Consider the following 215515-nt stretch of genomic DNA (forward strand, 5'->3'; position numbering starts at 1 on the left):
TGGGTGATTTTTTTCAGTTAAAATGTTTAATTTGAACGAATATTTTAAAGCAATGTTCAAACATGAAAATCACTTTCTTTTTTAACCAAATGATAGAATTAAACAGTCAAAGAAACATTTTAGTTCGATTAGCTGGTCACATGTCAAAACACATTAATACAAAGAATATGACAAGCTTGACTACTCTTATGAATAAGCTAATTCCAAAATGAGTTTTATGGAATTGGTTTGGTCATGAAAGATCACATATCAAATAGTCTAACATAAAATACAAAGTATCCAAAAAGACAATAGCAGTTAAAAGTGTCAGCACATCCAGTTTATGTCAGCACTTAAAATAGAAATAGCAAAATGGAACCAGTGCAAGAAAGCAAGGGACAAAGATACAGCCTATCTAAAAGCAATATCTTTTTTTCATATTCGTCACCCTATTTCAGCATGGACTGCATCAGTTATGCTCCCTGTCATATATTCCATTAAACAGTGTTTTATATTAAGAGCAGAGTATGCCTTGTCTAGGAATGGGGGAAGAATTACACCAGTGCTTTCAAACATGCCTTCTGACCCTGCAACGGAGGGGAACAACAACAAGCAGGCTTTCTGAAATGGGTGGTCGGAGGGCTATCAAAGCAAATTCTTTTGAGCTTTCTTTGAGCCATACACGCATGAAAGTTCTGCACATGGCTCATACAGCTCTGTGATGTCGCACTAGCCTTGCAAAGCATGATGGGGTGCTCTAAAAACAATGTTTGTTAATCTGGCTGCACAGCTACACTACTTCTAATTATTGTATTATTATTATATTTGATTATTGTATGAGCATTTGGATGGATAAAAAAAAAAATGCAAGATTGCTGTTTAGAGACTTCTTGTCAGCTTTTAATATAATCCAGTCCCACATTTTAGTTGACAAACTGATTGATAAATTCTGTGCTCAACATTTCTTGCCTCACATGTCCCGTCATCCTACATTTACACAGATCGTCGTAGACACAGAACACACATTATATGTATGTATTCCAAATAACGATATATTATTTACCCTATGCAATTCCAAACACCTCACAACCAGATAAACAGACTTGAGCTTTGAGAACTTCAGCTGCGTTGGTGGAGGAATGGGATAGCAGGTTGCTTACTGCTTGTGCTGATTGGCACATTTGCAAAACAAAGATGCTGATGAAGAGGTGCAAAGGAATTTAAGGTGGCCTGGAATTACGACTTTTTTCGTAAGTTTCAGGGATTCTAGTGTTAAATACATATGTAGGGTCACTGCAAGGCTGTTGTCTGTCATCTCTTTTGTTTATCTTACACACGAATGACTGGAGGAGTTCCCACAACAACAGACATATCCTGAAATATGCAGATGACTCTGTCGTTGAGTGCATTTACATGCAGTTTTATAACCTGGTTATTCATAGAAACCTGGGTGCAAAAATGCCATGTGTGCTCTTTTTCTGGTTAAAGAAATGGGGATATGGGGCTCAGAGAAATTAGGTTAACAAATGTAGATTTTTCTGTGAATAACCTATTAATTTGGTCATGTATACACTAACTGGGTTAGACGTAAGGATATTGTAGTCTGCATATGTCCTTTACACTGTTAGGCTCCACTTAACTGTGGCCACCAATTTTTGCTTCACACATGCAGCCATGGGTAGAAAATGGAATTTTCAACAAAGATAATTTTCTTGAGGCTAATGCTCACATTATTCCTTCTCCTCCTTGAAATAATCTGTTCCATTATTTCAGAAATCGCTAAATTAAAGTTGCTGAGCTTTACAGTGGTAAGCTTAGCAGCACAATCTCAGCAGTGTTTGGGGTAAAGCATTAAAAGTAATGTGCATTATGTAGTCTGGTTACTCTTTAAAGTAACAAGTAACTTAATGCAGTAGCTATTTTATTGACATAAAACACCTACAGTAAAAGGCAAGAAGCAAATGTACCAGTATGCCACTCCTTTGTAGGGTACAATCATACAGCCAAGCAGAAAAAGATATGCTGCATAGAATCCAGTCAAGGAAACCTATAAATAAAGTATTAGTTTAGTCTTAATCCAGCCATTTGGTGTGGTCAGGTGGTGCAGCAGCTGGTATTCATACAGTGAATCTTCGGGTGTTCAAGTCGGGAATGTAAAAAGGGGTTAATGTCTTTACTTCACAGCACATTAAGGACTAAACATATTTACACTAGTGAAATACAAGAAAATTTTCACGTTTTGGTGTGCTTCTGGTTTGTTTCATGAGGGTTCATATTAGTGCTGGGCGGTATACCAGTTCATACCGAAAACCGTTTTTTATTTTTGTTATGATATGGATTTTTCTTAAACCGCAACACCGGTTTAAATTGCCTAAACAACATTTGGAAGGTGGCGCAGCAGGAAACTGTTTAAGGAGGACCTTTTTCACTGCTACACCGCTAAACATATACAATGGAATACATGCGTTATTTGAGGTGTCGCGCAGGGGCTCTGTTTCACTGCTACACCACTTAAACAGGCAGGCATAGAATGGAATACATGTGGTAGTGGAGGTATTGCGAGGTGAAAATGAACAGAGAACATTCCGAAACTGAAGCTGTAGCAGACAATAAAGTTGAACATGATGACACAGTCATTTCTGTTGTCTGAAGATATCGGATGTGGACCATTATGTTCAAATGTTGGGCGCAATCCTGAATGGATGGCATATTTAAACACGTATAACAAAGATTTTTTTTAAAGTTCCGAACACTCTGTGGTTTAAGTTTATAACTAGTTTTAATTTCACAAAGACATTTACAGTGTGGTGATTGGTTATGTGGAGAAAGAAAAAAGATAGGAACTGGGGGTTTGGTACATCAGACAGAGACAGCACGCATGCAATAAAAAGCCCACCCAGATGAACATCCATTGAATTCTGTGTTCGTGTCTCCAACCACCAAGTCACGAACCCAGCATTTACACTATATTTAAGTTAAACCTGTGTGATACCCATTCATACATCCAGTTTTTTTAAGCCTCGTCACACCTACCATAAAGTTCTCTACACTGAACGTACACCTGGGGACCCCCTTACTGCAAAGAAGCAGCACTACCACCTCACTACCGTGCATGTTTAATACCTGTTTTAATGCATTTCAAAATAAAAATGATATCAAATATTTATCTTAGCATTCTAAATTTTCAGAGAGCAGGAATATCCATGAAGTGAATGTATTCTGTGCAGCGATCCCTGCCTGCGCCTCCTCTTAGTGCGGAAGAAGTCAGTTTAAGAAGCGCTTACCGATTAACAACTGGGTTGGGGAACACAACACAAAGCATTTAATGTGCTACATTAACTTATGTCGGGGTTGGAGAAAATCTAGTAAATGAAACATTGATTTTAGGGTGAAAGTTAGTTTATGACATTCTACTTTAATGAGAAAATAAACTACGAGAATAAAGTGGACATGTCAACTTTAATCTCAATTTAAGCATCAAGATTAAAGTGGAAATGTAGAGAATAAAGTCAACATGTTGACTTTATTCTCGACATATAGTTTTTTTTTTCTTCGCTGTGGCCCTAATACGCTTCCGTAGGGCTATACCACAAATGGCATTATAAATACAAGTTGCAGTTTTATTATTTATGTATATAGCTTAGATTGAAGCAAGGTCCATATTAATGCAATTTGCCTTAATGATGGTTCAGTTGGTAAAGATGTCATCACCAAGTTGCACTTGTTTTATTTTATTTTTATTTGGTGAATACTGTGTAATGCACCTGGGCTTAAAGTCTTGAAGTAACAGTATTATTACTAGAAGTTACACTATTATTTATTTTATTGTTATTATTTATTAGTTTAAATATTATGCAGTTTAATGATGATAAAGTTGTTTAAAAAGTCACTTTAACGTGTCAGTGGACAGAGATTGTTAACATTAACAGAAAGTGTAGTTGGTTTACAAAAAATATTTACTATGTATTCCTTTTCCAAGACATGTTCAGTGCAATATAACTTTTGACAAGCACCTCTGGATAGTTTACTAAGTCTCAATGCCTCTTTGGATGGTTGAAAATATGTTGTCAAAATTTTATCTGAAGTTGTTTGCAAAATTTATTCAATAAAAAGGTTCTATATTTTGACTGCAACTGTCATGAAATGTGATTCCTTCTCTTCATTAGTGCCACCCCCTTGAAAACTATCACTTTATGGGGCCATGCAAACCTGTATTAATTCTTGTGTGCACATTAAAATGTTTTTTTTGTACAACGTACAATTCTCATGACAGTGGAATAGGTTGTTCTTAGCCAGTCTTCTGCAGTAATTGCAGTGGAAAATGTGGTTAACATCCACTCGTGCATGAGAAAAAAATACTGTTGAATACCGTGAAACCAGGATAATTTTGAAAAATACCATGATATAGAATTTTGGTCATACTACCCAGCACTAGTTCAAATATGGGCTCAGAATTTAATCACAAATGCTGAACAGTGAAATGTGCAGCTTTTCATACAAAAGAAAAAAAAAGAAATTCACTGTTTGTAATAACGCTACATTTTATTTTGTTTTTAAGTTATAAGTAATGTAACTAAGTTGTGCTTAAAAACAATGTTCCCCACACTGCTCAGGAGAAACAGACTCCATGCTGAACTTTTGATTCATGTCAGCCATTGATATTGATAAATCAATGGTATGATTGTTGCTTTTTAAAGCTAAATATCTCTTAATACAAAGGATATGGTTTTACATTTTGGTGCTCCACTTCTCCCCATTAAAGTTGAGCCAGTGGGAGTCAAAGAACAAGGTGGAGTACTACAGCTATCTAGGCACAATGATGGATATCAGGCTAAACTTTGATCTTAACATAGAAAAATCATCTGGCCATTCTTACAAGTTGATTCTTTCTTTTCTTGCTATTTTGCCAAATAATTTTTGTCCGATAAGGTAAGTATGTTAGTAATAGCCGCATAAGCCTTTTGTTTAACGTCTTTTGATTGCTTTTTTTGTATTTAAAACAATACAAACTACTGTAATTAAACCTGCTTAATAAATAAATATTTTTCTAATATAAAGGCAAGGAATGCTGGAGTAGGACAGTAAAAATACTGTTTCTGTTCAGAACAAACCAAAATGAAAATAAATTGTTTCTAATCCCTAGTATAAATCAATCCAGCTACAGTATAATTTGTAAATAAAGGTAATTATGTACAGCAGCAAACTAAAAAAAAAGCACGCACAGCTGAAATAATAGCTGCACTCTCCTAATTAAAAAAAATAATCTCAGCAACTTTTGCTATAAAACAGGTTGTTTAAAATTCCACATTTAGCAACTTTTTAAAATGTAAAAAAAATATACCTTTCTCTGAAAGGTCCCATCCAGGGCTGCTACAATTATGGTTTTACCCCGATTGGCCATTTCCTCGCAGAATTCCACAACATCTGAAAACTGTTGAGAGATTTAAAAAAATATATATTAAAATAATAAAAAACTTTATTTTTATGCATCTAGTACCCTGTCAACGTACACTCATCTAAAGGATTATTAGGAACGCCATACTAATACGGTGTTTGATCCCCTTTCGCCTTCAGAACTGCCTTAATTCTACGTGGCATTGATTCAACAAGGTGCTGAAAACATTCTTTAGAAATGTTGGCCCATATTGATAGGACAGCATCTTGCAGTTGATGGAGATTTGTGGGATGCACATCCAGGGCACGAAGCTCCCGTTCCACCACATCCCAAAGATGCTCTATTGGGTTGAGATCTGGTGACTGTGGGGGCCATTTTAGTACAGTGAACTCATTGTCATGTTCAAGAAACCAATTTGAAATGATTCGAGCTTTGTGGTGCATTATCCTGCTGGAAGTAGCCATCAGAGGATGGGTACATGGTGGTCATGAAGGGATGGACATGGTCAGAAACAATGCTCAGGTAGCCCGTGGCATTTAAACGATGCCCAATTGGCACTAAGGGGCCTAAAGTGTGCCAAGAAAACATCCCCCACACCATTACACCACCACCACCACCCTGCACAGTGGTAACAAAGCATGATGGATCCATGTTCTCATTCTGTTTACGCCAAATTCTGACTCTACCATTTGAATGTCTCAACAGAAATCGAGACTCATCAGACCAGGCAACATTTTTCCAGTCTTCAACTGTCCAATTTTGGTGGGCTCATGCAAATTGTAGCCTCTTTTTCCTGTTTGTAGTGGAGATGAGTGGTACCCGGTGGGGTCTTCTGCTGTTGTAGCCCATCCGCCTCAAGGTTGTGCGTGTTGCGGCTTCACAAATGCTTTGCTGCATACCTCGGTTGTAACGAGTGGTTATTTCAGTCAAAGTTGCTCTTCTATCAGCTTGAATCAGTCGGCCCATTCTCCTCTGACCTCTAGCATCAACAAGGCATTTTTGCCCACAGGACTGCCGCATACTGGATGTTTTTCCCTTTTCACACCATTCTTTGTAAACCCTAGAAATGGTTGTGCGTGAAAATCCCAGTAACTGAGCACATTGTGAAATACTCAGACCGGCCCGTCTGGCACCAACAACCATGCCACGCTCAAAATTGCTTAAATCACCTTTCTTTCCCATTCTGACATTCAGTTTGGAGTTCAGAAGATTGTCTTGACCAGGACCACACCCCTAAATGCATTGAAGCAACTGCTATGTGATTGGTTGATTAGATAATTGCATTAATGAGAAATTGAACAGGTGTTCCTAATAATCCTTTAGGTGAGTGTATACTTTTCAAAACATGTATTGGAAGCTTAATATCGAATATGTAAGCTACCAAATACGCATTGCTACTTAACAACTTTAATTATTGAATATATGCACTCTAATTTAATATCTTTTGAATATAGTGCAGTTAATCTTTGAGCTGTTTAAGGAGTAGGAATACTTTATAAGTAAATAGTATGCACAAAATTTGATACATTTTCTACTACAATAAAAAAAATCATTTTACGGGTTCAATAGCAGTATTTGCTTATTTTCACATATGCCACATTTTGAAATTAAATATGATTTACATCTAACACTCCAGTATGTGAAACACCATACAGGTGACACCATAATGAATTAAAAAAGAAATACAGCTAAAAAAACAAAATGGCAAAATGCAGAGAAAGTTCACTGTATAGAACTACCAAATAAAAGAATTAAATACCACTAACTTTTTTGGTTTACAATTAGATAATAAATACTAATAAAATATAAAACCTACAAAGATCCTCACCATGATTTAAGAGTGCCTTTCTGGTGCTGATTAGACTAATTTCATTCTATAGTTAATCTCACATATGGCTTAAGCAGAGAATCTCTTTGTCAGCTACACAAAAAAGAGTCACTGCAATTAAAAAAATAGAGAACGTCCAAATTGGAACACAGTATGACATAAGAATTGACTTGGGCAATCCAAAACAAAAGTATTGGAAGAAAATGATATGCAGCTGGCCTAATTACATGATAAATGTCCTTAGTACAACAGGAAGCTAAGCATATTCAAACCTTTTATACTTTTTAAGAGAAAGCCAACAGCCAGCTGCTCTTGAAAACAAAGTTTAAATTGCAAGTCAACTTATTTTCTATGGTTGTATGCGCATTCTTGTAGCATTTCCATAGCCTTTTGTCATAAAACACAGTTTTACCTCCCAAATCACAATAATTTACAGGACAGTTTAAATGATGAATTTAAAACCTGGCATAGTATTATTAGGCATGGGTGTACGGGTAAGCGTGTCTTTTATACACTGAATGACAATCCATGGTTAATAAATAATAATAATTCTTTACATTTATATAGGGCTTTTCTTACTACTCAAAAGAGCTTTCCATGCAGCGTTGGTTTATATCTTGCACCCGCCAGCCACTTTGCGTCTCTGCCGCTTGCGTATGTGGATTTCACTTTCATCAAACTAAATAATCTTTCAATTCTCGTGGATATGCCTCTTCATTGGGAGGAAAGACTACTTTTCCCTGATGGCAACACGAATTAGACGACCTACAAGACTCCGACTTAAAAATTTAAATCCAAACAATATATTTGATCTCTTTTTGCTGTTCTGTTATTTCACCGAGTAATAATTTACATTTGTTTGTGCTATAATTTTTTTTTGAGACTTTCAAATGTTAGTACTTTCATCATCTCTAACCGGTTCTTCATGTGTATCGCGCCAACGTTTTTGAATTCTTTACGACGTTCTAGTTTGTCATCTACTCTTTAAAATATAATATAATATAATATAAATATATATATATATATATATATATATATATATACACACATATATATATATATATATATATATAAAAAAATATATACACACATATACACATACATACACACACATATATATCTAATATAGTGGGGAGGGGTATTTCTATAAGCTAAATATTTTTAGGCTGTTAATAATAATAGGCGCTTTTTTTTTTTAAATTGTATCTATTTTTGGCTAAATACCAAAACCATTTACATTACATTATACCAGTTAGGTATATTTTAATAAATATTATTAAAATGTTTATTCATTCTTAAAAATATATAAACTTCATTTAGTACAGTTTATTATATAAAATTGTATTTTCATGTATTTATTTTAATAAATCTAGTATTCTTTTCTATAGTTTTCAGTACTCTGTCCTGTGCACACATAATATTATATAAATATTTACTAGATATTTTTATATACAGTACAATCACACTGGAGAATTGGAATACATGATAAACAGAAATTATAATGCACTAGGCTGACCCGCCTTTTAAGGCGACCGACTTTTAAGTTGACCACTTCTTAAGGCAATTCAATATGTAGATTAATTTGGTATTTTATACAAACTCATTAATTTGGTTATATTGCATTTGAGCGGTATTACTTTAATACTCGTAGTTTCTGTTATTTTTGCGATGAAATTAAAACTTTTTTTCTATATTGAGGTCGCCCTTTTGAACCCCCCTGATATTTACTACGCGGTGAGGCATTTGTACTCCATCAACATTAATTATTTCCAGAGACATAATTTTGTCTATTTTTCCAGCGCATCGCGCACAAAAGCAATGGAACGATGGGAGCACCAGAACTCTGCTCACATCATGTCGCTTCGTACCGCAGGCTGCAAGTAGTAAGTCTGTGATAAGCGGAATACCGCTACGCTTTCCACTCACGGGACATAAGGACAATCCCGACCGCTTTTATATAGTAAGAAAGAAGAAGAAGATATCGCACAATTTGGAGTAGAAAAATCATCTTTTACCTGGAAAAACTAAACTACAAATCCCATCGTGCATTGCAAAATGGACGGGGCGTGTGTGGAACTCCGCGCCTGCGTAGCACTCACGGGACGGAAGGACAATCCCGACCGCTTTTATATAGAAGGATAATATGATTGAGCACCTATTTTAATTAAACACTTATCTTAATATGTGATTGTACACCATATAAGATATTAAGCACTGAACTGCACCAAACCTTTAGATAGTTAAAACATTGCACTGAGATTCACCGAGTCTTACATGCAACTTCTCCACCAATGTAAAATGACACAACGAAAGCTGATGCCAAAGGCTGAGTGGAGGATTAACAGTAAGGAGGCAAGATTAAAAAGGATACTGGACAAAGACAGCCCAGTGCCAAACAGGTGTCAGCAATTAGCGTAATGAATAAAGAACATGGATGGCCATAATAAAGTGGACATGGCTAAAGGGCGATTACACAAAGGTGGCAAACAAAATGCCATTAGGTGTTGCCCATTGTCAAAACAAAAAAAAAATGAAAAAATCTCTACTCCTTTCGCTTTGAAGGGTGCAACTGTCCATTTGAGTGAACCCAGAAAATGACTAACAAACTGGCAGAGACAGCACTGCCATATTATTGGGAGGAAGAGATTTTGCTGCACAAAGCATCAAAAGTACATATTTAAGAAGTAACATGAATATAAAGCCATTCCATTTATTGAACTAGTGCACTAAAATAAAATACTGCTTAAGTATACCATATACAAGTGTCAAAGCTGCAGATACAAAATGAAGCTGGCTTGAAAGTTTACCAAATGATCCAAAAATAAAAACCACGCCAAGATGAAAACCAAACCATTCAAACTAGTTTAGGAAGATTCAGATTCAGATATACTGAAGTTCTAAATACAGTGTTGCATTTTAAACCTCAAAAAACTGTTTAATTATTGGTCACTTACAAATTGTCCTTCATCAATTCCAATGACAGATGATGAAAGTGCCAGCTCATAGATGTCTTTCAAATGAGATGCAGGTACTGCTTCCATAATGTGCCTAAAAATGTATAAAAATTAAGAATTTTAGCAAATAACAAAACTAGGGCGTGTCAACAACAGCTGGATTGAATCCTTTTTTTTTATTGTTTTTAATACGGATACAGCATGCTTTATCAAGAAACCAATAACACCAACATCAACACTTTAGTGCACACAGTAGGCACTCAAATACATAAATGTATACATTTTAAAAAACATAGCTACCGAGTTGTGTTTTTATTAAACATTTTATTTTTCCTTCTACTTCTGATGCATAATATTTGAGGTTTCATTTCAATTTTTCTTTGTAAAATCGTAACAGAGCAATCGAGTTACAAGGGAGTCTTGGGCTGGAAAAAGCAAAACATGCTTGTGGATGAACTGAACTCAGATGCAATCTACAGATATAGAGTATACTTGAATTGATGACTCTATAGAGTATCACCTTGGTGTAAACGTTTACTGTGTCTAGGGATGGTTCCTGCCTTGCGCCTAATGATGTTGGAAGAGGTGCTAACCTCCCTAACAACTGGCATGGTTGAAAAAGAATGGTTGAACTTGCCCAGCAAAATACTACAGAACTAAAAACATATTGCATAATACATCCATCCATCCATTTTCCAACCCGCTGAATCCGAATACAAGGTCACGGGGGTCTGCTGGAGCCAATCCCAGCCAACACAGGGCACAAGGCAGGAACCAATCCTGGGCAGGGTGCCAACCCACCACAGTTGCATAATACATGTATGGCAAATGTATTCAGCATTTTTGGCCTTTTCTGTCTCTTTCCACTGCTTTACAGAAATGGTTAAAAGACCCATGTGCACATTAATACTTATAGTTAAATTTGTGGAGTATACACTAATGAAAAGTATGATAAATTGACTTCACTGAAAATGTTCCCTAACTGCTTTGAAACTCCTCTTTTCCAGAAATAGTCACATTAAACATACAAATAAAAAGTCAGATAATATTTCAATCCAATATATTAGCTATGGGACATTTTATGAAAATGCAAATAAAAAAGGGCTCACCTGTCATGTGTTGCAACTCCACATGCAGAGTATCGAACATCTTTGGAATACTTAACGACTAGACACTTATACTGAGCAATTTGAAAACGACGTACTCTTCTCATCAATTCTGTGCTATATCATAACAAAAAATACATGAATTAAATAAGGATTTAAGGAAAATATATTTTTACATGGTTTCAAAAAACAACACGTATTTTATTACTATTTGCTTTATCTAGGACGACTTACAACATTGGGGATAGAATTTGTTTACATTTCTTTCGTTTTTCCAATTGGACCACCGGCAAGTGAAGCGACTTACTCAGGGTCAGGATTCGAACCTACGGTAGTACCTCAGGGACTGTCCAAAGTCTTAATCACTAAGTCACACTGTCAGTTAACCTGCCTGCCTACAAATAAGTTAAAAGAGGATTTCATACTGCACTCCAAAATACGTTAACATTTAACAATTTGGCCCCAACTGCATTATCGAGATTAAAGTTTTTGAGTATATGTATTTAAAAGAAAAATTAGCGATGTACACTTATTTTTCTATGTATTCGTAAACACTTTGAAATTATATTGTCGTTTACTTAAAACCTTACTGATGATTAAAATAACCAAATTATACACACAACCCTGTAATAAATTAAAAGCTGTAAATATAGGATTATTATTTTAAAGCTCCTACTCGTTGGTCCTTTTTGTATTGAGATTGGTTGATCAATTACGCGCGAAGCTCTTAAAAAAAGGCCTTTAGACTGAACAAAGCTGTATGATAAACCACCCTACCTCTTTCCGGAAAACATTGGTCCGAAAATAACCTAAAATACAAACCAGAAAAGGCATTAAGAAATAATTTACGACTTAGTGCATATGTGTAATCAAAACATTATAAAATAGCGAAAGTTGGCACTGAGTAAAAGATTAAGTGAAAAATGTATGTACAATGGATCCGTTCAGTTAAAGGCATTATATCTAAAAGCTGACATTTTATGTGGTACATGTCTCATGCTATATATACAACACAATGTTAAAAAGAAAACATACCTGTATTTGACCCCTTATCTTCAACGGTGAATTTGGCATGATTTTAGGAACATTTAAACAATCCATTTAAGATATATATAAATATAAATAACCAAAAATAATGCGTAAGATAAAAGAAAAAATAATTAGACAAAATCAACAGATTATGAAATCAAAATTATATAGATGAAAGGAAAGACAAAACAGTGAATCCAGAAATGATCAACACAATTCAAGAAAGGTTCCCGCTCTCGTTGAGAACTTTTTTTCCAATCCTAGGCGTACCTTTACACGAAGTAGTTGTTTGATTGGTGAAAGTAGGAGGTTGGACAATAAACCTGATTGGTGCTACAAACGGAAGTGACGGAGGAAATCGAAATCGACGGTCAATGAGATTGACCTACGTAATATGAAAGGGGATGGGTTAAATAAACCCGGAACATTCTCAAGGAAGAAATTCTGTAGCTATGATATTAGTTACAAAGCTTTTAGTATTGTACCAGTTGCTCACTGGTACAGTATAAAAAAAGTGTTATTTGGTTTTCCGAAACATTTTTTTAGTATTATATAATCTCAATTCAATACCGACATCATCGTGCATATATCCTGCGTAGAACGATATATATAGTAGTCAAACTAATAGTAGCAATTCATTCAACGTCACTAAGTAATGTAATATATTGTGATGTGTCTCGCTGCTGCATGGGCTGTGGAGAATGGAAGAATGGTTCGGGGTTTGGAGTCTTGCGGGAAAGCACTTTGTGAGGGCTCATGTCTCCACCAATAGAGAGCGCTAAATGACTGAGTCAGGGTGAGAAAGGGTTGTAGAGCAGGAAGAAGCAGACAAGCGGAAGATTAAATGATTTTATTATTTCTGTAGTTGTCCCCGTAACCCAGTCTACTGCCGGGTTTTGGCACCGTTTATATTGTGGCACACCAAATAAAAAGCCAGTCAGGATTTTGAAGATTTCTCCCGGAGAAGCGTCTCCTGTGTGTCTTATTCGATAGGTCGTCACAATATTGTTTGTCCAATGTATGACGAAATTGAGGAAATCCCATTTTTACATAAGCTGAACATGAGAAAGGCGCTATATAAGTAAAATATTTTTAAACTACAATATATATATATAGACAGCAGGCACAGAGTTGAGTCAGATGTCGTTTATCCGTGAAATTCAGTAGCACGTTTATTTAACGCTACCACATAAGGCAGTAATTGGTTCTACTTCCGTAGTGATCGGTTGCTATGTAGTTCCTTTTAGTTTTCGGATGAAAAAATATGCGGCATCAGAAGACGAATCGATGAGTATGAAGGGAGGATTCAGTAAAAGTCGTGTGCTTGCTTTGATAGGCTCTTGTATTGCCGTGACTCTGGAAAAATGAAGTGGGTACGAAAATAGACGGATGGATGGATGGAAAACAACTGGACGCCAAGTCAAAAAAACATAGTCTTTCTTACCTTAGCAAGTTAGAAAATGTGTGCATAGCATTACAATCGGTGCTTATTAAGTTGAAACATTTCTGTTATTTGTTTCATCAAAGAGATGGATATCTCATTTTTGTTTTTTAAATATTTTGCCACAGTGGTGTGCATGACTTGTGATGGAGGTTTGCTTTGACCACCATGCTGCTGTTTTAACAGGGATCTGGCAGAAGCTCTTCTGCCATTTTAGTCACTCATGCTGATTACTGACCGGGGTGTTGGGTGGGTCTTTTTCCAGCATATATGCCTAGTGGTTTTAATTTAATTTAATAGTTTGTATTTTTGAAATAAAAGTAAAGGGTATTTTATGGGTCTGTATCGAAGGAGTGACATAACAAGTCACCTGCCACACACAACTGAAAGTACGCTCGCCGAAAAAATCGTTGTCGGCTCACCTACCACTTGGATGGTTGGAAGGTTGCCAGTCCTTTGAAATTTATATCTGAGGTTTCACTCCTTCATTATGTCACTCCTATGACATGTCAATCCTTCGAATAGGACCGGTATTTTATGATCACTATGTTCTTACTATGTTTTATTTTTGGACCACTAGCAGTTTGGGGTAGGTCAAAGGACAATAAAATATAATACAGTTTATTTTTTGTATAGCCCAAAATCACACAAGAAGTGCCACAATAGGCTTTAACAGGTCCTGCTTTTTGACAGCCCCCCAGCCTTGACTCTTTAAGAAAACAAGAAGAAACTCCCAGAAAAACCCTTGTAGGGAAGAAAAATGGCAGAAACCTTGGGAAAGGCAGTTCAAAGGGGGTAAATACTATACAATACACAGAACAGAACACAAGTAATCCTCAATACAATATAATAGTGCAATAGAATTCTTACAAGTACAGAGCAGAATTCAACACTAGATGATATCACATAATACGATTTGGATTTGTTCAGGACCTACCTGAATCCCGCATCAGAGGATCTCTTTTGCTGACAGGAGCTTCTATTGGCAGGGCCGTCTACAGCATTTATGCTATCTTGGGCAAAGATGTAAATGATGTTCCCCCAAACTTTTACAATATGTATCTATATAAACTATATATACATTGTGGCAGATGGCTGGGGATCCTACCCAGCCGGGACTCATGGAAGGACCGAGTGGGGGACAATACCTCTCCTGGACCATGAGAGGACAGCCGTCCTGGTCTGGTCATATATAGAATTAAATAGACAATAACAGAAACGCCAAGCGTGTAAAATGTATGCTGACCAGTTCAGTGATTAGGTAGAACTTTAGTCTTGGAAGTAATCTTTTTTCCTTAAATATTGTCAAGATTCAAATCATAATGGTCACAAACAATTCTTATATAAGAGTTTGTAATTGCAGTGCATTGTGTTTGCAAAATAAAGGAAGAAGCAAAGAAAATATATATGTAACCCAATGTCAAAATAAGGATGAAAAATAAAATAAGAACAAAATTGCTGAGAGGGAAACAAAAATAAAACTATGAACTTGCAACTGAAGAAAATAACAGTCAAGTATGTTCAGTATGATGCATCCCTGCATTTGGAAGACCATCTGTAAAGAGCCTGTGTATGTCATCAGACATTAAGGCCAAACATTGCCAGTATGCGAAAATATTATAAAACAGTATAACAGGGATAATTGGAGTCGGACAGTTATGTTGAGTCCAAGTGCTTGTAAATCAGAATCTATAATAGTTAATCAAATGCCACAACCCTGAGTTTGCCACCCTAGGTGACAACCTATTTTACCTAAATGGAATAGCCAGCTCTGGCAATCGGGCTTGTAAAAGACAAGAATACTATATGTAAAGTTGAATGTATAAGTTGAAGTTACCTCTCAAGCTATATCTGAAACAGTAAAGAGATCTGTTTTGAAATTGTACAGAGTAATTCTCAGTCTGTTCTCAGGATAGGTGGCATGCAGGTAAGAGTTGCTTTGGGCAAGATGTATTACAGTATTCATTGATCTGTCTTCTAAACCTGCTTATCCAGGGCAAAGGATAGCTAGAGCCTATCTCAGCAAGCAACGGGGGCAAGCCCGAACAACTACTGAACAAGGTTGCGAGCTGATCACAGGGTGAACACACACATGAGAGGAGGATTTAGTATTTCCTATTTATCTAACCTGCAAGTCTTTGGATTATGCAAGGAAACTGGAGCAGTCCTCAACCCATGAGCAAACTCCACGCAGGGAGCACCCAGGGCGTAACCCCCAGACTACAGACGTGGATAAATTTGTAGGTACCCTTACAGCTCATTGAAAAAGTGCTGTAAGCCTCCTGAAAAGTGATTAAATAAAAAAGCAATTGTCCCATGTATTCTTGCATACCTATTGCTTATTATACAGAGATTTTCTAAAATGGTCTGGGCACATTTGTTGGTACCCCTAGAAAAGATCATAAATAAATGGATTAGAATAATTTTTCAAAGTAGCTGTTTTCTTCAATTAGTATTACACATGCCTCCAATAATGCAATAAGTCATTCAGCCTATTAAATGGAAAAAAAGTAGTCACTCTACTGTTATCATTGTGTGTCCCACACTGAACATGGATTAGAGAAATAAAAGGAGAGAGCTGTCCAAGGAGATCATATACAAAATTATAGACAAGCATAAGGTAGAAGGGTATCAGTTTATGGGGCATTGGGACTTATTTTGGAACAGTAGGGACCTGTTTCACCATGACAGGTTACAGCTAAACTGGAGGGGCACCAATATGTGAAGGATGTTAGTCAAGGATTGTTTAAACTAGGGTATGTGGGAGGCAGGGAGTTTAGGGCAGGCCAGGTTTAGAACTGTACATGAAGAAACAAACAGTACTGTAAAAACAAAATGCATAATAATGTAAATTCTAACCCAATGTCTAAATGTAAAAGAAAAATGAGTAACACATTTAAAATAACTTGCCTTAATGCTTGAAGAATCAAAAATAAAACAAGTGAGGAGGAGTTGTGTGTACTGAAGCATAATTACAATATTATAGCTAACTAAATAACAAAGATGGAGATCAGTATAACAGGTAAACACGTTTTTTAGGGAGTATAGACAGAATAAAACAGGACGGGGAGGGTTGATGTTTATGTCAAACAGAATTTAAAGGCAAGTCCTTTTCAGTTGGACAATGAGCCCCATCTTAGTTAGGACATGTGTCTGGAAAGCATTAGGGTAAAAGGGCTTATTTTAGGAGTCTGTTATAGACTGACCAATGCAGACAAAACTTTAATGCTCAAATCTCCTTGGTAATATTAAAAAGTCAAGTCTACAGGGGGATGTTGTAGTCATGGGGGACTTTAACTACCTGAATATTAACTGGGATAACCTTGCAAATAGCAAGCACAATAGCAGAAGTGTTTAGAAGTAATCAGTGATTGCTTTTAACACAGTATTTTGAAGCAGAAACACGGGGTGAAGACTGCCTAGATTTAATATTTTGTAATAATCGGAATAGAATTGAGGTTGTAGAAATGATTGGACCACTAGGACAAGTGAGCATAATATAGCACAGTTCTCAGTGTTTTGGAAGAGTGAGTATCTTAAGACTAAAACTGTTCAGTTTTTTGGTAGGGCAAATTTTGAGCAGATAGACAAGATAGATAAGGAAGAGAGACTGAGAAAAGACTAAGTGTGGAGACAATCAAGGAGCAACGGAACTGCTTTAAAAATGTTTTACATATAATGCAGGACATTTACATACCTACATTTGGAATTAGTAGGAAATGAGTTAAGAAAGAAGCTGCAAAGGAAAGCACAGCTGTATATAACGTATAAGACTAATAACTCCAATGTTCACATTGGAGGAAGTGGATTACCTCCCAGCAGTAAAAAGGACTACTAACGAGGTACTGAGTGATTTAGAAATTGTAAAGGGAGGAGTAGTGCTGAGATTAAATAGGCTGAAATAAAACAAATCACCAGGGGCCTCATGTATAATTGGTGCGTACTCACAAAAATGCTGCGTAAGCTCGTTTCCATGCTCACATTTTCACGCTAGCTAAATGCTTGGCATACCCAAGTTCTCAGCTTGGTTTTGCAAACTGGCGGCACCCAGCATCAAAGCAGTGCTACTGTTCCTGTGTGGTTACCCTTTCTTTATTAGATCCACATCCCTGACGCGGCTTTATCATATACACTGAAATTAACCGCATATTGTTTATTAGTTTAAGGCATCTGATTGTAATTAACCTGTAACAATATAATGGTCCACGGAATGGCCAAACTATTCCAAATACCATAGCTGGTTTAGCGTTTTTCCTCTCAATGCACCACTCAGACTATTTATCCCACTGTATCTGAGTGTGCAATCTGATCGGAAAGAGAATTATCGGTATACAGCATCAAGCACACGCTGCCTCAGCCATGCTGTTTACTGAACTAGTCTCAAATGGCAAAAGCTTCAGAGCTTTTCCTGTAGGGACATCGTGGTTCAGAAACAGTTTAATCCCAAGTACTATAAATGCACTCAATCAGTCCATCAAGTGGTCCTTGTAGAACTGTTTGTACTTATTAGTACAATTACCTCACTGTAAACTTGCGATACAGTTATAATATTGCACAACCTGCGAAACTTTATAAAGCGCGTATTTACATATGATGACAATATCATTTTTAAGATGAAATGGAGCAAAATAAGTTTATTACATTTTACAGATAAAATATTAACATCATTTAAATAATCTATATTGTTAATAATTAAACATGTGAGGACATGGTGTCGCAGCACTAGCAAAAAGCTGGCGCCCATTCAGGGATTGTTCCTGCCTCGCGCTGTATTCTTGCTACGATTGGCGCGACACTGGGAGGATAGATGGACAGAATAATTAAACATGTACTACGAAGATATTTAAATGTTCCTTAAATGTTTTGAAGAATCAGCGTTCTAAGCTTACAGATGGCTTAACACCTATTACAGAGCTGATTGTGTGGCGATTGGTTACTTGGAGAAAGAAAACGAAGGACAGGAATTGGAGGTTAGTTCGTTTGAAAGAGACAGTACTGCTGCAAAAAATTATTTCATTGAAGGTCGCGCATGGCACAGCAAGCATCTTGCGTGAGGCAGTCTCTGGACAGGGTGCCAGCTCGTCGCTAACACAGCACCACCGTGTTCCCATGTTTAATAACACACTTTACACGTACGCACATTTCCGCTTTTGTCCTTACATCATGTTTTAGTGTGAATTCTACGCAGGACTAGATAATATTTACCCTCAAGTTCTTAAGGTGGTTGACAAGTACATATATGAGGTTTATGAACTCTTTTGGGACCCAACAACGGGACGACATGCCGAAGTGCATCCTGAAGCACGATTGCGCATCTGTGGAAGATTGCTTGTCCGTTGCTGGGACACCCGCAGGCGCACAGCACTGAAGTGGAACGCTAATGAAGCAAATCCGAGCTGATCTGGGTTGCGCTATAAGCGCCTGTCTTGACATGGAGGAAGCAGAGACTGTCATCCAGATGGAGTTTGCTCGCCTGCAATGAGCCGATTACAACTTGGATTTTGCATTCATTCAAGCTCACGTCACAAATGACTCTTATTATTTGGAGAGAGGACCTGAATTTTAAAACACAACATTTTTACTTAAGGATGGTTTTTGTATCGGGTGATATCTGATTGCATGGGTGATGGACGTATCGAGCACTTGGTAGTACCAAGTGAGAAGGTTTTAAAAATTGCTCACAGTCATACCAAGTGAGAAGGTTTTAAAAATTGCTCACTGTCACTTTTGAGGGTCACCTCGGCACAGAAAAGACAAAAGAACGCATTTCAAAATGCTTTTATTGGGTGAATATGGGCCGAGATGTTGGCGATTTTGTAAGGCCTGTCCGACTGTTAAATAGTTTTAACTCACAGATGTCCAGGGCACCCCTTGTACCGATGCCTATTTTAGACATCCCTTTTGAGAGACTGGGGTTAGATATAATTTAACCCAGCTTCTCAGGAGTATGGATATGTTCACACATATTGGTATCCCTCGCGAGATTCTCACTGATCAGGGCACACCTTTATGGTTTCACATCATGAAGCAGCTATGCGAAGTTTCAAATTAAGCAGTTACACTCCATGGTTTACCATCCGTATACTGAATGAGCCTGACTGAATGATTTAACAAAACCCTAAAACAGATGATTCGGTGGGTAGCCCATGACGATCCAGCCTCCTGGGATACCATTGTGCCTTTCCTCCTGTTTGCTGTCTGAGAGGCCCTGTAGGCATGAGCCCTCTTAAACTATTATTTGGCTAGTGATCGCGTGGGGTATAGGACTTTTTTTGGGAAGAATGGACAGGGACTTGTGAGACACCCATGGGGAATGTTTGTTGATCAAGTTGTTTCACTGCAAGAGCAAATTTCCAGATTGTCCTCTATTGCGTGGAACATGAACAGCTTGAGCAGGTGGCACAAAAACATAATTGTGACAAGACAAGTAAACATGCGTAATGCAAGGAATATTATAAAAGCAGGGAACAGTATTTCTTGGCCACTAACCTGCCTAACTGCTTTGTCTGTGTTGAGGAGAGTGATAGATCCCACTACAATAAATAACCATGCTGTTCTTGTTTCAAGCTATATAAAGCTGATTTTGCTAAAGCACTGAGACTCAGCCTTGTGTTTTGGGGTGCAAGACAGGGAATCACGTATCAACATGGTACCAGGAGTGGGGTCCTTGCACTGATGGATCCCCAAGCAAACCCTGAAGCAAGATGAACCTCTTGCAGCCGCCCCTGCCCTGGCTTGGCCACTAGATGTGATGCCAAATATAGCTCCCTCAGACAACTCTAAGTGTTTCTCCTATTTTGCTTTAGAACGCACGAGTGGTAAAAGTGGCATTTAAACTAATACAGGTAGACGTGGAAACCAGGTTTTCTGATGAAAAAACAATAACGTTTAAAACGGTATCATTTACATACAACAGATTTTGGCGAATCGTTTACATGCAATTATTTATTACCATTTATACACTAATAATGGCAATTATTAAATAATAATAAATAATTCCTCCCGTATAAGTAACATTTCTCTGACTGCTTTCTTCCATCTCCGAAACATTTCTAGACTTTGTCCTGTTCTTACACAACACAGTACTAAAGTATTGGTTAATGCCCGTGTCACCTCATGTATAGATTACTGTAATGCTATTCTATCTGTCATCCCACAAAAACGTATCCATCGCTTACAATTAATTCAAAATTCTGCTGCTAGGATAGTAACCTGCTGTTCTAAATCCTCTGAACATATTACACCTATTCTCTCTCAACTTCACTGGCTCCCTGTTAACTACAGAATATAATACTAAATACCGCTCTTAACATTTAAAGCTCTCCACAACCTCACTGATCTCCTACAGACTGACACTCCTCTCGCTCACTCAGATTCTCATCTGCAGCTGTACGTTCTGTACCACACATCAAACTCGGTGCTATGGTAGCTCGAGCGTCTCTCATAGAGCTCCTCAACTCGGGAATTCTCGCATGCGACACATGAGCAGGCAGTATGATGCCTCGAGAGTGAGGGTGGACACGGAGGAGAGTTAGAGTTGGCGGGCGGGCTCTGTCAGCGATCCCATGGTCTTAGAGTTGGTGGCGGGATCTGTGAGTTTGTGGGCGTGGCTCTCTGTCTTGTGTGTGTCTTGCGTGCCCTTAGTGAATTATATAATTATATATATAGATGAGATGAGATGAGACTATATTGCTCTTCTGAAACTTAAAGGAAGGACTTTAAGGTTTGACTGCCATATCCGCACCTCACCCTAGCCACTCCTAATAGGAAAAGGAATGGCCTCTTCCCACAGGTCTTGGCTATCTGCAGAGCGCTTTCCCCCATAGTGGATAGAGAGGGGCTTGCCACAGACAATGTCAGTCAAGGAAGTATTGAAATTGAACCGAGTTGTCCAGTGATGGGGACAACTCAAGTGAAGACCCGGACAGCTGGCAAACTTTTTCACATGGTTGCACGCACCACCAAACTCCTTAGACTGACACTCAATACGGACCCGATGAAATGAAATAGCAGTTGTAGGTGAATGTGATGCTGCATCGAACATGGAGGAAGCAGAGACTGTCATCCAGATGGAGTTTGCTCGCTGCAATGAGCCGATTACAACTTGATTTTGATTCATTCAAGCTCACGCACAAATGACTCTTATTATTTGAGAGAGAGGACCTGAATTTTAAACACAACATTTTTACTTAAGGATGGTTTTTGTATCGGGTGATATCTGATTGCATGGGTGATGGACGATCGAGCACTTGTAGTACCAAGTGAGAAGGTTTTAAAATTGCTCACAGTCATACCAAGTGAGAAGGTTTTAAAATTGCTCACTGTCACTTTTGGGGTCACCTCGCACAAAAAAAAGATTCAAAAAGGGGAACGATTTAAAATGCTTTTAAATTGGGTTGACATATTTAATGGGGTTGAAACCAGATGATGTTGGACCCTGGAATTTTGTGATCAAGGTTTCACTCAAGAGCAAATTTCCAGATTGTCCTCTATTTTCCCTGAACACTGACAGGTGGCACAAAACATAATTGTGACAAGACAAGTAAACTGTGTGAGTTTAAGAAGAATTGCGTGCTGTTGTTGATCCGTCCGATCCATATAAATTCCTGGCGAGATGTAGAGGCGGCAGTGATGAGAAAAGTGAGAAAAAGAAAAATAAGAAATGAGAATAAATTGACTTATGTAAAATGGTATAAAATCAAGGAATAACTTTTTATAAGGAGGGACATTAGCCATTTGAAATACAAGTATAGATCAATTGGGTACAGATGCTATGTAAATTAATAAAGTAAACTTCATAGTTTTTACTGTTGTGGTGATAAACCATAATACTTAAACTAAAATCAATTCTGAAAAAATGAAAATTATGCCTAAAGCAGCTAAAAACATTTGTATATTCAATATTTTACATATGGTGGTATAAATGATATATTATCAAAGGGTTGTTTTGTTTGTTTGTTTGTTTTTGTATGTTACTTGTGAGACAAAGTGGGCACTGCCCATTCTGGTAGGCTTTTAGTGGAACAGAAGGCATGTTAAGACAGCAGATTTAACAGAGATGGAGAAATTGAGCTTCATCTCCCAACATGCTTTCCTGAATAAATGGTTGAGCAGCTCACAAAATACTTGGTCAGCCCTTTACTTCATCTGTAATTGACACCTCTGCAAAGACTCCTTCAGATATGGAGGTGCAAAATGGGCACCCAATCCATAATTCAATAAGATGGCAAACTTAATGGACAAAATAATTTAGGTATGAGCTGTGAAGGATTATGCTGACAACTAGTGGCAGAATTATATAAACAGACGGTTTAAAAATATACAGTACTTGATAACCAAGCAACCATGTACATGAATGCCATATCATCTCAGCCGAGATGAAGATGTCCAGCGACTGTCTACGAACTGGGAGATCTTTAAAGTGGAATTTCAAGACTTTATATTATAGCCATCGAGCTCGTGACGCCACTTGCTAAGAGAATGGAATTTACTTTGGCATTTGCTATCGACATCTGCTGACCTGCGGAGCAAACAGATTTGTGAATGAAGGCGCTAATGCAGGCTAAAAAGGATGACATCATTAACACCGCGGACGTCTGAAAACCAGCACAACAAAGGCACACTCAAGTCCACCAAGTCCGACTTCCAAACAATCCGGAGGCTGAAAGTGCAAAGTACTGTCAGTGTTGTGCATGAACTAGTTCAAAGAGCACGTTCATTGAACAAGCTCATTTTCTAAGAACAGTGAACTTAACGTAACATATTTGTAAGTGAAGAACTTGAACGTGAGCTTGTTCAATTTTATGTGACATTCTGGATCTGGTTTAGGTTCAGATTAAATGCTTTGCCTTAACCTGTAATGAAGCGGTGGAGTCAATTCGAATTTGGATAAGCACAAATAGTGGATTTTTACAAATATTTATTTTGTACAAATTTTTACCATTTATCTGTATTCGGACAAAATACCGTAAAATCAAATAGGCATAGTCTGTGTCTGCCTGCTTGTGCTTAAGTTGCACCCCTGCTGACACTAGCACAGGTGAAGCTCCACATACGCTTTAGGGAAACATTGTACATGGAGGCCACTTTATATTTTTTCCTGTTGGACATGCAATATGTGACGCGAATTTTGACCGGCAGTATAATAGATTAGTTCACCTACTCACTATTTCTGTCACATAGTTGGAAATACAGTACAGCTGTAATTTACATGTATACTTGCATCTATTTAATTTCTTTTTTTGACCGGGAGGATATTAGTATACAGTATATGGTTATATGTGTTTGTTGCTGGGTATAACTCAATAAAGTGTATTTAAATAAAAAGTCTTCATAATTATTGTATTTTATTCAAGAACACTGTAATAGCCTAATATAAGGCATGAATAATTAAAAAAAGTAAACACATGGGTCATTTATTTTCACTCCTTAAAAATGCAAAAGAACTGAACATGGTTGTAGTAAAAAACCTGGAAAAATCTGATTCTCTCAACGTGGCTCAGAGGTTCATATGTACTGTAGCAGAGACAAAAGCAACTGAGTCTGTGTTTGGTGAGGTGTTGCATGCGGACACATGAGCAGGCAGTATGCATGCCTCGAGAGTGAGGGTGGACACGGGAGGAGAGTTAGAGTTGGCGGGCGGGGCTCTGTCATGCGTATCCCATGGTCTTAGAGTTGGTGGGCGGGGATCTGTGAGTTTGTGGGCGTGGCTCTCTGTCTTGTGTGTGTCTTGCGTGCCCTTAGTGAATTATATAATTATATATATAGATGAGATGAGATGAGACTATATTGCTCCTTCTGAAACTTAAAGGGAAGGACTTTAAGGTTTGGACTGCCATATCCGACACCTCACCCTAGCCACTCCTAATAGGAAAAAGGAATGGCCTCTTCCCACAGGTCTTGGCTATCTGCAGAGCGCTTTCCCCCATAGTGGATAGAGAGGGGCTTGCCACAGACAATGTCAGTCAAGGAAGTATTGAAATTGAACCGGAGTTGTCCAGTGATGTGGGGGACAAATCCTCAAGTGAAGACCCGGGACAGCTGGCAAACTTTTTCACATGGTTGCACGCACCACCAAACTCCTTAGACTGGACACTCAATACGGACCCGGATGAAAATGAAATAGCAGTTGTAGGTGAATGTGATGCTGCATCGAACATGGAGGAAGCAGAGACTGTCATCCAGATGGAGTTTGCTCGCCTGCAATGAGCCGATTACAACTTGGATTTTGCATTCATTCAAGCTCACGTCACAAATGACTCTTATTATTTGGAGAGAGAGGACCTGAATTTTAAAACACAACATTTTTTACTTAAGGATGGTTTTTTGTATCGGGTGATATCTGATTGCATGGGTGATGGACGTATCGAGCACTTGGTAGTACCAAGTGAGAAGGTTTTAAAAATTGCTCACAGTCATACCAAGTGAGAAGGTTTTAAAAATTGCTCACTGTCACTTTTTGGGGGTCACCTCGGCACAGAAAAGACAAAAGAACGCATTTCAAAATGCTTTTATTGGGTGAATATGGGCCGAGATGTTGAGCGATTTTGTAAGGCCTGTCCCGACTGTTAAATAGTTTTCGCTCACAGATGTGCCAGGGCACCCCTTGTACCGATGCCTATTTTAGACATCCCTTTTGAGAGACTGGGGTTAGATATAATTTAACCCGCTTCTCAGGAGTATGGATATGTTCACACATATTGGTATCCCTCGTGAGATTCTCACTGATCAGGGCACACCCTTTATGGTTTCACATCATGAAGCAGCTATGCGAAGTTTCAGAATTAAGCAGTTACACTCCATGGTTTACCATCCGTATACGAATGGCCTGACTGAATGATTTAATAAAACCCTAAAACAGATGATTTGGTGGGTAGCCCATGATGATCCAACCTCCTGGGATACAGTTGTGCCTTTCCTCCTGTTTGCTGTCTGAGAGGCCCTGTAGGCATGAGCCCTCTTAAACTATTATTTGGCTAGTGATCGCGTGGGGTATAGGACTTTTTTTGGGAAGAATGGACAGGGACTTGTGAGACACCCCATGGGGGGAATGTTTGTTGATCAAGTTGTTTCACTGCAAGAGCAAATTTCCAGATTGTCCTCTATTGCGGTGGAACATGAACAGCTTGAGCAGGTGGCACAAAAACATAATTGTGACAAGACAAGTAAACTGTGTGAGTTTAAGAAGAGGAATTGCGTGCTGTTGTTGATCCCGTCCGATCCATATAAATTCCTGGCCGAATTGTAAGGGCCGGCAGTGATGAGAAAAGTGAGAAAAAGAGAAAAATAAGAAATGAGAATAAATTGACTTATGTAAAATGGTATAAAAATCCAAGGAATAACTTTTTATAAGGAGGGACATTAGCCATTTGAAATACAAGTATAGATCAATTGGGTACAGATGCTATGTAAATTAATAAAGTAAACTTCATAGTTTTTACTGTTGTGGTGATAAACCATAATACTTAAACTAAAATCAATTCTGAAAAAATGAAAATTATGCCTAAAGCAGCTAAAAACATTTGTATATTCAATATTTTACATATGGTGGTATAAATGATATATTATCAAAGGGTTGTTTTGTTTGTTTGTTTGTTTTTTTGTATGTTACTTGTGAGACAAAGTGGGCACTGCCCATTCTGGTAGGCTTTTAGTGGAACAGAAGGCATGTTAAGACAGCAGATTTAACAGAGATGGAGAAATTGAGCTTCATCTCCCAACATGCTTTCCTGAATAAATGGTTGAGCAGCTCACAAAATACTTGGTCAGCCCTTTACTTCATCTGGTAATTGACACCTCTGCAAAGACTCCTTCAGATATGGAGGTGCAAAATGGGCACCCAATCCATAATTCAATAAGTGGCAAACTTAATGGACAAAATAATTTAGGTATGAGCTGTGAAGGGATTATGCTGACAACTAGTGGCAGAGATTATATAAACAGACGGTTTAAAAAATATACAGTACTTGATAACCAAGCAACCATGTACATGAATGCCATATCATCTCCAGCCGAGATGAAGATGTCCAGCGACTGTGCTACGAACTGGGAGATCTTTAAAGTGGAATTTCAAGACTTTATATTATGCCATCGGAAAGCTCGTGACGCCACTTGCTAAGAGAACGGGAATTTACTTTGACATCCGCTATCAACATCTGCTGAGCTACGGAGCAAACAGATTTGTGAATGAAGGCGCTAATGCAGGCTAAAAAGGATGACATCATTAACACCGCGGACGTCTGAAAACCAGCACAACAAGGCACACTCAAGTCCACCAAGTCACGACTTCCAAACAATCCCGGGAGCGCTGAAAAGTGCAAGTACTGTCAGTGTTGTGCATGAACTAGTTCAAAAGAGCACGTTCATTGAACAAGCTCATTTTTCTAAGAACAGTGAACTTAACGTAACATATTTGTAAGTGAAGAACTTGAACGTGAGCTTGTTCAATTTTATGTGACATTCTGGATCTGGTTTAGGTTCAGATTAAATGCTTTGCCTTACCCTGTAATGAAGGGGTGGAGTCGAATTCGAATTTGGATAAGCACAAATAGTGGATTTTTACAAATATTTATTTTGTACAAATTTTTTACCATTTATCTGTATTCGGACAAAATACCGTAAAATCAAATAGGCATAGTCTGTGTCTGCCTGCTTGTGCTTAAGTTGCACCCCTGCTGACACTAGCACACGGTGAAGCTCCACATACGCTTTTAGGGAAACATTGTACTTCGCGAGGCCACTTTATATTTTTTTCCTGTTGGACATGCAATATGTGACGCGAATTTTGACCGGCAGTATAATAGATTAGTTCACCTACTCACTATTTCTGTCACATAGTTGGAAATACAGTACAGCTGTAATTTACATGTATACTTGCATCTATTTAATTTCTTTTTTTGACCGGGAGGATATTAGTATACAGTATATGGTTATATGTGTTTGTTGCTGGGTATAACTCAATAAAGTGTATTTAAATAAAAAAGTCTTCATAATTATTGTATTTTATTCAAGAACACTGTAATAGCCTAATATAAGGCATGAATAATTAAAAAAAGTAAACACATGGGTCATTTATTTTCACTCCTTAAAAAATGCAAAAAGAACTGAACATGAACTAGTTCAGAATTGAAACTATAAACATGAATTTATTCATTTTAATCTGTGTGAAATGAACTTTGAGCTAGTTCTTGTGAGGTGTGAACTTGCACAATACCAAGTACTGTGGCAGCACGCACAACCAGGGAAGAGCCACGTGCCCAGCTTTTGGCAAGGTGTGCCAACTCTGCAGAACTCTCAGCCACTTTGCAATGGTGTGCTTTAAACTGAAACAAGACCAGCGTCAGGTGCATAGAGTAGACACCCAAGCCGAGCTTGAACAGGAGGAGGAAGATGATGCTGATGGACACATATACACTGCCTGTATGACAGGGTTACCCAGCTCCCAAAGAAAAAAGTGGCTTGCCAAACTACAGCTCCATGGAACCCGACAACATTACCAGTTGGCCTCAGGAACAACTTGCAATGTCATAAGTCTACGGGATAAACGTAAGCTATAGCACCCAACATAAAGCTAATTCCTAGCCAGACGAGACTGAAACTGTATTTGGGGGAGGTGATGAAGTCAGTGGGCCTTTTCCGCATTGAATGCCTGATAAAGAGACAGACATAGCCACAAGCTAGCATTTCAAATAGTAGATGGAAGCCAAAATCCTCTCCTATCAAGTTCAACATGTGAGCCTTTGGGACTGATGTACATCACGATACTGGAAGAACTTCATAATCTAGAAGGCCATATCACAGAGACGCTGACCAAACACAAACTTACCACCAGATGCTGGGACGTATTCAGCAATTCCATCAAATCTCTCCCTTGGGAAGTACACTTTGACCTGGATTGGACTGTCACACCATTGCAATGCTCACCACGCAGCCCAACTGGACAAACAGATACAAGATGGCCATCTACCCCCAGTGACTGAACCCACAGAAAGGATAAGCAACATGGTTGTAGTAAAAAAAAACCTGGAAAAATCTGAATTTGCTTTGATCCAAAGGCATTGAATAAAGCTCTGAAAAGGTCCCACTATATAATGCCGACACTCAAAGATGTCCTTTATAAGCTGCCCAAAGCCCATCTTTTTTCATTGGTTAATGCCTGGGACACCTTCCTACAAATTAAATTGGAAAACGATAGCAGCCTCCTTACAAAGTTCTGGACACCCTGGGGGCAAATGTGCTGGCTCAAGGCTACCCTTTGGCGTGTCAGTAGATCCAGAGGTGTACCAAAGAAAACGACATGAATTATTAGCTGGCCTGCGTGGTGTCAAGCCGATTGTGGATGATATACTTATAGCGGGTTGCAGAGTCTCTCTGGAAGAAGCCACGACCACGACTTCCAATATGATTGCCCTAATGGACCACTACAGAGAAGTGAAGCTGGGACTGAGCATTAAGAAGCTACAGTTTAAATTGAATGAAGTTTGTTTTCATGGACACAGACTCTCAGCAGAGAGTCTCAAGCCAGGTACAGAGAAGGTAAGGGCTATAAAAGACATGTCTGCTCCCACTAATACAAAGGGTGTACAAAGGCTTATTGGATTTGTTACATTCCTGTCGAGATTAATGCCTCGCCTCTGCGCAGGCTCCTGGAGAAAGGCACGCAGTGGCACTGGCTGCAGAAGCACCAGAAAGTCGTGGACGAGATCAAGTGTCTAATCGCTGCAGCACCAATGCTAAGATATTACGATGTTAACAAGCCCGTTAACAGTACAAAGTGACTATTGTCAGAATGGCCTCAGCTGCTACCTACTGCAGGAAGGGCAGCCTGTAGCATATGCATCAAGAGCTCTCACCTCAACCAAGCAGAATTACACTCAGATCGAGAAAGAATATTTAAGCATTGTGTTTGCTTGCCACGCTTTCATAGCTATCTGTATGGTTGGGGGGAGATTGCTGCTGAAACTGACCACAAAACGCTACTTTCAATCATTAATAAACCTTTGCTTAGCACCCCAAAACAACTTCAAAGTACGCTACTTTCACTCCAAAACTACGCTCTGGAAGTAACCTATAAACCGGGCCGTGTGAGCGACACACTGAGCAGAGCCACAACATGCTCTCGCGGAATACACACACCACATGTCCAGCATTCAGTCTGCAGCATGTACAATGAACAGTATGATAGAGGACATAAACCAGACTGACTACTTGAATGTCACACGCCAACGCCTGTCGTAAATCAAAGAGTCCACCGAGCGTGATGAACACCTCCAAATCCTCAAGTCAGTAGTGCTGAACGGATGGCCCGAAACGAAGATGGAAACATCCATGGCCATTAGGGAGTATTGGGCCTGCTATAACGAAATCAGTCAGCAGGATGGGGTACCTTTTGAAGGCCAGTGTCTAATTATTCCAAAGCAACTGCATCCAGAGATGCTGCAGCGCATGAATTGGAGCCACATAGGCGGTGAAGCCTGCTTTAGACAGACTTCCGAGACACTTTTTGGCCAAACATGCATGGGGGATTAAAGGCTATGTGGGACAGTGCACTGTGTGCAACAAATACACACACGAAGAGCAGAAAGAGATCATGATGTCACATTCACTCCCCACACGCCCATGGCAAATTCTGAGTATGGACATATTTAACTATGCGGGAAAGGACTTTCTGCTGATTGTTGATCACTACTCAGACTTCTAGGAAGTTGAACTATTGCCCGACCTATAAGCAGACATCACCATTAAGAGATGCAAGGCTCAAATGGCCAGGTACGTCAAGCCCACACGAGTCATTATGGACACAGGTCTGCAATTTGCTTGCACTTTGTTCTCTAAGTTCGCTCAGGAGTGGGGTTTTGATCATGTTACTTCATCCCCAAGGTACCCTAAAGCTAACAGCAAAGTAGAATCAGCGATGAAAATTGTTAAAAACCTTGTAGACAAGCAAACCGTGTGGGTAATGACCCATGGAAAACAATTTTGCTCCTGAGAAACACATTGACCATCTCCGCACAGCGGCTGATAGCCCGTAAGCTGAAAACACCCCTCCCGGTGACTGACGCACTGCTCCAGCCATGTGCAGTTATGAATGTTCCTAAAAAGCTGTACTTTAAATGGCAAGTCGCAAAACAATCATATGGTAAAATGGATTGAGACCTTCCCGAACTGAATGTGGGACAAAGTATAAGAATGAAGCCTCTTGGAGATGGGGAACTTGCCTCCAGCAGGTAGCCCCACGCTCCTATCTGATAGATGTGGAAGAAGCTCTGCACTGATGTAACCGAGTGGACCTCAGGCCTTCCGAGTCTACTACAACCACACTCACAGAAAAGTTTCAGGATCACACAGAGCCCAGCGAGGCACTGCTCCAAGACATGCTGACCGAGGCCACAGTGGAGAACCAGCCGGAGCATCCACCTGCAACCGACAGCGCGCCCATCTCACAGCCAGGAAAGAAGATGCAAACTGAGAATGTACCTGACATCTCGCACTACACGTGCAGCGGCAGGCAGATTCAGCCGCAGAAAAGACTCGACCTCTGAGTATTTACTTGATGTGGATATGTTTGTTCACTTTATTGAAATGTTCTAGTTAATAAAAGAGAGAGGGTTTTTGTGGGTAACTAATAACAATATTTATATAGCACATTTTCATATAAATGATGTAGTTAAATGTGCTTTACAGGATGAAGAAAGAGAAAAAAAGACAAATTAGAAAAATGAAATTAAGCAATACTAATTATCATAGAATAAAAGGAAGGTCTGATGGCCAGGGAGGACAGAAAAAACAAAAAAAAAACTCCAGACGGCTGGAGAAAAAAACAAAATCTGCAGGGGTCCCAGACCACGAGACCGCCCAGCCACCTCTAGGCATTCTACCTAACATAAATGATCTCAAACAGTCCTAATGGTTTTCAGGCTTCACATGGAAGAATTTGATGATGATGGTCATGTGGACCTCTGGCTTTCAATCCATCAATGTAAGGACACCACAGTGCTTTGATCGGGTGGTGGTAGTGCAGATCGAGTTGGCTTGTGGAAAACGGCTCCGCATGGTCTATACACATAAACATGAGCAGGCACTGTTTCAAGATAAATTAGAACTGTAAATAAAATGTAAACACCCAGCCTCTTCTGTGTTTTGCAGTATATTTTTAAAACACTAAGGGACTTTGTCCCCTGCTTGCTTTGCTCGCCAACTCCCGTGTTTGGTTTTCCAGGTACACACTTTTAAGATTGTTTTTTCTTTGAATTGTTGCTACTTCATTAGTTTCACTTTTATTTCAGAACTTCTGTAAAAACAATATTTGGAATCTTTCAAGTCCCAATATGCTGAATCTTTTAAATGAGGTCAGTGAGATATGTGTTTAAGGACTTTGTACCATAATTCAGGATAGGTTTCTCTGGTTGGAATTTCAGCACAGACAAAACAATCAACATCATCAGCAGTTAATCATTTTTTTACAAAGTAAACAATAAATGCATGTGAGGTAAACCCCGTTTTTGAAATTCTCTGACTTAAAATTCATAGCCTTACAATATTTATATACTTCACCTATGTCCATATATTCGATCTCTATTCGCCTTTTCATTATTTCTCTGAGTAATAATTTCTCTTTTTTTGCGCTATTGCGATGTTTACTTTCTTTGTTTTGATACTGTCGTTTTTTTCTGCTTTCATATTCTGTTTCTTGCTCTGCATGTGTTTCGCGCCTACGTTTTTTTTGTCTTTTGAATTCCAGTTTTCATTATCTCTAACCTGCTCTGCATGTGTTTGGCCCCCTTGTTTTTTAACCTCTTTATGAAGTTTACTTTGTTCTCTACTCTTTGTCTTTTATTTCTGACCTCGCTTTGTCCTACTTTTTTTTCAATTACACCTGGTCCGTGGTGATTATTTTCCCTTTTTCGAGTAATAATTTCCATTTGTTTGCGCTACTGCGATCTTTACTTTCTTTTTTTATACTTTCTAATTTTCCTACATTCATATTCTTTAACTTTCTCCACATGTATATCGCGCCAACGTTTTTCTCTAGCCTGCTCTGCATGTGTATAGCGCCAATGTTTGTGAACGTCTTTATGAAGTTCTACTTTGTCTTTTACTCTCTGTCTTTTAATTCTGAGACCAATTGAATATGCTTTTTTCAATTCCACTTGTTCCGGGCTGATAATTACTTTCCTTATTTTCTGAATTTGCACCTAGATTATTCTATTCCTTTTTTGTTTTTTTTCTCTTCAACGCTTTTGAGTCTTTTTTCTCCAAGCTGCTTTCTTCTTCACTTAGATGTTTCATTTATAATATATTGTCCTTATACGCTTTATATGCGCTGAGAGCCCGTGAGATCACGTCTCTTCTCCCGTCTTTCTCTCCCAGGATTTTTTTTATAATAGAGAGATTACAACAACAACATTTTATTTATATAGCACATTTTCATACAAACAGTAGCTCAAAGTGCTTTACATAATAAAGAATAGAAAAATAAAGACACAATAAAAAACAAAATAAATCAACATTAATTACATCGAATAAGAGTAAGGTTCAATGGCCAGGGGACAGAAAAACAAAAACTCCAGACGGCTGGAGAAAAATAAAATCTGTAGGGATTCCAGACCATGAGACCGCCCAGTCCCCTCTGGGCATTCTACCTAACATAAATGAAACAGTCCTCTTTGGATTTAGGGTTCTCACGGAAGGGCTTGATGATGATGATGGTCACGTAGACTTCTGCCTTTTAATCCATCCATCATTGTTGGAGCATCATGAAGCTTTGAGTAGGTGGAGGTGGCGCAGGCCACCACCACAAAGAAACCGGAAAAAGAAACAGAAAGAGAGTAGGGGTCAGTACGATTTTAGAGCCACCATGAATAGTTATTATGATGAATTGAACATACAGAGTATCAGGATTAAGTTAAATGAAGTTATAAAAGGCCATGTTAAAGTAATGTGTTTTCAGCAGTGTTTTAAACTGCTCTACTGTATCAGCCTGGCGAATTCCTATTGGCAGGCTATTCCAGATTTTAGGTGCATAACAGCAGAAGGCCGCCTCACCACTTCTTTTAAGTTTTGTTCTTGGAATTCTAAGGAGACACTCATTTGAGGATCTGAGGTTACGATTTGGAATATAAGGTGTCAGACATTCCGATATATAAGATGGGCGAGATTATTTAAGGCTTTATAAACCATAAGCAGAATTTTAAAGTCAATCCTGAATGACACAGGTAACCAGTGTAGTGACATCAAAACTGGAGAAATGTGTCCGATTTTCTTTTCCTAGTTAGGATTCTAGCAGCTGCATTCTGCACTAGTTGCAAACGATTTATATCTTTTTTGGGTAGTCCTGAGAGGAGTGCGTTACAGTAATCTAGTCGACTGAAAACAAACGTGAACTAATTTCTCAGCATCTTTCAGTGATATAAGAGGTCTAACTTTACTTATGTTTCTTAAGTGAAAAATGCTGTCCTAATGATCTGATTAATATGTGATTTAAAATTCAGATTACAGTCAACAATCACCCCTAAGCTTTTTACCTCCGTCTTGACTTTTAATCCTAATGTATCCAGTTTATTTCTAATAGCCTCATTGTATCCATTATTGCTGATCACTAAATTTCAGTTTTCTCTTTATTTAACTTGAGAAAATTACTATTCATCCATTCTGAGATACAAGTCAGACATTGTGTTAGTGAATCAATAGAATCGGGTCATCAGGTGCTATTGATAAGTACAGCTGTGTGTCATCAGCATAGCTGTGGTAGCTCACGTTGTGCCCTGAGATAATCTGACCTAACGGAAGCATGTAGATTGAGAATAACAGCGGACCCAGGATAGAGCCTTGTGGAACACCATATTGGATATCATGTGTCTTGAGTTGTAATTCCCACAACTAACAAAAATTTTCTCCCTGTCAGGTAGGATTCAAACCAATTTAAGACACTGCCAGAGAGGCCCACCCATTGACTAAGGCGATTTCTAAGAATGTTGTGATCAATGGTGTCAAATGCAGCACTCAGATCTAAGAGGATGAGAACAGATAAATGGCCTCTGTCTGCATTTACCCAAGTCATTTACTACTTTAACGAGTGCAGTTTCTGTGCTGTGATTTGTTCTAAAACCGACTGAAATTTATCAAGAATAGCATGTTTATTTAGGTGGTCATTTAACTGCATAATGACTGCCTTCTCAGAACTTTACTTAAGAAGGCAGGTTAGAGATGGGTCTAAAATTTTCAAGAGCTGAGGGTCAAGATTATGTTTCTTAAGTAGGGGTTTAACTACAGCAGTCTTAAGACAGTCTGGGAAGACCCCGTATCTAGTGACGAATTTACTATGTCAGAACATTATCAATTAGCACGCCTGATACTTCTTTGAAAAACCTTGTTGGTATCGGGTCAAGGACGAGGTGGAGGTTTTAATTGAGATATTATTTTTGTAAATCAGGTAAATCTATCCTAGTGAAAGATTTAATTTGTTTATAACAGGATGCTGGGGTTTAGGAGGATCCTTAGTGTTGGGAGATATACTATGTTATTTCTAATATCATTAATTTTTTGATTGAAAATACAGCGACAGCCTCACAGGTTTCACTGGAAGCACTTAGGAGGCATTCCTTTGAGCTACCTGGGTTTAGTAGGCGATCAATTGTAGAAAATAAGACTCTACTAGCATTGTTATTTATAATCTTGAGAAATAGCAGCGTCTCTCAAGACGGACAGTGTTATTGTATTCTGTTATTTTGACTTTTAATATTTCATGGTGGATAGTAAGTTTAGTCTTCCTCCATTGACGCTCAGCTCTACGGCATGTTCTCTTTAAATCAGACACTCTTTGGGTCTTCCATGGTATAACAATGCTAGAAGATTTTTTCACTGTCTTTTCAGGTGCAACTATGTCAACAGCAGCTCTCACTTTAGAATTAAATCTTTCCACCTTACTATTTACATTATCCTCGCTATTATAGCTGGCACTATAAACGGACTGATTGCTTAAAATGTTTGTAAGTTTTAAAGCTGCTGCGAGTCAAAGAAGCGTTTTTAACAATATGCTTCTCATGAGTGTTTTTATCATTATTTCTATATTAAAAGTAGAAGAAAATGGTCTGATAGACCAATATCAATGATCTGTTTTATATCAACTTTCAGTCCTTTAGTAATCACTAAGTCTAATGTATGACCTGCTTTATGTGTAGGCTGATTTATGAGTTGTCTCAAATCAAAAGAATCCAGGAGGTTCATAAATTCTTTTACTTTTAGATCACACTGATTATCTATATGAAAATTAAAGTCGCCAACTATTAGGAGTGTGTCATAGTTAGTAATTAAAATTGACATTAAGTCAGAGAATTCCTCAAAAAGCGCGTTATATTTAGGAGGTCTATACACGGATAGTACTAGAACTTGAGAATCTCCATGAATAACAACGTGAGATACTCAAAGGACTTGAACTTACCAAAACTGACATCTTTACATTTTAATGGCTCGAGTAAATGTTAGCCAATCCGCCCCCTTTTCCCTGGCGGTCTGCACGAGTAAAACTGTAATCCGGGGCGCAGATTCGATTAAAACTGCGCGCATCTGAGCTAAGCCATGTTTCACTTTTTTTTATCACTAATAAGATCGTTGATAAAAAAAGTTTTGTTAGTTAAAGCTCTAACATTTAATAGTGCCATATTTAATGTTGCGGAGGTGCAGAGATGAATACTATGTGCGTTATTGATATTTGGAATAGGAACTAAATTATTTTATTAGCGCGCTCTGTGTGTATTTTTTTTTGTTTAATCTGTGATCTGTTTTTATAGTCTTAATACATTGTTCCTCTAAAATAGTCATTTTAATTAGATTATTGGAGTTTATGCCGTATTTCCTAGGTTTTCTACGTGCATTGAGATTGCTTATTACAGTATTAATGTGTGCACTTTAACGGAAGACTCTATTAAACATTCATCATGTCCTGCACAACAGTATATTTCGGAAGGGGTTAAGAGCAGAGATAGATAGTCAAGAAAAACGAATTACCTTCGATATGTTTTCGGAGAGGACCCGGCGCGAAACTGTTGGATGCAGGCCATCACGCTTGAAGAGGCGGCCTTTCCAAAAGAGATTCCAATTGTTGATGAAACCGACATCCTTCTTCTTGCAGAAACCCTGTAGCCAGTTGTTCAATCCTAGCAGACGACTGTAGTACTCGTTGGATCGTCTGACGAGAGGTAGTGGACCCGAAACGAAGATCTTTGCCAATGGGGTCCTCTCCTTCGTGTCTTTAATCAAAGCTGCAAAGTCAGCCTTCAGGATTTCTGATTGTCGGTGCCTTATATCGTTTACGCCGGCATGCAAGACGATTGCTCCAACTGCCCTCTCCTTGTGTTTCTCATAGACTGCTGGCGCACGCCTCATTACATCTCAGACACGAGCATTAGAACAATCTAGCCAAGAAAAAGACGACCAGAAAGCAGGAGACAGAGCTGGCAGAAGCAGAGTTAAAGATGCTAAGATTTGCATTGGGTGTGACAAGGATGGATAGGATTAGAAATTAGGACATTAGAGGGTCAGCTCAAGTTGGACGGTTGGGAGACAAAGTCAGAGAGGCGAGATTGTGTTGGTTTGGACATGTGCAGAGCTGAGATGCTGGGTATATTGGGAAATGAATGCTAAGGATAGAGCTGCCAGGCAAAAGAAAAAGAGGAAGGCCTAAGAGAAGGTTTATAGATGTGGTGAGAGAGGACATGCAGGTGATGGTTGTAACAGAACAAGATGCAGAGGACAGAAAGATATGGAAGAAGATGATCCGCTGTTACGACCCCTAAAGGGAGCAGTCGAAAGAAGAATATGAAGAACAACAACAATCTATCCAAGAACATACCATTCAGCCCAGCAAAGCTAGCCCATCCTACTTAATTCTTCCAAAATAACATTAAGTCTAGTTTTTGAAAGTCCCTAGAGCCCTACTGTCTACACCACTACTTGGTAGCTTATTTCATGTGTCTCTAGTTTTCTGTGTAAAGAAAAACGTCCTAATGTTTGTGCAAAAGTTACCCTTAGCAAGTTTCCAATTGTGCCCCCATGTTCTTGTTGAACTCATTTTAAAATGGCAGTCTCAATCCACTGTACTAATTCCTTTCATAATTGTACACTCTTCAATCAAGTCTCCTCTTAATCTTATTTTGCCTGAACTTAATCAACCTTGTTGCACTTCTCTAGAAATTTTTTTCCAGAACTGCTATGTGCTTCTTGTAGTCTGGAAACCAAAAGTGCACAAAATTCTCCAGATGAGGTCTAACCAGTGCCGTATAAAGTTTGCTCATGACTGCCTTGGACTTGTACTATACACATCATGCTATATAACTTAACCTTCTGTTACCCTTCTTAATGGTTTCCAAACACTGTCAGGCAGTTGATAGTGACAAGTCCACTACAACAAATTAACCTTTATAATTAGGTGTAGTTTCAATTTTCAAACCTCCCATTGTGTATTCAGACCTAACATATTAATTACTTGTAATACTTTACATTTACTTACATTAAATTTCATCTGCCACAAATCTGTCCAAGTCTATATGCTGTCCAAGTCCCTCTGTAATGATTCAGCTTGTTAGTTATATTTCTGTCTAAATCATTTTTATCTATATATATAAAATCCAACTTCTGTCTGTCTGTCTGTTTGTCTGTCATTTCATTATAGAACAACTTAATGGATTTAGATCGGGTTTTTTATCAGGTTTTTTTCTATAATTTGCTTGAACATTCCAGTTGATTTTGAGACCTCTCTCATCGTGCTAAGTATCATAGTTTGCTTGCGGTACTCACGCGCCAGCCTCAGGGCATATCTTACAAATGCTTAGCTAGCGAATGAAAGATCTACTTAACGGATTTTGATCAGGTTTTTTTCTAGAATTTGCTTGAACATTCCAGTTGATTTTGTGACTTCTGTCATCTAAGAACCATAGTTCGCTTGCAGGAGTGATGCATTCTCACTAATCTGAGACAGAGGCTACAGGGCAAGGGGAGGGAGAAGCATGACGTCAGGCATGGGGAGTCGGTCTACCTCTGTTCTTTGGAGCGTAACTTGCATCCGCTTAGCTAGCAATACCTTTTTGTTTATTGATTTTTAAAGTGTCCTGTTTCACTACTATGCAGGTGGAGCCACGGGAAATGGCTAGTATACAGTGGGATGCAAAAGTTTGGGCAACCTTGTTAATAGTCATTATTTTCCTGTATAAATCGTTGGTTGTTACGATAAAAAATGTCAGTTAAATATATTATATAGGAGACACACACAGTGATATTTGAGAATTGAAATGAAGTTTATTGGATTTACAGAAAGTGTGCAATAATTGTTCAAACAGAATCAGGCAGGTGCATAAATTTGGGCACCGTTGTCATTTTATTGATTCCAAAACTTTTAGAACTAATTATTGGAACTCAAATTGGCTTGGTAAGCTCAGTGCCCCCTGACCTACATACACAGGTGAATCCTAGAATGAGAAAGTATTTAAGGGGGTCAATTGTAAGTTTCCCTCCTCCTTTAATTTTCTCTGAAGAGTAGCAACATGGGGGGTCACAAAACAACTCTCAAATGACCTGAAGACAAAAGATTGTTCACCATCATGGTTTAGGGGAAGGATACAGAAAGCTGTCCCAGAGATTTAAGCTGTCTGTTTCCACAGTTAGAAACATATTGAGGAAATAGAAGACCACGGGCTCAGTTCAAGTTAAGGATCGAAGTGGCAGACCAAGAAAGATTTCGGATAGACAGAAGCAACGAATGGTGAGAACAGTCAGAGTCAACCCACAGACCAGCACCAAAGACCTACAACATCATCTTGCAGTAGATGGAGTCACTGTGCATCGTTCAACCATTCGACGCACTTTACACAAGGAGATGCTGTATGCAAGAGTGATGAAGAGGAAGCCTTTTCTCCGCCGACAGCACAAACAGAGCCGCTTGATGTATGCTCAAGCACATTTGGACAAGCCAGCTTCATTTTGGAATAAGGTGCTGTGGACTGATGAAACTAAAATTGAGTTATTTGGGCATAACAAGGGGCGTTATGCATGGAGGAAAATGAACACAGCATTCCAAGAAAAACACCTGCTACCTACAGTAAAATATGGTGGTGGTTCCATCATGCTGTGGGCTGTGTGGCCAGTGCAGGGACTGGGAATCTTGTCAAAGTTGAGGGACGCATGGATTCCACTCAGTATCAGCAGATTCTGGAGACCAATGTCCAGGAATCAGTGACAAAGCTGAAGCTGCACTGGGGCTGGAACTTTCAACAAGACAACGACCCGAAACACTGCTCAAAATCCACCAAGGCATTCATGCAGAGGAACAAGTACAACGTTCTGGAATGGCCATCTCAGTCCCCTGACCTGAATATAATTGAAAATCTGTGGTGTGAGTTAAAGAGAGCTGTCCATGCTCGGAAGCCATCAAACCTGAATGAACTAGAGATGTTTTGTAAAGAGGAATGGTCCAAAATCCCTTCAACCACAATCCAGACTCTCATTGGAACCTACAGGAAGCGTTTAGAGGCTGTAATTTCTGCAAAAGGCGGATCTAATAAATATTGATTTCATTTCTTTTTTGTGGTGCCCAAATTTATGCACCTGCCTGATTTTGTTTGAACAATTATTGCACACTTTCTGTAAATCCAATAAACTTCATTTCACTTCTCAAATATCACTGTGTGTGTCTCCTAAATTATATATTTAACTGACATTTTTTATCATAACAACCAACGATTTATACAGGAAAATAATGACTATTAACAAGGCTGCCCAAACTTTTGCATCCCACTGTATATTAAAAACATCAGTGGCCCTAGCATTGACCCCCATGGTACACCACTCTTAAAACCAACCTGTTCTGATAAGGTTCCTCACATCATAACTCTACTTTCTGTTTATAAAATTTTACAACAATCTACACACTACACCCTAAACTCCTACTTCTTTTAGCTTGAAGCTGAACCTCTCAAGTCAGGAAAAACATGCCTCCATAAGATGGCGCCAGTTGGTCAGTGGTAACTGCTTGGCCACGTCTCATCTATAGAGCTGTTGCTACTCCAAATTGTGTGTTCTCTATTTTGGTATATGATCGCCAATTTCTTCTCGACATTCATATGACTGTTGAAAATCTTAGTCAAAATTACTCAGAGAAGTAGGATCTTCCTTCCCCAACACTAATTTAAAAGATTACTGCAGGCCTTTGTAATGTTGTCTATGTCTGTGTCCGCAGGAAGAAGCACTTACATTGACACAAGGAATTGTGGAGAAGCACTAATGGAGTTTTTAAATACTACTTGTGTCAGTTCCTCCCAGGTTTTTTGCTACATCTCCCATCTAGAAAATACATTTCTGGGCGTTGTTGGTTTATTCCTTCAGCGTGCACTTGAGGCAAAGAGTTACTGGCTTCATCTAGATTTCCCACAACACATCAGCATGGTCATACCCTTGATCTTATTTTATCCTTTGGCTTTTCTGTCTTAGATGTGGAATTCTATGATGTTTGCCTTTCTGACCATTGACCTGTTTTTATTAATACCTCTTTAACTTGCAAAACACTTAGTCTTTCTAAATCTATTCATTATTCTCTTACTATTAATCCATCCAAGTGTTTTGTGATCTTATACACCTGCTCTCTATACATAGATTTTTCAGACAGCCCATTCACACTCAAATCTGGAGGAGCTTCGGAGAACTCCTCTTGTGCTTCTATGTTGGACATGATAGTCCCTTTAAAAGCTAGGTGTTCAATTTCTCGTTCTCTCTGTCAAGAGTGTAGAAAAGCAGAGAGGAAATGGAAAAAAGATATGCTTAAGGTATCTTTTGTAATCCTAATTACCCGCCTTTTTTGCTATCAGGAGGATGTGAAATTAGCATGGGCTATGTATTTTGCTAAAATCATTTCTATCAATCATCACAGACCCAAAATTCCTTTAACTATTTCAAATCCAATCTTAAATCCTGTTGTGGATTCCAGTCATGGCTTCTTATCCTGTCATTTGTGAAAAATGCCCTCATTATTGTATTTTCAGATTGATGGTATTAGGTTTATCATCTTGCCTTAATGTAATCACTCTACTATTACTGTATTCCCAGCTGGTTTTAGTCAACTTCAGCCGTTACCTCTCGCTGGTGTAAGAGAGATAATTTTGCTCCTGAAGCTGTCAACATGTGCTCTGGAAATTATGCCACCTCACCTTCTGTGGAAGGCTTTTGATATTTTTGTTCAGAATATTTTACAGTATTTATAATAAACTGTTCTTCAGTGTCAGGTTCTGTGCTGTCCCGCTTTAAAACTGTAATAGTCCAGACTCTCCTTAAAAAAACAAATCTTGATACCACAGTTTTGGAAATTATTTGTCCTATGCTCTTTGCCCTATACATTATTCCTCTGGAATCAGTTATTCAACATCATAACATTGCTTTTCTTTGTTTTGCTGATGGCACACACTTCTATCTACCCCTGAAGCCAAATGATAAGGGTTCAATAATCAATCTGTGCTTGACTATTCCCAAGGATGTTAAATGCTGAATGGCCAATAACTTCTTCCAGTTAAATGAGAATAAGACAGAGGTGGTGTGATTTTTTGTGGGATTTTGCCCTCCTACATCTACTAATAGTCTTGCAATTAACTAGTTTGACTTTCATTTCATTGCAGATAGTATGAACCCAAGATATTTCATGTTTTGTCTGGTCAACTTTATTTGTTAATATACATCCATTCCTGCATTTCAGGCCTGAAACACATTCCAAAGAAAATTGGGACAAGACCAAATTAGAGCCAGTAATGAGGTAAAATAATTAAATAATAATGAGATTTCAAACAGGTGAGGTTAACAGGTGGTTGTAATCATGATTTGGGTATAAAAGCAGTAACCACAAAAGGCTGGGTCTTTGAAGAGCAAAGATGGGCAGAGGATCTCCAGTTTGTCAACAAATGTGTGAGAAAAATATTGAGATGTTTAAAAACAATGATAATCAAAGGAAGACTGGATTTGCATATATCTTCTTCTAAAGTGCATAATATCATTAAACAATTCAAGGAATATGGAGAAATTTCAGTGTGTAAAGGGCAAGAGCACAAGCTGAACACCCGTGATCTCCAATCCCTGATACCAAGGCCGGGACAAGTGTGAGGCAAATAAGGCTCTTGCCTCAGGTGAACAATGGGGAAGGGCACCAAATTGATGAAAAATGGAAATTAATAAATTGCAAAATAAAGAAAAAGAAAAAAGCCAAATGTATGTTGCAATGTTTGTCAAATACCTTAAGCAAACTGACGATTTGCATCAGTTGCTCTAGCTCGATACAATTGTTTCCTCGCATGATATAAGGAGCAATAGATATTTTAATATCACAACTGAGATGGAGATATGAAAAACTTTATGGGATTTCATCTGATTTTGAATTTTTAAAACGTGAAAAATGAAAGTCGATGGATACAGAAAATTTTTAAAAAGCTGCTTGTGATTTATCCCTTAAATATCCAAATGATGTAAGTTCTGTAGAATTCTTATCAGAAGTAATCAGTTTCAAAAATCAGGCAATGATGTTAATTCCAGACCTTAAAGAGGCTACAAGTTAAGATCTTTTAAAAACGATTCATGAATATAGTTTATTTCAGTCCTATCCAAATTTAAAAGATGCATTGAGAATATTCCTAACACTACATGTTACTGTAGCTTCTGGTGAAAGATGTTTTAGTAAATTAAAAATTATCAAAACATATTTAAGCTCATCACTTGGTCAGGAAAAACAGTCAAATATGGCAATTTTATCAATCAAACAAAAATTGACAAAACAAATTAATTTTGATAAAATGATGAATTTTCTTCACTAAAAGCAAGAAAAGTAAAACTTTGAAACGCGATTTTATATTGGACATATTTAATTATTTATTCATTGTAATTATATTTAATTTATTTTGTCTAAAGCAGGGGTCTCCAAACTTTCCAGCCTTAGGGCCATACTGATTACTCCAATAAGTTCCAAGGGCCAAAACCGTTTAAATTTTCCTGCCATTATCTAGAATTTCTAGACTAGTCGCCAAGTATACGCCCTGAGCGAGCATGCGCTTGCTAAATTCGCTAGTTCAATTACTATTGTGTATTGTTACGACCGTGATACTTGACGAAATCTGGTGGTCAAAAGCGGAAATAGGTAGTGGTAGTACCCTCTATCGCTAACAGATGGCGCTAGTAGTACTTTCGAAAGTGCAGTAACAATTAAACATTCGTGAATAACCTCATTGGTTCGAGAAAGGTCTGGTGTATTTCACTCACTTCGAGATGGTAGTAATTGGAGTATAAAAAGGCTAGCGGCGCGACCGCGAGTCAGTCTGCCTAGGGAAGGCGAAGGAAGCGAAACTGTCTGTTGTGAAATAAAGTAGGGCGTAACCCTGTTTAAAAGACATCTTCGAACCGACCAACGCCCATACGTAACAGTATTTTGATTTGACTTGTTATTTTTGGGTGTGATTTACTAGTATGGAAAAGAAGCGAAAAATAGACAGTGAATGCAGAACATTCAAAGATCAATGGAACTTTCAATATTTCGTGATTGAGTCCAGTAATAAGGCGCTATGTTTGATTTGCAATGAAACCATAGCCGTTCTCAAAGAATATAACATTAAACATTTTCAAAATTACTCAAAATATACAGGAAGTTTGCAGACAGAAAAATTTGAAGCTTTGAAGCGCGGATTGAAATCGCAGCAATTTTTGTTTACGAAAGTCAATAATGAACAAGAGGCTGCAACTCATGCCAGCTTTCGTGTGGCTCTTGAAATCGCAAAACATGGAAAACCATTCACCGATGGAGAAATGATCAAAGAATGCGTAATTGCAGTAGCCGAAGAAATGTGCCCTGAAAAGGTACATTTATTTCAAACTGTCAGTTTGTCAGCAAACATCGTGGCTCGGAGGGTACAAGACATCGCAGAAAAAATATCATCTCAACTATCTGACAAAAATGGACATCTTGAATGGTTTTCTCTGGCCTTGGATGAGTCAACGGATGTGACAGATATCGCTCAGGTGCTGATTTTTATTCGAGGAGTAGATAAAAGCTATGAAGTGTATGAGGAACTTCTTGATATTGATAGTATTCACAGCACGACTACTGGGGAAGATATTTTCAAGGGAGTTGAAAATGCCATTAATAAAAAGAACCTTTGATGGAAAAACTTGAAATCTATTACTGATGGAAGCAAAAACATGAGTGGTTGCACTTGTGTCAAAGGCTGTAGAAAATGATGGTGGTTCAAAACCATTAGTCTTACATTGTATCATTCATCAACAGTCCTTGTGCGGAAAATGTTTGAATATGTCTGAAGTTCTAAAACCAGTCATATCAGTTTTTAATTTCATCATATCCACTGGGCTGAATCACTGACAATTCCGAGAGCTTATTGAAGAGATTGGAGAAAATGACTTACCATATCATACTGCTGGCTTAGTTGCGGAAAAGTCCTTCAGCGCTTTTTTGAACTTCGAGCAGAGATCGAAAATTTTTTTGAATGAAAAGCATCGCCCTCTTACCGAATTACAAAATAGCGAATGGCTGTGGAAGTTAGCATTCTATGTTGATTTGACAAAACATATGAGCGAACTGAATTTGAGATTGCAAGGAGAAAACCAGAGTCTCCCTGATTTATACACTAACATCAAATCGTTCTGGCAGAAAATATTACTGTTTCAATTACAATTATGTAAAAAATGTTTCACACATTTTAAAATGTGAAATATTCAGGCACACTACTGAGACTGAGTTTCCCGTCGATTTTGCAATCGAAGCTTTGAGTGCTTTGAAGATAAATTTTGATACTCGTTTCTCAGACTTTGATGTCATTGCGAATGAAATTAAGATTTTTCAAAATCCTTTTGATACTGACATTGAAACCCTAGCCCCGGAACTTCAAATGGAAATTATTGATTTACAGTGCAGTGCTATAATTAAGAACAAATATCAAAACTCATCTTTGTTGGAATTTTATAAGAGTCTTCCACTGGTACAATTTGATAATTTGCATAAATTTGCTCGTGGGCTGTTTTCTGTTTTTGGTACTACTTACTTGTGTGAGAAAACATTCTCCAAAATGAAGTACACAAAGAATGTTTACAGATCTAAGTTAACCGATGAGCATCTTAAATCTCTTTTAATAATTGGTACAAGTAAAATTGGTCTACATCTACAAACTATTGTCAGTGGAAAATCACAATTACATAAATCTCATTAGTATTTTTTACAAGTGGACACCCCGCGGTTTCATTCACGTTAATTTAGCTTTTCTGTTCCTATGGGATTTTCAGGATAAAAATCATATGCGTGATTCAGGTTATATACATTCCAAACATCGATATACATACATATACGATACTCTTTACCCCAACATAACTACCGAGGGTGAGACCGCAGGATGTTCACTAGTTTATAATGTTAGTGGGACTCATTTCAATTATTTGTTAGTTATTATGCTTAAGTTAAATTTTCTGTGTATTATACTTGTCATTAAGCTTTACCTAGCAAGTAAATAAAACCGAGCTATTATCATTCTGTGTTTTTTTATCCAACTTATCACAGCAACAATAACAACAAAAAGCCATTAGCTGTCGCGGGCCGGATTGATGACACTGGCGGGCCGGATTTGGCCCGCGGGCCGTAGTTTGGAGACCCCTAGTCTAAAGTATTATTGATATTATTTTATCTCTATTATTAAATTAAATTACTGAAAAATTTGTAATATTCTAATTCATCACATGTCCATCCATCCATCCATTAAAAAACCCGCTATATCCTAACTACAGGGTCACGGGGGTCTGCTGGAGCCAATCCCAGCCAAAACTGGGCGCAAGGCAGGAAACAAACCCCGGGCAGGGCGCCAGCCCACCGCAGGGCGCGCACACACACAACACCAAGCACACACTAGGGACAATTTAGAATCATCAATGCACCAAACCTGCATGTCTTTGGACAGTGGGAGGAAACCGGAGTACCCGGAGGAAACCCACGCAGACATGGGGAGAACATGCAAACTCCACGTAGGTCTCCTAACTGCAAGGGAGCAGCGCTACCACTGCGCCACCTGTTCATCACATGTGTAATACTTATTTTGTTTTTCTTTTTTTAAGGTTGGTGTGATTTTATTTTTAATATGTGCAATTTTTTGTTTCTATTACAATTGTACTATTACCGTATTCTGTGATTTTTTATTTAATAACGAATACATTTATTTTGTTCTCAAAATCATTTATTTATTTATTTTTATTTAATACTTATTAGTAGTCAAAAACTATATACATAGGGGCACAAATTCATCCTCCTGCCTCAGGTGAAAATACAGCTAGGCCCGGCTCTACCTGATATAGCACTACATCAAGAACCATCACTCATGAAAATAATTTATTTGTGTTTGGTGTTGTTTTGGAAGTGTTTATGTTGTTTTACTTTAGGTTTTAGAGTTTTTGTTTAGATTCCTTTGTTTTTGCAGTATTACTATGTATATTACACTACAGTTTTAATTTTGTTTACTTTGCACAGCACTTAGGTGCCTCATTTTGCTGTTATTTAATCCATTCATCCATCCATCCATTATCCAACCTGCTATATCCTAATAACAGGGACACGGGGGTCTGCTGGAGCAAAACCCAGCCAACAGCTCAGACAACCTTTTATCCTGGCCCATGTCCCTGCTGCCAGTCCTACAGTGTTCCACGGGGAGCCCATAAGCCCTTCTCCTGCTCGCACTGCTGCTGATATCTGGCTACACCATTGTGCTGTCCTACCATCGCTGCTAATTGCTGCATGATTTGGCTTATTTTAATCATAAGGAGACTTCACACATCACAGAGGCCAGTTGATAAGCACAGATTTTCATACAACAGAGTGACACTGCCTAGATGTGCTGCGTTCTTGGTGTATTGTCTCTTCAGGAGCCAAAACACTGCTTCATAAATTGTTTACTTGAAGTTTGTCTGTCCCGGATTTTAAATCACCTGTAGCTCGCAAACCGTTTGAACTATTGACCTGAAATTTGGTACACATATACTACATGACGTCTGCTATCTGCTTTCAGGGTGATGATTGACCACCAAGGTTATTCCTGTTTTTATTTTTATTTTATTTTATTGTAGAATAAACTCTCGGCAGCAGCCAGCATGGCGTTGTGCAGTGCATGAGTATGTGCACCGTTCTCATTCCCTGCCACCTTCGCCGTCACTTCCCTTACCTCTTTATATCTTAAATCATTCTGAGGCAGATTGAAGCCTTAAGTGCCAGCTTAAGTGAAAAATTAAGCAATAACGTACGAAGTAATTGCAACACAAACATTGACTTAATCAGTTTTAATGCGAAAAGATGCCAATGAAAGAAGTGAAGAAACAGGCCACTAGGGTGGAGAAAAGAAGAGCCGCTCAGGAAGCAGCAAGAGCATCAACAACTGAGCAAACAAATGCTAAACATACAGAGAAAGAGTATGAAAACTATGAATGTTCAAGTCAAGTTATCGTGCAGTGCGCTATTACTGGTATATATATATTGTGGACTATGGCTGGCCATTCATCCCGGCCAATACCCCCAGGTCGCCAGAGGGAGCCCTCACTGCGACATGGAGATGCCCCGAATTCCAGCAGGGCATCATGGACGTGGAGTTTTCCTGTACAGCCCTGCTGGATAACGTCGGGGCCACCAGGGGACATTGCAGGGAGCCACAGAGACTTGTATTTTCCCTACAGCTCGGAAGTACATCCCAGTCACATGGACAGAGGAAATGACGTGCTTCTAGGTTGAAGAAAAGGAGTTTTACCTGACCCAGAAGTGCTAGATTATCACATGGACTGAGGGCTCAGAAGCACTTCCGGGTCATGGACTGTAAAGGACTCTGGGAAATCCCAGACGGGCGAGCTGAGTTGGGAGGAAGGGAACAATGCATCTGGGAGAGGAGGACTGATTATTGATTTATTATTTGTGATTGTTTATGAGTATTGTGGAGTGGAGGGTGCTTTGTGCACTGTATTGTCCTAATAAAAATAATTATTGGACTTTTATCTGGTGTCTGGCATCTGATCTGAGGGTTCAAGGGGACGACAGCACCCCCTATCCGTCACTATATATATATATATAGTGTCACAAGAACGAGACATAAACAGATAAAGGTTTGGGGCAGCCACCCGTATAATATGGTATCCTGGCTGCAAAGTCGTTTTTATCAAATACACAGCACTAATGTGCATCCAACTGAGTCCAGAACAAGACTGAGGGAAAAGGGAAAAGGGCAGGCTTTTAAAGGGGAAGACAGGAAGTGAGGTCATAAGGATCGGGCACGTGTTGTCATTCATTGGATCGAGCCCGGACGTGATGTCAGAGGGCCCGGAGCTGGTAAGGTCTACTTCCATTGGCTCGGTCCCGGAAGTGATGTCAAGAGAGCCAGGTGGAATCTCCCGGCAAACAGGAAAGGGACAAAAAGAGTCAGTGCACTCTGCCACATCCCGGCATGCCTCAGAACTGCCGTCACTCAAGCCCTTTAGCTGCCTCCCATGCGCACGTGTGTGACAAGATATATATATATATATATATATATGTGGCACTGTGGCTGGGTTTGCTTCCCGGGTCCTCCGTGTGTGGAGTTTGCATGTTCTCACCATGTCTGCATGGGTTTCCACCAGGTGCTCTGGTTTCCTCCCACAGTCCAAAGACATGCAGGTTAGGTGCATTGGCGATCCTAAATTGTCCCTAGTGTGTGCTTGGTGTGTAGCTGTGTGTGCGCTGCAGTGGGCTAGCGCCCTGCCCGGGGTTTGTTTCCTGCCTTGTGCCCTGTGTTGGCTGGGATTGGCTCCAGCAGACATCCATGTAGTCCTGTAGTTAGGATATAGCGGGTTGGATAATGGATGGTTATATATATATATATTGTCACACACGTGCTCATGGATGGCAGCTAAAGGGCTTGAGTAAGGGCAATTCCGATTCAGACCAGCATGTGGCAGAATGCACTGATTGTTTTTCTTGTTCTCCTGCAGACCATCCACAGAAGATTCCACCTGGCCCTGTTGACGTCACTTCCGGGTCTGAGCCTATGGTGGAAGATCTTGTCGGCTCTGGCCCCTTTGATGTCATGTCCAGGCTCGAACCTATGGCTGAAGACCCTTATGAGCCCGACCCCTCTGACTTCACTTCCTGTTTTCCCCTTTAAAAGCCCCAACCTTTTCCTTATTCCCTCAGTTCTTTTTTGGACTTGGTTTCGTGCACAGCAGTGTTGTATAACATTTTGCGACTTTGCAGCCAGGATACCAAATATACGGGTGGCTGCCCCGTTTACAGTATATATATATATAAACATTTCTTACGGCCAAAACCCGTCAGTCAGTTCGCAGAATTAGCCAGCTGTTTTGCATTTTGGCTCTGAGGTGTGTCCAAAGTCCAAATTACTGGAAATGACCAGTGTATATGCTCCTTTGGCCAGCCATTTCACGAAGTGGCGAGAACTCCCTGGCCGAAATCCAATGTGCTGATGTAAGACTGTCCGCTCAAGGTGCAAAGATGCTTACAAACTTTCAGATGCAGATTCAGATGTGACTTTTCCATTCTGCACGAGAAACTGCTCAAGGCGGGTCTTGTTCAGAAAGCAGATGCCACTTTAGACGGCCTTCCCCTCGCCCAAACATTAACCTTAAGGTCAATAAAATAGATCCCTGATGTTAAGTCACTATTATGGGGCTAAAATGATAACAGAAATGTGAAACCTACTTATATACCTAATCTTAATTATTGTGAAACAACCAAGTGGCGTCCGCTTTATAACAAGAGTCGCCAAGGCTACACTCGTTGCAATTGCACTACTAAGTGTGCAACAAATTGCTGCTCGTGCCTTTTTTCTTCCATCCTTGGCCTATTTTGCAAACTGGCTGGCCAAACCCTGAGATCGAGGAAAAGATCAGACATTGGCCTGTCAATTTACAGCGACTTTGGCCATTTCACAATTTGGCTGGTCACTTCCTGCTTTGGCCGATTTTGGGTTACAGCAGAACTAAAAGTCCCCGTAAAAAGGAATTTGGGAAATTATGGCAAGAAAGTGGAAATAGTAGTCTGAAATGAACAGGAAAAATAATAAATGGGAACTGTAAGGAATGTTTTACCACAGAATATGTGTCATAGGGTGGCATGGTGGCGCAGGGGGTAGTGCTGCTGCCTTGTGGTAAGGAGACTTCCTGTGTCCTCCCTGCATGGAGTTTGCATGTTCTCCCCATGTCTGTGTGGGTTTCCTCCAGGTACTCCGGTTTCCTCCCAAAGACATGCAGTTTAGGTGCATTGGTGATCCTAAATTGTCCCGGGTGTGTGCCCTGTGGTGGGCTGGCACCCTGCCTGGGGTTTGTTTCCTGCCTTGTGCCCTGTGTTGACTGGGATTGGCTCCAGCAGACCCCAGTGACCCTGTAGTTAGGATATAACGTGTTGGATAATGGATGGATGGATATGTGTCATATGTTTGACTGCAGTATAGAAATTATGTAATGGAAAAAGCCTGGCTCAAAAGACAGTTAATATCTTTAGGTATCCACGACCATCATGTAAAAATGATCTTATAAACGTCTATTAAGAGGGAACATATAAGGGGTCTAACAATATCTACCCCAATCGCTCAAAAGGAATGTCGATGAGCAGGATAGGAATTACAGGAGCACAGTCCTTCAGAGAAATCTGTCTCAATCAGCATTCTAGACATAGAGCACAAAAACAATGGACCTCCTTGTTAATTCCTGGCCATTAGAACCATAGCTTAGTCTCCCCAATGTCTTTTCGGCCCCCAATTGGGTACTTAAGAAGTGCGTGACTCAGTTCCTAAACTGTCAGTTAATGGAACTAACAATAACAACCATACCTTACATTCATACTCTATTACACAATAAAGTAAATTGTTTTTAAATACAAAATTGGGCCACAGTGGCATGGGATAATTTGTATGGTGCCTGCCAATCGGAAGTACCACATTCATGGCAAACTTTAGGGAGTTGTCCTTCCACTGCCCCCTTTTAAATAAGGCTGGAGTCTGCCTAAATTGAAAATGTAATGCTGGAAAGGGGAATGGTGGTTACCTCAAGATCAGTGGTTACCTCTGACGTATGTCCATAGATACATCAAAGCGCGAAGCTGGAAGGTCATTTTTGTCCCAATGAGTTGCCATGTGACCCTGCTCAACTACTGATTGTGGCATGGAAAACAGCTTGAGATGTGTCCTTGCCATCAATTACCAGGCCCAGTGTATTAGAACAGGTTGAAGGTGCTTTTCCGCCTTTATTTAGTGACCATATAGACAGACATTAGAACAGGTCTCAGTAATTAAGTTCCTTGGAATGTGGATGGATAAAAAACTAACCTGGAAACATTATATTGATACAATAATTGGGAAATGTAAGGCTGCAATGTGCTTACATTCTTGCCATCCATCCCATCCATCCCATCCATCCATTATCCACCACTTATCCAAGGTCGGGTCATGGGGGCAGCAGCCTAAGCAGGGAAGCCTAGACCTCCCTCTCCCTGGCCACCTCCTCCAGCTCATCTGGGAGGACCCCGAGGCATTCCCAGGTCAGCGGGGAGATATAATCCCTCAAGCGTGTCCTGGGTCTGCCCCATGGCCTTCTCCCAGTGGGGGATGCCCAACAACAACAACAACAACATTTATTTATATAGCACATTTTCATACAAACAGTAGCTCAAAGTGCTTTACATATTAATATTTACATATTATGCCCAGAACACCCCGCCAAGGAGGCATCTAGGGGGCATCCTTACCAGCTGCCTGAACCACCTCAACTGACTTCTCTCAATGCGGAGGAGCAGCAACTTTACTCCGAGTCTCTCCTGAACTCCTCACCCTATCTCTAAGGGAAAGTCCAGCCACCCTGCGGAGAAAACTCATTTCGGCCGCTTGTATCCGCAATCTTGCTCTTTCGGTCAGTACCCAAAGCTCGTGGCCATAGGTGAGGGTAGGAACATAGATCGACTGGTAAATCAACAGCCACGCCTTTTGGCTCAGCTCTCTCTCCACCACGATGGACCATTGCAGAGCCTGCATTACTGTGGATTGCGCACCGATCCATCTGTCAGCCTCCCGCTCCATTCTTCCCTCATTTATGAACAAGACCCCGAGATACTTGAACTCCTCCACTTGAGGCAGTAATGTGTTCCCAACCCGAAGAGAGCATTCCACCCTTTTCCGGCTGAGAACCATGACCTCAGATTTAGAGGTGCTGACTCTCATCCCCGCCGCTTCACACTCAAACAAAAAAACAAAAAAAAAAACTCCAGACGGCTGGAGAAAAAAATAAAATCTGTAGGGATTCCAGACCATTACACTGCCCAGTTCCCTCTGGGCATTCTACCTAACATAAATGAAACAGTCCTCTTTGGATTTAGGGTTCTCACGGAAGGACTTGATGATGATGGTCACGGAAAGACTTGATGATGATGGTCACGTAGACTTCTGGCTTTTGATCCATCCATCATTGTTGGAGCATCATGAAGCTTTGAGTAGGTGGAGGTGGTGCAGGAAACCGGAAAAAGAAACAGAAAAAGTAGGGGTCAGTACGGATTTTAGAGCCACCATGAATAGTTATTATGATGAATTGAACATACAGAGTATCAGAATTAAGTTAAAGTGAAGTTATGAAAAGGCCATGTTAAAGTTTATATGTTTTCAGCAGTGTTTTAAAGTGCTCCGCTGTATCAGCCTGGTGAATTCCTATTGGCAGGCTATTCCAGATTTTAGGTGCATAGCAGCAGAAGGCCGCCTCACCACTTCTTTTAAGTTTTGTTCTTGGAATTCTAAGGAGATACTCATTTGAGGATCTAAGGTTACGATTTGGTATACAAGGTGTCAGACATTCCGATATACAAGATGGGGCGAGATTATTTAAGGCTGTATAAACCATAAGCAGAATTTTAAAGTCAATCCTGAATGACACAGGTAACCAATGTAGTGACATCAAAACTGGAGAGATGTGCTCGGATTTTCTTTTCCTAGTTAGGATTCTAGCAGCTGCATTCTGCACTAGTTGCAAACGATTTATGTCTTTTTTGGGTAATCCTGAGAGGAGTGCGTTACAGTAATCTAGTCGACTGAAAACAAACGCGTGAACTAATTTCTCAGCATCTTTCAGTGATATAAGAGGTCTAACTTTACTTATGTTTCTTAAGTGAAAAAATGCTGTCCTAGTGATCTGATTAATATGCGATTTAAAATTCAGATTACAGTCAACAATTACCCCTAAGCTTTTTACCTCCGTCTTGACATTTAATCCCAATGTATCCAGTTTATTTCTAATAGCCTCATTGTATCCGTTATTGCCAATAACTAAGATTTCAGTTTTCTCTTTATTTAACTTGAGAACAACATAACAATGAGCCTTGTACCCCGTATTCTTGGAGCACACCCCACAGGATGCTTCGAGGGACACATGTGGACTGGTTAGGTAAGCTCCCATGCCCCCTCTAATCCTGGCCAGGGTGTAGAGCTGGTGAAGTGTTCTACGACCAGGATGGAATCCACATTGTTCTTCTTGAATCCGAGATTTGACCATCAACCGAACTCTCTTCTCCAGCACCCCTGAATAGACCTTACTGGAAAGGATGAGGAGTGTGTTCCCCCTATAGTTGGCACATCCTCCAGTCACCCTTCTTAAAAAGGGGGAACACCACCCCGGTTTGCCAATCCAGAGGCACTGCCCCCGATGTCCATCCGATGTTGTCGAGACGTGTCAACCAGGACAGCCCCACAACATCCAGAGCCTTGAGGAACCCAGGGTGAACCTCATCCATCCCAGGGGTCCCGTCACCTCAGAGCTTTTTAACTACCTTGGTGACCTCAGGCCCTGTAATGGCTGCCCCCCCCACACAGAGTCCTCCGGCTCTGCTTGAGAAGATTCTCTAAATATTCCTTCCACTGGTCAATAATGTCTGCAGTTGAAGTCAGCATAGCCCCATCTTCACAGTGTTGGTGGAGCACCGCTAACCCCTCCTGAGGTGCCTGACGGTTTGCCAGAACCTTCTTGTTGCCTAACGAAAGTCATTTTCCATGGCTCCCCCAAAGTCCTCCCATGCCCGAGTTTTTGCCTCTGCAACAGCCGATGCCGCCACATGCTTGGCCCGCCGGTACCCCTCAGCTGCCTCTGGAGTCCCACTGGTCAATCAGACCTGATAGGACTCTTTCTTCAATTTGACGGCCTCTCGAACCTTAGGTGTCCACTACCGGGTTTGTGGATTGCCGCCACGAGAGGCAACGACAACCTTGCGGCCACAGCTCCATTCTGCTGCTTTGACAATGGAGGCTCGGAACATGGCCCATTCAGACTTAATGTCCTTCGCCTCCCTCGGAATGAGATTGAAGTTCTGCCGGAGGTGGCAGCTAAAGACCTTTCTTACTGGTTCCTCCGTCAGACGTTCCCTGCAGACCCTCATTATACATTTGGGTCTGACTGGTCTGTCCGGCAGCCTCTCCCGCCATCTGATCCAACTTACCACCAGGTGGTGATCAGTTGACAGCTCAGCCCCTCTCTTCACCCGAGTGTCCAAGACATAAGGTCGCAGGTCCGATGACACGATTACAAAGTCAATCATTGAGCTGCGACCTTGGGCATCCTGGCGCCAAGTGCACATATGGACACCCTTATGCTCGAACATGGTGTTCGTTATGGACAATCCATGGTCAGCACAGAAGTACAACAACTGAGCACCACTTAGGTTTAGATCAGGGAGGCTGTTCCTCCCAATCACACCTCTCCAGGTTTCACTGTCGTTGCTGACGTGAGCATTTATATCTCCCAGCAGGATGATAGAGTCCCCAGGAGCTGCACCTCACAGTGCCTCTTCCAGGGACTCCAGGAAGGCTGGGTACTCTGAACTCCCATTCAGCGCATAAGTGCAAACAACAGTCAGAGTCATTCCCACAAATTCAAAGGCATAGGGAAACAACCCTCTCGTCCAACGGGGAGAACCCCAACGTGCAGGCCTTGAGCCAGGGGGCCATAAGCAAGCCCACCCCTGCCAGATGCCTCTTACCCACAGCAACTCCAGAGTGGAACAAAGTCCAGCCTCTCTCAAGAGGAATGGTTCCAGAGCCCAGACCATGTGTAGAGGTGAACCCAATTATATCTACACTGTAAAAAATGTTAGTAAATTTAACGGTAAAAATACTGTAAATGGTGAAAGTAAAAGACCTTTTCTGAAAAAAAGGAAAGTTACTTTATGTTCTACTGAAAATTACCTGTATATCTTAAACAATAAATTTCATTATTTTTTACAGCCAAGTTCTGTAAAATCGATATTTTTCTACCTTCAAAATATGCTAAATACCGTTTATTGATGCATTACAGTTACACTAAAAAAATCTGTTAATTTTACAGTGTAAAACTGTTAAATAGCGAAGGTAAACAACCGTAAAATGTAAAATGGTAAAGTGCTGTGTCAGTAACACAGGTTACGATATTTGCATAAGGACACGCCCCTTTTTACAATATTGTTCCTGGTGAACCGAATACCTTTGAATAGTAGGGGAAAAAAACTTAAACTAAGTTAGCAGACTTATTTTTTCCTGTGTGCTGAAGGTTTTTTGAGGTTATGGAAGCTGATTTATGGTGGGTTGTATTCGATAAGTAGGACACCATACACCACAAAAGAAAACTTTACTTCCCCACCAGACAACATGTCATAAACTCCTTAAACATTGAATTGTTTTCAATGTGTATAATTAAGTGGAACATGCTTGCTATTGGTTGTTGTTACTTTACTGATGCAAACTCTGTACTGGGGTTTGACCCTGACAATACATATTGTTTATTGATTGTCATATTTATTACACAGCATGAATTTCTGGTAATGGTTAAATATTCCCTTCATTCGGAATTTGTTGCAATGATCAAGTAGTTCTTACTACAAAATTATACTGTAGACCTAAAAATATTATCACCTTATTTATTACAGTAAAATTTTGGCAACCCAGCTGCCAGTATTTTACTGTAAATGTAATATTTTTTTTAAAGTGTACCGTAGACCAAAAATATTGTTACCTTCTTTTTTACGGTAAAATTCTGGCAACCCCAGCTGCCAGTATTTTACCGTAAATTTAACATTATTTTTTAGATTGTACCCCTCAACTTCTTGCACTAGTTCAGGCTCCTTCCCCGCCAGAGAGGTAACATTTCATGTCCCAAGAGCCTTTTTCCGCAACCAAGTGTTGGAACGCCAGAGTTCCCTCCTTCTGCTACCACCCATATTGCATTGCATCGCTTACATGCTTGGTGGGATATAATTGGGGGACTGATAGGATATCTATTGTCACCTTGTACAATGCATTAATTAGATCAGTAATAGATTATGTTGTGTTGCTTATGGATCTGTCACAGCATATTCTTTGAAAAAATTAGATAATACACAAGCTCATGCCATGTGTTTGTGTTGTGAGGCTATAAGGTCTTACCCTATTGCTGCCCTGGAAGTGGAAATGGAACAAATGTGTCTTTAAGAAGAATACAAATGTCAATGAATTAGGGGAATGCGGGGCCTAGGGTTGACCAACTCCACGCGGGGCCGGTTACATTAAACGCTGTTACCGATATGTGTGGACTGTATAAACTTAATAAAAATAATGTTAACCTACACCGGATTTTCTCATTACAGTATTCAGCTAAATTTTTGCACGATAACATGCAGACTTAATCAAAATATAATGACATAATCTATTAAAAAAGTGCAATTCATAATTCATGACAATATCACGACACTGCGAAAATTAGAAGGGCTTCTTCTAGAAAAGTACCCAAATTGCAAGTGTATCCTGAGTTTCGATATGCAGAATGTCATAGTCATAACTCATATTGATGTCATGTCACCCTGTTATCATTAGGGATACATGTTTTTGTGCATTAATATTCAGACTGTGGAATGTTTTCAAAGATGTACATCTAAGTAACTTGACCTTGAAGAGGGATTTTAAAAGGGTTCCTCTTAGAAGCATCTTAAATATATAAATATATATATACTGGAGAATATAACTTGACAAATTTACTCGAACAGGACATGCGGACCTCAAAAACGGGGTCCCCTTAGGCACGGGGTCTGGGACGGTCACCCCACTTGCCACCCCCAAACACCGCTCTTGATTATCAAAATAACCACTCAACTAAGAATGTATGAACAGAATATCGGGAACATCAAGAATGGAAGGTTTGCAGTTTTGGATGGATGGGAAATAAGGAGGCAGAGACCCAGTATCTAACTGGAATAAAATTTACACCTAGCGTTTCTTTATCTGTTATTCCACCTTGGTTATTTATGTCACCCATGGTAGACTTGACTCTTTGGTAAAAACTGTTGATGTTTATACAGAATATTGGTGAAGAGGTAATTGTAAATAAATACATGAGTCAACAATAATGTGATATTCTTTCAATTTTTACAGATGGATCTAAAGATCCAATTTCAAAACGTACAGGAATAGCAGCATATTTTCCAGAATTTTAAATTTCAATTACTTGTAGAAGAAGACTGACAGATAAATAATCAGTGTATGCCAATGAGATGGTGGCAGTTCTACTGGCATTACAATGGGTAGAAGATGTTCAGCCTCAGCCGTGTTGTTGTCTGTTCTGACTCATTTTCTGTACTGTGTAGTCTTAATCTAGGTGTGTTGAAAAGCCATCAAGATACAAGTATAATGTTAGAAGTTAGACAGACAGTATTAAGGCTGCAGTACCTGGGAGGGCATGTCTATTTTTTGTTGATACAGGCACATGTGGAGTTGGAGGGTAATGAAATAATTGACAGGCTGGCTAAACAGTCATTAAAGTTTTAAAACATTGATATTCAAATTAGATTAAATAAGGAGAAATAAAGGGTGTTAATTAAAGATCATGTTCATGCACCCTGGCAGAAGTTAAGAGATACACAAATTAAGGGCAGACATTTAGATGGGATCCAGAAAACTGGTGAAACACTTTGGAAGGGAGGTGATCTAGAAGGGAAGAATTCATTTTAACCCCAATCAGAACTAGACTTACTGGTTTAAATGCAAAGCTATTTATAATGGAAAAGCATGAATCAGGGAAATGCAAATGGTGTCATATTCCAGAGACAGATTTGCATTTATTATTAGAATGTAAATCGTATGAAAAGGAGAAAAGGCAAACTAAACATGTCATACTTTGGTTGGATGTGGTCAATGATCATAAAAAAATCATAAAAACATATTGAAATACTTGAAACCTACTGAGGTGCAAAAGGCAATTTAATTTATAAAGGTTTTGGTGGTAATTTACTGCGGTGGGCTGGCGCTCTGCCCGGGGTTTGTTTCCTGCCTTGCGCCCTGTGTTGGCGGCAGCAGACCCCCGTGACCCTGTAGTTAGGATATAGCGGGTTGTATAATGGATGGATGGATGGCATTTGTGTGTGTGTGTGGGTGGTAGATATTGGGTTAACTACCGTAACGCTTCTTCCCACTCCACTTCAGTAGGTGGCGGTAATGTACCTTTATAGTTGGTTTGCTCGCCTTCAATAAACAAGTAGAAACAGAAAAGAAGAAGAAGAGCAAGAGAAAGAGTAAGATGAAGTTCTTCCTAGATTAAACAAGCACAGCCTGCTGAATGGGATAATACTAAACGGTAAGATGAATGCATTCGCACATTGTTGCGCTAAATGTATATTTTCTCCTATACTGAATTATTACAGCTTGTAGTAAACAGTTGCCTGCATCACTGTACTTCAGAATAATATTTACAAATCCACGTAAAAGCGCCTATGCTTCACTTCCGTTTTCATACAAGTGCGTTGAGAAAAGGGAAATCAAAAATTAATAATTTTCTGAAAATGTTCAGTTTTATCTTTATCCGTTTTAGTAAGCATAAAACGTTTATACTAAAAATAAAAATTTACAGTACAAAGTCAGCATTAAAATTTGTAAAGCTTCATACAGAACGGATCATTACAAAGACGGAAGACATATCATTAAAATGTGTTAACGACTACTCCATTGAATTGAAGTATGCAATGTATATTTATAACAATGTGCACAGGTAATAGCGAGTCATTAAATATCAGGCAGTGCAGTATAGAAAATGGAAATAACGTTGTCCCCGTTTGCTAATTCCAAATGAAAACTGAAAAAATGTTAAAATTAAATGTTAATTGAATAAGTAGTGCAATCATTTGCAAATCGTATAAACAGTGTAAAATATTTCAAGAAACAGTAAATAAACATTAAATGAACATTAATGTGTTTTTTGTAAAAATAAATAAACCTTACATTAATGAAAAGAAGGTCATGCAGTTATTCAGATGAGTAGCGGACAAACAGGCGACTAACACACCTAAAGGCCATTCATAAATGCAAACAGTACACATTACATTCTTCTGTGAGGAGGCTATGATGTCTTTGTAAATTTAATTTTTATTCTTTGCAAGGAAGACTAGCATGCCAGTGTACTCTTATGTGAAGTGACGTCTTGTTGGGCTGCACATACAAAGTACATATTCTGAATCACTGAAAAGTTATAGTGAGTTATATTATACTAGCCAACCCGCATAATCAGGCCGTTTTTTTACAAATTTTTAAGCACAGGGAGAAAATTTAACATTTGCTAAATCGGTAATGTAATAAATCAGCAAGAAAAGCAACATTGTAACAATGCACGGAACGAACCAACACACAATCGTCCGTGCAGCGTAGCGAGGTGGGAGGGGGGTGTGTACAAAGTGCAGGAGCATCTAAGAAGACGCATGTTTGTCGCGGATGCGAATTGCTGTATGTAGCGTATACAACACTTTGCTATGCTGCACGCGGTCTTGCGTCGTAACCGAAAACTCGTTTTTTAAAGACTACTCACTTCATTGTGTTTTAACCTCAGTTGTAAAGGAATGTTTTAATGATCCCATGGGATACCCCTCGCAAACAGTTTTACACGCTGCATATGGTGATTCACCTCCGCGAGAAACACGCCTCTATTAACAGTCAACGTTTGGGAGGGGGTTTGTACAAAGGGTTGGGACGAAAACAGTGGGAGCGTATGAGTCGCACTTAGTGGCAATTCCACGGTTTGCAGTCCGAATGGGGTTCAACGGCATACCCACGCCTAGACACACGCTCAATCTCATACATAATTATTTATTGAATGGTAAACACTTCTGGAAAGACAAGGTTGTCTAAAACAGGTTAGTGTGAGAATACAACAGTAAGTGAATGAAAAGATGGAACTCTGGAGAGAGCAAAATACAACACAATAGTGAACCCGCGGCATAACAAACGCCGCATAATTATTTATTGATGGTTGAACACTTCTGGAAAGACACAGGGACACCCCTCGCAAACTGTTCTACACGCCGCATACAGCGATTCACATCTGCGACAAACAAACTGTTTTACACACTGCATACAGCGAATCACATCCGCGACATGATTTTTCCTAGATGGTCCTGTCACGTCCACCCTCGCACTCGAAGCATACACACTGCCTGCTCATGTGCCCGGTCGCAAGCTGCATCCAGCCTCGTTCTCGAAGCATACACACCGCCTGGTAGGGTTGCCACCCGTCCTTTAAAATACGGAATCGTCCCGTATTTGACAATGAAATTGCGCGTCCCGTTTTGAATCAATACGGGACTGGTTTTGTCCCGTATTTTTTTTTATCATTTTTTTTAAAGCAGTGTCTCGTGCAAATCATCACACACGCATTTTATGAAGAGGCATCCTTTCCTACTTTTGATTGAGTAATACTTGATGTCATCGTTAGTTTGATTGGTCTTTTTAACTGTCCAGTGAGGAGGGCGGGTCTTTTAAGTAGTCTGCAAAGTGTTGGCAGAGAGAGGAAACAAATACTTGGCTGCAGAGTGTTAGCGGAAATTGTTATCAAGCCAACTGCACAATTTGTCGGAGAGCGTTCTGTAGGGTTGCCACCTGTCCTTTAAAATACGGAATCGTCCCTTATTTTTGTGTATTAAAAGTGTACCGCCTGGTCATGTGTCCGCTCGCAAGAGAAACTCACGGAGAGCCGCCCACCAGCTGCCTGTGTGTGTGCCTCTGTCTGTCTCTTGGGCGGCTTTCTCTTGCGCTGCCTCTGTGTGAACCGGTCAGGCACAGAGAAGATCAGCTACTGACAGAGCGTCTCGACTGTTGCAGGGCCTGCTTTGGTGAAGCAGGTGAGACGGTAATGAAACAGAGGCACAGGGCTTATTGGTTTTTAAAGACTGATTCCTTCATTGTGCTTTAACCTCAGTTTTAAAGGATTGTTTTAAGGATCCCATGGGATACCCCTCGCAAACCGTTTCACATGCTGCATATGGCGATTCACCTCCACGAGAAACATGCCTCTATGAACAGTCAACGTAGCTCGGAGGTACGTGACATTAACCTGACCTGCACTGCATGTGGCCTCTACTGGCGCTTTTCCACTGCATAGTACGGCACAGCATGGTTCAGTACAGCTCACCTTGGTTCGGCTCAGTTCGGCTCGGTTTGCCTTTCGACTGCAGTTTATTACAGCTTTAGAGTGGGCGGGATTATTCACGTGTCGTTATAGTTGCGCCGCCTCTACTGCTCGCTCTTCATTTTTTTTAACTTGTCCCTACACTGTTTGTAAGTCCGATGGTAGCCATGTGCGCCCAAGAGCTTAGCGACCTCCTGAAAACATTTTCATTCCGCGTCGCCCCATCCAGCTCTCGCTGGATCCGCTCCTCAGCTACCAACGAGAGGAACGTCTGTACTCCCTCAATTGACCACGAAACAGCCATTTTTGGTTAAAACAAAATGGTGCGTCCGAACCTTCGCTGGCTGTGCTAAAAATCTAGCGGGTCTGTTGTGTCTCGTGTCGCAAGTTCAGTGACGCAGTAATGACGATTTTCTCCGGCCAATCAGTGACCAGCAGAGTTTACACGTCACGTTTTGGTAACGGTTCGGCGCGCTTGAAACCTCGGCTGAGGCGGTACTAAAAAAAGGACCAGGTACTCTTCCCAGTGGAAAACCCCCCAAAAGTGAGCTGAACTGAACCGTGTCGTGCCGTACTATGCAGTGGAAAAGCGCCTTACGACAGACGAACATAAATAACGCCATTTTTTTTGTGTCGTCGCGTCCGAGTTGGTGGGCGTGGCCCTGCGAGTTGTCGTCGTATCCAATGGTCTTGGAGTTGGTGGGGGTGGCTCCTTCCTGTGTGCGCCATAGATGTCTCACTTGTCGGCGGCTTAGTGAATCCACACCCCTTCCGGCGTGCTTTTCATGGTTGTCTTGCCTTAGTGAATTATATATATAGATAATAAACATAATGAAATATTTAAAAGTTGCACATAATAACAATAAACTCACTACAGCAGCACACCTCATGGCAAGAGTTTAAAAACCGAGGGATCGTTGGAGCCCTGCTGCCAAAGAGTGTTGCTCCTAAATAAACGGCACAGAATTAAACTAGCCTGGAGGTAAAAATAATTGCAGACCCCTGTCTTAATGCTTTAACTGACTTTTTATATTCCTCTATCTTTTCTCTACAATTTTTAATATCTTTATACAGTGAGAGGCATCACTTGTTTTTTTTAAAATGTTCTGCATTTGAAATTTCTTCCAATTCCAGCATTTCCAGCTCCTTGTCACTCTCAGCCAGATACTGAATTTTTAATTCCACTCTTACTGTAGCTGAGTTTGTCCAAAATTGCCAAAGTTCTGCAGCTTTTAGCTTACTTCATAGAACACTCCAGGCAGGCAATAGCGTGGCGTGTGTTCAAATAATTCCACAATCCAAATAGCTTCATTTGAAAACTTTTAGTAAAATTCAAAAGCAAATGTTCACACAAAAATAGAGAAAACTGATATTAAGCAGAACAGTTCTTGCTTAAAAAAGTTCTGTTTAAGGCTTACTTTTTTAATTTCTCTGTATGTTTGGTCATACAGTCATACTTTCAAATGTTCATATGTTCTTTAAAGGTTGTAAAAGGATCAGGAGATGACCAAAATGTAATTGGAACATTCAACATAGTCAGAAAAGTGTATGCCAGTGCTCTATTTGTAAACTAATTTAACAGTCCATGCTTGTACAAATGAGACTATTTCCTAGCTGGCCTAAATAACACTTTGTTTTACAGGTATAGCTAAGAAAGGTCTATTTCATGTTTACTTAACAGCGGGTAAAAGATTAAGCCATAATCTAAATAACCATGAGAAACACATGTGTATTTAACCTTAACATTAACTTTCTAAGATTGGCTCTCACATTTTTGGCCCTTAATTTTTTATGTAGGCACAAGGAAAATGATTATATTTCACTTTGAAAAGATCACAATTTATTCTTAAACCAGTAACGGCACACTGCATGATAACGTGCAGTGAATACACTTGACTTGAGCATTCCTAGTTTTCATCCTCTTTCGCTGTACGTTTAGCATTCGTTTGCTCAGAAGTTGACGCGCTTGCTGCTTCCTGAGTGGCTCTTCTTTTCTTCACTCTAGCAGGCCGCTTCTTCACTTTTTTCGTCATCTCTTCGCATTAAAACTGATTAAGTCAGCGTTTGTGTTGCAGTTGCTTAGTATGTTTTCCTTAATTTTTCACTTAAGCTGGCACTGACGTCTTCAATCTGCCTCAAGAATGATTTAAGATATGAAGAGGTGGGGGAAATGACAGTGAAGGTGGTAGGGAATGAGAACGCCCTGCTGGCCACTGCCGAGAGTTGATTCTACAATAAAATAAAAATAAAAAGAGGAATAATCTTGGAGGTCAATCATCACCCTGAAAGTGGTGATAGCAGGAAACAAACCCCGGGCACGGCGCCAGCCCACCGCAGGGCACACACACCCACACACCAAGCACACACTAGATAGATAGATAGATAAATAGATAGATACTTTATTAATCCCAAGGGGAAATTCACATAGTCCAGCAACAGCATACTGATAAAGAACAATATTAAATTAAAGAGTAATGAAAATACAGGTATAACAGACAGACAATAACTTTATATAATATTAACGTTTACCAATGGTGGAATTGAAGAGTCACCTAGTGTGGGGGAGGAATGATCTCCTTAGTCTGTCAGTGGAGCAGGACGGTAACAGCAGTCTGTCGCTGAAGCTGCTCTTCTGCCTGGAGCTGACACTGTTCAGTGGATGCAGTGGATACTCCATAATTGACAGGAGCCTGCTCAGTGCCTGTCGCTCTGCCACGGATGTCAAACTGTCCAGCTCCGTGCCTACAATAGAGCCTGCCTTCCTCACCAGTTTGTCCAGGCTGCCTCCCCAGCACACCACCGCGTAGAAGAGGGTGCTCGCCACAACCGTCTGATAGAACATCTGCAGCATCTTATTGCAGATGTTGAAGGATGCCAGCCTTCTAAGTAAGTATAGTCGGCTCTGTCCTCTCTTACACAGAGCATCAGTATTGGCAGTCCAGTGCAGTTTATCATCCAGCTGCACTCCCAGGTATTTATAGGTCTTCACACTTTGCACACAGTCACGGGAGGGGCCTGGGTCTCCTAAAATCCACCACCAGCTCCTTGGTTTTGCTGGTGTTCAGGTGTAAGTGGTTTGAGTCGCACCATTTAACAAAGTCCTTGATTAGGTTCCTATACTCCTCCTCCTGCCCAGTCCTGATGCAGCCCATGATAGCAGTGTTGTCAGTGAACTTTTGCACGTGGCAGGACTCCGAGTTGTATTGGAAGTCCAATGTATGTAGGCTGAACAGGGCTGGAGAAAGTACAATCCCCTGCGGCGCTCCTGTGTTGCTGACCACAATGTCAGACCTGCAGTTTCCGAGATGCACATACTGAGGTCTGTCTGTAAGATAGTCCATGATCCATGCCACCAGGTATGAATCTAATCCCATCTCTGTCAGCTTGTCCCTAAGGAGCAGAGGTTGGACCAGGGACAATTTAGGATTGCCAATGCGCCTAACCTGCATGTCTTTGGACTGTGGGAGGAAACCAGAGCACCTGGAGGAAACCCATGCAGACGCGGGGAGTAGTGTATGTGTACCAAACTTCAGGTCAATAGGTCAAACAGTTTGCGAGCTGCAGGTGATATAAAATCCTGGACAGACAAACAAACAGCCACAGTAATGTATTATATACAGTACATAAAGACTCTAGATTTTTTTACAAGAAACTAGTAACTTAAATACAAAATAAACATGTAAAACTTTCTTACTTTAATTATTAGCTGTTTCTTGTAGCAGGCATAGTTTATTCGTGGGTCCATCCAGTGAGCTGGTTTTGGTCTGCACACAAATGTCTGGCACTGTCTTGATGACTTGACCCCATTACCCATGAGTTGCGGAATGCAGCATCGTCTACTAGTAAAACAATGTCTCCTGTTTCAAAATGTCTTCTTAGTTAAGTACTAAGTTTAGAATCTTGCTTATGCTTCTGATTTGTCTTTCCCATACTCCATCTTGATGAGAAGCTGATGGTGGAATGAAAATCCACTTGATTTCTTTCTTTATCGTGGTATTGCTTCGATCTTCTTGGTCAAGGTTTTTAACTGCTTCTTGTAGCCGCCTTTCTGCTTCAATATAATTTGTTTCATTTTCTGAGCATATGATTTTTACTTGTCTTTTTCTGCAAATAAATTGATGCATGGCATTGAACACAGCTTGGATACGTATTCTTGTATCAATCTCAGAGCTTCTGCCTCAACTGATGAGTACAACGAACAAATCTATCAATTCAATTATATTTTATAGCCAACAAGATATCTTACATCCCCAAAAAAAGGAAAAATAGATGGAACTCCTGTGCACATTGCATAGGGACAAGAAGCTGTGACAGTGAGCATCATAAACTTGAAATTATTTTGAATTTCTATGTTACAAAGGGAGAGTAAGTAGCATGGATAAATTGTTAAGTGCCTACAAATGGGAAAAAATTAACCATACGATGGATACTTGTAATATTTTTCAATATCTTGGATATCTTTGCTTGCTTTGTTTGTCATCTGGATGGCACTGAATCCAAATTGGCTATAATTGCTTGAAATTAATGCTTTTTAATTTAATTTTCACATTTTCAGCAGGAATTCCTTCAGTGTTCCAATGGTAAATTCTCTTAGCTTATCCTTAATTTGTCATGTTTTACTTGCTAATTGGTTATTAAGTAAATCTTTATATTTACATTAGCACCACTGTAACATGTTATTCTGTTCTTTTGAGTTGAAAGTTGGCCAAAATGGCTAAAATGAAACAGCTTTCTCAAAAAACATGTGCCTAAATCAAAAACTGTGGGTCCTTCCTTCTGATGGCACTGTGATGTTCCTGTGTTGCTAATGTTTTTGGGGTTTGTCCCACATATACAGCTGGACATGAACTACATGCTATGCTGTAAACCGCGTTCTGTGTCTCTCCTGCCGATTTCCTGCTTTTAGCATTAAAAAGGACTGTGCACAGAGTGTTTGAAAAATGTCTAATAAAAAGCAGCCGCTCTCCCCTCACTGTCTTACTTGTTTTCATCTCAGTTAACAGAGCTTACAGTTTCCACAAAACAAATCCAAAATGTTACTAAATCATTATCACAAGCTCAAGAGTTTTTCCCTGGGAATCGGAAGCTGTAGTTTCTTTCTAAGCAAAATACTATGAATCCTGCTTTGTCTTCCAGCATACACTACGGTCCCGTTCAGCTTGACAAGACTTTCAGATTTAAGGCCTATCATTTGACATCTGTCAGCTCAAATGATTAAACTATCCCTCATACACGAGCAAAAGTGAGCCATAATTATTAAAGTGGCATATTTATATAAACTACCGAGGCACAAAAAATAATTAATTCATGAAGCTGAAGAGATATACTGCATGTTGCTGATGACTAGGAATAAAAAAAAATGCCTAGGCAACTAATCAATGTGCTTTGTTTAAATTGTAGTTTATCTACAATTAGATTATTTTAAATGTTTTAAAGTTGATTTAACATTAGTATAAAACAGTTTTGTATTTGTAATAGTCTAAATCCATCCATCCATTTTCTAACCCGCTGAATCCAAACACAGGGTCACGGGGGTCTGCTGGAGCCAATCCCAGCCAACACAGGGCACAAGGCAGGAACCAATCCTGGGCAGGGTGCCAACCCACCGCAGGACACACACTAGGGCCAATTTAGAACCGCAAATCCACCTAACCTGCATGTCTTTGGACTGTGGGAGGAAACCCACGCAGACACGGGGAGAACATGCAAACTCCATGCAGGGAGGACCCGGGAAGCGAACCCAGGTCTCCTAACTGCGAGGCAGCAGCGCTACCCAGTATGCCACCATTATGCCCAATAGTCTAAATGCAGAGTCAAATTCTGCACTTCCAGAAACAGGCCCAAAATGTATTTGCTTTTTTAAGATGCAATGTTTTTCATTCATCCATCCATTCATGATCAAATTTGTCTAATCCACCAGAGCAGAAATAATAGCAACATACAGGTACAAAGCAGAAATCAAACCCAGACTCAATGTTAGCTTTAAAAAAATAAAAATAAATAATAATATGGAAAAAAAACAATATGCAGCAACACCAATCAAACGAATTCAACCATCTTCAAAAAAGCTAGTGAAAAAGAGCAAAGAAAAGAAAATATGTAGGATATACATTGTGACAGATAGGGGGCGCTATCGCTCCCTTGAACCCTTGGACACCAGATAAAAGTCCAAGAATCGACTTTATTATTATAATAATGTGCACCAAGCACCCTACTCTCCACAATACTCATAAATAACACAATACAATCAGTAAATCAATCCTCCACTCTCCCAGACGCGTTGCCACCCTTCCACCCAGCTCAGCTCGCCGTTTGGGATTTCCCATGGTCCTTTATAGTCCTTGACCCGGAAGTGTTTCACTCTCTCTGTCCATGTGACTAGGAACACTTCCGGGTCAGATAAAAACTCCTTTTTCTTCCACCCGGAAGCACGTCATTCCTCTTGTCCATGCGACTCGGACATACTTCCGGGGTGTAGGGCAAATACTCTTTGTTCCTCCCTGCAGCGTCCTCTTGCGGCCCCCATGGTATCCAGCAGGGCTGTGGATAAAAACTCCATTGTCCAGGATTCCCTGCTGGCCTTCGGGGCACCTGCATTCTGCAGGGAGGTCTCCATCTGGCGGTCTGGGGGTATTGTCCGGGATGAACGGCCGGCCATATATCACAACATATAATCCAGCAAGCTTCACAGTTCACTATTACAAAACGTCAGTCTCTTTGCTGGATTGTATAGCTGCCAAAGTAGTTGTAACTTCACGGTGGACATTTCCCAGTTGACACAAACAATTGTACAAACATGCTACCCAGAATTACTTATTTTTCTCATATTTGTCAATCTATGAAGAATGACCACTCGAGGACATGATCCTAATAATATTTGCTAATTACCGTGCCACCATTACAGTTATTATGGTACCATTTTTTTTTTTGAGATCGTGTTGCAGTATTTCTAGACACTCACTCAGATTCTGGGTGCCCCTGTAAAGGGTGAAAGTTTATTCATATGCTCTCACTATAAGCTGTTTTGTCAAATTTCAAACCAGGGGCTTGAAATACAAAGAGATAGATAGATAGATAGATAGATAGTTACTTTATTAATCCCAAGGGGAAATTCACATATGTATATGTATAAAGAACAAGGTTTGGTCATAGTTATAAAGAGTCTCTGGGTCTGAATTGGGTTGTGTTGCTTTAGCTATTTGGAAATCTTTGTATTAAGGTTATTATCTGAATCAAACATTTAGATTTAATGTATTTATACTTCCAACACTTTATTTATTCATTCAGATATATTCCAATTATATTTGGCTTTCAGAATTTTCATTCTTTGTTAAAATCATCATAAATCTTAATCATGTAAAAATGTGAAATTGCATTAATGCGTTTCTAATTAAACTGGTCTGCAACAAAAATCTCCTGGCCAAAAAAAAAAAATAGTGCATTTTAAAGAATTTGGTGTGCTGAATCAATTTCAGAAATTGGAATTTATCCACCATAGACCATTTATGTTAGACATTGGATTCAGTACTAAAGGTTGTTTTGGGAAAAAAAAGGGCTGATTTTTTTAATGTTTGTTTTATGACATATTTTTTGCTCACAGTCAGCATTTCTTTTTCTGTCTTCTTAATCCTTTGAAATAGCCAGGAATGTATATTTGAAATGTTAGAAAGGTGCTTTTTTATTTTCCAGAAGAGGTAAAGTTGTTGTTTAAATGTTTTTTTTTTACTGAAATATGCAATGTCATGATAAATCATCAAGCAAGCGGTAATAGAATACAAATCCTTCCTTTAGTTAAGATAAAATGCACGTGCCACAATTTTCTTGGGAATACACAGGCAGAAATCTAGTTGAGGAGCTTCAGTCTTTCTATTAGCACTTGGGTGCAACATAGTTTTTTAATCCATTGCCTGTACTTTCATTTGTGGTTTTTTTTTTTTTTTCCCTATGAACATGGAAGCAGCATCTGCTGAACAAGGGGTTCCTCCAGGACATCATTCAAATGAAATAGTGAAAAGTGGAGTGAGTCTTTGTTAGCAGACATCTGATGGTCATTCCTCTTTGAAACACCTTCAGAGGATTATAAGATTAAAAGAGTGCCAAATGATTACTTTCTGAAGGTAATAATTATATTTAAAACAATTATGTGTAAATTAACATTTTTTTAACTAGTCTAAATAATTTTAAAAATATTTTTTCTCTAAAATGTTTTTTGTGGGTTTTTTTTTCCATTTTAAACCTTTATTTCTCAAAAACTGAATGTGATAGAGCTGTTTGTTCTGTTGGTATATTTGGATTCAGCATCCTCAAATCTGTAACGAAAACCAATAATTTTTGATGACAGCAAAAAAAAGTGCAGACCAGTCAACATTTTTTAAGTAGTTGAACATAAAATGTTATGTTTTTATTGTTTTAAAAACCCAATAATGTTGTGGGTCTAATACTTAATAGCAAATAAGTGGAATTAATGCTTATTAAATGATCTTGAAGCTTTTTGATCCAATAAACACATTTCACCTGTTGTGTGTGTTTGTGTTAAAAATTATTATTTTGTTGGATGTTCTACTGATTTTATTTTGTAGTAAAACTGACTTTTTATTGCAGATAGACAGTAGTGTCAAAATAAGGATAATGAACACTGAACATAATTAAAAGTAGTAATATGCCTCTGCTAATCTGTTACCACAGAGAGCTGGAAAAGGAATGAACTTTAGCCTTGTTTTGTTAGGTCATTGATTTATACACTAATGACCTTTTTCAGTCCAACAGGTTCAAACCTCGCCAGTTTTGTGGTATATAGCAGTTCTTTTAAACAGCAGCATTACTAAGGAGCCATGGGAAGCTGGAAAGAAATGAGTAAAGAGGTATGTGCCTACAAATGGTTAATTACTTGCATCAAACACTGAAGGCAGTATATTATGGATTTGTTTTAATTTGCAAAGGAAAAGTAATACTTGCAAAGATACTTAAATATTAGTACATCTCGTACTTTTGTTGAAAGTTAAGGCAAGCTTGACAGTTTTAGTAGATATTAAAACTACTACTAGCTGATAATTTTTTAAATGGTGAATTTTATAGATCTATAATTTATATCTGTTGTTTTCATTTAGTAATACAAATGTACAACTTGAAACAACTGCTGAAGTAATATTTAAATAATATCAAAATAAATAATTAAATACATTTTGTTTAAATAATAGCACGGACAATTGTTTGAAAATTAGTTTATAATTTTTCCTGAAATTACATTAAAACGTATTATAAAAATCATGGAATATTTTGGATCTGCCATTTCCTGGAGCAACAACTTGATTGATTCAAGGATCCAGCATTGTGGATTCAAATCCCAATGTACACGTGGAGTCTTTACATTATTCAGTGTCTGAGTGGGCTTTCATCTGGGCACTTAAGGTTTTCTCCTACACCCACAGATACAGGGAAGTTAAGTTAAATAGCATCTTATTTGACCCTGTGTGTGTGTGTGTTATCTAAATCTTGAATAGTAGTCCGTGTGGGCTATAAAGAGAGCTTTTTTTTATACTTTTTTTTTTTTTATTAATTTTATTACACTTCATACAAAGCAATCAAGTTTTTACAAAAAGAAAAATAGAGTTAAGAACAGATCGATCTACTTTTTAACACTCTGTGTCCATACAGTTTTGGAAGACTTGCAGCTTTGTTGTTATCCCAGTACATTCCGGTTTTTCACATTCTGTTTTAAGAGCTAGAGTATTCTCATTAAACTATTAAATTTAATCAGTTTGTTTTAATGGGAGGTACTGTATCGAAAGGAGAGATTGGGAACATGCACTGATACAGCATGTTGCTGCACCCACTGCATGATGAACCACCTCAGGATCCCAAATTAGGACCCGAGCACAGCCGTGCAACGGGTGACATCTCAGCACCACACTAGTTTGAATGGAATGGAACAGTGTAAGGTTTTTTTACAGTGCCACCAACCCCCAGGTTTTCCCTGAAGTTGGAGAACCTGCTTGCAGGGCTTGATGCAGGTTAATGTCATACCCAGGATGAAACAATTGCAGGTTCAGGACCTTGCTGAAGTGCCCAATGGAGTGGTATCACTTCTGGCATTTGCAGGATTTGAACAACCTTGCGGCACAGATCCCATTTGTTCTCAAAGGATATGCTTTTATTTATTTACCTTGTTCCTCATGCTGCCAGGAAAGGCTTTCATATTCTATGTCCCTTATTTGGAGTAAGCAGGTTTGAGAATATATGAAGTATTTTATCTAGTTTTGTTTACACACTGCACTATGGTTTTTGGAAATAATGGTGCCTGTTGTGTGAAATTTACAGGAGTTGGAAAAACAGTATTCTCCCAGGCGATGGTCTCATAGGATGGATGAAGATGCTGTAATTGCTGCACATTGTGCTTTGCTGAAAGAAGGTACCACTGCTGTTCTTAACAGTAAAAAAAGTCAACAAAGTAATACACAGCAATAAATCTAATTAGCTTGTTATAGTGATTTACTGTACATGGTGTAGATTTTGGCTTTAGGCAAGTGTTGGGAATAGAAAAAAAAATGTAATATTAGGATTAGAAGACCATTGCTGTTTTTCTTTCTTTCTTATCCCACATGATTGTTCTTAGTTCTCATTTAAAAGGAAGAATGTAATAGTTACTAGACTTTATAAAGAACTGAAGACTACGAGGTATATGGTGAAAACCTGGAGTAGTTAAAACATATTAGCTTAAGCAAACCCAGTCTAAAATTACATCTGAAAAAAGTATTTTACATCATGAAGAAATTAAGTGAAAATCAAAATTATAATGTGGTTAACTGCAAATATTAAAATTCATAAACTGACCTACTGCGGTGGGCTGGCACCCTCCCCGGGGTTTGTTTCCTCCCTTGCGCCCTGTGTTGGCTGGGATTGGCTCCAGCAGACCCCCGTGACGCTGTAGTTGGGATATAGCAGGTTGGATGATGGATGGATGGATGGATGGATAAACTGACCTAATGTACAGTAAGTATTGAGTATGATGTGTGCTTGAATGTGATTACTAATGGTGTACCTGGTAGGGCTTCATCATACTTTGGACTTTTTGCTAAATGGGCTAGCTCAGGCCATCAGGGACCCTCATGGTCAGGGCTGGCCCTAACACTTTTGGGACCCTAGGCAGGGTTTTTTACTTCATTCATTTTTGGCTTGTTTTTCCTGGGGTGAATGTAATACTAAGGAGGGTTAGTTAATCCTGCATGCTTCCTCCAGTGTGACATTTTTCATATAATTAGTGAAGTTTGATCTTCATGATTAACATAAGGGCCCAGTTGTTCAAAAGTAGTCTGATTGGATGAAATCTTAAAAACGGGTTGTTCAAAACTAAAAATGGATTCTGATATTGGTTTATAATATATTTTTTTATAATAATTCTTTATTTGTCACATACATAGTTATACAGGACAACACGCAGTGAAATGCATCTTTTCGCATACCCCTTCGGGTCAGAGCGCAGGGTCAGCCGTTGTAAAACGCCCCTGGAGCAATTGAAGGTAAAAGGCCTTGCTCAAGGGCCCAGAAGAGTAGCATCTCTTTTGGCAGTGACGGGGATTCAAACCGTCAACCTTCGGAATACCAGCTCAGAACCTTAGCCTCAGAGCCACCACTCCGCCCTTAGATCACGTAATCAAATCTTTGTTTTAATCTAGATCACACCGTCAGTTTGCATTGTTCAGAACCTTTTAGTAAGATTGGAATAACTTTGATTCAAAAAGCAGGATTATTCTCCTGCGAACCGTAGGATGCATTCAGGGTGAATTTCATGAACAAAAATGTAATTTACATTAAATTTAAATTGGTCAAATAAACAACATGTATATCATGTAGTATATACCCATTTATTTATATATATTTTGCACCTGAAATGTTTACCATTACAGTGATAAAGAAGATAAAGTAGAAATTAGGCTCTTATACTTTTCGGTACAGTAAAGTAAAGAAATGGATTTTGTAGTTAAGGCATGCAGAGTGCCTCTTCAGAACTCCATTTAGATGCTCAATAACGCATCTTGTTCTGCAATGAGCAGTGTTGAAGCAGGCCTGCTCAGGTGTGTTTGGTGCAAGAAAAGAGGTCATCACCCATGGTTGGAGTGGTGTGTAGTCAGTCAGTAGTCTGCTAATATTACGTCATCTGGTTGGTTGGTTTGGAGCTTTCTGTTATAGAGAGCTTTCCCTCACATCATGGACAGACCCAGGCCACTTAACAACACAGTTTGTGATCATGAGGTCAGCATCACCCACAAGTTGTATGTCCCACTCTTTCTCTCACAGGATGCTTGTATATACGCGAGTGTAGTGTTGGGCATGTCTCCCAAAAGTAAGAACTTGCACTTGGTCTGGAAAATTTGGTCATCCTTTGGAAATTAAACAAACTGATTGCCCTGGCAGGTCAAAGTAATTGACACAGCTTTCACCACATCATTCAAAGCTGATTTGTCCACTGCTATACTGCTGTGAACAACTTGGTAGAAAGTGCCCATGAGGTGACACTCCTATGGTCATGGGTGATTTCAGTTCGACCACTGACACTGACGGGGCTGGCTATGAGGATTGCGTCAGTCCCCATGGGACAGGGGGCCATGTTGAAAGTGGCTCCATGTTCCTTGACTTTGCAAAAAGTCAGGGGCTGTGAATCACTAGATCCTGGTTCCAGTGCCGTGAGTTTTAACGTTGGACTTGGTACTCCAGTACTGGTGGTGCGGTGAAGGACATTGATCACATCCTCATGGGCAGAGGCTGGAGTCTCTTACAAAACTACAGGGTCTACAGAAGTGCCCAGTTTTTGAGTTCTGCCCACAGACTTTTTTTTGCTACTCTGAAGATCTAGCTTGGGTCCATTAGGCTACCACCTACTAGGAGAATGAGGCTGGACCTGGCCAGACTCCAAGACCAGGCTGTTTCAAATGAGTTTGCACACAGTTTGTGTGGGGAAGTTAAAGACTTGGGTGCGACTGCTGATCCTAAAGTTATTTGGGAGACCTTCCGTCACAAGACCCTGAAAGTTGCTAAGGGTTGTGTTGGTGTTTTCAACATTCCCAGATGGAGGTGTTTCATCTCGCAGGCACCCTGGATATCATCGAGAGGAGTCATAGCACATGGCTTGATGGCAACTCCAGTCTGTACCAGGAACCAAAAAGGACAGCCGTGAGGGCTCCGAGAGAAGATAAGGATGCATTTGTTAGAGGAATCTGTGAGCAAGTGACATATCATTTATGGTCTACTGACCGACGTCCTGCTTACAAAGGAATCAAAGCATTACACATATCTGAATCTCTTCCTCGGAGAACCACAGTCAGGGCAGATGATGCTGCAATTGTGACCTCCTGGGCTGGCCACTTTGAGCAGCTTTTAAAGCTGATCCTCCGGCTAGGATATTGGACATCTCTAGGTCCATGGTTCTTGAGACTGATCCTCCAATTATCTGTGAACCACCCAGTCTCACTGAGGTCGCACAGGTGGTGAACCAGCTGATTGTAGGGAAGGCTGCACGGAATCAGTGAACTTCTCGAGGCTGGTGGTAAGGCTGTCCTCTCTGCTTTGCAAGCAATGTTTGCTTCCATTTGTAAGATGGGCGTCATCACAACTGACTGGAAAACAGAATTTGTCATCCCTATCTGGAAAGTGAGGGTGATTGCCTAGATTCCAGGGGGATAACACTGCTGTCAGTGTCAGGTAAGGTCCTTGCCTGAGTCATCCTCAGTAGGATCTTTGATGACTTGCTCACCTACCTGTAAGCAGAGCAGTCTGGTTTTACGCCTAAGAAGTCTACCACTGTCTGCATCCTGGCACCGAGGGTTCTCATGGAGTGCAAACAAGAATAGCGGCAGAGTTTCTTTGTAGCCATTGTCGATTTTCTTAAAGCTTTCAACTCAGTTGATCAAGCTGCCCTGTTTGTCAGCATGCCGATGTCGATCAAACACAGGAAGCTGTGCAGTCTACTTGAGACTTTACGGTTTAGGAAGATAAGTAAATAAATATAGGTAAACAACATTTGATTTGACTTTTATATAAGTAATATATAAATGTTTTTTATTTAAATACCATCAAAAAACATAATCACAAACAGAACTTTGCACAATACCTTGGCGAACTCTGAAGGCCCTTCTGTTTCATTGAAGGATATGTGTGTAGCAGATTCACTGGCAGGATGACACCCAACCTTTTGCTACATCCAAATGGTGCTATCTTTCGACGTTATGCCTAGTGCAGCTGCAATGTTCTTATACTGTATGTGACCGGAGGTTTCTTGTGGGGAGGGCTTCTGTTCTCTTTCTCCAATGTAGAACCCTCATCCGCATCTATGTTCAAGTCTGTTATACCACGTCTTTATTTAAAGACTAACAATGTCAGATTGGGGGGAGCGTGAATGAGACTGTGAGAAATTAAACTGAATTAAAAAAAAGAAAAAAGAAACACTAACCATTACAGGTACCATAAATTTACACTGGCTGTTACAGACTCAAATCAAATGTATGGTTTTATCCTATAATAGTAACAATGAGAAAACAGCTCCCTACACAAAATAGTAAACGCAGGAAGGACCTGGAATCAAACCCGCATCCTCTTGACTATAAGACAGCAGTTCTTACCTCTGCACCAGCCAAGCGAACATGTGACCATTGTCCCCTAACCCAATTTCTTTTTCTTCAGTTATATTCTTGAATAAAAGTGCACTTGTTTTGTTATACTTGTACCTTTTTTGAAAGTGTTTATTTGATATTTGGACTTCAGTCTTCACACATTATACACTTCATTTCCACATTTTGTCATTAGTACTATAACATACAACAAGTTTCTGTTTAAGTTATATGTTCAGCATTTTTTGCCTCTCATTTCCTGTCATACATTTACCAGATCATTGTAGACACGGAACACACATGAAATGCATGTGTTCCAAATAAAAATATATTATTTACCCTATACAATTCCAGACCTACCTCACACCCAGATAAACAGACTTGAGCTGGCAGAACTTTTTGTCTGACTTGAGCTGTTGGTAGGGAATGGAATAGCTGGCTGCTTGCTGTCATTGCTGATCGACACATTTGCAAAATAAAGACGCTAATAAGGAGGTGCAAAGAAATTTAAGGTGGCCTGAGATTATTACTTTTTGCATAGGTTTCATGGATTCTAGTGTTAAACAATATAATAACAGTTTGCTGCACAATCTATACTAATAAAAGACAAAGCCCTCACTGACTGACTGACTGACTGACTCATCTATACTAATAAAAGGCAAAGCCCTCACTCACTCACTCACTCACTCACTCACTCACTCACTCACTCACTGACTCATCACTAATTCTCCAACTTCCCGTGTGGGTGGAAGGCTGAAATTTGGCAGGTTCATTCCTTACAGCTTCCTTACAAAAGTTGGTCAGGTTTTATATCGAAATTCTACGCGTAATGGTCATAACTGGAAGCAGTTTTTCTCCATTTACTGTAATGGAGATGAGCTTCAATGCCGTGGGGGCGGAGTTTCGTGTGACATCATCACGCCTCCCACGTAATCACGCAGTACATAGAAAACCAGGAAGACCTCAAAAAAGCGCTGAAGAAAACATGCATTATATAATTGAGAAGGCAGCGAAACAATAAGAAGCGAGCGAGTGACATATACAACCATATTCATGAGTTCTGCTACTTGAAACAAAGCACGATGTAAACCTACACTTTAAATTAAGTTCATAGACAGGCTGCCGCTGGCGTTTGTAATTTAGTGCCTGCCCATATAAGGCCGTCCGTCAGCGGCAATCCAATAGCAAACTGCCACTAAATATTCACGGGTGAAGGACTGTGCTTATGGAGAGGAAGATGAGATGGTCAGCGTGGTGTTTGACACAAACTCAGCGAAACTGCGAGAGAAAGTTTTAAGTGCCAGGACTAAGGTAACATTAAATACAGCCATGGACATAGCGAAATGGCACCAGCACAGCTGGGAACCCGATGCATGTACACGAGCGGCTCACGTGAACTGGCGCAGTGCACAGATAAAAGTAACAGTTCCAAAGAGCGCTGAACAAAAACCGAATTACACAATTGAAAAGGCAGCAAAAAATATGAAGCGTCTGATACATATAAACATATTCATAAATCCAACTACTGCGGAAACAAAGCACACGTTGGAAAAAGTCAATGTCCCGCTAAAGGAAGACAGTGTAAAAAACCCGTGCATGCAGTGTGTCAGGTCTCAGATAAAGAAGAAGGCGAGCTGTTTATTGATGCAGTAAGAAACGAATCGATGAATGAAACCTCTCATCTTTACAGCGATTGACAAACACGGAATGTAACTTGAACACAACACATCCTACAAATACGAACCTGATTGAAAGAAATAATGATAATCAAATCCTTGATGACAGCAACACTCAGTAACACAAAACAAATACTGTATATTGACAGTCATGTTACGTTATTTTTAAAATGTTCCCTTTTCTTATATTTTTTCCTTATATATATATATCCCGATCTACATACTCGAATAATGGATACTTTATTCGCCATCAATGATTGTTTTGGTAAAGCCATACTCAGTGTATTCATTAGATGAACGGTAAAAAAGTAAGAGCGAGGGAGGATGACTTATTGAGGCATGCAGGCTGTAGTGCGTCAACTCTATCTGAATTGCGATCACATTTGAAAAATATATCTTTTCAAGTTCTATTTAGTCCATATGTGTCAAACTCAAGGGCAGCGGGCCACATCCGGCCCGGCGTGTAATTATATCCGGCCCGCGAGATCATTTTATATACTGTATTATTGTTATTAAAGCCGGGTATATGAAGCGCTGGTAACACAATAAACTACAGATCCCATAATGCAGCGCTTCAGCTGCCTTGCGAACACTTACGCGTTAATCAAGTCTACCTTATGATGCTGCAAGTTATTGCGAAGCTAGCTCACACGATGCTGGAGAGAAAAGTTGATTCTGAAAATAGAGCCTTTAAAAACCGATGGGAGGCTGAGTATATGTTTACTGAACCCGTGTGTCTCATTTGTGGAGCTAATGTGGCTGTAATTACAGAATTTAATCTAAGACGGCACTATGAGACAAAACATCAGGGTAACCTGAATGCAATGCAGAAGATACAGAAAGCAGCATAATTAAATAAGAATCTGACACTTCAGCGGACGTTTTAACCCGTGCACAATCACAAAGTGATTTCAAGTGAAGCTGCTTTTATGGGAGACACAAATGCACCAGTTCACCTTGCCCCACTTTCCCTGTTGCCAAGTAATGTTAAACCAAGTCGTCACTACGGTGTTCCCAAATCGCACTTTGCTGATAAACTGCGCTGCGCACTGAGTTTGCACGGCGCTTTGGTGACTTTGAAGAACAAAAAAAGTCCGTCTACATGCGGCTCGAACCTTGTGCATGTTTGGTAGCACATATCTGTGTGAGAAGCTCTTCTCAGTGATAAAGACTAACAAAACAGCACACAGGAGTCGCCTCACTGATGAGCACCTGCAATCCATCCTGAGAATCTCCACAACACAGAACCTCACAGCAAACAGAAACGAACTTGTTGCCAAAAAGATGCCAGGCGTCCAGCTCTAAAATGACATATGAGCAAAGACAACTGAATGATTTGATTTGTTATTGCTGAAAGGAACACATTTTATTTATATTTCTAGGTTTTGTTATGCAGCATGTTCATATTTGAATTTGTATAATTTTGACAGGATATATTTTTATGGAGAGCAAAATCTTTTGGGATATTTAAAATCTAAGTTTATTTTTTATATAAAATTACATAAGAGTAAAGAAATTTGAATGTTTGTTCTTTTAACGTTTACTTTATTTCTAACTTGTATAATTTAGACAGGATATATTTTTATGGAGAGCAAAATATTATAAGTTGTTTAAGGTTTGAGTTGATTTATTCACGAATAATATTCCTGTCTGTTTTACCATTCCTACCAAAGATATTTCTGTTGACTAAATAAAAATTCCTTCTATTTAAAATTTAAATAGAACTTGAACAAATACGATAGTTCATAATATCCACGCAGACTTGCACGTAAGAGCGGGAGTCATCCGTTTTAACAAGCAGCGTATTGCACTGATACGAAATAGCTGTGTGTGTATATATGTAGATATGTATGTATATGTATGTTTATATATGTGTGTGTGTGTATGTATATATATATATGTATTTGTGTGTATATACATATGTGTGTGTATGTATATATGTATGTGTGTATGTATTTATGTGTGTGTGTGTAAATATATATATATATATATATATATATGACAACAACACTCATCACTCACAACAGTGACAAAACAATTACATTGACAATCATGTTACGTTATTTTCAAAATGTTTCCTTTTCTTTTTCATTGCTTCTTTAACACACTACTTCTCCGCTGCGAAGCGCGGGTATTTTGCTAGTTTATCACTAATTCTCCAACTTCCCGTGTAGGTAGAAGGCTGAAATTTGGCAAGCTCATTCCTTACAGCTTACACAAAAGTTAAGCAGGTTTCATTTTGAAATTCTTCGCGTAACGGTCGACAATGTCTGCCATGTTGTAATTTCTTATTTATGGCCCCATCTTCACGAAATTTGGTAGGCGGCTTCCCTGCGCTAACCGAAACCGATGTACGTACTTATTTCAGTGGTATGATGCCACTGTTGGCCGCCATATTGAACTTTCCAACGATCTTTGTTCGTTATGGGCCCATCTTCAAGAAATTTGGTACGCGGGTTCCCAATGCTAACTGAATCCTACTTACATACATATATACGTCCATAGCCTGCAGCTCGGTCACCGTGTGAGGCAGTATTGGGTTCCCCCATCGCCACGCCTCCCACATTGTTGGCTGCCTGCCTATATAAGGCCGTCCATCGCTCCGGTCTCTTCATTCCCTTCCCTTCCCACGGGATTCACGTCTCCCTTCTGATAACTACAGCCTTTTTATTTAATCCACAGCTTCTCCGCTGTTTTATTGTTCATTTATTATGATTATAGTTATTGTGTAGGTATTTTAGACTTACTTTACATTGTTCAGGTACCCATTTCCTTTATCATTCCAACAGTACCCGCATTAACATGTCTATCGAGGTGATCATCATCGATCAAAGAACTGTCACTTACCGAGTGGTTTCCATGCCCGGAGATGGCACCTGCCTTTTCCATTCTCTTTGTTACATATTGCACGGCCATATCAGGCTCACTCTTGATATCTGGAGAAACATTGTGTCTTATGTATTGAATGACTGGGACAGGTTCAAGGTGTGGACTGATGGCGGTACAGGAGATAATTATACTATACAGGTGCACTATAAGAGTGAAATGCTTAAGCCCTTCACCTATGGTTCTGCATGTGAGTTGATGGCTGCCGCTGAATTGTTCGGTCGTATTTTTTAAGTGTACCAAAATGGCCAAATATTTTACACCTTTGGACAACTGCCAATGCCTCTTAAACATCTTAGATTCACAGGTAACAATTTCAGTAATGGACACTTGGATGTTTATGAATGTTTAAACTCTCAAAAGCTGGATGCGAAGTTATCGATGAAACCGGTTGTATGTTTACAACGCTTGACAGATGCCGAATGTCACTTCAACACAACAAGTCCTTCAAATACTGTCGTAATTGAAACAAACCATGAAACTCAAACCGATTATGACAGCAGCAATCCAAGCTGTGAGATTTGAGGCAAGATTACTGTTCACATGGCCAACTGTACGTTGCATGCTCAAGAGTAAGCTCAGCGCACAGCTTAGTCATATTACAACCGGAGGGCTGAACTGACAACATGGTATACAAAGAGATCCTTAATAAATAATTATTGGTATATTTTCCCTCAGTTTAAAAAGGTTTACTTTTCTTCTTAATAAAAATTTTAAGGCAGTACTTCACCGCTGCGAAGCTCAGGTTTTTTGCTTGTATGTAATAAAGCATAACACACATTTAATATACTATGCTTAATATTCTGCCTATTAAAACTAATTTCTCCTAAAGTTATTTTTTTCCAGAAAAAGTATAATGCAAAAAATTGTATTAATAATAAGTCTATTAATTGGACTGAATATTAAAACAGCATAATGAAAGTATTTGTGGTAGTCCAAAGCTTAGTTTTTCTTAGCCAACAATATGAACTGTTTTTTTTTTTTAGGAACACAAGCATATCCACATGATTAGGTAGCAATTGTGACCTTTGGGCACTGACAATATCTTCTGAAGTCGAAAAACATGTTCACTTGGAACAGAAATTGCTGTAGTTGAGAGATGTGGCTTGGCCAGTGGGTAAATCATTTGTACTTTGGAACATTTTCTGTTCTCTGCTTCAGTGGAGAGCACATGAGTGCAATAGAGGACTCTTTTCTGTGCATTTCAATTTCTTGCTCTGGCACGTGCCACTGATTTAGTGAAATAATCTCCAAGGAGATCTTCCAGAGCTGACTATTCTGGAAAGTGGTTGTTGTAGCTCATTACCATATTGTTCTGTTCCATCTGCTTCATTGCTAGCATCTCCCATTCCCTCTGTTTTCTGGATCTACAAATAGCAGAAGTTACATGGGGACCTTCTTAAATATAAAAAATGACTAGAGGCATTTTAATTATTAACATATTTATGGAAACCTCTGACTAGTGAGAAACAATTTGGTCAGGTTACAAGTCATGATATATCAAACATTTAATATCTGACTTGTCTCAGTTCCATTACGTATCAATATTTGAACTGTTACTAGTCTGCTGTCTATCTCAAATGCTACTGTGAGTGGTACTACTCGCACTTTTCCAAACGTAATTTTTACTACTGAGCACAAACACAAACACACAGAGTAAATAAATACTTGGCTGCACTGTAACTGCTTTGATTCCTCATTTACCTTGTTGAACACAGCATCGCACTGGCTGGGTTCCAGATATGACAGAGTTTTAAATCTTACATCCATTGCGATGATCCCTACAAGAATATCATTGTCCCCACCATACAGTATTTGTCCATGCGGTCTTTTACAGTGGCACTCTTTTTGCTTGTGTATTTCTCGTTTGATGCCATACTCAGTTGTGTGCTTCTGGGGCACAATGAGAGATACATTGGGGTATGCTCATCATGTTAGCACTGTGGTGGTTGATTTGATGGGTTTAAGCAGTTGTATGATGTCGTCGGTGTCACTGATCCCAGTACCATCCATCGTATTGATTTCACGTGAATTACACTGTAAGTCTGTGCTTATGAGGGCAGCTACTATTACTTCTTGCTGCTCAAGATAGCAATTGAGCATTTCCAGTGGACTATTCCATCGCATTATAATGTCAGCTATCAGTGTATGTGACGGAAGGCCCAGTAATTTCTGCTTAACGGCGAATACAGCTGTTGGGCTCCGGTTCAAAAAAGCTATGACCCATTTCCCCGATATCAAAAGCCCAGTGGACCACTAATGGACCACTAGCGGTCAAAAACGGCCATCTGTCAGCTATGGGTGCCAGTGATCTGGTGGAATTTTGCACATTTGCTTTTGGGTTGTTGCCTGGAGGCTTGCTAGCGATGGCAGCTGGTGGCTGACAGTTATTCCTCAAGTGGCAGGAGGGCATTTGTTGACAGAAATCTGCCCTTTTGCCTCTATATGCCTTTTCATTTTATCTTAATACTAAATATTATTGTGGATAGTTCATTAATTGACCACCACTCGTGTAGGGAAAAATTTAATTAGACTACAACACACTTTGTAAAAGTCTAAATCTTTTTATTAGAGCAAAGAATGTGCAGCAACAATAATAATAAAAATATAGTGATAATTCTGATAACATATTGTACAGTTTTATACACATTTTTATCTACCGTCTTCTCCTTTCAAATGCAACACTGCCTGTATAAACAGAGCAAAAAAAAGGAGAAAATTAGTAAGGGACAGTAAAAGAACAAGTACCAAATAAAGCAGCATTTAATGTACACACAATTAAAGCTTACATTGCAAATGCTTTTCTGCATTCATTCTCTGTTGTTTTCGGCCCCCATCTCTGTCAGAGGTACCTTTCACAAACAGAGTCACCTTCCACTGCAGGTCCTCTTCAGCAGCTTCCTTTGTGGTGGGATTTCTCCTGGTTGCCTCTGCCATTGCACAGATATTTGTTTTTAACTTCTATTATCAGTGTATTAATGAGCACAAGACAGACTTGTAATACATTGACTCTGGTATGATTGATGCTTGCTAGTGGCTATAAAACCTGTGCAAAAATAGACATATTGTGGATCATGCTTTTCAGATGGAGATCTGTGAAAGAGATTTTCTCTTCCACACCTGTCCAGTTACACAACTGGGCAACAGCATTTATCATTAGGCATGGAGTCATTCATCTCATTGATTCTTTGACTTTCCTGTCTTCTTTAATAGACAGATAGTTGCCCCTATTGAAAAACAACAGATATTAGCGTGCATGTCTTGGAACAGCTGTTCAAATACTGAAAGCTGTATTGTACAAACAAATGTATTGTGAAATAACCAATTTCTCTCAAAGCTCCTGGTCCTGAAAGAGCATGGAATCCATATCTGTGTTGAGCAGGAGAGGAAAAGGAAGTTCCACATCAACATATACATTATTTTTCTGCATTGTCCAGCCTCTGCATGATGTTGGAGAGCTTGCTGGTTAGTGCCTCCTGCATCTTCCTCATCACTGTTATGGTTGTTCTGAAGTAATCTGTAATGTAAAAAGGTATATATCAAAAATTATAAAAGTACAAGTAGATTGCTACTCTATCTACAATGTGTTATGTGTACACAATGCTTTCTGTCAAATGGATTCTGATCAGGTAGGTCCTGCTGGGATTTGCCATAGTTCGCAATACATAACTTCACAATTAATATGATTAGCATTGACTGACAATTATAGTAAGGTGAAAGAAAAGTTACAAAAATGCATACATCAGTGTATTTTCCATAGTGGTTACACCGTTATTTTATCTTTGTCTTGATAATGGTTACATCACTCACAAGCCACTTACTTGGTAAAGCTGTGGTTTTGTGATGTGGTTTTAGTTATGCAATTATATAAATAAAGTTTCAAAAATATTTTGTCACAGCACATGAAGCTGTTATAATATCCATGTGAGCTTACATGGGTCACTAGAATTACCTTCCTGGTGACAGGGCGTTCTTGGTGATGGAGTCCATGAAGCATGACTTAAACCTGAAAAACAAAATGCAATACTGGGAGGGCAAATGTTTACAGTATATTCATTAAATACTGATGTATAATTTCTTGGAAAAAAGACATAGTCAAGCAGTAGGTCCCACGGAACTGACTGATTTCCAAATCATGAAAATGGTCCTTGAAAACAGGTACTGCACATACCTACATGTTGTAAAGAGGCTGTCATGTAAATGGTTGGGTCCTGTAAAAAAGTGTAATTTAAATATCTTGATCTAACATAAGCATGCATATAAATTTTCTTTTAATAAATGAACAGAATGTTTACAGAGTACACAGAGTGTACTGAGCAAAGACAAACTACCTTCAGTGTGAGGAGTGTCATGCCTATGGCTGAATAGATGGGAAACTGCTGAAAACACGGTTACCAAAATGCATACATCATATTTCCTTAGAAATGACACATTATTTTATCTTTTCATTTATGTCCTGAGAATAGCTGCATCAATCACAATGGTAGAGCTATTTTTTCTGCACGGATTGAGAAAATTGTTAAAATGACAAGTTAGCAGGTTTTATGATGTTGTCTTTGTTATGCACTATCCAGGTAAAAAAAGAATAGAAATTAATCATATCCCATGTTAACTATTTAGTAATTTACAGGTGAAACTGACAAGACATCTTACTTTTATTAAATCTTGCATATCTTTCCCACAAAAATAAATTAGAAACCAAGAAGCCATCCAAGTTAATCAGTGAAATTACCAGAATAGATTCAAAATCGCACCATGTCTAAACATGAGGCACTTTATAGGAAAAGATAGGCTTTGCAATCAGAATTCCACCTCTTGACAACAAAAGAGTTTGAGTAAAAGTATACATTTTCTATTCCAAAGCATCCCCATATACAGGGTGAGCCAAAAAGAAGTACCAAATTTCAAATGCTTATTCTACAAAAATGCTGCAAGATAAATGAAATTTCATTACAACACAAGAAGGTATACAAAATAGATTTTTTTCACTGTGTTTTAAAACAATGTCTTCATTGTGTTGGCCATCATTAGCGATACAAGATGATTTCTGAACGCTCACGTGACTTGTTCGGCCATTTCAAGGGGAATAGTGAAGATTTCATAGTGAATAGCTTCCTTCAGGGCTTCAAGGTTTTGAGGTTGGTGTGTGTATACCTTCGACTGGAGATAGACCTACAAGAAGAAAGAGCAAAATCAGGTCTACGTGAAGGCCATCCAACATCACCCCGCAAGGAGATCAGTTTCTCTGGAAACATCTCCCACAAAACTTGCATGGATCTCCACGCCGTATGAACTGTTGCTCCATCCTGTTGGTACCAGACATCTACCACATCCATTTCTTCCAGTTGGGGCCACATAAAGTTCTCTAGTATTTCAATGTAACGTTCTGAAGTGATGGTAACTGTTGCTTCCCCCTCCTCAAAAAAGTAAGGGACTACAATGCCAAATTCTGCAACAGTGCACAAACTGTAACACGCTCACTGTGCAGAGGTCTCTGATGAAGTTGACGAGGCTTGGTTTCAGCCCAATAGCAAAAGTTTAGCCTATTTACGCAACCATTCAAATGGAAATGTGCCTCGTCGCTGCATATGACGATGGCATCTTGATGAACAGTTTGCAGAATGTTTGTGCACAACTCTGTACGGCTCCCCCAGTCTCTCTCGGTGAGTTCCTGCTCTACTAGCATTTTGTATGGATGGAAATTAAGGTCTTCATGCAAAATCCTCCTCAAAGACATGTTGGAAATGTGTAAGGCAGAAGCATGTTTGCACAGTGAACATCTAGGACACTGCAGAGTTAATGCCCTTACATCTTGGATGTTTCCTGGTATTCGTACAGTCCGAGGACGGCCTGGAGATTTTTTTGTTCAATGTTGTACCTGTCTGTCTGGATTTAGCCACCCACTTGTTTTCCAATTTGGGACATCACCATTAGAAGGAATGCTGAAGTGTGTTCGGCAGGCGCATTGAATTAGAGATGGATTTGTTGTTTTTGAAGAACGCTTCGATAGCGAATGCACAGTGCGCACCGGGCCAAGGCATGTTGCCGACTGAAAACTACAAGGGATCGCCTATCAAAGGACCCCCACCCCAACCCACTTGGCTACCTCTACCTTGTGAAATGTGGTATTTCATTTTGGCTCACCCTACATCCAAAGGGTGACCCTACAGTGACCTGAAACAGAAGGTGGCACGGCACTACCTTTCATTTTTATTACTGGGTGGCAAATATACAAGCTATAAAAACCTGGACATTGACACAAATAGATGAACACACACAAGCTTGTTCCACAATAAGCTTTGTACCCCAGTAAATACAAGTTATTGTCAATATACTAACATCCCAATTGTCCTTCATTCACTCAGAATATGGAAACAATGTAGGAAGCACTTCAAGGCAGAGAAGCTTTTATCTGTTGCAACTCTACATGATAACCACCTTTTTCCACCCTCTCAAACTTACACAGTTTATAATGTTTGGAAATCTTTAGAGATTTGGAGCTGAAGAGTCCTCTACAGCGCATCTTCAACCTGAGCCTGGAACAGGGGAAAGTCCCTAGGCTTTGGAAAACATCTTGCATTCAACCCAGTCCCAAAGGCATCACATCCTGGTGAGCTGAATGACTTCTGGCCTGTCACTCTGACATCACATGTGCTGAAAACCATGGAGCAGCTGCTGCTTCACCACCTGAGGCCACAGGTCCGCCATGCCTTTGACCCTCTGCAGTTTGCATACCAGGAGAAGGTGGGAGCGGAGGATGCCATCATCTATATGCTACATCAATCCCTCTCCCAGTTGGACAGAGGCATTGGTGCTGTAAGAATTATGTTTCTGGACTTTTCTAGCACCTTCAACACCATCCAACCTCGGCTCGTGACAAGCTGACAGAGATGGGAGAAGATTCATACCTGGTGGCATGGATCGTGGACTATCTTATAGACAGACCTCAATATGTGCGTCTCGGGAACTGCAGGTCTAACATTGTGGTCAGCAGCACAGGAGCGCCGCAGGGGACTGTGCTTTCTCCAGTCCTGTTCGGCCTATATACATCAGACTTCCAATACAGCTCGGAGTCATGCGACGTGCAAAAGTTCGCTGACAACACTGCTATCGTGGGGTGCATCCGGAGTGGGCAGGAGGAGGAGTATAGGAACCTAATCAAGGGCTTTGTTAAATGGTGCGACTCAAACCACCTACACCTGAGCACCAGCAAAACCAAGGAGCTGGTGGTGGATTTTAGGAGGCCCAGGCCCGTCATGGACCCTGTGATTATTAGAGGTGACTGTGTGCAGAGGGTACAGACCTATAAATACCTGGGAGGGCAGCTGGATGATAAACTGGACTGGACTGCCAATACTGATGTTCTGTGCAAGAGAGGACAGAGCCGACTATACTTCCTTAGAAGGCTGGCATCCTTCAACATCTGCAATAATATGCTGCAGATGTTCTATCAGACGGTTGTGGCGAGTGTCCACTTCTACGCGGTTATGTGCTGGGGAAGAAGCATAAAGAAGAGGGACGCCTCACACCTGGACAAACTGGTGAGGAAGGCAGGCTCTATTGTAGACATGGAGCTGGACAGTTTGACATCTGTGGCAGAGCAACGGACACTAAGCAGGCTCCTATCAATCATGGAGAATCCACTGCATCCACTGAACAGTATCCTCTCAAGACAAAGGAGTAGCTTCAGCGACAGACTGCTGTCACTGTCCTGCTCCACTGACAGACTGAGGAGATCGTTCCTCACCCACATTATGCGACTCTTCAATTCCACCTGGGGGAGGTAAACGTTAACGCTACACAAGATTATAGACCAGGGCTATTCAATTACAAATTCAGTTGGGCCAGATTGTCAAACCAAGAAGGTTAGCTGGGCCAGTCATTTTAGCGGCAAAGCAGCTCGTAATGACACATTTTAAAACCAACACAAACAAATTTATTGAAAAACATAAGGTTTATTCGTTGTTTCTCTTTTAACTTTGGTCAGTTTGCAGAGCAAAAGGTGCATACAAAAAGAGCTGAATTAACAGAATCTGAGGTAGCTCCTATTTTTTCCACTTACAAAAGAAAAAAAAAACTGACCTAGGCTACATATCTGACCTATCTGATCACAAAGTGCATAAAACAAAATAGTGCACAGTAGTAGGCTATTAGAAATAACATTGTTTCCTTTTGAAACAAAATAAACAACTTGCACACATTTGACCCAGGAACATCTCAAAGTGCATAAAATAAAAAGTGTGCAGTATTCACAACTATAACAACACTGAGGGAACATATTTTAAATCACCATGTGTGATTAGGCATGCCTCTGTTACACATCCCACATTATATTGATGTATTGTAGGCTACAGTTACCCTGCTGACTTAGTGGGAGAAGTGACATTTTTTGTTTTGAACGAGCAGTGACTTTAGGCTCTAAGTTGTCAATGCAATTGAAGGCATTGGTGGAGAGTATGGTCAGTCAGGGAGCAACAGAGTTGCTTTTTATGGAATTCATGTGTGAAAAACTTGACTCACATGTATATGTTGATCCAAACATACTGAGCATGACGATCGCTACTTTCTTAATGTTAGGGAACTGATGTGCGTTGACATCAGTCCAAAACATTGCAGGCCCGTTAGTGGAAAGCTCCAGTGCCATGGTTACAGATGACTGCATGTCAACAAGTTCGAGTGTGAATTTCCCCTCGTCAATGGAAGGGACCAGTTTCTTAGCTCTGGCGGATAAGTCCCTTCTATTGCAACAGTGAACGGGTCTCTGACAAAAACGGCCAACTCTGTGGGCAGATCAAGTCCATCCAATCGACCAGCAAAGTTATTTTTCAACATCGCAATGAAATCTGTCATCACATCCGTGATTTGTGCGGGGGGTAAGATGCCTTTGCGGAATGTCGGAAAATGCAGCATTCGGCCTGTGCTCAAATCATTTGCGAAAAGGTCCAGTTTAACTTGGAATGCTGTTCCACAAGGTCGATGACAGTTTTGTCTCTGCCTTGTAGTCCCAAATTGAGATCGTTCAGGTGTTTGAATATGTCGCTCAGAAAGCAGGCATCGGCCATGAAGTTGTCGTCCAGTATGCGAATCAAGTGCGTTTCTGCCTTTTTTTGCTTGCTGCAGCGTAGGAAAATTATGATCTCTTCTCTGAGACCGCAGAAACGCTCCAGTGCTTTGCCTTTGGACAGCCACGTCACGTCATTGTGCAAAAGAAGGTCGTGGTGCTCAGCAGACATTTCTGACAGCAGCATGCGGAATAAGTGGTGTTGGAGGTTTGATGTGGAGCGAATAAAATTAATTATAGCCATAACGCTGTCCATTGTCGTTTTGAGCCCGCTTAGTTTTTGCACAACACGCCTGATGCACAATGCAGTGTAAGGAGATCAACTGAGGTGCAACAGCGGACCAACGTGCTGCCAAACCATTCACTTTCCCTGTCATGGACGGAGCCCCATCTGTCACAAGCATGCACACACGCTTCATATCCAGACCACTGTCTTTAAAAAAGGCGGAAATTTTCCCAAAGACTATATCGCCAGTCGTGTGTCCTTCTAACGGCAGTAGGCCGAGCAGCTCCTCTTGGAAGCATTTGCCATCAAAAAAACGGACATATATGCACAACTGAGCAGTATCAGTTTTGTCTGTTGACTCATCTACTGCTATAGACATAGTATCAGCTTTCATCAGGTCTCCTAACAGCGTTTCATACACATCTGCAGCAAGAATTTCAACCCTACGAATGTTTGAAGTATCTGACAGGTAATGCGTTTTTATAGCAGATACCACGCTCATTTTAATTTTATTGTCATTTATCACCTCATGCATGACAGCCAGCATATAGTCCTTCACGGTTTCAGAGTCTGTGAATGGCCTTTTCTTTTTTGCCAGTATCCAGGAAACACGAAGGGACGCTGCAGTTAGGGTTACCACTTTTAATGCAAAAAAATAAGGGACGCATACTGCAGCGGGGGCCACATCCCTTGGGGGCCAAGCACAATTTCATTCTCAAATACGGGACGATTCCGTATTTTAAAGGACGGGTGGCAACCCTAGCTGCAGTAGCTCTCTCTTGGGCTGTGAATGACCGCACCATGGTAGTACTGCTCCGGTTGTAAGATGCAATCAAACTCTGCACTTTTGCAGCCCTCTCTTGAGATCCCTCTGGAAAATTGGTGCGAAAAGTGTGGTGTTTCTCAACATGATGCCTCCGCACATTGTAATCTTTAAATACTCCAACGCACTCATTACAAATTAAACACATCGGTTTGGCGTTTGGATGTGGCGGTAAAATAAACAAGTATTTGTCAATCCAGGCAGGGTTAAACGTACGGTTTTCATTGGCAATTTTACGTTTCAGTGTTGAGAAAGACATATTGATAGTAATCTAAACTACTACCGGCACGCACTGCATTGTTTGCGTGTTGCAGGCTACGTAATTTACGTAGGAATGCGCGTTTTTGGCGGGACCATAGACATAAATACTTTATATTTATATTAATATACTATATATTTATATTAATATAATAAATATATATATATATAAAATTATATTATACTATAATATATATTATAACAATTTATGAATAATATATTTTAATTTATTATCTATGGGGAACCACGGGCTGGGCCACTCGGAGGTTGATTCTGGGCCGCATGTGGCCCGCGGGCCAATTGAATAGCCCTGTTATAGACTGTTATACCTGCCTCACACTCTCCACCTTGCATTTTTTAACTTGCACTGTGCTTTTATTGCTCTTTAATTAATATTGTTTTTATCAGTATGCTGCTGCTGGTGTATGTGAATTTCCCCTTGGGGATTAATAAAGTATCTATCTATCTATCTGTGAATAGGTAATCTTTATGCATGCTGCAAACAGTAACACTTCAAATTTAACTTGCCACCAACACAATTTTTCTACTACTTTCAAATTAGAAACTTTGCTAAATGGAATCTACCCAATTTTCCTCACCTCCCACCTATTTCTATTCCAGAAGAAATATTGATCTCAGACAGCATTACCATAATATATAAAAACATTTTAAAGTTCCTTTTCTTTCAAACATCCCATTGTTTAGCCTATGACGTTAAGTCACCATGGTAAGGCAATTTATCTTTTAACATCTAATGTTGTTTCCTAGTGTAGATATAGACAACAGCTCAACATACATTTTATTAAATTGATTTATTAAAAATGTTGCATAAACAACATTCCACTGTAATAGTGTACCTTCCATTCCTAGCACACAGTTATATTTTCATCAGTTTTACGAATTACATCTTAAAGGATGTATGTTTGTTATTTGTTATTCTTCACAATCATAGTATATATATTACTTTGCCACAGGAAACTGGATTTTACAGTGAAACGTATGTATTTAAAAAAAACAACTATGCTGCTGTTGTGTTTTATAATGGAGCCAGTGGGTACCTGGGTCCTAATGTGAAAAAAGAAGCCTTGAAACTTACCAAATACATCCAATTTTCAAGCTGAAAATATTTATAAGTATTTATCCACATCTTGAGATTGCTCACATATAGCAAAACAGTATATCATGTTATTTTATTAAGGTAAAAAATGTTATTAGAGCCAGCCATTTTAGGAGGCCAGCTGTGCGCTTCACTTCGCTGCTCATTTTTCTCTGCAACAATTTTTCCAGACCAGGGGTGTCAGTTTACTTTAAAGTCATTGTGAAATGCCGTTATTGATGTTAACTAATGTTGATGGCCAGATGTGAATTGCCATCTCTGTTATGTAAGCAACTAGGCAATTATAACTAAAAAAAAGTCACACTTGCAATTGTGCACATACTTCTACTTTTTATAAAAGAGTATTTTATTATTTCACAAAGATATTGCGTACTCCCACTGGAATGATAATACTTCTGTTTGCTTTGATGGTCTCACGAGGGAAATATAAGCATGCACATAGCATGCAGTTAAGTTACAAGAACAGAACATACATTATAGGCATACATTAGTTTTAATCAGGTTGAAGTTTAGTATTGATCTATACTAATAAAAGGCAAAGCCCTCACTCACTCACTCACTCACTCACTCACTCACTGACTCATCACTAATTCTCCAACTTCCCGTGTGGGTGGAAGGCTGAAATTTGGCAGGTTCATTCCTTACAGCTTCCTTACAAAAGTTGGGCAGGTTTTATATCGAAATTCTACGCGTAATGGTCATAACTGGAAGCAGTTTTTCTCCATTTACTGTAATGGAGATGAGCTTCAACGCCGTGGGGGCGGAGTTTCGTGTGACATCATCACGCCTCCCACGTAATCACGCAGTACATAGAAAACCAGGAAGACCTCAAAAAAGCGCTGAAGAAAACATGCATTATATAATTGAGAAGGCAGCGAAACAATAAGAAGCGAGCGAGTGACATATACAACCATATTCATGAGTTCTGCTACTTCGGAAACAAAGCACGATGTAAACCTACACTTTAAATTAAGTTCATAGACAGGCTGCCGCTGGCGTTTGTAATTTAGTGCCTGCCCATATAAGGCCGTCCGTCAGCGGCAATCCAATAGCAAACTCCCACTAAATATTCACGTGTTAAGGACTGTGCTTATGCAGAGGAAGATGAGATGGTCAGGGTGGTGTTTGGTACAAACTCAGCGAAACTGCGAGAGAAAGTTTTAAGTGCCAGGACTAAGGTAACATTAAATACAGCCATGGACATAGCACGAGATGGCACCAGCACAGCTGGGAAACTTCGATGCATGTACACCGAAGGCTCACGTGAACTGGCGCAGTGCACAGATAAAAGCAACAGTTCCAAAGAGCGCTGAACAAAACCGAATTACACAATTGAAAAGGCAGCAAAAATATGAAGCGTCTCATACATACAAGCATATTCATAAATCCAAAACAAAGCACACGTTGGAAAAAGTCAATGTCCCGCTAAAGGAAGACAGTGTAAAAAACCGTGCATGCAGTGTGTCAGGTCTCAGATAAAGAAGAAGACGAGCTGTTTATTGATGCAGTAAGAAATGAATCGATGAATGAAACCTGTCATCTTTACAACGATTGACAAACACGGAATGTAACTTGAACACAACACATCCTACAAATACGAACCTGATTGAAAGAAATAATGATAATCAAATCCTTGATGACAGCAACACTCAGTAACACTCACAAAACAAATACTGTATATTGACAGTCATGTTACGTTATTTTTAAAATGTTCCCTTTTCTTTTTCATAGCTTTTTTAACACACTACTTCTCGCTGCGATACGGGTATATATATATATATATGTATATATATATATAACCCGATCTACATACTCGAATAATGGATACTTTATTCGCCATCAATGATTGTTTTGGTAAAGCCATACTCAGTGTATTCATTAGATGAACGGTAAAAAAGTAAGAGCGAGGGAAGGATGACTTATTGAGGCATGCAGGCTGTAGTCGCGTCAACTCTATCTGAATTGCGCGATCACATTTGAAAAAATATATCTTTTCAAGTTCTATTTAGTCCATATGTGTCAAACTCAAGGGGCGCGGGCCACATCCGGCCCGCGTGTAATTATATCCGGCCCGAGATCATTTTATATACTGTATTATTGTTATTAAAGCCCGGGTATATGAAGCGCTGGTAACACAATAAACTACAGATCCCATAATGCAGCGCTTCAGCTGCCTTGCCGAACACTTACCGAGTTAATCAAGTTATTGCGAAGCTAGCTCACACGATGCTGAAGAGAAAAGTTGATTCTGAAAATAGAGCCTTTAAAAACCGATGGGAGGCTGAGTATATGTTTACTAAACCCGTGTGTCTCATTTGTGGAGCTAATGTGGCTGTAATTACAGAATTTAATCTAAGACGGCACTATGAGACAAAACATCAGGTTAACCTGAATGCAATGCAGAAGATACAGAAAGCAGCATAATTAAATAAGAATCTGACACTTCAGCGGACGTTTTAACCCGTGCACAATCACAAAGTGATTTCAAGTGAAGCTGCTTTTATGGGAGACACAAATGCACCTTGCCTCACTTTCCCTGTTGCCAAGTAATGTTAAACCAAGTCGTCACTACGGTGTTCCCAAATACGCACTTTGCTGATAAACTGAGCGCACTGAGTTTGCACGGCGCTTTGGTGACTTCGAAGAACAAAAAAAGTCCGTCTACATGCGGCTCGAACCTTATGCATGCATTATGTTCATAATATCCACGCAGACTTGCACGTAAGAGCGGGAGTTATCCGTTTTAACAAGCAGCGTATTGCACTGATACGAAATAGCTGTGTGTGTATATATGTAGATATGTATGTATATGTATATATATGTTTATATATGTGTGTGTGTATGTATGTATATATATGTAGATATATATATGTATATATATATATATGTGTATATGTATAGATATGTATATATATATATGTTTATGTATGTGTGTGTAAATATATATATATATATATGACAACAACACTCATCACTCACAACAGTGACAAAACAATTACATTGACAATCATGTTACGTTATTTTCAAAATGTTTCCTTTTCTTTTTCATTGCTTCTTTAACACACTACTTCTCCGCTGCGAAGCGCGGGTATTTTGCTAGTATTTAATATTAGGAAGAGTGGTAGCATGGAGTAGTTATTCCTGCTTCACAGCTCCATGGATTTTGCATGTTCCTCCTGTGCATTTTCAAGTTGATTAGTGTCTAGGTTTACTCACTCAAAGACGCTGTTCTCTGTTCTTTTATCAAATTAAAAAAATGTGATGAATGGTTTGTGGTGCTTCAATCTCTTTCATCATTGTTAGGCTCTATTGCACACTCTGCCCTTTTCATTTTCACTTTATCTTATTTATTTTATTTTTTTTATTGTGTGAGTGCACCATGTCTCCTCCATAAATTTCAGGCTTTTGTTGAAAATTCAGTAAGATTCAGATGTATTATTTGTACAAAGTACATTGAAACCCATTATATGCGCTTTTTACTGTTCTGCCACTTGGCATGAATCTCGCTTTTTAGATTATGTAAAATAACAACATAGAATATAATAGGCAAGAACGCATCATTTAGAAAAAATAATAACATGATCTGAGCAGGCCTCTATCTGTTGTTACAAGACATGGCATAACATAACTGCCAAAGAAACAGAATTTCAATATACAGGTGCCGGTCATAAAATTAGAATATCATGACAATGTTGATTTATTTCAGTAATTCCATTCAAAAAGTAAAACTTGCATATTAGATTCATTCATTACACACAGACTAATGTATTTCAAATGTTTATTTCTTTTAATTTTGATGATTATAACTGACAACTAATGAAAGTCCCAAATTCAGTATCTCAGAAAATTAGAATATCAATTAAGACCAATGCAAAAAAAGGATTTTTAGAAATGTTGGCCAACTGAAAGGTATGAACATGAAAAGTATGAGCATGTACAGCACTCAATATTTAGTTGGGGCTCCTTTGGCCTGGATTACTGCAGCAATGCGGCGTGGCATGGAGTCGATCAGTCTGTGGCACTGCTCAGGTGTTATGAGAGCCCATGATGCTCTGATAGTAGCCTTCAGTTCTTCTGAATTGTTGGGTCTGGTGAATTGCATCTTCCTCTTCACAATACAAGGTTAGGCGAGTTTGCTGGCCGATCAAGAACATGGATACCATGGTCCTTAAACCAGGTACTGGTAGTTTTGGCACTTTGTGCAGCTGCCAGGTCCTGTTGGAAAATGAAATCTGCATCTCCATAAAGTTCGTCAGCAGCAGGAAGCATGAAGTGCTCTAAAGCTTCCTGGTAGACGGCTGTGTTGTCCTTGGACCTTAGAAAACACAATGGACCAACACCAGCAGATGACCTGGCACCCCAAACCATCACTGACTGTGGAAACTTTACACTGAACTTCAAGCAATGTGGATTCTGTGCCTCCTCTCTTCCTCCAGACTCTGGGACCTTGATGAAAGTAAATTTTGCATTTCCTTTGGAAATCAGAGAACACAACTTTGGACCACTCAGCAGCAGTTTTGTCTTTAGCCCAGGCGAGACGCTTCTGACGCTGTCACTTGTTCAAGAGTGGCTTGACACAAGGAATGCGACAGCTGAAACCCATGTCTTGCATACGTCTGTGCATGGTAGTTCTTGAAGCACTGACTCCAGCTGCAGTCCACTCTTTGTGAATCTCCCCCACAGTTTTGAATGGGTTTTGTTTCACAATCCTCTCCAGGGTGCAGTTATCCCTATTGCTTGTACACTTTTTTTACTACCACATCTTGTCCTTCCCTTCCCCTCTCTATTAATGTGCTTGGACACAGAGCTCTGTGAACAGGCAGCCTCTTTAGCAATGACCTTTTGTGTCTTGCCCTCCTTGTGCAAGGTGTCAATGGTGGTCTTTTGGACAGCTGTCAAGTCAGCAGTCTTCCCCATGATTGTGTAGCCTACAGAACTAGACTGAGAGACCATTTAAAGGCTTTTGCAGGTGTTTTGAGTTTAATTAGCTGATTAGAGTGTGGCGCCAGGTGTCTTCAATATTAAACCATTTCACAATATTCTAATTTTCTGAGATACTGAATTTGGGACTTTCATTAGTTGTCAGTTATAATCATCAAAATTAAAAGAAATAAACATTTGAAATACATCAGTCTGTGTGTAATGAATGAATCTAATATACAAGTTTCACTTTTTGAATGGAATTACTGAAATAAATCAACTTTGTCATGATATTCTAATTTTATGACCGGCACCTGTAACTTGACAAAGGGGGCTTGGTTGGGGATGGCAGACAAGTAAGCAAGAAACATATCCTTACCTCCAGAAAATAGTACCAAGAATCTATAATAACATTTATTATTTCAAGTTTACTTTTGATGCCACAAGCATGCCAAAGAAACGCAGAAAGCATATTTTGTTAAAGTAAAACTTTAATACTTCAAAGTGGATGTACAGTATTCGGTACGTCTCAAGGCCCAGGTGCCCATTTGCTCCATTATAAAAAACAAGAGTGGGGCAGTTATTTTTTTTAATTTATAAAATATGCTTCACTTTAGAAGGTAAATTAATGTGGCAAACTAATATACTTTATCTTAACTCATTCTGATTTCTATTGTGTGTATTGCGGTGAATTTCCAAGACAATAAAAAAAAAAACTACGAACGCTGTTTGCTTTTATGGGACTGCTACCTTTGCTACTTTTAATTCTGAAAGTGAGTAAATTACATAAGGCAATAGTTTTATTGAAGTTGAGCTTCTAATGTAAGTGAAAAGTGAAGAAACCAAGAATGAAATTATTAGTGCAAATACAGTATATACATTAATTTCATAACATGCTGAGGAGTCACTATTGCTGTTGTAGCTGCAGCCGTGCATTCTTAATCATTTTAAGAATTTACTTACCTTTGTTTACTTTCATTTTTCTCAAAAGAAATCTAGTTTAATGTGAAACTCTTGAGTGTAGTTTTATTTATTTATTTTTTTCAAATTCATAGGTACAGAGATTGCCCGCAGCATGTTTCAGACATTATTAAATGTTCCTTACGGGGAGACAGAAGGAGAAAAGTTGGACATTTATCTGCCATCTAACCCATCCAAAGGTATGAAATTATAGCAGATAAGCAGTGCCAGCGGAATTTAATACACGGGGTTAGTATAAAATTGTAGAAATTGATTTGTGTGTCCGTGTTTGATCTGTTTCAGAAGGTTTATATTGAGGCAGAAGACTTTATTTTTTTGTTTAACATAATATTCTTACTTTTAAACAATATTTTATTTAGAATTAAATGAAAACATGGTATACTTGTATTTATCTCTGTCAAAAAGATAGGATGAAATAAAAGCATATAAAATTTGCATTTCAATAAGTAATTGTATTATCTGTTTAATGGTGATGCTGCATAGAAGAAGGCGGGGGCAGACCCAGGAATCGTCCCTCTTACAGTGTTCTGAATCAGGTTCAGCCGGTATGACTGATGGGGCTCTCCATTTACCTTATGCCACAAAGTGCACAGACAATTGCCAAGAAATACAAATACGTTTTTCAGAAATCAAACAATTAACGGAAATACCTTCGAGGCTTACAGGCACAGTTAAATGATATTACAGTTTAACAGCTGTTAGTGGAGTTTAGTTCCTTTCAGAAACACAAAAAACAGCAGTGCCTTAACAGGCAAAAGAAATCCAAATTCTGCATACATTACTCAAGGGACCTGAATAGTTGCACTGTCAATTAGTATTTGACCTACAGCCATAAGCATAAGCCACTGATAAGTCTAAGATCACCTTTATAATTTCATTACAAGTGTGCAAACGTATGGAATGGGCTTCTGTATTGTATGAGTCAATCCACCTATGTAGCCATAGATAGAGGCGCTCTTACATGAATTCAGGTCAGTGTTTAATGTCACAGAAAAAAAAGTATGACAACTAATCATCTACTTAATTTTAAAATAAGTTTATAAGTCCATTATCAAGTACTAGCCAACCCACGGCGTACCATACGCCGCATAATCAGGCCGGTTTTTTAATGATTTTTAAGCACAGGGAGAAAATTAACATCTTTGCACAGTCCAGATGCACCTGTGACTCACGTAGACTTTCCGTGTTCCTGCAGGAGCATCTAGGAAGGCGCATGTTTGTCGTGGATGCGAATTGCTGTATGTAGCGTGTAAAACAGTTTGCTATGGTGCATGTGATCGTGCGTCGTAACCGAAAAGTCGGTTTTTAAAGACTGCTTACTTCATTGTGTTTTAAAATCAGGTGTAAAGGATTGTTTTAAGGATCCCACGGGATACCTTGGAAAAATGACTGCAACTTTTTTACTTTAGAAAAAAAAAGGTAAATATTCTCAGATATCCATGATGTGTATTACAAGGTATAAGCAAATATACATAGCAGTAAGTTAAACGTGTCACTTTTACTATTTATGTCACACCAAAACAGCTGATCAAAACTTTTATTTACCTCTATTTTTATTATGTGAAACATTTTTAATATGAAAAATATGCAGAAAAGGTATAAAAAGAATTTACTTTCTTATAATTTGTTACAATTATTCTGCTGAATGCTTTCCACACCCACAGATTATCAGATAGTTTAGATCTACAAATGTTGAATACAAAAGGTTACAGTAACAGTATAACTTTTTTAATTTCTTTTGCAAAAAAAAAAAAAATCAATTTGAAGACTGAAAGATAATGCAGATCAAGGTTTGTTAGATCAAATTATATTGCTTGCAAAATAGTAAAAGATGAGACTGACAAATAGCTGTCTAATATAGATGTGTTATGTGACTGTAAGTAAGACTCTGAGGAATCCAAAAAACTCCGTGTCAGTGCAATATGTGATATTATTCATCCATCTCTAGGGTATAGTAAGTAAATAATATACATTATGTTCTTTCAAACCGTGGTTTAGCATCTGTATGGTAATGGAAACAAGTCATAGTTAAGATTTCTTTAATAAATGTGCATAGTGCATACTCACAGTAGTGAAGTATGTGACTACTGTATGTGTACATACGTGCAAGTCACTGTCTTGCAACCAAGAGAAGACGCTGAATCCACAGGCTTCAGGAAACCCAACTTTATTCCATTCAGAACAGGCAGAGTCCAATCAAACAAGCTTTATTCCAATCAAAACACCCACAGTCGAGGTCTTTATTCAAATGAGTGCTACCACTTTAATACACACAGACACTGCAAACAAGCAGTAACAGAGAGAGAGAGAGGTTGGGAGAATGCGCTGATAGTGCGTTGCTGTATCCACCACACGATGAACCACCTGGATCGGGATCTGAGTGCAGCAGATGACACCTCAGCACCACACTGGAATAGTGTCAGTTTTTTTACGGTGGCTTGAGTACCAATTCTGCCACCAACCCTCAAGTTTTCCGTGAAAGTTGGAGGACCTACTTGCTGTAACAGGGCCAGATTAGAAAGTTCCCATATTCAATCATCGGCTGACTGGCACGGCTGTGAACCTGTGGTTGCCTCGGCAGCAGACAAGCAAACCCTGCCTGCTTTGACAGAGTTTCAGTGCACCATGCAGATGGTGGACTTTCGGGGTCTCAAAAACTTTACATCCCCTCCACCCAGCTTGGTTCACAGCGGAATGTACAAAGTGACCGTCTAAGCTGGGCTCTGCCAGATGTAAGAGGACATCCACGTTAACGTGCATAGACCTGGGCCAAAAGCATACGTCTGCAAACAAATAAAACACCCAGTGAGTCGGGGGTTCATATCTTTCTGTCAGTAGCGCCACTGGAGTGGAGTGTGATTCGTCGCTAACTTAAACCGTCTGCCCCACAAGTAATAGAGGATGGCCTCCACCGCCCACTTAATTGCCAAATATTCCATCTCGATGGTCGAGTAGTTACATTCCCTGGGGAGTAACTTCCTGCTCAGAAACATGAGGAAATGTTCTTCCCGGTTGAAACATTGAGAAAGCACCAACACCAAACCAAAAGCACTCACAACTGTCTGCAGAACAAATTCTTTAGAACAGTCTGGATTCAACAAATAGTGTGAATGAAGAAAAAGTAGCCTTTAAGTCAGAGAAGGACTTCTCACAATCATCAGTCCAGGCAATGGTGTGTTTTTTTCAGCCTTTGTCAGGTCAGTGAGAGGAGCAGCCCTATATGTGAAGAAGTTTTGGAAAGAAATTTCTGTAATATCCTGTGAGTCCTAGGAAGGCACAAACCTGCTTCTGTGCTTCTGGGTGTGGATACGCAAGCACTTCTCCCACCTTGTCCAACTGAGGTTTAATCAAACCGTTCCCCATAGAGTACTGCAAATAATTTGTGTCCAACATTCCTAATTTACACTTCTTAGGGTTAACTGTCAACCCAGCCAGCCTCAAACTGTCAAACACCGCTTGACATGAGACCTCCAGTCATTACTGCAAATGACCACATCATTGGGATAGGCCTTAGCATACTCGGAATGGTGTCGCAAAATCTGATACATCATCTGCTAAAAAGTAAACAGTTCACTTTGTAGGCCAAATGGGAGCCTGGTGAATTCAAGCAACCATTCCGGCGTTGCAAATGCAGTCTTCTTGCAGCTGGATGCCTCCAGGGGTACCTGCCAGTATCCCTTCGTGTAATCCAGGGTGGAAATATGTGAGGCTTGTCCTATTTTCTCATACAAGTCATCAATATGCGGCATTGGGTTTACATCAAAATTCAAATGTCTAAAATTTATACAGAACCAAAAAGAACCAGAACAATTGGACTTTGCCACTCACTTTTACTTTCACAAATTATACCCAGTTCAAACATCTGCTTCACTTCCTCGCATATCACCTTACTCATCGGTTCCAAAAGATGATACGGACACATCTGTATTTTAATGCCAGGTTCAGTTATGATCTTGTGTTCAGCAATTTCAGTCCGTCCAGGCACAGCCGAAAAGACATCTGAGTTCTTTCTGTTTAGTGACAGCAACTCAGCCTTCTGGTTGTCCATCAAATCCAGGGCTGTGGAGTCGGTAGATAAATGCTCCGACTCTGACTCCGACTCCTCAGTTTCTAAATCTTCCGACTCCGACTCCTCTGTATGTATATACTATGCTAATGTATTTTCTACATCCATTGAAGGAAAGGAAGGCAACATACATGTCATTTCACCACAGAACTACTGGCTAGGAAGCCAACACTCTACTATAATGCCAGATTAAAGACAAACACAATGAAAACAAGGTTTTGTTTAATTTTTTTTTTTTTAAACAAGTGTCTGGATAGTAATAGCAGGCATAAAAATCAGGAACAGGAAATGTATTGGTTCAAAAATACAAACCACATTCTTTGGTAGTTTTAACTTTTAAAACAAAAAAAAAGCTTACAGTAACTATATGAACTAAAAACAATATCTGGAAAACCTATATTAAACTTGGAATACAGTTATAGTTAAAGGAAATCATGAATCATGTTTGAATCCTATAGTCAGGTTTAAAGTTTAAGTTTATTCCCTTCACTTATACAAGTGTCTCTAGTCCTGCAAAAAACATTTACCTAATAATCAGCGAGAGGTAAGGCCCCCAAATACGCAGCGATCCGTGGCCGATTTTGCCACCGACCGATGTGCGTGTACAATCGCGGCAATTGATTGGTGGCCGCAGATTGCGGGAGTCCACATGGACGGGCATATCCAGCTTGCCGAAAATCTCGACCACCGCCCCAATCCAAAGTAATGTGATGCCTCTGTCTGCTGCAGTGGCTGTCTCCTCTGTCAGCCAGCCGGAGGTTTAGTGCATTGTGTCACTCACCGGCCAGCTGATCAGCAGAACGAGCCTCTGCTGGAGACAGGTAGGGAGATCTGTGTTCTCGGCTCCTTCGGCCCCCTTCACTAGCGCATAGCGAAGGGGAACCGACGGAGCTGAGAACACACCAGATGATTTTTCAGGCGTTTGACGTGTGATGACTTGTTGAACGGCCGAAAAATCGGCAGCGCATCTGTAAATGTATGGGGGGCTTTAGATTAGGTTCACAGTTCCCTGTAACAGTGGAACACGACACAATGGAAAGCGGTGCCGCACCTTACCTGTGCATTACATCCCATATAGTGACGCATACAGTCAATGAAAAGCATGCTTCATGGTTACTTGACATGTTCGTTTTGTGGTAACATTATGCACTGCATGCATTGGGCTTTATTCTTACAGCAGAGAAGTAGTTCATTATGACTGTTTGTGAATTGGGACATTTCAACTTACTTTTTTAATTCCCATTTAAATTTAGTAGGAGTCGGAGTCGGTTAACTTTTTGCTCCAGGTACCCAAAATTGTCTCCGACTCCTACTCCTCGACTCCGACTCCACAGCCCTGATCAAATCATCGCCAATAGCAACCTCTGCCTGAGAGACTGCTGCTGATGTGGCCATCACCTTGTGTGGTCAGTGCCACTCTTTCATAATAATTAACCTCTAAGATTTGCATTGGCTTTTGTCGGTCAGGTATTCTGACCTTGTAATTTACAGGACTTGTACACTCCTCCATTATGCTGGAGCCAGCCACTTTGCCTGAAATTTATGAGGGTTAGAAAGGATCAACACTAGGACCTGATCCAACACAAGCATGTACTCATAGCCATTCTTACTCTTGGTAAGTGGGCCAACCATGTCTAATTCAACACTCTCAAAAGGGACATCCAAAATGGGTATTTGTGAGAAGGGAGCCATTACAGGGTCTATGAGCAGAAACAACTTGACAGCCAGGGCAAGACTTACAAAACTGTTCTACATCTCGGACCATTTTCAGCCACTAAGAGAGTTTTCAAATGTGATCCCTAGTCTTCTCAATGGCAAATGCGATCCCTGGTCTTCTCCATGTCACCATCTCTCTATGTCCGCTTTGGATCACCAATTGCTTAATAAGCCATTCCCCTATTCAATGAGAAATCACCCGATATAATGAATCATCCTTAATTAACAAGTATAGTGTTTTTTAAATTCAGGACCTACCCCTCCATATAGTAAGGCATTTGCAACATGTGATTTTTTAAATGCAAAGTTTAAGCTGCTTTCGGCCCTTTGCCATTGCGCAAACTCAGTCAGCTTCCCCTGGGCACAATGCAGCACCCCGCTCTTTTCCAGCCATTGTTTTTCTGGGGCCTGTAGCTGCTGTTTGGCCTGTGGAGGTATGCAAAGAGTCCTTCAGTTGTCCTGGAGCCTCAGGTGATCGGTCATTTCCTTCCCAAATCAGGTGTATTCTCTAAGCTGGCTCCTTGAATGGCCTTGTCAGCAGTGAGTCCCACTCTCTCGACTGTAGAGAGAGGAGTCCTGTAGGTGGCTAGGACACGTGGGAAGAGGCCAGGGTAAAGTGTCTGATATGGTGGTCCATACTTTAAAGTTCCTCCTCTTAAACTTCAGAAGGAGTAAGATAGTCTCATATTCTTTAAAGTCTCCATGAACATGGTGAATATTAACCCGGTCTGTATATGTGTAGATAATCTGCCAGAGCAAGCTATGGCAGACTACACAGAGGTCACTACCAGAGTCCACCAGGGCCTGGATTTTGCATACAGTCATCTAAATAGTGACCTTGAAATTGTCTTTCTTCTCCATCCTGGGAGAAGCCTGAGAACCACATACCTGAGCCATGGACTTTGTAGATAAGAGGCACTAGAGAGTCAGATGCCCTGGTTGAGCACAGTGAATGCACCTGCGTGCGATCCCAGCTGGGGGTTCCTACAATAGCAAGTTCTACCCGTGGGGTCAGTCCGTGTGTCCCCTGTAGTTCCGTCAGTTACTCTAGGAGCCTGGTCTTGAGCAGGACAATCTGAGGTAGAGGGTGGCAGCAGACGTTGCTCTAAGGAGATGATGGAGTATAAGTTGGAGGTGGAGGCTGCAACCCATAGCTTCGTTGATTGGCCAGCAGGCGAGGATGCGATGGTTGGGTCAAAGTTGGTGCCAAGTTAGGGTAGCCCCTCTGTTTTCAGGTGGCTTTGGTGCCCTCCAGTCTGCAGATCAGGTTCAGCAGTGAGTGGACATTGCTCCGGAGCATCTCATCACAAAGGTCTTCATTTATCCCTGACAAGATTGTGTCAATAGCAAGCTTTTCCACAATGCACTCAAACGAAACCAGCTTTGAATCAGGTCTACTAAGTCCTGGTCCTGTCCCAGTATAGGTCAATCTGGACCATTTTGCCACAGCCAAAGCTAATGGCCTTGGCCATGGGGCTCATAGCTGTGCAAAGGAGGATCTGTTGCTTCAGGAAGTCATAATCATCAAGCGTTTCGTGTGTATTTAGTGAAAAAGACAACTGAGGACCTGTAATTTTTTTCCTCCCCTAAAACTACTGACTCTGAGCTCCCTGTCCTTTTATGCAGTTGCCAGGGGGCATTCCCCTGTTTTTCTATCCTGGTTAAATCAGGTTTTAGTATTGCTAGTGGAATTACAAAGGTTTCTCTAATAACCAATTAGCATGTAAACATGAATAAATATGGATAAGTTAAGGGGGTTTACCATTAGGGCACCAAATAAATTGCCACTGAAACTGAGGCTTTGCAGCCATATGTGAATATTAAATAAATAATTAATTCAATTTAATGCTATCTTGATAAAAAAAAGTATCCGTATGAGTGAAGAACACACTAAATAATGAGCGATATAGAACATATGAGAACAAAAGTCTGCTTTGAAAACTTTGAGAGAGCAAGGTACTGAGCCTGGATTATACCCTAGGCTTACTCTTATTGGCATATACTGTATAATCTAAGCTGTAGTAGACCTGCAGCCAAGGCTCTTCTGAAGGCACATTTGTAAATACTTGTGCAAACACACAGCTATATTGTATTTGTACCTTTGTATGCTTGTGAACACATTGTATAAAATTCAGATGATTTGGGAAATTTAATTAACTGTTTGAAAGTTGGAGCACTTTTAGAATATTCTAGTGACTTCATCAAAAACTTAGTTGTTATGTTTTGTTTATTAAATATTTTTGTAGCACTGAGTCATATTAAAAATTAATAATGCTAATATAATGTAATCATATGTTATTATTAGAAATAAAATGCATGTTTTTTTAAAGCATTTTACAGTATTGTGTAGTTGAAAACAGAGATAAGGCTTGTGGGGCCTTCATATACTGCAGATTCCAAGTCAAGAAATAAAAAAAAAACTTGAAATATGACATTTAGAAATTTCAAATGTTGGAGATTATTGCTTTTTCTTAACATAGTAGTAGAAAAATGTCCTTTCAAAGGCAGGCATTTATATACATGTATGAAATATAAAGTTGCACTGTGCCTTGTATCTGTTTTGATACACCACTGACTTTTTTTTTTCCTGTTACAGATTTGCCTTTAGTGATTTACTTTCATGGAGGATATTGGCAGTTTCTAAGGTACTTTATAATTCAGCATCAGAAACTATAATTCAAAATAGGGATTTAATCTTGAGACCAAAAAGGGAAGTTTAGCTGGTTAAAAGAAAGTTTTTTTTTTTAATCATATTTGTTATATTTAATTTAGTGCTGCATTTTACATTCTGGGCGGCACGGTGGTGCTGTGGGTAGCACTGCTGCCTTGGAGTTAGGAGACCCGGGTTCACTTCCCGGGTCCTCCCTGTGTGGAGTTTGCATGTTCTCCCCATGTCTGCGTGGGTTTCCTCCCACAGTCCAAAGACATGCAGGTTAGGTGCATTGCCGATTCTAAATTACCCCAAGTATGTTCTTGTGTGGGTGTGTGTGTGTGTGTGCGCGCCTTGCAGTGGGATTGCGCCCTGCCTGGGGTTTGTTTCCTGCCTTGCGCCCAGTGTTGGCTGGGATTGGCTCCAGCAGACCCCTTTGACTCTGTAGTTAGGATATTGCGGGTTGGATAATGGATGGATGGTTTTTACATTCCCTTTACAGAGTATGGAAAAACAATTAAATTTCCTGAAATTTAGACATTAAAAGTATCCACTATAGAATGATGAATTCCAAAAAGTAATCTTCAACAAAGGTTTTGTAGAGAAATTTAAACATTTGATAATTATTTTGATTAGTTTTTTGTCAATTGTTAATTATTAAAGTTTAATCTTTCAGAGCTTAGGGTTCACAGTGTTGCTTTGCTCTTCACATACCTGTCACCCATAAGTAAAGCATATTTTCCTGTGAAACATAGGTACATTATATGGTCAAAAGTATGTGGAAACCCCTCAAAATTATTGACTGCAAGTGTTTCAGTTGCACCCATTGTTAACAGGGGCATCAAATCAAGCACATAACCATGACATTTCCATTAGCAAATATCAGCAGTAGAATGTGTCATACTGAAGACTCTTTGTCTTTAAATGTGGCACTATCTGTGTGAGAAATTTCTGCTCAGCTGTTTCTGCCCTGTTCAGCTGTAAGTGGTGTTATTGCATCTAAGAGCAGCAACAACTCAGTAATGAAATGGTAGACTATGCAAACTCACAGAGCAGGACTGTTAAGCACTGGACTGCATAATGTAGAAAAATTGCCTATCCGCTGTTGCATCACTCACAACAGATTTCCAAAATCACAAGAATGGTCAGGAGCTTCCGTAGTCAAGTAGCTGCACTCATGCCCAAGATTACTATGCGCAAAGCTAAGTTTTGGCTGGAATGGTGTAAAGCATGTCACAACTGGACTCTAGAGCAATGGAAATGTGTTCTCTGGAGTGATGAATAGCACTTTACTATCTGGAAATTTGATGGATGAATCTGGATGTGGCAGATGCCAGGAGCGTGCTGCCCTCTGAACTGCATAGTCCCTGTTTGTGAGAAATAATGGTCTGGGGCTCTTTTTTAAGATTTGTGAATATGTCCCTTAGCAGCACTAGAGAATTGAATTGTCAAAACCTGTCCCCCTGTCATGATTTATGACCCTCCCTCACCACCACCTACCAACCCAACATCCTTTATATCCACCCCCACTTCAGTTGCTAGAGGGCATGCAACTTAATTTGCAAAAAGGAGCACCACTTTTAAAAATAATGAACATAAGAAAGTATAAAAAAAAAGGAAATAATAATTAAAAATATGTATCACTTACTCTTTATAATACATAGCCAAGGAATTTCATAAGATTTAAGAAAAGTTTTTAAATTAAAATATACATCTCATTCTATTTCTAACAAATAGGCAAACAAGAAAAAAACTTTTAATTAAAAGCTCATAAGTGAGTAAATTCAATATTCCGTGTGTGACGCATGAGTCACTATCTTGCACCGGAGAGAATATTTTGAGCCCATAACCTTCAGGAAAACCAACTTTATTTTCATAAAAGCAGGCACAGTCATCTGCTTTATTCAAAGGGGAGCTAACACTTTAATACACACAGACATTGCAAGTAAGCAGTAATGTTGCCATGTTAGTGAATTGGTTAGACTGTTCCCTACATCATCCATTGGCCAACCGTCACGTTACATGCCGAGGCTGTGAACCTGTGGTTACATCAGAAATGGGCAAGATATTCCTGCCTGCGTTGATGGATTTTGGAGGTCTCAAAAACTTCACAGTACTTTCTGACACAAAGCAAACAACTCCTAGGAAGTCTTTCTAAAATAAATATTTCCTTTAAACTATAAGCATTTAAATATTCCAAATTAAAGCCCTGAACAAATCATAAAACACAAACACAAGATTCCAAGCTCTATATAAAACCTAGCAAACACATTGACCAATACTTATAAATCCCAACTCCCAAAATATTTTACTTGAGATGGTGCACATAGTGTGTTACTGGAAGAAGAATGTAATGGTGTTTAAAAATTGGAGTTTTTTAGTTTAATAAATAAGAGTTGGTAATATTTAATATACATGTTTAATTTTAGATATGATGTGTTTGAATGAATGAATAAACTATGTGACCAAGAACCTAGGTATACTAAAATGCTTTAAGAGAAAAATAGCATTGCTTTTAATTTTGTGCATTTAACTAAGTGTTTAGCAAAAAGTTATGGAGGAAGCTAAATGCAGGCAGAGGACAACAGCAGAGGGCAAGAAGTGCTGACAAGAAGGCAATTTATATCAATGATGACCTCATAATCTCAAGGATATCCATGGAAAGGGGGAGCAGAAACGTGAATTAAGACAAGTATTTCTAAGACTAGTGATAAAGTTAAAAGTCGCTGTGAGCCAAGTACGAGGTCTTAAGAAGAGGGATCTACTATACCTGTTGAACTATCAGTTAAACAAATTAAAGGAAATAAGCATATATTTAGATTAGATCAACTTCATTAATCCCAAGGGGCAAGTATGATGCATACAGCAGCAGAAACATAAAAACAATGACACATGCTCAAAGAGCAAGTAATACAGCAAATGAGTCAATCAATCAATAAATAAATAAAATAAACAAATGCATGTTGTGTAGAAATTTTAAAGTGGACTTAATACATTGGGAGGAAAAATTGAATTGCCAGCTAGTAGTGGTCAGAAAAGATCCCCATACTTATGCTGCTATGGACATTTCCAGCAGCTTGCTGCATACATCAAAAGATCTGAGTCTCCTTTGGAAGTACAGTCTGCTCTGACCCTTCTTGTACAGTGCCACTATGTTGTTGGACCCATCCTGTTTCTTGTTTATGTATACCCCCAGGTACTTGTAGCTCTGTACCACTTCCGTGTCCTCCCCCTGGATGGTGATTGGTTTCAGAGGCTCCTTGGCACTATGGAAATACACCATCATCTCTTTTGTACTGTGACTCATCTCCATTATTAATGCAGTCTATGGTGGAGGGACCATTTTAACACTGCATTAAATTCTGGGATGTAAATAGTGTGGAAGAAACCTCAGAGGAAGACAGGAATAGTTCAATCAATCAGCTTTTATTCAGCCACAGGCGAGTACATAGATTCATGCGTTGCAAGGCAGAAGAGTGCAGTTTCCCCTTTTCGGTCAGCTTTATATTTTTTTCCTCCTTCCCCCTTCCCTTTACTTATAAAAAAGCATAATATTGTTTACCTAAGCATTTCATCTCACAATGCGCAAAACGGCTATCCATATTTCTGTTTTGTGTATGTGTCAGATGGACCCTAAACAAGGTCATCTTTCAAGTGTCTAACAGACACGTTACTAAAGGAAGTTGTCCGAGGTCAGCTTATTGCACCTTGTCTTATAAGAGACGCCTGTATAAATAACTTTCTGCTATAGCAAAACAGCTTTGTCAGCTGTTAACCATTTGTAGCTTGCAAGCAGTTAATTTGTCTTTCACAGTATACATGCTAATACAGAGAACTCTGGCAGAAATATGCAAATGTAGAGCAAATGTTAAGAAGAAGTGTTACCTGTCAGATTTTTTATATACTTTGTTAATCCCCATGGGGAGATTCTTTTTCGAATGATGATAATGTAACTATCTAACTAGTCTGGATATGCCTGTATGAAAATTTGAAATGGGGGGGCAGGGGGACTGAGGGAGGAGAGAAAGAGGCCAAGCTATTTCTACTCTATCCTTTTAATCCTTATATTTATAAGTGCCAACGTAACAATAGGCTTCATGGCAATAACTCCTGGAAAAATTGGAAATTAAGGTCAAAGCTGTCTTATATTCTAATGTACCATCTTAAATTAAGAGTATAAAATGACAACAAAAGTTCAGAAGCAAGGTCTCCATGACCAAACAGTTAACTTTGTGAATTGGAATGTTAAAGGTACAATCACAAATTAAAGAGAAAAAAAGTATTATTGTAAAAGCCGGCCTTGAACACGAATAGACACCAAGACAGTTATGGTCAAAAACACAGGTTTATTGTGCTTCCTCTTCAGAATATCACACACAATGCCCAATTTACTCACTGTCCTTCTCTTCAGGCCGCCTCCACTCCTCTCTTGTAAAGCTCTGTCACACTACCTCCCAACTCCGGCTCCCTGAATGGAGTGAGGTGGCCCCTTTTATATAGTACCCGGATGTGCTCCAGTTGCTTCCTGACAAACTTCCTGCTGCACTTAAAATAGCATTTTTACAGGAGACCCACTTACTAAGCAAGGACCAGTTTTGGCTGCACAGAGACTGGACTGTCCAAATATTCCATTCCAGCTTTAAAAAGAAAACCACAGTTGTGGGAACTCTTATACATATTGTCACACTTGTGTCACAGATTTGCACAGAAACACAGGAGGTTGTAGCAACATGAACTTTATTCAGACACTGCAAACAAACATTTGTCTCTTTTTCAAAAGTTTAAACTGCATGACAAGACAGAGATGACAGTTCCGTCAGGAGCAGAGAATGTCAGAGAGAGAGAAAAGCAAAAACGATCAATTCCAATACTGACAGGAGCTGAACAAGCTTTTAAGTATGCAGAGTACTGCACAAGAAGTTTATCACATGACAGAGTGTAAATAAGGGAAGGAGCAATATGAAGGTAGTCTGTCAATGTTTTTCAGGGTTTTTCCCAGGATCGTCTGTATTGTCTGGGGGAGCGATCAACCCCCCAGCTCACAATTTATATACACACACCCAATGTGGATGATAGGGACTTCATCCAAAACGTATTTGCATCCATTCTAAATGTGAACACTCATAAAGTTATAATGGCTAGGGACTTTAAGGGTGTTATTAAAATTGCAGACCTAGATAGTTCCCCTGCCACAGGGGCGATGAAATCTAACACTGCCAAAACAATTATGTAGTTTGCAACTAATCACAACTTATCAGACCCATGGAGATTTCTAAACCCAAATTCAAGAGCATATTCCTTCTACTCGCCAGTGCATCACTGTTACTCAAGAGTTGATTATTTTTTTATAGATAACAATTTTTTACCTACAATTAAATCTTGTAAGTATGATGCTATTGTTATCTCCGACCAAACCCCTTTGATCATGGAGCTAAAATCATTATGCCCCACATATTCATCTCACAGCTAGCATCTCAACCCACTTCTATTAGCAGATAAGAATTGTACAGAATTTATATCCAAGCAAATCAATTTTTTCTTAGAGACAAATACATCCTAAGAGATCGCAACAGGAATACCCTGATGAATACCATAATCAATTTTATAAAAAATTCTCAATTAAGTTAGCTCCCCTTTTATTAGCAACATTTGCAGAAGCTAGAGCCAATTATTTACCGCATATTAATTACCGTCTTTCGTAAGCAAAATAAGGATTTATTACAATGTGCATTATACAGACCAATCTCACTTCTGGATAATGATGTTAAGATACTCTCCAAAGTCCTAGCTATAAGGACTGAGAAAGTGCTTCCTTTGGTAATATTACAAAACCAATCTGGATTTATTAAAGGCAGACACTTAGCTTCCAATCTCCGACGCCTGTTTAATGTAATATATTCACCCACAACAACAACAACATTTATTTATATAGCACATTTTCATACAAAAAATGTAGCTCAAAGTGCTTTTCATAATGAAGAATAGAACAATACAGTAAGACAGTAAGAAAATAAGTCAACATTAATTAACATACTGTAGAATAAGAGTAAGGTCCGATGGCCAGGGAGGTCTGAAAAAACAAAAAAAAACTCCAGACGGATGGAGAAAAAAATAAAATCTGCAGGGATTCCAGACCATGAGACCGCCCAGTCCCCTCTGGGCAAGTCTAACACCCTGAAGATTATTATCGTTGGATGCAGAAAAAGCATTTGATATGGTTGAATGGAACTTACCTTTTTACTACATTGGAGAAATTTGGGTTTGGCCCAAACATTTGTGCATGGATCAAACTACTGTATTCCAGTCCAGAAGCTTCAGTTTGTATTAACAAAATTATTTCAGACTACAGACTAGCAATCTCCATTGAGCCACTGTCAGTTCACTGTCAAAACGCTTTTGAGATAAAGGGAATTATCAGAGAAGGACTTGAACAGAAAATTTCACTATACACAGATGATATGGTACTAATATATATATATATATATATATATATATATATATCAGACCCACAAAATACTGTGCCTCCAGTCCTAACAGAATTTCAAAAGATTTCAGGTCTCAGAATTAATTTGAATAAAAGTGTGCTCTTTCCAGTGAACTTTCAAGCTCGCGGCATTAGATTAGACACCTTCCCTTTTATCATCACAGATCAGTTTAAATACCTAGGGGTAAACAACACAAGTAAACATAAAGCTCTTTATCAACAAGTTTTGCTGTCGGCATGGAAAAAATTAAGCAAGACTTGCATAGATGGTAAACAGTTAATCTCACTTTAGCTGGAAAAGTTAACACCGTCAAAATGAATATCCTTCCTAGGCTTCTTTTTCTGTTTCAAAGCATTCCAATACACATCATAAATCTTTTTTAAGAAGTTAGATTCAACCATAACCGCATGTATTTGGAATTCAAAACATCCACGTATCTAAAGGGCAACCCTACAAAGACCTAAGGCAGAAGGTGGCATGGCTCTACCTAACTTTCAATTTTATTACCGGGCGGAAAATATACAAGCTATAAAAACCTGGACATTGACACAAATAAATGAAAATACACAGGCTTGGTCCACAATAAAAATAAAATTGTGCAGTTCTTCTTTATATTCTTTGCTTTGTACCGCAATAAATAGAAGTTATCGCCAATATACTAACATCCCAATTGTGCTTCATTTCACTCAGAATATGGAACCAATGTAGGAAGTACTTCAAGACAGAGAAGCTTTTATCTGTGGCACCTCTGCACGATAACCACCTTTTTCCACCCTCTCAAACGTACTCAGTTTTTAATGTCTGTAAAACATTCTGGATTAAATCACTTAGAGATCTATACATAGACAATGTCTTTGCATCCTACAAACAATTACACTCCAAATGTAACTTTCCAGCAACACATTTATTTTACTACCTCCATGTTAGAAACTTTGTTAAACAAAACCTGCCCAATTTTCTTCACCTACCACCTACTTCTATTCTGGAAAAAAATATTGATCATTCTTGAGGACTCAGACAGCATTTCTGTAATGTATAAAAACATTTTAAAGCCCCTCCTTTTCAAAGGTACCAGAGTACGGTGGGAAAAGGATCTCTCACTCAATATTTCAGAAAAAAGAGTGGAAGGCAGCAATGCACAGAATTCACTCTAGCTCCATATACACAAAGCATAAAATTATTATTAAATCATCTAGCGAGCACATCTGTTTCGTTTAAACTTGTCCAAAATGTTTCCAGGGCAAGATCCAACCTGCAAATGTTGCAATCAAGTTACAGCCTTATTGCACCATATGTTTTGGGCATGCACCAAATTGACATTATTTTGGACCAAAATCTTTAAATGCCTTTCAGACAGCCTTGGTGTCACAATTTCTCCTAATCCACTAACAGCTGTATTTGGTGTACTTCCAGATGGGCATCAGGTGGAGAAGGACAAACAAACTGTAATTACCTTTAATTCAGTATTGGCACATAGACTTATCTTGCTAAACTGGAAGAATCGTAACCCACCTCTTTTAAGTCAGTGGGTAACTGATGTTATATATTATTTGAAGCAGTGGATTCTCTTTCCTTTTTTATTCTATTTGTTTATTAATTTATTTTCCTACTATTAAAGTTTTATTCTCTTGGCCTTGCTCTCTTTCTCATGGGTGGGAGTTGATTAGATTCAAACCTAGTTTTGTAAACTTTGACTTGCTTGTATGGAATATTATTTGATTTTAATCAATTCTTCAATAAAATGTAAAAAAAGTCTGAAAAGTGGGCTATTTTGGACTTTAATATTTAACTAATTTGTACCTCAAAGTATGTTATGGTTGACAGAAGAGCAAGACCAAGGGTAAATTCCCAGTGTTAGTTACTGAAATCAGCCATCAAGACACTTTAATAAAAAAAAAATAAATTACTGGGACATGACTCGGACAACCCGCCTGCTTTCAAAATGGAGATGTGATGCTGCTTTTAACAATGAGAACACGACGCTTGCTTTGAAAAGGTGAGTTGCAAAGATGCACTGAAAATGACTGGCTGTTTAAGGGCACAAGTGCTTCAGTATGGCTCATCTTTTTAAGGAATGCCTTAGTGGAATTAAGAATGGACTCTTTAAATTAATGCCTGGTTTCTCTTCAAATAAACAAAGTAAAGTTTGAATATTTCCTCTCTGAATCTTTCCTTGTTTATTTATATAATCTGCCCCCAGTATGTTTGTTCAAGTGATTCTTAATTTGTTTAGCTCTTTGAAATGTAATGATCTCCTTGTTGGAGCAAATGATGCAAAACCCGAAGGATATAGGCATCTCTCTGGGCCCTGTTAAGTTATTTTGAAACCAAGGTTGCCAGGCTCTATTGCTCTGTTTGATTTGTGCAACCCTTAGTCCCAGCAGGATTGCAGCTCTTGGCCTTTGCTTAGGGGTATTCTGAAGTGTCACCCTTTCAATGTAAGCACTCAAGGGCAGCACTAGCATTATAGTATACCTATGGTCTTGGTAACATAGTTCATTCATTCAAAAGCTACATCATATCTAAAATAAAACATGTACATTAAATATTATCAACTCTTATTTATTAAACTAAAAGACTCAAATTTTTAAACAGCATTACATTCTTCTTCCAGTAACACACTATTACACCACAAAACAAATGTACATTTCTAGGACGTGTAATTTTAAAACACTTCTGACTACCTGCAAGGGGAAGAGGGCTATGTCAAGCCACCCTTAAGAAGCAGGAAAAGAAAGACCTTTTGGCACTGCCACGAGCAGCCACCTGTGTATGCTTGTCTCCTTTATTGTTAGCTGCTTTTTTTTTTTTTGATAACATGGATAACCGAAAATCTAAGGAAGAACTTGCACTCGCTTGTGACAGAAACTGCTGGACTTTTGTCTCCCAGGTCCCTAAGAGAAGAAGGTACAGACCTTAACTGCCTTTGATTCTCATAGGAAATGTAAGGTCACTGAATGCTGACCAGGAACCAAAAGGAAAACAACCTCAGCCGTCTTGTGCATCACTGAGACATGGCTTAAAGCTGAAACGTTGTACTCTACAGTTGCATTGAGTAGACTTAAAATTTGTATAAGCAGCTTGATGCAAGTTTGAAAGTGGCAAGAAGAAGGGAAGGTGGACTTGCCATTTTGTTAATGAAAAGTGGTATCACCCTGGACACATTACTCTTAAAGCACAGGTATGCGACCCGAATATTGAGCTGCTCGTGGTGGGCTTACAACTTTTTTATATGCCGATAGAGTTTTCACATACCATCGTGCTGCCAGTTTACATCACGCCTTTGGCAGTTGCGACAATCGCAATAGACACTGTATACTCTGTCATAAATAAACTCACTACTGACTGTCCAAGTACTTTCATCACAACTTCTGGAGACTTTAACCATGTTTCAGTTTCACCCATTTTTACCTGTTTGTGGACTGTACAACAAGAGAAGACAAAACCCTAGCCTTTTTATATACCATTGTTAAAAATGCATAAAACTATTTTGCTTTGCCACCTTTAGGCTGATTGTAGCATAATTTGGTACACCTCATACCTGCATATAAACTCATTATCGAGCAGCTACCAGCCATCACCAGGACAACAAAGACTGAGGAGGCCTTTGAAATGGATGCTTTTGAAAACTCTGACTGGGATGTGCTTTGTGAGTCATACAGCCAGGACATAGATAAACTGTTCCACTGTATCACAGACTACATCGTGTTTTGTGTGGATAACTCAGTCCCCACCAAGACAGTGTACTGTTGTCCCACCAGCAAGCCATGGGTCACAAAAGACTTGAAAGCCCTAATGAATATGAAGAAGAGAGGGAATAAAAATGAAATCAAAGGGGTGCAGTCAGCATTGAAGATGAAGCTCCATGAGGGTGAAAGCCTGCTACAGAGACAAACTTGAGCACAAGTTACAACAAAACAACATGAAGGAAGTGTAGAATGAAATTAAGACTATCATTGGCTATAAGCAGGATGTAAAAACCTGGAGAGCAAGGTAACAAGAGCAGAGCTAATGAACTGAACCAGTTCTTCAACAAGTTTTGACTCATTGTTGTCAGTACAATTCTCTCCGAACACTGCTAGCCTCCTTGAGCAAGCTGAGGAGGTTTTGGAATTCCAAATGACGTCTGCACCCTGCATGACCTTTTCCTACAATGGCAATCATACCTTTGGTCTCCAACGCCCCAATATCCTTTGACTTTGTGTCTCTGTTGATTAAGTGATTAGAGAGCTAGGAAAACCTTCCATAAACAAGGCTTCAGGGCTGGATGGAATTCGCCCCAGCCAGCTTTGTGGGGCCCTTCAACACCAGTTCTCCCTTGCTCTGAATTAACAGAAGGTTCCCCAATTGTATAAAACATCATGTGTGGTCCCAGTGCCATTTGCTTTTACTTCATACATCATGAAGATCTTTGAAAGGCTGGTTCTAGAACAACTACAAACCCTAGCTTCAGAACATCTTGATCCTTTGCAGTTTGCCTATCAAACACATATAAGTGTGGAGGATGTTCTAAACTACATAGCCCACAGAGCCTACTCACCCTTGAACAAAGTCAGCACCAGAGACAGGATAATACTCTTTGTCTTTCCCAGTGCTTTTAACACCATTGTGCCTCATCAACTGGGGAAAAAGCTGTAGACTTTGACTCTTGATGCCTCACAGTCTTTTGGACCACTACAACAGACAGCAGTTTCTGTGTCAGAAATGGGTGTGTATAATTCTGGAGCACCTCAGGGAACTGTTCTTTTTCTCATTTACCTTCTACACATCAGACTTCCAGCACAATACCAGCGTTTTCCATGTACAGAAATTTACAAATGACTCATCCATAATAGGCTGAATTAATTATGGAATCAGAGTACAGGAAGGTTATGTAGGACTTTGTCTTGTGGTTCAGGGACAACAACTTGCAACTCAACATCAGCAAGGCAAAAGAGCTGGTGGTGGACTTCAGGCATGCCAAGGACCCTCTGAAGCCAGTGACCATCCAGGAGGAGAATGTGGAAGTTGTGAAGAGCTGCAAGTACCTGTGAATTTGCATAAACAACAAACTGGACTGGTCTGAGAACATGGCTTTGTACAAGAAGGGCTAGATCAGAATGTACTTGCTAAGGATACTCTGGTCCATAGAATACTTCCAGCAGCTGGAAGTATTCTATCAGTCCATAGTAGCCAGTGTGTTGTTCTGTGCTGCAGCACTCTGAGCTCAAAAGAAGCAGAATGCCTGAATAAACTTATCAAGAAAGGCTTCTCTGTCAGAGGGCTATCCCTGGACACACTGGAAGCTGTTATAAAAAAGAGGATAGTGGCAATATTTCAGTGTTTCCTCCAGGAGCACTTGTTAAGTTCATTTTAAAATAAAATTTTGAAATATCTACATAATATACATTATCTATTTATGGTTTGATTGATTGCTAGATTGGCTGTATAGTTTGTCGTGCGAATACTTATTGTTTGTTTCTGTTGCTGTATGCATCTGAATTTCCGAATGGGATTATTAAAAGTTTATCTAATATAACCTAATCTAAAAATTTTATCTTCAGCCATTTAAACACACTAATCTATTCAGCACTCTTGCTCATCATCACCCTTTCTAAAAATGATAAGGGATTTTCTATTTTTCTTCTGTCATGGGTTTACAAACGAAAAAATAATTTTGATCTCAGTGGTAACTACCAACTATCTGTATGTATTTTATAATAATCATACCTTTTCAAATTGTTGAATGATACTGTTTTTAAAGTAGTTGAGCAGTGGCAAGGTGAGCAGAATTGGCAAAGATAATAAATACATTGTTACAGAAGTTAAAAGTAGGAAAGTGTGTTTTGTGATGTTCTGGGAGCTGTTCTCAGAATGTAAGATTTTTACATTATATGGTTATGAAATAGGTTTTTCTGACCACCAAAACTTCCCGTCCACAACATTTTACTGAACCATAATATTTTAATCAGAAAGATCAAAATGTCAACCAAATGAATAATGTGATAGACAATGTGAGAGTCTGCGGTGGGCTGGTGCCCTGCCCAGGATTTGTTCCTGCCTTGTGCCCTGTCTTGTCTGGGATTGGCTCCAGCAGACCCCCGTGACCCTGTGCTAGGATATAGCATGTTGGACAATGACTGACTGACTGACAATGGGAGAGTTTCTGTCTCATTAATTTTAACCGGTTTGACAGCATTTTAAAAACAATGTAATCAATGGCATCATATGGTGAATTTTAACTAGAAACAATTTGCTCTGAAGGGTTCACCAGTCTTTGACAGATAATATGAATAGTCTATTGGGTCTTAGTCAAACAAGCATTATGGGTTCCTCCAGCACTTAGCTGTTAGTTCCTGCAGTTTGAATTCTGGAAGGTATACAAATAAATTGCAGTAACATTGGTGTATATCTGGCTAAGAGACAAATTTCAAAGTCTCTTTGAGGTGAATTCGTACAGAAACCCATCTATCTATACATTAGCTTAGTAAAGGATGGAGAGGAATGCTTACTGTATTTTTTCCCCAACACTAAAAAGTTTCTTATTTTGAATGTATTAGCAATGAGACTGCTCAAATACAGTGAAAGTATGCTGATGAAGAAGATATTTTTCCTGGTGCCAATAATGTGGTTGTTGCTGCTTTCACATCAGCCCATTTCTGCTTAGAGCTGTATAACTAACTGGACAGTTTGCTACATTATGGCACTGACTGAGTTATTTTTACCTCTCAGCTTGGTCCGTACAATCTTCCTCTGGGTGAGTATTTAGAGCTCACTAATGAGTCACATCCTGGTGATTTCATTACAAAATATGTTCTTGTTCATATTACGTTAAAAAAAAATTACTGGAACACATAGGACATGTTTTGTTTCACCCATTTCAAAATACAAGTTAGCTTTACAGTGTAGCTGCAGGCAGAAAATGTACAATGAGCTGCTGGGGAAATTTCAATTAAAATTTATTAAAGGGCTTTTGAAGTCTTAATGCGATGATGAAGTTCTTTCTCCTGATAAAATAAATTTGGTTATTATGGACAACCACAGGTCCACAGCTGACTCCAATGCTCCTTTATCATAGATGGCTTTTCCATAGGCAGGCAAACAAGATGGCAGTGGAACACGTGCCAAATGAGAATGCCGAGAAGAGAAACAGAATAGGCGAACAGTTTTTAAATATATTACTAATATTTTAGTACTAATGACTAACAACTGAAATGCAATATGCACAGCTAATCTGCAGCTCTACTCAGTGTATGCTAAACTGAAGCAGTGGATTTAGTTAGTAGTGGATGGGGTATCCTGTATTTAAAGGTTGAGAATGAAGCTGCTTCTCTTATAGTAGCAGGCAGACCATTCTACAGCTTCAGGACCCTGTAATGAAAAGCTCAATCTCCCATTATTTTATTAATTCTTGGAATCAGAAGCAGACTGATATCGTGAGATCATAATGTGCGCTCTGGGTTATAAAAAATGATAAGTTCAGATAAGTAAGCAGGACCTTGGCCATTGTCTTTAGATGTTCCATGACATAAATTACAGTTGAATTTCCTGCATCAGAGGATATCAGAATGTTGTTTACAGCACGTGTTAGTGCCATTTCTGTACTGTGACTGGTGCGGAAGCCAGACTAAAGTTTCTGAAATAAATCGTGATGTAAAGTATAAGGTGAGACTGAAGCTGATTAGCTAATACTTTTTCAGAGTATTTTACAGGGAAAGGGTAAATTTGAAAAGTGTCTACAATTATTAAGTATACGTGGGTCTAGGTCTGACATTTTAAGTAATGGTTTGATAACTGAAACTTTTAGTGCCACAGGATTCAGAAGTTAGCCTGCAGGGAGAGCTTTTGAAAAAAATGGATACATTTAGATATCTAGGATCAGTGGTAGCCCAAGATGGAAAACTAGATGCAGATATAACCCTCAGAGTGCAGTATGGGTGGAACATTTGGAAGAAGTCATTAGGAGTATTGTGTGATTGCTTGATTCAGGTCAGGGAGCATGCACTTGTACAGTGTGTTGCCGTACCCATCACACAAACAAACAGCTCGGGATCCTGGTTGGCAACCCCCCAAGCAGACAAATGGTCCAGTCCCAACCTTTGGAAATGACCCTCTATCTGCCACAGCCAGGTGTTATGTGGGTATCCCCTTGGCCTGGTCCAGCCACTTGGGTCCTCAATAATGAGGATCCTGTGAGCTGATTCACCCTTGAGGAATTGTGCCACATGGCTGTAGTGCCGTAACTGATGTTCCCTCACAATGCAGGTAAGGTGCCTCATTCAGGACTCCGTGAGCAACCGCTCATTCAATCACAAAGTCAAACTAGCGGTGCCCAATGATTCTCCAAAGAGACTCGGTACCAAAGGAATCCGGTTTTTGTCTTGGATCACTGGATATCTTCCATGTCTTGCAACCATATAGCAAGACAGGAAGCACTAAGACTGTAAAGACTTGGGCCTTCTTCCTTTTGCATAGATATCAGGAGTGCCACACACCCCTTTCTAGCCACCTCATGACCCCCCCATGCTCTCCCAATCTGTCTACTGACTTCATAGGAAGAATCACCAGAGACATGAATGTCACTGCTGAGGTAAGCAAACCTCTCAACAAGGTCGACACCATTAAAGCAAAGGTTAAAGGTAAGGTTTTTAAAACAGTGATTAGAAAAGCAATGATGTATGGAGCTGAGACATAGGCAGTAAAGTGAGCGCAGGAGAAGACGTTAGATATGGCAGAAGTGAGAATGTTAAATTGGATATATGGAGTTAGTAAAACAAAAAGAAATAAGACAATCAAAGGTACAACAAAAGTGAGGAAGAAATGTAAGTACGTATAGGTAAGTAGGTTGATGTTGTTATGGGGTATGGACATATGGTGAGGAGAGACAACGAATATGTGGGCAAAAGAGGAATTGGGTGAAGTACAGGGAAGAGAAAGTGTGGGAGTCCAAAATGAAATTGGGTGGATAAAGTAAAAGATATGAAGGAAAAGGGCTTGACTGGCAAGAAGGTACAGGACCAAGCTGTTTGGATAAGGTTGATCAAGAACATCAACCCCATATGTAAGTGAGAAAAGGTGAAGATGAAGTAGTAAATCCATTTGCCATTGAGAGTCTATATTGTATACCTGAACCTTATTTCTCTTAAAATGTATTCTGGCCAGTTTATGAATTGTTTAATAATACGGACCAGGTAACCAATCGAATACCTATTGATCTTTAATTTTTAATTTTTTGCCCTGAAACCTCAAGTGCTCTGAGTCTTTTCTCCTAAAGCTTCTCTTCATGTAACCCTGCATCCTTGATAGTTTAAAAAAAAAATCAAAAGTATTTTATTAACCATTTCAAAACAAATTATTAAAAATCAGAGATACTTTATTGATCATTTATAAAAACATGTCCATTACATTTTGTTTAGATGCTTATATCCCCTTCTTGAAGTAATACCTGCTTCTCAGTTTGAGCTCTGTCAGTGGCACAGAGCTTGTCTTGACAGAGTGGATCTCAGCTCTCAGGTCCACAAAGACAAAGTGACTCATCAGTGCTCAATCTTATCCTTAATAATTCCTTCCATTAATTTTCCTGTGATGCATGTTAAGCTTACTGGCCTATAGTTGCTTGGATCTGCCCTATCACCCTTTTTATATAATGGGATGATATTTGCCATTTTCCAGTCCTTTGGAATCTCTCCAGTGCACAGTGACTTCCTAAAAATACGTGTCAAGGGTTTATATATGTACTCACTAGCCTCCTTAAGTACACGAGGATAAATGTTATCTGGGCCTGGTGATTTGTTTGATTTCAAATAGAATTTCAAATAGAAATATGAAACTTAACCAAAAATATGAAACTTGACCACAAACTCAGCAGATAATAAGATTAGATCCTAGTAGGTTCTGAAAACGTTTTCGTATAGATCTCTAAGTGAGAATTTGATTTTTTCCAATTTTAGATAATATATAACATCAGTTACCCACTGACTTAAAAGAGGTGAGGTAGGATTCTTCCAGTTGAGCAAGATAAGTCTACGTGCCAGTAATATAGTGAAGGCAATTACAGTTTGTCCTTCTCCACTTTAAGTCCATCTGGGAGTACACCAAACACAGCTGTTAATGGATTAGGAGAAATTGTGACACCAAGGTTGTCTGAAAGGCATTTAAAGATTTTGGTCTAGAATGATGTTAATTTGGTGCAGGCCCAAAACATGTGGCCCAGTGAAACCGGAACTTGATTGCAGGAAACATTTTGGACCATTTTAAACGAGAGAGATGTGCTCAATATATAATTTTTAAGTTGAATAATTATATGCTTTGCGCATATGGAGCCCAAGTGAATTCTGTGCATTGCTTCTTTCCAGTCTTTTTTTGTGAAATTGAGTGAGAAATTCTTTTCCTACTCTACTCTTGGATCTTTGAAATGGAGGGACTGTAAAATAGTTCCTACATTGGTTCCATATTTTGAGTGAGTGAAGCACAATTGGGTTGTTAGTATATTGGCGATAACTTGTATTTATTGGGGTGCAAAGCAAGGAATGTAAAGAGGTACTGCAGGATTTTATTTCTATTGCGGACCAAGCCTATGTCTGTTCATCTATTTGTGTCAGTGTCCAGGTTTTTATACCATGTATGTTTGCGGCCCAGTAATAAAATTGAAGGTTAGGTAGAGCCATGCCGCCTTCTGCCTTAGGTCTTTAATGGGTTGCTCTTTGGATACGTGGATGTTTTCAGTTCCAAAAATATGAGGTTATGGTTGAATCTAATTTCTTAAAAAAAGATTTACTGATGTATATTGGAATGTTTTCAAATAAAAAGAGAATCTTAGGAAGGATATTCATCTTAACAATGTTGATTCTTCCAGCTAAAGGGAGATGAAGGGTTGACCATCTATGCAAGTCTTGCTTAATTTTTTCCATACAGACAGCAAAATTTTGTTGATAAAGAGCTTTATGTTTACTTGTGTTGTTTACCCCTAGATATTTAAACTGATCTGTGATGATAAAAGGGAAGGTGTCTAATCTAAATATCGATCTATTTATCTATCTATCTAATGTTGTGTGCTTGAAAGTTTACTGGAAAGAGCACACTTTTATTCAAATTAATTCTGAGACCTGAAATCTTTTGAAATAGTGCTGTTGAGACTGCAGGCACAGTATTTTGTGGGTCTGATACAGTATATATATAGTACCATATCATCTCCATATAGAGAAATTTTTTTTCAAGTCCACTGTTAATCCCCTTTATCTCATTACCATTTTGACAGCGAGCTGCCAGTGGTTCAATGGCGATTGCAACGAGCAGTGGTGACAAGGGACATCCTTGTCTTGTACCACATTCTAGAGTAATTAAAATAATCTGAATTAATACTGTTAATACAAACTGAAGCTTCTGGATTGGTATACAGTAGTTTGAACCATACACAAATTTTCGGGCCAAACCCAAATTTGTCCAGTGTAATGAAGAGGTAGTTCCATTCGACCATATGAAATGTTTTTTCTGCATCTAACAATAATAATATCTCCGGGGTGTTTGACTTTGTGGGTGAACAAAATTACATTAAAAAGATATTGGAGATTGGAAGCTAAGTGTCTGCCTTTAATACTGTAAATCCAGTTTGGTCTTGTGATATTACCAAAGGAAAAATGCATTATCTTAATAGCTCAGAAGATAAAAATATGAAACTTGACCACAAACTCAGCAGATAATAAAGTTGGGCTCCTTTCAACTGTAGTAGGCTGAAGACATTGTGAACGCTCTGAAAAAGTCCAATGTATTTATGTCAACTTACTAAGGGGTGGTGTTTCCCAGTTTTCTTCTTCCTCCTTCAAGCTGGAGTCACTGAATACACAAATATCCTTCCCAGAAAACATAGATTCCACTTTTAATTCATTTCATTTGGTTAGGCAGTTTTCCTTTATTAATAGCCTCATCAATTTTTAAAATAAGAGATTTCGTAAAAGCCCAGTCTTTAATGGAAAAGGTAATTTCAATCTCATTTTTACAGTTGTCTTCCCATATATTGCTTCGATATACTCTTTACATTCAACAACAACAACAACAGCAACATTTATTTATATAGCACATTTTCATAAAAATAATGTAGCGTAAAGTGCTTTACATGATGAAGAAAAGAGAAAAAAAAGACAAAGTAAGAATTAAAATAAGACGACACAAATTAACATAGAATAAGAGTAAGGTCCGATGGCCAGGGAGTACATTAAAAAAAAAACCAACTCCAGATGGCTGGAGAGAAAAAAAATAAAATCTGCAGGGGTTCCAGACCACGAGATTGCCAGCCCCTCTGGGCATTCTACCTAACATAAATGAAACAGTCCTCTCTGTATTTAGGGTTCTCACGGAAGGACTTGATGATGATGGTCATGTAGACTTCTGGCTTTTAATCCATCAGTGTAGGAACATCATGGTGCTTTGATTATATGGTGGTGGTGGCGTAGGTCACCATCACAGAAAACCGGGAAAAGAAACAGAAGAGAGAGTAGGGGTTAGTACGGATTTTAGAGCCACCATGAATAGTTATGATAATAAATTGAATATACAGAGTATCAGGATTACATTAAAATGAAGTTATGAGAAGGCCATGTTAAAGTAATGTGTTTTCAGCAGTGTTTTAAAGTGCTCTACTGTATCAGCCTGGCGAATTCCTATTGGCAGGCTATTCCAGATTTTAGGTGCATAACAGGAGAAGGCCGCCTCACCACTTCTTTTAAGGATAGCTTGTGGAATTCTAAGCAGACACTCATTTGAGGATCTAAGGTTACGATTTGGAATATAAGATATCAGACATTCCGATATATAAGATGGAGTGAAATTATGGCTTTGTAAACCATAAGCAGTATTTTAAAGTCAATTCTGAATGACACAGGTAACCAGTGTAGTGACATCAAAACTGGAGAAATTCAGGAAGGTTAGACTCTTACTTGGAAATTACCACTGTGAGATGTCCCAGAGCATTTCTTTTTACTTCTCCTTGTCTCAAAGTACAATTAGAATCATACTAAACTGAAACAAATTGGTGGTTCCGATGCTCAGTCATACTAGGAAACAGATTTGTTTTCATCGAAGTGTTTGCAAGTCCTTCCATTGTTTGTGATTCGGAAGTCGCAGCGATATCACTAAAACGGTCCGCCCAAAGTGAAAAAATAATAGTCTTTCTTTGTATGCTTCAGATGGGTGTAGTGACACCCTACAGCTTTCCATTTATAGGTATTTAGAGAGGAAGATGTTCCTCATGGGTGGAGGCAGGTGGGGGTGTGGATGTTTCAATGATTCATAAATCATGGCAGTTGTCTGCTAAGAAGAGTTTTAAATCATGACAGATGTCTCCCCCTAAGGGGGGGTGATTTAAAGGTCATAAATCAATATTTGTTTGTAGGGCTTAACCTTGACAGTTAAATTCTCTTCTACTCCCCTTGGTTTCAGTGAGAAATGCTGTTAATACTACACATTACAAAGATATTTTAGACAATTGTGCATTTCCAACTTTGGGGCAACAGTTTGGTAAAGGCTGTTTTTTGTTCAAGCATGTCTTTGCTGCAATGGACACAGTCCAGTCCATAAAGACATAATGTGATGAGTCTGGTGTGGAGGACCTTGAGTTGTCTGAACAGAGCCCTAACCTTATCCCTATTGAACTCCTTTGAAATACATTGGAATACTGAATGTGATACACATCTTCTCATCCAACATTAATACCTGACCTCATAAACATTCTTTTGGCATTATTTAGTGTAACTGTCAGGTGTCCACAAACTTTTGACTTTGTTGTGTAGTTTTAACACTTTGATTGTTTTCAATGTCAAGAAGCATTAATCAGTTGTTAAATGAAGACTGAACAAATATTATCTAAATTTCATCTATTAGTTTTTGTCAAGAACACACTATGAAAACAGACTTTATGTTGTTTACAGAAAATGTACTTTGAAGGAGTACTACATTAAAGGATTTGCACAGTTATGCAATAACAGAATCGAAAGCTTCTTATTTTTAATTATGTTTTACTAAATTAATACATTTGTTTTGCACTTGGTTACTGGATACAAGTTCTTTTTAAATTTAAAAAAGTGAAATGATTTGTCTTCAGTTACATTTAGAAATGCGGACATTTCAATAAGGATGAGTAGACATTAGTCTTTTACTGTATATACTATAAACTATGTTACACTACCTCAGTATGTTTTTGTGAGTGTGGATACTGTATGTGTGTGTGCCCCCCGATAGCATCTTAACCGTGTACCGGTAAGTGTAAGAATAAGTGGTAACGAAAATAATCAATGAATAACCTTATTGTTTGAAACAGTAGTTGTAGCTGTGTTTGTTGAGGGTTTCCAAATAGCTTAATTAGTTCAAAAACAGCTACCAGAAAGGCTTCAGCAATCAGTATATCTTATGTAAAACACAGTCCAAGTGTCTTCACTTTAAAAAAAAATTGTTAAATTCAAAGCAAACAGTTCACACAAAAATCAAAAAGAAATGTAATAATACACAGAATAAATAAGAAAAAAAGAACTTCTTGTCTATGATGTTCCCTTTAAGGCTTAAGTGTCTCGAATGTATTTCTTAAAGTTTCTACTGTATGTGTTATCACATACACTAGGACCATACACACAGAACGTTAACAGTCAGAAACTATGTGGCTTTACACCTTTCTGTCTAGCAGTTCATGTTTCTTTCTAGCTGTCTAACTTCAATCTGAGATCACGCCTTGTCAGACAGATATATAGTTGAACATTAAGGGCATTTCCGTTAATGTTTTAGCTTACGGTGGATCTATGAGAAAGCTGTGTTCTATTCAAATTAAGCAAAACTTATGTGAAATTACAATAAACATTATCTTAAGACATTTGGCTCTTAGAGGAGTAATTTCATGAACATCTCAAAATGTGAAAATGGCAAGAAATACAGAGTACAATCACTGATGGGTCACATAGCAGAGAAAACTAAAAATCAACTTTCACTTTTAATGTTTTTTGTCTGTATGCAGCAAAGAAGAGTCTGGCTTCTTGGCAGTCCCACTTGTTTCCAGTGGTGTTGTTGTTGTTGCTGTGGATTATGATATAGCACCCAAAGGTGAGCTTGATATTTATTTAATTATTTTTGTCCTTAAATATAAAACAATATCCATTTATTTTAGTCTTTGTCTCAATCAATATGTGTCCTAAGGAAAATACCTTAATCTGCCTGTGTGCCTAGTAGAAAAAATAGATTTGTAAATAATTATATTAGGCTCCAATAACCCCAATGCTGAATTACATGGTTTTGAGAATATGATATTCAGTATTGAAAAATCAAATTACTGGTTTGTTTGCTTGCCTGTTGTGTTATTTTCAGTAGTAGTAGTAGTAGTAGTTATTTACTGTAGTCTTGCAAAAATGTTTCAAGCACTTTGTTAAATCTGCATGTTTAAGCACCCATCATTATTTCACATATAGTCCACACATTGCCCAATTATTACTTCCAGTACTTTTAGTAATTTAAGGGTAAACTTTAACATTAGGGAGGTCCAACAATATGATCAGTCCTCTGGAGACATTAGGTTAAAATGAAGAACTTTGTTGATTTATCCATGCTCTGACATTTGTGCGAATGTCATCAACTTTTCTAATAATAATAATAATAATACCAAAATGTTCTAAGCATAGCCTCCACCCCCCCAGCTATTTAATTTACAGATTCTGTCATGCGGATGTAAAACAGGAATGCTGTTCTTTTTGGCAGTTGCAAAACAGTCAGCCTTGGCCACAGTGTACCCTTAAGCCAGCCCTGCAAAATTGTTATATATCTTTATTATTATTTTCAGCACACACTCAGCTGCAATAATCTGCAAACAGTAACTGTGTCAGAATCATATTCAGCTTCTCCAATGCTCCAAAAGTACAAAATTTGTAAATAGTGGTTCTTAACATGTTCAAAAATGTGTAAAAATACATACTAGACTGGGGTGGCCAAAGTCTTTTCTGGAGGGCCGCAGTGGCTGCAGGTTTTTGTTTCAATTCAGTTGCTTAATTAAAAAGCACTTGTTACTCAAGTAACACTTCTGCTTCATTTTCAGGCAAACATATGGTAGCTCATTGTGTGAATGTACCAAGCCTCATCAGACCAGACAACATTTTTCCAGTCTATTGACAAATATATGGGACATTGGTTATAAATTTATGGTACTTGTAAAAGTTAGCTTTTTTCAGTTTTATTCTCTCAATCACGCTCTAACTATAAGTTGCATAAACCATAAGTTGCATACTAATTCTACGTGAGCAGGAACACTCAATAAAACTGAATAAAAAAAAATAAAATGATGGTGAGATACGAAGAAACGCAGATTCACCAGCGTTTGTGTGTCAGCTTTTATCCCTCCAGATCACAGAATGTCCAGTTCCATTGCCTCACAACACCACTCACATCTACAGTTACTCCCACTTTCAAATAAAAACTAACAGCGTCAGATCCCCAGGGCGGTAGTATGCATTGTGATCGTGAAGTGAAGTGAAAAAAAAATAAATGGTAACTTTTACAAGTACAGTACTATAAATGTACACGGTCTGTTACAGACACAAACCAAATGTATGTGTGTACTGTATAATATTAATAATAAGAGCAGCTCACTACTGAAAACAGGAAATATAGGAGGCAGTGGGGATCGAACCGGGGACTCTTGATTACTAGTCAGCAAATCTTACCGCTACGCCACTGATGCTGTTGTATTGTCCTTGAACCTTTTGTGAAAGTGTTTTTTTTTTATCTTTCTCTTCCTTCGGGACTGCTCTGCATTCCCACCTTATGTGCTTTTATTTTCTGCCGGTTATCTCGCCATAACTTATGCGGCCAAACAGACGTCCTTCACTGGTATGTCCTGAAGTAACACCATTCATGTATTAACGTGAATGATAGGCCACCTCACCCACATCAAATGTGCCAACAATGTTTCCACCCGTGGTGTGCCTCAATACCACCACCAAAGTTGTTTGTACCCAAAGCCTTCTCACCTCCCTTGCAGGTAAGTGCACTTTTTATAACTAACCTATATAAAAAGTGTTACAGCCTATCACAGTGGGTGCCTTAGGGACGAGGAGGCATTCTTCTGGATGGCTTTTTAAAATGTTTCCTCCAGAGTCATCTGCCTCATTAAATATGTTTTTTGTCGTAAATGTCTCTCTTTGATTTTATAAGCTAAAATGATTTTTTGTTCCGTTATGAATTGATAGTGCGCTAGTCATTTAATAAGTGCATCACACATTTTCGAAATGTCATTTGTAGCTGTTGGTGAGTAAGACAGGATCAAGCCCCGGTCAAAAGCATGCTGAAAGAAATCTCTCAGTCCAAACGTTTGTTTTAAAAGATTTAGTGAAAATTCAAAGCAAATAGTCCACACAAGAATAAAGAAAAAAGATTGTTACACACATAGAATAAAGGGCAAAAAAAAAAAAAAATGAGCAGGTCTTACCACTGTACCACCAAAGCGGTTAGTGTCAGCCTCATACCCTAACCCGTTTTTTTTTTTTTTTGGTTTCTTGAATAAAAGCACATTTGTTTTGTTATACGTGTACTTTTTGTGAAAGTGTTTATTTGATATTTGGACTTCAATCTTCACACATTATACACATCATGTCAAAATTTCTGGTATGTGTTCAACATTTCTTGCATTTCTCACATTTCATATCATCCTGTACTTACATAGATTGTTGTAGGGGGGATGGGACAGCAGTCTGCTTGCTGCTTGTGCTGATCGACACATTTACAAAACAAAAGATGCTGATGGAGAGGTGCGAAGGGATTTAAGGTGGGCCGGGATTATGAGTTTTTTCGTAGGCTTCAGAGATTCTTGTGTTAAGTAACTAAATTTTAGCTGGTCTAACCTTGCAAATATTGGAGCAAAAATTTTTTTTTAGATATTATCTGTGACTGTTGTTTAACACAGTATGTTAAAGCACCAATGCTGGGGAAAGCCTGTCTAGATTTAGTATTTTGTAATAATCAGGATAGAATTTAGGGTATAGAGGTGGTTGTTCCACTAAGGTCAAGTTACTATAATATAATACAATTTTCAGTCTTTTGAAAAAGTGGGGATGTAAAGGCCCAAACTATTTTAATTTTGATAGCGCATTGAGTAGATGTGGCAAAGTCAAACAAGCATGGCCTGGGATAAGATGTGAACATGTTATGATGTTATGACAGTTTGGTGGCAAAGTGAGACAGTCAACATTGAGATGGTTTGGGCACATGCAGAGGTGAAATGAGGGGTACATTCGGAAAATAATGTTGAGGATGTGACTGCCAGGCAAGAGGAGATAAGGAAGTCCAAAGAGGAGCTTTATGGATGTGATGAGGGAGGATATGAAGGCAGTCTGTGTGGCAGAAAATGATGTTAAAGACAGGGATAGATGAAAACGGGTGGTCCACTGTGGTGACCCTTAAATTGGAGCAGAAAAAAGACTGGAACAAACCCCAGGCAGGGCGTCAGTCCACCACAGGGCACACACCCCCAAACACCAAGCACACACTAGGGACAATTTAGGATCGCCAATGCACCTAACCTGCATGTCGTTGGGCTGGAGGAAACCAGAAAAACGAGGACTGGCATATACTAACATTGAGGATTAGTAGGAAATAAAAAAAAATAGTTTAGTGAGTTAATAAAGAGTTGAAAAAGAAGCTGCAAAATACAAAGCACACAGCTGTTTAAGGCAGCTATTAGGTTCTGGAGGGAAGCAGGTGTTGGAGGGAGATGTCCAAACCCAGGTATCGATATGGGATGATGGACAGGATTAAAAGGAAAAGGAGAAAATTTAATCCAATTAATTGTATAACCAGGAAGTGTTTTTAAATTCTTTAAAAATGTTAAGGACATGTTTTAGGCATACAGCAGAACTTGTGAGAGGAATTATCAATATGAATTGGGGAAATGTTTTTGGAGGAGTGGATAACATCTGCCAGCGTTTAGACAGGTGCATAAATTAATAGGAATGGGGAAAGAACTTCTTTACTAATAAGGAAATAGGGGAAAATATTCAAATTAGTAATTAAGACAGGGAAGAGCACAGATATATATAATTATATGTATACAGTACTTTTCTTGACACTTGAGCACTTTACACAAACAATGGGGAGCCATTTAAACCACCACCAATATGCAGCATTCTCCTAAATGGCATACGGCAGCCATTTTGCACCAGTATCTCACCACACTTTAGCTATCAGGTGATGAAGTGGTGAGTGAGACCATTAGACAATTAGAGGCAGGGGTTGATTGGGATGCCAGAATTGACAAGGCTATGATGAGTAATTTAGCTAGAACATCGGGGTACATCATATTTTTTTGGAAATCATTTATGGCTACAGGGAGTCCGTGCCTTGATTTTTTACATCTCATCTAAAGTATGTGGCTAAACTTTGTCATATTTACAGAATACTAAACATCATATAATTTATATTTAATAATGCAGATAAGGCTAATTGGTTGTAATGTAAAATTTGTTCATTTCGAGAAGACATTTCAAGGAGCCAGTGTTAACATTTCTGCATCCGGTTAAATAGGTGCATTCCTAAGAGGGAGATACAGGAGAATTTTCATTTCATGGTTTACTGCACAGACTGGAACTGGACATATTAAACAGTCAATCATCTTCCAATGATTCAAAAGATCTATGATTTTCTGCAACTGGTCTGGAAAACATATCACTTAACCTGCAAGAGTATACATGAGCTGAGAGACCCATGGCAGATTCTAATTTACCTTGCAGTTTTGCTTTCCTTTGTTCAAATTTAAATTCGGGGCTAGGATAGTACACTGTTGCAGACTATTTATGAAGTATCTTGCTGCCATCCTCAAAAAAAGGAGAGTAAAGTATAATGCACAGCAATTGGAGAGTCTGATGTTTGTCAGGTTCTGCCTCTTACAAGTCAGTCTTACAAGTCAGAAGAATTCCCTAATCCAAGCTGTGGCCTCCATAAAAAGTTGTGTCATGACAGCTACATAATAATTTACTCTACTTTCAACGAAAAAGATAACATTGGTATGCCTTTAATTTCCTAGGAACATCTGAGTACTGGGGTGTTTTCTGAACAAAGATTTTTAGTGATGCAATATTTAGTTGTATGAAATTAAATAAAATGTGAAAAACTGGCTGTCCAAAAATTTGAGTACCCTTGTAATTTTGCTGGTTTGAATGCATGTAAATGCTTAATACTGGTTACTTGAGCACCAAATTGGTTGGATTAGCTTGTTAAGCCTTGAACTTCATACAGGGTGGTCCAGATCTAATTATGCAGATCCAGATCGTCTGGATGACTTTGATTTATGTGGGGACCATTCCAGTTCAGCACAAAGACGATTCTTCATGTCGTCAGTTCACACACTTCTCGATGGTCTGGGATTGTTCGGGTGATTTTCTATGTAATAAACTTAATAAGTTATAGCATAATGACAATTGCATAATTAGATCTGGACCACCCTATAGACAGGTGTGTCCAATCATGAGAAAAGGTATTTAAGGTGGTCAATTGCAAGTGCTTCCCTTTGACTCTCCTCTATCCTCCTCAAAGCAACTCTCAAAACATCTGAAAACAAAAATTGTTCAGTATCATGGTTTAGGGGAAGGCTACAAAAAGCTATCTCAGAGGTTTAAACTGCCAGTTTCAACTGTAGGGAATGTAATCAGGAAATGGAAGGCCACAGGCACAATTGCTGTTAAACCCAGGTCTGGCAGGCCAAGAAAAATACAGGAGCGGCATATGTGCAGGATTGTGAGAATGGTTACAGACAACCCACAGATCACCTCCAAAGACCTGCAAGAACATCTTGCTGCAGATGGTGTATCTGTACATCATTCTACAGTTCAGCGCAATTTGCACAAAGAACATCTGCATGGCAGGGTGATGAGAAAGAAGCCCTTTTTGCACTCACACCACAAACAGAGTGCTTGTTGTATGCAAATGCTCATTAAGACAAGATTCATTTTGGAACAAAGTGCTTTGGACTGATGAGACAAAAATGGAGTTATTTGGTCATAACAAGAAGCACTTTGCATGGCGGAAGAAGAACACCGCATTCAAAGAAAAACACCTGCTACCTACTGTCAAATTTGGTGGAGGTTCCATCATGCTGTGCGGCTGTGTAGCTAGTTCAGGGACTGGAGCCCTTGTTAAATTCAAGAGTTTGGATAATTTCAACCCAATATCAACAAATTCTTCAGGAGAATGTTGAAGCATCAGTCACAAAGTTGAAGTTACGCAGGGATTGGATATTCCAACAAGACAATGACGCAAGACACAGTTCGAAATCAACAAAGGCATTCATGCAGAGGGAGAAGTATAATGTTCTGGAATCTCTGTCACAGTCCCCTGACTTGAATATCATCGAAAATCTATGGGATGATTTGAAGCAGGCTGTCTATGCTCAGCAGCCATCAAATTTAACTGAACTGGAGTGATTTTGTATGGAAGAATGGTCAAAAATACCTCCATCCAGAATCCAAACACTCATCAAAGGCTATATATAGGAGGCGTCCAGAGGCTGTTATATTTGCAAAAGGAGGCTCAACTAAGTATTGATGTAATATCTCTGTTGGGGTGCCCACATTTATGCACCTTGTGAACGATAGGGGGCGCTCTCGCTCCCTTGAACCCCTGTCCACGACTCCAGACACCAGGTAAAAGTCCAAATGTTGACTTTATTTTTCTTCCACAGTGCACAAAGCACACTCTCCACCACAATACTCATATAAATCAACAATTCTCAAATAAACCAATCCTCCAGCTCCCAGACGCGTTGCCACCCTTCCACCCAGCTCAGCTCGTTGTCTGGGAGTTCCCATAGCCCTTATATACTCCCTGTCCAGAGGTGTTTCTGCCCAACAGTCCACAAGTCCTTATTCCTTCCGGGTCAGGGTAAATAGTCCTTTTCTTCAACCCGGAAGTCCGTCGCTCTTCCTATGACGAACCTCCGGGTCACAGGGCACGAAGAAGCCCTCGGTCCTCCCTGCAGCTCCCTCCTGTGGCCCCCACGGCATCCAGCAGGGCTTTGCATAAAAACTCCATTGTCCATGATGCCCTGCTGGTCTTCTGGGGACCTCCACGCTGCAAGGAGGGCTCCACCTGGCGGCTTGGGGTATTGGCCGGGATAAATGGCCGGCCATCCTTCACAGTATTCCCCCCCCCCAGCGACGAATTATTATTTGGAGCGGCCTGCCCCGAGAGGGAAGTCTTCTTCCAAGAGGACGTCCTGTTTGAGCCTTGATTAATACGAACATCTTGGTCCCTGGAGAACCTAGGGGGAATATTATTCCAAATCGACATCTTGTCCCCCTCTCTCCAAGGACAGTTCCGCCAAATATGGCCCAACCTTCGGCACCCGTAACACTGCCTCTGTCCTCCTGGTATTCTCCCCCTACGGGACTGAAAACAATAAGGAAATGTTAGGTCCGCCCCTTTTGCTGGGTGAGAAACCCCTGCCGCCTCTAACGGTGCTTTCTCTATTTCTGTCTCTTTTTCTTTCTTGTCAGGAGACCTCGGTTTAATCTTAGAGCCTTCCTGTTTAATCTGGGGCTTATATACAGTCTGGGTCTCTCTATTACAAGAAGAGAGCCCCTTTACTGTCTGCACCCCTCTTGATTTACAAATTACCGGTGGTGGCGTCTTAAGGGCCGTCTCGCTCCGGGAATCAGCACTGTCTAGCTGCCCGGATCGATTAGCCCTTCCGCTGACCACTCGGTTAACGTACCGCCTCTCTTGTAGGGTGCGCGTGTATTGGCACCGCTACTTATTAAATGCGGGCCCGGATCACACCGCGTCCCTCTATTATATGCGATCACGGGTCTCGCTTACCTGTATCGCGCATCATTCATTACGGGAGGCTCCCACCAAATCGCGCGCACGTAGGCCCTCACCTTCTCCAACGGCTCTCTGGCTGCGCTCCCAAATCCCCGGCGATCTTTTCAATGGTCGTCAGGACCTGTAAAACACTCGCTACAGGCTCGATTAGTTTTTCGAGCTCCCGCAAGTTTATATAATTATTTATTTCGACCGGCATAAGACTTACTTCCTTGTCTGTCTTCTCTGCCGGCCGGGAGCCAATGAGCACGCCCGCTTCAGGCACGTGCTCTGACGGGTCTCGCAGAGGCTTCTGGGACTTGGAGTTCTCAGAGGGTCGAGTTGCCTTCTTCGGCGAACTGCGGTCTGTCTTTAATATTTTTGCAACATCCCGATCAGCAACTTCCCGACCCTCCTTACCTTCTTGTGGGTTGAGCGATGCCTCGCTCGCCTCCCCCTTCCCGCTTCGGAAAGACCAAGTCCGTTCCCGGGCTCGAAGGTGCAAACAGCAGGGCTGGAGCTCCTCCTTCCCAGAATGCACGGGTTTGCTACCGTGTCCCTCGTCGGCTGCCATCATGCGGAAGTCGACTTCTAGGCGCCCTGGCTTCGACAGGAGAAGGCCTTTTTCCCTCGGAGCCTCCAGGTGGTTATCTCCAAGGTATATGCACAGGACAAAGTGAGAAACAATAAAAGGATTTTTAATGTCGTTCCCGGCACGTACCTTAGAGGGATCGTTGCTTCCTGGAGGTTTCTCCGGACTTGTAAGGCCTCTCCTTAACTCCTCCCGAGCGTCGGCCATTGCACCTACGGCACTCCCGCTGGCGTTGTCGCTTTGCTTGCCCTTCTTCTTTCCCATTTTGGACTCGGTTTTTTCGGGTTTTGGCGATGCTGTGTTGATTCCTGATTTCGTAGTCTTCTCGGGGTTCGTTACCCACAGAAATATTTTATTCAGGTCCTCTGCAAACGACGTTAGAGTATCCTGCCGACTACGCCACTGTGAACGATAGGGGGTGCTCTCGCTCCCTTGAACCCCTGTCCATGACTCCAGACACCAGGTAAAAGTCTAAATGTTGACTTTATTTTTCTTCCACAGTGCACAAAGCACACTCTCCACCACAATACTCATATAAATCAACAATTCTCAAATAAACCAATCCTCCAGCTCCCAGACGCATTGCCACCCTTCCACCCAGCTCAGCTCGTTGTCTGGGAGTTCCCATAGTCCTTTTATACTCCCTGACCCGGAGGTGTTTCTGCCCAACAGTCCACAAGTCCTTATTCCTTCCGGGTCAGGGTAAATAGTCCTTTTCTTCAACCCGGAAGTCTGTCGCTCTTCCTATGACAAACCTCCGGGTCACAGGGCACGAAGAAGCCCTCGGTCCTCCCTGCAGCTCCCTCCTGTAGCCCCCACGGCATCCAGCAGGGCTTTGCATAAAAACTCCATTGTCCATGATGCCCTGCTGGTCTTCTGGGGACCTCCACGCTGCAAGGAGGGCTCCACCTGGCGGCTTGGGGTATTGGCCGGGATAATTGGCTGGCCATCCTTCACAACCTGTATAATTTTGTTATGATGCATATTGCATATTTTCTGTTAATCCAATAAACTTATTGTCACTGCTGAAATACTACTGTTTCCATATGGCATGTCATATATTAAAAGGAAGTTGCTACTTTGAAAGCTCAGCCAATAATAAACAAAAATCCAAAGAATTAAGAGGGGTTCCCAGACTTTTTCATATGACTGTATATATTAGCATTTTCAAAAAGCTTTGTTTTTTCCCCTACACACTGTTAAGTGAGACCCAGCATTTTCAAGATTATTCATCTTGGAGAACATTTTTGAAAATACGTTTTTCTTCAATCAAAAATGCCATTTTGGTATGAATAAAAGGCCAAAATGAATAAAAAGGTCCCAAACCTAATATCTTTGTGGATGCCCCTTTTAGCTACCTCTGTTTTAGTAAAGATGTGGAAAAATAATAAAAGAATTTAAAATCCAGGATACCTAGTGAGGACTGGCATGGTCAATGCTTATATTATGTGAAGAGGATTCTCAGCCAAGGCAATAGTAGTTGCATTGTCCTGCATTGTGTGGATTAATACAACCCACTGTTTTATTTTATGCTCATGATTGTGCCGAGTATCTTGGACCATTACACCCCCTGCCTCCATCACTTAATCAGAAGCATGAATTTGCTTACATGTGCTTTATTTTCCTACACTATTCCTATTTTCTGAAACTATTTATTTAAGAATTGTTTTATCAAAAAATAGATATGCTTTGGAATTTATGAGCACACAAGCATAACTGACATATAGAATGTGTAACATGAGGAACCTAAGATTTTTTTTTCTGAATTTTTCAATAATGTCTGCCCCCAATGATTCCCTTTGAAGCCTCATTATACCAGAAAATGTATCTCCATTCTCCATGAAAACATGAAATTAAATGTTTATTTAGGCCATCACTACAAACAACATTCAGTAAGTAAGAGATAAAATTATTATTTTTGGATTGAGTATTCCTTTAAAAAATGAGTTCTATATTTTTCATGGTGAAGTTATTTCTTCACAATAATGGCCACATGAAATTACAGGTAAAATTCTGTTACAACGAATTCCCAGGGACCTAAAAAATATTTAGTTGTAACAAAAATTTTGTTGTAATGAGATTCTGTATTTGTCGCTATAGTGTTTTCTTTAACTTGTATCCAGGTGTTTGCAATCATTTCAATAGCTTCTTTTGCGTTAATTTTAATCTCCTCCTGCCTACAAATAATGCTGACAATAATTTTTCTCAGCATTTCCTTGCGATAATACAGGTTCTGGATGCAAATGATGCCTTTATCCAATGTCTGAAACACTGCTGTGCAACTGAGGGGGAGGAATCAAACGCGAACATTATCTAAATGTGGAAACATGTTGTGGGTAGCATAGTTTTAAATCACGAGCTGAATCATCCTTTTCTTCTTCATATTGTGAGGTTTCTGAACTCTTTTGAGACCCACTCCCCATCCAACGGGAACAACACGCTGAAGTGCATCCCGAAATGCAATTGCAGCGTCTGTGGAAGATTGTTTGTCCATTGCTGGGGCAGGGCAACATCAGGCTCATAGCGCTGCAGTGAAGCGCCACAGAAGCAAATCATAAAAGATTGGGGTTACGCTATAAGTCCCTGTCTTGCACCCCAAAACACGAGGCTGAGTCTCAGTACTTTAGCAAAACCAGTTTTATTCAGCTTGAAACAGGAACAGCACAGTTATTTATTGTAGCGTGATCTGCCACTCTGTTATACACAGACACAGCAGTCAGGCAGGGTCATGGCCAGGTCAGTGATCAAGTAATCCTGTTATCTGCTTTTACAATTTACATGCTCCTAACCTTGCATCACCCATCGAGACTCAGCATAGCTGTGAGCCTGCTATTGCCCCGTACAGATGTGGAGATCGGACTTCGGGACGCTCTTCGGTGTGTTGTCCAGTTGAGTGAGGTTCCAAGAGAGTTTGCAAACCTCACATTTTCTTGAATGAGTGCGCATTAATAGGAATGTTTCTTGAATGAGCATCACTGAACCACATAAAAACTGCTTTTTTAACGTCTTCAAATGCAGCAGTTCACATACGTATGCAACCCGAGATTTTTCTTCTTTTTTTGCTCTCTCTTTTAAGAAAATTGACAGTGTCGATGGTGAAATTCCAAATTCACTGGAAACGCCTTTTTTCTTTTTGCCGCAATCGAAAGCTGCAAAAAACTAAAGTTTTTTTTTCTAATATGAACTGGATGTTTTTCAAATGTTGACGAGCAAGAAGCAAAAGGTAAAAAACGCTAGATACAAAAAAGGCAAAAAAAAAAAATTAAGAGGAAAGTCTGAAGATAGAAAAAAAATTACAGTGTTTCTGTTTGGGGATCGTTGCTCTGTGGATGATTCATTCAGGCATTTCAAGGTCTTTTGTGCACTTGGTTGTAATGAAAGTATCTGCCGATTGTACTTCGTAGTAACGAGATTTCTATAGACTCATGTCATAAAGGGAAGCTGTCGAGACCATAAAAATACTTAGTTGTAATGAAAATTTCATTGTAAAAACATTCGTTATAACAGAATTTTACCTGTAGTTAATTTTCCACATAAAATTGCATTCTAAAGTGAAACTTTTTTTATCAATTTTAAAAAATGTTCCCTATTTTTGTTCTTTACAGTAGGGCTTAAGGGTACACAAGTCCATTGGTTAATAAAAAAGTCTTAAAACTTACTGAAAAAAATACTTTGAAACAGAAAGATTACGATTTAAGAAAACATGCCTTCCACATTTATGAGAAATCCTTTTGATAACAAAAGGAAACTAGAAATTATTTTATTACACATTCTTGGAACTAATCTTCTTAATGCAAGAATACATTTCCTATTGACTTGTCTGCTCACAGCCTCTGTTGTGGGTGGAGTTATGAAGCCCCCCAGCACCAAGATGTATTCTACTTATAATACGACTTTTGCTTCTTCAATTCTATTTTTGTAGCAATTACGTTCTGCCACAGCTTGTAATAACAGATAGATATTACTCAAATAAAATAATGTTGAATAGGTACTTCTGAAATTGCCCAAGAGTGTATGTATGTGTGTGTGTGCTGGTCAAGGGATTGGTCCTGCCTTGTACCCAATGCTTCCTGGCACAGGCTCCAGATGCCCTGCAACCCTGCCCTGTATAAGCAGGTTAGGAAGATGAATGGATTATTATTATCATTATTTTCGTGCATATAGCAGAGAAAAATATATGACTAGATTCATTTTCTTCCTAGCATTTGTCCCCTGTTATCACAAGGTCAGCTTTTGGCATGTCAGTTTCTATTTTGTCTGATCTAGGACATCTTTGAGTGGCTGCATTGACCTCATGCATATCATCCCTCAGTCAACTGAGCCATCATTTCTTTGGGACGTCTACATAGCACTTTCACTGTGGCCTGAGACACAAGGCTGGGTTTGCCACTGATTGCTCATTGCTGAGGATCAAGTGGCCATAGCATTAGAGGCACACTATTCTATTCAAATAGAGTAATGGATATAAGATATTGAGGACAGCAGTTAGTAGTAGTGTGTCACAAAAAGACTCCAGACAGTCAAAAAGGTTTGAGGTAGCCACCTGTATATTATGATCCTGGCTGCAAAAGGTTGAAAAATGGTAAATTGAGTAGTTTACAAGACTTAGTCTAAAAACAGAACTGAATGCTTGGAGGTAAGATGGTGGTTTTAAGGGCTGGTGGAGTAAATGATGTCATCTATGCGGGAACCGGAAGTGACATTTTCGGGAAAGGCAAGTGACATCATCATAGGTGCCAGAACCAGAAGTGGAGTCATCAAAGGCACTGGAACCGGAGATGACATCATCAGAGGCACCAGGAGCTAACGGGATTTCCCAGGAATGGTCTGCAAGAAACTGAGAGAGACAGTCAGCACACTCCGCCACCCCCTGGTCTGATGTTGTATTACAATTACTCAAGCCCTTTAGCTGCCTCCTAATCGCATGTGTGTGACAAGTAGTAATTGGAGACTGAGACGTAGTGATATGCTGATGACATCTTTGCAAACAGAAGAGATGCTGCTGAGAGTTTTGTGTTCTGAGATGAGAGAGTTGAATAAAAAATACGATTTACTTCTAAAAATCTTGTGTTTTGTTTGCCACTATGGAGCCATGTGGGTATTTTTAAAGGTTTTTTCCCTTGAAAAGAGTTTTTTGCTTTTTTTGCCTCCACAGTAGCAAATATAGCTGAGTTTTTGGTGGAGCTGTTGGAAAAATTGCTTGCTACTTGTACTTCTACTTGTTATTTGTATTCAAACTAGCATTAGTGAGACAGGGCAGTAGGTGACATTCTCTTTAAGTAAATAACAGGGGTCATTACGATGAATAAAAGTAAGTAGTTATAAGTAACAGAAACAATTCCTTGGGGGGGGGAAGGCAGCATGAGGAAAGGCAGGCGACTAGTGTTAAGGCGCCAATCAGGCGTAAGTGGCTTTATGAGCAGACAAGACAGTAAGAAATTAAGTTAAAGGATAACTTGAGAAAGAAAAAGTGTGTAAAATGTATTAGATTGAACAGTTCTTAGCAGTCAGGAAAGTAGAGCAATTAAGTGGGTGACAGCTTAAGGGTTTGTTAATACGAAGGAATACAAATGGTGCAAGTGGAGTGCTTTTAAGTAAGCAGGGGCTTACTTAAGGAGAATAGACAGAGAAAAGTAAAGTGGATCCTGCTCCATGCTCCCTTCTCTCATTTAGGAGCCTTTTGATCCCAACACCGTTGGTAATGTAACCGGATGAACTGGACAATGAGGACACCAAACAAAATAAGGGGATGGTGCAAAATGCAAAAGTGCATTTATTTAAAACAAAACCAAAACCATGTCCATAGTTCAGTGATTCAAAACAGTTCAATAAATAAATAATGCATAAAATCAGGAGATAATGTGGAGGTTAAAATCCCATATGAATTCATCCAATTAAAACAATGTTAAAAACAATGGCTGGAAACAGTCCCCTTTTAAAATGCCCAGTACCTTCTCCCTTTGAATCAGGGTGGCTCCCCTGATTCTCAGATATGGACAGGGAAGTCGTCCTATATGCAGGTGCAGCTGCCTTCTAGTCTGGTGCAGTAGCCTTCCATTCCCCGGCTACATAGAGCTCCAGCCAGACCAAGACTTTGGTTCCCCAGTGGCCAGGGCACTAACACTGGGGCTCAACTCTCCCAAGCCTCCCTGACTGCTGCTGCCTTCCACTGGCGAGTTGTCCACTCTGTTGTCATTCCAGCTGCTCCAGACTGCTCAGCTGGAGTGACCGCTTCTTTCTGTCCCCCGAGTGTCAGCCTAAAACACCTCCTCAGGGGCTGTCCTACCAGCTGCCTGCATCTACCAATAAGTCTGCTCTTGCTCGTTGCTGCACCAGCTCTTACGGCTTCCAGCCTTCCTCTTCTCGTTCTTAACCTCTGTTCTTTTTTTTCTTTTTGTTCCTCTCTCCTCCCTCCACACTCATGCTTCTCCTATTTGTAATGGGGACGTGGAACAGGTACGACGATTAGCAGCTCCCGGCTTCAAGTACAGACATGGGTGATCCCTCACCTGTGCACTTCAATGCAGAAACGGCCATACCCGCATCGTGCCTTGGAACTGCTCGGGCCATCCTACCACACCCCCTCTTTAAGCCGCAAGTGTGGTGATTATTTATTTAAAAACTGCCCATTATTCTTGAGCCGCAGACACACTATATCACAGTTAACCTCATAGAAGACAAACAGGAGACAGATGAGGAGGAGAATATTATAGAAGCTTAAGGGGCCAGAAGGAGTAAAATAACTATAGTTGTTCTTTAATTGTTTTGACTTAATTTTTTTAGCTTTACCATTTTAGTTCCATCCATCCATCCATTATCCAACACACTTTATCCTAACTACAGGGTCACGGGGGTCTGCTGGAGCTAATCCCAGCCAACACAGGGCGCAAGGCAGGAAACAAACCCCGGGCAGGGCGCGCACACACACACACACACACCCATACACCAAGCACACACTAGGGACAGTTTAGAAACTCCAATCCACCTAACCTGCATGTCTTTGGACTGTAGGAGGAAACAGGAGTACTGTACTACCATGTAAGTGAAATCATTTAATTGTAATTAAAAAATGGAGTAGTTTTATTAATCCAAAGTCAAATATTAATAATAAGGCCAGTGGAATGCAAATCCTGTTGGATGCTGAACTTTTTAGAGGTTGGCTTGGGGGAACCAGTCTTCCATGAGGGCTACACTTGCAGGACATGCCAACTGATCCAATCGCTCGAATTCAGGGTCACTGAACTAAGAGAGATAGTGTGCACCCCTAAGTTGGCGTAGGAGGAGACTCCAGACCAGACATGCAGAGAAATAGGTGGGTCATAGTCACTAGGCACAAGGTAAAAGTTGCACACTGTCCAATGGCATCAACCGTACAACTGGAAGTGTCAAACTGTTTTCCTTGTGGTGCTGGATGGTATGTCTGAATATTTGGAGAAGGTACGCAGTCATGAGGAGCCCCATCAGACTCCCTCAATACCAGCAGTAAATAAAATCTTTAACATTTTATTATGTCTGAGAAGGCTGTAACGTAGTTGGGTTTACCTGATGTTTAGTTAAGTTTTCATTTGTGCTTTATTTTTTGCTGGAAAATCTGTTTCTAATTCTCCAACAATAAAGTGTGCTCTTGAAAGACTTGTTTGCTAATTTCATCTGTGTAGCTGAAACCTCAAAACATAATATCCTAATAAGATTATTTTTAGAAAAGATTTTTTCGAATATTGATTTGATGCCTGATGTTACTTTGAAATGAGTTCATTGATGAGTCAGGACAGAAGCGAATGTTAGTTAAAAGTGCATTTCTTATAAATTTCACATCTACCTTTGATGATATAGAGCTGTGGACACTTCATGTTTTTGAAATAGAAATGAGGATAAAAATAACATACTTGGCGTCTTGGTGTCCTTGACACAATTTATTGCTTCATGTTGAACTATTGTGTCCAAAATAATGCCGTGGCCTGTTCTAATCTTTTTTTTCCACATGCCTAATGCAATGTTTGTTTAAGTTAATTATTTCAGTATGCTCTGTATGTTAATGCATTAATGCAAGCCTGAAACAATTATTATTTTAGTGGACTAAGTAGTTAAAGATGGATATGTGTATTGCTCTTCATTTTTTAGTACTGTAGATAAATTTGCCTTTTTATTTTTGCAGGGGATATAAATCTAATGGTGTCTCAGGTGAGGCAAAGTGTAATCTCGATTGTGCAGCAGTATTCTCACATCAGGTAAGAGTCCTTAGTTTACAGAGTAGCCAGAGTTAGCTAAAAGGAAAGTTATGATCAATGAGGCATAATATTGTTTATCTTGATTTTCAGAAAGTTTTTGTTAAGGCTCCATGAAGTGGAAGTATAAAATGCAGTGTGAAGATGGGTTTAAAATTGAGTTAAAAACACAAATTAAACAGGACCTTTTTTAAAATTAGGTGATGTTAAAATGGGTGTCCTTCAGGGATCAGTTCTGGTGTTGCTGCACTTTGTAATACACATAAACAATCTAGGTAACATTAATTGAATAACATAAGCTGGTTTGGTCTTCATATTACAAAAAAAGATACTGCTAGCGTTAGAGAATGTCCATAGAATAGAGACTAGGCCAATTCTAGGACTACAAGGTATGAGTTGTGAGGAAAACTGAAAGTATTTCAGTCTTTTCATTTTACACCCTGAGGGCATTTTTCAGCAATTTCCACCTGAGGGGAGAACACCAAAATAAGTCCTTATTATTCAAAAAATAAAGGAAGGACATAATGTTTTTCATTAAAACCTTACAGATAACTTCTGAAATGTGATAGAATTTATGTTTTATTCAAATTTAAACATTACTGAGAAACTGATGCCAAAATATAAAAAAACATAGGCATACACAGTGGTGTTTTTCACATTTTTGTTTTCAGATACAGTATGCCTCACACACAAGCAATGCCAGGTCAGTTTTCTCTCTCTCTGAGGTGTTCCTAGATATGTGAACTGTACCTGTCTAAAGTTTAATTTTGGTAACACCAAGAAATAAATAGCATTTGGCACCATGGGCACCCCTCTCCCCTTCAGAAAGTTTCCAGGCAAGGATATCCAAACTTTTAATAAATACATTTATAAAATTTATATAAAATAATTTAAAGTATTTGTATAAAATATAAATAATTTCTCTTTCACACACACACACACACGCACATAAATCAAACATTTTCATTTATTTTGCTTATGTTTTTCTCTCTCCTTTTTTCAAATGTGGGCATGTTACTTATCTTTGGAAACGTCTCTGTCACAGCTATACAATGGCATGAAGTTTGCAATGCTATGACACACTGGGCCAGAACCACCCGCCCAGAAGTGCCTGATGCTTGGTGCCAGCCTGTCATACCCACCTGAGAATCTGCTGTAATTTTTGCCATATAAGACTTGCCCAGAGGGGACTGGGTGGTCTCATGGTCTGGAATCCCTGCAGATTTTATTTTTTTCTCCTGCCGTCTGGAGTTTTTTTTTTTGTTTTTTCTGTCCTCCCTGGCCATCGGACCTTACTCTTATTCTATGTTAATTAATGTTGACTTATTTTATTTTCTTACTGTGTCTTCTATTTTTCTATTCTTCATTACATAAATCACTTTAAGCTACATTTTTGTATGAAAATGTGCTATATAAATAAATGTTGTTGTTGTATATTGTAACGTGTGAGTCCCTGTCTTGCACCGTAAAACACAAGGCTGAGTCTCAGTACTTTAGCAAAATCAGCTTTAGTCCTCTTGAAACAGGAACAGCACGGTTATTTATTGAAGCAGGATCTACCACTCTCTTATACACAGACACAGCACTCAGGTAGGGTTGTGGCCAAGTAAAACTGTTCCCTGCATTTATAATGTTCCTTGCATCACTCATTGAAAACAGATTCCCCCAGCAACGGATATGCTGTCTTCCACAGATGCAGCGATCACACTGCGGGACACTGTTCAGTGTGTTGTCCCATTGGGGGGGTGTACCAAAAGAGTTTATAAACCTTACATCTCCCCCCTCAGCTTTGTCCACACTGGTGTGGGCAAATCGACCATCCAAGTCAGGCTAGGCAGGACAGAACGTCAGCATTTGTGTGTGCAGCCCAGGAACGATGGCTAACATCAAAAGCAAAAGCCTGCAAACTGATAGTTTGTACAGCCATTGTAGCAGGACATGGGCAGTCACTATGGTAAACCATCGTCCCCAGAGATAGTAACAGAGTGCTTCCACCACCCACTTAATTGCTAAGCTCTCCTAATTACGCTCCCTGAGTAGCAGCTTTCTGCTGAGAAACGTGATGGGGTGTTCTTCTCCCACAAAACATTGTGAAAGCACTGCTTCTAAACCAAAAGCACTATAATCTGTTTGCAGAATAAATTCCTTCGAAAAGCCAGGATTGCGCAGAACCGGGAATGATGATAAAGTCAGTCCAGACAACACTACGATTCTTTCTGTCCTTTGTCAAGTCAGTGAGGGGGGCAGCCCTATGCACAAAATTGGGAATGAACTGCCTGTAATACCCTGCAAGCCCAAGGAAGGCACGAACCTGCCTGTGTGTTTCAGGACGGGGATATGCAAGCAGCCCCCCGACCTTGTCCATTTGAGGCTTGAGTAAACCCTTCCCCATGAAATAACCCAGATAGTGGGCTTCCAACATACCTAGCTTGCACTTCTTAGGGTCGGCTGTCAACCCTGCCAGCCATAAACTGTCAAGCACCATCTGAAGACGGACGAGATGAGATTCCCAGTCTTTACTGAAAATGACCACATCGTCAAGATAGGCACCCACGTATGCGGAATGGGAACACAGGATCTGGTCCATCATTTGCTGAAAAGTCAACGGTGCATCATGGAGACCAAAAGGAAATGCTGTAAATTCAAACAACCCATCCGGAGTGGCGAACACGGTCCTCTCACAACTAGACTCCTCCAAGGGGACATGCCAATAACCCTTCGTGAGGTCAATGGTGGAGATAAATAAAACCTGCCCAAGCTTTTCTAACACCTCGTCCACACATGGCATTGGGTATGCATCAAACTTGGAAATCTTATTCAAACACCTAAAATCAATATAGAACCGAACCGTCTGACTTTGAGACAAGTATGATTAGACTTTGCCATTCGCTTTTGCTTGGCCGAATAACACCTAATTGAAGCATCTGTTGGACTTCCTTGTGTATCACTTTCCTTGTTACCTCAGGTAGGCAATACGGTGGCACCTGTATAATAATACTGGGTGGAGTGACAATCTTGTGTTCTGCAATCGCTGTCCGGCCAGGCAATGCCGAGAAGACATCCGAGTTCCCCTTGATCAGCGATAGCAATTCCACTTTATTGGTGTCAGTTAAATCATCCCCAATAGTGACCTCAGTCTGGAAGTACACTGCGGCTATGACCAAGACTTCGTGACAGTCATGCCACTCCTTTGAAAGATTAAACATGCAAAATTCTGACTTTATAATTCACAGGGGACATACGCTTTACTGTCACTGCCAGCCCTTGCCATTCAGCCCAAAATTTATGTATCTTCGATGAGATCAACACCGGCATGTGTTCCCCCTTCTTAAACTTGCAGAGTTTACTCGTCTTGTCATAATTACGTTTTTGTGCCTCCTACTTGTGCTACTGATGTTCCATCACAATAGAGGACAATATGGCAACCTGCTCTTGCAGCGAAATGACTCTGTCAACAAACATTCCCCCAGGTGGTGTCTCACAAGTCCCTGTCCATTCATACTGAAAAATGTACAACACCCTGCGCGGTCGCTGGCCAAATAATAGTTCAAAAGGACTCATTCCAATGGACACTTGTGGGGCTTCCCGGACAGCAAACAGGAGGAATAGAACTACATTATTCCACAGACAACAACAACATTTGTTTATATAGCACATTTTCATACAAATAATGTAGCTCAAAATGCTTTACATGATGAAAAAAGAGAAGAAATACAAAAATAAATAAATAAGAAAAATAAGACAAAACATAGACATAGAATAAAAGTAAGGTCCGATGGCCAGGGAGGACAGAAAAAAACAGAAAAACTCCAGACGGTTGGAGAAAAAATAAAATCTGCAGGGGTTCCAGACCATGAGACCGCCCTGCCGCCTCTGGGCATTCTACCTAAAATAAATGACCAGTCTTCATTGTATTTAGGGTTCTCATGGAAGGACTTGATGATGATGGTCATGTGGACTTCTGGCATTTATTCATTCAATGTAGGAACATCATGGTGCTTTGATTAGGTGGTGGTGGCGCAGGTCCACAGAAAACGAACAGAAGAGAGAGTAGGGGTTAGTACGGATTTTGGAGCCACCATGAATAACAATTATAATTATTTAATTAATAATTATATAATTAATTATGAGAAAGCCATGTTAAAGTAATGTGTTTTCAGCAGTTTTTTAAAGTGCTCCACTGTATTAGCCTGATAAATTCCTATTGGCAGGCTATTCCAGATTTTAGGTGCATAACAGCAGAAGGCCGCCTCACCACTACTTTTAATGTTAGCTCTTGGAATTCTAAGCAGACACTGATTTGAAGATCTGAGGTTACGATTTGGAATATAAGATATCAGACATTCCGATATATAAGATGGAGTGAGATTATTTAAGGCTTTGTAAACCATAAGCAGTATTTTAAAGTCAATTCTGAATGACACAAGTTACCAGTGTAGTGACATCAAAACTGGAGAAATGTGCTCAGATTTTCTTTTCCTATTTAGGATTCTAGCAGCTGCATTCTGCACTAGTTGCAAACGATGTATGTCTTTTTTGGATAGTCCTGAGAGGAGTGCATTACAGTAATCTAGTCGACTGAAAACAAACGCGTGAACTAGTTTCTCAGCATCTTCAATGATATAAGAGGTCTAACGTTTGCTATATTTCTTAAGTGAAAAAATGCTGTCCTAATGATCTGATTAATATGCGATTTAAAATTCAGGTCACAGTCAACAGTTACCCCTAAATTCTTTACCTCCATCTTGACTTTTAATCCTAATGCTTCAAGTTTATTTCTAATAACCTCATTAGGTCCATTATTGCCAATCACTAAAATTTCTGTTTTCTCTTTATTTAGCTTGATAAAATTACTATTCATCCATTTAGAAACACAAGTAAGACATTGTGTTAGTGAAATAACAGAGTTATCAGGGGCTATTGACAAATACAGCATAGTTGTGGTAGCTCACGTTATGCCCTGAGATAATCTGACCTAACGGAAGCATGTAAATTGAAAAGAGCAGCGGACCTAGGATAGAGCCTTGCGGAACACCATCACGAATATCATGTGTCTTTGAGTTATAATTACCCCAATTTACAAAGAATTTTCTACCTGTCAGGTAGGATTCAAACCAATTTAAGACACTGCCAGAGAGGCCCACCCATTAACTAAGGTGATTTCTAAGAATATTGTGATCAATGGTATCAAATGCGGCACTCGGATCTAAGAGGATGAGAACAGATAAATGGCCCCTATCTGCATTTACCCGCAAGTCATTTACTACTTTAATGAGTGCAGTTTCTGTGATGTGATTTGTTCTGAAACCCGACTGAAATTTATCAAGAATAGCATCTTTATTGAGGTATTTATTTAGCTGTATAATGACTGCCTTCTCTAGAATTTGACTTAAAAAAGGCAGGTTAGAAATGGGTCTAAAATTTTCAAAAGCAGAGGAGTCAAGATTATTTTTCTTGAGTAGGGGTTTAACTACAGAAGTCTTAAGACAGTCTGGGAAGACCCCAGTATCTAATGACGAGTTTACTATATCAAGAATACTATCAATTAGCACAGCTGATATTTCTTTGAAAAAACTTGTTGGTATTGGATCAAGGATGCAGGTGGAGGGTCTCAGTTGAGAAATTATTTTATATAAATCAGGTAAATCTATCCTGCTGAAAGAGTTTAATTTGTTTATAACAGAGTACTGGGGCATAAGAGGATCCGCAGTGTTGGGGAGATATACTATATTATTTCTAATATCATTCATTTTTTGATTGAAAAATACAGAAGTAGCCTCACAAGTTTCACTGGAAGTATTTTGGAGGCATTCCTTTGAGTTACCTGTGTTACCTGGGTTTAGCAGACAATCAATCGTAGAGAATAAGACTCTGAGATTACTAGCATTGTTATTTATAATTCTAGAGAAATAGCAGCGCCTCTCAAGACGGGACTGTGTTATTGTATTCTGTTACTTTAACCTTCAATATCTCATAGTGGATAGTTAGTTTAGTTTTTCTTCATTTACGCTCATCTCTCCGGCATGTTCTCTTTAAATCAGACACTCTTTGGGTCTTCCATGATATAACAATGCTAGAAGATTTTCTAACTGTCTTTTCAGGTGTGACTATGTCAGCAGCAGCTCTCACTTTAGTGTTAAATTTTTCTACCTTAATATTTACATTATCCACGCTATTGTAGTTAGTCAGCACTATAAACGGACTGGTTGCTTAGAATGTTTGTAAGTTTTGAAGCTGCTGCTGAATCAAAGAAGCGTTTTTCAACAATATGTTTTTTGTGAATGTTTTCTATCATTATTTCTACAGTATATTAAATAGTAAAAGAAAATGGTCTGATAGACCAATATCAATGATCTGCTTCACATCAACTCTTAGTCCTTTGGTAATTACTAAGTCTAACGTAAGACCTGCTTTATGTGTAGGCTGCTTAACGAGCTGTCTCAAATCAAAAGAGTCCAGGAGGTTCATGAATTCTTTTACTTTTGGGTCACACTGATTATCCATATGAAAGTTAAAGTCACCGACTATTAGGAGCGCGTAATACATCGTAATTGTAATTGACATCAAGTCTGAGAATTCCTCAAAGAAAGATGCATTGTATTTAGGAGCTCTATACACGGAATCAGCAATCAGGCAGTGTTGTGGCCATGTAATACTATTCCCTGCATTTATAATGTTCCTTACATCAGCCATCGACAACAGTCACTTTTGTGTGACTGCGATTGGTTCAGATTTGTTTTCCTGGCAAGCTGCTTCAGCAATGGGAGCCCGCGGTTGCCCCAGCATGGATATGCTCTCTTCCACAGACACGGCGATCACACTTCAGGATGCGCTTTGATGTGTCATTCCATTGGGAGGAGTCCCAAAAGAGTTTAGAAACCTTACAATATATTAATTGTTGTTTTGTGAAATTATATGCAAGAGCACACAAAACTTCAGATACGCACACTAGATGAGAGGCATTATGCTGGGCTGGATGGCTTCCTTTGCTTAAACATGGCCATGTATTGTGTCGTTTGAAGCATCATAGTCTCAACTATCCAATGGTGTGAAGTTCGGGGTGATATAACCCACTGAACAAGAGCCTCACCCACCAGAAACAGAGATCGTTTGTACCAGCTATGGCCACTCTAGTTTTGGTTTATTGAGGATTTCTAAAGATCGGGAGCTCGCACAGAGACACATTTGGGCTTATTTTGATTAGAAGAATTTTCTGCTAGTACTGATATATTATTTCTATACTTCTGCTGTTTTTTTGTGAAGTAATATGCAAGAGAACTCGAAAATCCAGATGAGCACTGTGACAGTTTCTCTGGTTTTTGACCGGTGGCTGACATTTGATCAGTCAGAGTGACTGTTCAATGCATAGTTGAAATGTACTTGTTGAGATCTTTTCGACTGACATACTGTATAGCCCTTGGGTATTCCTTGTACAGAATATTTACTCTGAATTTTTCCATTTTTTTATTGACGGTTTATGAGGCACCCCACGTATGATTTCATACCAGATTAAAAGTCAAATGTACATACTGTAACAATGTGACCATGAGTGTGTAGTAGACACCCATTGTTTGTGTTAGTGTACGTATGTAGGTTTATGATGCGGTGAAAAAATTTTTTAAATCCTTTAATGACCTAGTACCTGGCCACTTAGGGTTTAAGAGGATAAAACATATTTCAATAATAATAGGTATTGCTGGGTGGTATGACCAAAATTCTATATCACGTTATATTTCAAAATTATATTGGTTTCACGGTATTCAACGGTAGGGCGGCATGGTGCAGTGGTAGCGCTGCTGCCTCGCAGTTAGGAGACCCAGGTTCACTTCCCGGGTCCACTTCCCGGGTCCTCCCTGTGTGGAGTTTGCATGTTCTCCCCGTGTCTGCGTGGGTTTCCTCCGGGTGCTCCGGTTTCCTCCCACAGTCCAAAGACATGCAGGTTAGGTGGATTGGCGATTCTAAATTGGCCTTGGTGTGTGGGTGTGTTTGTGTGTGTCCTGTGGTGGGTTGGCACCCTGCCCAGGATTGGTTCCTGCCTTGTGCCCTGTGTTGGCTGGGATTGGCTCCAGCAGACCCCCGTGACCCTGTGTTCGGATTCAGTGGGTTGGAAAATGGATGGATGGTATTCAACGGTATTTTTTTCCCATGCATGAGTGGATGTTAACCACATTTTCCACTGCAATTACTGCAGAAGACTGGCTAAGAATAACCTATTCCACTGTCAAGCGCATTGTACAAAAAAACATTTTAATGTGCACACAAGTATTATTACAAGTTTGCATGGCCCCATAAAGTGATAGTTTTCAAGCACTAATGAAGAGAAGGAATCACATTGCATGACAGTTACAGTCAAAATATAGAACCTTTTTATTGAACAAACTTCTAAAACAACTTAAGCTAACATTTTGACAACATATTTTCAACCTTCCAAAGAGGCATTTAGACTTAGTAAAATATTCAGAGATACTTGTCAAAAGTTGTATTGCACTAAACATGTCTTAGAAAAGGAATAAATAGTAAATATTTTTTGTAAACCAACTACACTTTCTGTTAATGTTAACAATCTCTGTCCACTGACACATAAAAGTGACTTTTTAAACAACTTTACCATCATCAAACTGCATAATATTTAAACTAATGAATAATAACAATAAAATAAATAATAGTGCAACTTCCAGTAGTAATCAAGACTTCAAGCCCAGGTGCATTACACAGTATTCACCAAATAAACATAAAATAAAATAAGATAAAACAAGTGCAAGCTGGTGAAACATCATTTATTAACTGAACCATCATTAAGGATAAATTGCATGAATATGGACCTTGCTTCAATCTAATCTATATTCATACACTAAATAATAAAACTGCAACTTGCATTTATAATGCTATTTGTGGTATAGCCCTACGGAAGCATATTAGGGCTACAGTGAAGAAAAAAAAACTATATGTCGAGAACAAAGTCGACATGCTTATGTTGAGATTAAAGTCAACATTTCCACTTTATTCTCATATTGTATTTTGTCATTAAAGTAGAATGTCGTAAACTAAACTTCATTCTAAAATCAATGTTTAGTTTACGAGATTTTTCTCAAACCCCGACATAAGTTAATGTAGCACATTAAATGCTTTGTGTTAAGTGTTCCCCAACCCAGTTGTTAATCGCTATTCGCTTCTTAAACTGACTTCCTCCACACTAAGAGGAGGCGCAGGCAGGGATCGCCACACAGAATACATTCACTTCATGATATTCCTGCTCTCTGCAATTTTAGAATGCTAAGATAAATATTTGATATCATTTTTCATGATGAAATGCATTAAAGCAGGTATTACACATGCACAGTAGTGAGGCGGTAGTGCTGCTCCCTCGCAATAAGGGGTCCCCAGGTGTACATTCAGTGTAAAGAACTTTATGGCAGATGTGACGAGGCTTCAAAAAACTGGATGTATGAATGGGTATCGCACGAGTTTAACTTAAATATTGTGTAAATGTTGGGTTCATGATCTGGTGGTCGGAGACATGAACACAGAATTCAGTGGATGTTCTTCTGAGCGGGCTTTCTTTATTGCATGCATGCTGTCTCTATCTGACGTACCAAAACCCCCAGTTCCTATCCTTCCTTTTTCTTTATCCACATAACCAATCACCACACAATAAATGTCTTTGTGAAATTAAAACTAGTTATAAACTTAGACCACGGAATGTTCAGAACTTTAACAAAATCTTTGTTATACATGTTTAATTATGCTATCCATTCAGGATTGCGCCCATCCCAGCAAGCATTGTGCAAGCATTGTGCAAGGAACGAGGCGCCAGCACATCTCTGGGTGAATATGAGCAATACATACACTAGCAGGGTCAATATAGCATAACATAACCACACATCCTACATGACTTTGAAAGGAAACTGAAGCATGCCGAGTAAACCCCCGGGACCCCCTTGCTGCAAGACAGCAGTGCAACCTCCATGTCACCGTGCCCCTACATGATTAATACATGCCTTAATGCATTTCATCATGAAAATTATATCAAGTATTTATCTTAGCATTCTAAATGTTCAGGGAGCAGGAAGATCATGAAATTAATGTATTGTGTGTGGCAAACACTTACACAAAGCATTTAATGTGCTACATAACTTATGACAGGGTTTGCGAAAATCTAGTAAATTAAATATTCATTTTAAGATGAAGTTTAGTTTACGATGTTCTACTTTAATGACAAATACGAGAATAAAGTCAACATGTCGACTTTATTCTCATCATAAGCGTCGAGATTAAAGTGGAAATGTCGTGAATAAACTCAACATGTCATCACACTATTACACAGTACCCAGGTACATTACACAGTATTGAAAAAAAAAATAAAACAAGTACAACTTGGCTTGCAGTATTATCCAGTAGCATAGAAACAGTATTCACACATTTGAACATAATGGTCCACATCAGACCTTTTAAAACCAAAGTATCTCCAGACAACAGACACGGCTTCTTTTTTCGGCAAAGGTTCTTCTGTGTCATCATATTCAACTTTATTGTCTGCTACAGCTTCAGTTTCGGAATGTTCTCTGTTCATTTTTACCGCTTAGTACCTCCACTAATGCATGCTCTCTGTTGCATTTGTGTTTAGAGGTGCAGCAGTGAAAAAGGTCCCCCCTTAAACAGTTTCCTGCTGCGCCAATGTTGTTTAAGCTATTTAAACTGGTGTTGCAGTATAAGAAAAATCCATATCATAACAAAAATAAAAATGTTTTTTGGTATGAACCGGTATACCGCCCTGCACTAATAATAGGTCACACAGTGGTAGCACTGAGGAGACCTGAGTTCGCTTCCCTGGTTCTCCCTGCGTGGAGTTTGCATGTTCTTCTCGTGTCTGCGTGGGTTTCCTCCGGGTGCTCCGGTTTCCTCCTACAGTCCAAAGACATGCAGGTTAGGTGCATTGGTGATCTAAATTGTCCCTAGTGTGTGCTTGGTGTGTGAGTGTGTGTGTGCCCTGCGGTGAGCTAGCACCCTGCCCAGGGGTTTGTTCCTGCCCTGTGCCCTGTGCTCTGTGCTGGCTGGGATTGGCTCCAGCAGACCCCTGTGACCCTGTAGTTAGGATATAGCAGGTTGGAAAATGACTGACTGACTGAATAATAGGTCACATGATTAAAGTGTTTAAAATTACATAGTGGAATAAGTACACTGTATCTCAGCTGTTGCTTTAAAATTATTTCTTCAACTAAAACATGAAGACACAGAGGATAATTTGTTAAGGAAGTTAATTTTTTTTTCCTCTTAAAATACATAGACGTTGTGAATTTGTTATCAAGTATTGTAGTAGACCGTACTACTTTAAGGGTCTTCAAAACTTATCTCAATGTTATTTTGAGAAATTAGCTGAAAAGGATTGATGAATTGTCTTAGGCTGAATGGTCTGTTCTTATAGTCTTTGCCTCATCATTGAAATTAGTGGGCACGCCACTCATTAATCAGTACATGCCCAATTTGAGGACCTGGTAAAGACATTACAGCATCCAATTTCTCTAAGTGAAATAATTTATTAAATCACTGAATTTTCAAAAGGGCCTCCCTGCAGCCAAATTGTCTATGGTATTTATTGGTTTACTTTTGCATGGTGATATTTTTCCATCTTTGTGTCAATTGGTTTTGAAAATGAACTTCTTCTTGAGTTACATTCACAGCACACAACTTGGAATAACTGTGAAAATTTAGAAACCATCTTGTGATTAGTCATGCACTACTGTTCACATAAGCTGAGAGCTTAATCAGCTTATCATTGGTGGGATTTTAGCAGATATGTTCTCTAAGTACATTCCTGCAATTCTCCACCCCTATCAGTAATTTAGTTTAGTTAATAATTTAGTTTATAATGTAAAGAAAACAACAGTATTTTGGCCTTCTACTCATTTAACAAGATAGAAAATGGAATTCTCTTAAAAAATGTAATGTCTTTTTTGTGAGCTTCTTTTTGAGAATGAGATTTAAATTGTAACTTGTATGTATGCATTTTGTGGTGAAATTTTATTGTAATTTGATTAAAAATGGGGCTTGTATTGTTTAAATGATGCATTGGTGCCAGCCCTGTAAGGGGGAATACCCCTCTCCCATAGTCAACAAACAATAGCCACCATTAATAATAAGAGAAACATTGCCTTGTCAAAATCATTTTAATGTTCTTATATTAGTAAGATTATTCTTTTTTTTTTAATTTACAGTGGTGTATATTTATGTGGTCACTCAGCTGGTGCACACCTGGCAGCAATGGTTTTATCCACTGACTGGTCCCAGTATAAGATCATTCCAAATATCAAAGGTAAATAAATAACTCAGTATATTTTTTGTATTTTATGTTTGATAATTGTAGATAAAATAGTGATATAATATATTTTTCATTACAGGGGCTTTCCTCATCAGTGGAATTTATGATCTTCTGCCAATCACTAACATATATGTCAACGATCTTCTGAAAATGACAGAGTATGTTTTGATATTCATTAAGATTATAGATAGTATGTTGTAAAAAGAAGAATGTGTACTATAAAATGAGTATTTCATTTTAATGCTGTACATAATGTAACAAAGTAAGTGCATCTCCTCTATTTCAATAGTTTTACATTTCTAGTGACTCCTTAAATGTATCAGATTTAACACTTTGTGATGAAACATTACATAACCGTTTTTTTCATTATTTATCCAACATGTGTTAATAAGTGTTTTGTACAGTGTATACAGGAGCAATTATGAAGGCTAACATCTACAGTATATTGCATGTTGTGTAGAGTACGTGTCAAAGGGGTTTAAGATTTAATCTATATGATGTACTTGTGAAGCCTCATCTGGAGCATTGTTTTGGTGTCTGGACTACAAAAAGACATATCACAGCTAGAAAAAGCCCAGAGAAGGCTTGTTCCAGGTCTGCAGGGTATAAGTTATGAAGAAAAGATTGAATGAGTTAAACCTTTTCAGTTTAAAATCAAATGGAGATTAAGAAGTGACATGATTGGAGGTCTTTTTAAATTATGAATGATGTTAGTCAAATGTATCAAGTCTGTTACTTTAAAAGAGTTTTTCATCATGAATCCAGAGACAGATGGAAACATCCTTGACTAACCTACTGTATGCATGGCACAGGCAGAAGTTCATAGAAGAGCACCTTGTCAGTTCTGCTCCTTTAATGGGCACCTTTGTCTTGAAATTTGAATTGCGGTTTCTGACAGCATGCCCTTACATATATTATTTGTTTTAACATGGACAGTGACAAATGGATTCACCCCTGCTCTGGTCAGGAGTCTATCCATCCTTCTAGTGAGGCAAAGAAACATGCTGTATAAGACTCTCTGTCCGGTGCAAACCTTCATCTCAATCCCCATAATATCACTATCTCCCTCTTTTTGGTGACTGATTCTGAGGTGCCTCATTGAGGCTTTCCCATTGCTACCCACCATGTCTGAGTTTATCAGGGTCATTGTCCAGCTCACAAGGTCCAGGAAAATGGTTTGACACTGTTTACCTTGTGCTTATATCCAGTTGTGACCCACCTGTCTCTACCTCTGTAGTTTGGGGTAACTTTCCATGACACCTTGGGGGTACACACTATCTCTCTAAAGAATACCTGACCAATATCTGCAATTCTCCACTACTCTTGCTAACAACCCCAGCTAGCATCTCCTGCAGAAGTGGGCTTCTAAGCAGCATTTCTCACTGAAGCCAGCCTCCAAATAGTCCAACATCATTATTAAAATTTGAATTACTGAATTGCTCATCACCTTTCATTTAAAATATGAAGTATGATTTTAATTAAGAAATCAAATCTAAGTTTAATGCAACTACTGCAGCTATTTAACACCTGCTAGCCCTTTAAGTTCCTGTAAAACTCTTTACTGTCTGCTGTGTGTGTCTTTGTTTGTAGTTACTAAATTCTTCCTTTGTTCTGCTAGCTTCCCTAGATGCCTGTTTTCTTAACCCTGGACACATCTTTAGCGTTGTTGTCTTCAAACACTGGGCCTCCCCCACTATTCTTAAAATAGACATTTTCCTCCTTATGAATGAACACATATGTCCTTGCTGTCCTATTAATGCTGATGCAACAAGCATTATATACTGTTGTATCTAGTAATTCTTTATCACTAAGGAAATGCTCTTACTTTTTTACTGTTAGCCACTACAAAGCTGTTTAGTTACTGTCCTGTCTGCTTCCAGCCGGTGCTGTGTAATTGTCTGTGCCATGCATGCTGCAAATTATGAACACAAGTTCCTTTTTAGCCACTCTGAAAAAACTGTTCTTCCTTTGTTTCTGTACAGGAGGAAAAAAATTAAAAACCTTTTAAAGGAATAAAAGTTGCTAAAAGTCCTGCACGGCCCCTTAGTGGCAACCAAAAAGAAATTTTTTGGTGAAAACATAATTTTTTAATTAACTCTTATACAGGAGTAACTTGTAACAGTCCGCTGCTCTCAGCACTTCACTAAGCAAAGGTGACATCAATACTAAAATTGTACGAGAAAGCAAAAAAAAACATTTATTTAAGGTGAGAGTATACATTATCATAACTTTCAAAAAGGTATCATTTGAGAAGGTATTGCTCAAACAATAAGAAATAGGACTTCAAGGGAACTTTATATATATGTCCAAATTTGGCTAGAACATAGAAAGCAAAATGTTATTTGTGAGGGTTTTTTCATATTAGTTAACAGTATAAGTGGTGTCCTCACAGATCACTGGTGTATTAACTGCCTCATTTCTTTATATAAATGGTCCAGATAACAATGTCACTAACAAGCTGGTTAGTTTTGTTGGTGAAAGAAAACTGTGCGAATTGCCAGATACCGTAGAGCAAATAATTATTGCAGAAGGACCCGGACAGAATTAATCTTTGGGCAGAAGAAATTTGAATTAAATAAATGTAATCCACTTTGCACATAGGGTTAAAAAATTAAATGCCATTAGCTGTGTTACCCTTCTAAAATGGGTTCAAATCAAAGTAATCAATGTAGATATTAGCATTAACATTTGAGGCGTACCGTGTAATACGTATGTCACTGTTATATGGGATGGCATGTTTGTAATGTGCCATATATCAGAATGACAAATGCAATGCATTTTATTACTAAATATGTTTGTGATGAGCCTTTTTTTGGACTAACAGAGACATAGCAACTGGTTAGACACATTCCTTTATTAGTTATACAATTGGAGGCCTGAAAAGTATATCTTACAAAGAAATCTTGGGAGTCATAGTGAACTCAGCAATGTCAACATCCAGAAGAGCACAGGAACAATTAGAATGGCTAATAGGATGTATTTCGTTGCTCACTGAAGTAATTACAAGTTAATGGAGTTTTTGTATTTTAAATAAAATACAATTAAGAATAACCAGTTATTCCAGGACTGTAAGACCTGACCTATTAGGGAAGATTGAAATGTCTGAATCGTTTTAGTTTAGGTAGACAATCATTGAGTGCTGATGTAATCAGAAGTGTTTGAAATTTTGAAGAGATTATTATGGCAGGTGCTAGCTATTACTTTAAAATATGTTCATAAGTAAACATAAAGATCTTTATCAACAACATTTTGCTGTCTGCATGAAAAAAACCTAAGCAAGACTTTCATAGATATTCTAGCCTTCATCTCCTTTTAGCTGAAGGAATTAACACTGTCAAGATGAATATCCTTGAGAGGCTTCTTTTTCTGTTTCAGAGTATTCCAGTATACATAAATAAATCATTTTTTAAGAAGTTAGATTCAATTCTAACATTTATTTGGAATTCAAAACATCCACGTATCCAAAGAGCAACCCTACAAAGACCTAAGGTGGAAGGTGGCATAGCTCTACCTAATTTTCAGTTTTATTCCTGGGCGGCAAATATACAAACTATAAAAACCTGGGCATGGACACAAACAGATGAACACACGTAGGCTTGGTCCACAATAGAAATGAGATCCTGCAGTACTTCTTTATATTCCTTGCTTTGTACCCCAGTAAATATGTGAACAATTACACTCCAAATTTAACTTTCCAACAACACATTTCTTTCACTACCTCCAAATTAGGAACTTTGCTAAACAAAACCTGCCCAATTTTCCTCACTTCCCACCTACTTCAAAATAAAAATATTGATCAGTCTTGAGGACTCAGACGGTACATTTGTCTTATTTAAAATTGTCCAAAATATTTCCAGGGCAAGATCCAACCTGCGAACGTTGCAGTCAAGCTCCAGCCTCATTGGGTCGTATATTTTGGGCATGCACCAAATTAACATCATTCTGGACCAAAATCTTTAAATGCCTTTCACAAAGCTTTGGTGTCACAACCTCTCCTAATCCATTAACAGCTGTGTTTGGTGTATTTCCAGAAGGGCTTAAGGTGGAGAAGGACAAACAAACTGTATTTGCCTTTACTTTGCTATTGGCACGTAGACTTATTGTGCTCAACTGGAAGAATCCTAACCCACCTCTTTTAAGTCAGTGGCTAACTGATGTTATATATTATTTGAGAATGGAAAAAATCAAATTCTCACTTAGAGGATCTGTGCAAAACATTTTTTAAAAAAACTGGCAGGATCTAATCAATACAATTTTAGAATAAGCATTTAAATTGAGGAAGTGGATTCTCTTCCCTTATTTATTTTAATTATATTTATTTATTTATATATTTATTCTTCCTACTATTAAAGTTTTACTCTGTTGGCCTCGTTGTCTTTCTCGTTGGTAGTGGCTGGTTTGATTTGAACTTTGTTTTATAAAATTTTAGTTGCTTGTATGGAATGTTATTTTCTTTTAATAAATTCAATAAAATGTTTAAAAAAATAAAATAAAATATATTCTTTAACTAGAACTTGGGCAGAGATAAGACATTATCTGGCATCATCCCAACTGACTGGAAAATGCGAATATCGTCAGAGTTTCTTTGCGGACTTTGTCAATTTTCGCAAAGCGATAGACTCAGTTGTTCGAGCTGCCCTGTGGGACATCCTGAGGGTTCACGGGATCCCCTCAAGGTTGCTGGATATCATGGCCGGCCTGTACACTGGTACTCTGTGTGCTGTGCAGAGTGGAGGCAGAACCTCTGCGTTTTACATAGTTTCTGGGGTTCATCCGGGTTGTATTCTTGCTCCTACTCTGCTCAATGCTTGCATGCACTGGGTGCTGGGCAAGGTCATGGGGTCCAGCGGCTGTGGAACATCTGTTGATGAAGAAAGATTCACTGATCTTGACTTTTCTGACGATGCTTTGATCTTCGGGGAGACAATAGAGGCTCTGATCAGGGTTCTCGAGAGACTGAGAGAGGAGTCTGAGTGTCTGGGCTTGCGTGTGTCCTGGAGAGAGTGTCGACCTTGTCATGAAGTTTACTCACCTCAGCAGTGACATTCATGTCTCTGGTAACTCTTCCTATGAAATCAGTAGACAGAATGGGGGTCATGAGGCTGCTGGAAAGGGGTGTGTGGCGCTTCCGATATCTATGCAAAAGGATGAAGGTACAAGTCTTTAGATTTCTGGTGTTTTCTGTCTTGCTATTCGGTTGCGAGTTATGGAAGCTATCCAGTGAACTGAGAGACTGAACTCCTTTGGTACTGTGTCTCTTCGGAGAATCCTTGTGTACCGCTGGTTTGACTTTGTGTCGAATGAAAGGTTGCTCATGGAGTCCTGAATGAGACACATTACCTGCATTGCGAAGGAGCGTCAGTTACGGCACTATGGCCTTGTGACACGATTCCCCAAGGGTGATCCAGCTCAGAGGATCCTCATTGTTGAGGACCCGAGTGGCTGGACAAGGCCAAGGGGACGCCCACATAACACCTGACTGCGGCAGATAGAGGGTCATTTCTGGAGGGTGGGACTGGACTGCCTGTCTGCCTGAGGGGTTGCCAGCCAGGATCCTGAGCTGTTTCATCATGTGGTGGTTGCAGCAACGTGCTGTACCAGTGCATGCTCCTCAACCTGCTTTCTTCCTTAGGGTGCCTCCAACCTGGTGAAGTACCAGACATGAAAAGCAACTTTTTCCAAGTGCCCTTGCTAGGCCATCTGCAGCTAAACAGCACTGCATCTCAGCATCCTCTAGGCTACAGTTGTGTGTGTGGTCTGTTCTTGTCAGTTTAATTCCTGAATGGCTCCCCTTTCAGCAGGTGTCCACTGTATATTAAACAGCTGTTTGGGAACAGAGGCCAAGACAGGTGGGGTTTGCTCCACTGGGATGAGGTATCATCCTAGTATTACAGAGCTTCGGGGAGTAGTTCTAGAAAAAGATGACCCACCAGCCCATTCTAGAGAGGAAGGAAGAGGTAGACAGATAAGTAAAACACACATTTAAGTGTTTTCTGCAATGCCTACAAAGTAGGTGTCTGCAAGAGGAAGCGCTCCATACCTGCCTATCAATCTACAATATGTAGACTGCCCTGGCTACAGTCTGCAGAAGGGGCAGTGATCACAAATCACTCTTATTGGCTATTGCTAATGAGGTTTTTCTTTTAGTGAATGTTTAACACCTATACCTTTTTATTGTTTTTCTTGTTTTTTAATAACTAACATATTGATTAGCATTCATCTAATTTCCACTACCTCTGCTGTTTTTCTAGACTGCTTGCCTAAATTTCTGTGTTGCTACTTTCTACCTAAGAGTGCATCCAACCTGTTGAAGTACCAGATGTGAAGTGACTTGTTCCAAGTGCTTCCACCAGGTCAAGGTGGAAGAAGTGTGACGATGCGGGTTCGACTCCATACTCCCATCTCTGTTCGGGAGCCCTTGAACCCAACACCGTCGGTAATGTCACCGATGAGCTAGACAGTTGAGGCAATAAACAATTGAGCAAGGAGATGGCATAAATGTGCAAAAAGGTGCATAGTGCTTTTATTAAAATAGTAAACAAAAACAGTGTTCAATAAATAGTGCAGTGATTCAAAGTTCAAATAAATAAATAATCCATAAAAGAAATGTGGAGGCTAAAACAATAGAAAAAACAATCCTTTTAAAACGAGGTTAAAATGTTCCTTAGGAAGCAGTCTTCTAAAAGCAACAATAAGCCCGGTGCTGTTCTCCGCTAGCGTCTCACCTGCTTCTCCCGACTAGGCTTTGCAGCAGGCAAGACGCTCTCTGCAGCTGTCCCTTTTCAACTCACACACAGGTCTGGAGACCTCCCGATCCTGGCTTCGGGCTGGCACTCATCCCAGGCCTGAGACTTGGACTCCTTAGTCTCCAGGACGCTAACACCAAGCCTCGCGACTCCCGCTGCCTTTCCGGCCTTCTGCGGCCAGTCGCCTTTCCCTGGTCACTCCCACTACCTGATTGCTCAGCGGGAGTGACTACAACTCCAACTCCTGAGTGTCGGCCTAACACCCAGCTTCCTTGCAGCTGCCCACGAGCGCTCGTTCGCTCGCTCACTACACACTCCTTGTGTCTCTCTCTCGCACCGACCTGCTTCCTCTCTCGCTCCCTGTAACCTCCGTCCTTTTGGTTTAATTTTTTTCTCCTCCTTTACAACCGACTCACGCTTCTTTTTATATTGAGAGGGGCCATAGCAACTGCAGCACATTAGCCACGGGAACAATCATGGATGTGGGCAGTTCCTCACCTGTGCACTCGGTGAGAAACGCCCACACCGCAGATCGCCCCATGGCTTGCTATCGCCACCACGCCCCCTCATGAAGCCGCCTCGAGTGCAGTGATTATCTATTTAAAAAGAAACGGCCTTTGCTCAGCGAGCTGTGGACCCATAACACCACAAGAAGTACTACAGGAACTAGGGGTACCAGAGAAGTAAAATATCTGTTTTAGTTGTTTAATTCATTATATTTTTAGTTAATCTGAGATAAATCATTTAAATTAAATAGAAAAGGATTTTTAGTAATCCAAAACAAAATTTAAATAATGAGACAAGTATAATGACCCCCTGTTGGATGTTAGACTTCCTTGAAGACTTCATCTGCTAAAGATGCCAACTGATCTGGCACTTTCAACTCAGGGTCATTGAACTAGAGGAGGAGTTGACTGGCCTGCCTTGTAGTAGAGAACTGGCAGACTTGGCCCAGGTGTCCTTTAGAGAGATAGTGTGCACAGGTTGCACAGGAGGAGAATCCAGACCAGACAGGTAGAGAGAGGTGGGTTCTCAGTCCAAGATGCAAGGTGAAAGGTGCCCTCCTTTTTAGTTCCCTGTACAGACCAGAGTTGCCATCAAGCCATGAGCTGACTCCTCTCGATGATATCCAGAGTGCCCTACGAGATGAAACACCTCCTTCTGGGAACATTGGTAACACCAACACAACCCTTGGCAACCTTCAGCATCTTGTCACAGAAGGTCTCCCGCATCACATTAGGATGAGCAGTTGCACCCAAATCCGCAAGTTCCACACAAATTCATTAGAAACAGTCTGTTCTTGGAGTCTGGCCAATTCCAGCCTCATTTTCCTAGTAGGTGGTAAACTACTGGACCTAAGCTGGATCTTCAGAGTAGCAACAACATGTCTGTGGGCAGAATTCACAAACTGGGCATTTCTGTGGACCCTGAAGTTTTGAGCCTCCAGCGTCTGCCCATGAGAATGTGATTGATCGCCTTCACCGCACCACCAGTATTGTAGTACCAAATCCAATGAAGTGGCTCAGGGCGCTGGAGCTAGGATCCAGTGATTCACAGCTCCTGACTTTTTGCAAAGTCAAGGAACATGGAGCCACTTTCACCACGGTCACCAGACCCATGGGGACTGAGACAATCCTCATAGCCAGCCCTGCCAATGCCAGTGGTTGCACTGAAGTCACCCATGACCAGAGAAGTGTCACCTTGTGGGCACCCATCAACCACCAAGGTTAATGCTAGCATTATCAAAAATTAAACAAGTCAGTTGGAGTTGTATGTAGTGGAGCATAATTATGATATTATAGCAGTAACAGAAATCACATTTTTAGGAAGGCTAGACAGAACAGAAAAGGAGATGGGGCTACTGTTTATTTTAAACTGTTTATAAGCAAGTCCACTTCAGTTGGTTTATGAGCTGCATTTAGTGAGAATATGTGGCTTCCTCTGGAAAGCATTAAGGAAAGAGGTTTATTTTAGGAGTGTATTATAGACCGCTCAATGTGGGAAGTCATTTTAATACACATCTTTTTAGCAATATTAAAAAAGCAAGTTAACAGGAGGATATTATATTGATGGGGGATTTTAACTACCCAAATGTTAACTGGGATAACCTTACAAACAGAGAAGCACAACAGCAGCAGTTTTGAGATGTAATCAGTGACTGTTTTTTAACACAATATGTTAAAGCACCAACGTAGGGCAAAGCCTTTCTGGATTTAGTAATCTATACTAATAAACGGCAAAGCCCTCACTGACTGACTGACTGACTGACTCACTCACTCACTCACTCACTCACTCACTCACTCACTCACTCACTCACTCACTCACTCACTCATCACTAATTCTCCAACTTCCCATGTAGGTGGAAGGCTGAAATTTGGCAGGCTCATTCCTTACAGCTTATTTACAAAAGTTGGTTGGGCAGGTTTCATTTTGAAATTCTACACATAACGGTCATAACTGGAACCTAATTTCGTCCATGTGCTGTAATAGCCTGAGCTCGGTCGCCGTGTGAGGCGGAGTTGCGTCTCGCATCATCAAGCCTCCCACGTAATTGAGTGCCTGCCCATATAAGGTCAATATTCGCGGGTGAAGGACTGTGCTTAGCATACAGTATTCATAAGTGCAGCTACTGCGGAAACCCTCCCTCAGCGAAAGTGTGAGAGAAACTTTTAAGTGCCGCAAGATCGCACAAGATATTCGTGAGATACAAGTTTAATCCAATGGTTGTGCTGCTTCCAGACATGTATTTTCATATTAAAGCATTTAACCAATCACATTTCAGCCATCATTTGTTGCCAGGCAGAGAGGCCTTGACAATCCGTTCTGCAGGCCCTCTAACACAGAATAAATGTCAATTAAACTGTTGCTTCAAACAATCAGATTTTGAGTTGGTGTCAGTAGGGCCCTCTAGCAGGCGTACGGCAACGTCATCATATTCAGACCCATTGATTGGATAGAAGCCGATATGAGGAACTCTACAAGGCCACTGAATGCACCACAGGCGCTCCGAGTGCAAGATCCTCGTGCGCACTACGTCCAACTCCATGGCAGGATTCTGGACAATAGATGCCAGACACATACCAGATTTCAAGACCACGAAAAACTAATGTTTGTCACGTTCCTCGACCCCCAGAAGTTTTGGGAATACAAGAAAAATTTCTCACATGCAGCCTTCTCCAGTTTAACACAAGAGCCACGCAGCAGTTTTTGATCTGTCTCGGCTAAAAACAGAACTAACTGTAATGTATGCCACGGATGATTTTGCAGGAAAATCTCCCACTGATCACCTTGACTTCCTTCATCAGAAAAATCTGAATGAGAGCATGGGGCAGCTGTACACATTGTTATATTTGGCGGTGACCATTCCCGTGTACACTGCTTCTGTCAAGCGGACATTTTCAGACCTGAAGCGAATTAAATCTTATGCTAGAAATACGACAGGGCAGGTTTGACTTTTAGCATTAGCTTCAATGGTGATAGAAAGGGACTTTATGATGGAACTGAAGCGCACGGATAATCTGTACGACAGAGTAATTGAACTGTTTTTAAGGAAAGAGAGGAGGATGGATTTTGTTTACAAATAATCTGAATTTTTGGTGAGTAAAATGTTGCGATTTTCCTAAATAATATTGCAAGTTTATGAGTTATTATTGATGTTTTTTATGTCTGTCGCGGCTGTAAGCTGCAGTAGAAAGGAACGTGATCACCCCTGGTTTGTCTATTCAATAGGCATTTATTGTGGCTACAGGAGTTACCTATCTGCGATGCAGCGACTCTTTATACTGTATTTCTGCATATTAAGATGGTTTTTGAGGGGCTGGTTGATTCAGATGGAGTACTACTGAAGGCCTAGGTGTGAAATGTACGGTCCGCCACTGGACCAGATGATACGTAAATTTGATGAACATTACAACCCGAAAATAAACAACACTGTAGAGAGGTTTAGATTATACTTCTCCCAGTGCGTCTCTCTAAATCCTCCGTGTGGGAACATTTATCATAAGGCTTAACAATCTTATTGCATAGTGAACACTTCAATGAATGAAACCTGTTATCTTTACAACGGTTGATAAACACGGAATGTAACTTCAAAACAACACGTCCTCCAAATACGAACCTGATTGAAAGAAATAATGATAATCAAATCCTTGATGACAGCAACACTCATAACAGTGACAAAACAATCACATTGACAATCAGGTTATGTTATTTTTAAAATGTTTCCTTTTCTTTATCATAACTTCTTTAACAAACTACTTCTCCGCTGCGAAGCGCGGGTATTTTGCTATATATATACAGTATATATATGTACCCCGATCTACATACTGTAAAATAAACGAACCACACTCCGTGGCGTTAGCCAGCTTGCTGACCAACCACAAGCGTTACCTGGTAGGTAACCACCCATACAGTCAGATTGTGATTCAGACTACGAATGCCTTGAATGTAATTACCCCGATCTACATACTGTCAAATAAACGGACCACACGCCGTGGCACAACATAAAAGGCTTCGCCTCTGATGCTGACACCCGAGGTTCGATTCCCGAGAGGGAGTGCAGTGAGTGTGTACGCCTGATGAGCCCAGAATTAGGGCGAAACACATGTTGCGTACTCTTTTGCATTATTTGACAGTAAAAACTATTTCAACCATATAAATGTGTGTATATGTGTATATATATATGTATATATGTATATATATGTGGATGTATGTGTGTGTATATATATACCTGCATATATATATGTATATATATGTGTGTGTTTGTATATATGTAGATATGTATGTATATGTACAGTACAGGCCAAAAGTTTGGACACACCTCCTCATTCAATGTGTTTTCTTTATTTTCATGACCATTTACAGCACTCCATCACTCTCCTTCTTGGTCAAATAGCCCTTACACAGCCTGGAGGTGTGTTTGGGGTCATTGTCCTGTTGAAAAATAAATGATCGTCCAACTAACCTGACTTCTGCACAACACAACTGCTGGTCCCAACCCCATTGATAAAGCAAGAAATTCCACTAAATAACCCTGATAAGGCACACCAGTGAAGTGAAAACCATTTCAGGTGACTTCCTGTTGAAGCTCATCGAGAGAATGCCAAGAGTGTGCAAAGCAGTAATCAGAGCAAAGGGTGGCTATTTTGAAGAATCTAGAATATAAACTCCGTCAGCTCCGCCCTTTCCTCCGCCAAAGGAGGTTTACTGGCCGTCTTTGTATATTCCGCCCTGTTTTCCACCTTGTCAGGAGACCCACGGTGTATTTTGGGGATCTACTGCTTACTCTGGGGCCGGTACAGAGCTTGAGTCTCTCTATTGGGAAAAGAGAGCCCCTTTGCTGTTTGCACGCCCATTGATCTATGCTTCTTAGGAAGCGGCGTCATCAGCACCGCATCGCTCCGGGTAACAGCACTTTTCAGCTGTACCGGTTCAATCAGCGCTTCCTCCGCCCCTCCAGTTACATTGCTCATAACATAGGTCGGGGTCTTGAGGTCCAGCTTGCTCCGGGAGGCCGCATCGTACGCTTGGCCCAGCTCGTTCGTTTCCTCCACCTACCACTTGGTTATCGTTCCCCACTATCAGGCACACTGAGCTTTGGCACCCGCTACTTATTAACCGCGGTGCCGGTTCGCACTGTGTCCCTTTATACTGTACGATATGGGCCGGACTCACCTGTATTCCCGCATCAATCATCACCGGAGCTTCTCGACCCAGTCGCCGTAGATATTTCATCAGATCATTTAGCGGCGCCTCGGCCGTTGCTCCCAACTCTTCCGCTCGATTCCTCAGCTCCTTTAAGCCCTGAAAGAAACTGTATACGGGCTCGAGGTACTTCTCGAGATCTTGCATGTCCACAAAGTTATTTAACTCGGCCGGAGGTAATTTTGCTTCTGCCTTCTCCTTACCTGTCGGCCGGGAGCCAATAAGCACGTCCTCTCCGGGCAAGTGTTCTGCTGGTCGCGTAAAGGCTCTTGGGACTTGGAGTCTTCTGAGGGACGAGTGGCCGCTCATGGCCGACTGAGATCTGCCTCTTCTAACCTAACGGCCGACCCATCAGTCAAGTCCCGCTCGAACCAGAAGGGTCTTCATCCATAGGCTTGGGCCCGGAAATTACATCGGGGGGTCAGAACCGGAAGGGTCTTCATCCATAGGCTTGGGCCTGGAAATGACATCAGAGGGGCCAGACCCTGAAGGATCTTCATCTATAGGCTTGGACCCGGAAGTGGAGTAGGGAGGAGGCTTGATGTCATCAGGACCAGGCGGAATTTTCCGTGAACGGTCTGCAGAAAAGCGAGAAAAAGAGTCAGTGCACTCTGCTACATCTCAGTCTGGCTCAGAATTACTTCTCATTCAAGCCCTTTAGCTGCCTCCCATGCGCATGTGTGTGACAGGGCATATAAGAACATGAGGACGACCATTAAGAAGATATTATGGAGGCAAATGGCAATTAGAAAGGAATATAGCACATAAGGAAAAAGTTGGCCCAAAGAGATTCTTTCAGGATTCTTAGCAATAAAAAAAGTCAAGGAGAAGGTGCAGTGCATCAGGAATAGTAAAGGAAATTTTAAAAAATTCAGCAAGTGAAATAGATGCGCTAAATTCTCATTTTTCTGTGGTCTTCACATGGGAGGAAGTAGATAACCTCCCACTAATTAAAAGGGACTACTAACACTAGAATCCCTGAAGCCTACAAAAAAAGTTGTAATCCCGGGCCACCTTCAATTCCTTCGCACCTCTCCATCAGCGTCTTTGTTTTGCAAATTGGTCAATCGGCATAAGCCACAAGCAGCCTGCTATCCCATCCCTCCACCGACACAGCTGTAGTTCTCCCAGCTCAAGTCTCTTTATCTGGTGTCACACACGTGCCCCCAGAGGGGACTGAGCAGTCTAAAGGTCTGGAATCCCTAAAGATTTTATTTTTTTCTCCAGCCGTCTGGAGTTTTTTTTTGTTTTTTCTGTTCACCCTGGCCATTGGATCTTACTCTTAGTCTATGTTAATTAATGTTGACTTATTTTATTTTCTTACTGTGTCTTTTATTTTTCTATTCTTTATTATGTAAAGCACTTTGAGCTACTTTTTGTATGAAAATGTGCTATATAAATAAATGTTGTTGTTGATGTTGTTGTGCGAGTAGGAGACAGCTGAATGGCTTAAGTAATGTTAATACCACATCCGACCAGGGGAGGGCGGGGTGCGCTGATTGTCTCTCTCAGTTCCCTGTAGACCTTTCCCGAGAAATCCTACCATGTTCCGGTACCTCAGAAGACGTCACTTCCAGCCCCTGTCTCCTCAATGACGTCACTTCCGGTCCAGACGGTGCCACTTCCAGGCCCCGCCTCCTCAATGATGTCACTTCCAGTCCAGACGATGTCACTTCCAGATCCCGCCTCTTCGATGATGTCACTTCCTGTATGGGCTAAAGCCACCATTTTACCGCTATGGAATCAGTTCTGTTTTGGACTCTGTTCAATTCCAAAAACCTTTTGCAGCTAGGGATATTATAGTATACGGGTGGCTGCCCCAAACCTTTTTATGATGTCTAGTCTGTGTTTGTTTTACACTGGGTATGAGGTGCCTGGAGTTGTATAGGGTAAATGATACATCGTTATTTGGAATACATGGATTTCATGTGTGTTCCGTGTCTACAACGATCTGGGTAAAATTCTGAACACATACCTAAAACAGAAACTTTTTCCATGTTATAGTAATAATGACATGAAGTGTATAATGTGTGAAAACTTTAGTCCAAATATCAAATAAACGTATGCTTTTATTCAAGAATATAACCAAAGAAAAATTAATCATTCAATTTACATGTTGCTGTCAATAAGTTAAAAACCCAAACTGAAATATCAATTGACAGAAAATCAGTATGTCTTCTTGGATGGTGAAATGGTAAAAACTGCTGCCTTATAACTAAAAGGTTGCGGGATTGAGTCCTCATTTTGAGTAGTGAGCTGCTATTATTATTGCTATAACAAAAACATACATTTGATTTCAGTCTATAACAACCAGTGTAAAGTTTGGCCACATTTTAAAAAGTTAGCGCTTTTCTTTTATTATTCAGTTTTATTCTTTCACTGACGTTCACGTGGTACAACACACTTGACTTGAGCTAAGAGAACTACAGCTGCGTCAGTGGGGGGATAGGATAGCAGGGTGCTCGCTGCTTCTGCTGATTGACACATTTGCAAAACAAAGACGCTGATGGAGAGGTGCGAAGGAATTTAAAGTGGCCTGGGATTACGGCTTTTTTCGTAGGTTTAAGGGATTCTAGTGCTAAGGAGATAGTGAGTGAGAAATCATAGAGGGAGAAGTACTAATAGGCTGAAATCAAAAAATCACCAGCACCAGGTAATATTTACCCTTGAGGTCTTAAGGAGGTCAGCGAGTACATATATAAACACTTGACACATATTTTTAGGTCACTACACAATGGGGAAATTGTGAAGATTACAAAATGGCAATTATAATCCAGTTATATCAAATGAGTGATAGGGGCACATCCAAGCAACTGTAAGCCAGTAAGCTTAATGTGAATCATAGGTAAATTAATGGGAGGAATTTTTAATATAAAGATTGAGGAGCACATTACAAGAGCAGGAGTTTTTATAAACAGCATGGATCTAGAAAATGGGGGTCATGTTTTAAGAGCATGCTGTAATTCTATGAGGAGCCAACAAAATTGGCTCAGACACAAGGATCAGAGGGTTGTGGTCTAAGGAACCCTATAATAATTGACTGATGTTAAGAGTGGTGTCCCACAGAAGTCAATGATTTGAATAGGATTATAAGTAACAACTTGGTTAATTTTGCTGATGATTCCAAGATAGGGGGATTAAAAGGTAATCTAGAATCCATTGAAGCCTTACAGAGGGATTTGGATAGCATACAATCTTGGACAGATTTGTGGCAGATGAAATTTAATATAAGTAAATGTGAAGTATTAAATGTAGGAAGCAAATATGTTAGGTTTAAATACACAATCGGGAATCTGAAAAGCGAAAGTACACTTTATGAAAAGGATTTATAAGTCGTAGTGGACTTGACATTATCAACTGCCAGAAACCATTAAGAAGGCTAACAGAATGTTAGGTTATATAGCACAATGAGTACAAGTCATAGGTGGTTATGCTGAAGCTTTATAATCCACTGGTTAGACCTCAGCTGGAGTACAGTGTACAGTTTGGGTCTCTAGGCTACAGAAGGACATAGCAGCATTGGAAAACGTTCAGAGAGGAGCAACAAGGCTGATTCCAGGGCTGACATGACTGAAGTGTTCAAAATTATAAAAGGAATTAGTTCAGTGAATCGAGACTGTTACTTTAAAAAGAGTTCAACAAGAACACAAATAATAGAAAGTTTTTATTTTCACGGAGAACCTATAAACACAAGGAATAAGTTACCAAATAGTGAGGTAGACAGTGGGACTCTAGGGACTTTTAAAACTAGACATGATGTTATTTTTAAGAATTAAGTGGATAGGACTGGTTAGCTTTGTTGCTCTGAATGGTCTGTTCTCATCTAGAATGTAATAATATTCTTATAAGCCATCTGTTCACTAATATTTTTCTTTATCACACTATTCTCTGTAAATTCTATAAAGTGCAGTGTGTAAGTCACAGGAGGGCAGCTTTTTCTAGGATGCCACTATGTGTGGCACCAAAAATCTACAACACGTAAAACTGCTTAGGTCATGAGGCTTACCCCATAAATATGCAGATGAACAATAGCAAAAACTCTTAACCATGTCTACATGCTGTATACACTGAGTACCAGGCAAGTGATTTCTACTCTTGAGTTTTGGGCAGGTGTACCCGATAAACTGGCCACTGAATTAACAAATAAAATGTTTGTTAGTCAATAGTCTTATAGTATAGACTTAGATATTATTGTTAGGTAAAGATCAGGAAGCTGAACACAGGTCCATACTATGTGATTTTGGTAGGTCTGTCTTATAAGCCAGGGACCGCATCTGGAGTGATCCATACAAAAAGATGTACACATCCAGTTTCAGTCCAGCAACCAGCGTTGGGCAGAATACTGTAAAAAGTATTTAGATACTGAATACAAAATATAGTTCTTATTATATTCAAATTTGAATTCTGATTGAATGCTCAAAATGTTCTGAATACTTATACTTTCAGGAGTGGCTGGCTGTCAATATGATGGATGAATTTGCTCATACTCTTTAATCTGTTTGTATGTTAAGCATATAACATTCCAAACAATCAAGTCAAACTTAACAAAACTAAATTCAAATCAACCCCGCCCCAGTGAGAAAGAGAGGAAGGCCAACTGCCAGAGTAAAACTGCTGAGAGCAGTCAGTTATCCACTGACTTAAAATAGGTGGGTTAGGATTCTTCCAGTTGAGCAAGATAAGTCTACATGCTAGTAGTGAAGTAAAGGCAATTACAGTTTGTTTCTCCTTCTCCACTTTAAGCTCATCTGGGAGCACCCCAAACACAGCTGCTAATGGGTTAGGAGGGATTGTAACACCAAGGCTTCTGATAGGCATTTAAACATTTTTCTCCAGAATGATGTCAATTTGGTACACACCCAAAACATGTGGCCCAGTGAAGCTGCAGCTCAATTACAACATTTGCATGTTGAATCTTGCCCTGGAAACATTTTGGACAATTTCAAGCAAGAAGGTGTGCTCGATAAAAGATTATAATTTGAATAATTGAAAGCTTTGCACATATGGAGCTTGATCGAATTCTGTGCATGGCTGCCGTCCACTCCTTTTCTGAAATGTTGAGTAAGAGATCCTTTTCCCACTGTACTCTGGGATCTTTAAAAGGGAGGGACTTTAAAATGTTTTTATATATTATAGAAACACTGTCTGGGTCCCCAAGACTGATCAATATCTCTTCTGGAACAGTCCAGCCCAGTCATAAAATTGAAAATTAGGTAGAGCAATGCCACATTCTGATTTAGGTCATTGTAGGTTTGCCTTTTGAATGCGTGGGTTTTTCATATTCCATATAAACGAGGTTATGATTGAATCTAATTTCTTAAAAAAAGATTTCTTAATGTATATGGGGATGTTTTGAAATAGGAACAGAATCTTAGGATTTGGCAATTTTTAGTACACCGGCATCTCCTTCTGTTCTCAGATTATAAAGAAATCGGATACAGCTTGAAGCATCAGCATGTCTTCCTTTCCCAGGCTGTAAACCAATTTAGTCCTAGATGCCCATCTCTTTACAGGTGATAAAATAATCATTGCAGCTTGAGGCATCTCCTCGATGTTTTGCTCTGTTAAAACAGATGTTACTGTGATTGATACAGGGAAAATAGAATGCTTTGATGTCCTGCCTTCTTAAGTGTTAAATTTATCCTGTCCATATAAGCAAAATATTTGTTTTAAGTGATACAGTTTGTTACTGACCTTGTAAGAATAAGTTCATTTTTGTTTGTGTGAGCAAAAAATAAAGTAAAATATAAAATCCAGGACACTATACCTTTGATGGATTGCTTTGACCATTTGATTTGGTTTTTGGAGTCATTTTTTCACAGAAAAAAGGGTGCACATATAACCCTTCTTTTTCATAATTACTGTGGTAGAAATTCAATTTGGAGATATCTTAAAGAAAGAAATCTTGTCCTTAATTAAGACCTCTTTGAGTCAGGAACCGGGCAGGAGGAAGGTTATTCATTGCATCCTTTATTAACTCTTTAGAAAATGCTGAAGAGGGAGCATCCTGTGCAATAATCTCCTAAAGGACAGTGTCCTGGGCAGAGGTTTGCAGCAAGTGATCAAAGAATAAGAGCAGATTTATATTTATAGACAAGTGAATTAATAACAGTGCTGAATTAGTCTGACATTTACTCTGGTAAGTTAAAAGATATGAGATGTTTTGGGCAGAGAGGAGAGCTAGGTTAAATACCCCAAAAATAAAAGTCTTGTTCTTCTCATATCTCTCAGGTTCAGCCCTTATCCTTGAAATTGCTGTGTACAGTATGTGACAACTGTCCAGTCTTTACTGGGTGCAGGATATCTGCTGATGTTTTAATCCTACTAGAACATCTTGTATATGACAAAAACCTTCTCCTAGTACATTCTTGTCTTTTTTTTTTGTTCATTTGACCTTTATCTGGTTTTCAGATATGCTTGAACATGTTTCTGACATTTATTAACCCTTTTATACTACCTCCAAAATAGATGCTACCTTGGAAAGCATACCAAAACACTTTATGCACCCTAAGTCTAATTTTTCTTCCATGGTGCCTCAATTCCTGACATCTTTCGTAATAAGAATTGAGCACAAGTCCGTTGTGGCAGTAGGGGGCACTAGCGCTCCCTTGAACCCTCAGGTACCACACTGGCGTAGCCGACAAGATGCTCCGCCTGTTTCAAGGTGGGGACCTGGATAAACAAATATTGTTGTCGACGGCCCGGCGCAGCAGGGACTGTGTCCACAACAATATTTGTTTTCCAGGTCCCCGCCTTGAAACAGGCGGAGCATCCTGCCAACTACGCCAGATGTGGACTTGACCCGGACACAGACAGGCGGACATGTTGTTCTTCAACCACCACACGTGTTTATTTACAAATATATACAATACTTATGGTCACTAAGACCCAGTCCAATGTACACAAAACACCCCAACACCCCAACACTCTGTCCTGGCCACAAATGCCTTCTTCTCGGGCCGCCTCCACACCTCTCTCGTGCCTTGTCCTCCTTCCACCCGACTGTAGCCTCGAATAAAGGGAGATGGCCCCTTTTATACGCTCCCGGATGAGCCCCAGGTGGTTCCCGGCATTCCCTCGTTGGCCATACCCCAGCGTGGCAGAAGTGCCGGCTGTTCTCCCGGCAGCTCTCTGGGTGCCCTTCTAAATCTTCCCCCCAGCACTTCCTGGTGTAGCGGAAGTGCTGAGGTCACAAGTCCCCAAGGCATTGGGGCGCCTCCTGGCGGTGACCACGGGCCCCTACAGGGTGGGGCTTCCATGCCCTGAACCCGTGGCCCCCAAAGCAACCAGGAAGGTGGCCCCCACATGATCCCAGATGGGCACACGCCCACTTCCGGTCCTCCAAGGCGTCCCGGCCGGGTCGTCGCCCCTGGCATCCGCGACACCGTGTAAACTTTAGAGTGCTTTGTATTGTATAACTATGTCATATCTGGTCAAATAAAGTCAACCACATATCACTATTAAAACCCCCTTTTAACTTCATTGCCTGTTTCAAGCTTTAATTAGGCTCAGGAGACTAAAAAGCAAACAGAATAGCCGGAATCAGCAGTGTGTCGCAAGCCATTTTATGTTTCTTCTGCATCTATGGCAATGCTGCTTGCTGCTTAAAACACCAAACAATTACTCAACTGCTACTTGGTAAAGCACAGACAAATATAAAGCAATACCAAATACTTTTAGAAAACATTTTAAAGAGAACAAGATTTATGAAAGAGTTTAGCTCATCTAAAAAGCAAACAAACTGTCAGAATCTGAGGTGTGTTGCAAACCATTTTGCATTTACAAGCGCCGCTGTTTCCAGCACGAGAGAGAGGGAGAGAGAGAGAGAGCAAACACTAGGCTTCCTCATAATAAACATTTAGAACAAAATCTCCCAGTGTTTAAACATTAAATTAACCAGTTACACACACAACGCTAATAGTGAAGAATGAGATATAATGTGAATAATGCTCATATAATGAGTGCTGGAGAGAGACTGAGGATTTGTGAAATGCTGAGAGGCTACAGTAGGGTATGCCTACTGTCACAAAGTTGAGACATACTCAAGAAAAAGGTTTGGGGCAGCCACCCGTATAATCTCGTATCCCGGCTGCAAAGTCGTTCTTTTTATAAAGATACAGCACTGAAGTGCATACAACGAGTCCAAGACAAGACTGAGGGAAAAGGGAAAAGGGGCAGGCTTTTCAAGGGGAAGACAGGAAGTGAGGTCATAAGGATCGGGTACATGGTCTTCGATCATTGGATCACACCCGGACGTGATATCAGAGGGGCCGGAGCTGGTAAGGTCTACCTCCATTGGCTCGGTCCCGGAAGTGACGTCAAGCGAACCAGGTGGAATCCCCCGGGAATGGCAAGAGAGAAAAAGAGTCAGTGCACTCTGCCACATCCAGGCATGCCTCTGAACTGTGTTCACTCAAGCCCTTTAGCTGCCTCCCATGCGCACGTGTGTGACACTACATATCACTTTCATTTGCGTGAATTCAGCATAGTGTTCAGTGCATGGCAAATTAATGTTTTGCTTTTTGAAACTTTCTAGAATTTTTTCATTCAGTATTTTCAGTGTGCAGTTGATTCAATCTGTGTATATGGAAAACTGACTTACATGATTTTTTTTAGAAGGTGTGGTTTAGAGGTATTCAGTGTTAAATTTCATAAAGTAACTGTATTCTTGAATACATAATGCTGATACTTCTATTCCGGTACAACCCAACCCTGCAAGCAACAACAACTTAGTATTCAAATCAAATCCTATTGGATCCAATCAGAAATTTCCATTAATTCTGGAGCATAGCTCTCAGGAATATAAAATCTAGAGATGTTTGGTTTGGTGCAAAAGTAAAAAAACTGGTTGAAAAATGAGAAAGAAGCAATAGTACCACACAACTTACTTAAAATACAAACCCAATACCAAAAAAGTTCAAATATTGAAGTGAAACATATTACTATTTAATGAAAAATATTAGCTCATTTTGAATTTAATGGCAGTAATGTGTCTCAAGTAAACTGGGACGGGGCAACAAAAGGCTATAAAAGTAAGTGATACTAAAACGAAACAGCTGGAGAACATTTTGCAACTAATTAGGTTAATTGGCAACATGATTGGGTATAAAAAGAGCATCTTAAAGAGGCAGAGACTCTCAGAAGTAAAGATAGGCAGAGGTTCACCAGTCTGCAAAAAACTGTGTCTACAAATTGTGGAACAATTTCAGAGTAATGTTGCTCAATGTAAAATTGCAAAGACTTTGAATATCTCTATCATCTACAGTAAATAATATCATCAAAAGATTTCAGAATCTGGAGAAATCTCTGTGCACACAGGATAACACCAAACACCATGGAAATAAATGACAAAGAGTAGAAGACAAAGTAGAACATCGTTAAGAGGTTCAAAAATGTTGTTATGATACACATGCAGAGCAGGTTAGGGATTATGAAAGTACTAAAATTCAAAAGTCTCAAAAAACTGAAATTATTACTCAGTGAAATAACGGAACAGCCAAAAGAGATTATATATATGGACATAGTTGATGTGACAGAAGTATGTACATATTGTTCGGCTTTAAAGTTTAAGTTAGAGACTTGTAGATCGTCTAATTCATGTTGCCATCAGGGAAAAATAGTGTGTCTTCCCATTAAAGAGGCGTTTCCGCGAGAAATAAAAGATTTGTTATTTGGTGAAATTGAAATCCACAAACACTACAGGCAAAATATTCAAATCTACAATACAGTAATCCCTCGCTATATCGCGCTTTGACTTTCGCGGTTTCGCTTTATCGCGGATTTTATATGAAAGCATAACTAAATATATAACGCGGATTTTTCGCTGCTTCGCGGGTTCTGCGGACAATGTGTCCTTTTACTTCCTGTACATGCTTCCTCAGTTGGTTTGCCCAGTTCCTGCTTGCTGAATGCAGTGTTAACCAGGAAGTCTTGTCTCGCTCATTCAGCATCAACGTGTTTCGCTGTGTAAAGAGTTGTGCTCTTTTGTGTTTATCTTTGTGCATAGTCAAGCCCTTCATTATGGCTCCAAAACGATCTGCTACTGCTTCAGGGGCCGTGCCCAGCAAAGCGGAAGATGTTAACGATTGCGAAAAGGTAAACTTTTTGGATTTGTTGAAGGCTACGATTCTTTTTATTTAAAAAGTAGGAAAGGAATATAAGATCTACGGCCGTAGTGTCCTTTTAACCAGGGTGCAAAACAAGTTGCAAGTGGATGTAATAAGGCAGTAGTCTGGATGGAATCTGCTTTAGGGATTTGGATTGAAGACTGCCAGAAGAAGAACAACGGCAGTGCTACACAATCGCCTGAAGTGGCTCCTTTAAGGGCTGTAACGCTCTCCTTTGTTGTGCAGTAAAATAAAACTCATTGTTATCGGACAAGTCATCGTGTCATTGTTGGTGAGTAACCATAATTAATTTTCTACTTACAGTACTTAGTACATGTACGTACGTTTAGTGTCACTGTACACACACATTTACTGTATACTATTTTTGTTGCATTGTACGTATTTATTGCTGGTGGCATGTCTATCGTAATGGCTGTAACATATGTGATATCGGAGACTCAATATCTTTAAAATAATATTTAGGTTTTACTGTATATAAACAGTGTGTTTATATACATAATTTCAATGAATCTTACCTAATATCTAAGAGAATACAAAGGGATTATGCTGTATATCTCTGCGGGCAATATTTATAAACAGTGTGGGAGAGTTTATAAGGGCTTAAAATATATAAAAATAACCATACAAACATATGGTTTCTACTTCGCGGATTTTCAGCTATCGCGGGGGGGTCTGGAACACAACCCCCGCGATCGAGGAGGGATTACTGTATTCTATTTGTATTCACATCATTCAGTACTCAAAACATAGATTTACACGATTCAGGACCATACGCTGATCTGTGGTCCTGCAACAATTAAAGCTACTACGTTTAATTTCAAAGAAATTACAGTTCGTTTAGGTTTATATTTATGATCATGGAGAAGCTTTGCAACAAAGATTCAAAAGAGTTAAACGAAATTACGTATTAGAAATTAGGCAATAATGGATACAAATTCATATATATTGCACTTTACACAAAATTTATCTGCAAAACACAGACAAAGAATTTTTCTTGGATTTCTATATGAATCTGAAAGATCATGCTTGCATATATAATAAACCAACATGTGACGAATTGTCAAATATAACAGTTTTGAAATGGCTAGCACGTAGGACCCTCACAGGGGTTGGCGAGCGAAGAGAGCAGGGGGCAGAATCCCCTAGTAGTTTTTAAACAAAAAGCCCATCTACTGTAGCTGTGTTTTTTGTAAAACTTTATTATGTTTCCCTGTGATGGAATATTATAGAGCTAAATATTTGAATGCAAAATAAAGCTGCTTTAGCGATGTGAATACATTTTGCATATTCGTCTTTTCTGAAACATTTTTACTTAACCAATCCTGTCACAGAAATTTCATAATTTATAAATATGGCATTAAAAGAAAGGGAATTTTCATGGTGTGTTATACTTGAATTTCAGTTGATTTTAGAGAGCTGAGCAAGGCATGGCATTCTGCCTTGGCAAAAATGGGAGGGCATACAGATGACACCACCCAAGACCAGGAAATAAAGCCATACATTTTAATGAAAAACAAACAAGGGTCAAAAACCACTAAAACCAAAATATCAAAAGCAAACTGTTAACTAAAAATCATAGTAAGTAAACTGGAAAATGTTCTAGATAAGGTTTTTCAGCTGCTAACTATACTCCTTGCATTGTTTTTTTATTCAAAAACTTTGACAAAATAGTGTGCCATCATTTTAAATAGCCCAATGATAATGTTGTCACACTTTGACACTCCGGTGGTCATGTGGGAGCAATAATGCCCTCCCTGTTGCTAACAAAACCATAGCTTCCACTGCTTGGCCAAGGGTAATATAGTTTTGCCTTTTTATATTAGTTTTTATTTCTATATTTTTCTGACTTTACTTAGAAATTTAGTTTAGTTTTAGTTTTCCTTCATCATGTATTTTTAGTTTTAGTTTAGATTTTATTTTACAAAGACATTTCTATTTTATTTTTATATATGTTAATTTCAGTTTTAATTTTAGTAATTATAGTATGGTTAAAGAACTACTATGGAATTAATTTTTGTGTCACAATAAGACAGAACTGTACACTGAGTTTAATGTTAGTGGAAGTTTACTACGCTTCATGACACAGTTTACTATTTGGTTATGTTTTTGCCTGATAAAAACAAGCATAATCAAAACCAGGTACTGAATATAAACAATTTTACACAATTTTATAATTTTAAAAATATTTTCAATGTCATTTGTGCTGAACAAATCTGTGCTGACTGTTGGCACTTTTTTCTTTTCCTTTTATTGCCCAGAATGGGCCAATTTGTAATGAACTTTAGGTTAATTTTAATGTGTGAGCTTTTTTTACTGTAAATGTGTACAGCACACCACATATCCTGCTCCAATGACAATGTGCTTATGATGAATGCCTTCAATATTTCATTCAAAAATCTCAAACACTGGGCTTTTTTATTTTCTACCAGCCATATTGGTCTCTGATTCCATCTCAGGCACAAACAATTTATAGACAGAATTTTGCACCTGCAGGCCTGGAAAGATATAAAAAAAATAAGAAAGGAGATTCTACTGTGTTCTGACAGGGTGACCATGAAGATCACGGGGGTTAAGGAAGAACAAGGCTCTAATTAGTGTGCAGACCCCACTTAGCTGCATTGAGGGAAACATAGAAAAAGTGTTAGGGGCAGTGAGACTTGAATAGCCCACCATAAGAACAGTAAACCCATAATGAGCAGAGCAAGAGTAGGTGATAGGTGTATGGAGGGGCACTAAGTGTTGTTAGGAACAAATAGAATAGGGTATTTCAACTATCTGATTTGACAGAGAGAGAAACATTGAAAAAATGGGGACAGATATTTTAAAACATAATTCTGCTACTGGATTATTTTCACAATATCAGGTATTTTGAGCTGTAATTATGAACTAAAAAAGATAAATTAATAAATATAGAATAAATACAAAAACACATTAGTATGTTTACCTTTTCATCACTCAGCAGACTCTTTTCGCCTTCCTACCAGTAGTTCAGTAGAGACATTTACAAGTCTCTTCGTTGTTAAATGACGTTTTTAAAGCAAAAGTGATTGGTCAGCAACAATATGTTGATCTTGCATGTTAAAATTGTCAGATCAGTGCCGTTTTATTTTCAAAAATCGGGAGTGGTCTCTCCCAGACTTTCACATGTACTCAGATATGGAGATGGATATTTGTTTATGTTACCAACGATCCTAAATGACATTGAAGTCTCCACTCTATCTGACCCTCTTTACTCTCTGTTTCATTTCTTTTCATCTAAGAAGAAACTTGTGCCCACCCCTTACTCTGTAATCTGCAAACCATCCTACAAGCATTTCCCCCTAATTTCACAGTGGTCCAATAATCTCACTCCACTGGCTTCCCCTCTCTCATGGTACAATATAGTGTAGTATTTTTGATTTTGTCCAGGAATCTCGAATATTATTCATATAAGCCCACACTTTAGAAACATTTTTTAGAGGTTATCTCATCTCATCCACTTTGCCATCTCTGTTCACTTGCTTGTCTGGCATCTTTTTATACATGTTCTGGGACTGCCTTTCTGTCCTTTCTCTTTGGTACAAGTCTTTCACTTTTTCTCATCATTTCTTTCTATGACTGCTACTACAGTACCCTGACCCTTCTTTTACTGGACCGCCCTACTGTTGTTCTCATTTCCCACTAGTGTGAATTGTTCTGTCTTCCCATTTTAGCAACCAAATTAATCCTTGTCTCTTGAAAGAAAAGTCCAGATCTCATCACCTTTAACAATTTTAATTCCTTATTTTTTAAAAATGAATTTTCTTAGAACTATCCTCGTACCAAATCAATTGGGCTTCAGTTAAATCCACTGACAATTTCTCACTATAGCTCAGTCTATTAGAACCTGGTTATCTGGGTTCCATTGATATTGTTCTTATCATTTTTCTAGTCTTCTTAAATTATGTGGTTAGTTTCCTGTTTCCTTACTGTTCTTTTTCACTTTAACCATACATATCAGTCTGTTTGTTTTTTTTTTTATCATAGGCACTGTTTTGGATATTCATGGAATTGGGTAGAAAGGGTAGAGTACCATCCAGAACTTATTCCAGTGTGGCATCTGTTAACGTTATTGTTAGGCACTTGTTTCCATCATGATAAAACAAAACACTGTATAATTTCTGAAAACTGGAGAGTGGGACGCCCTGGAATGAACACATTACTAATTAATATGTGTGGCGGACTGCCGGGTCCCATGACTGGCCGGGACACCTCTTCAACATATGTTCTGGGGGAGCAACCATGGGCAGCACAATACCTTCCCCGGGACGCTTGGTGGCAGCCTCCCTGGCTGACGGTGGTGCCTCAACTTCCCGCAGGGTTCCATGGGAGATGGAGTCCTCCATAGCCCGGTTGGGATCTGGGGTGGCCGCCAGGGGATGCTGCATGGGTTCCTGAGCCCAGCTGGACGAGTCTTCAGCCCCACCCGGAAGTGCAACCAGAAACAGGTGATCTAGCACCTGGAGTAATTCCGGGTGGGCTATAAAAGGAGCCAGCAACCACCACTCAGCGGCCAGAGTCGGGTGGAGGAGGACAAGGTTTGGAGAAGTGGTGGTAGAAGAGAGGAGTGTGGTGATTTACTTTTGTGTGTTGTTTGGGACTGTGTTGTGCCTGTGGGGATTTTGGGGAAGATGTGCCCCACAGGTGAAGAGAAATAAAAAGTTTATTTATTTTATACATGCCTGCAGTGTGAATCTGTGTCAGGTCGGGCACTTATATAGCACCTTGTTACATATGATAATGGGATTATACAATTTACAAAGAAGAAAAGGGTTTACAGTATAGAAGAAGAGAAACAGTGTGTTTTTCCACACATGCAATGGAGTTCCCTGAGATATCATGTATAAATGTTATAAACAGAGAGTAACATTGATTATGTTTATGCTAAAATGTAAAAGAAGAATTTTATGTATTTTATTTCTGTTATGTGTATGGCTTGTGGGTACTAAATCTACATCTTGACATACATACCCATATGTTATGTTGTGGATTACTATTCTACTTTAGGTGTTATTATAGCTCTTTGAAGAAGATTGTATTACAGATCGTATCTTGGAGGAATGGTTGTACTGAAAAATATTTTTGGCCAATATTTCTTGTTCATTAGAGTTTCAGGTTCTAACTGTAAAAGTTCAAAATTACTCACTTAAAATATTTTCAAACTATATGAAAGGAAAAAAGTTTGGCAATCTGGTTATGCCAAATGATTTCCAAGATCAATAATTAACTAAAAACAAGATGTAATTAATAGGTAAATAGAATTGCTAATTTTGTAATATGTCTAAAATGTAAATGTACTTGCCATGTTTCACCTCTGCCCCACTTCTTTCATCTTTCAGTAAGATTAATATAAAATATTGCATTCTGGCCTGAATTTAACTTGTTTCATAAAGACGGGTCCTTTGTGTGTTATCACTGTTTATTATTCTCCAATTTCACCTCATCTGAAATTATCTTTTTTTGGCATCCTATAGAAAAGATGCATCAATGAACAGTCCCATTAGACTTGTGACACAAGCCAAGAGTTCAGCGGCAATGTGTGAAATTCTGATATCTGTGGCTCAACATGACTCTCCTGAGTTCAGAAGGCAGTCTTTGGAATATTTCCAGGTAAGAATGGAATTAATCTACCACAGCTGTATAGACGTGACCACTCGGAACACATATGAAATGTTTGTATTCCAAATCACGATATATTATTTGCCCTCTTTAAATGTAAGCACCTCACACCCAGGTAAACACACAAGCTCTGAGAATCTTCTTTGCGACAGTGGGGGGATGGGATAGCAGGCAAAGGAATTTAAGGTGGCCACTGGATTACAATTTTTTACGTAGGCTTCAGGGATTCTAGTGTTAATATTTGTTTTGTATGATGGTTACAGCACATGGTTATGTATACAGTAATCCCTCGCTACTTCGCTGTTCACTTTTCGCGGATTCACGACTTTGCGGGTTTTTAAATATAGTAGTAGTGTTTCCTAGTCTAAGAACAACAAAACAAGTTTGGTGACTAAGTGCGTTGTAACACGGGCTGTGATTGGTACATGAGTGGGAGACAACAAATCACAGCTTCCTGCTTTCTAATTGGGCCCATGATTGGTGCTTTGACTGATGCCCAGATCCCACAGCACCTCCCCTTGTCTCTCTGTCATGGCCATTTTGCTTCAAGCTTTCTCGCCGAGTGGTTTACTTTACTCTGTACTGGGTGTGATTTTTTTGTGGTTTCTTTGTGTTGAACTTCGCTTCAATTTTCACCCCCTGCAATGGCTCCCAAACGTGCTCCATCTTCCAAGGCTGGTGCTGAGCCTAAACGCCAACGAAGAATGATGACGATCGCTGAGAAGGTGAAACTTCTGGATATGTTGAAGGAAGGGAGAACGTTCACGGTTATGGCTGCAGACTGGCTAAGGATCTGCAAGAGTGGTCACAGGAATGGAACGACGATATGGTTCGATTAGTCCAATTTTGCAACAAGGTCGACGATGTCATGACTGCCTACAAGCTGCTCTTCGACTGGAAAAAGAAGCAGTGGCAGCAGCTGCCAATCACAATGTTTTTGCAGCCTCGCAAAAAAGAGGCAGTTCCTACTACTGCTACGGATACACCTTCGGAAACCGTGGAAGAGGTACCCCAGGAAATGGCACCGCCATCTGAAGAGACGTAAAATACAGTCATCGGCTGCGCAGTAAAAGTGATCATCACCTTCATCGTCAAATCATTTTTACTGCACAGCATATTTATCACCATCATTACGTCATATATAGGTACGTGTACTTCGCTATACAGTAACTGTAAACTTATCTACCGATTTAATATTGCTTAACAGTTGTCCCTGTTATTAATAGAGTAAACGTTCGGTTGTATACAGTACAGGGAGGGTTTAAAAACGTCAAAATCCAGTTAAATTATTAAATAAATATGGTGTCTCTACTTCGCAGAAATTCAGTTATTGCGGCCGGCCTTGGAACCTATCTCCCATGATAAACGAGGGATTACTGTATATGCAACTTAGCCATTCAGAACTGCACACAGAAATCAATATTATGTATCTGATGGCAGTACAGGTATCCATTGATGTACATATTATTTAGTAAGGTCTGATAGTACCTACATCTGCGGTCTATAGCTGGTGTCTTATCTTATTTATACCCTAAATATAGTGCATATTCCAAACAAAACTGATTCCACTCCCAGCCGTGTAAGGGTACAGTATATATCTGGCTTACAATACATATAATTATTTGACAGCTGTGATAAAGAGATATGTTAAAGATATGTACAAACCGGATTCCAAAAAAGTTGGGACACTAAACAAATTGTGAATAAAAACTGAATGCAATGATGTGGAGATGGCAAATGGCAATATTTTATTTGTAATAGAAGGTAGATGACAGATCAAACGTTTAATCCTAGTAAATGTATCATTTTAAAGGAAAGATATGTTGATTCAAAATTTCACGGTGTCAACAAATCCCAAAAAAGTTGGGACAAGTAGCAATAAGAGGCTGGAAAAAGTAAATTTGAGCATAACGAAGAGCTGGAAGACCAATAAACACTAATTAGGTCAATTGGCAACATGATTGGGTATAAAAAGAGCTTCTCAGAGTGGCAGTTTCTCTCAGAAGCCAAGATGGGTAGAGGATCACCAATTCCCACAATGTTGCACAGAAAGATAGTGGAGCAATATCAGAAAGGTGTTACCCAGCAAAAAATTGCAAAGACTTTGCATCTATCATCATCAACTGTGCATAACATCATCCGAAGATTCAGAGAATCTGGAACAATCTCTGTGCGTAAGGGTCAAGGCCGTAAAACCATACTGGATGCCCGTGATCTCCGGGCCCTTAAACGACACTGCACCACAAACAGGAATGCTACTGTAAAGGAAATCACAGAATGGGCTCAGGAATACTTCCAGAAACCATTGTCAGTGAACACAATCCACCGTGCCATCCGCCGTTGCCAGCTGAAACTCTACAGTGCAAAGAAGAAGCCATTTCTAAGCAAGATCCACAAGCTCAGGCGTTGTCACTGGGCCAGGGATCATTTAAAATGGAGTGTGGCAAAATGGAAGACTGTTCTGTGGTCAGACGAGTCACGATTCAAGTTCTTTTTGGAAATCTGGGACGCCATGTCATCCGGACCAAAGAGGACAAGGACAACCCAAGTTGTTATCAACGCTCAGTTCAGAAGCCTGCATCTCTGATGGTATGGGGTTGCATGAGTGCGTGTGGCATGGGCAGCTTGCATGTCTGGAAAGGCACCATCAATGCAGAAAAATATATTCAGGTTCTAGAACAACATATGCTCCCATCCAGACGTCATCTCTTTCAGGGAAGACCCTGCATTTTTCAACAAGATAATGCCAGACCACATTCTGCATCAATCACAACATCATGGCTGCGTAGGAGAAGGATCCAGGTACTGAAATGGCCAGTCTGCAGTCCAGATCTTTCACCTATAGAGAACATTTGGCACATCATAAAGAGGAAGATGCGACAAAGAAGGCCCAAGACAATTGAACAGTTAGAGGCCTGTATTAGACAAGAATGGGAGAGCATTCCTATTTCTAAACTTGAGAAACTGGTCTCCTCGGTCCCCAGACGTCTGTTGAGTGTTGTAAGAAGAAGGGGAGATGCCACACAGTGGTGAAAATGGCCTTGTCCCAACTTTTTGGGGATTTGTTGACACCATGAAATTCTGAATCAACATATTTTTCCCTTAAAATGATACATTTTCTCAGTTTAAACTTTTGTTCCGTGATTTATGTTCTATTCTGAATAAAATATTACAAGTTGGCACCTCCACATCATTGCATTCAGTTTTTATTCACGATTTGTATAGTGTCCCAACTTTTTTGGAATCCGGTTTGTATTTATGTATGTACATGTATATATGTGTACATATATTTATATTTATGTGCTGTATGTATTCTTTATATTATATGTTAACGTGTGCTGTTCTCTGTTTAGTAAGAAAAAGTAACATTGTACTGATCATTTTGTTACCTTGCTCATAGCATATTGGACACCAGTTCATTGTATCCAGTCTTGTTGCGTCTCCTGTGTCTGTGTCATATTTCATAGCTCCTATATTTTTGTAAAATCAAGTGCATCATGGCCTTTAAATGTCTCAAGCTTAAAAAGAGGTGCAATAAACAGTGTAGCTGGTCAGCAAAGAAAAGAAGATGAAGAGGATGACCAGCGTTTCTTCAGGTTAACAGATGTTCAGGGTCCTTTCTTAAAGAATCAATAAATGTCCTTTCAACTACCATTAAACAGCTGCTTATGTGGGTGTGTCAGTCCACCCTTAACCTCTTCATCTTCAGGTGGGTTCACACCATACGGCTCCTCCCTGCAGAGACTCACACCTGACGCAGGTCAAGTGGCAACGCAAACAATTCTGAAAGTGTTGAAGCAGTGAATGTAACCACACATGACTTTTTCTAATCCCACTCTATAATACTGGCAATTCTGAAAAATAAGGAGATTTACTTAACTATTGTGGGAAGCAGTCCAGACACAGACAGACGGACATCATTTATAGTCCAACACATGTTTACTTATAATAATAAAGTGCACAACCCTGTGCCGCAGCACCAATCACCCCAGTGGTCCAGGCCAACACACAATGCCTTTCCTCTCTTCAGGGCACCTCTTTCCTCTCCCAGACCTCGTCCTCTTCCACCCGACTCCAGCCCTGAATGAAGGGAGGCAGCCCCTTTTATGTCCTCCCGGATGTGCTCCAGGTGTGCTCCAACAATCTTCCACCGACATGCCCCAGTGTGGCGGAAGTGCCAGCTGTATCCCCAGAAGCACTCTGAGTGTCCCTGCTCCTCTTCCCCCCAGCAATTCCTGGTGTGGCGGAAGTGCTGAGGTCCAGGGCTCTCCAGGCATTGGGGCGCCCCCTGGCGGTGACCACGGGCCCCTACAGGGTTGAGCTTCAAAGCTCTGCACCCGTGGCCCCCAAAGAAACCAGGGCGGTTGCCCCCTCATGGTCTGGAGATGGCGCAAGCCCTCCTCTGGTCCTCCTGGGCATCCTGGCTGGGTACCACCCCCAGCCGCGTGCCACACTATGAATGATATTTTTGTATCTAATGCTGTACAGCATATTTAATGTCTCCCTTATAATTATGGAGAGAACAACAACAACATGTATTTACAGTGCATCCGGAAAGTATTCACAGTGCATCACTTTTTCCACATTTTGTTATGTTACAGTCTTATTCCAAAATGGATTAAATTCATTTTTTTCCTCAGAATTCTACACACAACACCCCATAATGACAACGTGAAAAAAATTTACTTGAGGTTTTTACAAATTTATTAAAAATAAAAAAACTGAGAAATCACATGTACATAAGTATTCACAGCCTTTGCTCAATACTTTGTCGATGCACCTTTGGCAGCAATTACAGCCTCAAGTCTTTTTGAATATGATGCCACAAGCTTGGCACACCTATCCTTGGCCAGTTTCGCCCATTCCTCTTTGCAGCACCTCTCAAGCTCCATCAGGTTGGATGGGAAGCGTCGGTGCTCAGCCATTTTAAGATCTCTCCAGAGATGTTCAATCGGATTCAAGTCTGGGCTCTGGCTGGGCCACTCAAGGACATTCACAGAGTTGTCCTAAAGCCACTCCTTTGATATCTTGGCTGTGTACTTAGGGTCGTTGTCCTGCTGAAAGATGAACCGTCGCCCCAGTCTAAGGTCAAGAGCGCTCTGGAGCAGGTTTTCATCCAGGATGTCTCTGTACATTGCTGCAGTCATCTTTCCCTTTATCCTGACTAGTCTGCCACCACCATGCTTCACTGTAGGGATGGTATTGGCCTGGTGATGAGCGGTGCCTGGTTTCCTCCAAACGTGACGCCTGGCATTCACACCAAAGAGTTCAATCTTTGCCTCATCAGACCAGAGAATTTTGTTTCTTATGGTCAGAGTCCTTCAGGTGCCTTTTGGCAAACTCCAGGTGGGCTGCCATGTGCCTTTTACTAAGGAGTGGCTTCCGTCTGGCCACTCTACCATACAGGCCTGATTGGTGGATTGCTGCAGAGATGGTTGTCCTTCTGGAAGGTTCTCCTCTCTCCACAGAGGACCTCTGGAGCTCTGACAGAGTGACCATTGGGTTCTTGGTCACCTCCCTGACTAAGGCCCTTCTCCCCTGATTGCTCAGTTTAGATGGCCGGCCAGCTCTAGGAAGAGTCCTGGTGGTTTTGAATTCTTCCACTTACGGATGATGGAGGCCACTGTGCTCATTGGGACCTTCAAAGCAGCAGAAATTTTTCTGTAACCTTCCCCAGATTTGTGCCTCGAGACATTCCTGTCTCGGAGGTCTACAGACAATTCCTTTGACTTCATGCTTGGTTTGTGCTCTGACATGAACTGTCAACTGTGGGACTTTATATAGACAGGTGTGTGCCTTTCCAAATCATGTCTAATCAACTGAATTTACCACAGGTGGACTCCAATTAAGCTGCAGAAACATCTCAAGGATGATCAGGGGAAACAGGATGCACCTGAGCTCAATTTTGAGCTTCATGGCAAAGGCTGTGAATACTTATGTACATGTGCTTTCTCAATTTTTTTATTTTTAATAAATTTGCAAAAATCTCAAATAAACTTTTTTCACGTTGTCATTATGGGGTGTTGTGTGTAGAATTCTGAGGAAAAAAATTAATCCATTTTGGAATAAAGCTGTAACATAACAAAATGTGGAAAATGTGATGCGTTGTGAATACTTTCCGGATGCACTGTATATTCCTGTTCAAATCATTTCTTTATATTACAATTAGCAGCGGCCCTAGCACTGACCCCTGTGTGATGGTGCAGCTCCTGCTTCATGCTCTCACTTCTCTTCTGAGAGCCTCTAAACCGTAGGTAATATAACCGGATGAGCTTGGCAAATGGGAACAAATCAAACTCAGCAAGTGGATGGTGGAAAAGTTAAAGTGCTTTTGTTCAATAAAAATCAAACAAAACGGCGTCCAACTAAAGTGCAGTGCTCAAAACCTTCATAAATAAATTATCCATAATAACAGGGTGAATAAAAGTGGAGGTTAAAAAATCCCAAATAGATCAATCCATTAAAACAAGGTTAAAAACAACAGGCTGGAAACCGTCCTTTATAAAAACCTGACGCCTTCTTCCTTCTACCTGGCGCCTCCCCTGCTTCGCCCATCAGGCTTTACAACAGGGGAGTCCCCAACCTGCAGCTGCAGCTGATTTTTTCCTGCTCACCTGGTAGTCTTCTGTCCATTGGCTCTGTACAGCTCATCCGCCGGACCGAGACTCGGGTCCCCAGTTACCAGGGCGCTCACACTGGGGCTGTCCCTTCCAGGCCTCCTCTGACTCCCACTTTCTTCCGCGGTGAGCCAACCACCTTCCGGGACACTCCAGCTCCTTGTGAACACTCAGCTGGAGCGACCACTTCTTCTGCCCGCAAGTGTCAGCCAAACATTCTTTCAGGGCTCTCCTCTTGGCTGCCTGCTTTCACCAGCGAGCCTTCTCTTCCCTCTCGCTCGCTCGCTCACACCCGTATTGGCTCTTTTCTTCTCCTGCCCTCCTCTTTCTCCAACTTCCGTTCTGTCTTGGATCTTTTTTTTTCTCCCCCTCCGCACTTGCGCTCCTCTTTTTTTATGACAGGGATGTGGCACAGGTGTGGAGATTAGCAGCTCCCACCGTCGATTACAGACACAGACGATCCCGGTCTTGTGCACTTAAGTGCGGAAATGCCCACACCCGGGAACCACTCCGTACACAATACTACGCTCCTTGCTTAAGCCGCGAGTGCGGCAATTATTGATTTAAAAATTGGCCATCCATTTAGAGCCTCAGACCCGCAATATCACACCCTGTAGAATACCACTGTTCACATCAGCTAATTCTGATAACACACTCCTAAAAAAGACCTCTTTCCCTAATGCTTTCCAGACGCAACCACATGTCCTCACTAAGACATGGCTTATTGTCCAACTGAAGAGGACTTGCGTTTAAATTGTGTTTGACATAAACAGCAACCCCACTTTTCTTTTCTGTCTATCATTCCTAAAAATATAAATCCCTCTTTTATACTCATCCCCATCTCAGCAGCTAAAATGGAATTTTTTTTAGCTTGTGTGCTTCTGACCCAGTAATAGTCACATTAGCAATGAGCCAATTTTCTGATGTCACTGTAAAATATAATTGTGCATCGATCACAGTATATTATACTTTGAATATTGCTGTTGTCATGCGCATTTTCACATTTTTTATTTCAAAAATATAAATATATACCAACACATATACAACTAAATGGCCAATGACAAAGGCATCTTAGGAAACCTTTACTAGAAGAACTCAAAATAAACAGACGCAAAGGGAAATTACTAAATACAAACCTTCAGTTCTCTCTGTAAAACAGACAGACCACATTGCACCATCTGCATTACGCCAGTTACACCTTTTTCCTTTCTTTGTACATTCAGAGCACAGTGCAGTAATAGGCCTGGGTGCACATCTTTTTTTTTGTTAGTTTGAGAAGCCTGTGGCTATCATATTTTTGTGAATAGGTAAAACTGTCTATCGGGGCCATGTAAACATATAGTCTGAGCACCCACATTGTGGCTTGTCTATCAGAACGAACGCGATCACATAGTTTGAGGACATATACGACTAGCATCTCTGTCATGCAGTGTGAGTTGTTGCTTGCACATGATTTCTAAAAGTCATGTATGTCTGGCATTAAAGTAACAAAGCGTGTACAGTAATCCCTCCTCGATCGCGGGGGTTGCGTTCCAGAACCCCCAGCGATAGACGAAAATCCGCGAAGTAGAAACCATATGTTTGTGTAGTTATTTTTATATATTTTAAGCCCTTATAAACTCTCCCACACTGTTAACATTATTAGAGCCCTCTAGACATGAAATAACACCCTTTAGTCAAAAGTTTAAACTGTGCTCCATAACAAGACAGAGATGACAGTTCTTTCTCACAATTAAAAGAATGCAAATATATCTTCTTCTCTTCAGGAGCAGAGAATTTCAGAGGGAGAGAGAGAGAGAGCGCGCTCGCAAAGAAAAGCAAACAATCAAAAAATCAATACGTGTGCTTTTAAGTTTGCCGGCATTTTTTAGAGGAACGTTAGTATCTTCTAAGCAAACAGCCTCTGTGCAAACAGCCCCTCTGCTCACATCTCCTCCATCAGGCGCAGAGAACGTCAGAGAGAGAGAGAGCGAGATTAAAGCAACAATCAAAAAATCAATACGTGTGCTTTTAAATATGCCGAGCACCGCAATAAAGCGGCATTTTTTTAGAGGAGCGTCAGTATCTTTTAAGCAAACAGCCCCTCTGTCAGGCGCAGAGAATGTCAAAGAGGATGAGAGAGAGGCACAGACAAGTAAACAATCAAGCTCCGCGAGGGATGCATATCTTATAGCATTGAGGAGTTTTAGTTAATATGTAATACATGCTCTGATTGGGTAGCTTCTAAGCCATCCGCCAATAGCGTCCCTTGTATGAAATCAACTAGGCAAACAAACTGAGGAAGCGTGTAGCATAAATTAAAAGACCCACTGTCTGCAGAAATCCGCGAACCAGCGAAAAATCTGTGATAAATATTTAGATGTGCTTACATTTAAAATCCGATAGAGTGAAACCGCGAAAGTCAAAGCGCGATATAGCGAGGGATTACTGTACATGGCTGCTATAGCTCTGTGATGTTACACTAGCCTTGCAAAGTATCACCTAAGTTGGCAAATTTACTAGGAAAATATTTGGTGAACAAGGTCACTGGCAAACACAGCATATTCTCTGAGAAAACTTTGGAGAATTTCATCAATCAATACTAGTTGTTTTCTGGTCCATAATCCTACCAATGAACCAGAAAACATTTTGCGTTCTGGCCAAGAAAGTACATGTTCACTCCTAAATTACTTCATTTTGTCTGAGAACCCTGTTTAAACCTAAAGGACATCAGAAGGAAAGAACTGTATGAGAAGTTCCAGTTTTGTTTTATCATTTATTTAGTGCTTTTATGATTATTTATGATGCTTTATGTTGCCATTATGTGGAATTATTTTTGTGTGGCACTGACACTTTCTGTATTTATTTTGTGTTGACACTGATAGCATCCAAACCTTGTAAAATAACTTACTAGTTAGTGATAAAACACTCCTTTCATTTTAAATCTTTTCATCTTAAGCAAACACCTACATGATAGGAGTGTTTAAAATTATGAAGGGTAATAAGTAGTATATTAGCAGTTTTCTTACAATCCACTCTTCAAAAAACACATTAAGAGATGAAGACTGAGTAGAAATAAATGTACATAAATTTGTAATAGTTTTTTATCCATGCGGAGAAAGAGTAAACCATTTCTCATTAATATTTGTGAAACAGAATAGAATAAAACATGCCAAATATTAATCAAAGTTAATTTCATTATACAGTATTATGAAGTGACCTAATTAGGTAAAGGAATAAGACATTTAAAAGGATGTTACTTCACATAAAATATATCAAAACATTTTGTATGTATTATCATCTTGTGTAGTGTTAACACAGTTTCTTAAAATTTACATTCCTTTTATTTTACAGGCATTGAAATCTGTAGGTCTGAATGTTATCTGGGAAGATGTACCTAACACTGATCATTTTGATATCATTGAAAATTTACAGGATGCAGGTTTTCGCATTACACAGGTATGCCTTATTTTTATTTTTACACTGTTGATATTGTTAAAATGTAAATAAGTTTAAAAATTTAAGCATAGTTGGTAATTCTTTTCATAACAGGTATTACAAAACAAAGCATCAAAATAACACAATTTTAAATGAACTTCCAAAATACTGTAAGCTTAGTGTTACCGTATTCCAACTGTACTGTTTACCATGTAGTAATGATACTTTAGCCTATGCATTAAGTTTACTGAAATGGCTGAACATTTTACTGTTGCAATCATTAATTGCATTTTTTATATTTTTGCTTTTTACAGAGTATTCTGAAGACAGTTAAAAAACTTTGACTTGACAAAGTTTTGATATGAAAATTGATAAAATATGAAGAATTGACCCATGCTCAAAAACATTACTAAAAAGTAATTTATAATGTGTTAAATTGCTTATGTGACACAGGTTTTATGATCATATCTCTGAATTCAATTTACATAAGAAAAACTAATTGTTAATATATTTCTGTTTAGTTTTTAATGTATAAAGTGATAGTAGAGAAGAGTATTTTGTGTTTGTGTTATTTTTTAGCTTATTATATTTGTATCTGCTAAGTTTCAGGTCAGGTCAGGTTGGGAAGCATGCACTGGTAAAAAACATTGCCGCACCCACCACATGTTGAAACAGCTTAGGATCCTGGTTGGCAAACCCCCAGGCTGACACGCAGTCTAGTCCCACCCTCCAAAAATGATCCTCTATCTGTCACAGCCAGGTGTTACTTGGTCATCCCCTTGGCCTGGTCCAGCCACTCAGGTCCTCAACATGAGGAAGGATCCTGCAAGCCGGATCACCCTCGGGGAATTATGCCACATGGCTGTAGTGCCGTAACTGACGTTCCCTCACAATGTAGCTAATGTACCCCATTCAGGACTCCATGGGCAACTGCTCAATCGACACAAATTCAAACACACATTCAAAGAGTCATTAGCTTCTAATTATTTTGATTTTCATTAGGATGTCCCTAAAGCTGAATGTGATTATTGTATGGTAAAGACTGTGTCAAAGATGGCTGGGGTGGCGACCCAGCTGGGATGCCCAGAAAGACCGGAAGAGGGCTTACTCTCACTTCAGAGCGGGGGCAACCACCCTGGTTTCTTTGAAGCTCTACCCTGCAGGGGCCCGTGGTGACCGCCAGGGGGCGCCCCTGTTCCTAGAGAGCCTTGGACCTTAGCACTTCCGCCACACCCGGAAGTGCTGGGGGGAAGAGGATCGGGGACACATGGAGTGCTTCCGGTTACACAGTCGGTGCTTCGGGTTACTGGAGGACACCTGAAGCACATCCGGGTGGCTATAAAAGGGGCCGCCTCCCTCCATATGATGGCTGGAGTCGGGACTGTAGAAGGACAGAGCTTGGTGAAGGAGGCAATGAGGCAGCCTGAAGAAGTGAGACAGTATTGTGTTGTGGCAAGGACTTTTGGGGACTTTTGGGGTTGCTGCACTTTTGTAAATAATGGACTTTGTGAATAAACATGTGTTGGGTGACATTAACATGTCCGTCTGTCTATGTGCGGGCCAGCTTCCACAACTGGTACTGTTTCCTTCTGACAGAATGGGGTGGGAATAAAATGGTATTTATTGGGCTGCATTCCTCCTTTCTATCCAACTGTCATTTCTTTTTGGTAATACACCTATGACTGGTGGACAGGATAGCACAAGCTGCTTCAAATTGCTGGGGCACCAATGGTTTTTTTTTGTTTGTTTCATAAAAAAGCAAATAAAAAGTGTGCACAAGGGCTAATATGCCATCCTTTTCACTGGTGCAAAACAGATAAAAGGTATCTCACAATAGGGAGGCTTAGGTAACTTGAAGGATTCTGGGTCAAAAATCAGACGGAATTCTCTGAGGGCTTATATGACCTCAACCAGACGAAGTGTGGCTAGCTCTGGGCACTATGGCCAGGTTAGTTGCTCTTACTCTGTGGCTGCTTGCAGTTGAGGGTGGAAAAGGAGAGACTGCATGACTGCCCCATGTCATCCTCGAGTGGTACCATTTACTTCAACAGAGCCAGGATGATGATCTTTATGCGCACATGTGTGACATGGCCCATCTTCTTTACTTTCATGCTTGGAAGTTCTTCATTAGCATATCAACAACAACAACATTTATTTACTGTATATAGCACATTTTCATACAAACAGTAGCTCAAAGTGCTTTACATAATAAAGAATAGAAAAATAAAAGACACAATAAGAAAATAAAATAAGTCAACATTAATTAACATAGAATAAGAGTAAGGTCCAATGGCCAGGGTGGACAGAAAAAACAAAAAAAAAACTCCAGACGGCTGGAAGAAAAATAAAATCTGTAGGGATTCCAGACAATTAGACTGCCCAGTCCCCTCTGGGGATTTACTTAGTTAAATCCACTCATTAACCAAATTTATTTCAGATCTTGATCTAATGGAATCCTTCCATCCGCTGACCCATACAGCTTAAAAAATAACTTTGTTTTCATTTAGATATGGTTCACAGTCCCGTGCCAATTGCTTATTTGTTTCAAAATCACTAATGTCTTTGATTCTTCATGATTCAATTTCTTTATCTGGTGTTTCAGATCACAAAATTATGGGTTGATTCCATCTGAGCATGTTTTCTCATAAGGCACCCTCTATTATTGTAGAATAGGATCATCTGATTCTAGTTTTAAATGACAAACAATCAAAGGCTGCATCCATGATTTGGCAATCACTTTTGCATCTGGGGTGGCCCATGCCAATTGCAAGAAGGCTGTTGACCTCAAGCATGCCTTTCATCATTAGAGAGTTCACACCCTTGTGTGGCTGATTCAAACCATGAACTTTGTATCTATTAAATTAGTAAATGAGGTAAATGATCTACTTGGGTGCCATGCATAAATTGTTGGTTCATCAGACAAGGGCAGATTGCTATGTACCAGGTGTCAACCACAGTAAATGTCTGCTTTCCATCTTTAAAAAAATGTTTTCTCAGAAGTCACAGAATGGGGCTGTTACCAGTAATCAGACTGAAGTAAATAAAATTTTGCTATTTTTATGGAAGGCCATGGACAGTATATTTTTTACATGACCACTGTTCTTTTCTTGAGTCCCTTGCTACAGAGTTGTAGAAGGCTCTCAACTCTATGAGTCATTGGTGTTGTGACTCAGGAGTCCCTGAAGCAAGGAAGACCCAAAAATATTATCAAAAATGGTCCTCTGGGGGTATTACAGTCCGAACCCTGACTAGATACAAAAAGGCCTAGAAGAGTCTTTATAAAATAAAAAATTTATTTAAACAAAATGTTCTGTAGTTCAAGAAGTTCCTAAGAGCACAAAACGAATTGCCTGAGCAGGTAGGGCAATTCACAGCAAACACAGTCCAAATATCCAGGATATCAGAAAAGCAAAGAGGCACAGCAACACACAAGTAACACTTCACTTACTAACACAATCGAAACGAACCGCAAGGAACTATGGAAGGCCCTTCAATATAATGGCTGCAGGGCAGTACCTGGCAGTGACTGGTAGATGGTCCCACCTCTTTGGAGACCACCCATAAAACACATGGGAAATCAAGGCATTTTTCAGTTACAAACAAACACAAAGAATCACGATTATAATAAACAAAAGAAACATTAATATAAACAAATGGCATAAAATTGGGCAAAATAGACAAGAAACACAGCTTTGAATACTAGCCAGGGGAGCAACGTTAGCAGAAAACTGGCAATGGGAAGGCCCAGGGTGTAGATGGCTGTCACACCGAAGTGTTGTTTGTCATATTCTCTGTGCTGCTATAGACTCAGCTCAGCTGGGACCCCACCTTAAAACTGCCCTAATTATGTTACTGCTTAAGCAAGGTAAGGACCCAGCTGATTGCTCCAGCGAGCATCTTTATCTTTAGTGAATGTACACATTAGATTGTTAGCTAAAGCACTTGCCAAGGTGATTGCAGCTTTTCCTGTTAACCTCATACACCCTAATCAAACAGATTTCAACATTCAGCAGATAACATTCATAGACTAACACATTTAATTGACGCTGTCCCCACTCTCTATTCCCCTCATTACTCTGGCAAGAAGTAAATATTATAAATTTCAGTCCAGGATGTGAAAATATGAATCACACAGTCTATTCAACTCCTTCTGCTTTTGTTCTGTATATCTTTAGTTTTGTCCCCATCCATGAAAGAGTCAGACAAGGCTATCCACGTTTTCCATTTGTGTTTAAAATATTTCCTTGGAACCCTCAGTTGCAGATATCTAAAAATCTTTTAAAATCGCTCCAATTACTGTGCGCAAAACCGTTCATAAAATTTCTCTTTACACCGATGATGTTCTAATATATTTAGAAATGTTTCCTAAATTCTTATAGTAGTTCTAGACATTTTTAATTCTTATGAGGCCTGGCCTGGCTACAAGATTAAATGGAACATCTCCTTGGTATTCCTTCATTGCAAATCTGTACCAGCTGACTCTCTTCCTCTCTCTATTCCACTAACATTTTCATTATCTGGGTACTGACATCTCTATCTCAATCTGCACTATTGCTTCAAATAATTACATCCAGGTTCTTAAGAGTGCTTCATAGTTAAGTACAAGTCAAACTTGTTAAGAAGGCAGGCTCTATTGTAGGATTAAAGTTGGACAGTTTAACATCTGTGGCAGAGCGACGGGCATTAAGCAAACTCCTGTCAATCATGAAGAATCCACTGCATCCACTGAACAGTGTCATCTCCAGACAGAGGAGTAGCTTCAGTGACAGACTTTTGTCACTGTCTTGCTCCACTGACAGACTGAGCAGATCGTTCCTCCCCCACACTATGCGACTCTTCAATTCCACCCGGGGGAGTAAATGCGAACATTATTCAAAGTTATTGTCTGTTTTTACATGCATTTTTATTACTATTTACTTTAATATTGTTTTTTGTATCAGTATACTGCTGCTGGATTATGTGAATTTCCCCTTGGGATTAATAAAGTATCTATCTATCTATCTATCTATCTAGTCTATATCTTCTTGGGGTTCTCTCTCCTTCTGATTTTGTGTTTTGTGATAAGGAGTCTCAGACATGACAAAAGTGCAGTTGAGGCCTCCAGAAATACTACAAAAGCAGTTAAGGACCTTCATTGCTCAGCCTAGAAAAGGTTCACCCATTCCAGCTTACTCAGAACAACTAACACTCAGCTTTAGCCAAGCATGTGCTAAACACGAAATAAAATAAAGATATGAAACATAATCATTACAAAGCAACAATAAAACGTAAACATAACAATAACATAACTGCTACATAACATTGTAATAGAATGAAGTAATAAGAGGCCCACTTTCAAACATATTGTACTGGTCCAAAATAGAAGATGTGGTGAAACAGCTCTTCAGGATCTTAATTTATCACTGGTTATTTACTCTCAGTGGCATAGCTAGGGGCGGGCGGAGTGGGCAGTACATTTTTGGGGGCAGCAATATTGGCAAAAAGGCTAAGTACAATTCGTGTGTAAGCAGCACAGCTCGGAAAAATATCACTCATGAATAAAAAAGGTAAAATTCTCTGATTTTTATCCACAAATGCTTCAAAAATAATTTTCAGACTTTCCTACTGTGATGGTATCAGACACAGCAGTTGGAATTTAATTTAATGTAGGCAATAACAAAAATAAACATAAACATTACACCGATAATAATTTCTAGGAAGATAAACAACTAATTTACAATTTATAATATAATTTCGTTATCAATCCGAATGCATTTTGCTCTGCACAGAAAACATCTCCACCTATCATTTATACACTACACTTGTTCTGGTTTTGCAACTTAATTATATTAAACTAATAATTAGAACTTGACTTATCAGTGTGTCTATACTGTATTCTTGTCTAGTTGATGCTTATAAATATTTATATGTGAAAAATGTTTGCTGTTTCTCTATATATGAATAAATCTATGCAAAATTTATCTTAATTTTTCTCTATACATCATTTTAATTTTCTATTGAAATAGATTAACATATTCAGATATGTTGGAGGGCGGCAAATTGAAACACCACCCACCCCAAGCGGCACAAACTCGAGCTATGCCACTGTTTACTCTACCCTGGCTGACACTGGCTCAACTCTCCTGCTAATCCTCCTTCCTGCTGTACAAACCCTTTATTCTTCTCTCTCGATATGCTTTGTTCCTTTTGCTTCTCTTAAACTAAAGTACTCTCAATTTTCCCATGGCCAAATTATTTATTATGCTCTACTAATTTGGCAACAGGTGAAAAAAATACAGTATGGGTGCCCTGTTTCTAAGTGGCATTTGCATTTGCCTATTTGTTATAATAGTGCCCTTCAGATTGGTGGCTGTCCTATTTCTTTTCCGGTCTTTATGTCTCAGGGAGTTAGGTCACCTGGGGATTTGGTTTTCTCCTTTTCTGGTCTACCTGTAGTGTCATCACAGGATTTGCTTACAAGATTCTCTTTACTGCATTCCTCCTTCTTTTTCTATATTCTGTTCAGATCAGAGTTCTACAAGTGAAGTTCTTCTGAAGTCTCCCCTCCATGTACACTGTCAGCCAAAGGTTTTACAACACCTAGATTCTTTGAGTTTTTATGCAAATGTGTGCAGTTTAATGCCTTAATCTTTCATGACATCAAAGCATAGAACAAGTAAACAATGACAAATAAAATAAGTCAAAGAATCATTAAGTATACAAAATGTTATTCAAATTTTTGATTCATCAAAGTAACCACCTTTTGCTGATATAACAGCCAAACTTTGGTAATACTTTTGATTCCAAATGCCATTAACTTTGTGCAAGTCACCAACTCTATCTATCTATCTATCTATCTATCTATCTATCTATCTATCTATCTATCTATCTATCTATCTATCTATCTATCTATCTATCATATAGTGTCTTTTCTTTCTATCTATCTACAATTTTTCAAAGAATAAAAGAAGGAGCAGAAATGGTTTGTACAAAATAAAGAAATTAAGTAGTAATTTATAATAAAATCAGGGCTGAATGGCATAATTTGATTATGCCATTTCTTCTTCACACTCTGATTAGTGATGATTTGCTTTTTCATTAGGTGTAATCCACCAGAATTTAAGAAGAAAAAGAAGGAGAATGGTTCTCTGAAGTAGCATTAAATTGTTTGGTGAACATTATTATTTGTAAGAATCATCTGGATTTTCTCTTTTTCTGACATTTTTGCTCTGTTCTTGTAAATTGTGTTTATTGGATTTTGGACTGGCTTTTTTATTTTGAGTTGCATTTTTAGGCTAGGGTTGCCAGACGTACCTTATATACGGGATATGTCCCATATTTGATAATTTTGTCCCTTGTCCCGTAATGACCTTAATGACCTACCAAATGTCCCATATTTAGTTCATTTTCAAATTTTGTAATAAAAATATATTTTTACTACCTTCTTACGGTACTCACTTGTAACTTTATAAGTAATTATACTTCCTTTTCTCAGATTCTCTTGATGAAAATAACCCAAATGTTACGAGGAAACTCGTGTTTGCTGCCTGTTTGCCACTTGTTCAGTTGCTATGGCTGGCAGAGCACAGTGACACTCTTACTGTTTTGCTCTCCAGATGCGCTGCTGTGCAGTTTTGTATCAGCGCTGCAACATACAGTGTCTGTCAGCAAAGTGTGTTGTTACTACTTGCCACGCCCACTTTTTTCTAACTACTTGTATTGAATAATAATATATCTCTGTTGTCTGTATTAAATAAATATTTTCAAATGATTTCAGTTTTGCAGAATTTTTTTAGCTTGTATTAAATAATGTTCAAATGATTTCACTTTTGTTTTCCTCATAACCCATTAAAATCCTTGCTTTATGTTTTTAACTTATGTCTGTACTTTTATATAATGTATTGGTCTGGGTGTGTAGGGTGCATGTATTAATATATATATATATAGTAATATAGAGAGAGATTTTAAGAGTGTCCCGTATTTCTAATTTGGCAACCCTATTTTGCTCTTTTTTCTTCTTTTTGTATATATATATATATATACACAAGTATTTCTGAACTTAAGGATAATCTACTTTTCCATATTGCTCTTGCTAACTATAAATGTTTAATAAAGAATAACAAAAAAACTTTCCTCAGCTTTATTCTTTACAGCCAGAATCACATACCTTCTGAAGTACAAGTTTTTTTTATATTGAAGACAATGTTTGTTTAAGCTAGTATAATTTTCTGTTCCTTTTGGCCCAATATAAACCTACAGTAAAGTTTTATTTTGAGAAGCCCGCTTCCAAACCCAAATCAATTTCTTCTAAAAAAAATCTCTAGTTTTTGCCACAATGTTTACTATGTTACCATGTTCCAATATTTGTTACTGAATACTTTAAGCTTCTTACTCCATCCTCCAATTATTGCTGCTTCCTCTGTTAAGCAATCTTTTGCTAGGATTTTTGAACCCCCTACTCTAACATATGCCAACAAAGAGCCAACCTTTCCTGTTTGTACTGCTGTAATGAAAGTTTCAAAGCACATAAGTCCCAATAAGTTCCAAAAGCATCTTCAATAATGGCCACTAGATTGGGATATCAACAACAAACCTTAACTTGTAATATTGACAAGCACTTAATCTTTATAAAATAAAAATTGATTTCACAAAAAACTCAGTAAATGCATGAAGCTTCATAGAGCACAATAAGCAAAAATGGATTGCCAGCAGGGGTGATCCAAGTTAATAATATAAGTCCCAAAACAGAAATCCAAGGCATGGTTAAAAACAGACAAGAGCATAACACGTCAAAAATGCAGTAATTCACAAAAAGCACAGAAATAGTCACAAGTAAACTCATCACTCCCAGGAACATTTGAAATGAACCACCAGGAACTGTGGGAGGCCGTCCAGATTAACAGTGCAGATGGCAGTTCCTGGCTATGATTGGCAGGTTGTCCCCACCCACAAAACACATGGAGCATAACACAGGCAGCGTATATACAGTATATAAAAAACATCAAAAACAAGCACAAATTAATTAATCAAAAATTAGCAAAGGAGACATAAAACATGAATCTGAACCCCAGCCAGGGCAGGAACCCTATATGAGATATTACATAATCATCACCAGTGCCTAACCTAAACTCTTTCTTTAAACTACCAGCACTTATTTGTGCTGCAGTATTTTTTGACCCATTTTTGTTTTGTGGATTTTGTTTGTTCTGGATTGCCATTTTCAGCACACCTTTTTTACTTTTTTCATTTTCTTTGTAAATATATATATTTTCTTTGTAAAAAATGTTCATAGTTTTTAAAGAGTCAGATTTTGTGTGCTTTCTCTCCCTTCATTAATATTTGGTTTATTGAAGGTTTCAAGATGTTTTTTTTGGTGCTAGACTTCCCCTTTGTGTGTCTGCGTAGACCAAAGCACATTTATAGTTTGAGGAAGAGCCTCATTTTGTTATATTGTGTAAGAAAAACACAACATCTAGATAACATGGAAATTTCATTACTATGCCTTTTAAAGTAGAAAATAAGCTCCTGCTGGGAAAAATTATGATGTTAGATATTGAAAGCTCCCAGCTATTAAGTTAGCAAAAAAGGAATGTTGTCATTTGCTTGAGGGTCTAGCTGCCCCACGACTCTGCCTTGGTTAAGTGGGTTAGGTAGATTTATTTATTATTATTATTATTATTCCTAGCCTATGCCTGCCGTAGCATATGGCGGTGTAAGAATAGGAACGGAAAACAGTGAGAAAGGAATTCAGAAATCAAGAAGAAAGAAATACTTCTTGAAAGACGCAGTTGTGAATAGGTGTTTTGCTGGAGACGATTTGTGTCAAGAAATAACCCACTGATAGGAACAGGCAGTTGCCGGATCCTGGAATAGAGATGACATTGTACAAAAACCAGTTGACAGAGAAGATATTGTCGTTCATTTTATAACAGATTCTTAGTAAACAACTGTCACAGTATAACGAAAATAGCAAGGTGTATGGGAGGCCGCAGGCAGCGTGGGGAAGGGTTTGGAAGAGGAAGAATAGGAATCGAGAAATGCTGTGTCGGCTGCGTGTGAGCAGGACCGGTTTTGAAGTGGAAGCAGGACAAACCAGAACAGAAATATATATGAGATTATTATTATTATTATTATTATTTTAACTACAGTGAAGAAACATATACAACTAGATTAATGGGTGGAAGATATCGAGGACACCAATAATAATAAGAATAACAAGGATGCAGGCATCCATTTGCACAAAACCCCCACTTGCATTCCAAACTAATTGACTGAATTCTAACTTGTACCAGGATCTGCCTGGACGTCACCTGATAAGAAAGGTGTAAATCAGAGTTGCACTGACAATTCTCCAGAGGCCCCTCTGCAGACTTGTTGAGCCATAAGGTGGGAAATGTTCCCAAGTAAGGACAGGTCAGGTCAGGTTAGGTTGGGTAGCATGCACTGGTACAGCATGTTGCCGCCCACCACACAACAAAACAGCTTGGGACCCTGGTTGGCAAATCCTCAGGTAGACATGCGATCCAGTAAACCCCCCCCAGAAATGAACATCTATCTGCCACTCAGGTATTATGTGAATGTCCTTTTGGCCTGGTCCAGCCACTTGGGTCCTCAACAATGAGGATCCTGTGAGCCAGATCACCCTTGGAGAATCTCACCACATGGCCGTAGTGCTGTAACTGATGCTCCATGAGCAACCACTCATTCGACACAAAGTCAAAATAGCAGCACCCAAGGATTCTCTGAAAAGGCACACAGTACCGAAGGAGTCCAGTCTTTGTCTCAGGTCACTAAATAGTGTCCATGTCTCACAACCATATATCAAAACAGGAAGCACTGGGACTCTAAAAACTTGGACCTTTGTCCTTTTACACATTTTACAGTGACCTAACAACCCCCCCAAGCTCTTCCAATCTGTCTACTGACTTCATAGGAAGAGTCACTAGAAACATGAATGTCACTGCCAAGGTAAGTAAACCTCTCGACAAGGTTAACACTCTCTCCGCAGACAAACACACTGCTGATGGCTGTGCCCAAGAGGTTATTAAAGGCCTGGATCTTGGTTTTTATCCAGGACACTCTCAAGCCCAGACACTCTGAGTCCTTGCTCAGTCTGTCGAGAGCCCAAATCAAAGCCTCAATTGACTCTACGAAGATCACAACATCATTCGCAAAGTCAAGATCCAAGAATCTTTCTTCAACAACAGATGGCCCACAGCCGCTGGTCCCCGCCAGTGATATTTTCATAACTAAAATGAGAACTAGAACTAAAAATATTGTTTTTCGTTTTATAAACACGAGAAATGAAATTAAGGCATACAGAGAAACTAAAACTAAATAAAAATAAAAATGAGTGATATGTGAACGAACCAAAATGAGAACGAAAATTGAGTAAAAATTAAAAAAACACCAAAAGCATTTTCATTCAGTCTGGTTCAGTCATGCAGAGGGGTTGTTTGTAGTTCACCCTGAACATTCAGTTATGTTGCGTTGTTTACTATGCGGTGATCTTGTACCTTGGGCTTACTATAGTCATGTGGTGCAACTTCCGTAAAGAACCATTTGTTTGTTTGATGAGCACATTTGGTTTGTCGAGTTGAAGCATTAAGCAAGTGTGGTTGACGATGGCGAGTTTTGCACAGATGTTTGCAGTAGAAAGCGAGAAAGTAACGTGTGCAAATACTTTAGTTAGAACACAGATGATAATAAAAGCAAATGTAGCATGCAAGAAAAAGAAAAACAGTCTCAGAGTTTCAGTGCAGGACCAACTGTATCAGTACTTAGTGGAAGTCAAACTCTTCTCTGGCATCATGACTGCTCTTCAGTACTGGCAGCAGAAATCGTCAACATACAGTTTGCTGGAGCCAGTAGCCGAGGACTTTGTCTGTGCACCTGCATCACAGGCGTTCGTTGAGCAAATATTTTCACTGTGTGGCTATCTGTGCAATGGACATCATTGCAACATTAACAAATCTCTCGAAATGCGTGCTTGTTTAAAGCTTAACAGCAATGTGCTTGCACAGACTTGTTTCTTGGGTTGAAACATTTGATCTTGCTGACTACACTTAATCTGTTTGATCATTGATAGTGTCACAATAACGAGACATAAGAGTCATGAAAAAGGTTTGGGGCAGCCACACGTATAATTGAGTTCCTGGCTGCAAAGTTGATCAAATGAATAAAGCACTGCTGTGCACAAAACCGAGTCCAAAACAGAACTGAGGGACTAGGGAAAAGGTGTAGGTTTTTAAAGGGGAAGACAGGAAGTGAGATCATAGGGATCGGGCTCATGGTCTTCAGCCATTGGTTCAAGTCCGGATGTGACATCAATGGGGCCGGGGCCAGCAAGGTCTTCTTCCATAGTCTCAGTCCCAGAAGTGACATCAATAGAGTCAGGTAGGATCTCCCATGAATGGTCTACAGGAAAGGGAGAAAAAGAGTCAGTGCACTCTGCCACATCCCGGCATGCTTCAGAACTTCCCATACTCAAGCCCTTTAACTACCTCCCATGCACACATGTGTGACAATAGTCAAGCTGTGTTTAACGGTATTATGAACTGTGAGTGTATTTTCTTGACTGAAACATAACTTGCATTGAAATATGTGTAGGCTGGTGTTTGTGGTATAGCAACAGAAAAAAAAACACTAAAATTGTACTAATATTATGTGAAAAGGCCAGAACTAAATAAATTAAAAACAAAAAATTTAAAAACAGAACTAAATAAAAGTAAAAATAAATTTTATAAAATAAAATAAACACTAAAACTACACCCCTCCTCGAACCGCCACCTTATTGTGGTGGAGGGGTTTGCGTGTCCCAATGATCCTAGGAGCTCTGTTGTCCGGGGCTTTATGCCCCTGGTAGGGCCACCCAAGGCAAACTGGTCCTAGGTGAGGGAATGAGACAAAGAGCGGTTCAATAGACCTTCAGTGATGAATAAAAAATTTGGACAGCGTTTACCCTCACCCAGAAGTGGGTCACCGGGGCCCCCCTCTGGAGCCAGGCCTGGAGGTGGGGCTTCATTGCGAGCGCCTGGTGACTGGGCCTGCACCCATGGGGCCCGGCCGGGCACAACCAAAAGAGGCAACGTGGGTCCCCCTTCCCATGGGCTCACCACCTATGGGAGGGGCCAAGGAGGTCTGCTGCAGTGTGAGTTGGGTGGTGGCCGAAGGCGGGGACCTTGGCGGGCCGATCCTTGGCTACAGAAGCTGGCTCCTGGAACGTGGAATGCCACCTCTCTGAAGGTGAAGGAGCCTGAGCTAGTGCGCGAGGTCGAGAGGTTCTGGTTAGATATAGTCGGGCTCATCACCTCAACGCACAGCTTGGACTCTGGAACCAATCTCCTTGAGAGGGGCTGGACTCTCTACCACTTTGGAGTTGCCACCAGTGAGAGGCACCGAGTGGGTGTGGGCATACTTATTGCCTCCCAACTTGGGGCCTGTACATTGGGGTAGCCTCCCTCCGCCTTCGGGTGGGGGGACGGGTCCTAACTGTTGTTTGTGCATATGCAACAAATGGCAGTTTGGAGTACCCACCCTTTTTGGAGTCCCTGGAGGGGGTGCTAGAGGGCATACCTTCTGGAGACTCCCTCGTACTGCTGGGAGACTTCAATGCTCAGGTGGGCAATGGCAGTGACACCTGGAAGGATGTGATTGGGAGGAATGGCCTCCCTGATCTGAACCTGAGTGGTGTTTTGTTATTGGACTTCTGTGATTGTCACGGATTGTCCATAACAAACACCATGTTCAAGGGGTGTTCATATGTGCACTTGGCACCAGGACACCCTATGCCTCAGTTCGATGAGGTCGTGTCGTCGGACTTGTGGCCATATGTCTTGGACACTCGGGTTAAGAGAGGGGCAGAGCTGTCAACTGATCACCACCTGGTGGTGAGTTGGCTTCGATGGTGGGGGAGTAGGCCGATCAGGCCTGGTAGGCCCAAACGTGTTGTGAGGGTCTGCTGGGAATGTCTGTCAGAAGTAGCTTCAACTCCCACCTCCAGCAGAACTTCGACCACGTCCCAAGGGAGGTGAGGGACATTGAGTCCAAATGGGCCATGTTCCATGCCTCTATTGTTGAGGCGGCTGACCAAAGCTGTGGCCGTAAGGTGGTCGGTGCCTTTCGGGGAGGAGTTTGGGGAGGCCATGGAGAACGACTTTCAGACGGCTTCAAGGAGATTCTGGCCCACCGTCCAGCGTCTGAGGGGGAAGCAGTGCGGTGTCAACACCGTATATGGTGGGGATGGTGTGCTGCTGACCTCGACTCGTGACGTTGTGGGTCGGTGGGGGGAGTATTTTGAAGACCTCCTCAATCCCACTAACATGCCTTCCAATGAGGAAGCAGAACCTGGGGACTCAGAGGTGGGCTCCCCCATCTCTGGGGCTGAGGTCACCGAGGTGTTCAAAAAACTCCTTGGTGGCAGGGCCCAGGGGTGGATGAGATACACCCGGAGATCCTCAAGGCTCTGGATGTTGTAAGACTGTCTTGGTTGACACGTCTCTGCAACATCGCATGGGCATCGGGGACAGTGCCTCTGGATTGGCAGACCAGGGTGGTGGTCCCCCTCTTAAGAAGGGGGACCGGAGGGTATGTTCCAACTTCAGAGGGATCACACTCCTCAGACCCTGGAAAAGTCTAGTCGAACCTCGGATTCAGGAGGAACAGTGTGGTTTTCATCCTGGTCGTGGAACAGTGGACCAGCTCTACACCCTGAGCAGCTTCCTGGAGGGTGCAAGGGAGTTTGCCCAACCAGTTTACATGTGTTTTGTGGACTTGGAAAAGGCGTTCGACCGTGTCCCTTGGGGAATCCTGTGGGTGGTGCTGGACCCTCTGATAAGAGCTGTTCGGTCCCTGTATAACCGGTGTCAGAGGTTGGTCCGCATTGCCGGCAGTAAGTTGAGCCCGTTTCCATTGAGAGTTGGACTCCGCCAGGGCTGCCCTTTGTCATCAATTCTGCTCATAACTTTTATGGACAGAATTTCTAGGTGCAGCCAGGGTGTTGAGGGGGTCTGGTTTGGTGGACTCAGGATTGGGTCACTGCTTTTTGTAGATGATGTTGTCCTGTTTGCTTCATCAGGCCGTGATCTTCAGCTCTTTCTGAATCGGTTCGCAGCTGAGTGTGAAGCGGCTGGGATGGGAATCAGCACCTCCAAATCCGAGACCATGGGAGTGCCCTCTCAGGGTTGGGGAAGAGATCCTGCCCCAAGTGGAGGAGTTCAAGTATCTCTGGGTCTTGTTCACGAGTGAGTGAAGAATGGAGCGTGAGATTGACAGGCGGATCGGTGCGATGTCCGCAGTGATGCGGGCTCTGCATCGGTCTGTCATGGTGAAAAAGGAGCTGAGGCGTAAGGCAAAGCTCTCAATTTACCAGTCGATCTACGTTCCTACCCTCACCTATGGTAATGAGCTATGGATAGTGACCGAAAGAACGAGATTGCAAATACAAGCGGCTGAAATGAATTTCCTCCGCCAGGTGTCTGGGCTTTCCCTTAAAGATAGGGTGAGAAGCTCAGTCATCTGGGAGGGGCTCAGACTAGAGGTGGCTTGGGCAACTGATCAAGATGCCTCCTGGATGCCTCCCTGGTGAGGTGTTCCGGGCACGTCTAGCCGGGAGGAGGCCCCAGGGAAGACCCAGGACATGCTGGAGGGACTATGTCTCCCGGCTGGCCTGGGAATGCCTCAGGATTCCCCCAGAAGAGCTAGAAAAAGTGGCCGGGAAGAGGGAAGTCTGGGCATCTCTGCTCAAGCTGCTGCCCCCGCAACCCAACCTCGGATAAGCAGAAGAGGATGGATGGACTAAAACTACAATTAATATCAGAACTGAAATATCACTGGACCCCACAACCCTGCTAAACACCCGAACCATGCAAGCATTGAACAGAGTAGGACCAAGAACACACCCTTGATGAATCCCTGAGCAGACTCGGGAAAACGCAGAGCTTCTGCCTCCACTCTGCAAAGCGCTCACAGTAGTACTGTACAGGCTGGCCATGATATCATGAAGTCTTAGGATGTTCCACAGGGCAGTAAACTTCTTAGGTATAAAACTAGACTGCTCCAGTCACTGTTGGTGAGCAAGTGATGGCAGATCCTATTAAGGATGATTCTGGCAAGGACCTTACATGGCACTGAGAGCAGTGTTATCCCCTTGTAAATTGCTTGCATGCCTGGAGGACATCTTCACCACCAGCCTAGATACCACAGGTCCCTGCAGCATTCCCTGCCCTCAGCTGGTTCACCACCTGTGTAATCTCAATAAGAATGGGTGGTTCACAGCTAATTGGAGAATCTGCCTCAAGAACTGTGCGCCCAGAGACGTCCAATGTCTTGGCCTGAGGATCAGCTTTAAACAGCTGCTCAAAGTAGCCAGCCCAGTAAGTCACAGATCAGCATTATATGTAAAGACCATTCCATCGCCGGTCCTGACTGCGATTCTCTGAGTAACAGATTCAGATGTGCATAATGCTTTGATTCCTCTGTAAGAAGGATGTGGTTCACTAGACCATAGAAGGTGTGTCACTGGCTCACAGATTCCTTTGACAAACACCTCATTATATGCCCTCAGCGCCCTCACAGCTGTCTTTCTTTGCTCCTAGTGGAGACCGGAGTTGCCATCAAGCCATGTGCTGCGACTCCTCTCAATGATATCCAGGGTGCCCTGTAAGATGAAACACCTCCTTCTGGAAAAACTGGCAACACCACTACAACCCTCAGTAACCTTCAGGGTCTTGCCATGGAAGATTTCCCACATCATGTTAAGATCAGCATTCGCACCCAAGTCTGTAAGTTCCTCACACTCAGAAACAGCCTGATCTTGGAGTCTGGCCAGGTCCAGCCTAATTCTCCAAGTAGGAAGTAACTTACTGGGCTTGAGATGAATCTTCAGAGTAGCAACAACAACTTTGTGGTCAGAATTCGCAAACTGTGCACTTATGTAGACCCTAAAGTTTTGTAAGAGCCTCCAACATCTGCCCACGAGGGAATGATGCTGAAAGCAAATGCATTTTGTCATCATTTAACTCAGGTGGAATCACCATCAGTTTTACTGAATCAGTCCGCAATCTAGGAGTTATCTTTGATTCTAGCATGTCATTTAAAGCACACATTACAAAGCTGTCTAAATCATGTTTCTTTCATCTTAAAAATGTTGGGAAATTAAGGCATTTTCAAAATAAATGGGATTCTGAGAAATTAATTCATGCATTTATTTCTAGTAGTATTGACTACTGCAATTCAGTGTTTACTGGATGTTCAAACTGTTCCTTATACAGCTTCCAGTTACTCCAAAATGCTGCTGTAAGAATTATTACAAAAACAAAGAAATACAAACACATGACGCCAGTCCTTAAATCCTTATACTGGTTCTCAGTTAAGTTTAGGGAAGATTTCAAAATCCTCCTTTTAACATATAAAGCCTTCAATGGCCACAGTCCGGCTTACTTGTCTGAAATTATTACGACTTACAAACCAGAACTTACATTAAGATCTCAAGATGCTGATCTACTTGTGATTCCAAGAGTTAATAAAATAACAGTGGGAGGTCAAGCTTTTACAGGGCCACCTAAACTGTGGAATGGTCTGTCTGTTACTTTTTACAGGGCCACCTAAACTGTGGAATGGTCTGCCTGCTACTATAAGAGATGCCCCGTCAGTCTCAGCTTTCAAATCCCAGCTGAAGATTTCACTACTTCAGGTCAGCATATCCTGACTAGAGCTGCTGATTAACTGTACATACTGCATCTCTGTTGTTAGTCATTAGCACTAAAACATAAGTAATATGATAGTTATAAACTATGATAGTTACTAACCCTCACCTATTCTGTTTCTCTTCTTGGTACACAAATGTGGCACTTGGTGCCACTGCCCTACTGCCAAGTTGTTTTGCCTGCCTAAGGTAAAGTCATCTCTGATGGAGGATTGCAGGAATCATCTGATAGAGGGGTCCTTTCATCATTCATTGGCTGGTCCAGCACTGACTCAGTTTTGGAATGGCCAATAGGGAGAGGCAGCTTGATGGCCGAGGTCTCCAGGACTCTGAACAAATCCAGATTGTATTATATAATATCATCTACTGTTGAAATCTGCTCTGTACTTGTAATATTTCTATTGCACTATTATATTGTATTGAGGATTACTGTATTCTGTTCTATGTATTTTATTGTATTTAACCCCATTTTTTGACACCCACTGCATGCACAACCTACCTGTAAAGGGGTCTCTCTTTGAATTGCCTTTTCCCAAGGTTTCTTCCATTTTTTGTCCCTACAAGGTTTTTTTGGCGAGTTTTTCCTTGTCTTTTTAGAGAGTCAAGGATCAGGGGCTATCAAAAGGCAGGGCCTGTTAAAGCCCATTGTGACACTTCTTGCATGATTTTGGGCTATACAAAAATAAATTACATTGTATTGTATTTACATCCGCTGCTGCCTCACAGTAAGGAGACCTGGGTTCGCTTCCTGGGTCCTCCCTGCGTGGAGTTTGCATGTTCTCCCCGTGTCTGTGTGGGTTTCCTCCGGGTGTACCGGTTTCCTCCCACAATCCAAAGACATGCAGATTAGATGCATTGGCGATTCTAAATTATCCCTAGTGTGCGCTTGGTGTGTGGGTATGTGTGTGCCCTGCGGTGGGCTGGTGCCCTGCCCGGGGTTTGTTTCCTGCCTTGCACCCTGTGTTGGCTGGGATTGGCTCCAGCAGACCCCTGTGACACTGTAGTTAGGATATAGCGGGTTGGATAATGGATGGATGGATGTATTTACATCACCATCAGCCATAAATACTCCCATCAACTCCTCCTTGCCCTTAAAACCTCCAACAGTAACTTTCCCATTCACATACAATCCCTACTCTCGTCATTCTAATTTATTTTGATAATGAAATCGGGGAGGGACACAACAAATAGCTCTGTGTATATGGCTTTTTTCCAAAAGAAATCCGGTATGGCAAAGAAAATCTCCACTTAGACATCGTTTTAGAAGAGAGAGAAGACAACGTGGAGGGAGTGCTCACTTTGGAAGATGAAGAATTTTCAGAATATGAGGATCATGTTTCTGTCAATTCAGAGTCTGACAGTGAGTTTGAAGAAGAGGATAGAACTGACTTTCAAATAAGCAGAGAAATATGGATGTCAAAAAATGATGAAATTGAATGGCATTCTTGTCCATGGAAGGAGCCACTGTGTCTTGCTGCCAATATGATAAAGATGCAACCAAGGCCAACGCAGATGGTAGTCATGCAGGTATATGATACCATGTCTTCTTTTGAACTTTTTATTCCAGACACCATCCAGAAAATCATTCTGTAATGCACTAATCTGGAGTGGAGGCAAGTTTTTGGAGAGAGGTGGAAGGAAATGGACCAAACCAATTTACATCTATACTTTGAGCTTCTTATACTTGCTAGTGTTTTCAGATCTTATGGGGAGTCCACGGAATCTCTGTGGAATGCAGAAACTGGCCAAGAACTTTTCTGTGCAACAATGTCTCTGAAAGATTTTCTCAATATGTCCCGGATTATCCGCTTTGATAATTGAGACACCCAACCAGCTTGATAAAAGACAGACAAGCTTGCTGTAATCAGGTCAGTGTGGGAGAAGTGTTTGGAACACCTTTGGCTGTGCTACAACCCTGGGCCCAGCATTACTGTTGATGAGCAGCTTATACCTTTTCGTGGCTGCTAACTATTCAGACAGTACATGCTGTCTAAACCTGCCAAATACA

General features: G+C 39.8%; 2 protein-coding genes across 3 annotated transcripts in view; one reads left to right on the forward strand and one right to left on the reverse strand.

Annotated features, from left to right (window-relative positions):
- The window catches only part of tk1 (thymidine kinase 1, soluble), a 19399-nt gene extending 6848 nt beyond the window's left edge, over positions 1–12551 (reverse strand). Inside the window, exons 1-5 of the mRNA XM_039740440.1 lie at positions 12298–12551; positions 12040–12071; positions 11266–11379; positions 10157–10250; positions 5321–5410 (exon numbers count right to left, since the gene is read on the reverse strand). Coding sequence (XP_039596374.1) covers positions 5321–5410; positions 10157–10250; positions 11266–11379; positions 12040–12071; positions 12298–12363 — 396 coding nt within the window. The 5' untranslated portion in view covers positions 12364–12551. The remainder of the gene's footprint in view (positions 1–5320; positions 5411–10156; positions 10251–11265; positions 11380–12039; positions 12072–12297) is intronic.
- A 46690-nt stretch (positions 12552–59241) lies between these two features.
- Positions 59242–196376, forward strand: afmid (arylformamidase). Of its 2 annotated transcripts, none has more exons than XM_039739499.1 (13): positions 59242–59368; positions 70146–70302; positions 70944–71046; positions 72503–72593; positions 98808–98912; positions 107112–107160; positions 128625–128710; positions 145192–145264; positions 157474–157571; positions 157657–157735; positions 185646–185781; positions 195741–195845; positions 196139–196376. In XM_039739499.1, exons 3-13 carry the CDS (start codon positions 71017–71019, stop codon positions 196166–196168), a joined length of 882 nt encoding a protein of 293 aa, XP_039595433.1. In that variant the 5' UTR covers positions 59242–59368; positions 70146–70302; positions 70944–71016; the 3' UTR covers positions 196169–196376. The 2 variants fall into 2 exon arrangements, with proteins under 2 accessions (XP_039595433.1, XP_039595434.1); XM_039739500.1 differs by having other exon boundaries at positions 59262–59368; positions 70143–70302.
- Positions 196377–215515: the final 19139 nt, after the last annotated feature.

This window comes from Polypterus senegalus, chromosome 17 (assembly GCF_016835505.1).
Source record: "Polypterus senegalus isolate Bchr_013 chromosome 17, ASM1683550v1, whole genome shotgun sequence".
Lineage (NCBI taxonomy): Eukaryota > Metazoa > Chordata > Cladistia > Polypteriformes > Polypteridae > Polypterus > Polypterus senegalus.

What these genes read in the sequence shown, in the direction of transcription:
- afmid (XM_039739499.1), top strand. Translation starts at nt 71,017, where the DNA reads ATGGGAAGCTGGAAAGAAATGAGTAAAGAG. An exon ending in CAGCAGTATTCTCACATCAG is followed by an intron (nt 145,265 to 157,473) that starts GTAAGAGTCCTT and finishes TTTAATTTACAG; the next exon opens with TGGTGTATATTTATGTGGTC. An exon ending in GATCATTCCAAATATCAAAG is followed by an intron (nt 157,572 to 157,656) that starts GTAAATAAATAA and finishes TTTTCATTACAG; the next exon opens with GGGCTTTCCTCATCAGTGGA.